This window comes from Microtus pennsylvanicus, chromosome 14, assembly GCF_037038515.1.
Source record: "Microtus pennsylvanicus isolate mMicPen1 chromosome 14, mMicPen1.hap1, whole genome shotgun sequence".
NCBI lineage: Eukaryota > Metazoa > Chordata > Mammalia > Rodentia > Cricetidae > Microtus > Microtus pennsylvanicus.
In genome coordinates this window covers 44448943-44737300 of record NC_134592.1, presented here as the reverse complement: position 1 = coordinate 44737300, position 288358 = coordinate 44448943, and the positions used below count along the sequence as shown (strand labels likewise).

General features: G+C 45.0%; 4 protein-coding genes across 20 annotated transcripts; 2 read left to right on the top strand and 2 right to left on the bottom strand.

Annotated features, from left to right (window-relative positions):
• The first annotated feature begins 13100 nt into the window (after positions 1 to 13100).
• Positions 13101 to 38875, top strand: Abhd12b (abhydrolase domain containing 12B). Its single transcript, XM_075947750.1, has 13 exons — positions 13101 to 13226; positions 18223 to 18350; positions 19464 to 19563; positions 22899 to 23018; positions 26439 to 26469; positions 30385 to 30430; positions 30535 to 30664; positions 31628 to 31665; positions 32441 to 32520; positions 36089 to 36171; positions 37857 to 37935; positions 38456 to 38574; positions 38686 to 38875. The coding sequence occupies exons 1-13, from the start codon at positions 13132 to 13134 to the stop codon at positions 38711 to 38713; spliced, it is 1077 nt and encodes a 358-aa protein (XP_075803865.1). The 5' UTR covers positions 13101 to 13131; the 3' UTR covers positions 38714 to 38875.
• A 489-nt stretch (positions 38876 to 39364) lies between these two features.
• On the bottom strand, positions 39365 to 74234 carry Pygl (glycogen phosphorylase L). Its single transcript, XM_075947749.1, has 20 exons — positions 73832 to 74234; positions 69123 to 69224; positions 66957 to 67035; positions 64071 to 64174; positions 57936 to 58067; positions 54523 to 54634; positions 53710 to 53792; positions 50168 to 50311; positions 49662 to 49754; positions 48077 to 48223; positions 47604 to 47767; positions 47047 to 47161; positions 46261 to 46362; positions 46002 to 46149; positions 45750 to 45808; positions 45504 to 45645; positions 44135 to 44342; positions 43110 to 43244; positions 42658 to 42724; positions 39365 to 39705 (listed from the first exon to the last, which is right to left on the bottom strand). Exons 1-20 carry the CDS (start codon positions 74072 to 74074, stop codon positions 39538 to 39540), a joined length of 2547 nt encoding a protein of 848 aa, XP_075803864.1. The 5' UTR covers positions 74075 to 74234; the 3' UTR covers positions 39365 to 39537.
• Positions 74235 to 92179: 17945 nt separating this feature from the next.
• On the bottom strand, positions 92180 to 200501 carry Trim9 (tripartite motif containing 9). 16 transcript variants are annotated; one of them, XM_075948254.1, is made up of 14 exons: positions 199483 to 200501; positions 144241 to 144336; positions 142152 to 142274; positions 130712 to 130822; positions 129837 to 129990; positions 120712 to 120869; positions 115638 to 115776; positions 114802 to 114834; positions 102664 to 102852; positions 100093 to 100134; positions 99652 to 99675; positions 98606 to 98909; positions 95985 to 96147; positions 92180 to 94104 (listed from the first exon to the last, which is right to left on the bottom strand). In XM_075948254.1, the coding sequence occupies exons 1-14, from the start codon at positions 200302 to 200304 to the stop codon at positions 94042 to 94044; spliced, it is 2421 nt and encodes an 806-aa protein (XP_075804369.1). In that variant the 5' UTR covers positions 200305 to 200501; the 3' UTR covers positions 92180 to 94041. The 16 variants fall into 16 exon arrangements, with proteins under 16 accessions (XP_075804369.1, XP_075804357.1, XP_075804354.1 ...); XM_075948242.1 differs by having other exon boundaries at positions 98660 to 98909; positions 199483 to 200460; XM_075948239.1 differs by having other exon boundaries at positions 114802 to 114831; positions 199483 to 200460.
• Positions 200502 to 274721: 74220 nt separating this feature from the next.
• On the top strand, positions 274722 to 284942 carry Tmx1 (thioredoxin related transmembrane protein 1). Of its 2 annotated transcripts, none has more exons than XM_075947398.1 (8): positions 274722 to 275003; positions 277634 to 277749; positions 278244 to 278289; positions 279785 to 279913; positions 281305 to 281350; positions 281435 to 281536; positions 281646 to 281712; positions 282881 to 284942. In XM_075947398.1, the coding sequence occupies exons 1-8, from the start codon at positions 274852 to 274854 to the stop codon at positions 283060 to 283062; spliced, it is 840 nt and encodes a 279-aa protein (XP_075803513.1). In that variant the 5' UTR covers positions 274722 to 274851; the 3' UTR covers positions 283063 to 284942. The 2 variants fall into 2 exon arrangements, with proteins under 2 accessions (XP_075803513.1, XP_075803514.1); XM_075947399.1 differs by having other exon boundaries at positions 274781 to 275003; positions 281646 to 281812; positions 281871 to 284942.
• The last annotated feature ends 3416 nt before the right edge of the window (positions 284943 to 288358 follow it).

The window sequence follows — 288358 nt, the reverse complement described above, 5'->3', positions numbered from 1 at the left end:
ACTGCATTCCGGGGCTCCATGGAGAGTGGTCTTCCCAACATCCCTCCAGGGTGTCGATTTTCAGGAGGACCAGCCCTTACAGCGGCTCTGTCTTCCATCTGTCTTCTCCACTCATGCCTGCTCACTTGAGGGCTTAGAGGGTTGGCAGTGGGCCCATCTTGTTCTTCAGAAGTTGGGGTGAGGAGAGCGGGGAGCGCAGTTTTCAGACCGACAGGAATGAAAAGGATCCTTATAGAAAGAAGCTGCCCATGCTTCTCTCCTCCCAATCGAAGGAGACCCTCTTCTCTACCCTTCTGCGCGGGCTCTCATCCTAGGTTCTCCACAAAGGCAGTGCGCAGTCGCGGGGCTGGACCATCCTCCCTCTGTCCGGAACTTCAACTTGGACTGGATAGGAGGAAGTTTGCCAGCTTCAAAGTAATCAATTTTTGTAACAGATTGGCAAAGAAGGATGTCCATAAAGACCAAAAAAAAAAGGGGGGGGGGTGAACAGAAAATAGACCACTACCGGAGAGCAGAGAACATATGTTCGGAGAGCCCATTCTTCTAGTAACCGATTTTAGACGAGTAAGAAACATACAAATGATTTTTAACCGAGCCAGCCTGTGATATTTCCTTTTAGGTTCAAATTTTCGGGTTGGAAGATGTTACTATTGTTTTCCTTCCTCACTGGCTCACTTCTGTCCCCTGGTGTTATATATAAGAATTACAACAGAGTGTCGGTTTTACGCTTGGAAAAAAAAAGGCAGCTGTGATTGAGCATCCCTTGGGTATATATCCCAAAGTGGTATTACTGGGTCTTGAGGAAGGTTGTTTCCTAATTTTCTGAGAAATCTCCATAGTGATATCCAAAGAAGCTGAACCAGTTTGCATTCCCACCAGCAATGCAGGAGTGTTCCCTTTACCCCACAACCTCTCCAGCATAAGTTGTCATCAGTGTTTTAATCTTGGCTATTCATACAGGTGTACGATGGAATCTCAGAGTTGTTTTGATTTGTATTTCTCTGATGGCTAAGGATGTTGGACATTTCCTTAAGTGTCTTTCAGCCATTTTAGATTTCTCTGTTGAGAGTTCTCTATTTAGGTCTGTACTCCATTTTTAAAAAATTGGATTATTTGTTCTTTTGATGACCAATTTCTTGAGTTCTTTGTCTATTTTGGAGATCAGACCTCTGTCTGATGTGGGGTTGGTGAAGATCTTTTCCCATTCTGTAGGCTGCCATTTTGTCTTGTTGACTGTGTCCTTTGCTTTACAGAAGCGTCTCAGTTTCAGGAGGTCCAATTTATTAATTGTTTCTCTCAGTGTCTATGTTACTGGGGTTCTATTTAGGAAGTGGTCTCCTGTGCCAATGCCTTCAAGTGTACTTTCCACTTTCTCTTCTGTGAGGTTCAGTGTGTTTGGCTTTATGTTGAGGTCTTTGATTCATTTGGACTTGAGTTTTGTGCATGGTGATGGATATGGATCTATTTTCATTCTTCTACATGTTGATATCCAGTTATGACAGCACCATTTGTTAAATAGGTTTTTTTTTTGCTTTTTTGTCAAAAATCAGATGTTCGTAGGTGTGTGGATTAATATCTGGGTCTTCTATTCAGTTCCATTGGTCCTCCTGTCTGTTTTTATGCCAATACCAGGCTGTTTTCAGTACTGTAGCTCTGTAGTAGAGTTTGAAGTCAGGGATTATGTTTCCTCCAGAACTATGTTCATAGCAGCATTGTTTGTCATAGCCAGAACCTGGAAACAACCTAAATATTACTCCATCAAAAAATGGTTAAGGAAAATGTGGTACATTTACACAATGGAGTACTACACAGCAGAAAAAGAATAATGACATTTTGATATTTGCAGGCAAATGAATGGATCTAGAAAACATCATATTGAGTGAGGTAACCCAGACCCAGAAAAACAATTCTCACATGTACTCACTCATACGTGGCTTTTAGACATAAAGCAAAGAAAACCAGCCTACAATTCACAATCCCAGAGAACCTAGACAACAATGAAGACCCTTAGAGATACTTACATAGATATAATCTACATGGGAAGTAGAAAAGGACAAGATCTCTTGAGTAAATTGGGATCATGGGGACTATAGGAGAGGGTTGAAGGGGAGGGGAGAGACAGGGAGAGGAGTAGAGAAAAATGTAGAGCTCAATAAAATCAATTAAAAAAGAAATAAAATGCAAAAAATGCAGCTAGCTCCTGGAACAACAGAGGGGATAGAAATAAAGTGAAGTTGTAGCTAGTAAGTAGGAGTTGTGTGCTCCAGATGAATTTTGAACATCTTTCATTTCAGACAGCCTCATTGTATTGTTCCCTCCCAACTCACGTACCTTTCTCGAAGGAATACATTTAATCCCTATAGGGGATGGGCTATGATTACATAGCTATGTCAGTTCTACTAATGATAGTTTTTCTGAGAAGCTACAGTGTAGTAAGGGGGCCATTTGTTGGTTCCCAGCTGCTTAGCCCCAAAATAATCACACAGAAAGTATATTATTTAAATCATGCTTGGCCCATTAACTCTAGCTTCTTATTTGCTAACTCTTACATCTTAATTTAATCCATCTCTGTTAATCTGTGCATCACCACGAGGTTGTGGCCTACCAGCAAAGTTTCAGCATGTCTGTCTCCAGTGGCAGCTCCACGACTTCTCTTTGACTCAGCCTTTTTTTTTCTCCCAGCATTCAGTTTAGTTCTCTTCGCCTAGCTAAGTTCTGCCTTGCTATAAGCAATTTCTTTGTTCATTAGTGGTAATCACAGCACACAGAGGGAAATCCCACACCACCACAGGGCAGACAAATGATGCACATGCAATGCCACCATCCTATAAAAACCATGTAGTGAGGATGATTGAGCTCTGCACAGTTTGCAATATAAGATAATATCTGAGACATAGATTTAAAAAAAAATCTATTAGGACCTGAAGAGATGACTCAGAAGTTAAGAACATCTTCGGCTCTTAACTGAAGTTAAGTTCCCAGCCCCCATAAACCGCCTCTAACTTTAGTTCTAGAAGATCTGGTGCCCTCTTCTGGCCTCTGCAGGCATATCAAACCCACACATATGCACATAAATAAAAACAGATCTTAAAGTTCCATCACCTGGGCATGATGACACATGCCTTTCTTTAATCCCAGCACTCAGGAGGTGGAGAAGGTGGACCTGAGTGAGTTTGAGGATAATCTGGTTTATACAGTGAGTTTGAGAGCAGCCAAGGATGCATGGTGAGATTGTCTCAAAAAAAAAAAATTCTACCAAAGCACAACTTCTTTGTGCTAGCTAGGAGTTAGGAGACTCTCAAGTTTCTACTAAGACCAATTCTTCTGGTTTATTGTGCATCCCTGCTGTTTAGATGCATTGTTTCTTGTTTCATAGAAACTGAGGTTTCATAAAACGTTCTGCTGTCCTAAACGGAACCAGGAAGGTGCCTTCTGACCTGAAGGCAGCAGAAGTCTCCTGTATGAAGGAAAGAGCAGTCTATTCCCAGTGTCCCTCCCTAAGCCCTCCCACATTGCCGTGGCATTTCCCACAGTCGTTGTCACAACCTGACGGCTCCTCTGAGTATTCCTGACACTCATGGTCAGCCCACAGGTAGCTCTAGGGTGGAAACTCAGCTCTTTCCTCCAACAGATTCTGCTCGAAGGGTGCGATGGGCTCTGGTGAACTAGATAAAGGCCAGTGTTGGCTCCCCAGAATGTGAGGTAGAGACTATGGACCACACTGAGGTCCAACTCAAGATTCATGGGCTATTTAAACCCCAGAGACCAAATCCTCTTCCTTTTATGGGCAGTGATATTCCAGGTTTTGCAGCCCCGAGATAAAGGCATTCCACAAAGGGCAGATGCTGCCCTTGAGTGTCCTCCAGAGGAGGAGAGTGGGGTGACTATCTGGCTGGATGTCAGCGCTGATGAAAATGTCTTGCATTTACCCATAGTCACACTGTTCTGACCTCATGGCTGTCAGCCGCAGCTCTGGGTGTCCTCGTGGAGTTTCCCACTGGTGGTGCCACAGAGGACAATTCCACCGTTTAGTCCTCCAGGGTTTGCAATCACGGCTGCTAAGCAGAGCAACCTGGCAGGAAGTGTTTATGTAATCTGCCCAGACGGTCCATTTCTCTGTGTGCTCTGAGTTGAAGCAGGCAAGTCCTGCTATGAGCTCCTGCTAACCTCGCCTGTACCTCTATCTTTGCCAGTGGCCTCTTTGCTGGGTACAGCCATCTCACTACCCCCTCAGCAGCACCACGCTGCTTACACTGCTCCATGAGTCTGTAGAGGAATGGGGGTGGGTCGGAGTTCCGAGGGGGACTTTGGAGCCCACAGGATAGAGAGTTTACCTACTTAGAAGGTTGACTCCATTCAAAGTTGGGGACAAGTTCTAGTAAAAGAAAACAAATGCTGTCATAAGATGGGTTAGTTTGGAGTAAGCTTGGCTATAGGCAAGAAGAAGAGGAGGAGGAAGAAAAGGCAGCAGAAGAATAACTGTGGACCACGCCTGAGGTTGACTTTAGGCTTTCACGTGAACATACACACAACACATGTATGTATCTTTCTTACCCCTCATGCAAACATGAACATCCATTCCCCCCCCCCCCCAACACACTAGCCAAAGGACTAGCAAAGCTTGCTTCCTCCGTCACCTCACAGGGGGATTCAGCACTCACCCACGGACTAAGGAGCTGATGCTTGCTTAGTAGTTTTAAGTCCTGGGACCCAGTCTTGGCGAGCATCTACTCCCCTTTGACACTTAGCAGGCAGGAGAGTACACACACTCCTCCCAGGCCCTCTTCCACATTCTTTTGTCTCTCCTACCGGAAGGGGGTGGGGGATCTGCTAGATATCAATGTTTAATTCCTTTTGTTGATTGGTGAACCAGAAGAGGCAACTGCCAGAACTCTTGTCCATTTTTGTATTCGTATTTATTAGCAATTTAATCTTCCAGGTTAATCTGTAAGCCACAATGCTACTGATTGTCATTTACGTGAAGGCATATCTGCCTAGGAGCCGGAGACAGATGGCATCAAACCCAGCCATTAATAAATAATATCAATACTATGCGTTGTAGGCTGGAAAAAAAAAACCCTTAACTTCAGAGAAGAGCTTTCATATCTGTGATCTCACTTCATACGACATATTATTATTATTTTACAGCTCCTCTCTAGGGGCAGGTTGTTCCAAGCAAGCCCTGCCAGTGCCAGGGAAGATAAGGAACACAGCCTCAGGCTGACTGACATCACAGTCCAGGTAGTCCATGGGGATGGGGTGGGGATATGTCTCCCGAGCTTGCTTCCTGTTCCTTTAAAAACCAAAGGCAAAGATGAGAAACTGCACTAATTTCCAGCTGGGCCCGAGCTCACACACTCTAGCTATGCCTGGATGGGGGAGGGAGGGGAGGGCAGGTGGGGGAGGCTGGGCACAAGGGTGCAGCTACTTTCCTTGATAATCTAAAGAAAGGGAATAGATTTATTTACCAAAATGCTGGGTAGCCAGAAGGTTCCTGGTTGGAAACTGTGTTTTGGGTCAGAGTGACCCATTCTGCTCACCTTCTCTACAGCCTGTATTTTTGTCTTCTCCATGAATTTATGTGTGTGGTTTCATTTTTCAGGAATGCTTTTTTATTTTTATTTTCCCAGACTCGTATCTAATTCTTTACCTTTTCAGCTAAATTACTTCTAGGGTAATAACCCTAAGGCTGGCTTATGTCAACTCTGGACTTATTAGGTATTTTTTTAAAAAAAAATCAAAGCAAAATAAAACAAACCCTAACAAAACCTAGAACAAACAAAATGAGGTAGGAGTCAAGGGGAAAAAATCCTCCTCTGTGGGTGACTTCTGACTTCCGTGTGCACCACCTTTCCCCAGAGCATCTCTTATCTGGACATCTGTGTATGCAGATGGGATGTGGATAGACAGGGAGCTGTAAGGGCTTCTACCCGATTACTCACGAAACAGGATCAAGGCGTGCCGATCTCACACGTGAGAAACCACTGGACTCTGCTCTTCTCCAGAGCAAATAGAGGAAGCAATGTCAAGCTTGCATCCACCACCTGGTCCTCCCACCTTCCCATCGCAGCCCCGCCCAGTGCCCGTGATGCAGGTTGCTTTCCTGCCAGGTTCTACAGGCCTCCAGTGATGAGCCCTGCCTTGCCTGCTGTGATGGGTGGATCAGTAGAGCCCGTGCTGTGTCTTGTGTGCAGTGGACCGAGGGAAGGCAGGCTTTCTTCCATCGTTTGGTCTTGCTTGGCTCTCAGTTCCCTTTATGTGAAACCGGAGTAAATTAAATGCTCGCTTATGTATCTCTCCCAGCTTTAGCCTTCTATGGGATTCTTTGGAAAGGCATTTTAAATTATCTTCCATCTCTGAGGCTGTTCCTAAGCAACAGAGTGGTACCTCCCTTTAATCCTTTCCTGACCTCTTCTTATTGAGCCTGTGGGAATGTGTATTATCTGTTACATTTATTTATGACTTGGTGGTGACTGCTGGGCTGTTGTTCAGCTTTTTATATGTGTTAGTCCTCTGCATAAAATTAGAGTTCCTAAAACCACGTACTATATATAGAATGTGCTAAAAAAGAAAACCTGTCAAATAAATATCACATAAGGACATAATCCTATCCTGTCTAGAAGGGATGCTAGACTAAGGGCGACAGAAGACTAGAGATGAACACTCTTTCTTGGAGTCTTTGAAATGAATGAAGCTGTTCTTTGAGATAAGCGACAAGATCTTACAAGAGGATCAGGTTTGGAGAGATGTGGGTAGCAACACGCCTCTCTCTACAGTTCCCTCTGGGTGATTATTGAAGAGCACTGGCCACGGAAGGAGTGTGAGACATGAGATACTGGCCAAAGTAGAACATTTTATTGTGCTTAAGTCTATAGCTTCCCAAATGATTGAAGATAGCTTTTGAAATCCCTGTATAAACAATGAGACGAGAAGCTGAACTGGGAAGGCAGAGTGGAAAACAATTAGCTTGGGAGGGGCTGGGGATGGGATATTGAACCCAGGACTCCCCAGTTGTACCACACCACTGGCTCCAGGATAATTAACATAAAGAGTAGCTGGAGGACCCCAAACAAGGAAACCAGAGAGAGGCGGGGTTGGGGGTGGGGTGGGGTATAGCTTGTTATATCTATAGACAGCACCCTGTCATTTCTCACCATGGAATAACAAGTGTTGTTTATAATAATAACTGGTGTGGGGGGCACATAATGGAATGGGAATAGCTCCCTGGAAGGAAAAATGCATTTGAGCACTTACAGTTTCGGCTCAAAGGGGTCCATGACCTGCTGACTTCTCAAAGAAACCGGTCTCTAGCTCACAGGAAGCCCATATGAGTTCTGAGCACGAAGAACATAAGACTGGCCCAACTATCACCCTTGAACTTATAAGGCACGTCGTCTTCAGTGCATGCAAAAATGATATAAAACTTTGTCACAAAAAACTAAATGTTGGGCTGAAGAGATGGTTCAGTGATTAAGAGCACAGGCTGCTCTTTCTGAGGACCTGGGTTCAACTCCCAGCACCCACATGGAAGCTCACAACTTTCTATAACTCCAGTTCCAGGGGATCCAACACCTTCACACCACTGCACATAAAATAAAATTAAGTATATTAAAAAACAAACAAACAAACAAATGTGGACGGAGTTTTCCGTCCCAGTGGCTGCTTCCAAATTGCCACATTGAGGCTTATATTACTTACAAATGCTTTGTTGATAGCTCAGGCTTGTTACTAGCTAACTCTTACATTTAAATAAACCCATTTCTATTAATTAATGTATTGCCATGTGGCTCGTGGCTTTACCTGTCCTCTAGAATGTCTTGTTTCCTGGGAGGCTGGCTAGTATTTCTCCGACTCCACCTTCCTTCTTCCCATCATTCTTAGTTTGGCTTTCCTGTCTAACTTCCTTCCCAGCTACTGGCCTGTCAGCTTTTTCTTAACCAATGGAAGTAATTCATATTCTCTGTGTCTAGAAGGATTGTTCCACAGCAAACAAATAAAAAAGAGTTAAATGTCGTGAGTTCCTTCACGTGCTCCCTATCTCCCACGACTAGCCTTAAACATCTGCTTAATATTTCACCAGCATCAAATGATAAATTGTTCTGTGTGTGGGAAGCTCAGAGAGGGTGAAAAGGAGAGCGAGATACAATGCGAGAGAGCCATTGCCTCGGTGCTGTGCTAGTGGGATTATACACCGGTGAGGTCACCTTGATGAACAGGCTGCGATTCCTAAAACTTAAATACAGGTTTACCCACATGTATTCATGACCATCTCGTTGCTGAGGCCTCCTGACCTGACAAACAACCTCAGGCTGGAAGGATTCAGTTTGTCTCACAGTTTTGAGGCTACAGTCCCCCGTGGCTGGGGAGTGAGAGAAGTTCTATGGCAGCCAAGTGGGAGGCGGACATTCACACTGCAGCTGCAGTCAGGAAGCAGAGAGCTGTGTGCTAGTGTTCTTCTGTCTGCTTTCGCCTTTTGTTTGGCATGAAACGTGGCTCCCATGTTTAGGGTGGATCCTCCATCCTCTGAAAATGCCTTCAGAGAAATGCCCTGAGGGGTATTTTTCAGTGATCCCAAACCCTGTCATGTTGACAGGTATTTTAACCCCTAGGTTGTGGACTCTCTCCTTAGTCTCAAAAGGAATAAAAATATATGAGTCTGTAAAACCATGCACCTAAATGAGCATAGCCGCCGTATTTAGACTAACCAAAATATGGAATCCGCTCAGATTTCTGCCAACTGAAGCACTGATAGCACAATGTGGTGTAGCCATACAGTGGGACATTATTGAGTCATGAAAAGAACAAAGTGTAAATATATAAATATATAATAAATTTATATATATATATATAAAGTATAAATAAAGTATAAACACAATAAAGTTGGCATTCTTAACAAGGATGACCCATGTCCCCGTGTCTGTGTGTGTGTGTGTTTTTAAATTTCTGGCCTGGTTCCCAGCTCGCATACCATCCCGTAGTGCAGGCGCTACATAAGAGAAAACCAACAATTGTCGTTTGCTGGCTCTGCAGCTATAAAAGCTTCCTCACCAGAACTCACCTCCACAGCTGGCGGGCAGCCAGCAGCCAGTAGCATCTTCCATTCCCTTTGCCCAATGTAATTTTAGGTGGCAGAATTATCTGACTCCAGCTGAGATTTTCTTTCCTGAGGGGACATCTTGGTCCCTCCTGTACCGGCACCAGCCACTTTGTCTTAGCATCCACGTGACATGTCACAGGACTTGCTCATGTGTGTCGTTTATGTGTGCTTGCTAATGGCATTAAAAGTCAGCTTGGGGCTAGGTGCAGCTCCATGGTAGAGTGCTTACCTAGCTGCAGCAGGAGTCTGGGGCAATCCCCAGCCCAGCACAAGGTAGGGCTCGGGTTTCTTGTGTAATTTGTATGCAGCCAAATGCATTCTTGTTGGGTGTTCAGGTCTGGGAGCATTTAGTAGGGCGGCCACCATCTCTCTTTCCACTTTCTTCCTCTACCCCTTCTCCCCACCCCAGACCTCTTAGTCTCCAATATAATCTCTGATGTAGAGCACATTTTGATTCATCTTCTATATTATTATGACTCCCTCTGAGATAGGTCTCCCTACCAGTGGATTCTGCTTCCTATTCCTTCAGTACCCAGTGTGGTGTTTGAAACCTACAAGTAAATGAATGTATTAATTTTTAAAAATTATGCCATATCAGATTGGAGAGCCTGCTCTCTCACATCTTCTAAAATGTGTCATTTGAAAAGGGGGTGGACACGGCGGGGCGTGCCTGTCATTTCAGTACTTAAAAATAGAGGCGGCAGGAGGATCAGGAGTTCAAGACTAGATGGAAAAAAGGAAACAAAGTGTGTGTGTGTGTCTGTGTGTATGTGTGTGTCTGTGTGTATGTGTGTGTCTGTCTAGGGTAGAGAATTCTTCTCCTAGAGCATTGATCTAAGAATCTTACCAAGAAAAGAATACCCTAATTTCCAGTTATAGAAACTTGGCTGGTCATTTCAAACATTTCCCCAGAAGTTGGGCTTGGTCTTGCTCAACTAAAGGCAGGCCCCTGTCCTCTCAACCTGGAAATAAAATCTGGGGTCCTTCAAGGCTAACTGATTGTTGTGGAATATTTGTGCCCTCTGTGAAGATGTATGGCTGTGGTTTGTATTAAAAGGCAAGGCCAATAGCTAATGAGGATAGCATAGGCCTGTAGACTTTCTTTTGGGCCCCCAGACAGCTCACAAGTCATGACAGAGACTTATTATTAGTTATGAATGCTCAGCCTTACCTTTTGCTTATTTCTTGCTAATTCTTACAACGTAACCTGTTTCTCCCCATCTACCTTTTGCCTCGGGACTTTTTTACCTTTCTCTCATTTTGTATATCTTAATTTCTTACTTCTTCCCTGTCTGGCTGCCTGGCTTCTGGCCCCGGGGCATCTTCCTTTCTTCTCCCTTCTCTCGTTCTCTTTTCCTACTTATTCAATCTGTCAGCCAGTCCTGCCTAACCCTCTCCTCCTTAACAATTTGCTATTCAGCTTTTTATTAGACCAATCAGGTGCCTTAGGCAGGCAAGGTGAAACAGCAGCACATCTTTACATAGCACAGACAAATGGAACACACCTTTACACAGTTAAAGTACTATATTCTGCAACATGAACAAATGTAACACATCTTCGCCTAGTTAAGGTAATATTCCACAACACAGGCAGGACTTCTGGGAAAAGTGAGAACTCTGGGAGGAAGAAAGGCAGAGTTAGTTACCAGTGAGATGCAGGTTGGGAGAGGGAAGCAGGGCCAGGCAGTATGGGGATGGTGTATCAAGCCACATGCTAGAACATAGATTTAAAAAAAATATGGGTTAATTTAAGTTATAAGAATTAGGAACAAGCCTAAGCTATAGGCAGACCTAGCATAATTAATAAGTCTCCGCGTCATTATTTGAGAACTTGCAGTCCTGACAAAAAGTCCGACTACAACCGGCCTCAGCTCCCTCCTCCGCTGGCTCTCTCTGGAGTCCCCAGTGCCACAGAGCATGACCCACAGGCTCACCCTGAGATGCCTTGAACAAGTTCTTGGAAATTCCGACCATCTTCACGGCCAGCTCCTGAGGTGGGATTCCCAAGGAGCTTTCTCATCAACAGGTGTGACTCCGTGGAGCCTCGCCTGCAGCAGCCTCACCTCTCAGGCATCTCAGCCCACTAGCAAGACAGCTGCAGACCGGCTGACAGGGACTCAGCTGGCAGGGACTCAGCTGGCAGGGACTCAGCCTGGCCTGAGTCCTCTTGTATCTTGATGTGAATCAGAAGGTGGACACCCTGCAGCTGGCCCTGGTGGGACAGGCCTGCAGTCTAAGTAAGTCCTCTAGAGGCTGAGGCAGAGACATCACAAGCCGAAGTTCTGGAAGAGTGAATTTGAGGCCCACCTGAGTCGTTTATCGACGTTTATCTCAGGACCACAGCTATGGCCCCGTGTGAGAAAACCTGCATGGTGCAAGCCCAATGTTGCCTCCCAAACGGGCGTTGTAAGAGTAATTAAAAGAGAAAAGGGTAGTCTGCCCTTGTCAGTTCTCTAGCATGGTTTAGTCCTCAAGAGCCACCCCCTTCTAGACAGTTGTCTTTTCTTCCAGAGGGATCCATTTTCCCCAAGCGGAAGAGTTCCTGCATGCTCTCTGGGGTTTCGTAGTCAAAGACCACAGAGACCCTGAAGAGACACGAGCCCACTTGAGCACGTGGCTCTGGCAGGCCTTGCCCTTCTCTGCCATTCCCTCTGCCTTGCTAAAAACCATTAGGTTACATTCCTAAAGCTAGCCACCAAGATCGATTCCCTTATTTGGCCACTTCTTCCTGCTGAGGTTGACTACCAAGGTCCAGGTATCAAAGTATGGAAGTCCAGCAATCAAAAGGCCCCTTTGGTTTACCTAAAGAACATGGCCAATTAAAATTAAACACCTCATTGTAACACAGGGTTTCCCATTTTGCCTTTATAAACGCCATTTGTTCATGTCCCATATCTGTCCCCTCTATCCAGAGGCGGTCAGTCCTTGCTCCTCTCTGGGACAAACACCCCTGCCTGTTTACCCCTGGTTTCCTTCCCCTTCTCCTTGTCCTCTCTTTCCTGTCTTTGTCTCTTATTCTCTGCTGTTTGTCCCTCTGTGAGAATCTTTGCGAGAACTTGGTCTTGGGGTCCTGAGCCAATATGGATCCTTCCAGAACCCATACCACAGAAAGGTCACATGTGACTTCTGAGTTGCTGCACCTTGCTCACACTGCATCTTTTCCTTCCTCACCCCTACTCTCTGGCCCTGTGGCTTTTGGGGAGCAGCTCTGGCTAGCCTGTGGCTTCCGCTCTTAAAGAAAAACTACCGAATGTAACCTGCCCTAGATGCCAGCCACCTAGTGGCTGCTCCTTGGCCCAAGAATGGATTCGGCTAAATACTGATAAGTAAAGAAAACACCAAAAAAGGTTTTCATTTTGGATACATGGAGTGATTGTGTAGGTCAATGTAGCTCAAAAATCCCCTGGACAGATGAACCTTTAAAACACTGTATGATTTGTGTATGGGTGTTTTGCCTGCCCGTGGGTCTGCCTGAACACCACTTTTATGCCCGGCGCCCACAGAGGCTGTGAGATCCTCTGAACTGAGTTATAGGCCGTTGGGAGTTCAAGGCTGTGCTGCTGTCTGGAAAAGCAACCAGTGCTCTTACCCACCAAACCGTCTCTCCAGCCTCTCAGCTTAACCAAAGGGACCAAAGGGATTTTTGTGATGTAATGACAGGTAGCTCTTAGAAAGCCATGCCTAGCACGAAAAAGACGAAGCTTTTTCTTTATTCAGTGGGCCCAGCAGGGGCAAGCACCTACTAGAACTCCTAGGGATACATAATAAAACCAATGGAAAGTAAACAGAAAACAAATTAGTTATGCAGCTATGTGTTATATGTTTTTGTTTTCATTCTTCTTCACGTGTGTGCTTGAATATGAGATCAGCCGGAGAGGAAGCCCCAGCCCCTGAGATGAGTGTGACCTCTGGCAGGTGGCCAAGCTTCCTTCTGGGCGGTAGAAGAGGCGGGAACCAGCGCAGCAGGGGAGGAGAGGGCGAATGAGGGCCACGGCGACCTGTGGCAGCTCCCTCAGAGGTGGCAGTGCCTGGAGATGGATTCTAGGGACTGTGAAGCAGCCTCGGAGCCCGGGCCCCCGGCCTGTGCCTGCGTGGCCTCCTGGTGGGATATGGTCGTGAGGAACCTGAGGTGAGTGTGTTTGGTCCCTCAGTCACCTCCATAGTCCCGCTGTGCCAGGCAAGGGTAAGGCAGTTGCTGCGTTGGTCCATCATTCTCTGCTGTCTAAAGAGCTCTGAATTTTAGGGCTGGAGTTTGGAGCGGGGTGAGGGTGGGGGGCTGAGGATGCTGGGAGCGGGACAGGGACAGGGACAGTGATTTCCTGGCTTCTACATCCTCGCTTACTCCGCAGTTCTGGGAGATAGCTTTCTTCCAGTCTTCAAATCCTACCCAGGCCAGCGAGGCAGGCAGGTTTAACTTTTTAGAAATGTATAAGGGTTTTGGAAACGAGACTCCAAAAAAGCTGAGTTTTCTTACCTGCTCAATTTACAACTCTACCGGATGGATTTAAATATTACTAATAATAGAGACAGCCACAGCCTACAATGTGCTGTAATATGGGGTGGACTCTTTTAAGGTCAAGGGTCTGTGTAGGTGGAGAAAGATCAGGTAATGATAAATACCTGGTTCCTCGGGTGCGAGTTCCCGGGAGTGATGAAATCACCCTGTCTCCAGTCGGAGTTCAGACTGGCTGAACTTCTGGGTGCACTGCAATCACTTTGTCTGCGATTACCTGTGTAAACCCTTAACAACCTTAGTGTCTGAAAAAGTCTGTTTATCATGGTGTTTGGTTTGTTTGCTTTTAAACATTCTGGCTCCCATGAGTCTGGACAATCTTCTCCATCACTTGTTAGATCTGTACCACATTGCTAATCTTGTTTGCATGGGAGCCTAGTGCTGGGTTTGAGACAGTGGCCCCAGGAGGTGTGTGTATCTCTTTTGTTTTGTTGAGGGGGGGGGGGAGGTATTGTTAGTTTTGTTACATTTCTTCTTCGGTTTTTGTTTTGTTTTGTTTTGTTTTTTAGTTTTTTGAGACAGGGTTTCTCTGTGTAGCCCTAGATGCCTTGCTCTGTAGACCAGGCTGGCCTCGAACTCACAGAGATCTGCCTAAGTCTACTTCCCAAGTGCTGGGATTGAAGGCGTGAGGCACCACTGCCAGACCCTACATTTCTTCTTTCTGTTCCATTTTAGCTTGTGCTGGTTATAAACTACTCTAGGATCACAGACAGGCACAGGAGACCTCACTTGGGAGTGCCTTAGGCACGATGACCAACAGGGATCGTTTGCTCTTGTGTCATTGTGATAAAACATTGTGACCAAAAGCAACCTGGGGAGGCAAAGGCTTATTTTTGTCTTGGGCTTATACTCCATCATGAAGAGAAGTTAGAGCAGGAACTCAAGGCGGGAACCTGGAGGCAGGAAGTGAAACAGAGGCCACAGTGGAACACTACTTACTGCCTTGTTCATCCTGCTTTTTTTTTTTTTTTTTGGAGACAGGGTTTCTCTGTAGCTTTGGAGCCTGTCCTGGAACTAGCTCTTGTAGACCAGGCTGGTCTCGAACTCACAGAGATCCACCCGCCTCTGCCTCCCGAGTGCTGGGATTAAAGGCGTGTGCCACCCCTGCCCCAATAGTTCATCCTACTTTTTAATATCACCCAGAGCCACAGGCACAAGGATGGCATGCTCCCAGTGGTCTGGACCTTGCCACATCAATCGTTAACCAAGAAAATGTCCCACATCCTTGTTTACAGGCAAGCTAATGGAGGTGCTTTAACTTAGACTCCTCTTTCTAGATAACTCTAGTGTCAAGTTGACAAAAATCTGATCCAGACCCGTTCCCTGCTAGTGTGTTTATTTTAAAAGTTCATCAGATACAGTAACTATTTAAAGTGGATGGGACCATGAGAATAGATCTTCACTTGCAAGTAGTACAAGATAGGAAAATGGAAACTATTCTCAGGACAGGAGCCAGGAGGAAGAAGCCTAAAGGCTGTTTTCCTCTTTGACCACTGCCCTAAGTCATCACCTTTCTGTTCTAGATGGTTCACAGAGGGCTCCTAGGAGGGGCTTGAAGATCTTACTAAATCTTCCCTCATTACTGGTCACCTCATGTCTCACGTGCTAGCAGACTAGGACTTGTACCCACGGGAGTAAATGAAACAGGCAAAATTCCTGGACTTGCCGAGCTCCTAGCGACTCATTTTTCAATTGCAGTTAAAAACATAAAGGATGAAGCCCTCATGTACCCATGCCTCCCCTCATGTCCCCACTGCCCCCCTCATGTCTCCACTGTCAATCTTCACCGTGTGGACCAGCAGATACGGAGTGGACTTGGACCTGTGGTAGACAGAGAGGGATGCCGAAGAAGCTGCGTTATGCTATGTATGCTATGTTTGTATGTTATGCAAATCCTCAGGACCTGGCACATAGGGAAGCATCAGAAAGCAACCGAGGGTCAGTTTGAGGCTCTGCTCATGAGTGAGAAGGACAGAAAGAAAAATCCACAGAGGGAAGGGCCGGGTAGAGAGGCTCTGTCACCACAAAACACGTGCAAAGAGAGTAAGATGGAATCCGGTCAGGAGGGCGTAGCCTGAGATGCCTTGATGAGCACAGGTTGACTGTGTCAGTCGGCAATGGAATGGAGGTACAGCAATCTGGCTGAATGTTGTCTGATCTGGGCACCCCGAAGCTGGCTTATGGACACCTCTGGGCAGGAAGGACTCGCTCTACGTAAGCTCTGAGTCCTGCAGGTTTTCACCAGGAACCCTCCTGGCATGGTCCTTGGGTCCCTAGGAGGCACCCTGTGGTTGCAGCTGCCTCTGATCAAGAGGCGGTGAAAGAACACCCCAGTTCCCAGGTGGCCGTTTGATGTAGCCAGCCTGTAGCCAGGACTGGCCAGGAACTGCCTCCCCTGCTCAAATCAGGTCTGTTAGCCGCTGGTGACTTTTGATCCTCCGCTGATCTAGGGCAAGCCAAATTGACAGCCCCCTCATTAAAAGAAACGCCTTTGCATTATTGATGCCGGGGGATCAGGTCATTCTCTTCTCTCCCTGCAATGGCTCTCACGGAAGTGCCTGGAGCTATTTGAGAAAAAGGTCCCATATAAATTATTCCTTTAAAAAATAGAAAGAAACACATTTCTTTTCAATGCTTCGGCTCCCCAAGCAGACAGACCTTCAAAAGGTAACTTAGCAGGAGACTACCCTGCCTACCTTCAAAAGATGACTTGTGGGGAGCCTGGAAGGCAAGGGGTGTGTGGGTTGGAGAAGGGTGTTCAGGAATGCAGAGACAGATAGCAGGAGGGCACACTGGAAGGAAGCCTACCCTCACAGACTCCTGCTCTGTCTGCCCAGCTGCCTTGATCTGTGGCTCAAAGCAGAATCTCCAGGTTGTGACTTTCATCTCTAAAACCAGAACAAGGCCCTGCCCTTCCTGCAGCCTCCGTGGTGGCTGCTCTAGAGTGTTATGAAACAGTCCTATCCGTGTCCTTCTTGCTGGTTCTGTGGGCGGGCAGTCGCCCATGTGTGATATATTTGCAGAGCTGTCCGTGACTTGGAGGCCTGCATAGTTTTTCTGCTGCTGGCAGATCTGTCCCAAATCCGTGATCCATCATTTCTCTTCAAGCCTCTTCTGGGTACAGATAGACACTTTGGTGTTTACGTCATCAACACTTGAAGGATAACTGCTCCTGTCAATACAGGGACAGAAAGGGGGACAGAAATAAGGAGGAAGGGGCTCTGAGACAGGGTGAGGGGGCAGAGCGGGAAAGGGAGCACGAAATACCATTCCCCAGGAGCAGAGTTTTGGTGGAGGTTAGCACTGATCCTGGGGTTCTCTTTGTGGGGTCCTCTTTGTCTGCATGGGGAGCATGTAGAACTCAGCATGTCTGTAACAGCTTATTAGAGATTATGGCAAATTTCTGGGATCAGGCAGACTCGGTTCATTCATTGGAAGGAGCCTTGACTTTAGACACTCCTCGTCTGCAAAGCAAGGTGACGGCAGTTACTACCTGATTCCCTCTGGTCTAGCAGACGAGGTCAAAGTGGCCTTCTAAGGACGTCACATTGAACAATCAGTGGTAACCATAGTTACCATAGGGAAAAGGATTTGCACAATGGATGGTGGGGATGTAAGTAGGAAGCAGGAGATGTCGGCTCAGCTCTCAAAAGCAGGACACGATTTTGAACTTCATGAAAAATGTGACTCAAGACAGGTGGCCTTCGTGGGCATCGTCGTTGGGCTGTCATGGCACTTAGCTTCAGGGCTGTGTGTTGAAGAGCACAGTAAAAGAAAGACGTAAGGGCCCAAGGGCCACTCGTGGTGCACATGACACACGAACAAAACAAACAGACACATAAAATAATAATAAATGCCAAAAAGAATACAAACACAAAAGAAGGAAGATGCGTGTGATCCAACGTCACCCTGCCCTAGCTTCAGCCCTGTTGGAGTGCCTTGGTGTCCTTTTCTGTCCCTGGTACTCACAGGTCCTTCTCCTCTCAAAGTGGGGTCTTCTCTACTTTGCTTTCGGAGATGCAGCCAGAAGAGCGTGGTTCTAGCGGCTGCTCACTCAGAGCTAGCGGGGCTCTGAGCAGGGCCACGACTAAGCTGCCTACAGCTGTTAATGCTCCACTTTGGGGTGCTGTCCAGGCTTCCTATGGGCTGCTCACCCAGAAGTGTGGTCCTAGGCTGCCCTCCTGCTCCAGCCACGCTCGGCTTCTGCAGGGACTGGCAGGGGCTCTGATGGCCTTCCTTACCTGGCTGCCCAACAACGCCCCTTTACATAGTTACAAGCAGCTGCATGAAGGATTTTGTTGATATGCCAGGATTAGACGCTGGAATTTGGTTTGAAGCTTTTTTTTAATATTTATTTTTATTTTATGTGCATTAATGTTTTGCTTGCACGTTTGTATGTATGTCTGGGTGAGGGTATCAAATCCTGGAGATTACAGACAGTTGTTAGCTGTTTGGGGGTGCTGGAAATTGAACCTGGGTCCTCTGAAAGAGCAGCCAATGCTCTTAACTGCTGAGCCATCTCTCCAGCCCCTGGATTTGAATCTTAAAAGGAAAACAAATCAAGACAAAGCTGGGGCTGATCTTGAAAACTTTATCCCTCCATATTTTGCAGACTTTTCCCACGCGCCTGCTCAGCACTCGTGAGACAAATAGCTGCTGGGTACCGAAGTTTCAGGAGCAAATCTTTCAAGGAACGTTTTTTTCCTCCTCTCATGAACATGTTGATTTATTTCAATTTTTGTAAGTATGCTCTGCCCATGAAAATTCCTAAATAAATTTTCCCAAATGAAGAACTCACTGCTCTAAAAATCATGACACGAGAAAAAATCACTTGCTACAAAATCCTGACTAGACTCACGTGGTTGGAAACCTATTATATTGATGGTTAGCACAAATTCAGCCATTCTGCTAGTAAGATGTGTGTATGTTCATAGGTCTTTGTATATGTCTGTGTGTATGTTTGCGTGTGTGTCTCTGTGTATGCATGTGTGTGCCTGAATGTTTGTATGTGTATGTATGTGTATATACACATATGCGTGTATGAGTGTGTGTATATGTATATGTGTATATGAGAGTATGTGTGTATGCATGTCTGTATATGCATGTGAGCATTTGTACATGTGTCTGTGTGTTTGTGTGCATATGTGTGTATATGTCTCTGTATGTTTGTGTGTATGGGTTCATGTGTGTCTGAATGTATGTGCATGTGTGTACGTGCACATATGAGTGTATAAATGTGTATATATGTATGTACATGCACATATGTCGTGTGTCTGTGTGTGTGTATGTGAGCATTTGTGTGTGTGTGTGTGTTGACATTGGGTGCTCCCAGATCAGTAGCTTACCCCGGGAATCCCCTGCTTTTCCTCCCTGTTTGCTGAGATTTCAGGCAGGCTGCCATGTCTGCCTAGCTTTTGTGGCAAGCAAACATGTTATCTATTGACCCATCACTTCGGCCTTCTAATCCTTCTTCTTATTTGAGCAATTATAGAAGAGGAGAGAGAGAGAGAGAGAGAGAGAGAGAGAGAGAGAGAGAGAGAGAGAGAGAGAGAGAGAGAGATTGACCCCCCACTGAAGCCCTCGCTCTGTGTCTTTCACTGTGTTGTGGTCAGTACTAGCGATATTTTGCCTTACAGCTGAAGATAATGGTATTCCTTGTGAGTTTATTTTTGCCTGATTCTACTTACCTTTTTAGAGAAATGTTTTTTCTGCTTTTAGCTCCAGAAAGGGTGAGGATCCTGCTTAGCCCGCAGCTTAGAACTGATTAGCTTACAGAAACAAAGCTTCTTTGAAAACTGACGGTCAGACATGAAGCCATATGCTGAGGATTGGTCTATGATTTCTGCTTTGCAGATAAAACCCCCCTTGTGGATTTAAAGAGACCTGAGTCAAAGATTGCTCACACAGTGAACTTCTACCTCAGGCCTGAGCCTGGGGTGCTGCTCGGCGTCTGGTGAGTGAGCTGACTGACGCCTTCCTAACTCTGGTTCTTGTGCGTGTATGGCCGGTAAATGTGTCATCCTGTGAGCCGTCTGAGATGTCCCCGATCTTATCACCTGCAGCAACTGTGGAAAGAAGAGACGAGAGGGAGGGAGATGAGACAGACAGAGAGATAGCGACACAGACACACGTGGGGGGGGGGGGGAGACACGCTGGGAGAGTGTAGAGGAAGCAGGGCTCTGCTGCCCCTGTGCCGGACCTGGCAGGCTGTGGAATCTTCTAGAAGCATTCCGCACACCTTTCCTTTTATTGTGACAACCCCCCTGCTCCATTTTACTTACAGAATGTTTGTTTCAGAGTCTGAAGTCAGTCCCACCCACTTCTGCCTTACTCTACTTACCTTGCCAGCATCCCTCTGCTGCAGACACACTCGCTCCCCGACAAAAGTCACAACCAGGACTCGCTCTGCTCTCTCTTTTTGCCCAACTCTCCATGCCCCACCCCACCCTCGCTCATATTTGGGTCTCACTTTGGTCACGTTCAGGAACCCTTCCTTTCCCCCATTCTTCATCTTCCTCTTTAGGGAAATGCGCTTCTGGCTGTCTGTGTTCCATACCTAGGGCAGCTCTTTCCAGTGTCATCGAGTAACACGATTCCTTACTCACTTTTGCTTCCTAATAAGACAACAGCTCCCAGGGTGGACAGCCTCTGCTGGTGGGTTCATCCATAGACTAGCTCTAGCACACAGAAAAAAATTCAATCAAGGTTAAAGGAGGTCCTGTTATTTCTGTTGTGCTAATCTTGGGAATCTTCTCTTTGAGTCTACTGCTTGCTCTTGGCTGCCATCACCAATGCTCTGTGAGTCTTAAGTTCCAACAGGAGGATGTTCTAGAATGGTGCCTATAAATTTCTCCTTATCCTCAAGGACAGTCTAGCTAATAGTTTGATTGACCACATGGGCCTGGTGAGGCAGCTATGTTCATGAGCAGCTTACACGAAAGAACGGCACCAGTGTTTCCGGAGACCCTACGGAGGACAGGCTTCTGTTCCTTGGTGATTGACAGGACTGAAAATTCACCGCCTCCTGGCCAGTTCTGCATGTCCCTGTGAGATGGTACAAGGCAGCTTTTCAGGGTTCTCTTGTTAGCCGAACAAGATAGAAGATCTTGAAGATGGGTGTTTATGGTCTCCAGGCCACCTGGTTTCATAGTTAGGCTGCATGACTCCCCTTGAGTAGTGAGAAGAAACCTGCGTGTATAATCTAGGAAGGCTGCAGAGGTGTGTTACAGGCTTACCTTAAAAGCACCTGCCTTGGGCTGGCGAGATGGCTCAGTGGTTAAGAGCATTGCCTGCTCTTCCAAAGGTCCTGGGTTCAATTCCCAGCAACCACATGGTGGCTCACAGCCATCTGTAATGAGATCCGGTGCCCTCTTCTGGCCTGCAGGCTTAATAAATAAATAAATATTTAAAAAAAAAAAAAAAAAAAAAAAAAAAAGCACCTGCCTTGTGCTCTGAAGTAACCATCACTTAATGGTAGGTAGAGTGCTGTCCCAGTTTGCTTTCTGTTGTGGTAAACACCATGACCCAAATCAACTTACTGGGGAAAGGGTTTATGTCCTCTTACAAGGTACAGTTCATGATTGAGGGGTGAGGGAAGGAACCCTAGGTAGGAACCTGGAGGTGGGAATTGAAGCAGAAGCCATGGAAGATGGCTGCTTACTGACTTGCTCCTGGACTTACATTAAGCCAACTTCTTCCCTCCCTCCCTTCTTTTCTTCCTTCCTTCTCTCATACATTACACCCCAACTGCAGTTTCCCTTTCTCCACTCTTCCAAGCACCTGACCCCTCACCTGGGTCCACTGTTTGCCTTCAGAAAGAGAGCAGGTCTTCCAGGGACATCAACTGAACACAGCATGACCAGTTACAACTAGACACAGCCCTAATATCAAGGCTGAATGAGGCAACCTAGTAGGAGGACAAGGGCGCCAAGAGCTGGCAAGAGTCAGAGACACCCCCTCCCACTGCTGGGAGTCCCACAAGAACACCAAGCTAAACAATCATAACATATATGCCTAGCTCAGATCCATACACGGTCTGTGATTGCTGCTTCTGTCTTTGTGAGCCCCTGTGAGCCCTGCTTATACACAGTTGACTGTGTAGGCCATGTTATCACGGTGTCCTTGACCCCTCTTGCTCCTATAAATCCCCTCCCCTGGGTCACCTAGTATTTGACTGTGGGTCTCTGCATTTGTTCCCATCAGTTCCCAGATGGTGCCCCAATTTTAGTAATCATTTCATTGAATTTATTTTCCCCAGTCGTGTTCTATCCTGGGTCTTTGGGCTGTTCAGCCTCTGGTTCTTGGCCATCCAGGCAGTGTCTGGTGTTGGTTCCCTCTCATGGTGTGAGCCTCAGGTTGGACCAGTCACTGGTTGGCCACTCCCACAAGTTCTGTGCCACCATTACCCCAGCATGTCTTGCAGGCAGGACAGATTGTAGGTCAAAGGTTTTGTTGTCGAGTTTGTGTCCCAGTCCCAGTGCCAGAAGCAGAAGCCTTTCCTGGTTATAGAAGGTGACCAGTTGAGGTTCCGTGTCCCCCTTACTATGAGTCCTCGCCAAGGTCACTCATACATCATAGATTGCAGGGCATTTCCACTGTACTAGATTTCCACATCATTAGCCATCTTTCTTATTGGGGCCTTCCCTCATGAACTCGCAATTAAGGAAACACCCCACAGACACGCCCACTGGCCAATCATGGAAGCTATTCCTTAGCTGAGGTTCACTCTTCCTAGGTGTGTCAAGTTAACAACCAAGATTAGCCATCACCTCACCCACATGATGTTGCTGAACATCTTTAATTGTTATTTTAAAGTCCCCACATGTTCATATGCTGAAATCTGAGCATCCAAACTTAAGCAGCTGTTGAAATGTATAAGTGTCTTAATGATACATTGGTTACTGAGAGAGAAAAGAATAAAAGTTTAAGTTCAAATTCTAGGTAAATGTCAATTATCTTTTACTTGTTTCAACTTGTTTTTATTTTGTTGTTATTTCATAGCTTGCACCTAAGAACTGCAATCCTGAAAACTTCTTACTAGAAACAAAGATTGCAGGAATTAAAGCAGTAACCAGTGGCACGCCCTGCGTGGGGCAGAGCCATAGCAATAACAATTTTCTCAGACATTTTGTGCTCTTGGATTTTATTATTAGCTTATGCATGTGTTACTCAGTTTTTAAAAACTGTTGTTTGGAGATAGAAGTTGATATATAATCTCTGGCGTAAGGGCCTGGAAAGGAAGTGAGTTTCTGCCTTTGCAGTTTTGTAAAACCTCTGCTTGCTCTTCAGGCACACGGTCCCCAGCTGCCGGGGAGCAGAGGCCAAGGGCAAGTGTCGCTGCTGGTACGAAGCGGCCCTTCATGATGGGAACCCGATTATCGTTTATCTTCATGGCAGTGCACAACACAGGTCAGCACCTCTGCTTGGAGCAGCTATCTGTCTATGTCTGTCTATCTATCTATCTATCTATCTATCTATCTATCTATCTATCTATCTATCATCTATCTATCTATCTATCTATCTATCTGTCATCTATCTATCTATCTATCTATCATCTATCTATCTATCTATCTATCTATCTATCATCTAACTATCTATCTATGTATCTGTTATCTATGTATCTGTCATCTGTCTATCATCTATCTATCTATCTATCTATCTATCTATCTATCTATCTATCTATCATCTATCTATCATCTATCTATCTATCTATCTATCTATCATCTATCTATCTATCTATCTATCTATCTATCTATCTATCTATCATCTATCTATCTGTCATCTATCTATCTATCTATCTATCTATCTATCTATCTATCTATCATCTAACTATCTATCTATGTATCTGTTATCTATGTATCTGTCATCTGTCTATCATCTATCTATCTATCTACCTTCATCATCATTATTATCTATCTACCAATAATCTATCTATATCTTTCTGTATGTATATCTATCTGTCTGTCTGCCTGTCTGTCCGTCTATCCATCTATCTTTGAGCATGGGAGACTGAAGACAGTTTTCAAGCATAGACATGCCTTCACTTATTTCTATTCCTTCTCTTAAATTTGAAGGTGTTCTGGCAATGTCTACATGTAGAGTGATGTGGGTCTGTTTTCAAAAGGGAGGGAATGAAAATTCTTCCAAAATGTCCATATTGACTTCAATGAAGCCACTCGTTCTTTACTTCTCAAGATTATCCAAGATGACAGATTGAATCCAAATAGAATCAGCTGTTTTTAAACCAAGAAAGGACTAGAGCTAGCAGCCTGGAGGAAGGGGGTCGATGTGTGTGTCCGACAGGAAGAGCTGACCATAGAAGACAGAACCACAGCCTTGCACAAAGGCCACTGGGAATATCTGCCCAGCCGCTCTCCCCTCGGTCTCAGACTGGTTGCTTCAAATCCTAGGAGCTAGGAATAATTGTTTCCAAAGGGCTTCATGCAATCCTCTTCATTTGGCATGTAAAATTTCCCCCTGCATTTCTTTGAATATGTGCATAGCTTTCTATGAGACACGTATTCCCATTGTAACACTTGCTAGTTCCAAATGGCCTCCAAAATACACCATGGATTGACAAACCCGTGGACGACTGGAAAAGGTTTAGGCATGCATTAGGGGGCAAACAAAGAGCAATTTCCACATTGGTGGTCTCTTCCAGAAAATGATAGAGGGGGGTCCTTTATTTAGCATTAATTCCCTTTATGTGAAGTCTGATGTCTGAGAGAAGTCGCCTGGAACTCTGACCACAGAAACTGGGGACTCTGACAGACTCCACTCTGACATATTCATGCCTCAGCCCAGTCTCTGTGGTCCCTGTCTGGCCTTGCCACAAAGCTGGCCTCCCAGAAGCCTGTTGTCCTTTGATGTGTGCTGTCAAAGCCTTCCCTGGCCCACATGATTATCAGCTAGGGACTGCAGGACTGCTGGGGGGGAGGGGACAGAGGATGGGGAGAGGGAGAACGGGGTGGGGGGGTGGAGGACGGGGAAGGGGGGTTGCAGGGGACGGGACAGTGTATTGCAAACCTACCTTCTCCTTCATGTCTGGTGGGGGATGGGGAGCAGGACACACACACTTCAAACAAGTGACAGTCTCAGGAACCTGCCCGCTGGCTAGCTCGCCTGTGTCTCTTTGTCATTTTCTGTCAGTTGATGGCTTTCTAAATTCTTGCCTGCTCTTAGGAGCTTTCTTGCTCTGTCCGTTTTTGAGTTGCATTCCCTAAGACTTTATTTTTTGTTGTAGGGAGGTGTGGCGGGCCATTTCCCGCTGCCCGGCTAGTTTAGCCCCCCTGAAATAACCACACAGAAATTGTATTAATTAAATCACTGCCTGGCCATTAGCTCTAGCCTATTATTGGCTAACTCTCTCATTTTTTTTTTAAACTCTCACATCCTGATTCAAGTAAGTTTCACTGAACAACAGAGTGGCGGCCCAACGTGGTCTACTCCACGTAAAACCTAAGAGGGCTTAAAAAAACCTGAAAAGTAGGTCTTGTTGAACATTGTTCTGATTTATGAAGTTGGACAGTATTATAGGAGGTTTATTTAAAGGCTCAGTACACCATACTGCCATGTCTGTGACTGGGTGTGAACCTGGAATTGTCCTCAGTTGACCCAGATCCGTGGGCCACGCCCTCCTCAGCCTCTACCCTGCAGTCTCAGCTCACAGTCAGCAGTACTGAGCCCACAGTACTCAGTACTGAGCCCACAGTACTCAGTACTGAGCCCCATTCCTCAAACAGGAAGCCACAGGAGATCTTGTCAGTGCAACCAGAATTATTTGTAGTTCAGGTTCCAGAGCTATGGGGACTTAGAACTTTTGGGCCCATCCCCAAAGTCATATTTAAAATTTGAAGTGTGAGCCTACTTTTGTTTCTAGGAAATGGGTTTATAGCCTTAACTTCCATTGCTCGTTAACACTGAACAACTTTGACTCTAAGGCTAATGTTTTTTGAGGGATTTTTTTGCCTTTTGACTAATTTTTTGCTTTCTTTTGTTGATGTGAGTGTGGATGCTGTCATTTTGGGGGTGTTCTGTATTTGTGAAGGCAAATCTTTCTCCTTCATTTCTTCTTGAGCTTTGTGGAAAAGTTAGTGGGGTTCAGACATCTTGTAATTGAGCTCAGGAGACCCAATCTCCCTTCGCCCCCCAATTCTGAAGCCAACTCTTTAGGACCTTTCCTTCAGCTGACAGAGAATGCCTGGAGGTGAGCCCTGCTGCCCAGAAGTGGGTTATCAGTACGTCACCCAGCGTTTGTGCTGGGTCCTGGAGAGCCCAGTGCAGCCAAGGAAGGTAGGGGTGGGGGCAGGGGCTTTTGATCATCGGTCCTGATACAGGCAAGCTGGCCTAGCCACTAAGAAATATCTCTTTGCTGGGTGGTTGTGGCATTTGCCTTTGATCCTAGCACTCCGGAGGCAGAGGCAGGCAGATCTCTGAGTTCAAGGCTAGCATAGTCTACAGAGTGAGTTTCAGGACAGCCAGGGCTATACAGAGAAACCCTGTCTCGGAAAAACCGAGAGAGAGAGAGAGAGAGAGAGAGAGAGAGAGAGAGAGAGAGAGAGAGAGAGAGAGAGAGAGAGCAGTGTTAGATAGACCAGGCAAGGTGATACACACCTTTAATTCCAGGACTTGGGAGGCTGAGGCAGACAGATCTCTGTGAGCTTGAGACCAACCAGGGCTCCACAGTGAAACCCTGCCTCAAACAACAATAACAACAGAATAGGAGGGAAATTGTGCGTAGGATGAGATAACGCCTGAGATGATTTGTATTGAACTTGTCACGGTCGTTCCTAATTCTTGTGCTTTCTCCCCTCTGCATCTCCTCCACAGGGCAGCTCCTCACAGGATTAAGCTAGCAAAGGTATGTCTGAGCGGCCACGGAGCACCAGCGCTCTAAGACCCTTTCAGTTCTGTCAGGGTTGCAGTCTGGAGTTCTCCTGGAGGGTCTCAGTGTGATGGTCTCCTGAGAGATCCGTCCCCTCATGAATGGACCTTGGCGGGGATGGGAGTATGTGTGTGTATAGACATGGGAATAACATCGAGTGTGTGTGCGTGTGTGTGTGTGTGTGTGTGTGTGTGTGTGTAAACACATGGGGACACCTCTGAATGTGTGTATGGGTATGTAAACATGGGACTAACACTGAGAGTGTATGTGTGTGTGTAAACATGGGAATAACACAGACAGTGTGTGTGTATGTGTAAACACATGGGGACACTTCTGAATGTGTGTATGTGCATGTGTGTAAACATGGGAATAACACTGGGAGTGTGTGTGTGTGTAAACATGGGAACACCGAGCGTGTGTATATGCGTGTATGTAATCGTGGGACTAACCCTGGGAGAGTGTGTGTATAAATACATGAGAATAACTCTGTGTGTGTGTGAAAAAAATGGGAACAACTCTGGAAGTGTGTGTGTCGGGGTATCACTCTGGGCCCCAAAACCTTTCATGATTTTGATCTTATTTCTACAAATTTCTTCACCTGTCTGGACAGGTGATATCCTTAAAACAAAAGATCTTCATTATTAAATTATTCCTTCCCATCATTTCTCCCCCTCCTCCTTGTTCTTCCTCTCCCTTAATCCTGTTACATTTGTGCTCATTCCCCGCTGGCCTTTCTCTCTCTTTCATACAAAACCTTTGACACTATGGTTGTACCTATATATAAATTGATGTTGCACATTTTCACACTCTTATAAACATTTTCATTTTCTTGTTTTTCTTTATCTTTTTGGAGACAGGGCCTCACTATATAACCCTGGCTGGCCTGAAATTTTCAATATAGACCAGGCTGGCATTGGACAGAACTCTGCTTACCTCTCTTTGCCTCCCAGATGCTGGGATTAGACATGCGCCACACACTCGGCTCTAGTTTTCATGTTTTTACATAGGGGTCACAATTACCAGTTTACTGCCTTTTCCCAGTTTATTCCTAAGTAGCTGCTAACAAGCCCACTGATGTTATAAAGTTTCACCCCCCGCCCCTTGAATTTACTTAAATAGTACAGCAGCAGAGAACTTCAGGGAGCGATTTTGTTTTCTGTGGCTTGTTTATTTTCCTAGGAGTAAATATTGGGGTGTAAGATGTGTTACTGCCATCCTTACTCAGTGTGGGGTGCTACAGACCACTCACACATATTCCTACTCCACTCCCTGGTGCCCACTTGCTGGGTGTTCATTAATTTTTTTGGAGGTAACATAGCCTGCCCCAAACTAAAAGTTCCAGTTCGTTTCTTACTTGTAGTTCAATCTGAATGTTGAAGATCCCCGATGAGGTTTAGCCACACACATCTGTCACAGTAGCCACAGTTACAGATGCAGACGTCCAGGCCACACACATCTGTCACAGTAGCCACAGTTACAGATGCAGACATCCAGGCCACACACATCTGTCACAGTAGCCACAGTTACAGATGCAGACGTCCAGGCCACACACATCTGTCACAGTAGCCACAGTTACAGATGCAGACGTCCAGGCCACACACATCTGTCACAGTAGCCACAGTTACAGATGCAGACGTCCAGGCCACACACATCTGTCACAGTAGCCACAGTTACAGATGCAGACGTCCAGGCCACACACATCTGTCACAGTAGCCACAGTATACAGATGCAGACGTCCAGGCCACACACATCTGTCACAGTAGCCACAGTTACAGATGCAGACGTCCAGGCCACACACATCTGTCACAGTAGCCACAGTTACAGATGCAGACGTCCAGGCCACACACATCTGTCACAGTAGCCACAGTTACAGATGCAGACGTCCAGGCCACACACATCTGTCACAGTAGCCACAGTTACAGATGCAGACGTCCAGGCCACACACATCTGTCACAGTAGCCACAGTTACAGATGCAGACATCCAGGCCACACACATCTGTCACAGTAGCCACAGTTACAGATGCAGACGTCCAGGCCACACACATCTGTCACAGTAGCCACAGTTACAGATGCAGACGTCCAGGCCACACACATCTGTCACAGTAGCCACAGTATACAGGTACAGACAGGTCCAGGCAGGCTTGCGCTGGAATCTTGACTCCGTCCATAAGTAGCTGGAAGACTTACATAATTAGAGACCATGATTCTTTAGTTTCTTTATCTACAAAATACATCTTTAAGAGTTTCTCTTCTTTGTCTATCGTATTTCAGTTTGTTTAAAATTAAATTTTCCGAAAAACCAAAAAAAAAGAATAAAATTAAATTTTCATATTCTTTTTTTTTTTGCCTACTTGGGGTTGGGCAATGATTTCATACAGTTAAGGGGTGATCTTTTTATTTTTTAGTTGAAAATATAGCTTTTATTTGACCATATTCAAGGTAAACACCTCCCCATTATGAGAATGCCTCTCCCCACAACTCTATAGTATTTTATACTCAGATAAAATTCGTTCATTCTTTCAGAGTGTGTGTGTGGTCTCAGGGATCAAGCCCAGGGCCTTGAGCATGCAAGGTGTGAATTCGACCTTGGAGCCACACCTCTAGCTCTAGAGAATGCTTAACTGAGACTGTGATGTGGAAACAGGCACTTTGGTACACTCTCCCTGCAATCCTCCAGCAACCCTGAAGAATATTTTCATATTTGAATGTTTAACAAGCACGCTAAGGTTTGATGGAGGAAGGTCATTGGTAATAAACAAACTGCCTTGGCCCATTTTGATAGGCCATCCCTTAAGTGGGTGGAGTAGGCAGAACAGAATGCTGGGAGGAAGAGGAAGTGAGCTCAGAGGCCATGCTCCCCTCTCCAGGGCAGACGCCATGAAGCAAGCTGCCAGGTCAGACATGCGGAATCTTTCCCGTTAAGACTGATGCTACACAGATTATCAGAGATGGGTTGATCAGGATATGAGAATTAGCCTGTAAGGGCTAGAGTTAATGGGCCAGGCAGTGTTTAAAAGAATACAGTTCCTGTGTAATTATTTTGGGTATAAAGCCAGCCGTGCGGGCGGCTGGGCGCCAGGAACATAGCCCGCAGCTCCAATTACAACAAAGGTTGTATATCTGCTCGTGGCAGAGCCAGGGTGTGAGCCCCGCTGCTTTCCGTTTTCCCCATAGGCTCTGATGTTATTAGTTTTTACTCTTTACTCTTTTGGGGGCCCACCACCCAGCTCCCAAATAAATTGCATAGAGTCTTATTGTTTCTTATGATGCCCAGTCTTAGCTTGGCTTGTTTCTAGCCAGTTTTTCTTAAATTCTTCCATCAACCTTTTGCTCCTGGGCTTTTACCTTTCTATTTCTGTATATCTTAATTTCCTACTCTGTGACTGCTGTGTTGTTGGGTGGCTGGCCCTTTGATTCCTCCTCTCCTCCTCCTCCCTTCTTTCTCTCTTTTCTCTATTCTCTCTGCTTGTCGGCCCCACAATTTTTCTTTCTCCTGCCTTGTTATTGGCCACTGAGCTCTCTGCTAGACCATCAGGTGTTTTAGGCAGGCAAAGTAGCACAGCTTCACAGAGTGAAACCAATGCAACATAAAAGAATGCAACACATCTTTGCATCTTTGCACAAATATCCCACAGCATAAAAGAATGTAACACATCGTCAAATAAGGTTCCACAACATTCTCACCTTTGGATTTAGAAAATACAGAATCTTTGTGATTCTGGGACTCAAACCAAGCACCTTGAACACACTATGCAGGTGCCTTACCAGTGAGTGGCATCCCAGCCCTTCAGAATCCCATTATAATGTAGGGACATAGATGTACTGTGAAGGAGATTGTTCTGTTGGGGCCGTCTAACTGCTTGAGATGATAACAGCCCCTTTGGCATGCAGGTGCTGAGTGACGGAGGCTTTCATGTCTTGTCTGTGGACTACAGAGGTATGTGTTGAGAACAGTGTGCAAAGATGTGACAGGGACAGAAGGATTTGGTGACTCCTCGGTTCGGAGGGCGTGATGCTGTGTTCGCCTCTTCTCGCTGCCAGGCTTCGGGGATTCTACGGGGACACCCACTGAGGAGGGGCTAACCACAGACGCCATTTGTGTCTACGAATGGGCCAAGGCGAGAAGTGGTAGGACCCCTGTGTGCCTGTGGGGCCACTCTCTGGGTACAGGGTAAGTGGGAGCCCAAGCGTTGTCCTCTGGTGGGTCCTTGTGTCTTCAAAGGCACAGCAAACAGGGAAGGGAAGCCGAACTGGAATACCTCGGTTCCGTAGTCTCTCTCCCTCCAGAAATGCTAAGAGAGCTTCCCTGACAAGCTGCCTGCTTTCAAGGCATGGCAAGTCCCTTAAACTCCTTAGATAATCAAGAAGCCAACAGCTATTCTGGAATAATCCATGGCAGCATTAAAAAGAAAGACCCTTAAATCAGGATCTATGACACCCTTTGAAATTCTGTGCAAAATTATGTGTCGGTCTGGATTTTCGAGGCCGAGAGCCCAGAGCTTTTCATCAATTGCTGGTTCTGGGTTGTTGAGGCTGCAGTGTCCACTGGACGGCCGTGTTTCCCACACACACTGCCCATGTCCACTGGACGGCCGTGTTTCACACGCACACTGCCTGTGTCTAGTGGGCTGCCGTGTTTCACGCGCACGCTGTCCATGTCCACTCGACTGCCGTGTTTCACACGCACACTGCCTGTGTCTAGTGGACGGCCGTGTTTCACACGCACACTGCCTGTGTCTAGTGGGCTGCTGTGTTTCACACGCACACTGCCTGTGTCGAGTGGGCTGCCGTGTTTCACGCGCACACTGCCTGTGTCTAGTGGGCTGCCGTGTTTCACGCGCACACTGCCTGTGTCTAGTGGGCTGCCGTGTTTCACGCGCACACTGCCTGTGTCGAGTGGGCTGCCGTGTTTCACGCGCACACTGCCTGTGTCTAGTGGGCTGCCGTGTTTCACGCGCACACTGCCTGTGTCTAGTGGGCTGCCGTGTTTCACGCGCACACTGCCTGTGTCTAGTGGGCTGCCGTGTTTCACGCACAAACTGTCCGTGTCCACTGAACGGCCGTGTTTCACACGCATGCTGCCGTTGTCCACTCGACTGCCTTGTTTCTCATGCACACCGTTACTATTTTACAGAGTTGCAACAAATGCGGCCAGAGCATTAGAGGCGAAAGGTAATGTAAAATTCTTAAATGGCAGATTTTGGGCTTGAGGTAGAAAAATATAAAGTCAGGAGGTTCTGTGAAATTTGTGTACATACTGACCACAGACCCGAAGAGTCCCCTAATTTTGAAGGATTTTTTTAGCAGTGTAACTGCTGCTTTCCTGGGCTGTGAAATGAAGAATAAACACTAAGAAAAAAGTTACAATTACTTGACTGGGCACGGCAGCACACACACCCATAATCCCAATGCTCAGGGGCTTGAGGCAGGAAGACTCTGAGCTTGAAGGGAGCAGGTCTCAGTCTCAAAGAGTCCTCCTCCATATATTATGTTATTTTAATCATAGATATAAAAATAATATACTCTGAGGATAACAATAGCCACACTGCCCTCTGCAGCCTGTTTTCCATAATATTCGTATTAGTGTTGTTTAAGAGACCTGAGTGTGGTGTGTAGCAGATTTTGAGAATGTAGCTTACTTGCTTTCTAACTGATTTTATGAATTTAGGCTCTCTTTAAATAGATATGAGTAAAGTACGCATGTTTGCATGTACATACTCACTCGTGAACATGCGCACATGCACACACACACATTCTCAATCCCTACCCCAAGACTGTCCCCCAGCTGTGGTGTGGGCTTCAAGAGCTAGCATATGAAAAAACTTCACAAATGGTTTGAATGTAGGCAGTTTATGTCTAGGGCCCCGAGGACCCCTTAGGGAACGTGGTATCTTGGTGGGTGAAGAGGAGAGCTAGGCATTTGTCTTCACTTGTTTTCATTTTCTAGGGTGCCCAGTTGATGCCATCGTCCTAGAAGCTCCGTTTACCAACATGTGGGTGGCGAGTATCAACTACCCTCTGCTGAAGGTGAGTCTCCTGCTCCTCTTACCCCGTGCCAATGCGTAGGCTGTTCCCATACCCAGGTGTTTATAAATGTGGCTCGTTGTTTAAAGGAGTTTTGTATGTTCAGAGTTGTTCTAGTCTTGGTCCATTTACTACTGAAGGCACAAGGGCTCCTTCTCACAGAGGAGCAGTTAAATAAAAGATTCCTCCCCCCAAATTAACTATATATATATATAATTATATATATATAAAATTATTTTAGTGCATGCATTACTGAAGTTAGCATACATTAAAACTGATTAGAAATAGATTGCTTTTAAATTGAAAATAAAATTTTATACATTGATTTCAGCTCTATGAATACCAACCGTATCTCTTACATTATTTTATCATAAGGAAGTAACTAGAGAAAATACTTTTTACAGAGTACACCAGATATGGACAGTCTTCTCAAGAGAGTAAAGCATAAAGATGAGTTTTAAAAATCTGTTGTTCTGCCGGGCGGTGGTGGCGCACGCCTTTAATCCCAGCACTTGGAAGGCAGAGGCTGGCGGATCTCTGTGAGTTTGAGGCCAGCCTGGTCTAGAAGAGCTAGTTCCAGGGCAGGAACTAAAAGCTATGGAGAAACCCTGTCTCAAAAATACAAAAAAAAAAAAAAATCTGTCGTTCTGCTGTGAACCTTATCCTAGCATTATTATGATTTATTATCTTTTATGAGCTAGGGTTCATTTTATAGCTCAGGCTGTACTTGAACTCACACTAAGTAGCACAGGCTAGCTAGCTTTCGACCAATGACAGTCCTCTTGTCTCAAGCTTCCAGATTTCTGGAATTACTTCATGACACTGGTAATCACATCTGACCCAATATCCTAATTTTTTTTTTTTTTTGAGACAGGGTTTCTCTGTAGCTTTTTGAAGCATGTTCTGGAACTAGTTCTTTTAGACTAGGCTGGCCTCGAACTCACAGAGATCCACTGAGTGCTGGGATTAAAGGCGTGTGCCACTACCTCCCTGCCCAATACCCTAATTTCACATGCTTTTCCGGTCCTAATTTTCAATTGTTTATGGTCTCGTGCCCATGATGAAGGTTAGCAAATGAGGGACTAACAGGGGAGTTTGAGGAAAGGAAAAGGTTTCAGAGGAGATACAGGCACAAATGTTAAATTATTTGACACTCTAAGGCATCATAGGGACATTTTAATCTGTTTATTTCTGAAATGTTTTGTACCATAAGCCATCACAGAATTTCCTGAAGTTTGCTCCAGTGTTTTCAGGGCAGCCACATCTCTGTATTTCTTTGTAATGATGCTACCTATGATGTGTCTCTAGGAGTGTGCTTTTGTTTGAGCTCCTTTATATATAAACTTAATTTCATAGGTTACATCCTACTTCCTTTTCTCCCCTAACAACATACTTATGAGATTTTATTCTGGTCATTTCCATTGCTATATGGTATTCAGTTATAATGCGCAAACTGCTATTTATAGGTCCATCATGTTACCTATAGGCATTTACCCGCGTATCTCCCCCAACTGTGTAAGCATCATGAGTGTATCACAGGTTAGTCCTTGTGTTGGTCTAACACTCTAGTTTTGATTTGCATTTCTCTGCTGAGTAATGAGATTCGGCATTGGTACATGTTCACTGGCCGTCTGGATATACCATCTCTTATGAACTTCTTCATGTCTTCCTTCCATTTTTGAATTGAGCTTTATCTTACTTGTGGAAGCTCTTCATAGCTGCTAGCATGAGTCGTTAGGAAATTGTATTGCAGGTAGATTACAGTATTTTGCTGGGCATTTTTTTTTCTCCCATGAAGAAATCTTCCTAAACTTAATGTGGAACAATTCACCAATGTGTTTTGAAGTAAATGCTTTTGTGTTTTGTAGAAGAAAATTCTGCTTGCCCAAGTTTATGCAGACATTTTCCTATGCCCTTTTCTAGAAATCACTTAAGGTACACCCGGGGATATCTGCATAAAAAGAGCCATTCCACCTTCAGGAAAGATTTATTACATCTATTATACACCAGGTAGTCATCTAGATTTTGAGGGTAACAGCAGGAAAGAGAAATGTCTGTGCATCCCACCCTCACCAATGTAGAACTTATATCCTTGCAGGAGAAGCAGAAAACCAGTCCCAATAAGAGAATTCTGACTAGGGGTGACTTGGGGTGATGCTGTGTCGTAGGGAATGGTGAAGGCAAGACTTTGTAGCTGGCGACGAAAAACCTCTATAGAAAGTGTCCTGAAAACATACATACAAGTAACATTACACAGACTGAAAGATTATATTTAGGAATATATATATAATTTATATATTTAGCATTATATACACATATATACATATATGTATGTAATACATACATATATACATGTGTACGTACATACATATGGTACATGCATGAAATAACAAATAGTTAAAAAAAAGAGGCCATGACTTTGAAGGAGGGGTGGGTTTATAGCAAGATTTGGAGGGAAGAAAGGGAAAGGAGACATTTAAATAAGCTATAATCTCAAAAAATGTGAAAGGAAAGAGTCACCTTAGCTCAGATCCATTGAGACAAAAATCTAGAAGTCTGTGGCTGAGAGAAAAGCAAAAGGAAGGATGTTCTGATGGAGTTTATAATATTCTAGCAGCAGAAGGCAGCCAAGTCAGACTTAGGGGTTTAGCGACAATCGGTTAGGATCAGAGGCCGCTACCGGACTCTACAGGGCCTCGAAGGCCAAGGTGGCATGCCCTTTGGCTTAATCCTAGCATCCGTGGAGGGTCTGATTTACAGGGGGTGGGGTGGAAGTGGAGCTGAACAGGCGCAGGAAGGTGGGAGGAGGGTGCTGTGTCTGTGCAGGACTTTTTGTCCTCTGCTCCACGTTTTCAGTTAGAACATTCTAGCTAGGGCTTATGAGCCAGTTATGTGATGACATGATCACAGTATTGATAGGCAGACTCAGCTCCTACTCTGCTTACCACAGATTGCGTGTGCAGAATGCCAGTTGGCGTATTTGGGGTCCTGTGGCCACTGTCAAAATCTGAAATGTTTTTCTAAAGCATCACAGTAACAAATCACTTTCACCATTTAGAGTGTTCGAATCCTCTCAAACCAATTACCTGCATATCAAACACCCTCACCAGAACTGGTCTAACCTGAATGCCGCTTCCTAAACAAACTAGTTAGTTAAGTCTGCTTGCGTTAGAAGCACATTTTAGATTTTGCATATTACCGCTATTTTGTGAGCAGAGGAATAAGAGCTTGACTGTCACGTGTATTTGAAACAAAGTAATATAGGAGGAAATTACGACCAAATATTAACAGTGATTATCTTTGATGACTGACATATGGCTTGTTTCTCTGCTCATTTCCGCTTCCCCCCTCCAAATTCTTCCATTCCAGGAAACACTTTTGAAGATCCAAACTAGCTTTTTAAAGTTTAGTGTGGCCAAAGAGTGGCTACTCTGTTACTCTTTAGGGCTCAGAATGAGAGGATGTAACAAGTTGTGTGCCTGCTTGAGAAAGTTGTTCCCAGACCTTGCAACCATCCTAGACAGCTGTCGGACAAGCTTTAACGCCTTTGGTTCTTCTTTTTTAAAAATAGATTTGCCAGAAGCTACCGAGATGTTTAAGCACTCTTATGGATGCCTTTAAAGAGGACAAGATCGTCTTCCCTAACGATGAAAAGTAAGCCAACTAAGATACTTGCTCTCACTCGAGTAACCACCATGGCGGACTAGATGAGAACTCAGGTGTTGGCTTTTCTTCTCTCTGGATTTTATGCCAGTTCTAGGACGTGGGTGCTAGATCTGGAGCAGGGTTGCTACACATTTTAGGGTCTGCTGTTCACCCCTGTCCGTGTCAATGCTTTCTCCAGTCCAGTATTTTCTCTGACATCGTAAAGATGTATCTTTATGAGCCCTGTGAACGGCTGCTAGGGCCAAGCCTATCAGTCTATGGTGGGGGGGGGGGTGTCCCTGGCTGCATAAGGAGTCCCTGACTCTATGGGGTATGTCTGACTATAAGGGAGTCTCTGACTGTATGGGTGATCCCTGAGTGCATGGGACGGGGGAACATCCCTGACGGTATGAGGGATTCCTGAGTATATGGGGGAATCCCTGACTATATGGGGGAATCCCTAACTGTATGGGGAAATCCTGGCTGCATAAGGAGTCCCTGACTCTATGGGGTATGTCTGACTATAAGGGAGTCTCTGACTGTATGGGTGATTCCTGAGTGCATGGGGGGGGGCATCCCTGACTGTATGAGGGATTCCTGAGTGTATGGGGGAATCCCTGACTATATGGGGGAATCCCTAACTGTATGGGAAAATCCTGGCTGTATAGGGGGTCCCTGACTATATGGGGGACCCCCGGCTGTATAGGGAGTCTCTGACTGCATGGGGGATCCCCAACTTCACGGGGGTCCCTGACTGCTAGCTCTTATTCCCCATGTATCCCAAACCTAGGTAAAACCAGCCAGTAGACCCAGCAATAGATATCATGATTAGAAATAATTTAAGAATGCTTCCAAATAGGCAGCTGTTAGTACACCCTTGTTCCTATTTCGGCACACGAGGAAAGCTAGCATTCTGAGCAGTAACCTCTAGTGATACATTTGGACAGATACAGAAGCATCTTGAGCAAGCCCCGAGAGGGGAAGTCTTTCTGCACGCCTGAGACATTTGTATTGCCACACTGGGCGGCCCAGGTGGTAAGGGACCAACATCCACACCCTACTTTTACGGGGAGGAATAATTAATTGATACAAGAAGGTCCCAGGTTCTGTGGCAGATTTTGTTATTTTTGAGTTATCTTGTTTTGTAGACTTTAAAAAAAATTGATTTCAGTCTTATGTGTGGGTACTTTGTGCACCATGCATGTACAACACCCAAGGAGGCCAGAAGAGGACGCCAGGCCCCCTGGGACTGGAGTTACAGTTGTGAGCTGTTACAGGCGTCAGCTGGAAGAAGCCAGTGCTCTTATCCACGGGGCTACCTCCCTGTCTTGTAGACTTTTAATTAAAATACTCCAGGCACTACACAATGAAGTATAATAAAGAAAAAGATAAGGTCTACTAATGCCATGCAAATCCATTATTTCAATGTGTATTTTCTTCTGTATTATTAAAGTCCACATAGAAGTGAATTAATTATTAATTCAGTTCAATAGTGTGAACAAATCAAACAGAGGGAAACATGGCTGGGGATAAAGCAGTTACCAGGTGAAGTTCTGCACACACAATGCTGTGACTCGTTGGAAGGAAGATTTTATTTCTTGTGCTTTGGGCGAACGTCACACATGACTAACATGGTAACTTAAAGGCTCGGGTTGAATGCTTAAACTGGGTGCTCTTCTCCCATCTGCTCCCAGTGTGAAGTTCCTGTCCTCCCCGCTTCTCATCTTGCATGGAGAAGACGACAGGACAGTGCCTCTGGAGTACGGAAAGCAGGTAACGCGAGAGTTCCGCCAGTTCTCCATCTGGCTGGCCTTCGATCAGAGGTTCAAGGTCTCTGACATTATAGGGGATGCTCTGCACTCCCAGAGTCCTGCTCCCCGATCTATAGTGTCAGTGCCCTTGGCTGCTTAGTCTGGAGGAGTTCTGGGGTAGGGGTAGACTTCTGTGGCTGAGTGGGACACTGTGTTACCTCTAACAAACTGTGCTGGAGTGGGACCTTTGGGCCTTTGCAGTAAGGTGTGAGAGGAAGAATGGGCTCATCAGTATTTTCTCTTAGTCATGGGCATTCTGGTGCTCAGTTATAGAAACAGTCAGTGGAGGACCTCGGGGGGCCCCTAGGGTCTGACTTGATGAGAGACTCCCCAAGTTCCTTTCCCTTTTGGGAAGTCAGACTTGGAGATTTGTGGCTGGGTCTCACTGCCTTTGACTAGACCTGTGTCTGGGTATCACCGCCTTTGACTAGATGGGCGGCTGGGTATCACCACCTTTGACTCCGTCCTTGCTTCTCTCTCAGCTCTATGAAATTGCACACAGTGCCTACAGGAACAAAGAGAGGGTCAAAATGGTGGTCTTCCCTCCAGGCTTCCATCACAACCTTCTTTGTAAGAGCCCCTTGCTACTGAGAAGTGTGAGGTGAGAGCCACTCTTGCTAACTGTGATTTAATTAGCTGTGCCGCAATGACAGCTGGGCAGGGCTGAGTTATTCATTCCAAATGTGAGCTGACCTAAGCCCTCTTTCTGCAGAGACTTCCTGAGCCAGCAGTGGGCATGAGGGCCTAGAAGAGCGGGAATCTCCAGAGAAGCTGTGGTACAAACGTCACCTGAGCTGTGGTTTCTTTATGCAAAACTGCTCTGGGCTACTGGGATGAGCTGAAGTCCTTGGTGCTTCCACAGGACACCTGCCGTTTAAATAAAGAAAGCTGCATGGAATGTTCTTTAGTTCGTGCATCGTCGTCTGACTTTAGAATCAGCCAAATCCTCAACGTGGAGAATCAGAATTTAATACGCTCTGATCTCATCTATAAATGTCTACTTTGGGGAATCTATGTATGTCATGGATCAGCTATAAATGTCCACAATGGGGATATCTGTGAGTAAGGTCACTGCTAATATGAATGTATGAATGGTAGTACCTGCAGAGATGGGACGAGAAGGGACTATTTAGGAACCAGAAGGTGTTTCTTACCAGACACTGAACCCGTGAGCCTCTTGATCTTGGCCTTTGCTCATCTTCAGAACTGTGAGCCTAACTTTAGGATGTTTGTTAGTTATCTAGATTAGCGCCTTCTGTTACGACAGCTGGAAGGGACCCAGACAGCATCCTGGAGCTTGAACTCCGATGGTACTGAAACTATTTTACCATGGTTTCTTTAGATGGCAGTACACATTTCCGAGCTGTTTCCCAGCAATCCTAGCAGGCTGCTGATTGACAACTAGAAGTCGACATTTTATTGTTCAGCTCCAATATGGCCATACATTTCCTTTCCCACTGCTAGAGGCACTTAATTAATTAATAACAAAACAGAATCAACGAAGCTATAAAAACATTCAAGTTCAAGAAGAAGTTACTCCTTTCCGAGAGGTATTCTACTACCACTACTCCCCATTGATGCCCCTGCTAGACTCGTTGGAGAGGGAAATCTTCAGATCCGAAGGCTCCATGTTCCAGATGTCCTTGGCGTATTCCTTAATGGTCCGGTCGCTGGAGAACTTCCCTGAGGCAGCTATGTTTTTGAGCACCATTGTGTTCCAGGCTTTCTGATTCTGTGAATAACATAAGCACATATAGTCCAGGATCTGTGTGCCTGGCACACTTTGGCAAACATCAGGCCAAACACACTTCACAGAGGAACACACAGGAACCAACTAGAATGACTTGTAACTGCATTTGTTCTGCTGACAGCTGGCTAGAGCAGACTATGCTTTCTTCATGTCAGAGTGTATGTCCCTTAGGGATAAAAAAGTGTTTTTCATTTTAAGGGAAACCATGGGCATGGCATGGTGGTGGATGCTTGTAATCCCAGCCCTTAAGAGGCTCAGGCAAGAAAATCTCAAGCTCAAACCTAGCCTGGGCTGCATAGAGAGAGACTCCATCTCTCAAGAGAGAGTGAGGGAGAGAGGAAGAGAGGGCGAGAAAGCAAGTGAGAGAGAGCAACAGTATGGATGAGAGAGAGAGAGAGAGAGAGAGAGAGAGAGAGAGAGGAGAGGGGTAGGGAGGGGGAAGGGAAAAGGGCACAGAAAGGGGAGAGGGACAGGAATAATGGACAGAGATGAGGGAGGAGGGAGAAGGAGGGAGGGAGAGAGAGGGAGAGAGGAAGAGAGAGGGAGAGAGAGAGAATGAAAATCTATGGATAGGAATTCTCTAGTTTGTAATCCTCTAGGGTTCCAGTGTTTTAGCCTGTAAGACATATTTTCCATGCGCTATTATAAATGGAAAAACCTAGGAGGAGAGCTGGCTTGCTGGTTAAGAGCACAGCACCTGTTACTCCTTTAGAGGACCTGAGTTCAGTTCCCAGCACCCCTGTTGAGTAACTGCCTGTAACTCCAGCTCTGAGGGATCCAATTATCCCTCCTGGCCTCTATGGGCACCTGCACACACTTGGCATCCGCTTACATAGACACACATAAATAAAATAAAACTAATCTTAAAAAATAAACATAATAACTTCTCTTCCACCTAAAGGGGGGGAGAAGGGACTAATGTCACTATCTATGAGAGGACATTCAAAGAGGTTTAACCTAAGACTCAAGCAGTTTGAAAACCAGTGAACATTAGCTTGGCTTGCTCATTTAGCTTCCCTTGTTCTTTTGAAAGGCCTATGTCCCATTAGGTTGGTTCTAAATCCCCACAACTCCACTGGGGCTCAAAACAGGGTGAACTAAGGTTTTATTCTCAATCAAAAATATTTCAAAATTTTACTTTTTTTGGTAAAAGCATATAAAATATATTTAACTTATTTTTTAAAGATCTCTGTGAGTTTATTGGAAGTTATTCAAATTAAAAAAAATAAAAAAATTAAACTATCATCAGACGCTAAGCTATGCCAAAACGAAGCAAATGAAGCCAAAATGACAGTTCACTCAGGCGTAGAGACTTCTACACAAAACTAAAAACAAGTAGGGAGGTGGTGGCTCACACCTTTACTCTAAGCACCTGAGAGGCAGAGGCAGGCGGATCGCTGTGAGTTCAAAGCCAGCCTGTTCTACAGAGTGAGTTCCAGGAGAGCCAGCACCATGCAAAGGGACTTTGTCTCGAAAAACCAAAATACAAAAATAAGAACAACCACTGAAATGGATAGCCGTGCGGGTCACGTTTTACTAACGCTCAGCAACTCAGTTACCATCAAGAGCGGAGAGCTGCAATCTGCACTAGCGATCAGGCAGGAATGAGCCAAATGTGGCGCTCCCAGTGGACAGTCTCTGGATCTGGGCTTAACTCTAACAGAAGACCCTCTGTGTGTAACCATCCTTGACCCCAGCCCTCGTCCTCGCTCATGATTTCCTTCCCTCTTCCGACTGACTTCTGTTTCTCCAGGCAGCTCTTCTCTTTCCCGAATTCCTGGAGCTGCATGGGCTTTTCCCCCTCCATGTTCAGGAAGTGGTCAGTGAGTTACTTTGCGCCAGCACGGCTGCACTGTTCACAGCCACTGACTTGAACTTGGGTCTATGCTCTATTAGGAGATTCATCCGATTCAACCTAAAGGATGAGGGCTGGCTGCAAGGCAGCATAGGCTTTCCGCAGTCTCATCCTACAACCCCAGAGGGCTGTCTAGGGTGACTGTATGTGCTACTTGGCCTATCACCTGCCCTGAGAAAGGATGGGAAAGGATGTTCGTGAAGCCCGCCTGAAACCTCAGCTCAGAGACTGCTCCTCAGGTACCCTTCCGTGCTCTTTCAAGACATGCCTGGAGGGTTATTTGACTGCATACCTGCACGTGGAAGCTTATTCAGGGCTCTAGGTTCTGTTTATAATCACCTAGAACCCTCTCTTCTTTCTGTACTTCACATTCTAGCAATCTGGCCCTAGACAAGACTGGTCTGGGAGTCTTTATTTTTCAGTTTTCAGAGAATACCGGGTCTGTTCTTATCCAACTAAACTGTGGCTTGGTCTTGTAATAATCTTGACAAGTGTTTCAAATACAAATGCCATATTCTATCCATTGCTGTGGCCGAAGGGTGAGTTGTCACCTGTATTTTGAACCAGCAGCCTTGGTGACTGTGATGTATAGTTCTGGTTAAGAAACCTGGGGTCATAGGCTGCTTGAGGGAAGAGGGGCCAAGCTTGGCCAGGAGAGGTCCCTCACACCTCTGAGGCCTGTATCCTGAGCTTCTGGGACAGGCCTGCAACATGGTAGGTGCTCAATGAATACAAATCCCTGGTGATTTTCTTTTTAAAGTAGAGTAATGAAAAACTAGAGCTGTTATCAAAGTCTCAAATTCCGACATCTGGAATAGCCCTCCCAGTGCATCTTGCAAGCTGGAAAAAGTACAGATTTTGACCTCGACATCTGCAGAGTCCTCTCACCTACGCGATCTCTTTTCTCTTGGTACTGTGGGAAAAAGCTGTCAGAATCAGAGCCCTCTGTGTGCTAGGCAGGTGCTCCACTGAGCTTCCCTAGCTTTGACTGGTCAGTGGGGCTCAAACTCAGTTGAGTTCAAAAAAAGGAATCAATTAATGAACCGCAGCAACCCATTTAAAACCCACCACATACTCACCATATACAGCTGGCTGACTTTTTCTTGACACTTGACATAGGCTTCGTAGTCCGCAAAGACTTTAAATCTGGGTTTGTTTTTTGTATGCGTGAGGTTGGAAGAAAAACAGAATAAATTCATGAACAGAGAGTCCACTTTAAACCCTTACTGGCTGACTGTTCAAGCATGCCTATCTCACCAACAAGAATAGTCACCGTTTCGTAGTTCCCCTATGTAAAAATGTCATCATGTGTATGTGTGTGAGAGCTGAATGTATCAGTGGAAAGAGAAAAAGAAATAAGGTTTGAGTTTTCTTCTCAACACTTAACTATTTGTGGCGGATGCCCCGCCCCCAAGCTTATGGTAGCTAATCGGATCACAGGTCTGTGCTAAATTCTGCGCGTGGATTGTTGCTACTTTGAGAAGTTTTTGTCCCCTTTTCATGCATCAAGTCGGACCATGTAGGAACCCACCTGTCATGATAGAACAGCATGTTGACGATGTCTTTGAAGAGCTCAGGCTGAGCGGGAGAGAAGAAGCCATTGTCAATTTGGTCAATGGCCAGCTTCAGTTCCGGAAGGGCCTCATAATATTCTTTGGCCTTATACCTGTAGCAATGGGTGGGAGGATGAGGAAAGAAGAGGGTGTATCAGTGCGTGTGATGAGCGGCAAACCAAATGCCTCATTCGCTGTCAGATACACAGAAACATTTACACACACGGCTGTAGATTTCAACACGGGTATAATACTAGGTCCTAATTTATCCCCTCCCAACTGGTTTGTCCCTTATAATCAAAAGCATTAAGAACAGGAGCTAATGGAAATCCTAGTCTAATCTGATAGAATAAAGTTTATTGTAAGTAGACCATGGCTCTAAATAGCATGGTGTGAGTGGAACTAGTTGCTTTCTTTGGACCTGTAAACCTGTTGGATTCATAAAACTTGATGCTACCGAGGGAGACTTACTTCTAAGGGTCAGAAGGTACATTTACCATCCTCTGAATTTCCTGGAGCTCCTTTGGGTTCTTGCTTGAACTCGGGTTAATAGGCCCAACTACATATTAAGTGAGAACAAGCACTCTGAGGCATATCTCTCTCTACGCTCTGCCATGTTTTGGTCCATCATCAAGAGACCTTAAAGGAGCACCAGGTACCGATTTAACTTATTGACAAAAACGCTCAAGTAAATAGGCTTCCTCTTTTGATGAAAGTAAAAAAAATCAGAGACAGGAAGCTGGGAGGCTGACTGAACCACTGTGGCTGGTAACCATGGCAGCTTGCTTGTCGCATCTGTCCTCAGCATCCTTGAGTTACACTGGCTGGGTAACTAAGACTAGCTGTGGCAAGGAGGGCCTGCCTCCTCATGGGAGATGTACTGTCTCTACATCTCATGAGATCAGGCCTTAGTGGGATGCCTACATGAACGAGCAGAAAGCCCTTGGGGATAATATCCCTTCCTGGGGGTGCCCTCCTCAACAAAGGGGAGCGGTTCTCTCACCCTTTCTTGTCCAAAGCGGCCACATCATCTACCCTCATGCCAAAGATGAACAGGTTCTCCTCCCCGGCTTCCTCTGCCATCTCCACGTTGGCGCCGTCCATAGTCCCGATGGTCAGGGCTCCGTTGAGCATGAACTTCATGTTGCCCGTCCCGGAGGCTTCGGTTCCTGCAGTGGAAATCTGCTCCGACAGATCTGTGGCTGGAATGACTGTAAGTAGGCCAGGTCAATATGGTGATTCTGCATATGAACATCCTGGTACCCCGTCGGCAGTATAGAAGGATAGAGCTCACTTTCTCCTTGACCCAGGCAGCTACTGTGCCCTTATGTACCTGTGTGCTTACCACTCTCTCTTGGTCTACAAACTTTAGTGTCTACAGGCTCTGAGCTAAAAGCTGGACATTATCTTTCTCCCTTTACATCTCTCCATTTTTATTTCTTCTGCTTTATACAACATACTGCAACCTCTATTTCTTGGCCCATACAATTTCAAGATCTTTCCTTAACTCTTCTTTTTGCAAGGGACTGAATTGTTCCACATCTTCCCTTGTTACTTCCACCGACACTGCAGTGGAGGTGTTTTGTGCCTGGGACTAGACATTCAAGCTCTTTCCCCTTCAGCCTTATGTGCACCCAAATCAGATCCGCCTGAACCTCCAAGCCCCTTCATCACAGCGGTCAAGCCCGAGGCTGCCTTATTTGAGAGTTTATTTGTGGATTAGATTTGTACTCATTTGTATTTTCAGGAGCCTGGCTCCTTTCTCTTTCTGCAGAGGCATTTAAAGCAGTGACCCCACGGGCCACCCAAAATACCACAAAGAGAAAGTTGACTTTTACTTTTCTCAATCTGGGAAGTAGGTGAACACGCAGTTGGCATTGGCTAGTGGGTGGTTTCTCGGCTGGTGATGAATCGTGAATAAAGAAAGGTCCCAGTGGTAAAGAAAGGGGCACTGGCTTCCTGCCTGCTGGTCCCTGTGTGGGAACTCTGTGCTTGACTCTGCAGCGCACATCTAAGCCTTGTGCTTCGGCAGTGTCATGTCCGTCCTCATTTGCCGTCACAGGAACAAATGACAGCCCTTCCTGCCATGCAGTGATGAGAATCATCTGAGAGCCGGGGAGCTGCTGCTCTCTTGCAAAACCTGGGCTGGCAGCTGAAGACCTTTCTTCCCCTTGGCAGAGGACCACGGCCAAGTTTCAGCATCCCCACCATGACAGGCACTTGCAAACGTCACTGTGTGACAGCAACCTCACGGGTCATTCCGGTCACCTTAGAATGTTGCTAGCTTCCTGGAGTCAGCTGCCCCATCTCTAGCCTGAGCAAGCCCAGATTTTGTCCCTCGCCTCCTCCATGCTTGGCAAGGAAGACGTTACCTTTCTCGGCAAGAGATACTCTGTAATTCTCCAAGAAGATGACTTTCAACTTGCTGCCGACCACAGGGTCATTGTTCACCACTTCTGCCACTGAGGTGATCAGCTTTATGATCATTTTGGCCATGTGATATCCTGGGGCAGCCTTGGGGAAGAATAGCAGTGTGTGGAGACACGGTCTGATCAATGAAGAAAGCAAGCAGCGAGAGACTCGAGCCCTTAGGCCCCGCTGAAATTCAGCCAACTTACTTTGCCACCGATTATGACTGTCCTTGGCACAAATACCTTCTTAGGGTCTTTCTTGATGCCTTCAAATGATGGAGATATTTACGGATGAATGGTGTCCGCTGTGCAGGCACAGGGACCCACCTCAAAACTGCTGCTTCCACCCCCGAGGGGGATTATGGGGGACAGAGAGGGGGTCAGGGGGGTCTCCAGGGAAGCTCACGATTGTACATGGTGATCATGTGCAGGACGGGGGGGGTCTCCAGGGAAACTCACGATTGTACATGGTGATCACGTGCAGACAGTTGAGGAGCTGCCGCTTGTACTCGTGGATCCGTTTCACATGGACGTCAAACATGGAGGATGGGTTGATCTTCACCTTGTACTCGTTTTCCAGGAACTGGGAGAACTTCATCTTATTCTCCTGTGGAGAGTGGACAGGCCAGAGCTCTCTCAGACAGAAACCGTGGCTGTCTGCTGGAGCCCACACCCTCAGCTCCGAGGTGAGGGCAGAGATCCTGGCAGGCGGTCTCACCTGCTTCACTTTGGCTATCTCCCGGAGGAACATGTCGTCACTCACGAAGCTGTGCAGCTTCCTTAGCTGGCTCAGGTCTTTCACGTAGTCCTCTCCAATTTTCTATCAATTTAAAGGAAAAGGCGATACAGATACTATCTTAATGTGAGATGGTAATCACGCCCACCACAGCGGTTTTTGCCAGTGTAGGTAAGTGGCTCTCATGCCAGCGGTCCACACGATGGCTTGTTTCCCTCACAAAAGAAGGGAGACCGTCTATGTGGGGAGAACTTTAAATATAAGAACTTCACATACAAAGATGATCAAGAGCCCAGGTTCTGTTACGTTTCTGACCTTGGTTATCCCTGTCCCATCTGTGAGTTACGTAGACACTGTTGGTCATCATATCTATGCAATCTGTGCAGCCCTTGTTCAAATTAGAAGAATTTCAAGATGGGGGCTGAAGGGATGACTCAGTGGTAAAGAGCAGTCCCTACTGCTCTTGCAAGGGACCTGAGTTTGGTTGCTAGCATCCATATGGAGGAGGGACTCACAATGGGCTGTAATGTCAGCTTTAGGAGACATGACACCCTATTCTGGCCTGCAAGGGCACCTGCATCATGGGTGTATACTCTTCACATAAACAGAACCAAAAGTAAAATCAAATGAATGAAAAGATGGTCCTGCACAAAAGCATGAGCCACGTATTCAGAAGCCAGTCCCGCACAGGTAGGATGGGTGACATCCCTGTGCCCTTACTTGCCGACCCCACCTCCACCAGCCTCCCCCTCAGCCGCCTCCTTTTACCTCTGCAATCAGGTCAGCCAGCCCTGGGTTGCAGAGTAACAGCCAGCGCCTCGGGGTGATCCCGTTGGTCTTATTCTGGAACTTGTCTGGTTCTAGCTCACTGAAGTCCTTGAATCTGCAGATGGAAGAGACAAACTGCTGGCTTGGGCTGAAAAGGGCAGCAGAATCCGCTGGCTGGGTAGAGTTCAGAGGTGCGCTCACGAAGCCAAGGGGAGGGGAGGGGAGGACTTGGCAGCAGCTACGGCTGTCATTTTAAACATTTGAAATAGAAGAGATTCATTTGCAATTCAAATCAATTGCCCCAAATCTAGCCACCTCCATCTGACTTCCTGGCTGACAGATAGACCAAGTTTTTCAGCAGAATAGTTCACGGTTGCTCTTACTTCTAGAATTAGGGTGGTACAGAGAAAGTATTTTTGTCTTTCTTTTTAAGGAAACAACTCTCTATCTACAAGACAATACTTGAAAACATTTCCCAGGCCCCTTCTCATCTGGAAGCTCCATTGCATCCATGGATCTGGGTTAGACCTGCAGCTCCAGGATGGTCCGTCACTCACACTTGGGTCTTGACGATGTCTGAGTGGATCTTTGCGACGCCGTTCACTGCATGGCAGCCCACGATGCAGAGATGGGCCATGTTGATCCTTTTGCCCCCTTCCTCTTCGATTAGAGACATCCTCCGCATGCGGTCGATGTCTTTAGGAAACAAGGCCACAATTCTCTAGCCAAAGAAAGACACAGAGCTTGCTGGCCACTTGGGTTTTAAAGTGGTCCAGCCTCTCACGCCCCCAAGCAAAATCTCTGCCAGAGGGAGAAGAGACAGAGAGCAGAGCTGGTGTCTGTGGAGATGCCAGCCCTCTATTTTACACCTGCAGACGCACGGTTTAACAGAGCCCCACTCAGACTCGAGGGCTTCCATCAATGACTGAAGGCACCAAGTCCGCGTTTAGGAAAGGAGATCTTTGTGGTGACCCCGGACACGTTACAGCCGTGTTCTCCTGAGAGGTAAGCGTCTCTTGAAACAACTTACATCTAAATGCTTCTGATTGATCTCATAAATGATCTGCAGGTGTCGAGGCAGCAGCTTCTCCACCAGTTCCACCGGCCAGCGCTCCAGAGCCTCCGGGAGCACTGTGTGGTTGGTATAGGCGAAGGTTTTCTTGGTGATCTCCCAGGCCTGCAGGAGGAGAGGGTTGGTTCCTGTGCCTTCAGTGCCCACTCCCACAGCAAGTCTCAGTGCCCACCGTGTGCCACAGGTGCTTCTGTGCACAGTCAGGAACACTCGATTCCACAGAGACCTCAAATGGTCCAGGTAGCAGAATTATATTTTATTTTTTTCAGGGAAAGAAAAAGCTTTTTATAAGACTATAAGAAGAAGAAATTAGCATTCTGATCAACTCTCTCCATGATCACTACATGGCTTTTATTTATTAAATATTAAATAGTCAAAGTTGGGGATTAAAACTTTAAGTAAACACACAGCAGGTTTAAAGTTTTGCATTTTAAAAGTATATTAAAAATGTTCCCAAGCTGGGGACGTGGCTCAGTTATTAACATGCTGGCTACTCAAGCATGAGAACCCGAGTTTGAACCCCAGCAATCACAGGAAACAACAAAAGCACGGGAAGGCAGAGACAGGAGGATCCTGGGCTCACTGAACAACCTCCTAGTCTATTTGATGAGTCTCTGCCTAAGGTGAGACTTTGTCTCAAAAAACAAGGTGAACGATGCTGTAGACGATTATTTTAAAATATGTTACATTTGTTTACACTGTGGAACATTTGTTTAACAATGTAAAGATGTGCTGCTTTTGTTTATGCTGCATGTGTTTAACTCTGTGAAGCTGAAGATTCTTCCTGTCTAAAACACCTGATGGTCTAGTAAAGAGCTGAACAGTCAATAATGAGGCAGGAGAGGATAAATAGAAGGAAAAACCTGGAAAAGGGGAGAGCGAGAAAGATCACGAAGCGAAAAAAGGGGCCACCAACCCAGCCACACAGCCAACCATGGAGAAAAAAGCAAAGAAAGGTATACAGAAACAGAGAAAGGTAAAAGCCGAGAGGCAAAAGGGAGTCGGAACAATTTAAGTTAGAAAAGCTGGCTAGAAACAAGCCAAGCTAAGGTCTGGCATTTATAAGAAAGAATATGCCTCCATGAGTGATTTATTTAGGAGCTGGGTGGCGGGACTCCCAAAAGAGCTAAGAGTGAAAAGAGCAAAGAGCACAAAACAGCACCCAAGCTGTCCCTTAGCCTCTACAGGCAATCACGCGCACCCCACCCCATACACATACAAATGCTGACTCCCAACGCTGTAAGGGGCTCTTTTAATTAGCTGTCTTCACTGTCGTCTAGAAACAAAATATGTTCAACACAACATAATCCGTAATGCAGCTACTGGCCTGCCTCCTGCCTCCTGCTTTGCTGTTAGCTGGTTAGTTTGTAGTTTTATTCCCTGTGGAACTCTGAGGAGGAGACACGCTGGTAAGGGGCAAACCATGCCCTTCAACTGTGGGACTCCAGCAACAGAGCTTACTTTGAACAGAAGAAACAAAGGAGCTTTTCAGGTGCCCCTCAACCCATACATTCTGAAAGGTTTAAGGATAAAGATGCCAGACCTTGGACCAGGGCAGTTTTTCAATATCCACAAAAATTCTCATCAGCTCAGGGATGGCGAGCGCAGGGTGTGTGTCGTTCAGCTGGATGGCTACCTGAGTAGAGACAAGACATCAGTATGAAGGTGAAAAATGGCCCAGGGTCTGGCTTCCTGTCCTCATCAACATCTGGAGGCAGTGCTAAGGGTCCCGACCCTTTTGGGGGGTCACATATCAGCTATCCTGCATACCAGATATTTACATTAAATTCATAATAGTGGCAAGATGACAGTTATGGAGTAGCACCAAAATAATATTAAGGGTGGGGGTCACCACAACATGAGGAACTGTATTAAAGGGGCGCAGGAAAGTTGAGAACTACCGACTGACTGAACAAAACTCCCGCTTCCTGGGAAACATCTGAATGAAATATGGACTCTGCCTGCCCAACTTTCTGACCACTGGGAGAGGGTAACTGATGGAAGTCCTCCGTGGAGGGCCTCGCCTGTGGCCATGGTCTGATCAGTCACCTGATCTGGGAAGGCGTCGAACACGGTTCCCACACCATCCTTGGAGCCAAACTTGGAGGCCTTGAAACGTCGGATGACATCCTGCAGGGTCGCAGCTACCACAAAGTACTCCTGCTTCAGCCTCAGCTCCTTTCCTTCAAAAAACTTCAAGGCAGGGAAACCGAGTCAGAGTGGGTCGCAGTGGAGCCGTGACCAAATGTGACCAGTCTCCACTGCCTAGGGGACATTAAGGCACCGAGAGGAGCCAGGGCGAATGAAGAAATATTCACCTTCACGTCCCTGAAAACAGTTCAAATGACAGCAAGGTGTTCAGATAGAAGATAAAGAGGTTGGGGAGACAACAGGAACGTTTTGTTGCTGTTGTTAAATAAACTTGATATAGTTTTCTTTAAGAGTCTTTTTTGTTTGTTTGTTTTTAATTTGATGCCTGTCCCCAGGAGGTCTAGAAGAATGTATACTACAAGAAACAGTGAACCAACCCAGAACTGAAAGATAATAACCTAGAAACAATGATCTTCGTGGGAGGCCCTCTAAAAGATGGGGAGTGACAGGAACTGACATTTGGCAGACAGCAAATAGAGAGCCCAGCGAGGACTATGGGAGAATTGGGGGCGGGGGGTACGACACATGTCTGTGATGGGGGAGTGGATGTGAGAATACGAGGCTTATGCTTGTCTTCAGTAGTGTGTGTGTGTGTGGGGGGTCAAACAAACACTCGTGGGCATGGACAAATCATAAAGTAGTAATAACTTCATGGTAATGGATGACCGTCTGCCTTTCCAAACATGTCTTTCCAAACATTTATGTTTGATAAATATAGAAGAAATTGCATTTAGTCAGTAAACTTGTCTGGGATAATAGTAACAATGAGATTTTCTAGATGGTACTTAGATTTTTTTAAAAATTTCTTTGTTTTATATGATTTAATTTTTTTTCTAATGGTACAATTTACAATGAAGGAATTACTGTAAAAATAATTAAAAAACACTCTGCCTACTTATGATAAAATCAAGCATCTATTAATCTAGAGAACTGTTCAAGTCCTAACAATGAAACTATTAATTAAACATAATCTCTGTCTTTAGTCGTGGGGAGATGGAAGTGAGAACAATTTCTTTAAAAATTTTAATGTGCCCTATTTTGGAAATCTGAATAGTCTAGTAATTCTTGATTTGAGCCCTAAAGATGAGTCAGGATTTGTGAGATAAACACAGAGTAGTTCTCGGAGGTGCTCGATGGGGATCATGGTAGTCAGTTCAGTGCCCCAGGAGCCTCGCTGCTGGGCAAGGTCCCGGGAGATGAGTCAGAGCACCGTGACTTATTTGGGAGGATGTCAGGCATCCTCAGACCCTGTGTGTGATCAGGAGCCTCTCATGGCCTAAGCAGGGCACACAGCTCACTAGGGGCAGCGTGAGAAAAGCAGCAAGATTCTTGGAAGAAAGGCAGAAGTCTGGACATGGACTATGGTCCTATTTAGGAAGAAAAATGAATTTGTTCTTTATAACCATAGCACAAAAAATGATGTTTTGAACCCACTCTGAAAAAACAAAGCAATACCAAGAGAGTATCCTGAGGGCGACTTTAACCCAAAAGTCCTTTTTTTCTTTTCTTTCTTTTTTTTTTTTTTTAAATCTCAACCTAACTTAACACACCATGCTGATTACTATAGATGAGCATTTCCAGGTCACGTCAGGTTTGGTTCTCACAGAAGGTAGCCCCTCCAGTTACAGAGCGCTGCAGGCCTGGGGTTGGCTGGCAGAGACTGCAGACTTGGGAAATTCTTATTCCGCCCATCAAAGGCAACAATGTTTTGCATTCGGGCTTAGTGACTTTTCTGAAGTGTCTTTTTCCCAAAGGGAAAGACATGTCATTAGGTTCCTGAAAATGTCACAGCAAATCCACGTACTCCCTCCATCCCTCTCAGAGTCCATGGTTCATCACCAAGTCAACATCCAGCCTAAACTGCATCCTGGTCCCCAGAGTCCCTGGTCTCTACCACCGCTGGGAAACAGAGTACTAATCTGGTTGCATCTGAAATTACTTTCAGGAAGAATCATTACATCTACAAGACATGATTTTAACCATAAAGAAGTTGGAGTTACAGATAAATAAATCAACCAGAAATCTGCGGTGGTCACTGCAGATCCAGTTCCATACACCAAACACACGCTAAAGTGTTACGCTGGTCACACTGGTACACGTCTGTAATCCCAGTCCCAACAGGCAAAGGGCAAAGGCCAGAGGACCCTAGAGAGTTCAAGCCTAGACTAGTTTACTTAGAGAGCTCCAGGCCATCCAAGGCAAGATAAGAGATCCCGTAACACACACACACACACACACACACACACACACACACACACACACACACTGGCCCTGGGGAGAAGACGCAATGGGTAAATCACTTGAGAGAATCTGAGGACCTGAGTGTTTGTAAAACTGGGGGTGGGGAGGGAGTGGTCTGTAGTCCCACTGGCTTTATAGGTAGATGGAGAATTCCCCAGAAGCTCAAGGGATAGCCAGGTATACAGAGCAGTGGACAACAACAAAAGAAGGGGAAAAGCCCATCTCAAAAAAGAAGGCAAAAAAGCCGGGGCGGTGGTGGCTCACGCCTTTAATCCCAGCACTAGGGAGGCATAGGCAGGCGGATCTCTGTGAGTTCGAGACCAGCCTGGTCTACAAGAGCTAGTTCCAGGACAGGCTCCAAAGCCATAGGGAAACCCTGTCTTGAAAAACCAAAAAAAAAAAAAAAAAAAAAAAAAAAAGGCAAGACTAACATCCAAGGTTATTCTCTGGCCTCCACATATATGTCATACTTCATACATGCTTTGAGAGACAGATCCAGCCTTTAGAATAGCATTAGGATAACCTGATATAAGAAAAGCTTAAGGATCCAAGCTAGTGACAGAAAAGGTAGGCATTGTCACCATGACCTCCCTGATCCTGGGGACAGAAATCCAGGAAGAGCCAGGTGAGTGTGGGAGGAGCCCAGGAAGGGAGCATCCCCAATTCTAACTGCCATCGAAGCCTCCATCTGGAAACAAAACCAGGCTTTCTTAGCATTTCACTCATCTTTTATATCCAGGTTCTGTTTTGAAATGGGGCTGGAGAGATGGCTCAGTGGTTAAGAGCATTGCCTGCTCTTCCAAAGGTCCTGAGCTCAATTCCCAGCAACCACATGGTGGCTTGAGGAAGAGACCTGGTCAGTCATCTTCATCAACTTAGACTATGAAACCCAATATGGACAAGGTCAACAGAATCACCATATATGGGCTGCCCATGCATGCTTCAGCATTGCCAGGGCATACATTTTAATTCATTTTTTTTTCTGTTTTGAAATACATCTAGGGACCTTCTCAGTTGATGGAGCCACTAATCAAAGCAAAGCACCAAGTTTCATCTTGGAAATGGCACAACTTTGTCCTCCTTACTTGATTGGAAGGGGAAAGTGACAGAAGGGATGGAGCTTATTCTGCACACGGTTTCACAGGTTACTAGACAGGCTCTGGGAAGCGACCTGTATAAGCTGGCCCTGTGTCACTCACATTGTCATTGGGGTAGAGCACTCTGGAGATATTCTCAGCCAGGTTCCGGTCCAGTACAGCCTGAATGTAGTCTCCAACATTAACTGAAAGAAATGAAGAAAAGCCACCAATAGACAAAGCAGCCACTGTTGGAGCAAGTATCTTGATCTCATCTCATGTGCAGCCATGGACAATTCCTAAGATTGTCCTAAAATCTAAAAGGGTTTCAATAAACCCCAACAGTGGCCTTCCTAGAAGAATTCAAGGCCAGACTGTGAAGTTTAGCTTTAAAAAATTGCTTCCTGGGGGCTGGAGAGATGGCTCAGTGGTTAAGAGCATTGCCTGCTCTTCCAAAGGTCCTGAGTTCAATTCCCGGCAACCACATGGTGGCTCACAACCATCTGTAATGAGGTCTGGTGCCCTCTTCTGGCCTGCAGACATACACACAGACAGAATATTGTATGCATAATAAATAAATAAATAAATAAATAAATAAATATTTTTAAAAAATTGCTTCCTATATTTGCAGCAAAAAATACCAGTTTAGCCAGGCATGGTGGTGCATGCCTTTAATCCCAGCACTCGGGAAGCAGAGACAGGTGGATCTCTGTGTGTTCAAGCCCAGCCTGGTCTACAGAGCAAGTTCCGACCAGCCAAGGCTACCTTGGTCACACCTTGTCTCCAAAAACAAATAAATAAACAAATAAGTGAAAAAATGATAAAAAGCTTTCTCGGTCACTGAAGATCAAAGATCAGGAACTCAAGGCTTTTTTCTCAACTTCAGACATCAATACGCAGTATACACAAAGAAAGCAGAGACCCGGCCGTACGTACAGTCTTGGAGGTTGAAGTCATTTGGCGCTCGAGCTGACCAGAGGCGCATGGTGTTCACAGTGTTGTTCATGTACCCGGGTACGGGGGTGTCATAGGGCAGAGCCAGGACCACCTGCAGGATTAAACATCAAGGTGGGGTGATGGAAGCTGAGCAGTGTCTGCGGGCTGCAGTGGAACCCTATTCCTGACTGGTCACATACCCACATGGTGTAAGTCAGACTCGAGAAGTGTGTCTCTGGACTATACACAGTGTAAGTCAGACCCGAGAAGTGTGTCTCTGGACTAAAGAGAGCTGGAGTCACGAGGCTGCTGACCCTTCGTAGAATTTCTATGCTCAATTCCTACGTGCTCCTTGCCCTGAAGGAGGAGCACTGTGTTCTGGGGAAATCTTTCTGCACACCGTGAAGAGGAGACTTTGACAAGGCACTTTCTGATTCGTTTAATAAAGAGATGAATGACCAATAGCTAGGCAGGAAGAGCTTAGGTAGGACTTCTGGGAGAAAAGAGGAACTCAAGGAGACGTCTCTAGGCCCGTGAGAGCCACCAGTGAGACGTGGAGGGAGGTTGGACATACTAAACAAAAGAGGGATAAAAGTCACAGGGCAGAACACAGATTAACAGAAACAGGTTAAGTTTTATGAACTAGTTGGGAACAAGCCTAAGCTAAAGGCCAAGCTCTCACAATTTCATAAAGTCTCTGTGTCATTATTTGGGAGTTGGTGGTCCTGATGAGAAAGTACTGCCACGGCACTGGAACGAACCGCCGTGGTTTTAGTGGTAGAAAAGGATTTAGGATAATTAACCGTGGTGTATAAGCAAATGCACGCACACGAGCGTGACCTACCGAAGGGCAGCAGCGGTCAGGGCAGGCTCTGGGTAGGTCACTCAATGATCTGATGTCGAACACGCTAAAATCCAACAGAACGGGAAAGCAATGGAGCTACCCCACACGAGGCATTTAAAATGTCGTGCTAGCCAGATTTTCTGATGTTGTGAAAAGCTGTTTCAGTGACTTCTGTCATGATCTGCTGAGTCAGGTGATAATTAGCCGAACTGGGTTCAAGACGCCAGCTTTGGAAACTCTAGCCCCATCTTTGTGACAGCTATTCAGACAGATGGACGGGGAAGGGAACTGTTTCAGAGGACATTTAAAATTCGTATGAAAAATGACCTGTTTATTAATAACACGTCTCATCAGAGCCAAAGTTCAAGGAGGGAGATTGGCAGGATGATTGCATAAAAGGATATGATTCATCATTTGGTCCAGCCCATTCACTGGGACCTTGATGGAATAAATCACCCTTACTTGAAGATCTTTCACGAAGAAGTAAAGGTCACCAATCAGGAGGTGTCATTTGTAGGCTGGAAACGACTCTGGGTTTAAACAGGAATTGCCCTCTGCTCCTCCCAGCGTTACAGAGGCAGGCTAAGGATCATCCAGCTTGGATCTCCTTTCAGGGGCTTCAGAGCTACGTCCCCTCATAGCTCACCCCAAGGCTGTGTGTCACTTCTGGGATGGGCCAACATGTCTGGAGACTACAGAGTTTCCCACAGGTACGTTGACCACTGGCTCAGAGGAGCGCTGAGGCTGACACTCTCCTGCAAACCCTTCCTTTGTCCTTCACACGTGGCGCCCCGTACCATGAAGAGCCCCCACTTTTTCCTGCTGCTCCCCCTCCTCATCTTTCCTCGTTTGGCTCCCACAAATCACCAGCACAGCTAATTCTCTCTGGTATCCGCTTCCCCCGTGGGCCTGAGTTACACAACAGCGAGCAAACAGCTCCGCTTGTTGGAAGCCATTCCCTGCATGCTCAGAGCGTGTCTGGCCTCATGCGCTCTGACCTCACCAGTCACAAATGTGGGGCTGATCCAGGCGATGACTCTCTCACCCATAGCGTCCTGCAGGGCTTCAGCCAACTCTGTGTATCATCTCTGGCCCACCCTCTTGCTTCTCTAGACATAGACACAAGTACCTTGTGATTGAATGTCTGGATTCGCCATGACACTATCCAAAGGTGCTTTGTGGAAACAAACCTGCCCAGCCGCAGGCCCTCCAGCACAAACAGAACGCTTCTGGGATTGATTGCATAAGCTGCAGAATTTTGGATAGATCGGAAGCTAATGAAGTTGCAGGCACCAAACTCTATGCCACACTAGTTTAATACAAACAAGTGTGCCGTTCCTTAGAGTGGATTTCCTGGTCTGTTTATAGTTCACACGGCAGCATTTGTGACCAAGTGCAGCTTAGACTGTGGCCAGACATGGAAAACAAAATAAAGCAGGACCTTACCTTTAAGTCTAAGTACTGGTCTATACCCTACATCATTTCACTGGTTTGGTCCTCACCTGTCACTTGGTGTGCCAAATACATTCACATTCAGATGGAAACATTTTAAGTCTTTATTTTTCTGGACTTTGAATATCTCTCTAGGGATTAGTAAAATAAACCAGTAGTTTAAGAAAGAAATCAGCCATAAGTCAGGCATGCTGAAACATGCTAAGACATCTGACATAGAAGGGCATTATTTAGTTGGTTCTGAAGAATGACCAAGATAAGTGCCTTGAAACCACTTTTATTCAGCAAATATATCAAGAGAAGCTGTGCTGATTGGACAAGGCAGCCCCATAGGGAGTAAGGTCATTTACCAGAAAATATGACAGAGAATCACAGATGCCAAAGAACTAGCTATAATCTGGGCCATACGCACATTGGATGGTGGGACACAGACTCATTCCAGAGGAAGTGCCCTTGAAGAAACAGCAGTAGCACTTTTTCAGAAGTGATCACGGATCACAGATCCAGCACTGTACACAGGTTGTGCTGTGGGCTGAGGCCGTGAACATCTTTGAGGACTACCGTACTAAAATGTACAGTGATGGGCTGAGCAAAAGCTTTGAAACTGACTTTACTTTGGTATCAACAATGTTTATAAAACCAAAGAACTAAACATCCAGGGAGCTATAACCTAGGTACTACCAAGTTGATTAATATCTAATCAAGCTGATTGCAAAATGGCACTGTCAATCAGTTAACCTTGGGCAAGGCACTTCCCTCTTGTCCTCAGGGCCCTTATCTCCCACAGGTACGGCAGCACAAAGAGGACATGCATGTTTATTTACACAACTTCACTCCGCTATTTGATACACAAGACGCCACTCTCTTTCTTTTTTTGTGGGGGCAGTGGTGGAAACAGGGTTTCTCAACATAGCCCTGGCTACTGTGGAACTCTGCGTAGTTCAGGCTGGCCTCAAACTCACAGAGATCCACCTGCCTTTGCCTCCCGAGTGCTAGGATTAAAGGCGTGCGCCACTGTGTCTGATCGAAACTTCATTCTTGATACGGTGTAGCGCTACACCCTGCTCAGTGCAATGTCCCCTGTGCTGTCATGTTTGTCACGAGAACACCGGATTACCTGGGTGTCCACCCACTTGGTCCCAGTCTGGGTGTGCTCTACTCTTCCGTAGAAATGCACGGGCAGCATGAATTCGGGGCGCGCCTTCTCCCAAGGGTTCCCGTGTCGGAGCCAGTCATCTGCCTCTTCTATCTAGAAAGGAGACAAGGTCCCAGCCCATCAGTTATAGTACAACACACGATATCTTTGACAGCAGCTCAAGAGTGCCGCTTTGGGGAGGAAATCCTATGGGTCTTCCTACCTCATTTCACCTTTGCTCCTGTCTCACATCCTAAGACAATGACAGCGCTCTCCAACAATGGCGTGTTTTGTGCGTACTATTGTATTTAATTCTCACAGCAACGCTAAGATTTCCATCTTTTCAGAGATGAGGAAATACGACAGTTCAAGACCACATAGAAGGAAGATGATAGCGCCTGACAGACTTGTTTTGTGATTCAGAGCCCATGACTCACATCTGGGGATGTCCTCTAGAAAGGCTAACGGTTGAGTTTCTGGACCACATGGTCCAACGTGAAGCTTTCAGTCAAGATTCTGGTGCCTGGAATGAACGGAATGAGCTAGGAAATGCTCCTAGAGACCACTCTCTTACTAGAGCTCATTTCATTACAGGCAGAGAGAATTTCATGGTCTTTGCTGCTCACCTTAATCCTTATGGAACTTTGACTTGGTAACAAACTATGCATTATGACTTGAAGGTGCCCTATACTAAAAAGTAAGGAATTAATTTTGACAATTTCAACTTCCACAGTACTTATGTTACTCTATAACAAACTGTTCCAAAAAAAAAAAATGAAAACCAGATTTCCTATTTAGGGCGTTCAGGACACCAAACTAATTTTGGTTTGTGTAGCAATCAAGAAGAGTAAAGCAATAACACAGCTGTACCGAGGGGTGTAGTTTAATTAATTAAGTAAGTAAGTAAGTGCACTTAATAAACTATGCATTTGTGGAGTTTTTCAGCTGATAAGAAGCTTGCAGGTAAAGTGCTTGCTGGGCAAGTTTGAGAGCCTTGGTTTGGATCCCTAGCACCCACTTAAAAGACAGACACGTGGGGTGGGGTGAGCACCTGTAACCCTAGCACTGAGGGGAGGGTATGAAGACAATGCATTCAGGATGGGCTATTTAGCCAAACTAGCCAAAGCACTGAGCTCCAGGTTCACGGAGACCCTATTTCAAAAAATAAGGTCAGACTGGTCGGTGGTGGCACATGCCTTTAATCCCAGTACTTGGGACTCTGTGAGTTCAAAGCCAGCCTGGTCTACAGAGTAAATTCCAGGATAGCAAGAACTACATAGAAAGCCTGTCTCGAAAAACAAAAACAAGCAAACGAAACAACAAAAAAACTAAGGTCGAGAGGGATGCAGGAAGACACATCAACCTCTGGCCTCCACATGCATAGATATAGACACAGCATAAATAAATAGGCAGATGGGTGGGTAGATGGAGAGCTTGGTCAGCGTGAACGGGGTGTTCCCCTTTCTGCACTGGTCTGTTGTTGAACACCACAGAAGGGACGGACGGCAAGAGGAAGATGCGGCAACGAGGACTTTTCTATAGGAAGTCATGAGCTTGGGAGAGCGGAAGCCACGTTTCTGCTGAGAAAAGTGTCCCCATCATAGGCTCGTTTGTCCTCGAGGAGCAGAAATGTCCAGGGCACAGGATGACGCCTCATACCCATTCCTTCCCCACTCTCATTCTGCGCGGCCTTTGCGCTTGTGAGTAGTCAGCTGACCACTCACGTGTTGGCTTCATCTGCCCCGCCCCAAAATGGCTGTTTTTGCTTCCCGTGGCTAACAGTTTTTGTAAGGAACCATGTTTGTTTGCTGATTTCAGTCCGAGTCCCTTGCTGAATCAGAAAGGAATCAGTGAACAGCACTTTCAGCTTTCTCAGGATGGTTCCTAAGGTGGGCTGAAAGGTAGGGATTTCCAGTCACAGGCTCATCACCGCAGACGGAGGAGGAGCCACAGGTGCTATGTGTGGAAAGGGCAAAACTCGTCTTGACTTCCATTTCTTTCTGCGAATTAGATTCTCCTGTAGCCGCAGGGATCTCTGGGAGCACTAATCACTGAGATATATGAACGTGCGGAGTGGGTGGGAGATGAGCTTTGTTTGATCCTTACATTCGAGTAGGTTTGAGGACCGTACCAGGGGCTCCGGCAGGAGGCTGGGGGTGCTGATTCACGGCGACTGTGGCTCCTGAGAGTGGAACTAGCTGGCTTCGAGCCTGGGCATCTCTCCCTGGAGGGATGACCCAGCGGAGTCAAGTGGAGCCAGCCGCGAAGCAGAGGTCAGCTCTGGCACCGTACTGGCGAGAGGGTTTCAAGAAACACTTTCTGCCTCAAATGTGGGGCACAGAGGATGAACTCGTGAACAAATGCCAAGAGAGTCTTTGCTTATTGAGAACACACATAACTGAAAGACATTTCTGGGGAGCCCCGGTAATTCAGTAAGAATGACTAGAGGCTCGCATGGCAGCAAAAACCAGGAGACTGGCTATCAAGGCTCGGCACAGGTTCTAAGTGGAGACTAAGTCAGTCCTTCCTGCGAGCACCTTTGCCGTCAGCTGTCCTTCTAGGAGACGCTGTTTAATGGTATTCTCCTCTTCCTCCCGACAGCCAAGTGCCTTCATGAGGGACTATCATGATCAGGTTCCAGGGTTTCCGTGAGAATTTGTGGCAAGTTCAGAATTTTAACCACATAATTACTTTCCTCAGTTCAGTCAACACATTTTTCTGCAAATGTTCTTTGAACAGACCCAAAAGTTAAAAGTCGATCAGTCTTTAAAAATGTTCCCAGCTGGCGACCTCTCATCAGTATCGGCTGTATCTGCTGTAGGGGGAGGGGAGCTGGGGTGCAGGGGAGCAGGGAGCAGGATAGCAGGGAGCAGGGTGCAGGAACAAGACCATAGCATAATCTGAAGGACTGCAGACTTCCTGGCATTTTCTTTTTACGGAAATGGTTTTGTTTTATGAGGTGACATATTTTACATTTGCCCTTTACAAGCCCATCTTGAGAAATAACGTAGCGGGAGAGTAGAACTATATGCCCTCTGATTCCGCTTGTAAGACACAATTAAAGTAGCGATGATGTCTGATGGGGTTAACTTTGGAATTAGCAGAAGCTATTGGTCTCTTTTTCTCTCCCTCCCTCTTTTACTCCCCTCTCTATCTCTGCTCCCCGACCCTCCCTCTCTAGACAGGGTCTCAGGTAGTGAAGGCTAGCCTTTTAACTTGGTAAGTAGTGGAGGATGATCTTGGGTCCTCTGGCTTCCACCTCCCTAGTATTGGTATTATAAGTGGGCACTGACACATCCAGTTTACTCGGTGCTGGAGGCAGCAGTGTGTATGTGTGTGTGTGTCAAACCCAGGGCTCCACGTATATAGGTGAACTCTCTACCACTGACACTATATCTATAGCCCCAGACTCTCTTCTTATAATTTAGAATGCTATAAACATATATCTCCTTGGTCTATAGGATTAAGAATGAAATTGAAGGGGGAAATGCATTTGAGGAATTTCAGATTTGTTTTCTGAGTTTCTTTAGAATCTTTCATACAAAAGTAGTTTAAAAACTAAGAAATGGCTGGGTGGTGGTGGCACACGCCTTTAATCCCAGCACTTGGGGGTGCAGAGGCCTGTAGATCTCTAAGTCTGAGGCCATCCTGGTCTACAGAGTGAGTTTCAGGCCAGCCAAGGCTACACAGAGAAACCCTGTCTCGAAAAACCAAAACCAAACCAACCCAAAGCAAAACAAAAACCTAAGAAAGGAAAGTCTTCAATGGTCTGGACCACAATGAGAACCACACAGTCTACTTCCCAGGCAGAGCATGGATGCGGGAGTCATCTGGTGAGGTGGTGTGGAAATGCTGGCCACATGGATAAATCCCTGCTAAGCTCAGCGTGCAGCGAAGACTCTAGCTACTGGGAAAAGAAATGCACGCTTTCATTTCTACAGCATTTTATATTTATAAAGCACACATTTCCTATGGTATATGAGACACATGGAAGATCAAATGGAGGATAACAAACACTCCCTGAAATCCTGTGTTCCAAAGACAATTCATGTTGAAGCTTTGGTTTATGTTCTTTCCTTTTTTTTTTTTTTAAAAAAAGACTTATTTATTCATTAAATTTTTGTTTCTGTGTGATTCATGAGTGTCACGGGAGCCTGTGGAGCCCAGGAGAAGAAGTGAGATCAGAACTGAAGTTACAGGCGCCTAACGAATGGAACCTGGCTCCTCTACAAGATCATTAAGTGCGTTAATCTTAGCCATTGAGCCACGTCTGCTGCTCCTGATGTATTTTCCTTCCTAAAACATTTCCTCTCCTGGACAGTTGTCGTCAGTCCGGTCGTACAATTCTAGATCCCTTTTCTCCCCAAACAACATAAATGACCTTCCGCTTTAATAAAAGCACTCAAGCATGCGGTAGCCATGGTTACATTAACGTTTTCTCACAGAGCTCCACACTTGGTGGAGTTACTCTCCTCCCAAGAGCCCGTTTGTGTGCCCACTCTGCAGGTTCTCAAAGGAACTCTGGGAAGTCGGCATCTCCACCGTGAAGATAAAAAGACTGAGGCTAGCACAGGGGCAACACAATCTTCAGGGAGATCTATGAGGAGTGAAATTAGATCTCAGTTAGGAATCATTGAGTCCTGGTTCATGGTGCCTCGCAGTTTTTATTTACTTAGTGCTTTTTTTTATTTACTTAGCAATACCCAACACTTGTCCTTAGCAAAATTTGACATTTTGCTTATAGCTTAACATCTTCCAACTCGGTTCCCAGAAGTGTCCTTCAGAAACTTTGTTTTCCACTTAACATTCACACCAAATCTTTTATAGTTCCTTCCTTCCTTGGTGGCTAGGAACTGGGGAAGGAGAAAGCGGATCTCGGGCCCCCAACCTGACTTACCCTCCCTAAGTCAGCTTCATTTCCTTACACAGCCCCGCCAAACCCCTGCTCTAGGCTGTTGGATCTCCACGTGAAGCTGACGGAGTTCAACTTTTTGGAAATGCAGTTTATATATTTTCATCAATGGCATGTATGTAAAACACAGAGAGGGAGAGGGTGCAGTCTACACTTAAGATCAGGGGAAACTCCACAGTGGCCTTGACTGAAGACTCAAAAAGCTACCAGAGATGAAAGAAACCAATAGCTGAGATCTACAAAGGTATAACTACAGTTGTCTGGACGGGTTTGTCCACGTTCATGTAGAACAGAGTATTAAATATGTGTCAAGTTCTTTAGCAGTCAACAGATTATCTAGTATTATTGCATAAAAAGAGAGTATGCTTGTGTGATCTTATACAGCCATGCCCAGGAGGGCAAGACCCTTGTGTACACAAGAACACTGACTGTGGACCCAGATAGCTGCAGACATGACCCCTGCTGACCAGCAGTATGAGCTGGGGAAACCCTATTTTGCTGCAGTCTGGCAATGCGCTTCCTCCCGGGGAGGCCTGCTGACGAGATCACAGCTCTAGCCCACAAGTCTTCCTCTGTGTTTGTGTAATGATGGAGTCACTCCAACTCAGTGAGTATTCACTGTAGGCAGAGTCCCATAGGTAATGTGTTGAAGATTACATTTTTCTTTTTTAAAGATTTATTTATTTATTTACTATTTAACGTGCACTGGTGTTTTGCCTGTATATACTTTATGCGAGTGTGTCGGGTCCCCTGGAACTGGAGGTTACACATGATTGTGAGCTGTAGTGTGGATGCTGGGAATTGAACCCAGGTCCTCTGGAAGAGTAGCTAGTGTTCTTAACCACTGAGCCATCTCTCCAGCCCTGAAGTTATTAACTATCACACAAGAGACACATAACTCCTATTGCTCTTGTTTTCTAGACTGCAAGTTGAGAGCTACAGAGGTTAGGAAACAGGCCATGAACCAGCTAGTGACAGCCAGGCTCTGTGCCAGGTGTCACGGACCTGGAGGCCAATGATACCCATGGGCTCTCAGCTCATGTGACTTATACAGAATGGGGAGCAGACAGCGTCCACTGCCATCAGCCGGATACCAGAGAAATCAGTCGGGTGCTGTGGGAAAGGTGCGCTGCACACTCGCCAGAACACAAAGAAAGAGCCCCTGAAAGCCCAGGGGACAGCACAGCAAGAGACAGTCTGCATACCTGCCATCCATCCCGGATCTTCTGGTTGAAGATGCCGTATTCATAGCGGATGCCATACCCATAGGCTGCGAGTCCCAGCGTTGCCATGGAGTCCAGGAAACAGGCTGAATTTGACCACATGGACAAAAATAATCAGGAGGCTTAGCATCAATGCCAACCTTTCTTTTAAAAACAACAGTCTTCTATCAGGAGACATTTGCATTTGAGCACAGGGATCACTGCACGAAACTTACTGGGTTTCTAAATAACCTTTTCTAATTACAGAGTTAATACCATGAAGTTCGAAAATATAAAAATGTCTGAAGACATCCTTCCTTACCATCTTTAAAAGCCACTGTGCACATACGAGCATTGTTTGAGAACAAATACGGAGGCCACCTACAGTGGGTAGGTAGACTGTTGACACCTGCAGCTGCTCTTCAAAAGGAAGTTGTCTCTGTGGCTGCCTGCAGAACTGTATCCCCAAGACACAGAAACTTATGTGAGACCTGTTCTGTCATAGCACCCAACTCACTGATGGAATTCCATTGCTCTTGGGACACTCGTGACTGTAGGCACCAGGAAGTGGATTATATAAACCAGGAAGTGGATCCCACTTCGCTGATCTAAGCCTTTTAATCATTTGTAGTAATTCTGTTTCCATCATCGGTGACAGCCAGTAGCCTTGTCAGCAAGGGCATCCAATCCACCAGAGTATCAGGAATTCTGCTGAGGGAAGGGGGCTTCAGTGCAAGATTTCCCTTGCTGTTTTTGTCATTTGCATTGTGAGGGGAGGGGCCAGAAAGAGCAGGGGAGAACTATAGAGTCCCAGAGTATTGGTATAATAGAGCTCGGACTTAATCAGCCCTAACATCTGGGGCTCTTGTCCTGTGATCTCCATGCCATTGCTGATGTAATGATTTTCTTATTAGATTTTCTGTTACCTAATGACAGAGCATCTGAACTACAAGAGCCCATTGGTAGTAGGAAGAGAAGGATCTACCTAGTGCCTGGACACAAAGGGTTACATTAATCTGACTGTCCCTCTTGGGAATTTGGGCTGCCAGGAATGCGGAAACCTACAGCAGGAATTCAATTTGAGTTGTCACTCAAACTGTAAGGGTCTGTATTGGGTTCCTAGCCTACCTCTAAGACAGCCATGGACACAAAGTGCTAAGCCTAGAGTCAGCCTAACGTGACCAGTCCCTGCTTTGTCTGACCTGTGGCTGTCCTGGCATTCCCTAGGTCCTGACGAGTTCGTTCTTAGAGCCTGAGCAGGTGGGGTTCCGACTTTCACAGTCAGAAAAGAGACTAAGGCATCTGAGATGACTCTGTCTCACTTGTTGCTCTATTCTGCCCAAACAGCGGAGGAGCAAGGCCATTAATGGCAAGTCCAGAGCAGAGTGAACGGTGCCAGCCAACGTCGAAGAGCTTGTGTTTCACGTAAAAGCAAAGCAGACCAATTCCTATTCTCAGATAGGCTTTCCATTAGGGCTGCCACCCTCCCTACGGCCCAGGCAAGCCTGGGAAATCCTCAGATGAGTGACTTCAGGATGAGGGCAAGTAGCCTACCTGAAGCACTTTTCTATATTTTACCACTAGTGGCCACACTAAAAGCACATTGCCAGCAACACTGAAAGGTCTCGATAAAATGAAACAGATGCAAACGACTTTCTAGTAACACGAGAGAAGACGCAAAAGTAACAGACTTTAAAGGAATGTGATAGCATCTCCTATGATTGCCTCCTTTAAGCCCAGGCTCCTCTCTGGACGTCAGCAGGCACATTTAACATTTAAGATAAACTTAGTATTTGAATTCAAACTATCCCATGTCTCTCTATATACATAACTCGAAAAAGGTGTAATCTTTTAAGAATATAGATGGCACCACTCTGCACGGGTTTTAATGGAACTTGCTTTGAACATGGTGATGGTCATTCATACAGGCAAGTTCATCAACTAGGCAAGTGTGTCTGTATGGGTGGGCAACTTTTAATGGTGCTTTAGAAACAATACTGTAACAAAGCTTTCCTGTTGGTTCACTGTCTAGCCCACATGTTGCATTTGGTGTTTGCTTTGGAGAAACTCTCCAGAGGCGGGGAAATGCTTGGTTACAGAATGTGAAGTCTAATATGAGGTCAATCAGGATCTAGAATAGCTCAAGAGACAAATCTCTGGGTAAGCCTGTGTGGGATTCCGTGAATTAACTGAGGTGGGAAGACCCACTCCTAACATGGCAGCAGCAAGAGGGTCACCATTCCATGGTCTGGGGCCCTGGACTGTAGAAACAGGAGAAAGCTGTCTGAACACGAACATTTAATCCCCTCTGCTTCCTGATGCAGATGCCTTTGACACCTGATACCGTGACTTCCCCACTGTTCCTTGGAACTCTGAGCAAAACTCAACCCTCCCTTCCTTAAACTGCTGCATATTTTGTCGCAATGAGCTGAACTAGTGTTAGAAAAGCCCTTCCTCAAGTACAGCAAAGAACTTTGTATGCATAGGAAAGGCGGTATATTAACGACATCACTGCCTGCCAGCCAATCGGAACAGCAAACTGCAGAGTGCAAGGTAAGTCTTAGAATTTAAGGGAACTGACCAGCCGTGTGAACAAACAGCAGTGAAGTAAACAAGCAACTTTGGAAACCCTTGAGTGAACAGGAAGGATCTGGTTAGCTCTGGGGTTTAAGCAATGCCTGAACAGGCTTTAAGCAACACTTTTTTTTTCCACGTTCGCTTCTCTCTGGCGTTGATCAGCCCACAGGGGAAATTCAAGAACAAATCTACAGAGGGGCCATGCTGTCTCCTTCTTCTAAGGAGCCAGTTGGCTCTTCCAAACATGGTTGTGTACGGTGCCCGAGAAGGACGGGTCGCCCAGACGGTACAGCCCATTCCTGCTGTGCTTACCGGCAAGCCTCCCCAGACCACCATTGCCGAGCCCAGCATCTTCTTCAATTTCTTCTAACTCCTCCATGTCCAATCCAAGCTGAGGAGAAAGGAGAACAATATCGGACACAGATACACATGCAGGCCATCCCAGGGACAACAACCACTTCCAAAAGCACTGGCCAGACATCGGAGTGATCTGTGTGCTTGATCTGGCTACGCTTTGTTTGAGGCATGTGTACTGTATATTAACTGCAGAAGCTGGCAACTGCTGGTGCCAGGGGTTCAAGATGGACGGCCAGGCATGGAGAAGCATCATCCTAGATCTCCTCTGTGGACCACGCCACTTCCTTAATATTGGCCCTTAGATAGAGACTGTTAAATCTCCCTTGTAAAATGTGGAAGATGAAGGTACCTACTTAATTTAGGGTTGTGAGCCAATGATATCGTATAAACAAAACAACAGCATTAGTCTTGGGTAGATGTATCATATGTTATTACTATTGTAATATGTATCATATGCTATTATTACTTTAAAAATATGAGGGTCAGTGGGGACAGTCACCTGTCTCCACTTGGGGACAGTTGCTAGCTTCCTTCTCCAAAGTGCTGGGATCACAGTCCTGAAGCCACTAGCACTGGGTCCCACCAGGGTCCTGCAGCAGACTCTACGCTGCAGATTACTTATTTTATGAGGAAACTGATGTTGTCATAAACCCAGTGGCCTGCTTCCTGTGGACTAGATGATAATCTTGCCCGACCTCACTGAAGGCTAATCTACTGTGAAACAGCTGCGACCTTATCTGAAGGTCACATACCCCACCTCAAATTAGACAGTTTAAAAAAAAACCCGCCCCTTCTCCCCTTCCTCTCCTCCTGTGCTCGTGTAGGACAGAGGGCAACCTGTGAGTCAGTGCTATTCTTCCGCCGTGTGGATCTCAGGGTTTGAACTCAGGTCACAGGGCTTGGATGCATGCGCCTTTATCTTGGATAGTTTTTCGTGGGAAATTAATTTCAATATTGAAAACACATGCACAAGAAGGAAGTGCCTAAAGTGATGCCCACATTTTCTCTGAGCCACTTCTCAGGACCCCCACCCTTCTACCCCGTTACTTCCTTATGTAAGGGTTGATCTTAGATCTCGCAGGAACTCAAACATGGCTCTGCACCATTTCACCGGGAAGGGGCTTTTGAATTTGCTCCCTGGTGACCAGGGATTCCCCGGTCCTTATGCAGCCCATGCTCCGTGCTAACCAGCTCTCATGATCTTGAAAAGTTACAAAGTGGAAAACCAAGAAGCTCCGAGCCTTGACCACACAGATGCAGGTCATGCATACAGGCTACTCCAAGGAAGGTATGCAATTGTTTTTCTAGTATGAGGGGAAGAAAGGGAAGTGGTGGAGAGCTGCGGTGGCTCTTTGGCAGGAAGTACTCTACCTAACCAACTCAAAGGACGCTAGCCCAGAGCAATAAGTAGCAGGCCACACTAAGCGCCATCCCAGCCCTGGGGAAAGGAGCATTCTGACCCAAGTGTCATTTGTAAATACATGCTTCTCCGTCCAGACTCACCAGAAAGGTGAAGAACTTCTTGTTTTTGGAGGACGGACACCTGGAGGAAGGGCTGGAATGTGTCCTTATAAACAGACCAGCAAGATAGGACTCCTTAAGAGGAAGCGTGTTTTCTGTCTCATTAGGCCAGAGAAAAACAACGTTACTTTCTTGTCTGATATATGGATAACCATCCAACTTGGATCATTTCTTAAAAGGCAGACTGTGTCCTGATCTATATCAGGCTTGCAATTCTCACAATGAAGACTTTTACAAGTTTCATTTTAAAAATGTGGTTTGTTTCAGAAAAACTATCCAAGACTTTGATTGCAAAACAAAATCCTCACGCCTGATAACCCATTCTCTAATTTCCTTTTCCCTCCATCCTGTAGACCAGGCTGGCCTTAAACTCAGAGATCCACCTGCTCCTGCCTTGCCAGTGCTGGGTTTAAAGGTGTGCGCCACCACACCCAGGCCTCAGTTCTCCAGCTTGTGTTTATTTCTCATTGTTTGTAAAAAAAAAAAAAAACAAACCTAAGAAGCAACTTGTCATGCAAATGTGCATGTGGTGTGTGTGTGTTGAAGTGAACTTGAAACGTGGAGAAAGAAGACACGAGAACATGAGGGTGGATGGCATACCTGGTAAATGGCCTCGTCACAGGCATTTTGTAAGCCAAGGTTGATCATGGTGTTCTGTAATGCTCGGCCCATGTAAAACTCCAGAGAGAGGTAATAAACCCTCTGAAACAAAGAGAGGAAGGGCTGTCACTCTTCTGTGGGATCAACCATGTTTGTCAATACACATGAAGATGCAGATCCATGTAGGGCCACCAAGAGAAAGCCGTCAGGTCTCGGCTGCTTTAACTCGCGCTCAAGTGAGGCTCCTGCAGTCACCTGACAGGATGCCTGACAGTGCCTGCCACTCCCGACATGAGGAAACCATGCTATACCCGATTTTTTGGCAAAGTAGCTTGGTAGCCAACTAACAGGATTCAATGTTTTTGTTTTGTTTTTCCTTGCTCATGGCCTTCGTGAATAAAACACTTATAGACAAACAATTTGGACTGTCTGCCTTCATCACCTTTCACTTCAAGAGTCGGGTCGGTTGCTTCTGCCCCTGTGATCTAAGAAACATACAGACTAGCTCCCACACAGGCTGGCGCTCGACAACATTCCTCTTTCACTGACGACTCACCATTGGCATGAAGAATCCCCCAGGAAGACTCCCCCCCCAATAAAAACCCAGGAAGACTCCCCCCAAGACCCCCCCAGGAAGTCTACACAGCAGTTCTTCTGGCAAGAGGACCCAAGGCTTAGAAGCGTTTGTTCTCAATGAGACCATAAATTTCCCTATGGACTTAGAAACTATTTGCCTTTGGCCTGGGAAAAGCCAGGTAAATATGAGCTGAGTCAAGTGAGAGGCACAAAGTTCAGACTGGCCTGCTTCAAATGTAGCAGGGTTTGCTGATGTAAAGGAGTGGACGTTGGAGCGGCTACAGCCCCCCTTTCAGGACACTTTGCCCTCTGTATCGGTTACCCTGCTCCCCAAAGGGCACAGAACAAAGCAGTGAGAGCCTGTTCAAGTCACTTCAAATTTCAGGTGCTCTCCATTTCCACAGGATAGGAAGAACCAAAAATAAAAGTATTTGGGCAACCCAACAAATCAATGATGATGATGATGAGGAGGATACGATAATAATAAAAGCTGATGGTGATAGAGCTCACGTAAGAAATCACTATTACGTCAACCCAGAAATTTCACTCGTTCTTACTTTCATTTTATGAAACAATTGAGTTCCGAAACTTCACAAACACAGGCAACGCTGTGCCCTGCCTGGACATCTAATACTGCTGTCCAGAGCACAGCATTTGTGTCCAGCTTCTCTGAACATTTACAGGTAATTTCTTCTGGGTCCTTGTCAGCCTATCAGATGGATGCCTATGCATGTTAATGAAAGGCATCTTTCTGGGGACACACTTAGGCCCCAAAGGTTCAGAGTACTACTCCTACCCCAGGTTGGGGGTTCTATTCGTGAGGCCACGAGGGACAGCAGATCAAGCCACAGATACCATTAGCTCAGCTCTTTCCAGCCTTCATATGTGTATTTTCATTCCCTCTCTGTTAGAATGAAGCCTGTTTACCTGTTCTAGGATCTATGCAAATGTCATTTGTAATACATCTATACCACTGTCTTGCAACTGTGAAGTCACAAGCCTGAAATTATTGCATTTCTGCTAAGTTTCTTGACCTTCCTTTTAAGGCTAAAGCAGCACTGACTTAAGATCCATTAGCATGAAAACATCTTCAGGGGTTTAAGATAGCTCTGGTTCTTTTAGACAGGTTTGCTCAAAGTATCTTTATAGAGGACAGACTTTTTAAGGACAGTAACTATAGGCGAGATCCTATTTTTATTTTGGCTTTTTGTTTGTTTGTTTGTTCATTTTGATAGACTTTACTGTGTAACAACCCTCGCTGTCCTGGTACTTACCCTAGATCAGGCTGGCCTCGAACTCACAGAGATCTGCCTGCCTCTGCTTCCCGGGTGCTGGGATTAAATTCATGTGCCACCACTGCCAGGCTAGATTTCCTATTTTTCTAATGAGTGGTATGTTTTGAGGTAAAATATACTTTATATTTGAGAATATGTAACACCTTGAGAAACAGACCTATGCTCGCACAATGTCCCATGGACATGTATTACACATTCCTAATGTTAAACTATTTGAATATCTTCATTTACCTTGTAAATTTCATGCACAGACCACTCCTAATATTGTATCTACATTATATAAAACCAGTTACAAAGGGTTTGAAAAGATAGAATAAAGATAATATAATAGTATCAATGCATTAAAAAATAGTTTTGAAGTTGTTCCCAGCAGAAACCGGAGGACCTGGGTGTTTCTGTCAGGGCACCCTGTCAGGGGTTTGAAACATGGGATCGCAAGTCTGAGACGCGCAGGAGCGGTACCCAGAGACCCGTGCTGGGAGGGCACTTCACGTGGAGGGTGAGCAGAGCGCCCAAGGCGGAGATGGTGAAATGGCAGAGCAGCGGAGGAAGATGGGCAGAGGGTAATGTCAGCTAAGACGGGAGGGCAAGTTCACCTGTGAAGATGGCAGTGACGCCCTTCAGGACTACGTCAGGGCTGATGTGCTCGCTGCTTTGGGAAGCTCAACTGGACCCAGTCTACACTGAATGGGGGTTGCACATGCTGTGTCTTTGGGAGCTGACAGATAAAATAGAGGTGTAACTGAAGTTGCCTAAAACAGCCTGAAACACTGAAGCACGCAGGACTGTAAAGCCATGGAATTTACATAAGCTACCCAGAGGCAGTTTCCTGACCAATTGGTGTACCGGCTAGCAGGGGTCAGCCTCCTGTCGCTAGCTATACTGTTCCTGGGAAGGAAGGTTCCGATGAGAAGCCACAACTGACCCGTAGGGCCTCTCAGCGAGGCCGAAAGTCAGACTGGAAGACAGTGGCAAGTTTGGAGGGTTCCTGCAGACTTTTGAAAGGGGAATATAAAAGAAAGTCAATGTTTTCCGTTGGAGTGACTGTCATGATGGTGACCAAGGTCACTAAATTAAAAAAAAGAGGGCAGGTCAGGGCTGGAGGTCAGGGCTGCGAGGAACGTGACCGTGATGGAGTTTCTGTGTGCTGAAGTTTGAGGGACCGGAAGAGGCTTTGGTTGCTTAAAGCTTTGGCATTTATACAGGGGCTGGGGCTGGAGAACTGGGCTTGGCGATTTGTGGGCACTCCTGGGAGTGAGGCTGGGGAGGAAACATGGGCACATCTCCTGGTCTTACCCAGGTACTCTGTAAGGACTGGAGACATCCTGCTTCCACAGAGACCATCATGGAGGAATCTGAATTTTTAAGACTTTCCTTAAGACTTTCCAAGCTCCCCCCGCCCTCCTGCCCCAGACAGGGTTTCTCTGTAGCTTTGGAGCCTGTCCTGGAACTCAATCTTGTAGACCAGGCTCTTCTAAGAAGTTACACAACATGTTCATTGCTGCCCTGCAGTGTAAGCCTGTCCTGCTTGCTCTGAGCTTGTATAGTAAAGAAGAGTCAGGGGAGAAACTAGCTGGAGAACCAGGAAGATTAGCACTGGAGGACAAAGGACAAAACTCTTCGTGTTAGGATGCTAAATGCTACAGTGTGTGTGTGTGTGTGTGTGTGTGTGTGTCTGTGTATTTCTGAAATCTGGCTCCAACCCAGACAAATTCTGTACTAGTCCTAAAAATTTTTGATGCAAGATAAAATATGTTGCACCAATAAAGAGATACAGTAGATGAATGTAGGCTCCAAGTGTTTTCTACACGTTTAGATTTCGAAGGACACACATTCGCTGCTGTTCTGTCTGGAAGGCAGGCTCCTGGGGGGGGGGTATCTTTACATCTCTGTGAAAGCATCTTTACACCCGCCGGGAGTTTATTCCTCAGCTTTAGAAATCCCTATAGTTCTCAGGCGCAAACAGTAGAGATAACTTTTCTCGGTGTTTTTATATTTTTTAAAACGCCTAGTAAGTGTATATATAGGCATTTCCCCTTGCCTCCAGAATCTGCTTTCATCGTTTTCAACATCACCCCACAGTCGGCTTTTCCACTTTCCTCTCTCAAAACATCCTCTGTCCTCATAAGGCTGCTGCCTCTCACTCCCTCTCCCTACCCGGTCCTCCCTAACCTTCAGTACCTGTTTTGTTCTCTACCTAGATGGTCACGATGGGATGGTGCTGCTCCCTCTACAAGTCCACCACCCCCAGAGATTCTGCACTCTGTCCCTTGGCAGAAAGGGGAGCGAAAAGGCGGCGCCCCCCATGTCTGGGACAGGTCTCTGGGAGGGAGGAGAGTGTGTTCACGGGGATGTACGCAGGTGAGTCTCAGGCTTGGCCTGACCCATCCTGCAGGAATCAGAAAGTTCAGGAACTGCAGCTTCCGTTCGCAGTGGACCGGGACTTCCCCCTTCTCTCGGCTGCACAGTTAGGGTGGGCAGCCCTGAGGCCTGGGCGGGGTCACTAGCAGAAGAGCTCCACACTTCCCTAAACATTAAGCTCGGTGCTTCCAAGCACCCCTCCCGCGGCCGCCCCGGACTGTCAGGGGCCTGAAACCGTGACTTGCAATACCATAAAGGAGGCTCCGGGTCCCCCTTAGTTAAGTGCTGAGTAGGCACTCCATAAAGTTTGCTAAGTTCACGGGCAAGGGAGGCCTGTGCTCTTGCCACCAGGGGGTCTCCGGATCGCGCAACACAGTAGAACGGGTGTCACAGAGCTGCGGGGGAGGTGAGATCTAGGCCCCGCTGTCGGGACGAGGACAGGGTGTGGAGGGAGGGCAAACGCCCTCCACCGGGTACCTTGGGACACTTGTCGTAGTAGTACTGCTGTGTGCGGATCCAGCGCCCCACCAGGTGGTCGCGCACCGTGTGCGCCAGAGCGAAGAAGTAGTCGCGGGGGGTGGCCACATTGCGGTCCTTGACCAGCGTAAAGTGTAGGTGCCGGTTGAAGCCCTTCTTCAGCTCCGCCACGTTCTCCACGCCCACGATGCCACGGATGCTGATCTGCCGTCGTTTCTCCTGGTCGGTTAGGGGCTTCGCCATGGTTGCTGGTGGAGGGACAACAGAGCAGGCGGGGCGCGGGGCTGCAGACTGGCCCGGTCCGGTCTCCAGAGAAGGTTTTGAGGTTCTGGGGAGTTGTGATCCACCCCTCGGCGCGGCACCGCCCCTCGCCCAGCTCCCGCCCACCCGCGGCGTCCGGAGCACACACAATCCCCGGGGGAGGGGGCGGCAAGGGAGCCCCCAGGGCGGCGCCGCGGCTGTGGGCACCGCCTCCCGGCCTCTCCCAGAACCTCTCGGTCACGTAGCGCGCGGAGTCTCCGACCTGTGTGCCGGCGGGGTAGGAGGCCTCGTCCGGACCGTTCACCCAGGTTGCCATTTCTCAGCTGGAGAAGGCGCCACTGTAGCTTCCTGGGGCGACACTACTGTAGGGTCAGGGTGATTTAACCAAGGTTGCTCAGCCTGGTTTACCAGCCCTTGGAATCGCCCCATCCTGGATCTTTAGGGAGCCTCGGTTGTTTTTATTTATTTTCTGAGGGCGCAGGACTGGGGTTTCTTAAGTCTAGACCCAGGCTGGGGCCAGCCAGCAGCGCTTAAAAGTCAAGGGGTCGGAGTCTGTTGAGTAGAAGCTTCAGGCTCAGTTGGGGACAAGACTTCGACTTGAGACCCCTTGTTAACAGTGTGTTTAAACCAAGCGAGACACAGGGGTAAGAGGAGGGAGTGTGTGTGTGTGTAGAAGAGGTTACTCATGGAGTCAGTTGCTTTATATATAGTATACAAACAAGCTTCAGCTGGTGGTGGCAGTGTGTGTTTCAGACTTTGGAAAGGTAAATGTGGCATTTTAAGATCCTTTTCAAAATGTATGCATTGTATTGTGCACACGCATGAATGTCCTCGTATGTGCGCACAGGTGTGTAGAGGTCGGAACTGCTTACAGAGATTGATTCTCTCCTTCAAGGTACATGCGGTCATGCGGGTAAATTGGGATTGATCACATGTGGGTCAGCCTCTACCTGCTGAGCCGTCTACAGGGTCCATGTCAGAGGTCTGTCTTCCTCTCCTCTCCTCTCCTCTCCTCTCCTCTCCTCTCCTCTCCTCTCCTCTCCTCTCCTCTCCTCTCCTTTCTTCCCTTGCTCCTTTCCTTCTTCCTTTCTCTTTCTCCCTTCCTTCTTTCTCTGTTCCCCCTTCTCTTCCTCCCTCCCTCTTTTCTCTCTCATTCTCTTCCTTCCTTCCTTCTTTTTAAATCAAAGCTAATTATTTTGAGTAGATACGCAGGCGAGGAGTTACTTGATTCAGGCCGAATCAGCCCTTACTCTAAAAATGAAAGTTCTACTCTTGCGGGTCTGGCTTTGTTTTCAGATCCTCATTCTCCAGCTCCCAGGGCTTTGGCTCTGGCCTTTGGGAAGGATGCAGACGGAAGTGGCTTTATGTGAAGACTTTGAGGAAAGCACAGCCATGAGAGATGGGGAGAGGGTTGGATTTGGGTGAGGCCACAGATAGCCGGAGCTAAGAGTAAGTGGGGAGCTGGGTCAGAATGTGCTGCTGAATTAAAATTAAGAGCCCCATGGTGATGTTTGAGGGACTCCTGAATGAGAAGGTTCTTTGGCAGATTGCAAAACCTCACAGTTTTTTAAAAGTAAGGTTGACGTCTTTGAATGCCATGGTAACGAATCTTCATTGTGAACTTGGCGACATTTGGAACACCTGAATACCCAGGCACACCTCTGGGTAGGTGGTGGTGTTTTCAGAGCTGGAAGGGGGACCTGCTTTAAATGTGGCTGGCATCAGCCCATGGGGAAAGGCCCCGGGATGACAAAACAGGACAAAGGAGAGAGTGACAGAGCACCAGTGCCCACCTTTCTCTGCTTCCTGACTGTGGGTGTCATGTGGCCACCCCGTCCTGCGGCCAGCACCACGATTGCCCTGCTGTGGTGGACTATGTCTAAACTCTTCACACGTTGGAAGATTCCAAATCAGAGGCAACGTTCTAGTTTTGCTTGGGATGTCTTTGTGCAGCGATGGCCTATCTCCCTGAGACTACCCAAGAGGACAGGGTTGGCATAGGGAGCAAGGATAACCTGGCTATACTGTTTTCTTGATTTGGTATCTGGTCAGTGAGCCCACCCCCATCCTTCCCCACCCCCAATGGACATCTCTTCTACATGGGAAAAATTAGACCTCATAATGTTCCAGCTATGGAGTGTGAGAGGGACCGTGCCACCAACCATGTAAAAGCGGATATGTATGCCTGAGCTGTGGAGATAACTTGGGGGGGGGGGTGCTGCCATGCAAACGTGAGATCTGAGAGGGAGCCCCACTTCACAGAAAAGCTGGACGGTGTGGAGTGAGTCTATAATCCCGATGAGGCAGAGACAGACGATCTCCGGTACACTTGATGCTTCTCGGCTACTGACCTATCTTAAAACAAACAAATAAACATCATTATCAACTACAAAAAACGTGGTCAATACCTGAGGAACAGCACTCAACTTCTGACCTATGCATACACGTGTGCACACACACATGTCAAAGAGGACATGATCACAGCCAATGACACCAAGTACACTGCAGATGTGACATTACATGACAGCCACCCTCTAACTGCTCCTTTAGACTTTCCCAGATGTCTGTGGCACTGGTTCATCTATTTTTATTGGAAAACAGGGTTGGACCCTCATCCTCTTTAGGTTGAACACTAAACTAGCAATTAGAACTAGTACTTTCCATTTGGGAAAATGATGATTTCCCAGCTAATATTCTGTTACAAATTTTGTTTTCTATATTTTTGTTAAGTAAAATTTGCATCCAGCAAAACCATCTAGGTTGGTATGTGAGAAAAAGAAAAGAGAAAGTGTGATACCGGCACATGATGTGTAAGAACCAAGGTGGGCTCCAGTCCCCTCCCAAACCTACCATCTAGTCCTTGTGTCCTAGGCTAGGAACCCAAGACTGTGAGCCTTAGCTTACTGGACCAAGAAGATGATTCTTTTTAAAGAACTCACTTTTAGACCTTCCCCCGGGCAGAAACTATGGCTTCCTAAAAAGGCAGCTGCTTTAAATTGCCCATAAGCTCAGCCCCAACAAAGATCTGTATTGCGCCCGCTTCCTCGCTGCTTCTCCCACTGCCATAATGAAAAGGCTCTGTGAACGGCTGAACTGCCTGTCCAGACCTCAAAGGACAAGCTGCCCACTGTCAGAAGAGAACCATGGGAACCTGTGTTGGCTCAGGAGGTCTACAGTGATGCAGACTCTGGGGACAGGATTAGACCTGCAAGGCTCTTCACAGGGCAGAAGCCTGAGGGAGAGCGAGTCAGAGGGAACCAGGCTGTTGAAGTGAGTGTGATCAGAACCACGTGTGATCCAATGAAGGAGAAAGGGAGGGAACGGGTTGTAGGTTTGTCCCAGATCCCCCAAGGCCACTGGACAGTTCCTGGGCTTGTCAACTGTCAGAGGAGTTTTTGGAATGTGCTCAGTCATTGGTGTGGACCGCGGGGAGCCCCGCCTCTGTGCAAACACAGAGGGCAAGGCCTTCAAGGCGGGGGTGGTTCTACCCACTGTTAGCAGGTCACTAGGAGGCTTGTCTCAGAAAGACAGAAGATAAATAAAAATAACTTGATCTCTACCATGGCTTAAAACAGGGTTATATATTGTATTCAGAACTGCCAAAACCACAACCAAAAATTTTACAAGGACTCCGAGAAGACCCTGTTTCTGACTCTCTTAGATGATGTCTTTTACTGCAGCTTATGCTGGCTGGAAACTCAGGGAGACCCCCTGCCTCAGCCTGTTTTGGGGTGACAGGCCTGAGCTGCCACATCCAGCCCTTCTGGCTCGGTTTCCACTGTCCCTTTCTTCTGCTCCTTCCAGCAGTGCAGGAGGGCAGTTTCTACCTTTCTACCCACTTTAGAAACGAGGGTACTGAGGCTTAGGTGTTCAGGTATACTCAAGATCACTTCATAAATTCACTGCAGGGATTTTACATCCCTGAGCGTAGATTCTAACCTGAAGCACCTTTGGGATAGTAAGAAACCAGAGTTCTGTCTGCACCTCAGCTAACCTGTGTCCTCTGTTCCCCTGGGCTGCTCTGTGCTCTTGATTGGCCTTTTGACCTGCTTTGAATCCATCCAGAAGCCCAGGGAAGTGGCCCAAAGTGGCCCCGCATGCAGGTCACATGGCCAGTAGAGAAGGACAATGTCTTGTCAGAGCTGCGCTTTGCTAAGTGAGCAGAAGTTAGAACATTGTTAATCCATGAGCAGAAGTTAGAACATTGTTAATCCATGTATCTAATACATGACTCTGACAGCCGAAGCTCCTACTCAGACCCTGCTGTCTTAAACATTTAGAATGACAACTGAGAGCCTCGGTGTTTTTTAAACTACAGAAGACCTTGCGGGCATACAGGTGGCTGCCTGAATCACCTTCTCTTAATTGGCCGTAGCTGTTAAACTCGAGTGCATCTGCTTGTCTTGGAGCAAACCCACTTCCTGGCACTTCCATTTCCTGTCATGTTTGATTAGCTTGCTAGTACAGTAGCCGGGCTTGTTGGGCGTGGCTCAGTGGAAGTTCCCAAAAAGCTGGAGAGATATAAACCTGTCCCTCAAATCATGGGTGGTTTTTAACATGTCAGTACAAAATCGGGTGAGCTCAGAGAATCAGGGTTCCAATGTCCAATGATGCAAAATCAGGAAATGCTCTGACTTTCTCGTTCCTCAGGACAACTTAGTTTGGAAAAGAGAAGAGTGGCCAAGTGCCAGGAAATGCTAAAGCATTACTGAGGTGCAAACTTGCCCTTTGGAATCTGAAATAGTGTTCATTTTCTCCCAATAGTTTGCTTTTTCCGCTTCCCTTGAGGCGCTATGCTGGTAGGGTGGGGGCTTAGAGGGGATGGGAGGGGCGTGTTTACTGTCTGTGAGAAGGCTTGAGTGGCCCAGGTTGGAGATGCTAGCTAATCCCTGTGGCCAAGCGTGGGGTGAGATGACCTGAGCTGTGGAGAGAGGAGCTGGGTCCCTGTTTTGGAGTGAAGAGCCTGGAGCCAGCTTAATGCAGAATCACCAGGTGGTTGGGGCATGTCGGAAACTCTGGGGACTAAACATGGTATCCTGGGAAGAGCTAGAGCGGGTGATAGAACCCCAGGCAGGAAGTGGTTTCTTAGAGAGCTTCGGGAGTCTGACCTTAGATGTGTTTACAAGGATCACTTCTCTGGTCCCTGAGAAGGTACCGGGGCAGTCATCTGCTGAAAATTACTTCAGTGGGTCTCCACAGGGAGAGGTACAAGGCTCGAGGCTTCCCAGTCACTCCCAGCCTTCAGTACTTACTTGGCTCTAGGGAACATTGCTGAAGGGTCTGCATTTGAGTGGACTGATTATGATTTTCCCTATTGGAGGGCACGCGCACGCACACACACACCTCATGGCTTATCATACACAGATGAATTACAGGCTTGGTTTGGCTTTATGAACTGCTTACGTATAAATGCAACAAGATTTGGGCTTCAGAAAAACAAAACAAACACACAAAATGACCCCGCCCAAAAATACTTAATCGTGTAAGGGGCGGGGGTAAATGGGAAGATTGATTTTGGAAAACTTTACCAAGAGACATGACCAAATCCTGGCTAGGGAAGGGGGTGGAAAATGTGGCAAGCACAGGGTTTCCACAGGCCCCTGTGATGCAACACGGTCAAGGGCTGACCTTCCTGTTCCGTTGTCTCGGGACCTTTGGGAAAGCAAAGTGCCCCTGGAAACCACATCTTGACTGGATGTTTGCTCTCGATTGATTGAGCACAGGAGACTCTCGGGGCTGAGGACGTAGCTCAGTGGCAGAGCACGTGCCTGGCGTGTGCAGATCTCCCCCAGCACCCAAGGTAACAAATAAAACAACAGCAATTAAAACAAGAGGCAGAGAGACTCCTGTCTGACCCAGTGCAGGAACTTGCTCCATGGAGGAAGCAAGTCTAAAGACTTAAAAACTTCAGATTCATAAATGCCAAAATATTTTAATCCCTCTGATTTTCTTTAAAGCCTTAACAGTAAAATGCTTAGCTATGGAAGGGTAATCTTTCTTAGCTTAGAAGCTACCAAAAAAAAAAAAAAATCCGAACAGGAAATAGCTCCCTCTGGATATTTTTGAGGATCTAAGAATCTGAAGGTTCGTTCCCTGTACAAACCCAGGACTTCTGTGCCTTGTCTTATCTTAGGTGGATTATAGTTCTGGTACTTCCAGATCTTCCTTATACGTCAGTGTCATGCATATACTAATGAAGACCATGCTCACTTTACAGTCTGATCTGGATAGGACTCCCCTGAGGTCATCTCCCATCCCGGATGAAAGAAGATCGGAAAGTATTGGTCATATCGACAAAGCAGTCATTGAATGAGCAAGCATTCACTGTCTGTGAGGTTCTGTGCTCACTGCTAAGCAACGGAAAAGGTCAGGTCCAGATCTCTATCAGGAGATTTAAAACTGTCTGAAGCTCCACATTCCCAAACAAATAGAAGCTAGGCCACCAGAAAATGCTGATGTAAACAAACAAACGAACAGACGAAAACAGTGAGTAGACCAGCTCTGAAGTCTGGTCCCAGGAAGGAAAGAGTATCTGGATCTGCTTAGAAGGGAAATGATAACACGTCTTTTATTTCCTCCTTCTTGAATGATACTCAGCATATTTCCAGCTTAAGATAAAATCATGAGGCTGCCCTCAATTCTGAATTTTCACCAGGTATTGTTTTGGGTGTGTGTCTGAGAGAGAGTTGCAGAGCGGCCTGAGACCAGCAGGTGGAGGACTTTGTCCTTTGAACACACCACAAGCAGGCTGGGCTTCAGCAGGATGTGGCTGTAATTTTAATCACAGCTTGCTTTCTTTGTTCTGGATATTCACGCCCCAAAAGACCCAGAGAAAATGACCCATAGCCAGAAAAGGAGAAAACAAACCTACATTATTTTTATCACTCTATCCAGAGCATAAAGTAGATAGTTACTCTCTTTCAAAATCTTAGATACAAATATATAGAAATCCAACGAAACAATTTCTTCTAATGCAGAGCACCGGAGGCAAATGAAATAAATAAATAAAATAGGAATCCAGTTTTGTTGTGTTCGATTTAGGAAGTGCTCGCGATTGCTGTCTTGGACCTCCCAGTCATCCATTTTGGCTGACAGGACTAGCTTAAAGGAGCAAAGGGGGTTTCTGCTAGCTTCTAGCACAGGTGTCTAGCCTATAGGGATGTATCTGGGAACTGGCCAGACGGGCCAGAGTGACGTCAGTGTGAACAGGGGAGTGGAATCCTGAGAACTCACCCCGAGGGCAGGAGTCTAATGATTAGCCCGCCTGGGAAGAGGTTTTAGTTGTCAGGGGACCCCTAATTCTGATTTTGGCGCTGTCTTGATTCTGTTCCCTGGCTCCACTGCCAAGAAGCCAGTGTGCCTCAGACCTGTGGTTGGAAGCCAGCAAACACCGAGAGACCTTTCCCACGGGGTTTTATAACAAATACTCGGATCCCACGAGCGTTGTTTTACCCTCTGTTGCGGGAACAGGGGAGTGGACCTCTTATACCACCTTCCGCACAGCTTAGAGAAGAGTCCCCGCATACTGGGTGCCAGGGTCTGGGCGTCGCAGCAGAGTGGGAGCTTATGGGGACACCTTCTGGAGACTCCTGGAAATGCAGGATATTGTACGCCAAGGTGGGAAGTTTGTCAGAAGTAGGAGCAAGAATTGGTAACATTTGTGCTGGATTGAATGGGGTGTCTTCAGCTTTACATTCATGGAGACTTAGTATGTAATAATAATGTGCCACACGTGTTAAATATCACATATGCTGACACTGCAGTTTTTGGTGTTTGGTTTAATTGATGGGCTGAAATAAGTGATATTTCCCTTGAAGTATAATAGTCTGAAAACCCTCTTTTGGGAGGTAATTCATATCAGCAAAGCACTTCTCAGACAGATGCAAAATCTTAAGTTTGTGTCACAGTATTTATAGGTGAATAACCCGCTAACTCCCAATTATTGTCCCCTTCTGGTCACAGTCTCTTTCACAAACAAATGCTACCCTGATCTGTGCTGCAAATGATTTTTTTCAGAAACGGGGTCTTCTACTCCAGGCTGGCCTCCAATTCCTGGCAATCACACTGCTTCTGCCTCTGAGCACCAGGATTGCAGGCGCAAGCCACCAAGCCAAGGATAAATGATTTTTTTTATGTCTTTTTATTTTCGTATAAATGGAATCCCATAGCATGTCTCTGTTCATCTGACTTAATTTATTCAGTATTATGTGTTTTCCTGTCAAATTTAAGTGCTTTCATTTTATCGTGTAGTCTTCCAGTACATAAATGTGGTACAGTGTTACCATCTGTTTTAGTGAGGGTTTCTATTGCTGTGAAGAGACGCCATGACCACGGCAATTTTTATAATGGAAAACATTTAATGGGCTGGTTTACAGTTCAGAGGTTTAGGCCATCATCGTCATGGTGGCCTACAGGCAGACATGGTGCTGGAGGAATAGCTGAGAGTTCTACATCTGGATCCACAGGCAGCAAAAATTGAACTGTGTGCCATTGGGCCCAGCTTGAGCTTCTGAGACCTCAGAGCCCACCCACTAGTGACACACTTCCTCCAACAACAAGGCCACACCTCCTAATAGCACCACTCCCTGTGAGCCTATGGGAGCCATTTTTAGTCAAACCACCACACTATTGTTAGATATCTGAATTGTGTGATGGTTAGTAAAAACCATAGTTAGTTAGTTAATAGTTAGTGAGTGAGTTCTAATCATTGGCTTGATACAAAGAGGCAGGCTTCTGGGCACACCTGTGAGAGGTTGTCTAGGGCAGTGGTTCTCAACCTCTGGGTTACAGTCCCCTTGTGTTGTAATAATGGGCGGCAGGGCTGCGTCCCCGCACCCAGCCGCCTGCACAGCTAGCTTTACCCGAAATAATTACACGGAGACTGTGTTCTTTTAAACACCGCTTGGCCCATTATATCTAGCCTTTTCTCGGCTAACTCTCGCACCTGGACTAGCCCATTTCTTATAATCTGTGTAGCCCACGAGCTGGCTTACCAGGAATGATCTTAACCTGCATCTGCCTGGAGTGGGAGAATCATGGCTACTCTCTGACTCAGCTTCTTTCTCCCAGCCTTCTGTTCTGTTTTCTCCACCCACCTAAGGGTGGGCCTATCAAATGGGCCTAGCAGTTTCTTTATTGCTTAACCAATGAAATCAACAGAGTGATATATGACACTCCCACATCACCCTTGGGGTCACATATCAGATGTCCTGCATATCAGATATTTGCATCACAATTCCTAACAGCAGCAAAATTACAGTGATGAAGGAGCCATGAGATAATTTTATGGTTGGGGGTCACCACAGAATGAGGAACATTAAGAAGGAGGATAACCACTGGTCTGGATTAAGGTTAGCTCTGTAAGAGCTTGTCTTGACCAAGTTAACTGATGGGGGAAGACCCATCTTTGTTGCGGGCAGGACCTTTCCCTGAAGAGGGGACCTGGGCTGGATATAATGGAGAGGGCTGGCTGAGCATTAGCAGGTACTAAAGCAACTGGCCTGGCCGAAATGAAGTTGTCCTAGAGGGACATGGTTTCTCAATAAGAGATCCCACCCCCAACCCCTGCCCAAAGAAATGGGAATTTCCTCCAGGAATCTCATGCTGGGAGACGGAAAAGGCAGCAGCCAGGCAAGGAGCTTGTTTCCCAGAGCAAGGTTGTACCTTGTCCCATGACCTGAGACAGGAATGCAGACAGTGATGGGTCAGTGGTGGGTGGGCCCACGCTTTGACTGCGACGGCTTGGATGAGCATATCCTTGGCTCTCCGCTTACACTTTGGTCTCATTTCCAGACCCCGACACTGGGCTTGAGGGGTTCAGTGGATCTCTTTGCTCCTCTTCCCAGGGTGGTCATGTTGGATGAATCTCCTTTATTCGGCTTTCCACTTTTTATTGGGCCCTTTTAATTGTCTTATTGAGGTTCGGTGGCCAGATGTGAGTTGTAGCACAGGTTCTGACCCCTCCCAAAATCTGATAACATTAATTCATTGCTTTCTTCTCTTGACTGCGGATGTCATGTGACCATTTATCTCAAGCTCCTACGGCTGTGATTTCCCTACCTTGGACTGTAACCTGGGACTGAGAGCGAAAATAAACCATTGCCCCTTAAATTGCCATTTATCAGCAGAAAGAAACTGAGACAAGTTACATTTGCAGTGGGTTGTTAGCAACGTGGCCAGAAGTGCGTAGGTTCATGGTTTTTTTTATTGCACACATGCATTTATTTCTTTTGGGACTGTAGTAGCTAGATCTGATTTATTTTAATGAAATTTCTTTCTTTTACTTTTTAAATCTCTTGTGTGGGAAAATACAGTGTGGTCTTATAATCTGGGTGTGGTTTGAATGTGTTCCTCAGAGGCTCATGTGCTGGGAAGCTTGGTCCTCAGCGTGGTGGTGTCTTTAAGAGGTAGGGGCCAATGGGTGGCGGCTAGGTTCTTAGGGATACAGCCCTCGGGAAGGATCAGGTCTCTCGGGGTCCAGGTTACTTCCTGGAAGGATGAGCTCTTGTATAAGAAGGCAAGCCTGGTCTCTGAACCCCTCTTGCTTCCTTTCTTGACACATGACCACCTTCTTTCTGCACGAGCCCTTACTATGACATGAGACAGCCAAGGCACCTTTCACAGGGGCAGAACACACGGGGCTGCCTGATTGGGGGCAATAAAGCCTCCTAACCTGAGCAAATTAACTTTTAAAAATTTATAAGTATGCCGTCTTGGGCATTTTGTGAGAACACCAGAAACTCACTAAGACGTTTTGATTCAGATATGCAGTCTTTTGAAGGGGAGGAATTCAATAATGAAAAGAGGAAAGGGAGCTTGACAAGGAACTAGGAAGAAAGAGTGGGTGTTATTTAGGATAGCTGCATAATAACAATTTCTGTATTTACCATTATTGAATCCTCATCAGTCATCCTAAGTTATTCTAAGTGATAACAATTTAAATGCCTAGCTGCATGTTTAAATTAAAGAAGAAAATTGGTAGGTTGTTTCGAGATCTTTTCCAGTATATGACTGCTTACTTGTTTTGGGCGTAGGCTCTGTGTCCTGTCTATTTTATGTCACATCATGATGGAGTGTGCGTGTGTGTGCACGCGCGCATGCTGATCTTTCCTGCATGTGTCTTCCTGTATTGCTCTCTAACGTGTGTTTTGAGACGGAGCCTCTCACTGAACTTGCCTGTCTCTGGCTCCCATCCCCGCTCCTGGGGTTACGGGTGCACGGCACACACGTCGCTTTTTCTGTGGTGGTGGACATCCAGACTCATCTCTTCACACTTACACAACAAACACTTTATCCCCATGCTTTCTTCCCAGCTTTGTAAGTAGTGTTAGGAGGTGAATTTCAGGCACTAGGTACCAGTACAGATAGCACACAGAAGGGACAGACTGATAGAATGGTACTTGGAAGCTTTGCTATTTTTGTAAATGCACAGCTGGTAACAGCTGCCTCCAGGTGCGCGTCGCTCGCTCAGTCCTCACCTGGGGGCCTTTTAGCAGTTTGTGCTACTAAGACCAATCAAGGAACATGCAGAACCACAGAGCCTCAGACCACACTGCATCTCAGAACCATTAAATTGGTGGTGTGGAAAGTGTGTGTGTGTCTCTCTCTCTCTGTGTATATGTATGTGTGTGTTCATGTGAATTCAGTTGTTCCTGCGTGTGTGAGAGAATGACCTTGGGCATTGTTCTTCAGGACCCTTCTTTTTTGAGACAGGGTGTGTGGTTGACTTGGAGCTTGCTGAATAGGCTGGACCACCTGTGCAGTGAACCCCAGGGACCGTCCTATCTCTCTAGCCCCAGTTTTAGGATGGCGAGTGCAGTGCCTGGCTTTTTTTTTTTTTTAAATACATGTGTTCTGGGGCTTGAACTCGCATTCTCTTGCTTGCGTAGCACACTCCCCTTTCCAAGTGAGCACTCCCCAGCCCGGCTCTAATCTCACAGTGATTTCAGGGGACAGCAGAGGCTGAGAACCAGGGTTTTTGTTTTTCCTTTTTTTGGGGGGGGGGTGTTGATTATGTAGCCCAGTTGGCCTTGCATTTATGAATTCTCTGCCTCAGTCTTTCAAGTACTGGGATTATGGCCATGGGCCACACAGTCCAGTTAATAAAATGTGTCTTTATTGGAAAGATGCTAAATACAAAAAAAATTGAAAAAGCAGGTGTCCTTTGCATCTGGGAAATAATGAAGTACGGTGTCTGGAGGAAGTTTCAGATCATAGCAGATGTGACACCAGGGTAGACAAGCTTTGTGGCAGAACCAGGATTCCTCAGGTTGCTAGTTTATGGTATCTTTGAAGGGAGTTTTTTTTTCCTTGTAATAGGCCCAATGATGATTAGGTTTCCTGTTGGTACTGTTGGAGACTTGGATGAATGAAGCCTTATGCCTGAGACTTCTAGAAGCTCAGGGGAAACCAATAAAAGAGAGCTGTGCGGAAGGCATTTGGATTTGTCGCCAGCTGTGCCACAGTCTCCTGTATCTGCGGCTGCTTCCCTGGGACCCCTGGTTTGACATCTTGATGCCTCCAGGGCAGATCCTCAGGGCTTCATCTGATTCACTGGGAGTCCATCCTCCAAACACACCGAGTCAGTGCTCTGAACATCAGGGGAAGTGTCCTCTGAGCTGAAATGATGAACAGTGAGCCTACCAGAAGCACATGTGTCTAAGGGGAAAACTGCACTGCCTTGTTCTCTGTTAGCCTGTTTAAGGTTTCTCTGTGTAACCATAGCCATCCTGGAACCAGCTCTGTAGACCAGGCTGACTTCACCCCGAGAGATTCACCCGCCTCGTCTCCTGAGTGCCTGGGTTAGGAGCGTGTGCCGCCACTACACAGCTGCATTTTCATTCTTGGTCTGAGTTGAAATCTCAATGTAGAATTTGACCACAGCATGGAGTTGGGCTCTCCCTCAGACGGGCTGATTGAGTTTAGATGATGGTGTTTTCACATCTTTCTGCTATGCCTAGGTTAAACCTGCATATACTGAAAAACCCATCACATCTGCCAAATGCTAATGCTGAAGCCAACCTCTTGAGAAGTCATAATTAACCTTTACCTACCCCTCCTCCTCAACCCAGAAGGCTGGAGTCTTCCTTCACATCAACAGCTGTGCTGCTCAGAGACATCAAGGACAATGTGTTGAGAGCCCTGTACCACAGTGGAGAGGATCTAGGACAATGTGCTGAGAGCCTGTGGGAAGCCGCATCACAGTGAGGACCATCCAGGACATCTAGGACAATGTGCTGAGAGCCCTGTACCACAGTGGAGAGGATCTAGGACAATGTGCTGAGAGCCTGTGGGAAGCCGCATCACAGTGAGGACCATCCAGGACATCTAGGACAATGTGCTGAGAGCCTGTGGGAAGTCACATCACAGTGAGGACCATCCAGGACATCTAGGACAATGTGCTGAGAGCCCTGTACCACAGTGAGGACCATCCAGGACCATCTAGGACATCTAGGACAATGTGCTGAGAGCCCTCACCACAGTGGGGACGGGTCATCCTTGGCTGCTGCTGAGCCACTGGTTGCAAACTCATTAGCTACTCAGCTCAAAGCGCAGTCTATAAAGAGCATGCACTGCAGCTCATAGCAAACACCGCATCGCTGGCATAACAAAACAGTGAAATCAGTGAATCTGTGGGTAATTAAAGAATTAAGGGAGACAGAAGACTATGATTTAAGAGCAGGAATATCAAAAGAGGGTTTAACATGTAAATCAGAGAAAAACTGGAGAGAACGTTTAGAAAATCAAGACATCCACTGAATGACATGTTTAACAGAAGCTTAAGCCTCCTTGAGAAGGATCATGTAAATATTCAGATTCGCTTCATCTTTGTTAGTTTTCTTTTCTTCCTTCCTTCCTTCTTCCTTTCCTTTTCTTTTTCCTTTCTTTTTTTTTGAGACAGGGTCTTTCTATGTTGTCCTGCCTGTCCTGGAACTCGTTCTGTAGACCAGGCTGGCCTTGAACTCACAGAGATCCACCTGCTTCTGCCTCCCAAGTGCTGGGACTAAAGGTATGCACCACCACCACTGACTGACTAAAGTTTTCAATAGTTTGCATTTGACATATTAATATCTTGAATGTTCTATGGTGGAGAATATGGTTTTGCTTTTTTTGTTTTTGTTTTGTTTTGTTTTTCGAGACAGGGTTTCTCTGTAGCTTTGGTGCCTGTTCTGGAACTAGCTCTTGTACACCAGGCTGATCTCAAACTCACAGAGATCCGCCTGCCTCTGCCTCCTGAGTGCTGGGATTAAAGGTGTGCACCACCACTGCAAGCTATGGTTTTGCTTTCTAATTAACCAAGCTCTAAAATTTTTAAAAGTTATTTGTTTACTTATTCAGAGAGTATGCACAAATGAGTGGGCACACCATGGCATCAGTATTGATGTCAAAGAAGAGTTTGTGGGAGGTGGCTCTCTCCCTCCACTGTGTGATTCCCAGGGAGCAAATTCAGGACATCAGACTTGGTGGCAAGACCCTTACCTGCTGAGCCATCTCCTGCATCCTAGTTGACAATTTCTGAATAATATTTTTCACCATTTTTAAATAATCTTTGCCATCTCCTTTGTAGTTCCCTGTTCAATATATATGAAAATTTCAATTAATTTTTTAAGTTATGCTGTAGCTGTTTGGGGAATTATTATACTCTTCTGATCACTTTTGTAAAAACTTCACTGGGTACATATTTTGTCAGAACACGGTGGTAAAAGTCATCACAGACCCTCAGTTGAGGTCTTGCTAATCGTTAGGAGCTTTGAAGCATTTCTTACAAGATGTCAGCGAACATCTATTCATCCCATATAAGGTGTGAGAGGAACAATTCCAACCAAGTCCAGCCTAGTGATGCAGTGAGTTCGTTGGGGTTGTTTATAGGATCATGGATGATTCAAAGGCAGCCACATCACTGAAAAGCCAAAAACGAGTCCTGACTCAGGAAAACTGCATCCCAGGGGCTCCAGGCAGACTTCAGAGTTGCGAGAAGCCCGGCCAGTGAGAGTCGTGACTCCCCAGCAACCGCTGACTGCCTGTAAGGTCATGTATAATCTCAGATCAGCTTCGCCATTCTTGGTTTAGCCATTCTTAGACTTGCAAGTTTTTGTTTACTCGAGTCTCATGAACTCCCCCCTCCTCTGGGAGTAGTTTTCAGTTCGCTACAGAGTAGCCTGGCACTCTTGAAAGTGTTGTAGATATTATCGTTTGACGAAACCCTCAGAACAACTGTGTGATCACCTCTACTTTAGGGAGTGGACATTATGGATGAGTGTCATCACTTGTCTGGGTACACACAGCCCACATGGAATGAACCAGAACCCAGGCATTCATCTCCAGCTACTGCCAGTGGACTTCCCTGCTCTTGAGTTGTCTGAGGATGCAGAGAGTAGAGGTTACTCAAGAATTCATTTTTATGTTTGGCAGGTCTTTCATCTTACCACTCAAAGCATTTTCTTATGCTTCTCCTCCCTGTGTACCCCATTTGCTGTGAAGACACATCATCCCCTGGTGTGGGAGGCCCTTCTGTATATGTGTTGCTTTTATTGGTTAATGAATAAAGAAACTGTTTTGGCCTGTGATAGGGCAGGATAGAGCTAGGCGGGGAAAACTAAACTGAATGCTGGGAGAAAGAAGGCAGAGTCAGGGAGAAGCCATGTAGCCCCACCAGAGACAGGTGCCAGATGGAACTTTACCTGGTAAGCCACAGCCACGTGGCAATACACAGATGGATAGAAATGGGTTAATTTAAGATATAAGAGTAAGCCAGAGGGCTGGAGAGATGGCTCAGAGGTTAAGAGCATTGCCTGCTCTTCCAAAAGTCCTGAGTTCAATTCCCAGCAACCACATAGTGGTTCACAACCATCTGTAATGAGGTCTGGTGCCCTCTCCTGGTCTGCAGGCATACACACAGACGGAATATTGTATACATAATAAATAAATAAATAAATATTTTTTTTTTAAAAAAAAGAGTAAGCCAGAAATACACTTAAGCTATTGGCCAAACAGTATTGCAAAGAATATAGTTTCTGTGTGATTATTTCGTGGTTTAGGCAGCCAGGAGGGAACAAGTGGTCTCTGTCTACCAGCCCCCTGTTATTCTCAGCTTTGTCATCTGTGGATTTAGTCACTCATGACCAACCACAGTCTGACAATATCAAATAGAAGCTTCCGAAAGAAACAGTTTTTCCGTTTAAGACTGTCTGGCCTGGGCATGGTGTGCATGCCTGTAAACCCAACACTCTAGAAGCAGAGGCAGGAGGATCTTTGCAAGTTTGAGGTCAGCCTGGTCTACAAAGTGAGTTTCAGGCCAGCCAGGGCAATATGGTGAAACTATCTTAAAAGCCAAAGAGAATGAATAGCATGCTAAAATCATGGGCCATCCTGATCCAACCTCCCCACAACCCATTCCTTTGTTCATGATAGCTCATGCGGTATTTTAGCTGCTCCATTTGTCCATCAGCCACCTAGCAGCTGCTGTAGATTGGTAGGCCCACTGTCTCAATGTATGGCAGTCCTTCTGTTCAAGTAGCCTTGATTTTCGTTCATGTTGGCAGGGTGGAGAGGTCACAAATTAAAAGGTCTGGACTGTTGCTTGGTTGGGTGATCCAACTGTTCATTCATACCCAGCACCCCAAATTCTAAGTTTGTCCCCCAAAGCTGGTTCTTCAGAGAAATGAAAGATCTAGGTAGTCTCAGTTAAGGATGCTACTTGCAAGGTCTGTGACTGTCTAAGTCCCAGGCTTGGTAGAAGTAGCTGCAATGTGTACAGTTGTCTCTTTTATGTCCATAAAGATTGGAAGGTGGTGGGACCCACCCAAGAACTTACTTGTTTAATTACTATGGTCCCCTTTATCCTAACCAGAGATCTGGATCCAATAGCAACCCCTCTCTAGATCTGCGAGTAGAGTACAGGGTGAAGGAGAGATGCGTGCATTAGAGGCGGAAGAAAGACACCGTTTCCAGAAAATAGGGTGATTGCTGGCAACTCATTATCATTCCTGTGAGAAAGCGTCGGGAAGAGAAAGTCCATTAACCTTAGCACCAGAGAAGAATAAAGAGCAGCTAACGGTTTCATTAGACAGCGAGGAGAGGAAAACTTGGCAGGGAAGGAGGGGGCAAATAAAAGAAGCAGAAAAACGTGCCCCACTAGGGGGCAAGGAAAAAACCAGATAGAAACCAGCCAGACAGAGGGCAGCAGATGCTGGCAGTCTGCCTCTTGCTACTCTGTGAAACTGACTTTTATAGAATCTCTCTCTCTCTCTCTCTCTCTCTCTCTCTGTGGGTGTGTGCACGCCCTCGTGCATGTGCATGTGTACACACCTCTGTGGAGACCAGAGAACACCTTCAGGAATCATTTCTCAGGTGCCATCTACCGTATATTTTATGTATGTATGCATGTATGTATGTGTGTGTATGTATGTGTGTGTATGTATGTGTGTATATGTATGTATGTATACATTTGAGATTTTTTTATTGTCTTAGAACTTGCAAAGCATGCTAAACTGGATGGCCAGCAAGTCCCAGGGGACCTCCTGTCTCCACCCCCTCCCCCTCCCTGACCCCGTGCAGGGTTTACAGAGGAGCAACTATGTTTGGCTGTTTTACTTGGCTTCTGGAGACTGCGGTCCAGCAAGCGCTTTACTGACTGAAAAATCACTACAGTCTCAACTTTCCTTTTAATAAGAAACAAGTTGGTTCACTGAAAAGCGCTAATAAAAATAAAAGGTGATTGGTAGTGTTGTGATTACATGAAAACAATTGTGTTATTTAGCTATTTTAAAGGTACAGGAGCCAGGGATGCTCGCTGATATTCTGCAGCACCGTTTGTGGCCATTTGAGAAGCAGCTTATTAGAGTAAAATCTCAGTGTGTGGAGGCACACGCTAAAGTGTTCCAAATGTACACACTTCATATCAAGATAAGCTTAGGGGATGTGCAAAGTCCAGAGGCACAGCCATGTTCTCATAAACATATATGGAGAACATTCTTTCAAGATCTCTGGGGACTTTCTGGTCACACTTTACTAGAGGAATACTACCCGGATAAAGGCGAAGTGTGCCCCCAAATATGTACAAACTTAGAAAGAACTTTTCCGGAGACATTTTCCTCTCATAAAAACCCTTTATTGGCATACCAGGAATGACAATTTTTTTTTTCTTTTTCTAGCACAGTAGCTGTGTGCATCTATAGTTGTAGTTAGTGTAAACTATTTGTTACAAGTCACTAGAACTCTAACCAGCGGGGCAGATTTAATAAAGAGAGTAACTAGCGGCCCAGCCATCGAGTCTCACGGGAGCAGAAATCAAAGACCAAGCAGTGTTGTCCTGCAACCATGTTCTGGAGCCACGAGAACCCAAGACAGACACAGACAGGATAGCACCCATTCAATAAATTAGGTTCTAACTAGAAAAACATCATAACGACAGATGACTTGGGACAAGCACAGAGTAGAGGATGAGCTATTTACAGAGATTGCTTTTTGTCGAAGCAACGCCAGCTCTCCCATCCCACCTCTGTTGAACGACCCTTGTTCGAGTCGATTTCGTGGCTCAGTGGAAAGTATTTAGCCAACTCATCGGAAGTTTGCTTTCAGGCCCTACGCTCTCTAAAACGTCACGCCCAAAGAAAGCTTCTGAAGGGTACGTGTTAGGAGCAGGAAGCATGGATATTCAGTCAATCCCAGGGATGACATCCATGCTCATGCTTTCCCAAACCCACTTCGAGCTTCCGTGGATGTCAGGCTGTGACAGCAGTGGGTGTGGATTCTCGTTTGTAACAGGCACAGAGAGTAGACATGGAGTGTGTTTGTCCTGAGAATGTAAATGTTGTGGCCTGCAACGTAGGAGCCCCAGTACAGTGACTGGGTCCTGTGCCCTCTGGTCATTTTGTTTTTAGCATTCTTTTTTTTTAAGGCTTATTATGACTGTAGCATAATGAGTAACAATGCTGACATCATTTCTGCCAAAGAAGGGCTGTGATGCGTGGCAGCAAGGACCATAATTCAGATAGCGCGGTGGGAAAAGCACTGGTGTGACGGCCGGAGTGCGTGGGTTCAGCATCAATCTAAGGGTTTGTCCACGACACCTTTTTTGATTCTTGACTTTTGTACTTAGAACAACTTGAAGTTATTTGCTTTGTTCTCCTTCCAGAGTATACATTCCAGGAAGATAGTCTTGGTCACCTTTTCCCTGGTCCCTCCCCAGTGTCTAGAATACAGAATTCTAGAGTCTGGAACAGTACCGGGTCCATAGTATTCTTAATTAAAAACTTGTATTAACTAAACGAATCAAATTGAGTCCCCGGGCCTGCCCAGTGTCTGGAGCACCTCTGATTGTCCTCACCCTGCTGTGACCTTGTCTCACTGATACATTTGTGCTTCAGGGTGTGGTTACGACTTGTGGGTACCAGGTGCACTCTGCCCACCTCCCGAGAAATAGCCTTGAAGAGCTGACGTTGCTTGACAAGAAATAGGGTGAGAACATTCTAGGAGTCAAATGGCAAACTCTGAATTCGACTTCTTTCCTACCTGCTCTCCTATAACATCTTTGTGTGAAGCAAAGCTTAAGGAAAAGGTTTCTAGGAAGATTTTCTCTTGGCAGGGCCAGTTAGGTAGGTAAGTCAGCAAAACATGATCAGAAAAGAAACAAAACAAACTCGATCTGCATGTAAAAGCAAACAAACAAAAACAAACCCTAAATGAAAGAAAAGCAACAAGTGAAAGTGGAAACGAAGGGAACAGTGGGCTGCCGAGGTCCTCTGTGGGTTAGAACGGCTGGATGAGGAAAGGAGCTCAGGTGAGTGATGCAGAGAGGCTCATGGGAAAGGGGCGGGGCTGTAGGGGCGAAGATGGTAGAGGACCGGCTGTTCTCCTCCGTCTCTGTCTTCTGCCAACTCTGCATCTGCCGAGGCCGGTGGCTCCATGCTGTCCCTCTCAGGGACAGCTAGTGCCCCCACAGCACACCCTTAGGCTATGGAAGCTCTGCTGGAGTAGAAGTCGGGGACCGGAAGCCCAGTGTGGAGCGTGACCTGAGGAACGAGACTGTAAGCTATGCAGGATGTGTGCTTACAATCGTCCAGTCACAGCGCAGTTTGTGTGCCCTCCATTCGGTAAGGGCCCATTCACGTCTTTGAACTTCTATCCTAGAAGACGCTATAGGGACTTCTAGCAGGATTCTAGCTGCAGTAAGAGCCTGGCCACCATGGTGGGTTTCCAAACCCAGGAGACACAATTCCCACCTCTTTTAAAGTATTCTGGGGGACTGCATTTTCTTTTGGCTGAAGGTAAGGCCCTCATTTGCAGGCAGGGACACCTTCTACACACAGTGACTACTGCCCAAGTCTATGGACAAAGATCGTATTAGCTTGTTGGTGAGTTCCCGGTGTGGACAAGCCTTTCTTTCTGGGATTGAACGAAGGACTTTAGTAGGAAGAAACACGGGCACTTATGTTGCTGCACCAACTTCTAGTCAACCTCCAACTATGGTGAATAGCTATGGGGAAAGACTGGAAGCATTTCCTAAACATGGCCCCTTCCCTCTTCTTGCCCATACCATCCCTGCCAAGAGTCTGTCTAAAGACTCGAGAACATCCTTGAAGGCCCGATGCGTGGCTAGTATGATAGTCTTTGGAAGGGACATGGCTGAAAAGGTGGACAGCTTCGAGTGAGGTTTTCCTTAGATTCACTTCTACGGCAGTTTAAGCTTTCTGTCTTCTGATGTGCAGGCTGGCTCTGAAGAGTTTAACTCCAGCCCCCCAGACAGTCCCACCTACTTGCAGGGAGCCGAAGGCAGGTGTTGCTGGGTTGTAAGTGGTTTTACTGCACGAGCTCACAGACAGCAATTCATTTAAAAGAGCTTCAAGGCTGCGGCCGTAGGTGGGGCATGAATCCTCTGCAGGGATTCGATGTGATTTCCAAGTCCTATTTTAAGGCTGGTGAGGTTTATGTCGGGTAACGAGAGGACCAACTCCCAACTCGGGGGGGGGGGGGCTGGGAAGTCCTGGATTCTAGCAGTGATGGGGCACCACCTGCACCCCTTGCAAGCTCCGAAACACCCCCTTCACTACCCCCTGCCCCAGTCCACCAGCCTCTTTGCCTTTCTCCGCCCATCCAGAGCCCCTCGTGCTTTAGAAACTTCTAAGTTTGGGTTATGCCTTCTGTTTGGAAAACTCCACCTTTCTCCTTCAGGATTCGGATCAACAGTGACTGCAATAAGGCCAGCCCACTGGCCACCATGGTTAGGGCTGTGACTGCTTAGCACATCCTCAGTGCTGCTGATCCCCTTCCCTGACACTGACCCTCTGATGTATCTTATAAATAACCCCATTGTGGATATCGCTTAACGTCTGTAACTGGAATATAAGCTTAGGGAGGGGGAAGCTTTGTATCTGTTTCTTTTTTTTTTCTTTCCCACTGTTGGATATCTAGTATTTACAGCAGAGCCTGGCTTGTTAAAGGGACCCTGTAGATATCTGCTAAGGAAAGAAGCGAGAAGAATCTGCTGTTTGGTATCTACAGGAAACTGCAAGTAACTAACTCCTAGGCAACCCGTGCTTCCCAGTCAATAGCACAAGGCAGAGCGAATGAGAGCGAAGCTGCTCCCACTCTCTGATAAGGGCCTAAGGTTTGCTTTTCTTGGGCATCCCTGGTGCTCGCTAGGAACCATCTCAATGGCTTCCCTGCCAGTCTGTCCAAGTCACTCAATTCTATTTAGAGATGAAACCAGAGCAAAGCATGGATAGACAGGATAGAGACGGCTTGTGATTCCTATGGGTGGTTAGCCGGACCATGGCAAGGATGCGGGGAAGGGCTGCTGGTGCATCTTGGGGCTGTGGGAACTTTACTGCCCCCAGTAGACTTTGAAGCAGCCTGAGCAAGCTGCCTTTAGTCCCAGGGCCCTGTTGCTCACCTGCACATTCCTGTTCAGGCTGACAGCAGGAAAGAACAGGCCCTCCACGTTCTCAAAGGCGATGGGACCTTGCTGCTCATTGTTGATGAAAAATGTTAACGTCTTTCTGTTTAAGTCGAGGAGGACCCCGATGGTGGCGCCTTTTGTGATCCCCCCTTCGGTTCTGTGGGAAAAGGGGGGGGAAATGGAGTCTTATCAGCTTGTTGCCATTCTTAAGTCTCCCCGTTTTGGTTTGCGGAACCCCTCTTTAGTTTTGCTTTTGATATTTGATACCGGAGATTGACCCTAGGGCCTCATGGACGGCAGGCAAGTGCTCTGCCACTGGTTTTATCCCCAGCTCTCTTTTTAATTTTTTAATTAATTTTTAATTGAGACAGGGTCTTATCAAATTCTCCAGGCTGGCCTTGAACTTCCACCCACAGCCCAGGCAAGCCTTAAACTTGGAATCGTTCTGCTACAACTTTCCAAGTAGAAGGAACTATAGACCTGTCCCATCAGGCCTAGCCAAAGCAGAATTTTGAAACCTGTTTAAGTTTTTACCCCCAGCTCGGCTTTTTTTTGCACATATTTTTGCTCTAAGAAACCCTTTTCACATAAAACTTTAAAGCCTCAGATACACTGTATACTATTTATATTTATATGTAGTCATGCTTTACATATGAAAATATGATTTAGATTTCTTTGCTCCCCCAAATTCCCAATTCCCTGTGGAGACAGCCACTCTTCATGACAACCCCTTGTTTACTGTGCCTTGCTGAGCGTGAACCGGTACACATGGAATGTCTACCACTGAGCTATAGCAGAAGAAAACTGAAAACAGAAGCCCGGACCAAAGGAGCCTTTCATACAGCACATCAGCTGTATGGCACACTGTATAAATGGTGTGAATTTAGCAGCATTTAATACAGAATGACATAATCCGAAAGCCAAAACAAAGGATCACTTATTTAGGTGGAGCCCGGAACATGTGCGTGAGCTACTGGACTCAGGTAGACACACTCTGGAAAGATGCTAATCTTTCGGCATGTGGAATTAGAAAGAAGGCATTAGCGTGTCTCTGTAGACATGACAGCATTGAAGGAGATGCTTCCCCGAGACACAGTTATACTACAGGGAACGCAGTGATTTCCAGAAACCCGAGTACCAGCGTACAAAGATCTGTGTCTTCTGCTGCCACTGATGAGTTCATAGGACATTTAGATAGGAACTGCCACACCTCTCTTCCCCCCTGAGTTTAAGACCTTGCAAAACTGAACTTCATCTCAGCAGAGCACAGAAATGTATCAGCATCACTTTTCTCTGGCATGCAGAAGACAGACTGGACACCGTCACTCACAGACAGGCTTACAGACTCCATCTCTGCCAGTGACAGATTCGCCAGCGACAGCACAAGGGACATGCAGCTTGCATGCAAGCAGAGGTGTTCAGCTTCTGGAATGTGCTTTTCTGCAGTGTGTCATGGCGCTGTTCTTATGTTCACTCCAAAATCAAGGGGCTAAACCCAAGTGCTTGGGTGATGGTGTCGGAAATCTAGTGACAGAGCCCCTCCTGAATGTCAATCACTGAAGATAGCTGCTGTCTATGTCCTGTTGGATTTGATAGCAAGATATACATGCTTTGTGTGCTCACTTCAAGGGATAACCAGTAAGACATACATGAATAGAGCTGGACAGAGTGTGGCCAGGGGCCAGGAGGCTCTGGGAGCTTCCTGGCTATTGAAGGGTCAGTGGTGAGCTACAAGAGGAGCTGAAATAGCAAAGTCATTATTCTGCCCCTGCTGGGCCCTTTCTCCCTTTGATCTCACTGAACACAGGGGATAGCTTTTTCAGAGATGCCGAAGAGAATGTATCCTGGGGGGATGTTTGAGAATAAGACAGACCAGTGTCCATGAAGAGACACCTTTGACCCAGAAGGTAGGAGAAAAATATGTTTGAAGAAAACAGAAATAGATGGAAAAGGAAATTATTAAATATAGACAGTTGGAACTGTCTGTATTTTGGTGATAGAGGACATTTCTTCAGGAGATACTATATCCTCTTTCTTCAGCAAACCTGATGCTGTAATACACACAGTAAAAGTAAGTTCAAGTTTAAAGCTATCCACACGGGTATCCCTAATGCCAAGCTTAGTTAATGGCTTTTATTCTGAGAAGCAGTACTGGTGATAATGACAATAAGAACAAAGGCTTCCATTTCCAGGTACTTCCCATGTGGGGCATTAGAACATATCTCATCTCAAGTGGTCTTCAGATCACTCCTGCGTGGAAACACATTCTTATACGAATTTGGAGCATTGACAAACTGAGATTCAGAAAGAATTAAGTACCTTGGCCCTTTAAAACACTTGTCTGGTAAAGATCTAAGTCTGGGTTTTCTTTTGTAGTCCTGGGTGGAATTTGACAATGAGGGGCCAAGGAGAAGGCACACGGCTCTACCTCTCTGTGATGTAGAAACCAGTTGAGTGGACCATCCTAGAGATTTCCTAGCACGGGAGCTCCTGTGCTGTGGATGAAGACCATCTGCCCTGCTTCCTAGTGCTATCTGTGTAGGGTGTTGAACTAGGGATCTCCCTCCTGTCCCCAAGCCACCATGAAGAAGGCTTGGCGTGGGGCTGCAGGGTACCTGTTGGTGTGCGAGTTGTTGTGCATGAACCAGCTCCGGTTATTGTCCACATACATTGCCCACGCTTTGTCGTCCTTCCCCAACATCACATCCTTCATGACGTCGATGCGAGCCACGCCAAACGCTGGATCGGGGTGGTTGTCATAGCGATCTATGGTTAGCTCCCAGTAGTGGACGCCCTTGGAGAAGCCCGTCTTCCCCAACACCACCCGGTCGTCGTAGCTACTGCACGTCACCGTCAGGTTGTCATTGGAGAAGATGATGTCTGAGTGTGCCGAGCCCGGGTCAAAAGCAAACCAAGCCACTGAGGACAGAAGGGAGGCGAGTTATTGCGATGGCTTCACGTATCGCAGCACGCATCCGGACAGCGTGGCACATAGTGTCACATTTTCATGCTGCCAGGCAGAAGGGAGGTTTCTGGGGCCTGAGTCACCGTAAGTGAACAGATAGATGGGGCAGATGGAGGACACAGGGCCGAGTCAGCAGGGTTACCTGGCTTAGACTGCACTCCCAGCCAGTTGATCCGGGAGTGAAGTAGCATCGAGCCCCTTCACCTGGCGACTGGTGGACCAGTGCACCAGAGACATAGAGGGTATAGGGGTGTGTTAGGATGCCTGTGTAGCCCTGAGGCAGGGAGGCTAGATCTATAACCCTGGATGGAGGAGGGATAGAACACACTGAGTGAAATCAGGAAATACGCTTGGGTAGAAGTGTGGGAAAGCTCCTGCAGCCCTCGTACCTGCTCACCCAAGTCGTGAAGCTGCAAAGCAACAGAAACTAATTGTCATGTGGCTTGGTTGCAGGAGAGACTGCTTCCTTTATAACTTATAGATAAGTTATAAATAAGTGTTACTCCTAAAACTGGCATCTAATAGACATTGCAGAAGCAGTTTGGACGTTAGGCGCAGAAAGGGTGAAGTGTTTATATACACAGCTGCGCCCAGTTTCTATCTATCCCGAGAAGTCAGAGGCTGAGGTGCTGAGCCTGCAGCCCCTCGCATGCACTTGGCCTCTGCTATGTGTAAGAGAATAATGTTAGTCCATACCTGCGAGCAGCTTTTTAATGTCAACTGTGGTCATTCCAATGAAAGGCATGGGGGAGAGAAACAGGAAGCAAAATTGACATTGACAAGAAAACACGTTTCTTTTGATAGACTAATACCAACAAGGGTATTATTGGTATTACCACTGAGAACATTACACACACAACAGCCGGCCGACTCGTGCCACGGCTGACATTCAGTGCTCAGAAAGACTGGTTTGCAATTGATGTAGAAGAAAGTGGGGGGAGGGGGATTAAGGTATAATGTTAAGAAAAAAAGAAGAAGACAGGCATTTTCTAAGAAATTGAGAAACTGTTATAATGGAGTTAGAATGACATTTGGAAAATTTTATTGACATGACAAAGCCACCACCATTTCTTTTGCAAAGGAATTGAGCGTAGCAGTCACACAGGCGAAAGTAACAATTACAGTGGGTATACTTGCCTAATTGAGAGTAAGATGCAGACTGTGTCTCAAAATTGCATCCTATAAAAAGATACTACACATCAAGGCTGTGAAGGGACAACCAGGTTCATAAAAGCCATTTTGCATTCACTTAGAAAGCACAACAGAGTATGGTCCCCAGAGGCCTGATTCATTAAAAAAAGACAGAAAATAAAAAACCAAAGCCCTTTTAGTGTTCCTTTTCTTTGCTTGGTATATATTGCTTTTGTGCTCTCTCCAAACGAAAAGTTCATCTTTTTACATCTTGGCAAAATCTTTGTCCAACTGGCTTCAAATGCTACAGCTTAAATGTTCATTGTCTTTCTGGTTCAATTTTATACACTAACATTTGCAAGCTGAGGAGCTCAACTGTCTTAAAGATGAGAAAAAGTTGCTCAATAGAAGTGGAAAAGAAATCACCCAGTAGTGATAACTCTGCTCTGGGGCAATAGTCTACTGATTTCTGATTTCCTACTGGCTTATGGCAGGAAGCCTTTGTTTGCTGTGATGAGGGCAGGGCAAGCATTCCACGTGTAAAGAAGTGTGGAATCTACATGTCTGCTATGAATGCCTCGTAATCAACAATCACACGAATCGACTGCGCTGACAACAGAGATTACTTTCCTTCTTAGTTCACTTTGCTACAGCAGCTCTTCTCACCGGAGGGAGGGGAGGAACGCTGATGTGGGGTGGGACGTGGGCTCGGAGCTATATAGGAATCACTGTGGGACTTCTGCTCTCATCTTCCCTAATGTCTGGTTTCTCTTTTTTTTTTAATTTTTTTTTTTTAGTTCCCTTCTGATGAGAACCCGTGTGAAGGAGGAGGACAGTGACTTGGACTGAAAGTGTCCACAGGTGTGTGACCTACAATTTCCAGTGATGTTGAGCCCTGGCCTAAGAAATGGGAATCTTTGGAGGAAAGAATCATGCAAACTTTTGCAATTTATATTGTCCTAATAAGCTAATTTCTAAAACAATTGGAAGATAAGGTGCTGACTTAAAAGAATTTTACAAGAATTAGTTCCTATAAAAGAGCTCCGGGTAGCAATTTAGACGTTATAACCTTCTCTTGCTCAGCTTACTTTATTCTGGGATACAGTCATCATCTTCCGGCTCAGGTAGTCTTTTTATGTTTAACTTTTTTTGCCAGCTGCCTTTTCAATTAATTCCTTATTGTGAATTGGAACACAGAAAGTATGGGCTATAAAGAATTTCAAAACCACATTTCATATCCAGGTTTGGAAGTAAATTTGTGGAATCTGAATAGGGCTTTCAAAATTTTTAAATGAATCGTGCCTTGTGGGGTGTTTTTTTAAAAAACAAATATTCTTAACTCTTTTTCTACCAATTTAAAGACAACATCATCCATTTACGATTCAATGATACAACCAGAACAAGGCTATTAAATCCACCTGCCAAGTACCCCGACCCCACATTTCATTTCATTTTATTCTTGAGACAATGTACATTACAAAGACTGTAACAGTGTTTTGGTACATTAGAGACAAGCAGAGGGCTCCATAACAAAAGCATGTGGGAAAAGCCAGTAGTGCACAGAAACACAAGAAACGGAAAAACACAAGAAAAATGTCACTGTTCAAGGGAGCTCTAAGTCCCTGCATCCTTTTTGCACCGTCATGCTGTGGCCTTCTTCATTCCAGGATGTGGGATGAGCCAAAGGGATAACATAAAACCCCAAAGAAACCCCGGGACGTGAGATGTGTATCATGTATCGTGATTACAATATAGCCCCGAAGAGATCAGCTAGCTCTGCCTTTTAGGAATTTGATTCTGCTTGCTAGACAAGAGCTCACTGCAAAATAACCCGAATCTAGCTTCGCTGGACCCAACCATAGCTCTGCTGCATTTTGGCTGTGAGTAACTTCCTGAGGCCGCTTATTTTGATTTATAGGATCTCTGGCCTTTGGCATCATGGGGAAGGGTTTCTAATTCGGCCAACAGTGACATGCTGTGGCCTACAGTCACAAAGGCTTTAATTTCCTGCTCTCTGCTTCCCCTGCTTTGTAGGATGTATTCTGCTATCGGCATGGTTTTTTTTTTTGTTTTTGTTTTTTGTTTTGTTTTGCTTTTCGTTTTATTTTTGTCAGTAAAGATCTCTTGAGTCTATGTTTAATCAGACCACTCCAGGCTGGATGCACCGATCCAGTCTCCCAGACACAGCTGGTTTCCTGGATCCAGAAGGTTGCAAACCTCCACACTACTGCCATGGCCTCTACTCAGCCAGTGCCTATGCCGTGCTATGGCGTTGCATGTGATGAAGACCAAGTTTTCCATGGTGGTACCCGCTGATGCAAAAAGAACAACTTGGTGCATCCCGTTCCTATGCCATCACGCATGGACCACAGCTCTGGGGTGGGTCGTTCCACCATACAAACAAGAATGCCAGAAAGCTCCCTCAGCCACACTGAAGCCACAGACACAGACACAAGTCACCACCCCACCCCCTACCACCACTACCACCACGCACACAGATGGCAAGAACGACACACGTTTTTCAGAGATGCCTCCAAGACACAGAGATGAAGGGAAAGACCCAACAGCTCAGCTCACCGGGTGCATTGAGAGACTGCAAGGAAGAGTGCAAACTCAGCTGATGGGGTGAGGATCGGAAATCAAAGTAGGATCTCCCGGGGAAGCTGGGTTGCAGATTAAGGGTGGAGGAGAAGGGACTCATTCTACGGAGCGGCAATCTTTCCGAAGGCACTGGAAAAGGGAGGGTCTGTTCTTCTGAATCTGTGTCTAAATGTAAGATCAATGCAAACCAGAGATCAGATATCTGCTGGCCGCCCGGGCCAGGTTCCCAAAGCCTGTCTAAGCCAGTGGTCACACAAACATTCATCAGTCCGGCAGGAGCCATCCACAGGTATTAGCAAACCTGTGTGTCCGAGACTGGGAATTCTCCGTGGGTCGGGAACCCAGACCAGACAACCACTCCAGCACCACCGACAACCATTTTAAGTTCTCTGACTTTTAGCAATAGAAAAACATGTTACATGAGAAACATTGAGACTTTCAGGAACATTTTATACATTGACGAGGAATCCACACACTCCCCCTTTTTTTTTCTTCAACTACTCCTCAAGTTACTGTGCTTTTAACAATGGTTTCTCCAAAAGCTTCTATTTAGGACATGATAACTTTTAGAAACCGTGGAACATTTTTCCTTTACTAACGCATTCCCTCAATTTCTAGAGATAGTTTTAATCTTAGAACATTCAAGACATGATCTTTGAGTGGAGGAAGAAATACAGGCCCGACAACTGAGGGATGAGACCCTCCTTGTTTCTGAATTAGTCTCACGTTCTATGGACACCACTTAACTCGTCCCAGTTCTCTAATAGCAGAGTGGACAGGGTGGGGGGAGGGCACAGGTGGGAGGTGTCTGCGGCTGCTCACAAAGGCCTGGTGTGACAGCCACTATGGGATTAAAGGGAGGTCTCGGTCATGGCCTCGAGTCCTGGTAAGCTCAGTTCAATGGTGAAGATTCAGGAAGTAGAGATGGTGTGTCAGGCTCAGACCCTCAAGGAAACACTTTCTCATTGAAAAGGGAATTTTGTTTTGGTGACCAGTGGGTGTTACTTGGACTTGTCTTGTTAGTGGTTTGTCTTTGTACACAGCTGTTTCTGATCAAAATACCACAGTGTAGGTTCAAGCAACAGTGTGTGCTCGAGTGTGTGTGTGTGTGTGTGTGTGTGTGTGTGTGTGTGTGTGTGTGTAGAACATAATCCTGTCTGGAGACCTCATAAGAGGAGCGACCACAGGTTTTAACACTGCAAAGCAGCAGCCTCGTTTTCATTTCCAATCTCGCAATATTAATGTTAGCTTTTCAGACTTTGGTCTTATCCCTGAGGTGAGATTTAATTTTTTTTCTATAAATCAAATATCAGAGAAAAGGATAGGGGCCTAAAGCTTTATATCCCCAAGAATAATAAGAGTGAAGTTTCTACTTAAACTTCATATAGTTGGGGTGACTCGGGATGTCTGATCATTTCTTTGTACAGATATAATAAATTAAAAAGAAATTATTGTTCTTCCCATTTATTTATTTATTTATTTATTTGTGTGTGTGTGTGCGCACGCGTGCACACACGCACGCGTGCAGAGGTCAGGGGACAACCTGCAGGAGCTGGTTGTCTACTTCTGTCCTGCGGGTTCCAGGGCCTGAATTGTCAGAGTTGGTGGCAGGTGACCAGATCTGCTGCGCTGTCTCACAGCCCTCCCCCGGCTCACGTTATTTATGTTACAATCAACTTAAAGGGAAACTAACTTCTTAGTTTCCTGAAAAGATCTGGAATGTGACCACCCAGAGCTGCCAGCAGACACAGGCTCTTCTTAGCTGGAGAAGACATCTGCCACTGTGTTTGTGTCAGTGAACTTTTCATTCACAAGAGTTTGCTTGAAAATGTGTGACAATCGATCCATTATACTGCAGACACTGTTTGCTTTCAAAATTAAGGTAAAATGATATTTGGAGCATATTGGATCTCCAAGCAGTGATCTGAACACCCATGGAGAGACATGAACTCTACCCATAATTTGGGGATCAGATTCAAGCCCATCACGAGGAACACTCACCCTTATTATTCTGTGTGCCAAGAACTTTGAGGTGGGGGTGCTCAGTGCAGTCATGGCTTCTCCTGATAATGGCAGGAGACAGTTTTTTCCCTATTCTTTTATGTTGTTTGATTGATTGCCTATCAATAAGCCACATTTTCCTCAACTCATCTTACTCTCAAGCTTGTCCTCCACCCAGGCAGAGAGGTTCAATAACCATCCATTCTTTGTTTTTCCTTTGAGATCTTTCATAACCAAACAGGCGGGATCATCTCCCATTTTTCTAAGCAAAATGAAACAAAACAAACCACACAAAATCAAACCATCTTGCTAGGAGAACTTTCCAAACAAATTAGAGGAAAGAAAAAAGATCATTTCCACCCAATTCCAGTCAGACTAATGGGCGAGCCTCCCTCCGTGCCTCTCCCATGGGCCCATGGTGTGATTGGTCAGTTGTCTACAGGCAGTTAGGCAACTTAGAAAGATCTGAGGAGGAACCGCCAAGCTCCCCATGAAGTCCCCTGAGGGATGGATCTCCAGTCAGCACCATGTGTTTGGAGTTACTGATTTTATGGCTTGGATATGCTCATTTCAGGGTTCCACTCGCCAGATACTCTCTAGGGCCAAATAGGACAGATCACTAATCAATCCTGCAAGCATCTGATGCCAATCATTAATCTGTTTCTGAGCTAAGTAGACATTGATAACCATGTTTTAGCACACAGATCTTCTTTCTGGTCATGCTCCTCTAGACAAGTTCAAAGGGGTCAAACGGCAAGATTGCAAACAGTATTACCCCTTCCTCAGTTAGCCAAAGCATGTTTAACTCACACTGAACTTAAATAGATACAACCACCCCAGTGTGGATTCTGTGTTATACTGTGGGGTACAGGAAGAAAGTGAATCCTACTTCCTCGCCTTCTCATGCAAACACAACTATCGATCTCAACAGCCTTCAGAGAAGGTTCCTTGGCTGGTAACATTCCCAGTTTTGTTTTCCAGGAACACAGGCTGGGACACTAGTACTTGTGATCACAATCACTGTCCTTGTCTGACAAGCACTAGAGAAAGATGAAGGGTGTCTTAGGACAGTGCTACTACCTCATCGTGTGGAGCACATCTCTAGCCCTGCCTGGTTGAGCTTTGAGAGCTGCTCCGTAGGAAAGACCAGCAGAAAAGTGTCTGTCCATGGCTGAGGGTGGAGCCTGCACTCACACAGTGTGTGTGTGTGTGTGTGTGTGTGTGTGTAAGCTGTGTGTACACGTGTGTTTATGTACGCACAAGAGCAAAGGTTAGAGGACAGCTGTAGATGCCATCCCTCGGTCACCAACCATCTTGTACTTTGGGACAAGGTCTCTCATTGGCTTGGAGTCTGCCCGTTAGGTTGCTTTGGTCAGCCAGCAAGCCTCAGTTATCCTGTCTGTCTTTCTCTCTCTCCAGTGCTGGACTAACAAGCGCTTTACTGACTGAGCCATCTCCCCAACCTCACTCATATGGGTAACTCCAGGACGAGAACTGTGTTCAGAAGCAGACATGTTCGTTCTTGCAACTCTATCAAGGACTGGTGATTCCCTCTTCTTCCCTAGGGCTCGTTCCCTTCCCACTGGATCCTGGAGTGGAGACCCTGCTGATAGCAGAGGGCTCTGCTTAAATGGGACAATCGAGATCTACCCAAACAAAGACTCAGTGGGGGACCATATATGTTCTTTACTGACTTTCAGGATCAAGAAGAAAACATCTGTGTGGTGTATGCTGTTTGTAACGGGTTTCTTTTATTTGTTCGACACGTACTGAATAACTAGCATGGGCTAGATGAGGTGTTAGCATTTAGTAGTTGAAAAGCAAGAAGCTGGCAGGAGAACTGACTATAAGAAAATTAACAAAAGAAAATGTGCCAATTATCTTTGATAAGTTTCCTACTTCTGGGGGTGGCAATTTTTATTCTAATATGAACAGAGTACTAAAGAGTTCTAAATATTTGAAAACTTAAAACATCATTAGAAGATGTAGAATAATTTTTATGTGTAAATTATTCCATTTTTAAAAATGTGCATGTGTGTATGCTGCATGTGAAAATGTCCACATAGGCCAGGAGAGGACATTGGAGCTCATGAAGACAGAGTTACAGGGCTGTGAGCAACCTAAAATGGGTTCTCAGACTGAACTGGGACCCTCTGCAAGGGCAGTAAGCGCTTTTAAGCACCTGGGGGGGGGGCTATCGCTCCCATCTGATAAATAACAATTTTTTTTTTGATTTTTCGAGACAGGGTTTCTCCATAGCTTTTGGTTCCTGTCCTGGAACTAGCTCTTGTAGACCAGGCTGGCCTAGAACTCACAGAGATCCGCCTGCCTCTGCCTCCCGAGTGCTGGGATTAAAGGCGTGCGCCACCACCGCCCGGCTAAATAACAATCTTTAATATGCTATTTGGGGGACTCAAAGGGAAAGAGCAAAGCAACTGAAGTTTCCTATGCAGCATCCCCTAATCCAGCTTCCCCCGCGTCCTGGTGGAAGCCCTGGGTGTCTTCCTTTCTGGCAGGCACAGCTTTGAAACTGAGCATTGGGCCACAGCCTCATATGGTTCAGAGCACAGCAAACCAGAGACGCCACTGGGAGCCACACAGACCGCAGGAAAGATGAGTTCCACTGCCGTGTACACAGGCTGCGAAATAACCTGCTCTTGTCGGGAGGACAAGGGACAAGGGACAAGTGAATGAGAAAGCAGACTGTTTTTTCAAATGATCAAACAAGCAGCCGAAGTCACAACTGTGTCCAGCGGGGGTGTAATTTATAACAAAAGGTGGCATCTTCAGCGTTCCTAAGAGTGGCAGTAATTGCTGCTGAGTGCTGAGAAACAAATCTGCTTTGAAAACCTCCTTTTAAAAGAGTGAACCAGCTCTTGGCACTCCAAGGATGCTGCATATTTCCTTGTCTAATCCTCCACTCTAATTCAGAACACCATGGAATTATTTATGAGCAACATCTCTCCTCAGGAGGCCGAGAAGCCTCACACTCTAATTAGATGCACGCTTGCGTTTCCGAAGAGCGCATTCTCTACCTCCACAGAGGGGGTGGAAGATCCAATTCAGTCTTATGAAAACTCTTAGGAAATTTCTTGGGATGTTACATGTTGTCAAAATGAAAAGGACAAAATAATTCTCTCTTCTGGGCTCTGGAATTTATCATTATCTTTCTCTCTTTCTCCATGGTAAAATTTACCCCAAATTAGTCAAGTACAATTTACCTACCTTGAAGACTTTTGTTCTGAGAATGAATGTTCTAATTAAGTTAGTTTTTGGAGAAGCCCAGATGTTTTGAGCCAGGCAAAACAAAGCAGAGGCTTGGGGGAAAACATATTCAGGGTACATGTGTTTTTTCATATAGAATAATTTCTCAAATATTTAATTTAGTGCTGAATATTCAATATTATAGACATAACTTTTAGACCCACCAAGACCTTGGAGGAGGCAGTGATACCTGGCATCTGACCTACATTCAGAATATAGTAACAATATACAGCATTCAATGTATAGTAACAGAATGCAGTATTCAATGTAGAGTAACAGTGCTTGATTGACAGCCACACTGAAGAGCGGGAACAGGGGAGCACTAACTGCAGGAATTCAGGGTTCTGTGGTTTCACGTATGAGAGAAATGAAGCCTCCAAAGGGCTGAGGAACACATCCTCAACTGTGGTGGGGTTGGAGGTAGACTGGCAAGATCAGTTCCTGGTGATAAAATTGGAGAGTGAAAAAGCTTTTTTTTTTTTTTTAATGTCGTAGAAATATACAAAAAGGCAAAGTGTATGCCGAGGACCACAGAGTGTCTTCTGATGGCATAAGAGGCCACTTAGGATTGATGGGATGACTTCGTACCATCTACAAACCTTGTACTGCATTAAGGAGAAATCTCTAATTCTCTAAATAGGGTCGCTCACGAGCCCCTGGGAGGTGACTGTGGGGCTCCTTTGACGGTCACTGTTTTCCTGAAGGGTTCTCTTCCTCACGAGGTTATAGCTTCTATGGGAAGGGGGAATCTCAGCACTCTACAGTTTAAAATGAAATGCTTAGGCTGGCCTCGGATTATCAATTATATCTACAAAGGGATTCAGGGCACGTATATCTGAGACCATTTGATGTTGATGGTGTCGGGTGGGGACAGGTTCTGCCTATACTGCTCAATATTTCAGGGTGGTTTCCTTTGATGTGTGGGAGAGAGGCCGTTACCATGGAAAGGACAGTGTGAGGCTGAACTTCTGATCAGGTGGATGCTGGGGTGAGGGCCACTGTGGATATTCCGCCAAGGATTAACTTTCTTTTCTTCAGTGCCCAGGGCCCAACAGTTGGTGGATGGAGTATACAGCCTTATATAAAACATGCTCTTTCATATCCTTTATTTCCTTTTCTCTACTTCCCTAGCTGAGATCTACAGGGGGTGGAGGTGGGCGGGGGAAGGCTAGAAAGCTTCTATTAATCAATAGTTCTGTGCTGGTTTCCGTCTAAGTTGGCTTCGAGCCCCAGGCCTCATCTCTAGTAGCTTTTGAGGATCTCATAGATCTCTGACATTCTTTCTCCTTGCCAATCACTGACCATCACCTCCTGCCTGGAGTATCCATGGTAACACTTGTGGGAAAGGGACTCTTTAGGCTAATTGCCTGAGGTGGAACGGGAGGATGTTCAGAGACACCTGTATGCTGGCCTTAGACAGGTTGAAATGAAGCCCCTTCTATATCTTCTTAAAGCCAAGAGGCTATGTTCTTTCTTACACAAAAGCGTCCCGTGACTCTGGGAATATCACTGTCCTATTTCTGGCTAGAGGAACAGACAAGGCAACTCAACAAGCAACTTCACTTTGGGAGGGTATGCTTACACGCCTGGCAGACTCAGGGTAGCTTTTGTTCTCTTTCCGGAGGTAAAAGCAAGGGACAGGTTTCCAACATCAGCCAGAGTGTGCCGCACCAGCTGTCTGAAAGAACTGGGTCTGAGGTGTTAGTTACTTCACACCTCAGGAGTTTAATTTCCCAGTGCGGGGTGGGGTACCAGTTTCCTTGTATGGTGCAGTAGATGGATTAACGGCCCATCCAAAAACGCCCACACTGGGATCCCCAGAAACCTCCGCTGGGTCACCTTTCAGAGGGAAAGGGACTTTGCAGCTGCCCGTTAAGGTTTTTAAGAGACTGGAAACTATCTTGGGCTGCCCACGTGGGACCACAGGAACCACAAGGGACCTTACATAAGGAACGCAGAGTCAGAAGGAGTCTGGAAGATGCTATGCTGCCAGGTCTTAAGATGGAAGAAAGAGCCATGAGCCAGGAAAGGCAGGTGGCTACTAGAAGCTGGAAATGACAAGGAAACAGATGTTTTCTAGAATGTCCTCAAAGAACCCGGTCCTGCTGACATCTCACCCATCTCAAGAAGACTAAGGGACACGTGTGTGCTGTTTTACACCATTGGTTTTGTGGCAACTTATTGCAACAATAGAAGTCTAATACATTAAGTGCATGCGTACTGTTGCCTCAGGAGAACAGGGTCAATATGAGACAATTGTGAGGGGTAGTGTAGTGTAGGATATAGTCTGTTTAACTGCCTTGGGGTGAGTGATTCTTTTTCAATGTATGACTTTATAGTGAAAAATAGAACAAACAGATGTGTGTGTACATGTATGAACATGTATGTGGAGGGCAGAGGTGGACATGTCATTTGTATTTTTAGACAGAATCTTGCAATGAGCCTGGATCTGGTTAACTGGTTTAGATCAGCTGGCCAGCGAGCTTGAGGGATCCTCATCTCTCAGGCTCTCAGGCATATGGCACCGGGCCCTGCTCTTCTGTGTGTTCTGAGAACCTGAATCTGGGTCTTCAGGTTTGTGCAACATGTTCACCAGCTAAGTCGCCTCCCAGCCCCACGATGAATAGTTTAATATGATTTTTCTGTTATATTTCACTCTCCCTCAAATATTTTCCGACTTTCATTTCACGGCCATCCTTCCTGGACCTTTTTGTTGGACAATGAGGGGAGTTCTTGGCAGCCTGGCACAAAATAAGTTTTAACTAAGGTGGTGGTTCTTGGCTCATTTGTTTGTGTTTACTTTGTGATGTGGCTACAAAGCCTGAAATATGCTTGACATGCCCTGGGGGCTCTGGAGGGCATGCCGACTTTTAAACGCTTTATATGGAAACCTTTCCAAAATGTACTACTTACGTTTAAATTTTTACAGAAGGCTCTCGGGATCTGGTGTCAGGGGGGGTATTCTTTTTATCTCTTCTCATTATTTTCCTGCTTGCTCAATGCCCTCAACTTCTCTAACAATTCCCCATGTCTTTTTCATATACATATATGTATGTATATATATATATATATTATATGTGTGTATCTGTATACATCTATCTATCTATCTATCTATCTATCTATCTATCTATCTATCTATCTATCTATCTATCTATCTATCTATCTATCTAGGATTTCATGAAGCACAGGCTCACTTAACTCACTCTGTGGCCAAGGAAGATCCTTACCTCTTGACTCTCCCACCTTTCCCTCCCATGTGTTGGGATTACAGGTCTGTGCCGCCACATCTGACTCCCAGCCTTCACTTTAATGTGCTGTTGGGGTCTTAGCAATGAGTCAATGAATTCGCGACTCCCAGGTGCAAACTGGGCACCTAGAAATCAATGAGTCTGGACTTATGTCCTTCCCCCGCTGCTAGCCAGAGGCCATTCTTCTTACTTCGTGGTCAGTCCAAGATGACATTCTAGATTGCAGGGCAGATAGTTTAAGAGGTGTGGCACCACATGCTGCTATCTGAGCAAGCTCCCAGGGAGTGTTTAAAACAGCAGAGAGGCCCCAGATTCCTAGGAGCGGGCTGGACTTCGTGCCATCTCTGGGAACAAGGGGCCAAGCTGGTTTCCTGGGGTAACTGAGACACTCTGCTAGTTAGAGCTTTGGAGCGATCAGATTTCCTGTTGGTGTCAGTTCAGGTAGACTTGGGAAGTTTTTGCCTCATATATCACAGTTCTAAAAATCTGCTTGGATTTCTCTCCCTCTACATCTTTTCTGGGAAGTCCCCCCCCCCTTTAGAGCTCACTACCCACCCCCAATGTGTTATAACTTATTTCACATGGTTATTAGTATGAACCAATCACGATAGTAATCTATGAACAAATAAGGTCAAATTCTTTTAGAAACATTTTTATTTTTAGAAGCGACTATCTGTTATTTTAAACCTCAAGGTAGTAGAATCAAGGTGGCACACTACTCTGGAATGATCGACAGGCTCCTGGTATACAATCTATCTGGAAGTAATTTGGAAACGCAGGCCAAGGACCTTAAAAATACCCAGAAGTAGTTCTACACCCAAGAACCTGCCCAGATGAACCTCTACAGAGACCGGAGTTAGAGAGACTGGAATAAAGAGCCGGTTCTGTAGAGGTCTCAATCCTATACTTTCTTCTTAAGAGGCAAGTGAGGGGCAGCTCCTACTCCCCCAGAAGACTGCCAGACGTGAGCATTAAAGAGCTCCAGGTCTTGAGATGCTCAGCAGAGCTGAGCCCCAGGAAATGTTTCTTTCCAGGTCGCCCCCAGCCTCAGGAATGTTACCTGTGCCCCACTCCAGATTATGGCAAACAAACAGAAGGCACTATTGGTGCAGGTAGGCAGAGGGTAATTATGGGAAAACAAACGGAAGTTCCTCACCAGCTCTCGGCCCTGCCTGATTGTTTTTGGTGGGGGCGAAGTCTGTCACGCAGAAAAAGCCTCAGAACAGTGCATGAAGAAGGCCTTGGTTCACAATGGTTTCTACACTGTTTTACAGATGACCTTAAAGGCAGGGTATGGTCAGGATAGCCATTCAATGAGTTAATTAAACTAAATACAACCACGTTTATGGGCCTTACTTTAAAATCTCATTAAAATTCTTCAAAATTTTTAGCTTGCTTATTTTATTTATTTATTTGTCCATTACTTGCATGTGGCGTGAGGGAGGCACTGGCATGCCTGTGTGGACAGAGGACAGCTCTCCTGGGTTGGCTCTCCCCTTCTACATAGGAGTCCTGAGGATTGAACTCAGTACTAGGGCTAGCTGGCTGGAGGGCAGGTGCCCTTCCCTGCTGAGTCACTCTGTCAGCCCCATTTCATTAAGATTAGCAGTTGCTAACATTTACATTCTGTCCTAAGCCAGGTTAATTTGGTTTCGATTGGGACTGGCCTCATTCGTGTGTCAGTCCTGGATCCATTCCCAGAGACCTGCTTTCAGAAACCTGACCTAGCTTGAACTCAGGTGACACTGCTTTGTCCACTAGGTTCAATTATAGTGTGTAGTTTTCGGATCAATTTTCTTAAGTATCGTCGTCTTTCTTCCCTTTGTGGATATGTGTATGTTTCTTTAAGATCCATCCCCTCACTAGCCTGGAAGCCCCACCCAGCAAAGGAACAGGGCCTCCTCCACTGTTTCTACCCACTGTGTAGTACCATGGGCGCTTATCAGACACTCTGATAGACAGACAGACAGAAACATTTGACTTTGAGGGGGGAAATGATCAGGATTCACAACAAAGCACACATCTGATTCCCCTGTGCAAGGTCATCTCTAGGCCGCCGAAGGTTTTGTGACCGAGTATTAGTGACAGATGACTTAAACCACATAATACATATGTGTCATTAACTTGGACTTGCTGTCACATATGAAATCCACCCTTCTTAGATACAGACCTTGGCTCTGAAGTTTGGGAAGAAGCTGCTTCTTGCTAAGAAGGATGTAAAAAACTCTATCACAGCCAAAAGCCTGAACAAATCACCACCACCCCCCCATCCCAAACCAGCAAAATAAACAACAACACGATAAAGTATAACTGCAACAGATTCTCAAATATCTAGGATGGCGTTTGCTCCCTGCCTTTTAGACAACCAAAATGGATGTAGTAAGGTGGGCTTTCTCTATTGTAATGGTTTGGTTGAGTCTCCTTTGAGAACGACAATTCGCTACATTTCCCCTAAATTCCTAAGTCTTGTGTCACTACTTAGAGGAGGGAGAACAAACAGAACAAACCCGAGGATGGAGAAAGTATTGTGTGCGAACTTTATTTCATCATGAGCGAGTCCCTTCCGGGCAGGAACAGAGACCGGGGAAATCTACATGGTGGTCGGGTTGGCTCATTACCACATACATACCTTATATTTGCACATAATATATATAAAAGTCATGGAGGAATGGATTTCTACAACACAGTTTCTTTGTCTGTAGAGAACGTGTTCCGTTAGTTTCACTTAGAAAATGACCCCCAAGTCTGTGACTGTGGTACCGGGGGTCGCAGGTCCACATCCTGTAACTAATAATAGACACCAGGATCTCATGAACATTGCAAGGGACTAAGAAATGACACCTTCCTGCAGGATGAAAGGACAGACAGAAGTACTCAGGGGGCTGTGTTAGTAACTGGTTTGAGCATAGTAATGTGAGTTCTATAACCTAGTGCTAAGGAAAACAATTTTCATATAGTTCCGTTGACAGATAGTAGAACACGGCCAGTTTCTCCCTGCTCTGCATCCATGAACACCCCCATATCATCACGCCACCTTCAGGGCCCTGGGGAAACGTGGCCAGCACCATCAAGGCCTTCTGCATTGCTTCTAGAAAGAACTCTTGGAGGCCCTTAGCATTTAGCGTGGTATTTTGGGGAAAGAGGCAACGGCTCTTAAGGTGGTCGGTCATCCCAGGAGGAAGTTGCTAAAATGTTAAGTCTGGGCAGAGAGCTAGATGTGGTGTCACTGCCATCTCTGTGGGTACGGGCTGTGTGAGTATTTGGTCCTTTACAGAGCCTCTTTGTTGAATAGCTTCACCCAGCCCTTCCCCTCCTCCCCAAAGCATTGCTTTCACAGCGCTGGGGATTTCACCCTTGCTGTGGGATTCAGAGTTGTGCTTGTTTTGAACCATGTGGACCGTTTTAGGGATGACTGACACATGGCGAGGCGTGTGGAAGGTAGGAGAAACCAGCACAGTATTTTTAGCTAACGAAGTCAACATCTTGAACAAAGTCAACATCAGAGATTAGTTGCGGAGAATGCCTAGGGGGTAGGAGGTAACTTCCACGATTAAAACAACACCCCAAAGTCTCAAAATGCTTTGGCACCAGCCAGACATACCCTTCATAGGTTTAGTCTCATGAGCTCCCGCTGCTTGTAAAAATACAAAAAAACAAAAACAACCATTAAAGCCTCAGAGGTTACACCAGGCCATCAAATGCAAGCCTCTTCTGGACAGACTGTCTCTGATGACCAGAATATCTAAAGTACAGACAAGAATCAAATGTCCTCTAGAGAAACAATGTCGTACAGTGACCCCGGGCAGCCTAACCATCCCTAGAGGGAAGGGCAATGACCCACATGACGAGGTAAAGCAGAGTTGCCGGTCTCTTCCTGTTTGGTGCCCACAGGAAATCTCAGTCCTGGTGCCGATGGCCTGGGCTTTGGGTAGGAAAGGAAGTAGTCCTGGCTGGTTAAGCCGGAAGTGCTCAACAGGCTCTAGCACCCATACCCACCGCCAAGATGTTCCGATCCTACGGATCTAAAGTTGGAAAGGATCTACATCCCAGCCCTGTCAGGAGCAAGCAAGAGCTACAAAGACATGGAGAATCATCTGGGCAAAAGTGGCCACTGAGGTGGCCTGCTCTAGAGCTTAAGTGTCTCCATCTTAGACACCAGGGCACATTCAGGCTTTCACGTTCTGCTTCTTCCACTGTAGCTTAGAGCATTAGCAAAGGAAGCCATGGGAACTGCTGATGTGGGGTCTCTGGTTTGCTCACATCCACATCTCATGGGCCTTCTAAAGGCGGGAGAGGGACAGCGGCTCTGGGGCCGGAGACAGTGCAAGTCATGGAAAAACTTGAGGGCTGTGGCTCTGATGGGGTTACCTCCAGGCTGCCAGCCACGTTAGACGCCACGTAGTTCCCGCTCTGAGGGATACTGCTGAAGGGCCTTACCCTCAGACGTCTGGAGGACCAGTGTCTTGCTGTAGGGGCTGACTCCTGTTTTGTTGAAGGCCTTGACGCGAGCATTGTATGTGCTGTTGAAGTGAAGGCCGTCCACGGTGCACATGGTTTCTTTTCCAACATACACTTCCTGTCAACAGAAAAGGGGACCCCACTGAATGTGAACCCCAAGAGGGATGGATTCTGCTCAGTGGTCAGGAGCACAACTTCAGTATCTGCCCAATCCAGACTTGAATTCTATAAGCTATTGAGCTGTTCAATTTATTGCTTACGGCCTCACTTACCTAATCTGTAAAATGGGGACATTGATACCTTCTTTTCAAGATGGGTGTGAGAGCAATCTAACTTTAGATATGTAGTGGGCTCAGTTGCCTAATAGTGATCCACAGCTAGTATTTTAAAAACTGTAATTGGGAATCTGGCTAAGATTATGCTTATGCTTGGTGTTTCTAAAGAATGTCACCTTTATTCATCAGTATGGTTTGTGAAAAGCGTTTTTTCAAAACATGAAAACGTGAGGGTAGTCTGTAGGCTGTGTTCCTAACTTCAGGAGCTATTACAGGGATTATACTTAAAGCCATTGGAATGGAGTTTTTCACTACAGTATGGAGGGAAGGGGCGGTGTGGAGTGGGGGGGGATGACATTTCAAAGGCTTAAAATAAAGCCTAGCATAATGCGTTTTCAGCATAGGTTAGGCATTGGCTTCCCTCCTCAGCTATACACTTTGCAAAGTTCGGCTGACATCATGGTGAGAACAATTTACATTCAAGGCACAAGTTAAAGTAGCAGCCCCCTGCTCCAGGTCTTGGAGAACTCAGAGAGAGGGCAGGGAGTGCTCAGAGAGGGATGGGGAGTGAGTGCTCAGAGAGGGAAGGGGAGGGAGTGCTCAGAGAGGGATGGGGAGTGCTCAGAGAGGGATGGGGAGTGAGTGCTCAGAGAGACGGGGAGGGAGTGCTCAGAGAGGGATGAGGAGTGCTCAGAGAGGGATGGGGAGTGCTCAGAGAGGGAAGGGGAGGGAGTGCTCAGAGAGGGAAGGGGAGGGAGTGCTCAGAGAGGGAAGGGGAGTGAGTGCTCAGAGAGGGATGGGGAGTGAGTGCTCAGAGAGGGAAGGGGAGTGAGTGCTCAGAGAGGGAAGGGGAGTGCTCAGAGAGGGATGGGGAGTGCTCAGAGAGGGAAGGGGAGTGAGTGCTCAGAGAGGGAAGGGGAGGGAGTGCTCAGAGAGGGATGGGGAGTGCTCAGAGAGGGAAGGGGAGTGAGTGCTCAGAGAGGGATGGGGAGTGCTCAGAGAGGGAAGGGGAGTGAGTGCTCAGAGAGGGAAGGGGAGGGAGTGCTCAGAGAGGGAAGGGGAGGGAGTGCTCAGAGAGGGATGGGGAGTGCTCAGAGAGGGAAGGGGAGTGCTCAGAGAGGGATGGGGAGTGAGTGCTCAGAGAGGGAAGGGGAGTGAGTGCTCAGAGAGGGAAGGGGAGTGAGTGCTCAGAGAGGTATGGGGAGTGAGTGCTCAGAGAGGGAAGGGGAGTGAGTGCTCAGAGAGGGAAGGGGAGTGAGTGCTCAGAGAGGGATGGGGAGTGAGTGCTCAGAGAGGGAAGGGGAGTGAGTGCTCAGAGAGGGAAGGGGAGTGAGTGCTCAGAGAGGGAACGGGAGTGAGTGCTCAGAGAGGGATGAGGAGTGAGTGCTCAGAGAGGGAATGGGAGTGAGTGCTCAGAGAGGGATGAGGAGTGAGTGCTCAGAGAGGGAAGGGGAGTGAGTGCTCAGAGAGGGAAGGGGAGTGAGTGCTCAGAGAGGGAAGGGGAGTGAGTGCTCAGAGAGGGATGGGGAGTGAGTGCTCAGAGAGAGGGCAGGGAGTGCTCAGAGAGGGATGGGGAGTGAGTGTTCAGAGAGGGAAGGAGAGTGAGTGCTCAGAGAGGGATGGGGAGTGCTCAGAGAGGGAAGGGGAGGGAGTGCTCAGAGAGGGAAGGGGAGTGCTCAGAGAGGACGGGGAGGGAGTGCTCAGAGAGGGAAAGGGAGTGCTCAGAGAGGGACGGGGAGTGAGTGCTCAGAGAGGGAAGGGGAGTGAGTGCTCAGAGAGGGATGGGGAGTGAGTGCTCAGAGAGGGACGGGGAGTGAGTGCTCAGAGAGGGATGAGGAGTGAGTGCTCAGAGAGGGATGGGGAGTGAGTGCTCAGAGAGGGAAGGGGAGTGCTCAGAGAGGGATGGGGAATGAGTGCTCAGAGGGGCGGGGAGTGCTCAGCACACATGCATGCAAGGTAGCGAGAGGAACATGAGACCTTGGGATGGCAGTAGCCTTCAATGATTTTAGATATGATGCTGTTTCCATGCCTGTCAACACAAATGTAAATAAAGGCTTCCCTACCAAAGGAGAGAACTTGAGGAGAATTGTAGAAGACTGGAGTGGAGTAGGTAGAAGGCAAGCTGCGTGTGTGTGTGTGTGTGTGTGTGTGTGTGTGTGTGTGTGTGTGTGTGATGGCTATTTTGGTTGTTGGCTTCACTCCATCTGAAATAAACTAAAACCCCCAAATGACTGGGCACACCTGTGAGGGATTTTTTCTTAATTAAATCATTTAAGTGGGAAGACCCATCTCTAATCTGGGCCACACTTGCTGGCAGCCTACATAGAAGTGGAAGAAGAAAGCCTTTCTCTTTGCCTGCTTGCTTTCGCCCTCACTAGCAAGTCCATTCCACCGCGGGCATCAGAGCCTACTTCTTCAGGAAGACAAGCTGAGATATCCAGCCTCGTGCACTGAACAACTACTAGATTCTTGGACTGTCCGTTCACAGTCAGCCATTGTCGGATTAACTGTACACAGCCTGTAAGTCATTCTAATAAATCTCCTCTATGTAGTAAAAGTAGCCTGGGAGTCCAGGTCTTCAGGGCTTCCTTCTGGGTTGAGGAAGAGGTCCACTGTGAAGTGAAACTGAGTTTGAAGGTTGTCTATCTGAGAAATGGGGAATGAACTCACGCACATGCTGTTCTAGCCATACTATTTATTCTGTTAGTGTCGAGTCTACCTCTACGGCTTCTAGTTCTCCTTTGTTTCAATTCTCTGCTCTAATTCTTTCTAGCTCTGATTCTTTCTTACTTCTTGGTTCATCTAGCTTAAATATATTTTTTTCAAGAGGCTTGAAGCAAAGAGAAAAAAAAGTTATAAGAGTTACATCTCATTGATCGTAGCACACTCCTTGGTAAGAAGCCGAGTGCTATTTACCATGGTAATTCAAAGTTTCAAGGTTCCAGGTGTAAGACTGTGACCAGAGGCCACAGTGCCTGATGAGACAAGCTGCAGAGAGATCTGTGCAGAGAGACAGGTCTTCTCAGCCAGGCTTGGCAAGCAAAGAACTGGCCTGACCTTTTAGGTTGCTTTGTGTTAATAACCTTGGTTAGACATCTGCAACTATGATCTTGTGCATATCTGTAAAGTTTTTAACTAATGATCCATTTAGAGAAACATTCAGCCTACTTTGAACTTTCTCTGAGGTTAAAATGAGCTAATTGTGTGTAGTTTGAGTGAAAGGCACAAAGCAGGCTTTTAAGTGTCTTACAGTCCTTGTAGGACAATAGGTCTAGTTATGAAGCATATCCTAGTATATATTCTATACATCAAAATTATACAGCTTAATGAGAAATTATCTTCCTGACCACCCACAAATATATGTGCTCATAAGATTAAGTGAGATGCAATCATGGAATTATACATACACATCGTATGAGATTACACACTGCAGTGTAGGTATTGGGGAGACACCACAGCTGCGTTAGCACATGTAAAATTACTGACAGGAGCATCAGTTTCCTGAGTCAGTGGTCCCACAGGCCTTGCCTGGATGGGATTCTCCTCCATCAGAGAATCATTCCTCTGGTGGGTTGACATCTGAACACTAGTTGTCACCTGCTGTGTACTTCCATGGCCCTCGATACTATATGTGTATATATATATATATATATATATGTATATATATATATATATATATAACCATTCTATAAGTTCTGTCCTCTAAAGAACTCTGACTAACGCAGTGTGTTTGAGACAGAAGTAGGCACACATAGATAGGCACACCACTAGAGATCATCAATCTATGGGCACCACGGTCATGTTTTGCCAAAAGGCAGCTGTCTCATATCCAGAGGGAATCATGAACTTCCCAGAGTGGTTAGCACCCCTTTGCCTTGTGGACAAAATAATTTTGGGGCACCAGTTTCTGCCTCATGAAAGACTCAGGGGGAAAAAAAAGAACTTGAGAAAGATTTACCAGCTAAACTTTCACAGAAGGAGGCTGTAATAGAAGAGCCTGCCAAATAAGAAAAGTGTTGGTACAATATATTAGAATCTGTCATAGCAGAAACAGAGCTTAGGCAATGGTTCATGGTGTCGTTAGCAATAAGTCATGATGGTGATAGTAATAGCCAGTGTTGCAGACTCACCATGGATGCGGCAGCACACTGATCTTACACAGACCATCTGATGGACTCTGAGCATCAACGCACCCTAAGTATGCTGTGGAGATTTGCAAGAAAATGGCCCCCAAAGGGAGCAACACTATTAGGAGGTGTGGCTTTGTTGGAGAAAGTGTGTTCCTGTCAGGGTGGGCTTTGAGGTTCCTATGCTCAAGTTATGCCCAGTGGCACAGCTGCTTCTGCTGCCTGCTGACCAAGATGTGAAACTCTCCGTTCCTTCTCCAGCACATGCCTGCATGCACATGGCTGTGAAGATAATGGACCAAACCTCTGAAACTGTAAGCCACCTCCAATGAAATGTTTCCTCTCTAAGAATTGCTGTGGTCTCTTTTGCAATAGAAACCCTAAGTAAGACACATGTCATTGTCTTTGGCCCCTCAGGGGGCAGATGCAGACCCGAAGGCTCAGAGACACAAGAAATTCTGTCACACAGCTAAACTGTCTTTTTGAAGGTCAGGTTGATTTGACAAAGCCATCCATCTTTGATAATACATTACAAGAAACCCCTTCAGGGGTGGTCCACTCTCAGGAGAGATGGGAAGACCATGCCCTGATGGCACCATAGTCTTCTGAGGGAGTCCCTGGCATTGCTTTATAAGTAAATTGTCTGCTTACCCGGAATTGACCACCACTGCCGTCATCCAGCTCCAGAATGTACCCTTCGGCGGCCACAGTGGACAGCGGGGGCTGTTTCCAGGACAGTGTAGCACTATTGTTGTGGGTGCAACACTCCTCCAGCTGTAGGATGGGGGTTGCTGGGACTGGAGAGGAAGCTAAAGAGAAATTAGTGCAGCTCTAGCTTCTGTTGAGTTACAACTGTTTTATTAGCTCGCAATGAGATGCCTCCCATTGGCAAGGAAGATGTCTGGAAACATACACGCCCCCTGTCTGTCCATCCATCCATCCATCCATCCATCCATCCATCCATCCATCCATCCATCTATCCATCTATCCATTCATCCATCTATCCATCCATCCATCCATCCATCCATCCATCCATCCATCCACTCACCCAGCCACTCACTAATGGTCTTCCAGATCTTTTCCCATAAAAAATAACAGCTGTGTATTTTTGAAACTTGGTACTAAGGGATACAAGTGTCACTTGATTTGAAACTTGTGAAGAACCTGACCTCATATTTTCATGGCAGCTGTCACTTGGGACAGTGAGAGGTCAAGTACCCTGCTTTTCGGGTATAGAACAAGTTGGCTGGGAGCCCAGGTGCTCAGGAGCAGATCTCAGTGTGACAGGGACTCTGGATGTTTCCAAGTCTTATGAGAACCAACTGAGTTAACAACCCTCTATAATTTAGACTGATTCTTTTATATTATTTAAAACCATTAAGTAGCTGAATCTTCAGACACATGCTAGTTGACAATCCCAGTTCCTAATATAGGAACTCAATATATGTAGCTGAAGGCAATGTTTTCAAAAATATTTTTTAAAATTAAGTATTTATTTTATTTACATGTATGAGTGTTTTGCCTGCATGTATGCATGTACACCCCTTGCATGTCTGGTGCCCATGGAGCTCAGAAGGAGGTGTCAAATACCATGGAAGTAGTGCTACAGACAGCTGTGAGGCCCTGAATTGGTTCTGGGAACTGAACTCAAGTCTTCTGCAAGAGCTTCTAATCACTGAGCCATTTTTCCATTCCCTTAGCAACATTTTTTAAAAAATTAGCCCCAGAACATTTCTCCTGGCTTTATACTTTAAAAACAGGAGAAAACAGGTTGGAAATTATGTTCAGGGGCATTTAAATGAACAAATATCAATTATGGAATGCCTGGTGTGCTGCACCACCATTGGGCATGGTGGGTTATGCACTGAGTTAAATGTTTCTGTCAGTCATTCCAACTAGGACAATGATGATTTAACAGCAGTTCAGGAAGCAGGGTCTATGGTGGGTGACCTAGGAGACAAAAGCAGCTACAACACACATGATGTGAAGGACAAGGCTTTCTTTTTCTTTCTTTCTTTTTTTTTTGGACAAGATTTTCAATGAAACTAGATCTGAGCTGCTAAATCAGGGAGTAGTTAATTGGAGGAGACCATTTTAGGATGGGAAGTCTCAAATTTCAATGGCTTATAGAACAGAAGCTTCCAAAAGACCTGGGGCTTTTGCAGCCATAGGGGGCCCAGAGCCTCTAAATTTGGGGGAAAGGAGAGAAAGTCATTGCCTAGTTTAACAGCAAAGTACAGGACTAGATGAGAAAAGGAGACAGAAGACATAACTCCCAAAGGCTGTAGTGAGCACCCACACAGGAACAGGCATCACTTGGTGTTGCTGCTGGGGGGCCGGTTTGAAGTCTATTAGTGTGTGAAGGTTTTGTTATTAAAAATATGTTTTCTCATCATTATTGAGTGAGGTAACCCAGACTTAAAAAGACAATTATCACATGTACTCACTCATAAATGGCTTTTAGGCACAAAGCAAAGAAAACCAGCTTACCATTCGCAACCCTAGACAACAATAAGGACCCTAAGAGAGACATACATAGATCTAATATACATGGGAAGTAGAAAAAGACACGATCTCCTGAGTAAATTGGGAACATGGGGACCATGGGAGAGGGCTGAAGGGGAGGGGAAAGGAAGGGAGGGGAGCAGAGAAAAATGTATGGTTCAATAAAATCAATAAAAAATAAAAAATATGTTTTCCTTATAAAAGGAATACATATTTTATATTTATGTTGGAATTTAGCCAAACTGTTGTTCAGAGAGCTTCTGGAGACATGGATATATTTCTCTGGAAAGTTTATTCTGTTAGGTCTGTCATAAATCCATTCCTTGGACTGTCTGTCTCATTAGCTGCTTATCAATCTTTCATTTTCCTCCCTTTATGCTGCAGGCAAGTGTACATTTCTTACACTTCTTCAATTACAGAATCAATTAATAAGTTAATAAAATGATTTCAACCTAAATCATACAAATGCCTGCCATGTCTGAGCAGAAACAAGAATCTCCGTTAGACAAAGGCATCATTAAGTGATTAATTGAAATACACAATGCCGGATATAATTAAAATACTGGAACTTTATTTTGAGTGCCCAGTAGGAAGACTGTGAAAGAAAAGATAGAAATAAAGCTGTCACTAGGTTCAGATCTCAATATTGTCTCGGATTTAAATGGCAGGGAACTGAGCTAAGCATGCAGAGGCAGAGCAGTACACAGGGACACCAGCATAGCTACACTGGAATCTGTTGTATGTCTGATTCTGGTTCCCCGCGTGCTAAGAACTTTTGTTTTTCATTTTTATCTATTCTGTATTTACCCCCAAAATGATGTATATAAAAAGCAAGCATGTCAAAGTTATAGCCACATTAGCTAAGATTCAGGGTTGACATTTATAAAAATAGATTTTTATGGTAGGTGTTATGTCACCTTATTTCATTTTATTAGGTATGAAATAAATGCATGGTCTACAAGAAATGCAAAGTATTTTCAATCATTCTGTATTTTATGGATTAGCCATATAGCACAAAAGCAGCTTCAGGGCTGAGGTCTAAGAATGCTTCACTTTACTGTGTGTGGGGCTTCCCTAGCTGTTTTGGTCTTTGTTTCTTGTGTTCATTCTGGGACATTTTTGGCTTTCCCTTTGCAATTGGTCTCTCTTGGTCTGATCATGATTGTAGCATTTGATATTCTCTTGACTATAAGCACACACTACAGACTCCAAGTTCTCTTGGATACAACGTGCTTGGGGCTCTGTTCTAGAACAGTTCCTTCTGCAACTGTTTTCAGATCTCATCATTTGAAGGCAGCTCGCTCCTTATGTAAGTTCTCCCTCTTCTTCTTCAGGTCATGAGCACTAACAAGCCTCCCGAATTCCTTTGTGAAACCAGCAGCAACGTGATGAGGACAAGGGAGAAAGGAAGCCAACTTCCCACTCCCACCGGGACCACAAACCCTAAATAACATTTTACGAATACTTGGCTGGTAGAGGCTTCCCTGCATCCATCTATGGGATTTTCCACAGCCACCCTCTTCTTATATCTGTTTCCTAGACAAAGAAACTGAAACCCGGAGGCTTCACAGCTACCAAATGATGAGATTGGGACCTGAAGTCTAGCAGGCTGGCTCTGAGGTGTGGGCGTGGCATGTCATCAGCGGCTCCTGCAGCTGGGTCATGGGAATTCTGTACTAGAGCAAAGTCTCCACGTCTCATTCCAGTTGTTTCTGTTTCCTATACCAGGGGTGGCAAAGGCCCCTAAGCATTACTGCTGTCATTGTTGAAGTCGCTCCCATTCAGAGCTACAGTGGTCAGCAAATGAAAGGAGAGGTAGAAAGGAAAGGAACGGAGCATGGCTGCTCCCAGGTTTCATCACCAAATGAATGGAAAAAACAAATAAAAAGAAAAAGGAGCGTCAGGGCTCCTAGGTATGGAGGAGGAGGTTTGTAGTAGACATGTGAGATACGGGAGAGCACAGCTAGAGACAGGGACATCTGGGAGGGTTCAGAGTGGACATGACCCTGAGCCATGTGAGGGGAAGGGGGAGGGAAAAGGAGGGGGTCAAACAGGCATAGCAGCCAGGAGGTCCAAAGGTACTAAGAGGGTAGTAACCAACATGACTGGATTATATAGGGAAGAGCCTCTGGGGGAAGCCCTGGGCTGGAGAAGTCTAGGGTAAGGGGTGGGGTACGCCAGCCAGGAGGGCTCTATAACAGGTAAGGGACTGAGGGATACAGGGAGAACCTGGCAGCCAGAGTCCACTTTGATATGTTAAATAGGCAACTCAGCTATCTATTTCTGGTCTGGAACCAGGAATGCCGTGGCACAGCATGGCCTTCTCTGTTGGCCACTGGTTCTCCTCTATGGGGACTGAACAATATGAGTGACATTTAAGTTTAGCACTTCTCAACCTGTGGTTCGTAACCCCCTCGGGGTCGCATATCAGATATCTTACATATCAAATATTTACATTACAGTTCATAACAGTAGAAAAATTGCAGTTATGAAGTAGCAACAAAATAATTTCACGGCTGGGGTCACCATGGCATGGAGAATTGTATGAAAGGGTTGCAATGTGAGGAAGGTTGAGAACCACTGCTTTAGGTTAAATGCAGGGCATTTCTAGAAAGTTATGGCTGGTCCACGAGGGAGGATGAACCACACGTGTTCTGAGGACATTCATTTCAGTCCCCAAACCTCTGCATGTGAACAGATTGCCTGTGCACATGTGCCTGCTAACCCATCTCTGCCAGCCCTCTCCCTGCGACACAAAGGGGCGTCTGTTCAGATCACTCTGTCCTTGACTATGACCTTGGAACATAACAAGAGCTATTGCATTCAAGGGGAGTTAATGAAGATTAATTTGTCCTCATGGGAGGAGAGGCACTTAAAGAAATTAACAACCATTTGGTCTTATGTGCTAAAAGGCTGGTAAGAGCTTTAGGCCACAGCTTTGTCCTGGTATGGATTTAACATGCAGACGATCCATTTTAGCGACACGCCTTAAATGTCTTCTGTGCTCACATGATTTTAGGGTAATGTTCTTCAGGAAAAGTGCACGTCTGAAAGCTGTTCTTACCCATACAGCAGAACCTTGGAAGACTACAAAAGGACTCTGAGAATTCCATTCCCATGACCCAGGAGAGAGTGGACAATACCAACTGAGAACTTGGAAAAATAGTCACAAAACGATCTCTCATAAAAGCAGGAGACAAAACTTGGCGTGTCATTTTTATACAATTGAAGACAAGGCGCTCAAACATCACTCCCAATGGTTTGGAGAGAAGGTGAAGTGATCTTCTAATCAAGGGACACCTAGAAGCACACCAGAACAATTCAGGCAGCTGCACAACAGAAGCCCAGTGCTCTCTAGAGGGACTTCACCTGCTCGGGGCGGCAGTGAGCCCAGTAGATGAATTCTTGCTAAGCAGCAGCTGCCTGGGTATAAACCTGTGGGTACTCACAGAAGACCCGTCTCCGTCCACAGCAAACAAAATGAACATCTCGGACAAGATTTCAAAACCAGGAAGATTCGAATTCCTTTTTGTCAAGAAGCAAGCGGATATTTTCTGCATAAAAGTGCCAGAAGCTTAAAGGCGTACTTTAAGTTACTTAAAAATATTTTGAGTTTCTACTATGCCCATGTAACATTGTTAAAAATATGTATCTCATGATAGGGTTATTTCATAATGGTCAGATTATGTTAATTTTATTCCAAACACTATTTAATTTGCATCTTTTGTACTTGGACTTAAGTTTTGGGGGAATATTTTTCCTGACAAATTGTCACAAGGGCCGTTCGTTAGGTGGCCTAAGAATTCCAGTAGAAAATGAACGAGCTAACAGTACACTATGAGCAACTGTCCCTGTGCTAACAAACATCCCAGGGGTGGGGGCGGGGTGGGTTCAACTACAGCCAATCAACTGAGCCTGCATCACAACCTTGGCCTTTTCTTTGCGTCACAATTATCTGACAGGCAAAAATTATTCCGATGGAACAGGACCGGGCTCTCACTGAATTGGTTAAACTTAATGAGCACAAAGCAAGACACATAAATTAACAAGGCAGAGAGGAAATAATCAAAAACGAGTTAAATTAAGGTGAGGTGTTAAACAGAAATTTTGCTGTCGCACCGAATGGTCTTGTCTCATAATGTCATAAGGAATTGTTCTGGATGCCGGGCATGTCAGGTCAGTGGCTGCACGTAGGGATGGTCTACATTTTAGCTCTTAGTGTGGTTGGCATTCTCTGCTGCCTGTGCACAGACTGAACAGTAAAATACAGCTTTCTCCACTTTCAACTCTGTGTGAACTGCTAAGTGAAAATGGGACTCTTCTTGGAAATGTGGTCCCCGATGCCCAGCACACAGATCTCAGCTCTCGTACCTGCCCAGGAGCAGCTCACTGAACAGGCAGGTTCATCCTGCCACCTGGCCTGGGCACCATAGCAGGCAGATGGGTGGACCAGACACAAAGAGCAGCGAGTGTGGGGGCAGACTGCCCTGCCACTGACCAAAACATTCAAAAGGCTTCTTCTACCTTTGAACTTCCCCTTCCTCCTGCTCTAGTACCAAGGTGAACTGGGTTGGTACATTTTCCCCCTCTTTGCTCTGCCTTTTTATGTTATATCTCCTCCTTTATGTTACATGAGACATAACTTTTATTTTGTTGAAATAATTGGGGATAGCCAGAGTCTGGCTGGGGGCAATTAACCTGAGGTTCTATATTCTGCAAGAGATGGTTTACTGACTTTGCCATGTAGGTTTCAGAGAAGATTTTAAACAGCGGTAAAAGATTGTTGTAATTCACACACACACACACACACACACACACACACACACACACGACTAAATGTATGAAAGGAAATGAGATATTTCTCCCAAGAAGCTACTCTGGGATACACTAGTTTTGTAGAATAGATTGGGAAGGATACTAGTGTGTAATGAAGCTACTTCCTGTCAGGAAGGGGTGAACCCTAGCCCCATCACTTTCTGTAACATAGGTTTCCTGTGCCCCCAATTTCTTCAGCTGACCTCTATGACTGCGAGAATAAATGGAAATGAAGAAAATCAGCTTCACTTGGGATAATGTCTGGTTTGGTCAACATCCTGTAAATGTCCTCATTTTTTATTACATGAGGCATTTTAACTTACAATCTACACAGCAGTTTAAAAGTTGGTTAAGGTGTCATCTCAAATGTGTGCTTATCAGTAAAAAAAAAATGAGGAAGCTGAGAAACCAAGAGCAAAGAGTCATGAAAAGGAGATGCGCCAAACACACAGATGAATTCACCCACATGACGGAAGCACTAACAGTACTAAAACTATAAGCTCTCTGGTTATAGAAGTCTGTTTGATAAGCAGAGAAGCAGGTAGAATTTGCCCCTACCATACATAATTTGCAAAGTATTTACTTTTAAGATTCATTTATTACATGTATGCTTAAATTAAGAGGTAAAGGATGTAAATCAATTTCTTTAGCCAGGAAAAGCTTTTACTTGTATTTATTTATGTGTATGTGTGTGGGTTCGTGCATGAGAAGGCAGTGCCCAAGGAGACCAGGAGATGTTAGTTCCTCTGGAGCTGGAGTTCCAGGTGGCTTTGTCACCTGCCTGCTGTGGGTCCTGGGAACCAAACTCTGGCCCTCTGCAAGAGCAGCAAGCATTCTTAATTGCCAAGTCTCCTCTGCAGCCCTGACAAGCATTGTCTTCATTTTTGAATCGTTTGAAAGGTTTGTATCTGCTTGGTTTGATACAGTGTCTCACGATGTGATACTTGTTGACCTGGAATGTGCTGTGCTGACCTGGCTAACCTGGAACTCACAGGCCTCTGCTCCCCGGATGCTGGGAGTAGGCCAGTGCCACCATGCATGGCCCAATTTCTTCCGTTTTCACAAAAGGTCAGAAAGTGTTAAAAGTGGCAGAGTTGGAGGAGAGAGCAGTAGCTGTCACGGGTTTGAGTGAGGATGGGGGCGGGTTGGTGTGTGATGGAGGGTTGCCTTGCTGCTTAGTTCTGGAGAACTAAGTTCACTCTGGTCTGAAATCATAATCCTCCTGCCTCTGCCTCCTCATTGTTGGGGTCAGAGACCTCCACCTTTTCACTTGGCTTTGGAATAGTTTGTTATCTCGATTGTGGTGGTGGGTGTATGACTCTACGTATGTCAAAAACACGAAGTTAAAAAAGTCAGAAATAGTCTTCAGGTGGGTTAGTGAACTGCCATAAAAATACCACTGCATAGCTGGCTTGTATGTTTTTTTTTAAGATTCACTTATTTATTATGAATATGGTGTTCTGCCTGCATGTATGTCTGCACACCAGAAGAGGGCGCCACATCTCATTATAGATGGCTGTGAGCCACCATGTAGTTGCTGGAACTAACCCCCAAGCCATCTTTCCAGCCCCCCTGACTTGTGTTTTTAATCATAAGTACTTATACTTCCTTTTGGTGCCCAACTTAAAAAAAAATCTTCAACCAGACCTCGCCACGTGCTTTAGTTCTATAATCTAATTGTAAGTTTGTCTCACTGTCGTTTCTCTCCCAGCCTCCAGCCGTCCTCTCCAGCTCTCACTCATTTGCTCTCTCCCTCCCCCAGAGAGGACGCTTTCATTTCAACGCCAGGTCTCCGTGGCATTCGGCACTATGCAGGCGTCACTGTGGGGAGGTCTTAGCTGTGACAGTGACCTCCCTCCTGACTGTCTCTGTGTCGTCAGTGGCTCTGCTGCTGACACGTGAATTCTCCAGGGTTGAGTATATCTGAGTTTATCAGACTTGCTCAGCTCACACAGCTAAAATGGAGGTGTTTTCATTCCCCTGCATAGGTGAGAGTCGCTCTAGATTTTAAAAAAGATTTTATTCAAGTGTATGTGTGCCGTGTGTGTGTGCCAGGGCCCTCAGACGCCAGAGTGGGTACAGGTAAGCTACCTGGAGTGGGTGCTGGGGACTGAACATGGATCCTCTGCAAGAGCAGACCATGCTCCTTTTCTTTTCTTTCTCTTCTTCATCCTCCTTCCTTTCTTCCTCTTTTAATTTTCTTTTTTTATTCTAATTTTGTCTTATCCAGAGCTCAGTAGTAGACCAGGCTGGCCTTGAACTCACAGACTGCCTGTTTCCACCTACTGAGTGCTGGGATTATAGGAGCACACCACCACGCCCAACAGCAAGTGCTTCTGAGCCCCTTTCTCCAGGCCCATCTGGACACTATAACCTTCATCACAGGGTTACCCACCACGCTTCAAGCAGCAGCATCTGCTCAGGACAGCGCCGACTCTGGGGACATGAGAACTCACCTTTCACTTGCACAAAGTCCAGCTGGTGAATGGATTGCAGCAGAGGGCTGTTGTCCAGGCTCAAGTCAAAGTCCGTGGTCATCCTGGGGGTGAGCGTGCCTTTCCCCCACTGGTCCTCAGTCAAGTGGACTCGCCTGATGAGGGCGTCTGAAATCTAATTGCATCAAAGACCACAGCGTAAGAAACACAGCGTTACATTCAAACCCCAAGGCTGCTCCTGGACTCTAAGCATTGCCACCGAACAGCAAGGACTTCAAGCTTCCTCCCATCTCAGGTGCTCGGTGAGAATGTCTGTGTCCTGACTAGGGTCGCCCACAGTTTCTGAAGCAAATCTGGACATTTTTTGTTGAGTTGGAAGGAGGTCACTGTAAATAATTAAGACCTTCATCGATGAGAAGATACGCCTAGAATACACACATGCATTTATTACTGAGCTTGCAAATGTGGACAGCGCTGAAGAAAATGATACACTGGAAATCAGTTTGTTTTATAGGATCAAAGGCTCCATCCACCCTTCCATACAAAGGTGTGGGCAGCCAGACAAGACTCGGGAATGAGGTATGCAAGCCAGGGGCCACTACACATCCTCGTCCAGCCTAAGTACCAAAACATAAGTAAATCCTAGCTTACACTATAGCACTTCATAATTGGAAGAAACAACAGAGTTAAGCACAGAAACTAAAGCACACACCAGCCCATGCACTTGTAGCATAGGGTGCCAGAGACTTCCAGGAAGTCAGCGTTCTCCAACAGGCTCTCCTACACTTAACTGAGTATACAGGGAGGTTCTGCTATTGAGGGACACTGAAGCCAGGCTGCGGGACTGCTTGTCCTCCACGCATCTGAACCAGGAGGAAGACCTAGTAAACACTGACCTGCAGAAAGCCGCTGGGATCATTCTCCTTAATCACCTCCAAGCAGTACTCCATGAGGCCCGTGGTCTGGCGCAGCTTCACCGTGCAGTGCGAGATCTGGTCCCGAACCACCTGAGGTTGGTGAGGAAACAGAGAGGTAGGTGCAAAATGGCGGAGGGTAGCAGGGAGGCACCCTGGGACTTCGGGACTTAGGACAACTCCCTTAAAGCAGAATCCAAGAGCATCCTGGAAGTGGATCTAAATGGATGACAATTCTTTGTGTCGCTCCTCATGGACAATGGCTCCGGAGGATAGCTGGGTAAGGTTTTTATAGAAACAGCAAACAACAGGACCCTTCAGGAAAGACGATGGAAGGCAGAATACTGACGATGAACCCTGATGACTCTGCTGCATTAAGTCTTGCACAGGGCCCGCAGACATTCTTCTCTGTGGAAGTTGACCCTCCCGTGAGCTTTGCTTTGGGTGAAGGCATGAGCTGTCTGCAAGACAGCGATGGCTTCCCCCTGGGCAGCTGCATGGCTACTGGCTGTGCCCTCCCTCTTCCCTGGTCTGCTAACTCTTCTATGGGGTTTCAACACCTGAACCCCAAGGGCATTCATCAGAGCCTTTTCTAGAGTGGGTGAAAGAGCTGCAGACGGCAGAGGTGGAGCCTGGACAGCATCGAGGTGATGGCAACAAGTGAGTTAGAGAAAAAACACACACGCAGGTAAGAGTCCAGGTGTCATTTGGAGAGCACCTTTTAGGTCGGCCCTGATGGCTGCTGCCCTGTGAGTCTGCTTCAGCCTGCGTGGACTTTTCTCCTGCGTGCATGCTGCCTTCAGGGTGTTCTTTACCCAGACACAAGGCATGAGGCTTCTCCTGTTAGAGGTGTTTCCCTTTGTGACCTTTTCACAGTGACCTGAATCCTGAGAGGCATTTGGAAATAAAAGCTCAGATTTCCCACGAACCTCAGACATTTGCTTCTTTGATGTTTAGACAACTTTGCCAAAGCCCCAAAATTTCAGTATTTTGAATTTCCTGTATAATATGGAAAATGTTAATAGTTATAAGTCTTTTCCTTTCTTCTTTTCATTGTTGGTTACCAGCCCACTTTTCACTGAGGATTATTACGCCTATTTCCCAAGAGTCGGGAAAAAGATGAAAACCATCTCAGTAACTGATGTAGAAACCTAATATTTGATATTAGATTGATATTTCCTTTTAGCTTTTCTCTGAACCAGACTTATTTAGAGTTGCGATCTCAGCATTTGACATTGTGTCTCCCCCCCCCCCACCCCCAACACACACACTCAATACAACATCACAGGAACTGTCCATGTTGTTTCCACCAGTAAATGCTATTGGATGTGTAAATAGCTCAGTTAGTGGCGAATAGCAGTTATTCCTATTCCTGTCACAGGGCACTTAATGTCGTCATATTGTTCTATCAGCCCGCTTGCTCACTCCTGGCTTTCGTTTTTGGATTTTGATGGTTTTGAAGCATGCATGTACTGAAATAAGGACACCAGCCAATGCTCTACAATTCTCTGTCTGCTTTCAGACTTCCCTTCTTGGGGAGGTTGATTTGGGGCTCGTGGCTGTCTGAGGGTGGGGCTCTTTGCCCACTCCCGAGAAGCCCATTGTTCCGCAAAAGAGCTGGTGATTCTCCAGGCCTGCAGAACAGGGATGGGCTCCTCAGCTGCCTCTCCCTAGGACTGATTGGGCTCATCTTGTGACATTTTCATCAGCCATCCCACCAATCAGAACAGTAATGAAAATCACTGCCCCAAATGAAGCCACAGTGTTCTCAGGACAGCGTTTCTTGGGTGTACTGTTACTGACTCCTCGTTTCTGAGCTGAGATAGTCTACCTTATGGAGATCAGCCAAATGATTAGATCTTTTAAGAGAAATAGTCACATTGTAAGATCTAAAAATCTTCTTAAATTTTTATTAAAATTTTGGCACGTATGTGCATACATTCATGTGTGCACCTGTGCATATGGAGGCCACGGGCTGATGTCAGATGTCTTCCGTGACTACCCTCTACCTTATACATTGAGGCAGGATCTCTCAGAGATCACCAACTCAGATAGTCTAGCTAGCTTGCTCTAGGGAATCCCACTATCTGCCTCCCAAGTTGCTACCGTTAGAAGCCAACCACACACCCAGCCAGCAATTTTGTGGGTGTTAGGACCTGAACTCCGGTCTTCACACCTGCACAGCGAAGTACTTTACCCAGTAAGCCATTCCCTCAGCCCCAGTGACGAGTGTTGATTTCCTCGCTGGCCAAGTCTTTCCTGGGATCTTTTACTTATTAGCTTTCTGGCCAGGCTTTTCTTGCCTACTTTTTACTGTTCTGTATTTTGTTCTGGTGGTTTTGTTGAAGTTGGTTCCTAGGAAGCAAGGCTAGTCTTTTCTTCTTCTTCTTCTTTGAGTTACACATTTTTGGACTTCGGTGCCGGTGCCCCAGAGAAGCATTTGGCACTGTGTTTTGCGCTGGCAGGAGCCAAGTCCCTTTGGGTAATGTGCTAGTCACAGGAGTGACACAAAAGGTCCTGGGTGAACGTCCCCCCCCCACACCCTGTTTTCATCTCCACTGGACCCTAACCCAGTTCCCACGGGACGGTGGATTGGTCTGGAGTCCATGATTCCAGGGAACGCTTTGAGAATTTGTCAGAAGGGTGGTGGTCTCTGTAGGATAAAGGATACCTATTGATCATCTGGACAGTTTTATTTGGATAAGTGGCAAAAGTAATGAGGGTTATGCCTTGGGTCAGGACATGACACCAGCCTCTGTTTGGAAAAGGGCCTGTTGCTTCCAGAGCCACTCAGGAGAGTGTATATACACACAGGTGGAAACTCTTCTGAAAGCGCTCCAACCCTATTAACGATAGGCCAACTGCTTCCTTCCTCCAGCCCATGTGGCATAGCCCACAGCGAGGTTTGGTGTTATTGAAAGGACTTCACTCTTTTACCAACTTTGAACAAGATTAAGTCCCCACTCCTGACTTCCATTACCTCTCCATTTTCCATGTGTCTTTAATTTTTTTCTCTTTATTCTTCCAAATAACTTTAAGTCACACTCCCCTCGTGGAGGCCTAAGGCACATAAACTTTCTAGATTCAAACCTGCAGGATTTGCTCGCCATTGCTTTCTGTGCTTGATGGGGAAGTTTCTGTGTGCACCCAGCAACTGATGACGCTCTGAACGGCCTCCCTGGGAGTTACAGGTGATGAGCTCCGGTTTCATTTCTTTGATTACACAGAGAATTCTTCTTCCCCCCACTCCAGGAGAATAACATGTACTATTTTATTCTTTAAAGAATAATGCATTCTCCAAACCCTGGAGAAACCTAAATAAGGATGTAGTCTGTATACCATCTTTCTCCCAGAGTTCCAGGCAAATGTTTTCTTCCTATCGCCAATCTCACACTCTGTAGGAAAGTTTGAATTTACCTGACAGCGGTTTTTACAAAGACAAGTCTGTAGCTCTGAGTTTTTATTTAAGAGAAGAATCATTTAGTTCTATTAAGCAAGTAAAACACTCACCCGTTTTAAGGGGAGCATGGGATTTTAACAGCAGAGCTGCGAGTTTTTTATTCTAAAGTGTGAATGCCACCAGCGTTCTTATGGATAAACACTGAGTGGAATCTGCGCAACTTGGTGTTGGTGCATAGAAGACTGTATCCTAGCCCAGAGAGGTTAATGGAGGAAGAAGCCCAAGCCCTGGGAAGAGAAGAATCTGATGGCATTATGTCCATGCAGGAGAACACATACCATGGGTGGTAGCTGCATCAGACAGCTACAACATGGAGCTTTGGTGCAGAGCTGCAGAGAGTGAGTCTCTCATCTCCATGGAGAGAGCCAGGAGCCTTCTAGAGGAAGGAAGCTCACTCCTATCTGGGCAAAGGGCAACAAAGGCAACCCGAGATTGCCCTTCACTGGCATTTGCCAGAGTGGGCTAGGATATTAAAAAATGTGTTCCATGTTTGTGGAGGGGTCCTGGCTGTGTAGGCATCCTCATGATTCTGTGGGGACCCTGGGGATTCTATCTACATAGACCTTTTCAGCATTATTCATCTATGGTGGGAAGCAGAGGACCAACGAACCTGCCCAGTGACACTCTGGAAGGAATTCTGCACTAGCAGCGGGTTGACATCAGTGACACTTGTGATCGCATTATTAGCGTTGACCCCTCTCGACTTGGACATGTCAAGCCTTTGAATTGTTCCAGGTGCTTCGTTTTTACACAGACCTCATCCTGGCATCCGGCCCAATTCCCTGCATTCCCTTTATTGCATGGCCACACTGGGCTGGTGCTTGGCTGAGAAGCATCGCCTCGCCTTGCTGGCCGTGCCTGTACCTAATTACTTAAGCTCTTCCTTGTGAGTGTGATTGGATTTCTCTCCTTTCTCCCATTCCTTAACCAAAGCATCCTCTGCCTGCTGGGAAACAATGGGCAGACAGCCTGATTTAGCAGTTTTATAAGACAACAGCACACGTGGTGGAGGCTTTCCTGCATAGGGGCGTGGTCACATAATAAATCCTTTTTAAAAAAATAATGGGAACAAACAAATACCATGATGGAAATACTGGAATTTCTCCAGAAGGAAGCATGCTACATATAACCATGGTGGACATATGGAGGCCCTTCAGGAATACTGAGTTCTATAACCCAATAAGTTTTCTCTTTACAGCCTTGCTGTGTAGTGCTCTGGTGTGTCAGGTTCACCAACTACACAAGCATGTTAAAGATTAGATTTCCCCCACCCAATAATTGTGAACAACCATGTTGATTTCTTCCAAGGGATCTTACTGTTGGGAGGTAACAAGAAGATACATATCAGCATGTACTATTGAACTTGGATGGTTCTAAAATGCCAGAGGGAGAGTGAGAACATATTTAAGTTGCTTTTAAAATGAATTCAAGTTTTGAAAGTGTCTTAGTAAAATCAACTCCCAGGTAGTACTTTCAACTTCTCCAAAAAAGGAAAAATATTCATTTTGTAAAATAAAAATTCTAGAGCTCATTAATGGCGTATTTTAATGTTGTCATAGATTCCCTTTGAGGGTGTCAGGAACAGTGGGGACAGTTTGGGAGCCTTACTGAGAAGGGCAGGACCTAGGAAGGATGGCAACTTAGCATCTGGCTTCCTCTGATGGTCATGAAGACATTGCCCAACTAATTCCCCACATGAACTAGAAATATTTCTTGGAGTTCACAAATAGTTATCTCTAATGTTTCTCTGCATGTGCTTCAATTGACCACTTCCTGAAAACAGATAAAAAGCTCCTTACACTTTTCCAAACCACAGGATGGCGCTAACTTCAGTTCACATTTCAAACTACAAGATGGCGCTAACTTCAGTTCACATTTCAAACCACAGGATGGCGCTAACTTCAGTTCACATTTCAAACCACAGGATGGCGCTAACTTCAGTTCACATTTCAAACCACAGGATGGCGCTAACTTCAGTTCACATTTCAAACCACAGGATGGCGCTAACTTCAGTTCACATTTCAAACCACAGGATGGCGCTAACTTCAGTTCACATTTCAAACCACAGGATGGCGCTAACTTCAGTTCACATTTCAAACTACAAGATGGCGCTAACTTCAGTTCACATTTCAAACCACAGGATGGCGCTAACTTCAGTTCACATTTCAAACCACAGGATGGCGCTAACTTCAGTTCACATTTCAAACCACAGGATGGCGCTAACTTCAGTTCACATTTCAAACCACAGGATGGCGCTAACTTCAGATCACATTTCAAACCACAGGATGGCGCTAACTTCAGTTCACATTTCAAACCACAGGATGGCGCTAACTTCAGTTCACATTTCAAACCACAGGATGGCGCTAACTTCAGTTCACATTTCAAATGGGCCCCAAGTATGGCTGCACCTGCCCATCTCTCACCCAAGCCTTTCTGCTTTTCGATTTTCATAAAACATTTAAAATAGCTCAGTGAAATTGGTAAAATATCTCATAGAATGATCAGTTATGACCATGGGCACTAAAAAAAAAAAATCCCATGTGTTCAAAGAGAATAACAGTGGTGGTTAATTTTGTCTGTGAACAGTGTGTACGTAAAATAGTTCTTAGGAGCACTTCTTCAGTATGATGAATGAGATCATAATTCCATTTATTCTTTCAGTGTAACAGAGGCACAAGCTTAAACTTCGGCACTGAGCTAAATCCTTTCCAGTGCTCCATACTGAAAACACAGCCTTAAGCGCTTCAGGGTCTCATATCGAGTACTTACGGAGTACTCAGAATTCTCTTATTGAGTACTGTAATACATGATGTACCATAGCCCATGAGGGGGGGGACAGTACACTTTCTAGCTGTACTCCAGCTCACGCACAGAGAAAAGAAACCGAGCCACACAATACCCCAAAGTTAGGGACACGGTGACAAGTGTGACTTCTCACCCAATCTGGTCCATAACAACAGAATGTAGGCTTTTCCCCACCCAACTCCACCTTGTCTCACTAGAACCCTTTCATCTCTCAGAGAAGGGCATGACCAGTGCTAAGACCCGGAAATACACACTGGCTTCCCAGCATCCTAGGCCTTTTGAATTGCACACGCGCTCACACACACACACAGAGTGCACACATGCACGCTTGCATTCATGCACTCACACACACGTGCACGCATGTGCACACACACAAGAACAGCCCTTGGATACGGATGAACATGAGATTACTGCCACACAAACAACAAAGAAGGAAGTGCTGTGCTCGGTGAGGTTGTCCTTAAATGGCCAGTCTTTCCTCACGAGTCTCAGCATCGACAAAAACAACGAGAAAGGGAACAGGCAAGGACAAAAGAAGAGCTGTGGAGGCTGGTGTCAGTAGCTATGGCAGCAGTGGCACTGGTGGCTGTCTTTAGAAGTGGCAACAGATACAATTGGCTGAAAATGACAGAGATGAATCGTAGAGACAGCAGACAGAACAGCTTTGCCGCCGAGGGCAACAATCGGCCACCTGTCCCTTTTCATCATCCTCCAAAGTCTGAGCAGGGTGAAATGAGGGCATCGGTGTCCTCTGCCCAGTAGCCCCGTGGCATCTGTGTGGCCTGCAGCACAGCCCTCCTTGACAAGTGCTGTCATGGGGAAGATGAGGACAGCAGGCAGCAGGAGGGCATGGAGGCCCCCGGGTGTGGTAGACACCATTCCTGGGCATCTACGCAACCTAAGCATCAACTCGATGCACAGGCCATGAGTGATAGTCTCATCCCATCCTGCAGAGACGTCACCAGGTAAGGCGCATGGGGGCCTGCGATGTCCTCTGCTATTTGCCCACGTGACGTGGATCAATGACACTGTCCCAATCCTTGACTCCCTGTTCCGTAGAGGTTGCTGGCCTCTGTTCCTCCCACACAGCATGGCTATTGTCACCTCTGCAGTGACTACACAGTATCACACACCACTCACTGTGCTTGCTGCTGTGGTGCCAGAGTTTGCAATGTCTGATAAAAAGAGACTCCATTGAGGAAAAGTTGAACTTTTACAGCGAGGTACTGAACCACTGGCCCTGGTTCTCAGCAGGGCATCTCAGCTGTCCAGCCCATACTCCAAAGGCAGCCACGCCTTTGGTCTACTCATCTCTATGTGGGTTGGATGGCATTTTGAAGCAAGGTCTAGAGATGCAGGCTGTGGGCACAGCTATTGTAACAGGAAGGCCACTTGTTTGTCCCGGCTGCCCAGAACCGAAATAATCACATAGAAACTGTATTAATTAAATCACTGCTTGGCCCATTAGCTCTAGCTTCTTATTGGCTAATTTTTACATCTTAATTTAACCCATTTCTATTAATCTGCACATCATCACGAGGTCATGGCTTACCAACTAAAGTTTCAGCATGTCTGACTCTGGCGGCTCCATGGTGTCTCGCTCTCTGACTCCGTCCTTCTTCCTCCCAGCATTCAGTTCTGTCTTCCCTGCCTACCTAAGCTCTGCCCTATCAACAGGCCAAGGCAGTTCCTTTATTAACCAATGAAAGCAACACATAGACAGAAGGACCTCCTACACCAAGCTATTCTACAAGCTGAGGCAGAAGGGTCACAGGTTCAAAGCCTGCTTATGCTAGAGTGTGTTCAAAGACAGCCCAGGCAATTTAACAAGACTGTATCTCAAAATTTTAAAAGGAGGGAGTGTGGGCAGTGTAGATCAGTGGTAGAGTGCTTGCTTAGTGTACGAGGGCTTAAATTCAGTCCTTAATAAGACACACACACACACAAACACACACACACACACACACACACACACACACACACAAAATCCCCCAAAATGCACAGGATATTCTGAGGATTGCTATAAAAGTAGATTTCTGCATTCTATAGGAAGGCTACGGCAACAGTAATTTAGTGATATCAGAGCGGGAATGGCAACAGAAATTCTCCATCAGTCTCGAGGACTGGCAAGATCACCATCATCTTTCCCTGGCGACTTTCCTCCTACAGGCAGGCATGCAGTGGAGCAGGCAGCTAGGATGCCAGCTCTCCCACAAGGTGCTCTGTGACTGTTAGTGTTGTCAGTGGCCTTGTCCTTACAGTGTCTATGGTACTGACCAGTTCTTTCCCAGAAGCCTGCTGTTCTGTTGACGGAAGTTTCTTTCCTACTCAGTCCCACAGCCATTCAGAACCAAATAAACACACAGAGGCTTACATTGATTATAAACTGCTTGGCTTATTGTTCAGGCTTATTACTAACTATCTCTTACAACTTAAATTAACCCATAATTCTTATCTATGTTTAGCCGTGTGGCTTGGTACTCAGGAAGGCATTCTCATCTTGCTTCCTCTGCATCTGGATGATGATTGCGTCTCTGCCTTTCCCTCTTTTCAGAATTCTCCTAGTCTGGTCACTCCACCTATACTTCCTGCCTGGCTACTGGTCAATCAGCATTTTATTAAACTAATACGAGTGACAAATCTTTACAGTATACAAGAGCATTCTCCCACAGCACTGTTTACTTCCATGATTAACGCTCACTGCATCCATAAGGTCAAGGCTCAAATCTTTACAGTATACAAGAGCATTCTCCCACAGCACTGTTTACTTCCATGATTAACGCTCACTGCATCCATAAGGTCAAGGCTCATCCTGAGTCACTGCTGTGTCCCTCCCTCCTGTGTACTCCTGTTCAGCAATCTTACCCTCACAGATACACATTAGCTACTGACTGGCTGAGGAGAAATGCCTGGTCACTGGATGGAACGTCTACCAGGAGCAGTGGGGAGCGTTTGTTCAGATTCTGGGCTCTGTGGTTCCTTGGCTTCTTGGGGCCAGTTCTTAATTCATGTTGTTATCATTCCTTCCTTTCTAGAGTATGAATAGCCATGATAGTGACCTCATAGAGCTGCTGTGGAAATTACCGAGGTGATCCCTATCATATAGCTTCTATACTGTCACTATAAAGAATGCTTTTCCAGACTTTCATTATCGCTAGGCTCAAAGGCAGGGTCTGCTCACCAAGGATGCTCATCTATGCTGCTGTGGGGGTAGTTGCAGAATCATATTCCACAGCAGGCTGAGATTTTTTACTTCATATAAAAGTGATTCTTTAAAAAAAAACATTCAGATCTAACCTGATTCTGAGAGAAATGTTTATCAAGTCAAGCCGTTTTCCAACTGTTAGGTGAGCCTGTGAGACAGATGCTCACACAATGACACTTGCAGAACAGTTGGGAGAAAGCACAGCGTGTCTATGACTCCCTCAGGTTCTTCTCACATTGAAGGAGTTGGTACACATGCTGCCATGAGTCACAGCTCAGTGTCCCTTTAAGGAATTCACAGGCTAATAACTAGACACCGGAAGAGTAGACGATGCTCAGCACACAGGCATTGACCTGGAGAGGGGCATGCAGGAGGTTTTCCATCATCCAGGACTCGGTAGACTGCCATGCACAGGCCACAGAAGGTGCACCCCAGGGCAAACCAAGCCTTGTTCCCTTCAGTGTCTGTTTGAAGGTTTTCTCTGGCATCCCTTAGGAGTTTGAGCCCATCCTGAGATGAACATGGGGGAGGCTTCTCACTTGACTGACCATCAGGGGTGTGTATGGCTACTCTCAAATGAGCATCGAGATTGCCAGACTTGGTTTGCTACCCAAACCCACAGGCTCCTTAACACCAGCACCCTGGGGGCTCCTCCCATTCCTCATCCCAAACCTGGGTTTTATATGCTGATTTCAAGACCTGCAACTCTCTTTACCTAGGAATCTGGATCCTTGATTACACGGTGATGTTGCTACCTGCAAAAGTATGGCATCGGCAAGCACAAACTGGAGGTCAGGGGCTCATGATCCCTTCCTGTTTGGATGGACCTTGGCACAGCACAGCCTGCTGCTTGCCCCAGGATTCTCCAGTGTCCCCTGAGTGACAAGCCAAGTCAGAAGGCAAGAGAGAAAGGTTCTCATTCCCACCACACTGCTGCTGACTTTAGTTAGGGAAGAAGCATCCAGGGGTCTCTGAATGCACTTTAAGGAGTTGCAGATGGCAAGAGGGGGAGGGGGCCTTGGAGAAGCAGGCTACTGTTGGGGGTCTTGACACTGTGTTCATCGCTTCTTCACTGCTGAAACTTCCGTGGCTCACTTTCTGGAATCTGATTTTACAAATGCAATTTCTCTTGTTCTTAAAGGTCTGGTTAGGTAACTGACCTACTGGGTGATACTTGTCATTGGGCCATTGACTCGCCACTAGGTCCTCTAAAGTGGTCCATGTTTCTCCTGACACCAATCCTAACAGATAGCCTTGATTGGAGCCTGTTTCTTTTACTTTAACCTCAGGCTGTGTCACTGGACACCCTTCCCCTCATCACCAGGCCTGAGGTGTGTTGGCCATGTGCGTGGTCCTCACTGACTGCTCAACACTAGACTTCCTTCTGCTCCCTCTCCCCATCTTGTTACCAATGGATGACAGGCAGGTTTTCACAGGTCTCTAAGATCAGAACCGCCAATGGGACCCCAGGCTCACAAGGCACTGATTTTACTATGCAGTGACCAAAGTCTATACTGAAAAGTTTTTAAACAAACTTTATTTTATAAATTATACATATTCTGTTTACCTACTCAAGAACACATTTTTGCCTATCTAAGCTTTCAATCCTGTTCCTAGGATTCACCATCCCCTCCTCTGCCTTCAGAAGAACTAGTCTATGGTATATTTTCCTTGGATGCCCTGCTTAGCATTCTCCCCTCCTAGGAAAGTAGAATGAATTCAGAGATTTTTTATTTATCTTGTTATTTCCATGCCCAGAGAAGTTCCTGGCCCAGAGAAGTAACCCATTGAATTTTAGTTAAGAAACAGGAAGAATGAACGGATACCCAAGGGACATGCCTGCTCCTGTCTGGCCAGACCACACAGGTGAGGCATGGCATCCTCCTGTGCCCGCCCACCCTTGCCCTGGGAGGTTGGACTGTTGCTTCCCGTTGCCCCAAGGTGCCACTCACCTTCAGCTTGTGCTCATGCTCCTTGTTGACCCGGGCCAACAGCTGAGCCTTCCTTCGGTTTAGGGCATCAATGAGAGCATCGCACTGGGCCACCAGGCAGGCCTCAAACTCCACACTGTTTTCCTGAACAAGAAAGCACCATTCTCAAGCACATGTATGGGGAGCTTGGGTAGTCATAGAAACCAGAGCATCCCAGTCCTTCCCCCTGAAGAGATGGGAAGGAACTCTGTCCATAGAGCACACTGAGTATTTCCAAAGTACTGGTAAACTCTTCTGTAGTGTGAGCATTTTGCTTTAAGTTTGCGTGGAAAGGGGTAGGTATTTATTACTTTCATTCTTAGAAGGAGAAATCATCTCTCCAGCTTGAATTACAGTAAGTACAGGAAAGCATTGGCTGAAGGGTGGTGCACAAGACCTTTGACAGGTGCATGTGCTCGGCTCTGCAGGCTGAAAAGTGGTTTCTCAGAGGAAGAGGGTAGAATCAGGGCAGGAGAGAAAGGGTTTCTACATCTCACAGAAGAAAGAAGGGGGGATGACAAAGGTCCCCCACATTAAACAGTGATCCAGTGTTGTCATCAACGGCAGCATAAGGTATAATGACAACGGGCAAAAGCAGTTGTCCCCGCATGAAGAAAAACAACAGCGGAGAACAAGTCATATTGGTAACAGCATTTTCTTGTTCCAGACTCAGACAGACGGGACACAGTAGCTTGCTGAGGACAGGGAACTACATAGAAAATGAAGGAAGTGTGGGCCCATGGTATTCAAGTTGAAGCTGGCTATAACTTTTTCCCCCCTTTACTTTAACCATGTAGTTCTTTCATTAGCAATTTTGAATTACGGGCATATATTAAAGGCCTCAGATATTTAATTCAGCAACTTTCTTCAAAGACGGTCTTTGTCTGAGGCCGCATTAGAAGGAGCAGCAGTTCCTATGGACACTGTTTCGGCTCTTCTCGCAATGGTCTTTGAATTCTTAGAGAAAGTCCTTGAAGACTCACTTAAGGACTTGCTGTGCCCTGTGTAGAGTGACGGTGGGGGTGGGGTGGGAGGGAGCCTTCCCTTGAAGACTGCTGTTTTCTTACGGAAAGAACACTCTGCTCCGACAGAAAGGCAAGGCGGGGGCAAGCCTGGGGCTGCACCATTTGTGCCAGCGACGGCAAAGAAAGGGCTGATTGATAAACACTGCCGCTTTGGAAAACAGAAGGAAGTGTACAAAACTGCTAGGGAACCAACAGTTTTAACACTGGCACTCATACAAAAAAAAAAAAAAGGTGGCGAAACCAGTGTGCGGTGCTTTGAGAGCTGGCTTACATTAAGAATCCATTTCTGCTCGGACACAGGTTAAAGAGTCGCTCAGTAGCCAATTTATTGGAGGGCAGAATAAAGGTTATTTCCAGGAGGCAAACCTCAAAACATGTAAGAATGGTAAACAGTGCAGAAGGTCATTGTTTTGGCATCTCATATGTTCTATGGTTTCTCCCTTTCGGCTCTAGCGAAAAACGTATGCATTCTCAAGTGCTGGCTGCCTGCTGGTGAGCACATCCTGATAAGGCAATCTGAACCTGTAGTCGCCAGGGGACTAAGGCTAGAAAATGTCCAAGTGTCTGAAATGAAAGAAACATTAAGATGGAACAGGGAGAAAGGAAAGAAGAGAGAGGGAGAAGGAAGGAAGAGAGAAGGAAGAAGATGAGAACCGACTAGTTAATGCTAAGTAAAACGGGCCCTGGGCACCTATAGGATTTTAGGAACTCGGGAATAATGGGGTTCGTAAAGAAATAGGCCGCTGTCTACACGCAATATGGTAGCGGACTGAAGGCATCAGAGTGGAAGGCAGGAAATGCCTGGGACAGACAATCCTGGCTTGTGGACAAAAGAGCTGCTGCCTCAAGAAGGCGCACATGTGGGTGGCCTCTCTCTGTGTCTGCCTGTGTGGAGGAGACAAGGCAGAAAGAAAAGAGAGATTTCCGTGGAACACATCAAGTCAGAGGGTCTCAACCCGCTTTGGTTCTTGTCAGCCCGCGTTGCACCTCCTCCCCTCCGCCGCACCCCCAGACCCCACTCCACCCCTGTACCCCCCCCTCGGTACCTGGATCTGTTGCACCATGGTGCGGAGTTGCACCAGGAACTCCTTGGCTTCTTTGGCCCTGTCTGACAATCCGTTCAGCGCCTGGGAGAGCTGGCTCTGTGGAGAGAAGGAAGGAAGGCCTGAGATGCCGTCACACAGGGCCACATGGAGTTACCATGGGGCCCCAAACCCAGGAGCCCTTGAGCCTGACCTGAGTCCTCTTGTTTGGGCCTTTGAGGTAACGTGGATGGGTGGGTTCCGGTACCCAGGCAGGCAGCCCTTTCCTGGGCTCCTGAGCACGTTATTCTCTGAAGCAGCACATGTTTCTGGCCACAGAAGTCAAAGGCCTCGCTCGTTGACACCCACCTCGCGCCCTCGTATCGTTAGTTAATTAATCTTTTATATCATTTGTGAGGGATTAAAAAAACAAACAAACGAGCCAGTCAATTGAGCTGATTCCTTCTGACGATACTTAGCCTAAAGGTTCATTGGTCTGGGGTGGGGGACGGGGGTCAGAAATAATGAAGATGATCAAGTGAGGGATGAAGAAGGAAGGATTGAGCGCTGGTATGACGCCCTGGGGTTGCAAAACCGCTAACGACGAATGTAAAGACCAGAAGAGAATTCCACCCCATCAAGTCCTTCTCCTTCTCCCAGGTGCACGGACTCTAGGTTCCCAGTCCCCAACGGCATCCTGACCAAGGTCAAAGCCTACTCTCTTCCTAACCTCCCACTCTGCCAAACCTCCTGCAGTTCTGCAGGGGCAAAATTGAGTCCAGGCAAGCACAGTTTTCTAGTCTTGGTGACTGCTGAGGTGGCTACTGCCCAAACTGCTCATCAGTGGGACCTAGGTGAGGTTCTACCAGCGAAGGAAATGTCTAAGAAAGCTGATGCGGGACCAGTGTGGCCTGGGTAATTTCCCCTCTTTGGTTTCTGCCTTTGAAGCAGATCAGTATCTTCTAGAGAGGAGGTCACTACAGTCAGGATGGAGGGGAAAGGACACCAGGCTCAGAGTCAGTCTTCCTGATGGGAAGAACGAACTGCTACGTAAGCCCTCTGCTAGGTTTTCCATCCCTTGAAGCCCTTAGCAATATATGGGATACAAGATTCCTTGTCCTAGCAGACTGAGCAAACCCACTGTTCCTCAGGCAATGGCAGACCTTTCTCATTGCTCCTCTTTCCTGTGCTTTCTTGAGAGTCCAAAATCTATTCATCTCTTCAACCAGCACAATACCTTTCTTATCCTTTCAATCAAAAGGCAAAAACCTCAAAATTGTCCCCGTCCTGTGATTTTTTTCTCTTATATTTGTCTTAATAAATATGCAGGGGGCACTGCATTCCTTTTTAAAATATGCAGGCCAAATGCCGGGTGGGAACAGCATAGGGGGTGGAAAGAAAGAGAGCAGAATTTGAGGGGTTAAACTCTGGCCCTGCTCTTTACTATGTGACCCTGAGAAAGTTACCTGTGTTTGAATTCCGCCAACAGGAAAAACAAGCATTGGAATAATATTTTGTCATTGGGCTCTGAACGAATGCAGGGCAGTGCGTAAGGGAGCTAGCCCATCTCGTCCATGTTGCCAACTACCGACTGTTTACGCATTTATACATCGTTTGGCCTCTTGCATAAAATGAGAATTTTACTTACTCTTGGATAGTGTGGACATTGCATGAGATACTGTATTCGAAGGCCAGGGCCCTTTAATTTGGTGTTTCCTTAATAAATGTTGGATGGTTTTAACTCAGGCTTGCTTTCTTCATTTCTAGGCACCTAAACACCCAATGATGAGGGATTTAATGGGTGGATTCCGCAATAATATCTGCTGGAAAACATTTCTGTTAACTTGTAGTTTGCTGTGTATTTCAACGCCAGAAACGACCGAGAGAAGGTACATAGTGACCCTATGTTGCAAAAGGACCATCTCTTTATTACTGTGTCTTAGTGATGTCATCACTTGGGGGGTAAATTTTATCCTTAAGAACTGTTTTCAGGGGCTAGACAGATGGCCCAACCATTAAAGACAAGGCTCACAAACAAAAATGTAAGAACTGTTTCCAGGATCTCAGGAAATGAAAGGAGAAAGGGCTCTCACTGGAGACCACAGCAGTAAAATGAGAGCCTGTTCTAAAGGGGGAGTCCAGTTTTCACAGTTATCCTTACAACTCGTGCTTCCTCATTTTCCCCAAATGAATGAAAGTCTACTGCGAAACAAAGATTTCCCTCTCTGTAGTAAACATTCTTAGAGATTTGGGAGCAGGAGTCAAATTCACCTGGCTACACGCACATGAAACCAACTGATTTCTCACATTCCACCCTCAAAATTCATCATGTCTGTGTAATGTATGCTTAGAAAAAGCTTTGGTGAATTCTGGCAACAACTCTGTGGGCAAAGGTCCTTGCTGCCCAAGCACACACTCAACACCTACAGAAAAAGTCAGAATCAGTGGCACGTGCCTGTAATCCCAGTACAAGGAGCCAGAGATAAGTGGATTCCTGGGGCTTGCTGGCCAGCTAGCCTCACTTAACTGATGAGCTCTAGGTTCAGTAAGAGACTGGGAAGCGATTGAGGAAGTCAGTCAGCACAAGTGTCTGGCCTCTGTATGCTTTTATATGTGCATACCCACCTGCACAAGTGCACCCACACAGCACACACATGCACAAAATACCCCTCCACACACACACACACACACACACACACACAAATTTTTAAAATGTTATTTAGTCGTAGACAAAGCGTTCTGTCTTCATTCAGGATTTTATACATCAGAGCAAGGAGTGGAAAAATCAATTCTCCTCCAGACTCAGCCTCTTTGTGTCTGTGTTGGAGGCTGGTGCCCGCCAACTGGCTGACAATTGTTTGGTATTTGATAAACAGCTATTTTATAGGATAGAGACCTATAAGCCTTTCCCCTAAGCTTTGTCCACTTGCTGAATTCGGCCTCAGACAGAGAAAACCGCCAGGTAGCTATTTATCAGCAGCAAGTGCCGTATTATAAGGATTTATATTTGTTGCTTTTGTAGGATAACCTCCTGAGCACGTTTATAAGCCACATCTGATTAAACATTATTACTTATTGATCTGGTTTGCTTAAAACATTTGAATTCAAGCCTCTGCTGGCAGAGGTGTTCTGTATTCAGGACCACAGAGCAGGGTTGGGAATTTTCTGCTTGTGCACTGGGGGTGCAAATCCACGGTTTGCATTCTCCTCTGGGCATCCTTGGAGGGAGAAAGGTACAGTTTCTAAGGGCTGTTTATGATGTCTAAGTCGAGGTGCTTCTGTTTCCTGGATATTTGTTTTCTAATTCGAGACAGTTTCTGAAAGAGGAGGGGAGTGTTACAAAGAGGCAACTACAGGCATCTGATGGATTTCTTGGCTCAGGGCATGCTTGGAATAAACAAGCTCTCCCTAGAAGGAGACACATTGTTTGAGTCTGAAGTAGAGAAAAAGAGCCCTTCCTCCTCCTTCCTTCGTTGCTTGCCTATATGGGATGTTCGTGTGTGAGTGTTTAATGTGTGCATAAGTGTGATAGCCCTTCAGAGAGGTTGGGAGGCTCCAGGCTTTGGGTGAAGCTGCTGTCATGGAGGTCATGGGGCTGGGACACAAAGCCAACAAATCTTACCATGTTTATTGTGAATCTGATTCTGAGCTGTGTGCACATCCAGGGAGGACTTTTAATCTGACACAGTCATATACAAACTTCTCCCATTGTCTTAGCTACTTTTCTCCTGTGATTAAAAGACAAACAAAGAAACAAAAACCCCTAACACAAGTGACCTCTTAAAGGAGAAACGGTTTATTTTGGCTCTCAGTTTGAAGGTACAGTCCATCGTGGTGGGGCGGTCAAGGTGGCAAGAGTTTAAAGCAGCTGGTCACACTGCATCCAAAATAAGGACGTAGAGGGCAATAACTACCTCTACTCGGCTAGCTTTCTCTTTAAATTAATGCATATATACACATATATTTATTTATAGTTGTCAGTGCATTCAAGTGTGTGTGTGTGTGTGTGCATGTACATTTGCACATATAGGCATGTGTGCCACAGTGGTACATATGGAGGTGACAGGGCAATTTTGTGGAGTCTTTTCTCACTTTCCTTCTTTCTGTGGGCTCTGGGGCTTGAACTCGGGTTGCCAGGCTTGCAAAGTGAGCAGCTCTGCCACTAAGCCTTCTTTTCCACCCATGTTCTCCTTTTTATACAGTCTAGGACCAAACCCAGGGACACTGTGCAGGCCACTCTTAGGTTGGTTCTTCTCACTATGATTAACCTGATTAAGATTAAGATTCCTCTAGGGTAGTCCTGAGGCTGGTCTACTAGGTAATTGCAGATTCTGTCCAGTTCACAAACAACACTGAATCATACCCATCTTCATTGCAAAGATTTTTTTATTGCCCCAGCTCTGCTAAGACTCTCTGGAACCCCTTTTCCATTAGGCCTTAGCCTTGGTCTGGAGGACTTGGACTAAAAGAGTTGCATCATATCCCGATGATGATGAACCCCTCCCTCCACTTAAAGTACTTGCTCGAGGAAACCCAAGGTCACAGAAAAGTTTATTGTTATCCAACACCTGAACATAGAGCCCTGTCCCCCAGTTTTTGTGGCAGGAGAGGGGCTGACTTTCATAAGAGTTAGTAAGCAAACTTAGATGGGTTTCATGTAGACGAAGTGTCTCCTAACCCCATTTTACAGGTTTTTGCTTCCTTGATTATATTAATCTCCTGCTCACCCCTCTCCATCCCCACAGTCTCCCCTAATCACCATCCTGCAATCACCCTGGTACAAAGGGAAGTTGGGTTTTATTCTTGCTAGGTTGTTTTCTCTGTTGCAAAGGCAGATTGCCTACTGAGATTCTATCGCATCTTATCTAGCTTCTGGCTTTGTTTATTGGTGGCAGTTGCTAACCCTGGCTGTGACTCAGGAAGATCCTGCATCCTTGGGTGTTGAGCTTCCCTTCTGAAAAAAAATATGAGAGACCCCTACAAAGGGAAACTAGTTTCCCAAGCCCTCACATTTCTCATACATTACAAAAGCTCACCATGTTTAATCTGACTCTGACTTGTGTATGGCGTAGATAGAGGGAAGGCTTTCAACCTGGTATACGCTGAGACAGAATCTCCTATCTTTATCACCCAGTCTGCGCACATAAACACACAGCAATAGCTAGTGAACGCATAATCCTACTTTCTTCCCTTTCTATCACAATTCAAATCTGTGCCAACTTTTACTCATTTTTAAACCATAAAAATATATCAGAAAGTTATTATTCTATCGGATAGCAGCAACCGAATCAGATAGATAGGGCACCAGAGACCATCATAACACCAGAGTTAAAAAGACAGACTTTAAAGTCAGATGGACCAGAGTTTGAACACTAGCCTTTTGCTAGTTGTGTGATCATGGGTACATTTCTAACAGTAGCAGACACTGAGATGCTCTATGCATCCTCGGAGCTGCTGGAAGAGGGAACTGGGATTGGTATGTAAAATAAAAAAGAGGTTGTTTAACTTAAAAAAAAAAAAGAAAAGAAAAGAAAATGGAATCTCAGTTCTCAAATTTACACATAGATATTGCCAGTGTGATATTTAATATTTAGTTGGGGCAAGAAACACACTTCGCTCCAGGCTTCCTTAATGAGATTTTCCTGGCTAAGGGGAAAATTCTCATCCACAGTATTTGCAGAGCATTTGGAAGAAGTCCTGGCATTCAGAGAACTGCCTAAGCACTTGTTAAACAAGCTCTTTCCTCCACTGCCACTGCTGCTGAGAGGGCTTTGTGGCCCAGAAGGTCGGAGCCCTGCCTTGGAAGAGGCAGTGACTGTTGGAGAGGAACTGATGTCAAGGCCTACTTGTTTCAGTAGGTCGTATTCTAAGTCTCTGGTCCACAGAATCCCGTCTTGTTGTGGATGGACTCATGCTTGTGAACACTTCCAGTAGACAGTCAATGGACACCTAAGAAAACGTTCTCCTCTTACAGACGAACATACACAGGATAAAAACACATGACACATGCTTCGGAAACGTCATTGAACTGAGTAGTTGGGTTATTTGGGTAACTTAGGTTTTCCGGTTTGATCTCTGAATTTTAATAGATATCCACAAAACCCTCAAGTCACTAATAATGAGCCAATGAAAGACCCCTCCATTTCTTCAGACCAACTTGACACGACCCAGACTTGCCTGAGGGACTCTCGGTTAGGGAATTGCTCGGATCAGACTGGCCTGTGGTCATGCCTGTGCAGTACTGTCTTGATTCAGGGTTGCTGAGGAGAGCTCAGCACACTACGGATGGTAACATCCCAGTGCAGTGGGCCTGGCTTAATGAGAGGCTGGTTGATTGTGAGCCTGAGAGCAAGGCAGCAAGCAACATTCCTCCTTGGTTTCTGCTTCAGGACATTGTGCTTGGACTTCCCTCAGTGACGGATTGTGACGTGGAAGTAGAAGCCAAATAAACCATTTCCTCCGCAAGTTGGTTCTGGTCAGTACGGCATCACAAAAGCAGAGAGCAAACAAGGACCGAGCCGTCCATGTGGAGAACATGGCTGCCCTCCATGCAGGCATTGCCAGCTCTTGGGCTCTTTTATTGGGGGTAGGCAAAGAATTAGGGCACTGGGGAAAGAGGCAGGTTCTCAAAGAGATACCCAAAGCTTCCAAATGCTCAGGTTTCGTCAGTCCTCAAACTGCTTGTCACTGCTGAGTTAAAAAAGAAGCAGAAGAGAAGGTGGGGGCCCTTGACTAGCCACAGAGCCAAAGGGTCCACTGATGATGGTAAACACAGTATTACTTTCCTGGTTCAAGGCTAACCAAGATAAAAGTAAACCCAGCTAGCACTCTCCTGTCTCGAGAGCTCATCCTGAAGTCGAGGCCATCCTGCGACTGACAGAAAAGTCAAAACCAAAAGAAATGGAATGTGATTAATTGTGTTTCCTTCCTGGTTGGCCCATCATCCTGGGTAGGCTCGGTTGTCATAGCTACACCAGTAAAAATCTCCAAAAAAGTGGACAGATGGAAGCACCAGGCCCCTTACTCTCTCCTGACGTGGCCACCTTGGCCCTACAAGTTCACCCTTCTAGCTCTGTCCTATTTAAAGCTCCCGTCTTTCCCTCTGGTTTCTATTTTTTGGGACTGTGTTCTGAGAGAGGCATCCTACCCTTAGATAACCTCACTGAGAACCAAGGGGATGCTCCAATTTCTGGGTTGCACTTCCCCACACCAAGCTGGCTTTTCTCTGCAATGGAAACCCAGAAATGTTCAAAACCTTGTTACTAGGCAGTGCTCTGTCTGCCAGGCTGAGTCTCTCCCACAAACAAGTCATTTTACAAATCCCTTTTTGGAAAAGTGGCTGTGATCCTTAATCTTGACTGTCACCTTGATGGGATTTCAGATCACTGTGAATACAAATCTCTGGGTATGACTTTGAGAGATTATTCAGCTTAAATTAGCTTAGGAAGGTTATACTAAATATGGGCGGTCCCATGATAGACTGAGCTCCATGGTTGAATATAAGTGGGGGCCAGCACTCATCTTTATCTGCTTCCTGTCTGCAGACACAATGTGCCCACCCACCTCCTGCTCCTGCCTGCATGTGTTTCCTGCCATCTGGACTGGATCCCCTGGATCTGCAAGTCACACAGACCCTCCCTTCCTTCAGTGGTGTTTATCCCACCAAAGAGAAACATAAGCAAGGCAGAGGCAGTTCTTCAGGGCAGCAGGAGAGTCCAGACCCCAGAGTGAGGAGCTCCGTAACTTACCATCTCTGCCCACATCTTCACCAACCCTGAAGAGTCCTCTACTTTTCAGAGTGGTACAAACACGATAAAGCCTGTGACATGCATGGGTCCCTTCTGGCCAAGTCACACCGCCACTAGGGTAAGGAGAGCGTGTGGGTACATGTGGTTCATTCCTTTCTTTGACTGTGAGTTTGGGACATTTGTTCCTTTCCTATCAATGACAGAATCCACAGACATCCCAAATAATCTCCATATTACATTTATAAAGCTCCAATACGAAGAAAGCCCATTGTCCTTAACTCAATATTCCCTGTTACCACCGTTTCACAGGCAAATTAAAATACAACCTTTTTGTTGTTGTTGTTCTTGTTTTTTGAGACAGGATTTCTCTGCCTAAGAGCCCTGGCTGTCCTGGAATTCCCTCCGTAGACCAGGCTGGCCTTGAACGCCTCCGCCCCCCCAAGTGCTGGGATTAAAAGCATGCAGTCAGGAGCCATTTCCCCCCAAAATTGGCAGAGCCTATCCCACACCCAATTATCTGTTAATAGAGGGCTATCTGTTAGCGGAACCCGCCCCACACTCCAATTATCCAGAGAACTAGGAGTGTCAACTTGCGACTTCCTGACCGAGGAATCGTGACCTGACCGATCGTAACCTCCTGGCCAAGGACCTCGTGACCGGTTGGAACAGCCACTGCAAGATTCCTTCCTGCCCATGCCCCTGGCCCCCAAATTCCTCATCCTATATAAGCTGTAACCATGACTCTAATAAATGGAGGCTTTGACAAGAACCCTGCTTGGCCTTCTTCCTGTCTCCCGCCCATGTCTTTCAGATAGCGCCTCTCCGGGACCCTGGAATAACTGACCAGCCAGGAGGGTTACAACCCCTAGACTAACTAACCTGCCGAGGCCGTTTACAATGCATCACCACTGCCCAGCTAAAACACAGTCTTATTCTAATGGCTGATAAACTTTGGGGTATCTTAGATTGTGTCTGCCTCACCAGGACTGATAGCTTTGCTTGGATCCAGTATTTACAGGCTGATTCCCACCTACAACAACACTAAGAGGGGTCATCAGTATTACCCAGGAAAACGGATTTAACTGAGCCTGACTTTTTTTCACCCTTTCTGCTCAATATCTCTATCAACCTCTTTCCATGCAGCTCCATCCTGGTGAAACAGGAATGGTTTCCATGGCAACAGTTTTCTCCCAGGGAGGTAGGCGCTAAGGTTTGACTCCCACAGAAATGCATCTTGCCATGGGATCTGATTGATCTCGTAAGCAACTAAATAACTGCGTGATGATTTCCAAAGAAGAGCCTGGGACAGGGTGCACAAGCTGGGGCAGGCAGTGCGAGGTGATGGCTGGACCTCTTGCTATCATCACACAGGGAAAGAAGCCCAGTGTGCAGCAGTTCCGGAGCCTCCCTCCCGGGACCCGGATTACTATCTGGGGCTCTCCAGCATGGAGACCGAGACAGAGAGAAGGGGCTTGATCTAATAACACGCCACCCACCACCTGCCTTTCCTCATATTTCTTGAAAAGATGAGCTCTTCTGAAGGCAAACAGGAGGCAGGAATTTCTAATTATCTGCTGCTCCGTTAAGGTTATGAGTTACTATGGTGCATTCACCTCCATTTCCCTATCTTAGCGACCCCTGTTACTTTACAATGTCACTTTAAAATGATAACAAATCATCTCAAATGTATTAATTACATTAAAAATCTAAAAATGATTATAAGTGTTATGAAAAGCTCTCGCTCTAGTGTGCTAGAATTCACCAGCTGGATTCCCTGAGAGCGCTGAGCCCAGGGGTTTCTTCTGAAAGGTGGCCTTCCCCGCTGACCCAGCCCGCACAGACTGGAGAAGGAATCACGCACAGCCTCAGGTCCTGAGACTGCTTCTCGCACCTCTGTGGATGGCAGAGAGAGGCCGCATCAGCCCCAGCATGACGGCACACATGCTAAGAGCACCGCTTCGAAGACACGGTGTGCAGGTCCCTCAGCACCTATACTGTGCCTACTCAGGAGAAGAAAATGGCTGCCACGAGCCGTAAGTTCTGGCCTCTCCACCGGCATCTTGCCCTTGTCCCTCAGCTCATCCCTTGAGGCCATCCCTAGTCCTCTGTCAGAAACCCATTATCCTTTTACGGAAATTGGTTCACATGAAATTTTTATCAAAGCCAATGGTTTCTCTTTTAAATCTTTCATTTCTGATTGTCCAACGAGACTCTGCAGTTCAAAGAACTCTTGATAATACTGACAGGGTGGGAACAATGCTTGTGAGGAAAGGAGGCCTTAAAGTTGCTCTATCGTCACTGTTGGATAAAAAGAAAACCTGATGTGGTTTTGTAGGATGAATTTTTTTTTTCCTCCTCTGGGCTTCTTCCTCTTTGAAATATTCCTCAGAGGCCATTGACAACCTGGTTCTACCAGCAATGGTGGCCGACCTGAAGTCCCCACGCCATGACCCTTCCCAGAATGCTGAACATGACCTGCTTTGTTGTAGATCTGCTGCTGGCTACTTCTACTTCAGACCTGGTCCCTGTTTTCTGCATGAGCCCTGGATGTAGGGCTGGCCTTCTTATCAGCTGCTTTTAACCTTGACTTCTCTCTGATCCGTGTGTGTGTGTGTGTGTGTGTGTGTGTGTGTGTGTGTGTGTGTGTGTGTGGTGATGCATCTCCCCCCAGCCCCACCCCCACCAAATCACCATCACAGGCATAAATTATTAAGGGTACAGGTGTACATCATTCAATGATAGAACACTTGCCTAGCATATGTTTAATCTCTCACACTGAAAAGCTAAACACAGCACAGTATCCAAGCTGGTAGTTAACACCGCTCATGATACCATGCTTAAATGCGGCCCTGAAATGCATATATTTCATCTGCGTATATAGCATCCTCCTTCCTCTGAATGCTTTCACTGGAGTACATCATGTTTGCTTGTTTCTCCTTTCTGTTTTTGACAAGTGTCTTCTTGATTGCTGTGGTTGTGGGAATAGGAAATGTCCCCCATGTCTCTGGCATCTGAATCTTAGGCCCTGGTTGATGGGAAGGTTGTGGAACCCTCAGAAGGCAGAGTCTTGTAAGAGGAAGTAGGTTACTGGGGCCAGCCTTGAAGTTTTAGTCTGGTCCCACTTCCTGTTCACTCTCTGCTTCCTGACTGCAGATGCGCTGTCACCAGCTGCTTCCTGTTCCTGTTGCTGTGTCTTCCCTGACATGATGACGTGAGCTCCTCGTTGTAAGCCAGAACGAACTCCTCCTCCTTTAAACTGCTTCTCTTTGCGGTGTCTGGTCACAGCAAAAGAACCGTAACTAGCACAGTTGTCTTCCATTTAGAACAATCTCCTCTGCCCACTTCCAGCTGTGTATTTAGCGTAAACTCCGGTTAACTAGCGGCCAGTTGATTGGAGTTAAGTGTGAAGAAGCAAAGGGGAAGGGGAGGAAGAAGTAAGTAGATAAAAAGTATTATTTTGAGTCAAGAAAGCCCAAAGGAGAAAGACAGGGCTGCAGGAACAATAGAGAGGAGAGGGTGGGAGAAGTGGGGAAAGAATCAGGCTTGGAATCCAGAGGTAGCACTGTGGTGGTAGTGACCCCAAAAGATCAGTTATCAGGCCTGGCGTGTTTGCAGCCCAGAACGCTGGGGAATGTTAATGTTAATGCAAAACAAACAAACAAACAAAACCCCACAGGTTTCATCTTATGGGAACAAGAGATAGTTTGTTCAGGAGCCATTTTGTGCTTATGGCTCAGGAACACGGGTGTAGGTTACCCCAAATTCCATGTTACATGGAGGTAGTTTCATAGTTTTGCAGAACAATAAGAGTCATTGGTAAGTATATCAGAGAGGCCATTGCAGCAAGATGGGGAAGCTCTTCTATAGGCCTAAGATGCTTGCTGTCTGCTGGCAACTTTAGCTTCGGGGTTGGTGGAAGCCAGTGGGTCTAAGTTGATTCCAGAAGGTTTTCTATATATTAGTGACAGGATTAGTTCTGACACAGAGGTGGGCAAGCAATGGCTGTCGGGAGTAGGCTGAAAGTAAGCCCAGGATGAGGTAGATTTGGGGCCTGTAACCCTTTCCACAGCATCACAGTCAGCACCTACCCTGGGGACAGCAGGACCACATGTAGGGACACTGGCATTAGAGAGACTGTAAACAGTTCCTCTCAAGATGGCCTAAAGTAAACCCTCCTAAGCTCATCAACCTCCACCCCCTCTCTCTCCCTCCATCCTTCCAGCCTTCTTTTTATCCTATCTTTTGGTGGTTTCAATTCTTTGGTTGAACCCTACCCAACACAGAGAATAGGATGGTGAGGAATGATCCAGTAGATGGTACCACACCCAGGAGGATGTAGGTAGCACAAATAGACATGAGGGGTTATTATTTAAAAAGATAGAAGAAGACATGGTGTCGAGGAAGGTAGAATGGTGGGGTGGATCTGGAAGGAGTAGGGGGAAGGCTAATATACATTCACTATGATCAAAATACATTGCATGGAATTCTCAAGGAATTAATAACAACGCAATGTGCTTTCTAAAGGGGTGTAAAAACCATCTAATTCTAGAATAGGCAAATTAGGTCTCCTTTGATGACAAAGAACATCGTGTATATAAATAATCAAAACCCCAAACTCACTGAGATGTCACTTCACCCCCCACTAGGATGAACACAGTAAAGGAGGCAGATGGGAACAAGGGTTGGTGAAATGATGAAATTAGAATGTTTGAGCCTTGCTGGTGAGTGTGCATAATGGTGCAGCTGCTACAGACGGTGGAGGGGTGGTCACTCAGGGAGATGGAGTCACACAATGACTTAGCAATCTATTCCTAGGTTTGCCCAAGATAGCTGAAAACACATATCCACACAAAAGTGTTCATACTGGCTAAGCTGTGGAGACAGGCCAAAAATGCCCACCAAGTGACAAATGGATCCAGAGAAAGGAACACACTACAGTTGAGAGAAAAGAGGCAGGTGGGTCCCATCTACGTGACTAAGTGGATGGGCCTTCAAAGCCTGATGACCGGAAGAAGCTGCAGAAGGCCACATGTCCCATGGTTCTAAGCAAATCAAACGTCCAGGATGAAAAAGTAAATGAGTTGTCAGAGGCAGGGGTGGGTGCAAAGTAGAGAGTGATTGCTGATGTACACTAGGTTTCTTGCCAGGGAGACTGAGAAGGTCCTCGTTTAGATGGCTGTGATGTCTGTCCAACGCAGTGACTATTCTAAACCCTACTAAACGGGTGACCTTTTTTGGTAGATGAATTGTATCTCCATAAAGCTATGTAAAAAAAATATAATGTGTCCCTGGTAAATCTACCAGGCTGAGACACAGAAAAACTAAATGAGATTGGGCATGTGGGAGGTTACACTTTCTATATGAGCTAGTGAAATCACGAAGCCTTGAAGTCATTGCTGCAAATAGAATTCTGCTCACTTAGAATGAAAACTGCAGTTGCTGGAAACCGTTGTGAGTTCACATTGAAATAAACACCACCAAACCAACTATTATGTGGCTGTACGAAGGTGCGAATGAACCTAGCACAATGTCCTTGTGGAAGAAAGAAGGCAAATGTAGCTAGATGTGTGCTTATTTAAATAAATGTCCTTACTTAAAATGGCAAAGTGTGTGTATTGTGTGTTCATCTTGTATTGTGCTGTTCGTATGTGGTGCATGCACATTAGTATGTGGATGCATGTGCTGGGCATAGGTTGTGTTGTCTGAGTTTTATGTGTGCTTGTGTGCTGTGTATGCGTGTTGTGCTATTCATGTGTGGTGCATGCATATTAGTATGTGGACGCATGTGCTCGGTATGTGTTGTGTGTGTGAGTTCTATGTGTGTTTGTGTGCTGTGTGTGTGTTGTAAGTGTGTGGTGCATGCTTGCTAGTATGTGGATACACGTACTGATGATTATGTGTGAGCAGGCCAGAGGAGGACACGAGGTACCTTCCTCTGTTCTCCACCTTATTGCCTCGAGACAGGGTGTCTTACTGAACTAGATGCTCACTGGGCCAGGTTAGTTAGTCAGCAACCTCCAGGGATCTGTCTGTCCTTTATGCTGGGGTTACAGGCACACACCACTATGCCTGACTTTTAATATGGTGCCAGCAATTTGAACTCGGGTCTTCACGCGTGCACAGGAAGCACTCTTACCTACTGAGCCAAAGGTAAGTGTCAGAACAGCTAAGCACAGCTTTGGGAAGGGATTTTAGGAATGGAAGCATTTAGTGGCTGCCAGGGGTAGGGGTACCGTGTTAGTGAGCTAGAGAAAGGGGCAACAGAAAGCATACTTGTCATGTGGGACTATTTATTATCTTGATTGCAGTGATTACACAAACTTATAGGGGTGATAAAAATTATATCCAACAACATACACAGAGAAGGAGACAAGTAAAACTGGGAAGCTAAATACAATCAGTAGAACTTACCAGTGTCTATATTTAGCAGCACTGGGAGACTTTGCTATTGTTTAGCAAAATGTTACCAGTGGGAGAAACTAAGAAGTCCACCAAGGGCTTTCGTGTCCGACTTCTAACAACTGCATATGGGTTGAAAATGAATATAAGCTCAATTTAAAGAGAGAGGGCTGGCAAGATTGCTCAGTGGGTAAAGGTTCTGAATGATCTGAGTTTGATTGCCAGGACCCACAGAGTGGTAAGAGAATCAAATCCTGCAAATTGTCTCCTGATCAAAGTAGGCCTTCTGTGGCACACGGGCCCCACTTCCAAGCACATGTGTATGCACACACACGCACACGCGAGAGCGCGCACACACACAATAAATAAATAAATAAGGTGTAATAAATAGTTGAGAGAACCAAGAAGATTGTTTAGTCTGTAAAATGATTGCCTGACAGACATGAGGGTCTGAGTTAGGTTCCCAGTACCTGGGATGGCCTGCACTTAGTCACAACACCAGAGAGGCAGAGCCCTGCAGATCCCTGGGCTGGGCGGACCAGCTTGCCTGGCCTTATAGATGAGTTTCAGGTGAGTGAGAGATGCGCCCTCTCTCTCTTTATCTCAGATAAAATAAAATACATAAATAAAATAAAATAATGGAATGATACCCACTCTGCATCTGCACGCACATACCATGTACGTATGACAAAGAGAGGTGGGGAGGAGGAGGGGGAGAGAGGAGGGAGAGAGAGAGAAAGAGAGAGCAGCTTCAAAAGCTAAAAGCCTAAAACAAAGTCTCAGTCTTCTGTTTTGCAATAGAACCTTTCAGCTTTTTACCCTCATAGAAGACCTGGGAGGCTGTCAATAATAATTACTTTTAGGGTCAAGGAAGATACATGTAGGCATAGCCTGACTGGAGTTGGAGCCCACAGCATTGAGTCCTAGAGATGAGTCAGCTCAACACACATGTGGTGTTTGCAATGGCACTTGAATACATGCTAAGCACCCAGTACAGTGTTGGGTGTGAAAACGGTAATCCTATAATAGGATAAACATATGAAAAGAAAGATCGCCCAAAACGCTTTCTATGGATGCTCTGTGTTGACTGATGTTTCTGTCCCACCAGTCCCACAGAAATATACCAGAGGTCTACATTATTGTAGGCTTATTATTAACTCTTTCCTACATCTTATATTAGCCCATTATTCTTGTCTGTGTTAGACATGTGGCTTGCTACCTTTTTCGGCAAGGCAGTCACATCTTGCTTGCTCTGTGTCTGGGTGACAACTGTGGACTGACTCTTTGTCTTCCCAGAATTCTCCTGTTCTCATTGCCCTGCCTATACTTCCTGTGACTACTGACCAATCAGCATTTTATTAAAATACAATTGACAGGGTACAGACCATTGTCCCACAGTATTTTCGAGTCACCACCCCACCAAGGGCCCCACGAAAAGCTACCCAACTGCCTCTGCTCCCATGTTCATGACACACCCAAAACTGGCAAGCTTGAGAGGTCTGGCCTGGAAGGCCGAAGAGAAACAGCATGGGGTGTGACTTAAGGCCTCACTAGGAAATGCATTCGCATAGCCATCTGTATCTGGTAAGAAAAATACCACGAGAAAGGTACCAGACACTAGGGGATCATTTTATATTTTTATATTTGTTTGGCGAGGAAAAAAAATCAAATAAAATTTCAATTAGGAGGTATATGATTTTAGTATAATTTTCTATACCATTTCACAATAAAAGGATAATTTATTTTGAATATATTTATGTGTGTATGTATATATATGTATGTACACACACACAAACACACATATATTGAGAGTTCCTGGGAAGTAGTTGTGTTGACAAAGGCCGGCGGATTAAAACTCCAATGATTGTGGACAACTTGGAATGAATGTAGTTAGGTCTGGGGCCTAACTACAATTTTTCCTGGGCTACCTTTATCTCCACTAAAGAGCCTTTTATTGCATACCTCTGAGTCCAGCCTAACATCCTGAAAAAAGATAAAATCTGTTGGAATGTCTTAACATAGAAAGCCCTAGCCTCCTCCAGTCAGAGGGTGACGGGGCCTATTTACCTGTCTGTAACCTGCCTCTTTAATGTTTCCATCAAAGTCTTTTTAAACTGCCTTGGTTGTGCTGTTCTGGTTCTAACACCACAAAATCTCCATGAAACAACCTCCACTTTCCACACGAGAATTTAGGGTCACCTAAGTCTTTGTTCCTGGGCCGTGGCCACTTTATATGTGGCTCCAGAATAAACTACTTCTTAGTCCCTTTGAGGTAAGAGTGGTGTTTTTGCATTAGATTTCTTCCAGTTGAAAAATCTACTTTGCATACCTTCTATCTGTATGTTATCCTCGCCCACCCAGAAACCACAGGTGTTATTTTTCTCTCTGATTGACATCTTGCTCCAAAATGTCATTTCCTAAATTTTACTCACCCTTGTTAAAGCTAAGACACTGAAAATACAGCTGAATCAAATTACACTTGCCAACCATTTTACAGCAAGGGGCTTTGGGGTTAGATGATAGATTGTCTAGCAGCTTAGGAGGAAATCCTGGTGATGTGGGATTCCCCTCTGTATGCTGTGGTTATCATTAATGAATAAAGAAACTGCTTTGGACCTATAGCAGGGCAGAACTTAACTAGGTGGAGAAAACTAAACTGAATGCTGGGACAAAGAGTGTGGAGTCAAGGAGAAGCCATGGAGCCTCTGCTGGAGACAGGCGTGCTGAAATTTTGCTGGTAGGCCATGACCTTGGGGTGATGCACAGATTAATGGCGATGGATTAAATTAAGATGTAAGAGTTAGCAAATAAGAAACTAGAACTAATGGGCCAAGCAGTGATTTAAATAATATAGTTTCTTTGTGATTATTTCAGGAGTCTGGGAGGCCATAAAATGAACAAGCAGCCTCCTGACAACACCCTTGCATCTTTGAACACTATCTGCTTTTTGAATATTACATGCTCATGAGGTTCAGGCCATGCTGAGAGCAAAGGGCAGTCCTGAGGATTCTCCTCACAGGTCTGGCAGACAGGAGCATAGTCACTCTGACAGTCTAGGAAGGGAGCCATGGATCTTTCCCCAGTGCAGTATCAGGATGCTGAAGGAGAGGTTTTCATACTTTCTTCCTGAAGGGGTGCTGTTAGGAAAACTCTTATGTATCCATCTGTCTGCCTGTCTGTTCACTTATCAAATCCTTTATGGAGTACAGACTCAGTGAAAGACATTGGTTCATTACTGCAGAGCCCAACACAACCCAGGCTGTGGTCCTGAGAAGCCAGAATTCCAGAGGAGAGGCAGGCAGGCAAACAAACACAGAAGAGTGTTACGGGGTGCGTGTTAATGTAAGCCTCAGAGACGGAGAGTCATGCCCCGTGTGGGCAGAAGATGCTGTGGGGACAGCACATGGAAGCAGAAGGCTCTAGACTGGGAATAGGGTTTCAGAGAGGCCCCAGACAGAGCTGACACTCGAGAAGGAAACTCAGCAGGAACAGGCAGGAGGGTAAGCAGCCTAGCCAGGCAGGGGCTGTGGGCAAGGCCACAGGGAGAGATGGTGCAGGGATGTCTGGGTGCTTTCGTTCTTTGCATCATTATCATCTCTAGCTTGTTAGGTTTCTCAGCTAGCAACCGCACACACTGTTCTGTGTGTCTATTGCACTCGCTCAGGGATGGTCTGGAATAATGTCCTCTTAGCACAGGTCACCTGTGGCCAGGGCTCCTTGAGGCAAGTCTTACAGTCAATTCTGATATCTATTTACCCTGAATGTTGAGTCCTTTGTTGATTGTTACCACGTTAGCACACCACTGTTTCAGAAAGCCTTGAGGATTTTTCAGTTTGGTCTGAGTGATTGAGGAATTTGAAAGCAAATAACGGTTGGACCTAGAACCTATAAACTAATACTCACCACATAGCATCACACCATTTCCAAGAATACAGCTTGCATAAACGCCATGATAGACTTTTCATATTCATTTATCCAGATCGAGAAGGTCACATCAGGGCTTACAGTGACTTGGAGCAGAATGAGGGTTTCTTAGTCATGGGTACCTGCCTAAGTGCAGTCCTGCCTCCCCAGTCCCCCCACGTGTTTATCCCAGTGCTGCTAAGATGCTTGGAGCAACTTGGAAACACCCTTAGAAAGATCAATCCCCATTGCTTGTTCATTTATTAAAACCAAGCATGTGAGCATGTTAATATACTATTAACACAGACATTTCAATTATTATTTATAATAAAAAAGAGAGTCTGGCTGGAAGAGACTATGGATGAAAAGTCTCCATCAGGAGACTGATAAGATCTGAGTTGACAGACCACAGGAAACCTGCCCAATGGAAGACTGTGTCTTCTAATGTTCACACCCGTGTATTAACCCTTTTCTTCCAATAATGCGACCAATAGAACATCAGGGGGGTCTGTGCTCCCACTCCTTGAATCTGAATCTGTTCCACACAAGAGATGTGACAGAAATGACCCTACGTGTCTTCTAAACTTGGTTACAAATCCTCTCTCTCTCTCTCTCTCTCTCTCTCTCTCTCTCTCTCTCCCTCCCTCCCTTCTCCCTTCTCCTTTCCTCTTCTCTTTCTCCTCCATCCACCCCACCCCTCTCTGCCTTCTCTCCCTTTCTTTCATCGCCATCTGTTTTTCTTTTCTTCTTTTTTTTTTTCCCAACGGATGCTCTCACTGTGACTTGAGCTGGATCACACCAACCTGCCAGCCACATGAGTGCTGAGCCCTTTGGGAATGGCTTCTCCAACCTCCTCCTGCTCTCAGCTGACTGTAATTCAGGCTATCTAGTACCTGACTGCAAGCTCACGGTGGGGCCTCAAGCAGAATCAGGTCCCCCACTCCCAGCACAGTACCCTGAGAAAGGATGTTTGACTTTGGTCTCTGTCTATGACCACTAGACTGAGCAAGGCTTTTGCTGGTCACAGGGAGGAGCTTGACTTTAACTGTTGAATGTGAGGAAAAGTCACTGTGGAGTTTTGCTGACATAAAATTATTATCCCACCCAGATAACTACAGAAAACCCCGTCTCTAAAATGTTTATTTACCATCTCTCTCTCTCCGTGTCTCTTTGCTTTTCCTTCATCCTCGCTCTCTTGTCTTCATCTCCTTTGCACTCTCTTTCCCCTTCTTTCTCGCTGCCATTCTTAGCCCTCTTTTCCTTGGTCTGCCTTTGGCAGGGTTATGAGAACAGGAGAAATAAACTGGCCAGATAAAAGGGTAAAGGCCCCCAAAGCAGTTCTGCCTCTTGTGGTTGGCTGGAAACTGGAAATGACTTCGATCCTGTCAGGAATTATGTCCCAGATGGAGACCAGAACTGGGAGAAATGTTTAGGGTCAATTAGTGTATGGGTTGGGCTCTTGCTATCTTTCTTGTCTTTTTCCTTAGCAAACTAACGAGCATCTGAGAGAGTGTTAGAAAGTCCAGTCCAGACAGAAGGGTGGAGAAGCTGGATGAGCCTTATGGGTGGGACAGCTGAAGCCACCTTACCTCCAGCATGCTGCAGCCCAGTAAAGACCTTCATTGCAGCTCTTTCTTGGGAGTGGCTTCTGTCACACCGGAACTCATGATTTTGTTCTCGTAACTTTCTTCCTATAATGAAACTCCTTTCTAAAAACCAGCCTTCCTCTTCATAAAATTCATTCCTCACATTTTCATGATGAAAGGACTTAAGATCCACTGTCTGGGGTGGCTTTGGCATCCGTGGATTGCTGGAACCCTAACTCATCCCGTGATGCTCACCTAGGACAAACAAGCCTCTACTGTATTTAGGAGCCCTGGTTGTTCCCCTCTGATATCAAAGGACCTGTGGTGCTCTTAGCTAAAACTATGGCAGTAGAGACAAACTATGCAGAGGAGTTTGGGTTGGGTGGGGTAGGAGCAGGCAGCTTTGCCTGGAATGCCTCCACTGCACACTGAAGGTGGAGGAATTTTTACACAGAGCTCTCTCTAGAAGACATGCATTTATATAACTCACCAGCGCGGGTGTAATTAGCCGAGGAACATAATACAAATAGCTCAATTTTCCTAAACCGCCATTGTTAATGAGCTATAAATATGGGCTCTCTAAAGAAAAAGATGGCATAGGCAAGCCATCTGCATTTAAGGCCTTCGGTATAATAGTTGCAATGATCCAGCTACTGAGTTCCACTAAAACTCCTATCTGGTTTGGTGTCAAATTAATTCTCTCAACATGTATTTTTCCAAAATCACCAGTATGGTTTAAAAGAGAGAAATATGTTTGCTTGTAAACAGGGCAGAGCAAACTAACGGACTCCTTAACCAGTAGTAGAAACTCCTGACAGGGGCAGGATCCAACTTCTGTGCTTACAGCTAGCAACTAACTTTTGGAGCTAATAACATGTGTTCAAAACCTTTTTTATGCCTTTCGAGTGCCTGATAGAATTTCTCTTCTCCTGGGAATTAAATCTGATGATCAATAGCTCCAGCTCTTAGAGTTATTTCTGGTTACTGTTGCTATGAGCAACATAAGTTTATCTTTAATCCCTATGATTAAACTTTGAAAAGGAAGGAGGAGATGATTGCTATGGTCTGAAACTGTACGTCTGTCCAGCCTATCAACACATCAGCAATTAGTTCTTGATTTCAAAGTAAGAACTTGGATTTGACACAGAGGCCACCCAGACCCAGAGAGTCCATTTTAGGGGCCGCCACGATGCACCCAGACTCCATCACCTCAGCATGTCTCTATCCAGCCCTATTTTTATTCCACATGTGGACAAACTTAGCTAGGAATCACTGAGAGTCGAGAGCTGGGGGTCATCAGTCATATGATTTCATCCGTATGATCTCACAGCTGGTAGTCATGGAGTGAATTGCCATTTTGATGTGGGATATCCTGTATATGTGTTGCTTTTATGGGTTGATGAATTAAACTGTTTCGGCCGATGGCTTAGCAGAGTAAAATCAAGTGGAAAATCAGACCAGAGATATATTGAGAGAGTAGGCAGAGTCAAGCAGGCGCCAACCAGTTGCTGAGGAAACAAGACATATAGAAAATGAGGTAATGCCACGACCATGTGGCAATACATAGACTAATAGAAATGGTTAATTTAAGATGTAAGGGCTAGCCAGAAATATGCCTGAACCATCGGCCAAAAGTGTTGTATTTAATACAGTTTTGTGTGATTATTTGGGTCTGGGTGGCCAGGAAACAAAAGCAAAGTCTCTGTCTACAAATCCACAATCCATAAAGAAGTAGCCAATGAAGATCACAAAGAATGTTGACAGATGATTTGCAGAGAGCATTTGAAAAAACTGTTTATGTGTATATGCATGTCTCTGTATATATATGTAGTATGTATGTATGCATGCTTGTGTGTGTATGCCATGTGTGTGCAGGAACCCACAGAGCCAGAAAGGAGTGTTGGATCCCCTGTAACTGGAGTTACAGGTGGCTGTGACGTGGGTGCTGTGAACTTAACTCAGGTCCTCTGGAAGAGCATCAAGTGCTTCCCACTGAGCAATCCCTGCAGCCCCAACATTTTATTTATATTTGTGAGATGTTTCATTAGTAACAACAGAGTGAGCTTCATTTTTGGCTTTTCTAGTACCTACCAGAGCCTCAAGAGTCCTGACAAACTAGTGTTTCAAACACTCATTCGCTCCCCAGGTCCTAAAGGAGGTGCCTGGTCTCTTCCTGGCTCTTCATCATTTCATGACTTCATGCTAGGGAGATGTTGAGAATGCGCCATAAGGTCATCCGCCATTTGCATCAATGTCATGTCCAAGTTAAGTGATAGAATCTTATGGACCAATCCTCACACATGTTCCACTGTTAAATGCAACACCATTCTATGACGTACGGATGTTTCCTTTAGAGTCTTCTGGCGATCTGGTCTCTGAAGGTCCGGGAAGCACTGAACAGTGCACACTGACCATTGGGATGCTGCCATTCAAATGCAGAAAAGTTCACTAACACTGCCTAAGAATCTCTTAAATATGCAAGTTCAATGGAAGATTGATCACATCAGGTGTTCTTACAGATGAGAAATTATCATCAAAAGGGAAAGCTTGGCTAAGATTCAAAAAAGGGAGATAACTCAGTCCAGAGCTTGTGCAAGGATAGGGCCCCAAGTTTGATTCCCTAGCACTCAGCTCTGGAGAAGTGATCCCTTGGACTCTGCATGGCATGTAAAAACAAAAACAAGCCACCTCCTAAACATGCACACCAAAAGAAAAAAAACAGCTAAAAGAAATATAACAAGCCAGAGTAGGTTTACAAGGGGCCTAATGCCATAAAAGTCTTTTATAATGTACATTATCAATTTAATCAGCTACCATCTCTAAAGAAGACTGAGCGGCCATCCGAGATTTTAAAATGGTTGCTTTAAAATTTAGTAAGTGAAGTCCAGAAACTAATCACAGAATTAACTAATCCTTCTGTGGAAATAATTTTGACACTTTAAGAGCATGATTTATGATTTAAAGAAGAGAATGGATTAGTCCTCTGTGTACTCATTTGACTTAGTACTTTGAAGTTAATATCTCAGTGAATGTAAGAGCCCTGGGTTGAGAGATTCGGCCTTGACTTTCTGTTCCAATAAGAGCATTGCCGATAAACTACAATATAGCATCTCAACACATTGATTTTAAAGCATACATTTTTAAAGATATATTATTTTTCATTATGCATATGTGTGTTTTGGTTACACACTTGTGTGAGGGTCCTTTGGAGTTCAGCAAAGAATATCACATCTGGAGTTGGAGATACGGGCAGTTGTGATGTAGCTGATGTGGATGCTGGGACCCTAACTCTGGTCCATGCTAGAGCAGTACCTATTGTTAACCACCAAGCCATCTCTCCAGCCCCTGTCAAACACATCTTGAACCCGTGATATTATACAATAGGGGAAAATGTGCAGTTGGTAGAATAATGGTGCCCCAAACATGTCTGGATCCTCATCCCGGAGGCTGTGAATGTGTTGGGTTATAAGGCAAAAGGGAATTGAAGTTGCAGGTGAGATTAGGTTTCCTAATAAGCAATCAGGGAGTCCGCACCAGGGATTTCAATCACAGTGTTCAAAGCGCCCTGAGAGAAGATGAGCGAGGCTAGAGGGTCATGAGGAGCATGGCTTGAGACACGCTCTGGTCTCAAGACTGGGAAGGGCACCCCCTCCCAATAATAGACAAGCAATAGGAGCGGCTGCTAGGAGCTGGGTGGGGGAGAAAGTAGGCTGTGTCCTAGGTCTCCAGGAAGGAAGGCAAGCCTGCCGAGCTGCGTGTTAACCTTCTGCCCTACAGGATGGTGAGAGAGAATAAATCCGTGTTTGTTCCAGCCACCCTTTATGAGAGACATGGAAACCAAGATAAGGTGAACCCTAAAATGCATGAATACAAGGCCCACAGATTGGAAGCTACAGTATTTATACTTCATTTGATGGTTACATTCATGAGCTTTACTCAATTATATATTATAAATTAAACATTTGCTCAGCAAATGCTTTAGACAACCACGAAAAGCTTCCTAATGCCCTCTGTAGGGGACATTACAGACATTACGGCCTCTGATAAGGTCTATAACCCGGATGAGCATGCCCTGACACTAACCTATGGCCCGACAGTCCATTCACATCTCTGGTGTTTAATTCACTTTATTACAGGTATGGAAGAGCAGCCTTTACAAGAGAGCGCAGCTATGCCTGTGGATTAATCACTTTTGATCCAGATACATTTTTTTAAAAAAGCATCTGCTTCTCTAGGTAGATCAGAAATTAATTTGTAATTAGGGAATGAAAATATTGATATTTATTTGCTTTCCAAATTAGAAAAAAAATTAATCAAATTCCTGTTAAATTAGCCTTGGGTCCCAGTACATTAAACATTAATTCTATTCGAATATGCCATTCTCAAAGACATGAAATCCAATGCTGAGTGCCTGAAAACAGGACAGACTAAGGGAACTCATTGTGAAATAATCCCTCCTGGGAGACACGTTATGCCGGATCCTACTTCTGATGATCTCACGGGTAAAACCTGATATTCAGCAGAGGAGGCCAGCATTTCCTAGCAGTTTGGAAATGTCATTTCACACGTGCAGAGCGAGTTGTCCATCACAGGATTCCGACTCGGAAATGAAGCCACTGACCCAGGCACTTGGCTTGCATCCACAGCTAGGTAGATGAAATGAGGAAACCAGTCTTCGCTCTTCTCCGCCTATTCCTGCTTCCCAGTTCAGAGTCCCACTGCCTTAACTGCATCTGGCTAGCAATCTTGATTTTCCATCAGCTTCCTGCCTCCTTTCGTTTCTTTGTGCCTTTAGTGGCTACTGTTTTGTCCAGCTTCATATAGAGCCTTCTCCTATTTCTTCAAATGAAAAGCATTTTTTTAATGTTTTAGAATGAGGAAGCAGATATTTGTTAAGCAAAATCAAGATCTGAGGCCGTGTCTTACGTGTCTTAAACCTGTTAAGATTCTTCCTGCCTTGATCTAGCTTCTGTCATCAAATGAAAGAGCAGATAAACGAGCCCTTCTCTCGTGCAGCAACGAAGCTACTCTGGGGCCTTCTTCTGTGGAGCAGACATCACTAAAGCTCTTTGGGCAGCCAGCAGAGGACCTGAGTGTTAGCCACGTGACCACTGATGCTGTACGCAAGCCTCCTGCCAGTTCTTACTTGCATCAACACGAGATTTGATATAGACACTTAGGGTGTGTCTCTATTACACTAATTCAAAATGACAGCCAAGCCCTGATGTGGAACGCTGCCCCTGCTTTCCCTGGGAAACAACCGGCTCAAGTGGCTGACAGCCAGTCAGTTGTTCTGCTGATGCTGCTGCTCACATCAGTATTATGGGCGCTGCGCTTTTTCTTTACAAACAATGCAGAGAAATTCAAGGCGTTCCCTGAATTGTTCATATCACTCCCTATGGAAGAAGGGATTTGTTTCCTAGCGTCACCATTATTGGTATCATTGGGATTTGGATTTCCTACGTTTCGTAGCAATATTCTACTCACTAGAAAGAACACGCTAATCTTAAAATAATGATCTGTCATATTTGAAATTTTTCCTAAATTTAAAAACTGGATTGCCAACTACTAACGTATGACCCGCTCAAGCTATGAGAGGCAGAGGGAGACACAGCACTGTGTGTGGAAACGCCTCAAGGCATGAAAAGCCCGTCTACTTCCCCCGTTTTTATTGCAAAATTTTAAAAAAATGGCCTTTTAATCTGAATTTATTTACATTTCTCCTGGTAATGTAGACTGTTGACTGAAACTACAGCCACACTTGTAAAATCCATATGCTTTAAACATTTTGACAAGAAACCATATGTCTAAAAGGCTAGAGCTGAAGTGAAAGATACCTCCAGAGCCAAGAGGACACACACAGTTACCCATGAAGATGAACTAAAGATAGTTTACTCAAAGAGAAACCTCTGGGCCCCGAGTGAAAGCCAATTTTACAACATAGATTTACCTTAAATTTCAACAACCAAGATTAATTAGCCTTTAAACCCACAACTAACTAGGAAGAGAGCTTCTCAAAATAGATTACAGCAAGAAGTGACACCTAGTAAGTTATCAGTAAAGAAGCTGGAAGAAAAAGGAGTGGAGAATTGAGAAAAGTGGCCAGGGAATCTGGGAGTCCGGGCTCGTCCATGCCAGCCCCCACCATCCCGTCTGGAACTCGGGGCCAATGCCCACACACAGCCCAAACACTGGCACTTCTATTTCGTGCCCTTGAACTAGGTTCCAGGTGCTTTAACGTCACCCCCACATGGGGAAAAGGTTATTCCATCTGACCGGCAGTGCTTCTGCTTGAAGAAACCGAAAAAAAATCATGTCTATAAGGGATCTTTCTACCCAGAATGAAGATTGCTCTTCTTAGCCTGCCTTCAGCTGGGTGTGTCAGCTGGGTGGGTCGGACTAACTTCCGACCAATGTAGTTAGAGACAAGAGTGGCACATGCCACCAGTGGAACCTACCCTCTTCCCCTTCGCCCAATGTGGAGGTAAGGGGCAGATCTCAGCGGGAACCATCCTGGACCCTGGCAGGTGACAGATACAGACCAAAGATGCTAAACCCCAAAGATGGCTTTAACAGGACATTCAGCTGACTGTTGAAGGAAAGCTTTTTCAGTTTAGACACTTAGGGTGTGTCTCTATCACACTAATTCAAAATGACAAATGTCTCAAAGATCATGGAAGGTACTTATTAGGCGATGTTTGAAGAATATGAAAAATGTTTCTGGTCTTAAGTTTAGTGAGTCTTGGTCTTAGCTCTCCATTGTAAAGGGAAAATGTTCATGTGCTGTCTAGCCTGGGTTGGTAAAGGAAGTGGGCTAGGCCCACTGCCAGCCCAGGTATCAGCACAGCCCCCACACCCCACCCCTCCCTGCACCCAGCTCCCACCCTTGCTCCAGTGTCCTGGGAAATCAGCTCTTCCTGCTGGGAGGGAAGGAACAGAGTACAGAATCAGAGCACAGGAAAAGGAAAGATTTTTCATCTCTCCTAAACACGACTTCTGCAACTTGCCCTCACGTTACTATGGTTACCACATGACTTCTGAATTAGTTTCTACAGAAACAGCAATTGTGGGAGCCGATAAGCCTCAAATTTGCCCAGGTGCCTTCATTAATAATAAGAAATGCTGGCCGTCTATTAAAAATACACCCACTCAAGGGAGGTTTTTCTTTCCACATTATTTTTTCCTATGTGTTCATGAACATTCAAATTGGGGGCAAGGAACCGGGAGTGCAGTGGAGAACGGCTAGACCCTTGCCCACTCCTCTCCTGAGGATGTCTAACCCTCAGGGAACCTTCTTCAGGCTCCAGGGTTGGGGTGTGACTCCGAGGTAGCACACTTGCCTAGCTTCTATCGGGCCCCAGGTTCCACCCCCAGCAAAGCAAAACAAATAACTAAATAACAATAAACAACAACAAAAAAAACAATAACAAGAAGAAGAGAGTTCCAAATAATGCATTATAAAGAAATTGCAGAGTAAATTCTGTATAAGAAGTGTATCCTATTTTTAAGGCTTTTGGGGGGTCTTTTCTTCACAGATGGACCATGTCGGCATTAGAATGTGCTTCCCAGCTCTGTCTCCCTCCCCGACTCAGATTGCACTTGCCGTCTAGAATAATGTTGGAAAGATACAATTCCCACCGTATTACTTACCTGCTGAGATTCTATTATTATTTTTTATTTGTTCAGTTCTTTCCACCATAGCGTAGTCTTCAAAGTCGTATGTCAGCTCATCTTCTCGTTGTCATTCTTAGGGCAGTGTCCTAGCAAGTCTCTGCATGTACTATACTAAAGAACCAGCCTGCCTCCATCTTGGACTGGAAAGCCATCTTCTAGTAAAGACAACCTGGGTTCATTCCTGTTTATGATGAAACCTCTGTTTTGGGGGGGGGGATTGGGCTATGCCCCACCTGTAACCTTAACTACAAATGGTTCTGTGCTGCCTGTTCCAGGAATGGCGATCATGTCTTTGTTCTAAAAAGTTGTTTGTAACCAACTTACTACACTACCTTTGTTTCAAAAGGTTGCAGGGCCATCTATGACTACCTCGCTATGACTGCCTGTTGTCATGACAACCGTTATTGTTTCAGGTGGCCGTCAGGACTCACTTGCTGTGCTTATGTTCTGCTCCTGTAACCCCGCCTATTTTGCCTGCAAATCCCCCATCTGGAAACCCCCTACCCTGAGCTACAGAAGCCTTGTCTTCCTCACATCCAATGCTGACCCCTCAAACTCCGACTTAGGGAAGGCAGCCCGTGTAGATGGATAAAAAAGCTTGCTTTAATTAATTTGGTCAGGATGATTTGGTTCTGTGGTCTTTCTCCTCCCGTCTTTGGGATTAACAACACCATCCTCGTTTGTACAGAGCCAGGCAGTGTGTGAGTTGCTTCACATGCCTTGTAACATGTATTGTACTGTAAGCTCACCCCTTCCACTGCTGAGTAGCATGCCATTACACGGCTGTTCCACATTGATTTTGTGTGTGTGTGTGTGTGTGGTCTTTCTCTTTTATTAGATAAGACTTTTGACCTTGAACTTTCATAATCCTTCTTCGTCCAGAGGGCTGGAATTACAGGTGCACACCATGCTTGGCTTCTGCCACTCTCTTTACCCAAGCTCCCCACAGACACTTGGGTTTCTCTGGTGCTAGACCCTCCTGTTAATACAGCTGTGAATGCTCTTGCAGGTCTCTTATGGATACATATTTTCATCTTCCTTGAGTAAATTCCTAACTGTGGTTTTATTGATTTGTTATGTAAGGATTTAACAGTTTTCCAAGACTCATTTCATTCTCTAAAAATGGTAGCGGCTTCCTTGTTCCACGTTCTTTCTATTATTCATACTTCCTTGGTGACATTCCTGCATATTTTTATAAAGCATCTGTTTGTGTCAGCTTTAAAAAACAGATTGTTGTTTATTAGAGGAATATATATATATATATATATATATATATATATATATATATATACTCATACACACACTTGTATGACCTCTTGATATATGTCATATTTTTCTTAGTTATATCTTTATACCTTCTTATTTATAGAAGAATTGGAATTTTGATAATGTATATATTCTTTTTTGTATATATTCTTTTTTAGAATTAACAGTTCCTGTGTCCTTTCTATAATATTTTTGCTCATCCCAAATTGCAGAGATATTCTGTATTTTTCTTTAGACCCGTGGTGGTTCTATAGACATTTTTGATGCTTTGATCTAATTAAAATTAATGCATGTGTATATTAATAGAGCAACTGGCATCCCTGTTCTATCTGGTTATTTTAACCTCATTTATCTTATTTGGGGTTCTGTTCCTCTTTTTGGATCTGATGGTTAAAGTAATTTCCTAATTTTGGAAAAACTCATAGTTACCAGTTTTTAAAGTATTTCTTCATTGTCCCCCCCTTCTACCATTTTGGCATCTAACACTATTTTGCGATGCTCAATATGTGATATAAAATATGTGTGATGAAATATTGATGACACTACATATATATTCTATATAGTAGGCTACACACAAAACACTACCCTCCTTTTATTCTGTGTCTTTGCTCCTTTTTCTTTTTGGTTCCCCGGCTGGTGATTCCTTCTCCTTGGTCACTGCCTTTCTCTTCCATACCTCATCTGTTACAAAGCCCAGCAAGCTGGTCATGCCTTATGACGTCATGCCTCTAACCTCCCCTCAAACCTTTAGCTCGTCCCTGAACTGTGAATGCAAAGAGAGGTTTCAAGGATCCCAGAAGAAAGTAACAAGCTATGAGTATAAAACATGCCCAGTGTAATAATATATTAATTCTTTCTGTATTTCCTCTCTGATGAAATTCTGCACCTGTTTGTGCATGCTAACTAACTTCCCTACTGAACTTGTTACCATGTGCAGTTTTGTATCTGATCCCTATCTGATAACATCAACATCAGGACCACCTTTGGGCCTACGCTGACTTCTTCCCGTCTTTACCAGGGATTCTTCAAACTTCTCCTAGTTACAGGCTGAATGTCAAGCCCTACATTGTAAAGAACAACAAACATGCCCATTGGAAAGCTAGTTTCATGTGAATAACACCTGCCTGGATTTCAATCACAAACCCTACGCAAAGCACATATTTAAAAATCTATTTGAAGCTTCTGGAGGGCAACTGAAACAAGATGGGAAGAAAGTACATTTTTCCAGGCTGTTTTCTTCTAAGGTGATGTCAGCTAGAACAACAGGTCTCATGGCCGATGCTGTGGGAAGACAGGGTTCATGCCTACCCAAATGTGGGTAAGGCATACCATGAAGAAGAGTGCCACAGAGAGGGGAATCCCTCAAATATGCATTTGACCTCCATCCAAATCTTGGGGTAACCCTGGAACTGTGGGTACAGGAGGGAGTCTGAGGGGTCTGGAAGAAAGCAACAGTGGCAACGGTGAAGCGATCAAGCAGAGAGATCTACATCTGCCCCCTGAGAGGATGGAGTTTTGATAATCACCTTGGGACGTTCGGAACACTAAGACTCAGAGCAGGCCAAAGGGATGGCCTGGCCATCTACGTGGGTAATAGGAACAATCAGACTTCCCACGAAACAGATGCGGGAGTTATTAATGAATCATCCACAAGGTTCAGTAAATAATAAAACATTATTGAAACATGTATGGAAACAGAAAATGAGAGCCACTGTTGAGAAGAAGAAAGGATGAAAAGAGGTAATAAAAAGCGGCTCCTCCCCAGGCCCAGTGGCGCACACTTTTATCCCAGCACTTAGAGACAAGGCAGGCAGATCCCTGAGTTTGGAGCCAGGATGGTCTACAGAGCAAGTTCTAGAACAGCCAGGGCTACACGGAGAAACCATGTCTCAAACCCGTAAACAAACAAACAAAAGTGGCTCTGGGATGGCTCAGGTGCTGGAATTAACAAAGTTTCCAAACAGCTATAATAACTATGTCCAAAGAGCGATCACGAATGAACACACAGGGAATTTCAAAGAAGAAACTGGAGCTATAAAATACATAGTTTAAAAACCATATGGGAATACTAAAACAGTAGAGCAGGTCTGTAGTAAATATCAGCTTACTGGGCTTAATGGCATAGAGCATAGAGCGGGCAGATCGGGCGTCTGAAAGAGGTCAAGAGCAACACAGGCTGAATGAAAAAGGGCGTGAAAGTGAACAGGGTCATCGGCTGCACTGCATCAAGAAGGGAATGACGTCATTTCCAGGGAAGGAGACAGAACCAGCGGTCACCGTGTTAGGCAGAATTAGCCAAACCCAGGAAGACAAATATCCTGTGCTTTTTTTATGCATTGAACACGTGTGTGTGTGTGTGTGCGTGTGTGTGTGTGATGAAAGATGTACAGAGATAGAGACTGAACAGTGGGAAGAAGAAAAAGACAAATACGTTTTCTCCCACTTGCAGAATCTAGACTTATCTATGTAGTATCTATGCACATGTGTGTATATACATGATATATGTATATACATGATATATAGGCACAGGGCAGACTCCTAAACTCAAAGAGAAACAGAAAATGATGACATTTTCCAGAAAAGACACATTGCATGAGGGGGAGTGACAAGCGGCAGCTGACGTCCCATCAGGAACAGGAACAATGGACTGGAACTAAACCTCCAAACACTAAAGAGAAAAAATTCCAAATTGTTATGTGCAAGAAAAAATAAACTTTCAAAAATAAGGATAAAATATATTTTGAAATTTTATATTTATTTTAGTGCATGTGTGAGTGTGTGTCTGTGTGTGTGTGTGTGTGTTCATGTCACAGCACCTGTGAGGAGGTCAGAGAACACTGCTCAGGAGCCGGTCTTCTCTTGTCCCCTCAAGGGATCTGGGGGTTGAACTTAGGTTGCCAGGCCTGAATGCTGAGCCATCTCTGGCCCAAATAAAGACATTTTTAAATAAACAGGAGCTAAAAGAATTTGTCTCCAGTAGACCTGCATTGCAGAAAATGTAAGATTTTTTAAGGGTGCAGAGGAATGATAGATGATTGCAATTTTAATCTGCTGGAAGGAATTAAGTACTAAAATTGGCATAAATATTCATAGATAGCAAAAAACTACATATTTCCCCCTAATTTATTTAAAAGGTATGTGATTGCTAAAGGCAAAAATTGAAGCCTGTACCTTGAGGTTTACGACATACGCATGTATAATGCACATAAGAGCCACGGTAATAAGCGAATAGTGGGAGAAGCCATCTGAACTGTTGCAAGGCCCTGATGCTTTATTGTAGGTGGCTCTAAGCCACTGGGTCAGTTAGCAACTACAGCAGTCCCTGGTCCATGACTCCACACTGACCTGTCTGCTGTTAACAGTATACAACCCCTGAGGAAGCCACTAAAAATAAGCTAAGACATTTAGACACAGTAGACAATTATCAGAACTCTCACAATTATTTCTAATTTCTAATACTCACTTAAATATAACAAACCTGAGGACCAGCAAGGTTAAGAAACGTATAAAAATTCTAACTACATTTTGCTATCTCACAGCTACTACTTTAGCTAGAGTTTGTTTGGCCACGTGAGAGGTCAGGAAGATTTTCTTTTTTTAAAGGAGGCATGGAGACACTAGTCCATGACACAGAACTTTTTATCCAGCACACCTGATTCTCCAGGGCACGAGAGCTCTATCCATCCCACTGTCTCTTCTGACAACTAGAAGGGGTCCTCAGGAAAGAGTCCTGTTAAATGGAGCATCCGTAAACGTTTCCAAGTGAGGGTTGCAGCGAATGAGATCTGAGTGGCTTCAACGCTGGCACTGTAGAACACCAGCTTGGCAGTGACGATTTGATAAGAGCACAGAACTGGGTACAGAAGGCAGACGGTGGGTGCTGAGGGAGGAGACCTACCACAGCACAGGAGAGGACACAGGCAAGTGCCGAAGAGAGACTTGACCAAGGAACTAGAAACAGGCCAGTAATGAACACAACGGGGTGTGGCTGAAGTCCGCACTGCCCTCAGGTAGAGTTCTCTACCTTTGATTTGCCTAGAAAGTTGTTGATCTCACCATAGAACCAGTTAGAGATTCAGAGATTGCAACCAAGCGTTTAAATATGGGTCCTTAAAGAGCAAGGCACCCACACAATACACAGGAACAATTAACCTTTTAATGGATAGGTGAAGACTTTTATTAGCATATATTAATTATAAATAATGAGTTTCATTATGACATTTTCATACATGTATACAATGTATTTATCTTCCATTAACCTCGTTGTCTCTCTCCTACTCCCACGGATCCCTATTTTCTGCCCAACCCGTCCTCCTCCCACTTAAATATCTTTATTTGTATTTTCTGGTGACTCAATGGGTTTCATTAGGGTTGCTTACCGGAGCGTGGGTGAGAGGCTATTTGCAGCAGCCCAGGCTGTACCACCGCAGCAAAGGTTTCTCCCTCCCCCAACAACCGTGAGCAGCTGATAAAGGCCCCAGGGCAGGGCGGGGTCTCCTGAGCCACTCTCAATTCTGCACAGGGATGGTGATAGTTTTGTTCCTGTTGGTTTTTAAAGAACTGCGGATAGTTTTTGTTTGTCCCCCCCCCCCCCGCCAGGTAAAAGAAAGGGAAAACCAGACTCCTGCTTGAACATTTCCCCAAATTCATATTCATAAAAAGTCAGAAATATAAATATTGGAGTTAAATGTATTGCTTTTTCCTTAAAAATTAACTACTTCTGACTTAAGAAAGACTTGTTCCGGTGAAAACATTTGCTCTTAAGAACACTTCTCCCTGGGTTGTTTTCTGGTATGTCTAGGGGAGCCACAGTGTGTAAAGACCGGATAGTGCACGCCACGGGAGGGGCCCTACAGGGATGGTACTCTCTCTCTGGCTCACAAGACCAGCGGGCAAGGAAAACTTCAACATGGCTGGGAATTCAACTTTGTTTTGTTCTGGTTTCTAAAGTATTTATGGATTTTAAAAAGCAACTCAAGAGGCAAGTAAGAACAAGCAGACTGTCCAACAGAGTCAACTGATAGCAGACCGAGAGAGACGACTCAAAGGAGCAGAGGATATATGGAAAGCCGTAACACCATGGGCCACTGCAGCATCCTGACAGTGCCACGCAGCCACCAAGAAAGTTAACACGATAGACAAATAACAGCAAGTGTTGGCAAGGGCGAGGGCTCTGGCAGGACATACCACCGGCTAGAACAGCATTCTGCACGACAGTGCTCTGCTGATCACGTGGGTGTCCCGTTGACAAACAATCCGTCTCCTTGAGATGCGCCCAGCAGAAAGCCTTACCTCGGAGCACAAAGGACAAGTGCTATAGTGCTCCCAACTATGCAGCTCATAACAGCCACCTGAAACCTGTCCAGAAGCCAAGCCCCGTGACCACGGATGAGCTGGAGAATGTCAATATAACGGAATACTATGCAGCGGTGAGACGGAAAGATCGGCCTAAAACTATGTGCAACAGTTTGAACGAGCCTGGCAAATGTAGAACTGAGCAAAGGAAGCCATTGGTGACTAGGTGCTGTGTAGTGACATTGAAAGATGTGAGGGGCTGTGAATGAAAACCCCTGAAAGGACTCTGCATCTGCAGAGACACAGAGACGAGTGGCTGATTAGAACTTCAGTGCTGTGGAGAGGTGGGAACGTTGCAGGTCCAGTTTCGCTTGGGCTAAATTCCAAACAGCTATTCCTCACCCACCCGACCCGACCTCCCCCATGTCAGAACTACTTACATATTGTGACAATAGATTTACAATCTATTAACTTAGCAGACAACTAGCTTCTACCAATCCAAAAGTTAAGAATGCCCCAGACAGCATCTTAAGCCTACGGCAAAGCTTCCCCCATCTCGCGGTAACTGCCTCTCTCGTGAACCCACCACGGATTCATCTCGCGGTAACTGCCTCTCTCGTGGACCCACCGATGGATTTAAACTTGCCCTGATTTATGATGTTCTTTGCTCTGTAAAGCTATAGAAACTTTGTGGAACAACTTCCACACTGGAACACAGAACGTGCGGCAACCTAAATCCATGTTCCCGGGCCATGGTCCCCGAAAATGGATCCAGAATAAACCATCTCCTGTTCCCTTTTAGGATGAGAGCTATGGTGTCTGCACCAACAAGAACGGGCAAAAGTGTTGGGCTATTAGAAGTGGAAGTGCATGCTGCCTTTGGCAGGCGTGGTGGTGGGGTGTGGGGTGGGGTGGGGAGCTGCTGACTGGAGGGAGCTTGAGGAGGCTGGCCTCAGCTGATTTGTTTTTTCCATTCAGCACTGATTACACAGGTGTAATGGGCCGGCTCTAGCGGCCTGAGCGCTGCAAACTCGGCTCTGGAAGGCCTGCCCGTCCCCCATTCCCTTTACCTTGCTAAACTGTTAGGTTACATTCCTAAAGCTTGCCACCAAGATTTGTTCCCTTATTTGGCCACTTCCTCTTCCTGCAGCTGACTGCCAAGGCCGGCTATCAAAGTACTGAAGTCCAGTAATCAAAGGCCTCCTTTGGCTTACATCATTACAAGCCCAATTAAAACAAACCAACTCATCCTAACATGGGGGTGGGGTTGAGGAGTATACCTTTTTCCTTTATAAACTGCCACTTTCCTATGGGCTATGTGTTTCCTCTCTATCCAGAGGCAGGTCTTTGTCCGGTTGGGGCAAATAAATCTCCTTAGTGTTGAGAACTGGGTCCTCGGTGTGTCCTTTGCCTATTCTGGTCCTTTCCTTCCTCATACTATACATTCACACATTCGTGATTTCTGCTCTGTCACTTTTTTTTTCTTTGCAGCTGCAGTCTTAAATAATTTTAGAAATCATTTTAGAAAACTTGCAATCTTGCATTTCCTTCTGTCTGATGTAAGCTAAAAACTCACAAGCCATGCTGGAGTTGGCTTATCTCAGTCCTTCTCAACTCCAGAGATCTCAGGCAGGTAGGTGGTCTGAGGTCAGCCAAGGCACATGCCGGGAACCAAGGTGTTTTGGCTCTGAATATCACCCACAGGCAAGGACTAGGCCTGTGAACACAGAGACAGAAGATAGCCAAACATTTGACCTCCACAATGGATATAACTTTACTCCCGTTTGAAGTTTAGCACTAAACTGTGGTTCTTCCCCTGAGGTAGAGAACTCCAGGCCACACCCCAGCTCAGTCCTGACAGTCCCTGCTCTGAGAAGGAAGACACATTTTTACCCATTTTGCTTCCACTCTCGATTTCTCAGTCCAATAGTACTTCTTATTTTAGAGAGCAAAAACAGCTTTTCAATTCCCTCCTGCCTTTCCTGAGCACCCCTCTTTCCTTGTGAGGAATGACAAAGGGTATGGCCTACAGAACAGGGCTATAGGATCCTTACTGATGAGCCTGTGGGCTGTAGCTCTGCGGGGAATGGGAGTGAGTTCAAAGCCAGTCAGCATGCGGCCTCCTCCCTCCACTGGGCAGCCTTTCTGCCCCCTCTCTTCCCTTCCCTCTAACAAGGATCCAGCAGGACAATAAAGCCCTAGGGAGACTTCCAAGGCCCAGGTAAGAAAGGGGGGGAAGAAGCTGCCCCACCTCACCTGCCATCCTTTGATCCCCCAGAGCCGAAGCCCCCCCTCCCCCATGTTGAGAAACTTGAAACACTGGAGATGTGAAGCATCTTCAAAAAGACATCACAGCCAGCAGCCGGCAGCTTAACCTGAGAGACTCCGAGAAACATCAGTACACCTGGATGCTAATGACTCTCGCCCTGACTGAGACCTCCTTCTCCCCATTTGCTCTTTCTTCCTGGGGGGAAATTTTTATAAATCTTGCTAATTTGTTGGTGCCGTGGGCTCAAGGTAATGCATTTACATATGTGTTCATATATGAAGGCACACGGCAAACATGTCTTCACACTGAAGTGTCACTCATGAGTTTAAAACCTACTCCAGTTTCCACAAACGGTTAGGGAACCCAGCCTCACTCAGGATTGCTTTCCAGAAGCACCTTGCTTACATGTGCCTAACTTCTTCCCCCCATTTCTGCTGGGCTTCCTGAAGTCATGGGAGGAAATTTTAGCAAACCCATTGGCATGTGTGAGTCAAAGATCTTGAACAGAATTGAGGAAAGAAGGGGGAAAAAGTGTCTGGCTGAGTTGTCTGAACTCTCCAAGATTCTGGAACTAGCTGGTTAGTCTGATCTACCTGGATTTTTCCTTGTTACTGGCCAGCTTCTGAGTAATGCATCTACCTGCATTTGGTATAGAATATACCAACTACAAAATCTATCTTGGGCTCTTTTGCCAAGTGAAAGCTCAAAAGATATTCTAACAAGTTGTTATTAAATAGCCTTTACTTGGTCGGCAGGGACTTGAGACATTTCTGTTGTCTGTTGCTACAGTCAGGATACAGTCAGGATACAGTCAGGATACAGTCAGGATACAGGAATACCAGTGCCCCCGCAGAAGCAGCTGAACAGCTTTTGAATAACAAGGGCTGTTATTTATGGAGAACACACTAATGTCTAGGACTTCTCAGTGACAAGCTCTAGGGGGTGCAGCGTCATTGTTGCCTGGTCTCCAAGCAAGGAACTCACCCGAGGTGTAGAGCAATTCAATCTCTTACCAAAGGCAGGCAAGTAAATAAAGACAGTGAGGTTTTCTGGCTCCAAGGCCCAGGTTCCTCCTCTTAATTCACTGGCCTCCTCTCTTCAAAAGAGTGGTGGCTCTCAAAGTCACGGGTGACTTTTTGTCTCCTGGATCCTTCCTTTTCTGTTTCTTCACCTTGTGTGTGCTCTGTGAAAGAGGCCCTGGCTGCTTGAATTTCCCTCATTCCCAGAGGAGGAGCTCAGATGCTCAGGAAACCAGTGTGAACAGTGTAGCCCTTCTCTCCTGGCTTTTATAGACACAGTGTAGCTATGTGGCAGTGAAAACTTGTGTTTACTTCTACCATTCCCACATTAGTTACGATCACATCACAGTGGCCGCCATCTAATGAGAACATCATAGGGAGGGCTGTTTTATTTTAGCTCACAGCTCCAGAGTTCAGTCCCCAGTAACCTGGTCTCACGCACTTGGGCGGAATACATGGCATTGGCAATATGGTGGAGGAGACTGTTAGTCCCATGGTGGGCTGGAAGCAGAGAACAAGGAAGGGACTGGGAGCTAGCTATAACTTTCAAAGGCATGTCCCTGCAATCTGCTTCCTGAAGACCCCACCTCCTGAAGTTTCTATGACACCAAAATAGCGTCACCTGCTGGTAACCTAAGCTTTAACACATCAGCCTATCAGCCTATGGAAGACAATAAACATTCAAATCATTATTCCATTCTTAGTCATGGCAATCCTTGCAGGTGGGATCTGATACAATTTTCATTTCAGAGATGAGAAACGCAAAGAAACCCAAGTTCAGCCACCATATATTCTTCACCCTCCATAGTGCTTCCCGGATTGCATTAGACCCAGTCAGCAAAGCCGGCCTTCTTATTCCGTTAGCTGTCTGATATACTTGTGGCCTCCGTGTGGTTTTATTATACAACCTTCTTCATGGAGCTCTAGTCCTTTGCTTCTAACTCTGACTTACACACTTGCCTAAAAAGACTTAACCCGAGATTAATTTTTGCATCTGCCATGTCCATTCTCTTCCCTGTTTCTCATATTTTCTTGCATGTTAACCTGAATCCCTGAAGGATATCTCACACTCTCCTTACTATGTACTGTGTAAATATGCTGGCTGTGATTGGTACTAAGTAAGAAACTGATGTCTACGATGCTCTATAACTTTAGGTGAGGCACCTGTGACCTGTCAAACTAGAGCACGGGCCCTCATCAGCCTCCGCCCCAACACACATGAAGCCCTCCTAAGCCAATTCTAGTGAGTTGTCCTGTCAACTCTTAGGGAAGTCTGCAGCGAGATAAACACCAAATGAGATCACGTCCAATGACAAAGTTCACTCACAAAACCCTGTTTCTGATCCCAGTCTCAGTATTAAAAGAGCCAGTTGTCAGAGGCACCTGGGCTTGAAACAGCCATACCCCATCATCTATGCAAGCGTTCTCTATAAGGAGACAAACGGAGTATGTCTGGGCATATATAAAAGGGCTTGATTGTGTGATCAACAAGACATCTCCCTCACTGCACGAACTTCTCAGCAGCTGATCCACCTGGGGGGGGGGCAATACCTGCCAAATAGTCTTTTCTCCTGCACCTGAACTTGAATTAACAAGAACTTCGCTTAGCCTGCAAGAGCCTCAGTAGTTACAATATGGATGGGCTCTGAATAGGAGCCATCTAAATTCCTTATATACCTGGGAGGGAACGAAAGAGCAGTGGGCTGCAAAGGAATGCAGGGAATAGAGCGCCCCACTGACCAATGTGATTTGAGCTCTGAAGAAAATCGTGAGCTATAAGCTAACACTAAAGGAAACTGGGTTCAAATCCAATGTCTGTAGATTTTATGTCAATCTTTTCAGGTATGCTAGTCCAATAATTTCTTCAAAGAAAGCCTCTGGTGTTCACATTCACAATAACCAAGGTATGGAAACCAGCTAAGTGTCCATTAGTGGATGAATAGACAAGGAAAAAGTGATGTAATCAGAAAGTCAAGTATATAAAACATAGAGGTTATAAGGTAAGGGGAGTTAGGACATGTAGGTCAAATGATAAAATACAGTAGATGGACGGAATAATTGAGTCTCGGGATCAGGTCTACGGCATGAGAACCACAGCAAAGAAACTGTGTTCTAGGTCCTTTGATTAAAGGAGAATTTGCTGTTCTTGTTGCAAAAGGTAGCAACTTTTTTCTGAGATGACAGTACATCAACCTGATCCACTTCACTGAGCTACCATAGGTGTCTCAGAACATTACGTTGTGAGCCTTAAACACACAAGGTAAGGTCTATCTGAAAAGCAGAATGAAATTTCCAATGACTATTTTACGATAGAAGCTTTAGTACTTGCTGAGTTTTATAAAACTTAATAACTAACAATCCCAAGCTATGATTAAATGAAGCTGAGGTTGGTGGTGCATGCCTACAATACAAGCATATTTGAGGCTGGGGCAAGAGGATTATGTGCGTTTGAGGTCAGCCTGGACTATAGAGAGAGATCATGGCTCAAAATAAAGAGACTTTTATAAATAAATTGATAACTTTGTTGTAATAAAATGTATTATTTAATGGAATGAAATTATAATTGGATTCTGGACACACTCAGGAAAGAATAATTAATTGGCCAGTCTTTGTCAGCCTTCAATTTAGATAATAATGTTCTAGTGGCTAATTCAATCATCTCCCATTTGCAGATGAAATTTATAAATTATTTTTTTATGTCCAGTGCTCAGTGCATACAGGTTCTACTCGGTGTCTGTTCTAAAAAGGATCTCGTGGTGATGTCTGTACTCTCAGCTACGCAGGAGGCTGAGGCAGGAAGAATGGAGTTAGTGGACAGTAGGAGCGACTTAGCCAGGCTCTGTCTCCAAATAAAAGAAAAAAGCTCGGTGGTTAGATTGCTTGCTTACAACTCAGGAGCTCCTGGGTTTAATCCCTAGGACCACCACCACCATCAATAGAAACTATCATATTTCTTATCAGTAGTGGCTACACGCCAATAGGTTCTGTGTTGCATTTGATTAAATCACTTATGACACCATTGAAACTCAGATGAGTGTGAGCACATTTTAAATGACCCTGGTGTGTATGCTGTAATCTTATTTTATCATTACATGTTGTTGGCCAAGTCCATTACAATGATATATTGTTGGGATCAGTGCCAGCCCTAAGGCACACACAAGGTATGATTTGGGGAGCTGCCATCACTTGAACCTTCAGTGGGAACGAAGCCAGGGCTGAGAAAGCCAGTGGCTAGGGCAGGGCAGAGGAGATACAAGCCACATGGGGCAGCTAGCGAGACTCCCCAGAAGCTCCTGGGTAAAGGATCAGAAGCTGGCTGAGCCTACTGGACACCCTCCAATGAGAGCAAGCCTCTGAGAGGACTAAGCAGTTAGGCTGGGGCTTGGGGTACAGCTCAGAAGCACAGCGCTTGCCTAGCATGCAGCAGCTCTGCTTTAGTCCCAGCACTGGGAAACAACAGCCGCAGAGAACATGAAGGGAGGTGCCTGCAGACAGGCTGTCAGAAACCAGGGGGCTCACAGAGGCCCACAGGGGAGTGCGGAGGGATGGTGGTCGCAGGCTGATCCTTTCACCAAGGTTCTAACTTACTGAAAGTTGTGTGTTTATAGATATAGAGGACATTGTGATGAAGAAGAGACACCAATTTAATAGCACAAACAATCCCCCCTTAAAGAACAACAATGACAAAACAAAATTAATAAACTTTAGTGGTTATAGACATAGACTATAGAAAACCAACACTCAAAAAGACAAAAAAAAACAACAAAACAAAACATAAAACAAATTGTGGGTATCTGGGATCATGGAAGAGTCTTCCAAAAGGAAAAATCCTATTTTAGTTGAGCTTCATTGAATAAACAGGTGCGCACACACACATGCACCCACACACTCGGGATAAGGAGGAAGGCCATCATGCTCAGGGAAGCGTCATCTGCTGTGCTGAGATGTTCCCACACTTTGTAATTGGCAGAGCCTGCTGGACAGAGATCACCCTAGCTCTACCTTGGAACCAGCCCTTTAAGGTTGAAAAAGTAGAAAAAGAAGGGGACAAAAGCAAGAGCATCTGAAAGGGTTTCCAACGACATCTCTAGTCATTGGGGAAATGCAAATCAGAACCACAAAGAGACACCACTTCATACCCTCTAGGATGTCTGTAATCAAAGTCCGACAATAACACGCGTTGTCAAGGATGGAGAAAATGGAATGGCATACACTGCTCATGGGAAAGCAAGAAGGTACGGTGTCTTGGAAAACAAGTTGGCAGTCTCCGAGTGTCAAACATCAAACTCCAAAGCTCACCTGGACTTGCCCCATCAACACATGCTCTTCTATCATTTAGGATATTAGAGGCATGATGAGCTAGGATTCAAGGACAAGACCCAAATATGCCTGTTCTACCACACTCAAGATAATTGAGAACACATCCACACAAAAGCCTGGGCATAGAGATGTAAGCAGCATTACGTATAATCTCTGCGATGTGGGAGCAAACGTACTCACCACGTGTGCATACAAAAGCAAGCATGATATATCTAACACTGTAAATTAGTGACCCATTGCAAGACAGGACAAAGCACCGATGTGTGCTGCAGAGGAGGAGCCTTGAAACCACGGTGAGTGGGAGAATCCGGACACAAAAGGGAGTACATCCTATGACTACATTTGCCAAATTCACAGAAACAGGACATGCTCTAGAAGTTTCCAGGTGCTGGGCTCCGAGAGGAGTGCTGAGGCTAGAAATGGGGATGGGAATCCTTTCTGGGTGATGAAGATGTGGGATCCCACCGTGGCACTGGCTGCACATCTTTGTGAATGGATAGACTGAAAGGTACGGAATTAAACTGTAGAAGAGCTATGACGAGCTGCTTATATAGAGAGGACCTGCTGTCTCCATAGGAGAGTTAGCATCCTTACAGGGCTGAGGATGGGCGTGAATAGAGCAGAGCTGGAGGCCTGCGCATCACTGGCCATTGCTGTAGTGAATGCACAGAGCCAGCAGTCTGACGCGGTCACCTGTTAGCTCTGACTTTGGGCTTCTCGGCTCCTTGGACTCATTTGCGCATTTGGGATGAGGGTGGCAATGGTATCTGCCTCATTATGTGGAGAGAAGTCCACCCGTGACTTTGGGGAATGGCCTTGTTCCAGCACCTAGAGCACCGTGTGCTTATGCAAGCCTTGTCTGGGATTTTCTCTTAACCTCATTTCCTCATCTGATGATTCTAGAACATGATGCTTTTCTCTACCCCATGAGTCAGTGTTTAGCTTTCCAAAGCTGCTGTTCTGAAGAGTGTGCAGGTTTGAAGTGCTTAATCTGGCATCTTGAGCTTTGAAATCAATATTCTTCACTTCGATACCAACAGATCTGGGTTCTTTTTTGAAAACCTCTTGAGGGGTTACCAGGTTCTTGTACCCCCAAACTGAGGCAGCAACACACGGCATGCAGATAGTACCAAGCGAGAACTTACTAAGGATGAACACACTTTCAGGGGAGGAAGCCGACATAACAACGGCCTTCAGTGACTCAGACAGGAGTGTGGGACACAGGGGAGCTTTTATGGCACAAAGCACAACCTCAGCTGAGAATGAGCTTTGCTACACATGCCCTGTTACATGTAGGTCTACATACAACTCCATGGCTCACATGGCTCAGCCTCTGAACTCTCCACGTAGAAGTGTGCATTTTAGTATGAAAACAACCATAAGCCAGCACCCCAATTAGTTTTAGTTGGCATACAGCTGGGTGAGGATAGGGGGCCCAACCCTCCTTTTTGCCAACTTGCTCTTTTCAGATGCTAATTTTATAAGGCCCTCTGGACCTCATTCCGCCTGCCCCGTTCTCTTCTCTCAATAGGACTCTTCTGTAGACTTGCATCCTTCAGATCTTATTCAGAATAAAAAGAGGCAATCCATGGTTGCCGGTGGGAAAGAGCGGAGGAGTTCTGCTCTGGGCATGCTAAGTGTGAGGCAGCCACACCCATCCAAGTGATGGACAGCATCCAGTAGGCTGCAGATGCTAGCTAGAGTTGATGCAGATGCTGGATTAATAACGAAACATGGGCTCAACTATAAAAACTTTGGCGTCTTGATATTTTGAAAAACATTTAGATAAAAATAGTAATCCTAGTTACTGGAGGATGGCAAGCTCAAGGCCAAGCTATGCAACTTAGTGATACTCAGTCTCAAAATAAAAAAAAGAGAGAGAGAGAGAAGGAAGGAAGGAAGGAAGGAAGGAAGGAAGGAAGAAAGAAAGAAAGAAAGAAAGGCTAAAGACAGAGTTCAAGAGCAGAGTAATTGCCAAGCATGTAAGGGGCCATACCATTCCCAGAAGCAGCTTTCAAAGAGTCCATGTTCTATGCTAAGTACACATGTCACATGCAGGTGCATTTGGGCTCTACCAAGAATGGTCAAATACAGCACCCTTGAAAAGTAAACTTGTTAGAGCTAGCCTGAAAATTCCACATTCATACAAACTTCAACATTCTATTTCTCTTGCTTCTCAAAGTGGAAAATAATAAATAAATATTATATTTAGCACCACTGCATGGTTTATCTCGACCAATGGTGGACTGACTTCCATCGTGATAGAAGATGGGCAGATAGCATAGGCACCTTGTAAACATCATACTTTTCCCCCATTGATCACACGCTGAAAGCTCTTTATCATATTTCCTTGCTAAATCTTGGCTGGATGATTGATGGCCAATAAAATCAGTAAGAGCTGCTTGTTGGAAGCCCCATGGATTAATCTCTGCCATAGAAGATTTATTAGATTGGATGTAAGTCTGATTTGATATTTGACTTTATGTGATGAATGCTTTGGGGATAGCATTTCACAGGTGTGAGAGGGAGGATGGTCGAGCATAAGCAACGTGGCTTTCTTTATAGGCTCATGAGTCATGCAGTCCTGGCAATGGCGTAAATATCAGTGAGCAGCAGATGATGTGGGTGTGTAGTTCAGTCAGCTGGTGGTCATTTGCTCTGATGAGAAGAAACTACAGACCATCAAGAGAGGGCGATTACGATAAAGTACATTCTAGAGTCTCGTCAGCTTTGCGCTTGAGCTTGCTCTCTCTCTCTTTCTCTCTCTCTCATATCTATCTATCTATCTACCTATCTATCTATCTATCATCTATCTATATCTATCTATCATCTATTTATCTATCTATCAATCATCTATCTCTATATCTATACACACACACACATACACACACACATACATGTATTTGACGGTCCTGGGTCTGAAGTCACTGAGCCTGATCTAGGTTACCTGTTTTAGGTAACCACCTTCTACCAGCTGCTTTGTTCAGAGGACAGATGATATCTTAGAATAATATAGGGGCAGCTCAAAATGCTTCTCTCGGATGTTTCCTAGAGCATGGGACCCAGTGATAAGTACACATTGTCAGCTGTTCCTCAGCATACAGCTTCAAGCAAAGTAAGGACAAAGAAGAGGAACAAATATTTCAATAAAGCCAGACTGCGGCCATCAGGGTAGAAAGTCAGCTTCCCATGAATGCATCAGCAGCAGAAGAGAATTAAACATCTACAAAGCTCACAAAAGATGGCTGAGCCCACACCAAAGAGCAACGTTCAGCAAAACTTTCCGAAGCAAAGTCCTTATAGAACAGCGTCTCCTTTGGTCAGAGCTGCTAGCGGAAACATCCCACCCTTGATTTTATGCAAGAGTCCTCATCCATTTGTGCTGCGGTACAAAACACCACAGACAGGGTAATAATGAACAGAAATGTATTTGGCTCCCTGGTTTAGGAGCTCCAGAGACTGCATCTGTTGAGGGCCATCTGCTGTACCATGACACAGCATCTCCCAAGTGAGAGAAAGTGGGAGTGGGACCAAACCCATCCTCTCATCAGGAGCCCACCTTCTCGGTAAGTAGTCCAGCCAGATGCCATCAACCCATTCCCAAAGGCACAGTTCGCTGACCTAACTACACTCTCCAGGTCCCACCTCTCCACAGCTCTGCTCTGGGGAATACACTTCTACAGGCCCCCTTCAGACCACAGCAGCAAGGCTTATGAGTCACATTTTTTTTTTTGGCAGAGTTTCAATCTGTTTCTAAACCATGTCTGTTCATGAATGGGACTACCCATGGTTCCTTCAGCTATAGGTTGCCACTTCATGTGGCACTGGATGTAGTGGTCACAGAGAAACTGGGACCAGTACAAGGCTGGGAACATAGGATGTTGCTGATGTGTGGCTTCCCAGCAGGTCGGTTTTCAATACAGACCATTTGTTCTCTATACTGCAGGAGTGGTCAAGCCAAGCAATGCCAGCAGATGCTACCTAAAACAGCTCACCCAGATTTGCGGCTCCCATATGTTAGGAATTGGAGTGTTTGTTGTGGTCCTACAAAGTTTTCTGCTCTTGTCGAAACATACTATTTTAATCGCCAAAATACAAAGACTTTGAAAATATTTCCTACTGACATTCATGAGTATGTAAGTATCAAATTAGTACACTTTCAGATTAGAGTGTTTCATGTTTAAAACTGACATTTGTGCTTCATTTGTGTTGAGCTGGGCGGTGGTGGCACACACCTTTAATCCCAGACTAGGGATGCAGAAGCAGGCAGATCTCTGAGTTCTGAGTTGGAGGTCAACCTGGTCTAAGAAGCAAGTTCCAGAAGAGTCAGGGCTGCATAGAGAAACCCTGTCTTTAAAAACAAAAAATAAAATAAAAAAATATTGAACGAATGGCTTGGAATAGGACAGAATTTCAGCTTCTGCCATTCTTTTGCTTACTTATGTGTTTTCAACACTGACAATTATTAAAATATTGATCAACTCTGAAAGATACTGAAGACAATTTGCAAACTCTCAGTCAAGATTTAATTTCTTATGCAAAAAAACAGCAACCCATCTCACAAATGTGCTTTTGTCCCCCAATAAATAGTATAACTATATGTATACCAAAGGATTATTCTATAATAGCTCTCTTTATAGTTTGTTATCTGCAGGCACTTATGTGACACATGTTAAGTACCTGTGTATCAAGGATGTGTAAAATTCTCCTGGGCGAAAGGAGATCCCAGGAAAGAATGTTTAAGAAGCTCCATTCAGTTCCACAGGCAAAAGTGCAAGAAGAAATTGACAGTAAACACAGACCAGATTCCCGAGTATGGTTTTAAACATCTATTTGTGATTTCAAAAATACAGCCAAAAAAATTTTTTTTCGAGACAGGGTTTCTTTGTGGCTTTGGAGCCTGTCCTGGAATTAGCTTTTGTAGACCAGGCTGGCCTCGAACTCACAGAGAGCCAAAAACTATTTTAGATACAGAAACAAAGTACTCATGTGTCCCCATTTGTTTAAAAAGCTCTTTATTCTTTTATGCTATCTTCATGTTTTAAGCTGTGTTGTTTTGTTAAGAGGACTGTGGCTGAGCTGGCAGGTCCTTGTCTGTCACCTAGCTCTGGCAGGAAGGCAGGCTGGACCTCAGGACTTAATTTTGTCTGTTTTTCACCTCAGATAATCTTGTTTATGGGATGCTCAACAAATGTGTCTCCTTCCCCCTTGCTGTGAATTTCCTCTTGTAATGGATTTTGTCGCAAGGAAACTTAGGAGGAAAACAACTTTTAATTTCTCAGCAATTTCTGCAGATGAGAAACAAAGGACCTCGGCTACTCATTAAGAACCTGGGATTTATAAGACACAGCACTGTGCCTTACCAGTCACGCAGTCCCTGCTTATCAGAAAGTATGACGCAGTCAATGCGTGGACTCTGGAATCAGTCTAGGTTCAAATTCTGGCTCTGCCACTTACAAGTTGGTGTGATTTTATGACATTCCTGTATTCCTTTCCATAGGAAGATAAGCAGATTTTTAAAAAATAAAAATAAAAAAAAAACTTGCTACAAATGACTTCTAGTGGTGTCTTGCATACAGTCAGTACTCAGAGCATTTTAACAGAAAGCATTCAAGATGTTTAAAATTTGATAATCCCTGACATGCTAATTTATAAACATAAAATACTGAGATTTTGCTGGTAGTAATTAATCTTCCTTTCACTGATTCTTCCCTTCATTAAGCAGATCTTTATCTAACATCCACTAAGTATAAGATGTGAGTGAGACAAAGTTAAATCAGAATATGTGTGTGTGTGTGTGTGTGTGTGTGTGTGTGTATGGCATAGGGTTATTGGGTTACAGTGCAAAACACCCAAGTAAGCAGTTATTGATGGAGGATGTTCATTTTTAGAACACAGAGCAGGGGACGCTGAGGAATAGGGTGAACTGAAGACAGGGATGGGGAGATGCTTGGGATCAGACCAGAAAAGTTAAGGACACTGACATGACTCGGTTTGTTTCAAACCCTCAGGAGGGAAAGACCTGATGTAAAGGAGTCGCTGAAGTCAGGCGCTTTTGGGAGTCGGGTAGATCCATAATGCTGATGTTTGTTATGTATTCCAGACCGGAAACACAGAGGGGTTGCCCTTTTCAGCTTAGCATTAATCGGGTCAAAATGAAGACAATTCGCGGCCTATTGTTTCCTTTGTTTGTTTGTTTTTAAAGTTCTGCAGTTTAAGGCCTTGTGTACTTACAGAGACTGAAATTCCAGGTTACCCTTGCGGGGACAGGGGACGCATTGGAGAAGCTGGTGAGAAGGTGGACTGGGGTAAGGCTGTGGAGCCTGAGCACTAACTAGGAAGGCTTGGTTGGGGGACATCAAAGTCTGGTCTAAGAAGTGGGCGAAAGGTAAGCCCAGTGGGTGGGAAGATAGCTCGGAGATCAGAGGTCAGATGGGGCGGGAGGAGCGAAAGGCTAAGCAGCTGGGACAGGACTGTGACTAGTCCCAGGCCGACACACTGCACTTTCATCCAGAAGAGTGATAGATGGCAAACCCAGAACCAAACGAAAAGACCGTGCTCACGTCCCTGATGCGGCTGCAGGAGAAAGGAAGACAAGATGGCCGCCAGCAACTAGCATTGACTTGAGCAACTGGGATAGATCCTTGCTGGAAGACACCGCCCCAACCCCGCACTGATCAGGAGTGGTGGGCTTTGGGATGAATTAGGCAAGCCTGACCAGCCTCTGATTATCTTGATAAACTGCTTGTTACCATTTCATTGTAACTCTAAATTTAAGAACTGACCTCAATGTCTATATGAAAATATTAATGAAGCTGCCCCTCAGAAATGCTGTTCACATAGCTCTTATAAACTGTTGTACTAGAATGGCATAGGAACCCTAGGCTTTTAACTTTTAAAAATATTTTGTGTTTATTTTGAATTGTTTGTGCATGCATGCTTCTGTTTATGTACATACAGAGAGCCTTGGAAGCCAGAAGAGGGCATCGGGACCCCTAGAGCAGTGGTTCTCACCCTTCCTAATACAGTTCCTCGTGTTGTGGTGACCCACAACCATAAAATTATTTTGTTGCTATTTTGTAACTGTAATTTCGCTACTGTTATGTATTGTAATGTAAATATCTGATATGTGACCCCTGTGGTTGCGAATCATTGCCCTAGAACCAGGCAGTTATGAGTTACTGGGTTGGGTGCTAGAAATTGAACTCAAGCTTGGGTTCTCTGGAAGAGCAGTATGTGCCCTCTTAACCACGGAGTTATCTCTTATTTATTTATTTAGGCAGGGTTTCTCTGTATAGCTCTGACTGTCCTGGAACTCAGTCTGTAGACCAGGCTGGCCTTAGACTCACAGAGAACTGCCTAACTCTGTCTCCTGCATGCTGGAATTAAAGGCATGAGCCACCACCGCCCACCTGCCCTTTCACTTTTTAATACTGCCTTTTTAATCAAAAGCATATTCAGAACAATCTACTTTTACCTAATATAGTTTAGTGAGAAACTCAGTTAAACTTGCCCTTGGCAATTTGTGTACAGAGCCTAAAAGTAGTCAAGGAAGGTCAGCTATTTCATACAGTGCATCAGACTTCTGATGCCTAAAATCATTGTAAAGAATCATAGTATTTACAATGGTAAAGAAGACAATATGCACCTAGATCCTTATATATAAACATTACAAAATTAGGTAGTTCTTTCCTCCAACTTGTAGCATTTAAAGAGTAATAAATTTAACTTAACATTTACTTAAGAATTAACATAAGAGTTAGGGAGGGGCTCACTAGGGACGTTCTTCCTCAGGTTGGGGTTTGGATATTCTATTCTGCATAGACAGAAAAAAAAATCAATTACAATTACCCCTAACGAAGTTTTTGACGAATCATTGACATGACAATGTTTCCCAAACATTCGAGCCACTCAAAAATACTTCCAAAGTTGAATAAGCTTGAAAAATGTTGGTTTGCAACACGTAGCTAGTTTGCTATTAACACACAGACTTCCTCTCCTCTTTGGGGGATGGAGACAAGACTCTCAGTAGGTGTCCCAAGCTGTGTGCAGTGATGAACTTTGCATACATAATGTGTTTTTATACACATGCAATCTATGGTAAGATTTAGCTTGTAAATTAGATGGAGATGAATAGCAATCATAAAAGATAATAGTTATAACTATATGATGAAATGTATGTGTGTGGGGTCTCTCTCTCTCTCAAAATATACTGTTTTTATGATACTTTTGATGATGCATAATATACCTACCTGATGAGATGAACTGAGGTGGATGGTGTAGGCACTGTGACATAATGTGTGGAGACAACATAAGGGCTGCTTAAACTCAAACATTGCCATCCTACAGCAGTGCATCAGATAATGGACCAAGCTACCAACTGAGGCTCTGCAGTGGATACTCTGGAGAAAGGAGTGAACCACATCCTGAGTGGACAGACCAGAATGGGACAAGAGTTCATCATGCCACCCAGAATGGCAAGCGATTTGAGACTTAGACATTGTTACCTTTAAGAGTTTTCATGTAATACTTTTGAACTCTGGTTGACTCTGATAACCAAAACCACAGGAGGTGACACTGTGGACAGAGGATGACCACCATATGGCATTATGATGATATGACACCATACAATGGGAACTGTCAGAAGTACGTTTAGAATGGAGAGTTCCAAACTTATTTAACTATGGAAAATTACTGCAAACATAGCTTAAGAACTTCTGGCCTCGAGTATAGATCAGCAGGGCTGGGGAGACAACTCAAGAGTTAAGAGCGTTTGGTGCTCTTGCAGAGATCCATTCCCAGCAGCCACATTTGGTGGCTCATGACTACCTATAACATCAGTGCCAGGAGATCCAGCACCCTCTTCTGGCCTCCATGGGGCATTTGCATGCATGTATGCATACACACGCATGCATTCATACACACAAATCAAATAATAACATCATGGATTCTGGATTTTTATACATAACCAGAGGTTTCTTGCCTTTGAAAACAAACAAAATTTACAACTGGCAGAATTTGTTTAGTGATCCAATATGTGTAGGAGATGGCCCTGTAAAAACGTGCATCAGGGAATACACTGGGTATTTAGAGCTTTTTTAAATAAAGCTTCCTTTGGACTTCTTTGCAAACAACTTCACAATAAAACCAGCCAAAGAAGCCAGTCAATAGAAGGACCAGATAGATTGCATGGCATCTTTGCTTCACTGAACCAACACTGCCTCTGTGTTTGGATCTAAAGCATCAGAATGCGGTCTTGTAAGTATGATGTTTCAGAGACAATATCTGGAATGAAAAACAATTAGAATGCTCAATGAAGATGGCCAAGTGTGTTTTAAACCATGTATTTTTGTAACTCAATTGAGAGTGGCAGGGAAAACATCATGAACTAGCTAAAGAGAACAAAGGGACCTGGACATTGGGATGAATGAGAAATCAAAAGCTCACTGAGGTTAGCACCGCTTTGTTTGGTCCAAGCTGACCGACATAGTGAACTCTGGCATGTCATTTTGTTACACTTCCCACGAAATCTTCCGACATCATCTAAGCTGTTCCTTTACAGCTATCAGTCTCTGATAAAGTTTATTTTAAAATAATATTATTTACAACTATTGTGCTATTTCACTTTTTTTTCCACATAAAAAGGTTCTTCTCCTACCCTGGATGCCAAGGTTACAGGTTGAGCGCCTCTAATTTGTAAATCTAAAAGCTGAAAATGCCTCCAAACACAAACTTGTGTTTAGCTTGTGCAAAGTCCTGCCTAACCTCAGGTGAGCTTCCATCACCGACTGGTACTTAAAAAAAAATCTGGCCGGGCGGTGGTGGCGCACGCCTTTAATCCCAGCACTCGGGAGGCAGAGGCAGGCAGATCTCTGTGAGTTCGAGACCAGCCTGGTCTACAAGAGCTAGTTCCAGGACAGGCTCCAAAACCACAGAGAAACCCTGTCTCGAAAAAACCAAAAAAAAAAAAATCTGTATAAGATGACCCCCAAGCTCTTTAAATAAAATATATATGAAATAACTTATGGATTTAAATTTGGATCCCATCCTAAGATATCTTACTATGCACATGTAAATACTCCGAGTATTTCAGAGGAAGGCTATTCCAAGCCCACACAGTGTCGTGCACACCGCAGGGTCCTTCAGCTTATGCAGGTGGGAAATGCACATTAATTTTCCTGCTGACCATGTAATTTGTGTCTGGACATTAGTTCTGGTTATCAAACAACAGATGATGGGGGACTACCTCTTACTTTATGCAAACAGACATTAATCACTTGTAAACATTTTATACTATTTTTTTTTCAAATACTTTTGAGAACACCATTGAAGTTCTTTGCATCCTTGTGGGTGGCAGGGAGAGGCATGAGGCTTGTGTCGTCTTGAGAGTAAGTAGCCCTGCCAGTTTTGGAGCCTCCTGTCCTCTGGCTACTTCACTGTGGCTCAATTTATTCTTAAAATTTTCTGAACTTTATTGAGCAAAACTTACAAATAAATAAAAGCACAACAAACACACATACACACCCCTTTGGAAAAAATCAGACGTGATAGTGTACACCTTTCATGCCAGTGCCTGGGAGGAAGAGGCAGGAGGATCTCTGTGAGTTTGAGGCCAGCCTGGCTTACAAAGTGAGTTCCAGGACTGGTAGAACTACAGTGAAATCCTGTCTCTAAATAAATAAATAATAAAAATACAACACACCAAATTAACCCTCAAAAAGAGCCCCCAAAGTCTTCCTTACAGTTCCAATGGACACTGGAGCAGAAGCCGTGACACTCCACATTAAGCTTTGGACTGCAGTTTTGAATATATCATGCACACTTATCTACCTACCACCAAAGCCAAAAGGACTCGCGACACAATTAGAATGAGGAAAACTGAACGCAGGCAAAGGATCAGAGGTGCAAAGTCATCTTTGGCTACATGGCAAGTTAGAGGGCAGCCTGGGCTACATAGGACTCTATCTCAAAACCCCAAACGTTAATTAATTTAAAAGTAATTTTAAGGACGCTTTGAGACAAGATCAGGATGTACATGTGTAGGGTAAAAAGGAAAAGAAAATCTTTGCTTGGCAGCACACACATGGGAGAAAGCTTGTGAAACTGATCCGTGATTCACAGAATCAAGAGTTTGAGACTCCTCTTGGGAACTGCTGAAAATTACAAAGCAAGTATAACCGTAGTTTTTCCAAACATCCTCGCACCTCTTCTGTGTTGCAAGTTCTTCTGTCAGCCTGGCTTGAATAAAGAAATAGAGCAAGTGCTGATATCAGATATTTGGCTTGGACTATTATTTCTTTCTTCATGGATTTTGGCGGTCATGAATATCTAAAAAATTCATTTGGTAAAATGACAATGAATTTTAGCCAGCTGTTAAAACTACTTGAAAACTATTTGCTCTTGAGTGTATAAGCTGATGACTTGTGCCTAAGAGATATTTATTTATGGGCTTTTCTTCATCAGTAGAAATGGTTACTATCATAGAATATGAATGGAAACATTCGTAACTGAATGCCCAACTCTGGGAGTAGGAGGTTTAGTCTTTTGCTCTCCTGTGTTTTGAAGGTCATAGCAATTCTGGTCCAGGAGAATTTAAGGAGATAGTAAATGAAGAAGTAAATATTATCTTGTTAAAGAAAAACAAAGTTAAGGAATAATAATTAGTGTTCTTCTATCAGATGACAACTGAATATTAAAATCTACCATTCTTCTGCTCAACTTTTCCAGGCCTTTTGCTTGCCTGGCTATTGACTGGACAAAATGATGCTGATTCATTATTCTGGAAAAATTGCACTAAAAATCAGACAGTATGTGGTCTTCCAAACATTTTCTTATATTTCTCATGGTTTTTTTTTGTAATTTTCTTTTAAGCAGATAAAAAAATTTCAGCCATAGTGTCTACTCACAATTTCCATTAATGAACAGACTTGCCATTTCAGCTGTACATGGGGCTTGGCATGGATCTGAAGGTTCCTTTTGGTCTTCATGGATAGAGCGTGTGCTTTTCCTCATGGACAGCTAAGGCTGTGTGACATATAGCACTAAGCTCTTTGCCCAGCCAGGGTGGTTAATTTCTTGGATACTTTGTGGAAAAATTTGGCTACAGGTCAACTATGTCCAGACTACAGTTATGAGTTTGAGTACAGAATTGATACATGAAGGAAAAAATGTCTGAGAACTATAGTTTTTTTAAACTTTCAAAATTGAATGTCATTTTTAAAAAGAATAACTGGAGAGCTCGGCATGGTGGCACATGCCATAAATCCCTTGTCACTTGGGAGGCCGAGACAGGGAAAGAATTGAGAAATGACTGCTGAAAATGGTGGCATTTGTCTGTTTATTACAATCATTATTGCTGTTCTGATCTTAACTGCAGAGTAGGCACCTCCCAGAGTGAGTTTTCCAGTCCCCACAGAACGCTGGGAAACTAGGGGGACCCAGCTGAGGGCTGCAAGGCTGTCTTCACGGCCTTGTCCTTGGGCAGGCAACCCTGAGGTGTAAAGACAATTTCTCCTGACAATGCTAGGCATCTGTCGCGTTCCTCCAACTAAGTGGAAGACTTGAAAAGGAAAGCTGACTTACAGCACATCTCCGCGAGTGGTCTCCTTCCTGCTAAGCAGCGTGGGCACGATATTATAAAGAACTCTTTCCTCACAAGCTTATCTTCCGGCTTTGTGTGCGTTGGGGGAGGGGCAATCGATAAACACAAACCCAGCATAATTAATCCATGTGGCATGTTATCATGCCGGAGGGTGATAAGTACTACTGAGAAAAATAATACAGAAGCAGAGAGTGAGGAGTCAAGGAGTGGAAGAGGCCAAGAGGAAGATGTTAAGAGGAAGATGTCAGGAGGATTTTGCTAGAATGTTCTAAGGATGGTCTGAGAACCACAGGAAGTCATGGGAGTAGGGGAGTCACATGACAACATGTTAAAAGCATTCTCTTTCAGTAGCCCTGGGAGAGGCTCCATCAAAGGGGGCCTGAAAGATAACTCTGCTAACAGGTGTCTCAAAGTTTGCACAAGCAGCTACTGAAAGGAGAAAGATTTGAACCCCGGTGGAATGAGGGTTTGGGGAAAAAGATGGGTTAGGACGCGACCGCTAAAAATACTCTGGTCCTTCTGCTCCAGCCTTAGGTCCCCCTCCCCCGAGAGTAAGGGCCCGGACAGACTGTTTGCTTTGGGACCGCAGGACCTCTCCACCTGCTACAGTTGTAGGCACCGGGACCTGCTTCCCTCCCAAGAGGAGCCTCACGTCCAGCTCAGAGCCTACTCATCAGTATTCCGCCCGCGGAGTCTCTCCCCGCCTCCTCCGTGCATCCGGCTTCTGCCTTCCTCCCTGAGACATTCCCCTGAGGTCCCAGCAATCCCATCGCCCCGCCTGCCTCTTGTCCCGGGTCCTCAATCCACCCTGCACTGGCTCTCGCCCAGAGGCCTTTGCCACCCGCGCGCTTCTGCCAAGCCACGTAGGCTTTGCCCTAAGGTGGTGGCGGCCATAGTCTGCAGACTGAAGAGGGGGTGCCTTGCGCCCAGCTCACAGGCACAGTGCCTGGGGTGGGAAACCCACGCTAAGACATCCCTGCAACAGCTCCCTGGAGACATTCAACTTCCGTGCATCACATTAAATGTCCCCCGAGCCTCCTGCAATGCACCAGATCGCAAGGCAGACTCCAAAGGCACCTGCACTGCGCCCCCACTGGGATGCGCTGTGACCCAAAGAGGGACCGAGTACTGCAAACCTGGAGAACCCAGGGCGCGGGAATTCATGGGTGGGATGCATAGGACTCACCTTGTGCAATTTCCACATGGCCCCCAAAGCCTTGACTTCGTGGCTGGAGTGTTTGCCCTCCTCCAGGCACTGGTAGCACACGGGCATCTTGCACTGCACGCAGTACATGCTGTGATTCTCCAGCTCATGGTCTGTGCAGGTGGAGACCTTGCGCGGGCTCAGGCGCCGGCTTACCCGGCCTTGGGCTGGGGGCACCAAACGGTGTTTGGCTAGGGGCCCCCGCGGTGGGTGGCAGCGCAGGCGGCAAGGGTCGCAGTAGAAGACATCGCACTGTTCGCACATGACCGTGGCTTCCTTGGGCGCCTTCTCACAGAGCTGGCACTTGAGGGCCGCGGCTTTGCTCTGTTGGTAGCGGTCAATGACCCCTTCCAGGACACGGTTCTTGGGGAAGCCACGGAGTCCCCGGTCATCCAAGATGAGGCTGCGGTGGCACTGGGGACAGGTGATGCAGGAGTTGCGGGGCACAGGGGCCAAAGCCGGTGACAGGTGGGTGGGCGGTGGCGGCATAGCAGGGGGAAAAACGCGGACGCCGTTGGGTGACTTCTGGCACGGGGTAGTGGGGGCGCTGGCGAAACCTCCGTAGGAGCCATAGCCGCTGTCCGCCTCGCTGTACAGGCTCATCTTGTCCAGGTCCAGATAGTCATAGTCGGAGACCCCAGAGCCCGAGGCCCGACGGCTCTGAGGGGATTCGGACTCCGGGGTCTGCACCAGGATATTGCGGGCGCACGCCTGACATAAATTGTGAGAGCAAGGCAGGATGATGGGCTCCCGATAGAAGGAGCCGCACACAGGGCATTTTAACTCTTCTTCCATCTCTTCCATGGGGACCTGGCTGGAAGCGAGGCAGCAGCGGCTGCAGCAGAAGGGGCCTGACCGGGCGAAGCGGCCGATGGGCCTACGGTGTCCAGCACCTTGGCCAGCGGCGGCGGTGGTGGCGCTTTCCCGCGTCGCCTCGGCGCCGACTCCCCGCGACGCGCTCGCTCTGCGAGCCGCTGAGCCTCCGCGCTGCGCGCCAGCCCGGGCCCGCCCCCTCCGCGGCTAGCCCCGCCCTGCCAGGGAGCCGAGGCTCAGCGGAGGGCGCCCGTGAGAGCGCCGTTCTCATTGGCCTCCCGCCCTGTCTGTCTCCTATCCACTGCAGGCCACAGGGGGCTCAGTGGAGTCTGAGCTGGAGCCCCGGCTTCGCCTGCTGGCTGCTGTGGGATCTCGGGAGGGGGTTGGCGAGCGAGCCGAGAGGGAGGAGTGGGGCTGGGTGATTCATTCCTCGCCCCGTTTCCTTCCGAGCTCGGGTGCCGTCACCCCGGAGCAGGGGGCGTGAGAACCCCTCCCGGTCGCGAGTGGGTTGCTGCTGCCTGTCGCCTGCGCTTGGCGCTTGTTGCCTTCCAGCTCTGGTCTGTGCGCCCACCCACCCTCCGCTAGTGCAGCGCACCGCGGAGGATGCTCCTTCTCCTTCCGCTGCTGGCAGCGAGCAGGCACCTCCCCCGGGCCTTCCTGGAGGCATTTGGGCTTTTCTCCAGCTTCCAGAAGCAGCTGGAGCGCCCTCATCCATGGAGTTTGGGGGAGCTGGTTGTGTGCCATGGCTACAGTACCCCCTCCATGACCATCCCCCGTAGCTCTTTTCCCCTCTCCGAGGCTAAGACTCAGCATTCCTCCGAAGCTGTGACACCATCGCTGCATGCTTTAAATACGAAGAGAGGCCCCTTCGTCTTGGAGTAAAGATCCCTCGGTTCCTCTCACCCTCCCAGCTTCCCAAAACTCATCCTTCAACATCTGGCTGGGTTTTGCAAGGGGTCCCAGGAATGATAGTTGTGTTGAGGGAGGGATGGTTTGTGTATTTCTGAGAGTCTATCATTTGGTAACTAGCTAGCTGTGTGAACGAATCACTGTGAGACTGCAGATTCCCAGTGTTTGATTCCAAACAACATCCAATGTCACATGCCCTGAGCATCTACCATAAATTCCAGAAAGGGGGGTGGTGCCTTTTTTCCGATTCTGTGCGGTGATGAGGGATTTAGTGATAGCCCTTCTATACTGGCAGGTTTCTCCTTCCCCAAAACCTTGCTGGACATAATGGGTCCTGCCCTTTGCCTTCATAACTCTTTATGTGACAATGATAGAATCTTTTAATCAAGATATCAACCTGTTAATCAATGGTAGAATCTTAAAATCGAGTGACATTCTAAGGAAGTAATTTATCAACATAGTTGATTTTCTGAGTGATTCATGAAGCAAATGACAATTTTTTTTCAAGTTCCCTGCGATCTTCCAAATTTTCAACTTCCAGAAGATAGGTTGATTATTCATAACTACATTTATAACTGGAAAGCTCTTCTGCCTAGGAAAAAGAATTAACTTCTATAATCTCGCCTTTGGAGTAATAGTACAAATAAACAGGATTATCTTGCAAATGTATTTTTAATACCATGACAACAGTAGTTGATCCTTGGTTGTGTGGGAGGAAAATTCACATTGTTTTTTAAAACTCGTTAGTTGCAAATCCTATGGGGTTGATTTCTAACCCAGATTTTAATTAGTTAAGACCAGAGCTGCTGAAGGTAGATACAGTCTGCTTATAGGCACAGAATTTCTTCAGGTGTCATTGGGGTAGTATCTCCATTTTACAGGACACATATACTCTTTTAGTCCAAAGATACTTTGCTCAGATCAAGCAGTTAGCTCCTAAGAAACTGGTAGAAAGGAACATCCATGCCCTTGGAAGCAGCAGTCCTTTCATGGATTTTGCATTCCCCTGCACAAGTCACAGAAGCAAGGAGCTGTTATTGTTCTTGAGCCTCGGCTTCGCTCATCAAGGTATACCGTGTGTGGGGTGTCATGAGCAGCATGCAGGTTGTTCTTGGTTCACAGGAAGGGTGGTCTGAGGGAATGTCTGATGGTATGACCCAGTGTCCAGTACAAAGAGCCTCAGTACGATGCAGTTTTATAGCACAGCCAATGCATAGTTGATCTATTAGGAAATACCTTGAGATGAATTAGCTGTTAGGTCTGCTTGGTCAGGAACTCATCAGTCATTCCCAGAATAACTGTCTTTTGTTGAGAAGTCCCCTCTCCCAGGCATCATGACTAGATTCAATCCCTATAATAAGACCACCTAGGCACAACTATCCCATCTTCAGACTGGTGAACTGAAGCTAAGAAAACATGCTAGAGTAACCTTTCAAGACCTATTGCTGATGAGGCTGCGGTTTGAAGCCAAGAGCAGGAAAGGTTGTGGTTCCTTTTGTCCATTCACCAAAGAAATACTGAGTTGTATTCTGCCAGGTTCTGTGTGGAAAATCCAACAACAACAACAACCTGAATTGGTCATTGTTAAAACGTTTGCTATCCTGGTTGCCTTCTCTGTGCGTTTACCATTTCTCTTGAATTCGTTTCTCTATTTTTATGGGCCTTGGAAGACGCTCCCTCATGCTGTCCTATTGGACCACAATGTACTTTAAAGCCCACCCCGCCCCCCAGTTATCTTTAAAAGGAATTTAAAAAATCTGAATGCAATTGATGACATTGTGGAAATGGCAGTCAACCAGGAGAGTAATTTTCTGTTCCAGCTGGTGGTCCAGCCAGCCCTGGGGTGTGGGGCTGCCGGTCCTGTAGTTTCATCCCTCCTGGGGTAGTGACTCCAGATGTTCTCACTGTGTAAAGTGCCGGATGTGGTCCCTTCAGCGATGAGCTGCACACATCACAAGTGCACTGGCAGCTTTTCCACTTTCTAAGAAAGGATGAATGTTTTCTAGGGAAAAGCAGAATTGCTCTTGTATTTTTGTTTAACTACAATGCTTGATGAGTAATTCCGTGTTCTTGAGTCTAAAGAGTGAGCCCAAGGAAGAAAGGATTTTCTGATATCTCTCCACATTCTCCTTTAGAGCTATTTCTCTCGAGATGAACGAGTGTGGGAGTATCAATGTGAGAAGCTGGTCATGGCTTTGATTCTTAAGATTTGCACACGCAAAAGCGTTTAGTACTCACTGAGTACTACGAGTGTTTGCTGAGTGTGGTTTCAAATGCTGGCATTATGCTTCTTTTTCCAAAGGAAATTTATTCCTGTGGTGTAATTCATCCCGTTAATATTGAATTTTGTGCTAATAATGTTTTGGACCACCCTCAAAGAGCTTCCATGTTTACTTGTGGTTGGTCTTGTTTTTGTATTTTTAATACCATGGTAAGTGGAGCAGATTAAGAGTCCCCATCATTTGATATAGTGAAAGACGACCTCATGCAAAGTTTGTGACATTTCTATGGTAAATAATATTTTACTAATGCTTTGTGAAGAGAGGACTAAAGAATCTGAGCAAATAGAGCCTTCCTGAATTAAATCAGCAAATACAACACGTAACAGGAATCCTAGGATGGGGGGGTGGTGGTGATGATAGAGGGAAAAACACCATTGAAAATTATTCCCCTGATCCACAGAAAGACCTGAGATTACAGACAGAATGAATTTTGGACTTACACATGACAAGACCCAACCATATATACATCAAATCTGAAGGAAAAAATAAAAGAGAGAACATGTTAAAAATTCCTTAAACAAAAAATCTAATTAATAATAAAGCAAAAAGAGTGGGACTGAAGCCAACTGTGATGGGCTTGAGTCTGACTGAGTGCAAAGCCCAAAGCAAGCTTGATCAAAGAGCGGAGAAGAGCATCACCCGGGCAGGTGAGGAGAGTGTGGGGGTCCTTTCCAAGACAACAACTCACAGAAAGGAAGTGTGGGGATTGTATTTGGGGAAATACATATTCATGTGGGCAAGCACTTCAGGAGCAGGCCCATTCCTGGGCATGCTCAGTAAAAGTTGTACATTCCTGAATGTGCTCAGTTTAAGGACAAGAATGATGAGGAACACAGTTGCTTAGCTTAAGATCATGAAGCACATGTTAAAAAGTTTATGTTATGTTTTAAAAAGTTGGACATACAGGAAACCTTTTTAGCATACTCAGCTTGCACCATGAAGATGCTGAATGCTTCCTGACATCCTTCCAGAGGTTGGTTTGTTTTAAGATTTCTCTCTCTCTCTCTCTCTCTCTCTCTCTCTCTCTCTCTCTCTCTCTCATAGGGAGGTGTTGGATCCCTTGAAACTGAAGTTACATGAGTTTGTGAGCTGCCTGATGGGGAGGTTTGGGATCTAAACTCTTTCTCTAATGCAAAAGTAACTGTTCTTGCCTGCTGAGCCCTCGCTCCAGCTACCAAATTTTTAACTGAATGGCTAGTTCCCTCATAAAAATTCCTGCCTCACTTAGCAGCTAACAACATTGGCACTGGACTTTTTTTTAATATACCCTTAAATGCAAAAAGAATGTGAAGTTAATCACACAGTCTCCCCTTTAATGTGCTGTACCAGGACAATGCAAACGAGGTAACTTACAATAAAGAGAAATTAACTGGCTCGCAGGTGTGAAACTGAAAGGCTGCTTATCATAGCATTTGGTGTGAGCCTTCTTGCTGCGCATCCCATGAAGGAAGGGAAAAAAGAGGGCAAGAGGGAGGCAAGACAGGCCTGACTAGGTTCATACATTTAATATGGAATCAAATTCTTCCATATTAATCTCCCCACAGAAGTGTATCCATGACTCCTCACCTCCTAAGGGTCCCAGCTCCCAGTATCTCTAGATAGCAGATCATACAAAGTAATAATTGTCAGCAATTGGGTAAAAGGAATTGCAAGACTAATTACTGAAAGCAGGAAGGCTGGAGTAAACCTGTTTCCGGCCAGGCTTCCTGTGAGAGGATAACTCATAGAATTTGGACGTAAATGTACTGGGTAGTTCTGTGTCAACCTGACACAAGCTAAAGTCACCTGAGAAGAGGGAACCTCAGCTAAGAAAATGCCTCCATAAGATCAGGTTGTAGGGAAGGCTGTAGGGCATTTTTTGTGATTGGTGATTGATGGAGGGACCAATCATTGTGGGTGGTGTCATCCCTAGGCTGATGGTCCTGTGTTCTATAACATGCCATGGGGAGCAAGCCAGCAAGCAGCACCCTCTGTTGCCTCTGCGTCAGCTCCTGCCTCCAGGTTCCTGCCCTGTTGGAGTTCCTGTCCTGACATCCTTCAGCAATGAACAGTGGCATGGAAGTGTAAGCCAAATAAATGCTTTCCTCCCCCACTTGCTTTTTGGTCATGGTGTTTCATCACAGCAATAGAAACCCTAACAAGGACAGAAGAGAAATCCAAACCAAGCCCAGCTGTCAACATGAGTCCAAAAGATAGAGAATAGATTTGGAGAAGGACAATAACGCTAGAGTTTGCAGAGAAGAAAGGAGAGAACTGAGAGAGAGTTTCTGCATGAAGGATGCCTATGGAAGGTGTCCCTGCTATATGGATAGAAGGACCTTGAGGTAAAAAAGAGCCATCATTGGAATTGCATTATAGACAATTCCCAGAGGAACAAAGGACCAGGAATTATTCATACTCCCTATAGTCAGAATAAAAAATCTATATATTTTGCCGGGCGGTGGTGACGCACGCCTTTAATCCCAGCACTCGGGAGGCAGAGGCAGGCGGATCTCTGTGAGTTCGAGGCCAGCCTGGTCTACAAGAGCTAGTTCCAGGACAAGAACCAAAAGCTATGGAGAAACCCTGTCTCGAAAAATCCAAAAAAAAAACCACACACACACACACACACACACACACACACACACACACACACACATATATATATATACATGAATGATCAGCAATAGTATTTAAAAGTAACATTTATAGTGGCATCAAAAAAGATGAAATTGAATTAATGCAATGTGTCCAAGATCTGTATGCTAAAAACTGTGGCATAGTTCAGAGAAAAAACTAAGATGGCCTTAATAAGTAGAGAAATATATAATGTTTATAGCTTGGCCAACCCAATATGGATGAGATAACAAGTAACCCAAATTAATCAATGGTGCCAATGCAATTGTGGTCAATACCCCATAAGTTTTTACTTTAGGGGGAAACTGACAAGCATTCAAATATTTAAGATGCAAAAAGGCTAAAGAAGTTTGAAAAGATTATACTTAAAAGATGTATGCTACCTGGTTAAGCCCCATTATAAAGCTACACTGATTAAGGCAGTGTATTGTGTTAGTCACTTAAGGATACACAGAGGAACACAAAACAATAGAATTCGCACATCCATGGTCACTTGGCTCTAAGTAAGGTTATGGAAATATCGAAGTCAACAATGCATCAAATCTTCAGTTCACCGATTTCACTATAGGAATCTATGTTGTGGGGCACATCAACAAGCCGGCCATGGTCATACACACCTGTAATCCAGAACATGGGAGACTGAGGCAGCAAAAATTACGAATTTAAGACACGCTCAATGCATGCAGAGAGACCCTATCCCAAAGACCAAAGTGAAAAGAAAACAAACAAGAACATCAAAAGGTAAGTGTATGCCTGTAGAAAGACTTCGTATTATCACCAACCCAATTAATAAATAATAAAAATAAATATGCACTGAACATATCCTCAGATAAATTCAATTGCATGCTTAACACAGAACATAGTGAAGCCAGTTAAAAGAATGCATTTGTGTTAGGCAGGAGGTTAGCTCTGAGAGGGATTAACCTCAAAGATAGGATGTAAAGAACCAGTAGGCAAGTTCTAAGTCCTGAGATATGGCATAAAAATAGTGGTGATGGTTAACTGGTGGTCAAGATGCTGGTTGGTGTAGCCCTTTGGATGGACCAGATCAGAACCTGTGGTGGTTTGAATAAAAATGGCCCCCATAAACTCATAGGAAGTGGCTCTATTAGGAGATGTGGTCCTGTTGGAACAGTTGTGGCCTTGTTGAATAAAGTATGCTACTTGGGGTAGACTTTGAGGTTTCAGATGCTCAAGCCAGGCCCAGAGTCACTTTTTCTCTCTTCCTGCTGCCTGTTGATACAGAAGTAGAATTCTAGGTTCCTCTCCAGCACCATGTCTGCCTGTGTGCTGCCATGCTTCCCACCATGATGATAATGAACTAAAATTCTGAACCAGTAAGCCAACACCAATTCCTTTATAAGAGTTGCTGTGGTCATGGTGTCTCTTCACAGTAATAGACACCCTAAGACGGGATCCCAAAATAGCATACAGAGAACAATAGATTGTAGTCCACCCCCCCCCATCTGGATTAGCTCAAATGAGCTTTAGGACTTTCTTCACATGGGAACCATGCTCAGAGTGCAATGATCCTTCAACTTTAGGGGTACTTAAACCCCAATATATATTCACATATCTTATATCTCTGCTTATAACAGACTGAATTAGGGTAAAATGGGCTCCAAGAAAAGCATAGGACATTTTGGAAGTGCTTGCCCAGGGAGGGGCACCAGGGGAAGAGACGGTAGGTCCTACCTCTATAAAAGATGAGTCACTGATGCTCAGCTGTGACCTGTTCTTTTCCTAAAGAGGATAATCTTGTTCCTTGCTTGCTCTACCTAAACATTTGACTGTTGGATCTATTTCCCATCTGAATTCTTCTCTTTTAGGAGTGTGAGAACCGAGAACGCTGCTGGCCTGGAGACCAGTGGAAAACAAAGGCCTTATCCACATCTGACTTAGGGGAATGCCCACCAAACATTGTTGACTGAGACACGTAGTTTGCGTTGAATTGTGTTGCTGAAACAAAAATACCTGAGAACAACTTACAGGGAAGAATTCTTTATTTCCCTCACAGTTTCAGGGGTGTCAGTTCATCATGGGGGAAAACAGCACTTAGAGAAGCAAAAAGAGACAGAAAGGGAGGAGGGACGAGATAGCTTTTAGGTCTCAAACCCCTGACAAATGGCTGAGGTGTCCGTTAACATTTCAAAGTGGAAGCTGTCTTCAGGGTTCTCTCCCGTCCCTCCGTTTCTGCTCATCACAGGACCTTCCTGGTTGGCATACCTCCTCCTACCCCGGACTCTCCAGCCCAGGTATTATGTTGGGCTTCCCTACCCCAGCTCCTCTGACTTCTGTATAACTCAGCTGTTTAGTCTGTGCCAGTGTCTTGTCCAGTCTCTTGGCCCAGGCCACCCCTCTTGGTCATTGCTCCTCTTCTCTCCCGCCTCTCCTCATTGACTCAGCTCAGTCTGGTCATATCCACCACACACTCTCCCAGATAGCTCTGTTTCTGACTATGCTCTCCTTCCTATCTACAATAAACTTTCTCCTCTGCTATACCCAGGAGCAGTCATGTCCTTCCCTTTTTCATTTCCGTTTTTCATTCAATACCCTCGATGACCCACCAGTGACTTATTTCCTCCAGGTAGGTCCCACTTCTGAAGTGTCCACAACTGTACAAAATAGCACTAACAATGGGTTCCCCAGTTTTAATAAAAACAAAACAAAAACATGAGTTTGATATTTCATATTCAAACCATAATGGAAATATACAGACGATACCAAAGGATTTTGGTAGGCTTGACAATGTCCCGTTTTAGAATATCCATATGTGCATATATCTCTTTATGGTTATGCAACCCTGTAGGAGCTTATTAAAACATTCACACCAAGTTGTAAACCATGATTACCTCAAGATCCCAGCTGGAGCTGGAGGAGAGGGTGGAAACCATTCAAACACCCTTTTCTGCTTGTCTAGAAATTAATTACCCCAAGATAACCAGACAAACGAGGTGTGTATGTTCCTGTAACATCACACAGCTTAGCAGGGCTCATACAGTAGGAAATGGCCAGGATAAAGCTAGGAGTGTGGATCTTGAAAGAGCCAGGTAGCCACACTGCTCCTTATGGCTTGCAGTTCCAGCCTCTGTTAGGCGTGACATTAATTTGGTTTTGCTATTCCATGCTTATGAGCCTCTTGATATTCCTACAGTTAACTCTTTCGATTAGCTTAAATTTGCCTCTCTTCTTTGTAATCAAAAGTCCAAAATAAAGTTAGTTAGTCAGACATGTTTTATCTGTTTATGTCTTTACATCTCCATTGAGGTAGATGCTGTAGATACCCTGCCCAGTTTTTCTTAGCATGTACTTTTTCATAAAGACTATCACAAATTTCTGTGATCCTTTGAGAATGTTTTCTAGCCCAGAGAAGCAGACTCAGTCCATATACCAGGCAAGCTGAGGCTTCAGGGAGTGAATGCCCTTAGAAACAGCACGTGGGGCTGAGGAGAGAGCTCTGTTGACAGCATGCTTGCCCTGTGAGGGTGGGGCATGAGTTTGGGTCCCCAGGATTGCCATAAAAGACAAGCTCATTGGTGTGTGTCTATAGATACAAGGGAAGGCAGAAACAGGCAGCCTTGCTCAACCCTGTGATCTTCATGCTCAGTGAGAGACCCTGCCTCGAAAATTAAGGTGGAGAGTGTCCAAGGAAGACATCACAAGCATGCACCCACACATATGTATACCCATAAATGCATACATATACTACACACAGACAGACAGACAGACAGACAGACAGACACACACACACACAAGAATAGCCCAAATAAGGTTGCTAATTTGGTGAGAGTATTCTGAATGGTGTCCCCAAGCTTGGCAGTGAACGACCTCAAGCTACCCAGAGTGGTTTGATAGTTCATCCTTCATACCTCTAAACTTTTCATACTTCATTTACTTAATGGTGCTCTTTTAGAGTAGCCCTGAATAAAAATCCTTGCATTTAAATTTGTTTCTCAGGCCATGCTTCTTGTAAAAACCTAATCAAGATAACCATTGAGAGAGTGGGGAGGGAGCAGGTGCGTGTTGAAAAGGGAATTTTGAGTCATCTGAGGATGTGGAGCAAAAGGAAGTCTCATTTATTGCTGATGGGAATGCAAAAAAAGACCAACATTTTGCAAAATTTAGCAGTTTTCTACAAAGTAAGACAAAGTTTTACTACATAATCCAGCAATTCTGACTCTTGGGGTTTACTCAAATGCCCACGCAAACTGCATACAGACAGTTTCCGTCCCATTGGGCTGCTGTAATAAAAGCCCATGAGCTGAGCAGCCTAGAAGCACCAGAAACTTATTTCACACAGCTATAGAAGCATGGAAGTCCAGGTAAGGGGTTAGTGCTTTGCTTTTTGTACCATAAATGTCAGCTAGCAGTGTTCAGTGCTAAAAGGGTCAAATAGACCCTTGGGTGTCTCCTATGAGGTTGCAGGGCCCATTCATGAGGGCAGAGCCTCTCAAGGTCTCCCATTCCTAAAACTGTAACTGTGGGGTTTGGGGCGTCAGCGAATGAAGCTTGTAGGACACAAATGTTGAACCACTGGGCATTTACAGATCCTTTATTTAAAATTTCCAACCTGCATACCCTCCAATAAGTAAGAGGACAGCCATTCTATGATACACTCAGAAGAAGATAGTGCTTGTTGATACAAAGATGCGAACCATCAAGCCCCAAGAGGGGCCTTAAGTGCATGCTGCTAACAGAAAGTAGCCAAGCTAGAAGACTTTATAACTACCAGATCACAGCTATATACTATTTTTGGTCATAAATCTTCTGTGGGGAAATAATGCATTGTTCACAACAGAGGCTTTTCTGTCAGACGAAGCATTCTTAGTCCTTCCCTTTATAAGTTGCATGATCCCCTTAAGACTCAGTTTGCCCCTCTATAAGCTGAAGCTATGTGTGTAAGTTATGGTTGGGATCTGAAATGTCATCAAAAGCTCATGTGTTCATCTTTGGGCCCCAGTGCGACCATGCTCAGAGGTGACTGGATCATGAAGGCTCTTAACCTCATCTAAGAAGGGTTAATCCACCAACAGACTAAGGGCGGAATGGACCATGGAGAGGTGATGGGAATGTAAGAGGTGGGGCCTCGTTGAAGGTCAATGGAGTTGTGCTCTGAATATGGCTTATCCCCAGCCTTTCTCCCTCCTCCACCTTCTTCCTTCCTTTCCTTTCTTCCTCTTCTGCTTCTTGTCTGCCCTGAGATAAGCTGTATTTCTCTACTCCATTCCCCCTGCCTTGACGATCAGTCCAGAAACTATGGAGTCAGTGGGCTGAAGCACCCGAAGCTAATGAGCCTTTTCTCTTTGAAGTTGATTTTTCTTAGGAACTTGTCAAAGCAATGTAAAATTAACCAGCATGATAATTTGGTTTCTGGTTCTTAGACTCGTTAGGAAAGGGGGTATGGGTGCCAGTAATAGTAGGGGTTCTCCAGAGGAAAAGAACCAATAGGATGTATACGCAGACACAGACGTACAGACACACACAGACACATTTTAAAATTTAATTCTAAAAACGAATTCCGATTATATTAAAAGAGAAAAGGTTGCCTTACACCTAGAAGCTGACCATCCAGTAGTTGCTCAATCCTGAGGTTGGGTGCTTCAGCAGTTCAGTCTGGTGCTGAAGACCTGGAAGGTTCCCAGAGACCCATTGGTCCTCAGTCAAGGATGGGAGTCTAGAAATGCTGCTTCAGATATTATTAAAGGAGTCAGCGGCAGCAACAGCGGGGTGAAGACCCAGTGTGCCAAAGACAAACAGTCTTCCCTTTGCTGCACTTTAAAACAAAAATATGGGCTCTTGCCAGGAGGTACCACCTGCACTTGGAGAGTGTCTTCCCACATCAGTTAAGGCCATCAGGACAATTCTGCAGGTGACATTCCCTATTCAGGTAACTCTAATTTGTGGCAAGTGGGCATTAAAACATACCAGCACAGTGTATAAAATTTAGTCTGGCTTCAGTCGAAACAAAAGACAAAACTAGTTTTGTCAATATTGCCAAGATGCTGAAGATGGACTTGGGGTGTCTTAGTTAGGGTTTCAATTGCTGTGAAGAGATGCCATGACCACGGCAACTCTTATCAAGGAAAACATTTAGTTGGGACCGGCTTACAGTTCATAGGTTCAGTCCATCGTCATGGCAAGCCCACAGACAGACATGGTGCTGGAGAGGTAGCTGAGAGTTCTACATCTGGATCAATAGACAGCAGGAAAAGACTACCACACTGGACCTGGTTTGAGCATCCGAAACCTCAAACCCACCCCAAGGCACACATTTCCTCCAACAAGGCCAAATCTAGTCCAACAAGTTCACTCTTCCTAATAGTGCCACTCCCTATGGATGTAAGGGGCCACTTTCATTCAGTCTACCATAGGGGGCGCCACGGGACCTCTTTGTTTTTCCCTCTTTTCAATGTGGCCCTATACTTTCTCCACTTTTCACTATTACTTGTCTGTTTAATTGGCCTACTAAGGGGAAATAGCTGAGCCAAGGTTCTCAGGTCTGCTGGGCTCAGGCTTCGACCCTGACAATCCCTGTACCAGTGAGGGGCCCATGGCTAGGACGGGGGGATGCTGAGACAGTTTCTTGAACTCCAGAGTTTTCACCAGTCTCTCACTTTAGGACATATTTTGGGGAGGAGGAGGATCTGCCTGGGGGTTTGGGGGGAGAACGTGTTTCAAGTTATTCTTCCCCTGCCTGCTGAGACCGAGGGGAGACGTGGGGATGGACTTGGTCCTGAAAGCAGCCCACACCTGCACCTGCAATAAATGTTGGGTCAGAGACACTTATTAAGTGACATTTAAACAGGATAAATAGAGCAAATGCTCATTCGGGCAAGGAGAATTGGCAAGACAAGGCTGTTGTAATACTAGATACTTTATTCTGTTCTTTGTTATACAATTTATCCTACTTGTCACGCAGAAAATGTCTGCTTCCGTCTTAACACCGAATGTCAGGTGAGATGACATATGAAGTTTGATCATTAAAGCAGAGAAGGAACATATTCTCATATGGTACCTCATTTTCACTAATGCTTTGTTTATAGAGATCACATGTGGCTCTCATAGTCCTGCTGAGTAAGCAATTTTAGGGAAATGGAGGCTCCTAGATGTGATACAAAGGGACACTAGACTTAGCTCATTCATGGGGGCAATCAAATCAGTTTTTCAAGGCAATATTTTGTTATCCCATGTTTTAGAAGTATTTTTCTTTTATGCAACGTTTCCTCCATTTCATCAAGATTTATGGGGTGGATAAATAGTAAACAGATATGCCACATTTTATGAGATGCTCACTACCTATTGTCCCACATTTTCTGGTGTCATTAGCTGACATTTTGTGACCATGTCTTTCCTTAGATGCTTGGATAGTTCTAATTTACTTCTGGGTTTTGGGTCTTGCTTGGCTTCTTTGATTTTGCTGACTTAATTTTACTTCTGATGAAAGTCTGAAAGAGCTTACTTGTGTTTCTTTCCCCAAATCCATTCTTTATATCTCTGTGAGATTCCTACCATCACATTTTAAATTGCCTATTTAATTATTTTGCATTTTACATACTCAGTTACACAATCCAATTAAATTACCTGCTGCTTTCTTTACTGACTGTGAGATACTCAAGGAAGACACTTTTGCCTTTAAGATTAACACCTGATTTGTTAAGCTAAAACAGAAGGTGAGCATAGTCAGAGGTTAAGACCATGCATTCCAGAAAAGGAATCTAGAACCCCACCATGGTCAGAGGATAAGACCATGAACTCCAAAAGAGGAATCTAGAACACTGCCATGGTCAGAGAATAAAACCATGAACTCCAAGAGAAGATTCTAGAACACTGTCATTGTCAGAGGTTAAGATCATGCACTCTAGAAGAGGAATCTGGAACACCGCCTTGGTCGGAGGAACAGCACACATGAGCGAAAGGACAAAGACTCTAAAAAGCTGTTACAAGAAAATATGGTTAGTGGAATGGTGAGCAGAGACAGTTGAGGTTCAAGGTTATTTGTAGCAAAGGGGAACCAGACCCTCCATGCTCCCACCTCCATTGCTATTAAAAGATTATTGGAAGTGGGAATTCTCTTCCCTTCCCCAGAAACTGATAAGAAAACACTCATCCCCTACAAGAGTGAGTTCACATAGTTCATGCTTTTGCTCTGGCCTGGACACTTGAGAGAGTTCATGGCCCCCTCCCTGGAGTCTGAAATACTCAGGTTTGTTGTTGTTGTTGTTGTTTGCTTGTTTTGGTTAAGTATTGCAATAAATGATGCTTTTCAAAGATAGCAAAGTCTAGGAATACACTTAGTCTAAACTTTCTTTTATTATAGCAAACCCATCACCCTTACTAAACAGAGCAAGACCTGTCTCACTTGGAAGTATGTCTATTCTAGAAGAAGTTCTCTAGGGAGTTTTCCAACAAACAATGCATGGGCATTTGCTTAATCAGGCAATTTTTACCAACAAAAGGGGTCTTTTTTAAATTGATGTTATCACTGCTAGAAAAAAAGTGTTATTTCCTTCTAAGATTAAGTGACGCTTCCCAATCATCTCCATTACCCCACTCAAACACCACCACTCCCTACCTAAGCACCTCCATTCCCCCACTCAGGCACCCCTATTCTCCATCATCAGCTGCAGGGAATGACGAGATCCCCATCTCTCGTCACCCGTGGTTCTCCAGTGACTAGTGTCTGATGGTGGTTCTCCTCAGTCACAGCGTGGCAGCTCCCTAATCTCGGGGTCTGCAAATGTGTGTTGTCCACCTGGTGCTTCTGAGGAGCACTGCATTGCGTTTGCTGCTTTCCGTTACATTTTAGCTTCTGGTTTATTCCTTCACTATCCTTAGGGAAACTTGTGGTTAGGCTAGTCGTAACTGTAGCCTCTGGAATGTTTGTGCATGATATCCGTATACAGATAGCTTATGAGAACACACAATTTTATCATGCCCTACAAAAGAAAACACAAGTCACAGAATCTATCGCACCCTGTGGTGTTCATTCAAATTCCTCCACAAACCTAGAAAACAATTGAGAAATCACATCAAGTCTTGGCTTCTTGGTTAGTCTGGAACCCGTGGGATTGTGGGAAAGGTTCTGGGGGCAAAAGGATTTGCTGTACAAGCATGAGGACCTAAGCTCGAGTTGCTGTCACCCCCTTTAACACCAGGCGTGGCCACAAGCCAGTAAGCTCAGGGCTCTGTGGGTTGGAGACAGGAAGATGGGTGAAGTTTACTGGCTTTGAGCCTGCCTCCTAATTCAGTGAGAGACCATCTCTAGGCAACAGTGCCAGAGCAGGATACCCGCCATCCTTTGTAGCTGTGTGTTTGTTTGTTTTCTACTGTTCCACTCTTTGGGTGCCTGTAACCTAGCTTCCAAATAAGTACATAGAGATTTATTATCACAAATGCCCGGCCTTAGCTTGGCTGTTTCTAACCAGCTTTTCTTAAATTATTCTGTCTACTTTTTACCTCTTGGCTTTTATCTTTCTCTATTCTATATACCTTTCTTTACGTCTTACTCTGTGGCTTGCTGTGTAGGTGGGTAGCTGGCCCCTGATGTCCTCCTTTCCTTTTCCTTTTCCCATTCCCCTCCTCTCTTTTTCTCCTCCTATTTATTCTCTCTGTCTGGAAGCCCTGCCTATCCCTCTCCTGTCTAGCTATTGGCCATTCAGCTCTTTATTAAACCAACCAGGTATTTTAGTCAGGCAAAGTCACACAGCTTCACAGAGTTAAACAAATGCAACATAAAAGAATGCAATAATTCTTTGCATCATTAGACAAATATTCCACAGTATAAACAAACGTAACGCATCTTAAACTAATATTCTACAACAATCCTCCTCTGGTTTCTACACACAAGTTCATGGATGTACACACCCATTAAAAACATAAGTTCCTATAAAGCACACACATTCAACACAATATCACAAATTTGAAAAACAAACATTTTAAAACTAAGTAATAATAATAAAATTTAACTCACAACAGTCATTAAACATAAATGCCTATGCATTATATATTGCATTACATATAAAAAGAAACATTTGGCCTCCTGCGCATTTCCCTCCTCGTATGAATTCATTTTTCTTCCAAGTAATTTCTTGATGGTGAGCCTGAGGGAGAAAGTTAGAGGCTTTGCTTCCTTCAGAGATGGAAGTGAGGAGGGTGCCCTGCAGGTTCCAGGAGATCAGCATCTCCTTATTTGCTTTCTGCGACATGGCCAAACTTCTGAAAGTAAAGAAATACAGATGTCATCCCTCCCCACTGCAGTATTTCATCCTTTCTGGGTTCTTTTTCCAATTCTGTTCTGTGCCGTTGCTCTATGACTAAGAGGTTCCTCTGCTCTTAGACCCAACCCCCTTGACGAATCTCATGGCCAATTCTAAAAGAAAACAACATCAACAAAGCAGCAACCTGCTAGATTGACATTTAAAGATAACTTATTGAAGATCTGGGCCTCTTTGGTAGAGAGAGGCTTCTAGACATTGTTAGATGGTCTGTGTAGTACTTAGTGAGAAGTCACAGAGAGCAGGTCAACCATAGTGATGACTTTTCCCGGTAATATCCAGTCCTCATCGGAACTACTTCCTTCAAATGGGTATATCAGGAAGGCAGCGCATGTACTCCCCTGGGAGTCAAAGCCCCTGCGGGAGGTAGGAGAGTCCCTTCACCCTCATTCACCAAGGGTCCGAATCCATACTTCTTCCTCTTCTTGCGCTATTATTTGCCCATGGATGCACACTGCTGAACTTGCCATGTGTTCAGAGGAAAAATGAATTCCCAATTTACCTTTGGACACCAAGCTTGATGTTAATAATCCGGCCTGGCAGTTTGTTAAAAGCTTTCTGAGGCAGGCAGGGCTAATGGGTTTCTGTTTGCATGCCAACTCCCACTGATTGACTGGTCATGAATGTCTAGGCAAGGGCAGTCTCGACAAATTCGTGAGAGTTTCTTCTTTTTCTTAAAAGAGGAATGCCCTAATCAATTAATGAGGTCTACCCCAGCAAAGAACTAGTTGATCACATATAAATTATGTGTTATCAGCAATAAACATTGGGCTAAAATTTGTTACAGCTTCACATTGTACTAGACTAAGACTACTGCATGTATTGTTTCTATTTACCCACACGACTCCTCAGGAGAGGTGCTCTATAACCCCACTGTAGGGAGAAAGGCGTTTGGTAATAGTGGGCTCTCATGAGAGTCAGAGCAGGGGTTTGAACCCTGGCTGTCTTGAACACTGATATTTTGGAACAACCACGGACTGTGTGTATTAGTGTCTGAGCTCCTGCAGGCCAGGCTGTGGTATTCGAGTCTCTATGGGTTGCACGGCACTCCCCAAGACCTGAGTGCCCCCACATAGACTCCCTGGCTTGGGGATTGGCTCATCTCCCCATGGGTGGTAAAGGACAGCAACTTCTGTCCTGGAATCTTCCTGATACTGAGGTAAGTCACATGGGTCATAATGTTTTAAGTGGAAAATGTACATGTCGTGATTACTATAAATAGAATAGCCACAGATAAGAACCTGAGCCAGGTTTACTCCTGAGACAGAACCATGGAGTTGGTGTCCCTTATGCCTTCTCTATAAGAAAGCAGTATGGGCCCAGCCGTGGTGGCACACACCTTTAAGCCCAGTACTCAGGAGGCAGAGGCAGGCAGATCTCTGTGAGTTCAAAGCCAGCCTGGTCCACAGAGTGAGTTCCAGGATGTTCAGGACTTCACAGAGAAACCCTGTCTTGGAAAAACCAAAGCCAACCAAACAAACAAACAAACAAAAAAAGTCAGTATAAGGCACTGACAATATATTTGAAAGTTGTCACAATCTATGGAAGATAAATTTGTAAGCAGAGAAATAATTGTTTCTTCTTTGAAAGCTGAAGGGTTCAGGTTAGGGCATAACAGAAGTAGCAAATCTAAAAATTCTAAAAAAGCAGTTCAGGAAAAATAGACTAGCAAGCCTGATTGTGCCTTGGGAGAACACTTGACAGTTTTCTTGTTTATCCACACACTTTTCTTTTGAGACCATTACTGCGCATAAGCACAGTACTTGGGAATACGTTTGCACCGACGGAATGCAGCCCTAGTTAGAGGAAAGTGGCAGAACAAGATGGAGTCTTGGCATCTCCTGTCATTCATATACAAGGCTCCGCCCACCTTGGACTGAGGACTTTGGTGTCTCCGGGTAGGTAGCTACAAACGTGACTCAGACAGGGCAAACTATTCACCTGCCCCAGCTGGTTCCTTCACTTGTAAAATGGAGATAAGATAGCGACTCCCTCCAGGGCTGGGGTAGAGGAAAAAATGTAGCACTGGCAACCGAGCTCAGCGATGTGAGCTCCCCAGGAAGGGTGGAAAATGGGGGTGGGGAGTGGGGTGAGTGTGTTCAGCGGGGTGCGCTCAGTTTGAAAGGCAGCAGTTGTCACTTATCCCGATGGAACAAATGCCATCAGGAACCGAATCCGGGCGTCCTGCTGATTCTCCACGCGGCCCAGTAGGGGGTAGCATGGCGGCTACGTTTGCAAGCCCACCTCCACCGCCTCGCTTCCACCTGTCGAAATTGCAGGGGCTGCTTAGCACCACGTGGGAATCTGACTTGCAATAAAATCATCAATAAATACATCTGTCCATGCATGCAGGTGGCGGAACACGCTCGGGAATATGGGTAGAGGGTATGAACTCCGACAGCTTGTCCTGTCACCAGGCATGATGTCTGACTGAGCACCGTTGTCACCGCAGAGATGGCTGTTATCTGCCAAGCTTAGCTGTTTCCTCTCAACCGGGAGCTAGAAGGCTCAACAGATGAAAGCTTCCTTGGGCCCCAGATAGAAGGGAAAAGCCACTGACCTTGACTTTGTAAAGTACTTTTCATGTGTTTTTGCCTCGTGGTCCTAAGGGTTTTTCTGCTGCCCTTCATCACGTCATCTCCCTTCCTCCCCCATGACATCCCTGGCTATGGAATGATGACAATGAGCAGGTCCACTTTGCCGCTTGGTAAACAATTACTGAATTAATTCACTGCTCTCTAGATGAGCCTGCTTAATGACAGCCAGATGCCTATAGGCTGCTTCCTCTGCATGAGGACAGGGCTGGCATTCCAGTCTCTGATCACAGCAATCTGAATTGTTGTAAGAGGGATAGTGTGCTAATTGTATTTATTGCCTACATCTGGGGCAACTAAAGAGTGTCAGATGGAAGTTATAATGTAATCACAGGGAATAACCCTCACTCCAGAAATTAAGTCAGATGAATCTTGGTGGATATGAATGCTATTCAAGTGAGTTTTGTTGAGATTTGAGCCGGGCACTGCAGCATAAATCTGAAATCCTAGTACTCGGGAAACTGAGACAAGAGTTCACAGCCAGTCTGTGCTGTATAGACTCTGTCAAAAGCTTCACTCAAAAGGAGGAGGAGAAAGAAGGAGAAGAGGAGGAGGAGGAAGAAAATGATGGATAAATCACTGACTTTGTAGTCAGACCCGTGTACGACCATTCTGATTCTTATGTGGCTTTGGGTGAAACCTTTCATCGTTTTAATTTCCTCAACCAGAGACCCAGGGTATCAATGGCCCCTGACTTGCAGAGTGAGCATGGGAACAGCAGAGGCTTTCTCATGTAACACACGTAGCTCATAGTCAAGTGAGTTTGGTTTTCTTGTCTTTGCACCACCTCTTCAGCAGATATGGAAAGGGTTATCTCAGCAAATTAAAGAATCACAGCATGAGTTTAATTTTATTAAAAAGAAATAGTAGTGTCTTGCCATGTCATGCCCAGACTTGTAGAGAAGGGGGGGGGGGGAGACAGAGAGAGAGAGTCCACTGAATCAATAGTAGCAATTTTTAACAATGGAACACTGCCATTGAATAGTGTTATCTTTGGCTGCCCTTGCCACTCTTTTAATTTAACTTTTTTTAAACCAATAAGACAGATACTGTTTATTTATATTTACACATCAAATTAAATTTTGAATGAATGTTTGATACTGCAGGAGAAAGAGCACCTTCAACTGTTGGTTTTTTTCCCCAGAATTTGTTGCTACTTTGGTTCCACATTTGTCCTTGCTGAGGAGGCAATTGCACAGAAATGCGGAGCATAAAAAGGGCAGGGGTAGACTTAGGACTACTTTAGAAATTGCTGGAAATTCTGTTCCATCATTGATTCCTTTTTTAAAATTTATTTATTCTTTGGGTCTTTCACATCATGCCCCCCAATCCCACTTATCTCCCACACCACCCCAAAATAAAGTTTAAGAGAAGAGGTGGGAGGAGAAAAAAGGGAGAAAAACTTGTCGTGAAAGCTGCAATGTGTCACGGTGAGTTCACATAGTAAAACCCTTTATCCATACTTTTTTTTTTTTAACATGCAGGTTTTTATGGACAAGAATCATTGGTCTGGTTCAAGGGCCCTGGTCTCTGCTGCACCATCTACACTGGGCCCTCACGGAAGCCTTCCTGGACATTCCATTGCTGCTTTGTGTTGTGGGAATTCTACAGCCCTGGGTCCATAGGACCCCACCCCCATCACACACACACACACACACACAAACACACACACACACACACACACACACACACACACACACACACACACACACACACACCTATACTTCAGCAGATTACAGACAGATGGGATGGATGTTGGAATGGGCCAACACACGACCCTGCTTCTGGGCTTGGGTAGTTGCAGGGTTGGTCAGCCCACCAGTTCTCCCGTCTCCCGTCTTCACCACCAGGGTGCGCTCTCCTACATTGCCTTGACTAGTTCACCTCTTGCGTCAATGAGCAAGATGCGGGGGCGGGGGAAGGGGGGTGTTCAGGGTTGGTTCTCCCACACCTATACCTTCAGGGCCATCTCTACTGTATTGCCCAGGTGAGGGATAGAGCCAGCCACTCTCTGAGTGATGATCATTGCCCAAAAAATGAGTTTGAGCAAAATGAGCAGTAGCGTCAGTTTCTTAGAGGAAGGGTACGAGCGTACTTTCGGGAAGTATACAGCCTTTGAGACTAGTCAATGACGGTCGGAGACAGGGCTGCACTTGGAGATAGTATCTTAGCTTTTTCTGCTCTGGAGCTTTCTACTTTCCAGCTGATGGTCCTCAGTCCTCGACTATTTTAGGAAATAAATGGTACAAATGATGGCCTACTTTTCTGGTGTATTAACAAGTGTCCTCCGGAGGCCATTCATTAGTGTCCTAAGATCAGAAAAAAATTACTTGGGTGGTGACCTTTTCCAGAGACTGGCTTTAGAAGAAGCAGTCTTGTAAACAGCACTCTTGAAGTTGTTTAATTGCATGCAAAGGTATACTTGATGGTGGCAATTCATTATCAAACTGTAGGACTGATGTTCATTCTCTAGAATGATCTGGTTAGCACTTCTTGGCCATGCCTGCCATGGCAATTTTAGAGTTAGGATATGGAGAATTATTAAGTTCCATCCACTAGGTAAGAGTGATTTTTCCTTCTGTTTTTAACCACAGGGCTGGATGGTTCTCACAAAGGGAGATGAGTTGAATGACTAATGGTACATTTTGTTTTGCATTACCATAAAAGGAGAGAAACTGCCTGGAGAGCTTGTTTACAAAGGGATTTTTGAAAAGGCTTTCCATCTTCCTGAGAACAAGGGCAGGGTACCTGACGCACAAATGAAGGTCCCAATCCATCTTCTCTCTCTTTTTTTTTGAAAAATTGAAGACTATTTAAAAAAAAATACTAGGAAAAGACAGTTTGTAGAAAAAGCATAGGGTAGAAAGAGAGGTTGATTAATTTAAGTGCTGAGGATTTAACAGTCTTCCTTTTCAGTATGGAGTTTCCATAGGATTTTTGAACGTAAAGGTGAGGACAATGATTAACGTAATTTGTAATTCATGCTTTACAATATTGTAAAAATGCCTGAAGGGCTCTTTTCAAGATAAAATGAGGCATATTCCTAGTCATCTACATTTGAAAAGCTTCTGATAAAAAAAAATGTTTACCCTGGGTAGTTCATAATGGGCACACTTCTTTTTCCTGTATTTGAAGCCAGTTCTGTGGCAACTGAGATCATGATCAAACTGGAATAGGAGGGGGAAATAATAAACGACCCAGAATTAATGACTTTAGGAAATCTTTTCAATATTTTTTAAATCATTCATAGTTACTATCCTCTTGATTATCACACTGTTGAAAATATTGAAAATAATGTAGCCTGACACCAGAACCATCCTGTTCCAACACTGTTTGTAAAGTATTCGTCTCCAGAAATACGTGATACTTGAGCCTTTTATATTTCAATAAGATATAAATGTGTGCGTGTGTGAGCACACTTATGAGAGCAGACAGGCAGGCAGGCAAACAGACACCCTTAGGTGCTGATAAGTTAAATTAGTAAACTAGAGCTGACCATGAACTTCCCGATTAAACATGGTTCTCAGCAGAGGACAGCATTGAATCTGTGGACTCAGCAAAGGAGCTAACCCCTCCCAGTGTGAGTTCCCATCCTCCAGCCCTTGAGAATCTGAATAAAATAAAGGGTAGAAGGAGAAGAATTTGCCTTTCCCCTTTCATTACTGAGCTGACCCTGTCCCCACATCCTCCAAAAACAGTGTTTAATCTGGGAAGTTCATGGCCAGCTCAGGTTGCCGTAGAATGAACAATCCCAGAACTGGAGATGCGCCTCAGTTGGTAGAGTGCTTGTCCCGTGTGTACAAGGCCCCGAGTTCCATCCCAGCACTGCAGAGACCAGAGGGAGTGGTGGCACAGGACCACAATCCCAGCTCTGGAGAGAAAGAAGCAGTAGGATCAGAAGTTCAAGGTCATCCTTAACTGCGTAGAAAGTTTAAGGTCAGCTTGGGACACCTGAGAGAAGAAATAAGAGGGAGGGAGGGAGGGAGGGAGGGAGGGAGGGAGGGAGGGAGGGGGAGGGAGGGAAAGGAGGGGAGGGAAGGATATAAGGAGGGAGGGAGGGGAGGGAGGGATGGAAGAAGGGAGGAAAGGAAGGAAGAAAAGAGGAAGGGAAGGAAGAGGAAGGGAAGGAGGAAGGGAGAGCGGAGAAGAGAGGGAGGGAGGGAAATATGTTTTGTTGCTATTTCTGGACCATATGTATATTTAAGGCTCATCTCCTGCATCATTGGTATAATAGTTCTTAGTATTTCTAAGTAATCCCATTATTACAGTGAATCAATTTAGCTCTTAGATCAACCACTCTGCAGTTAGGAAAGGGTATCAGTCCCCACAGGGTCAGACATTTTTGCCAGTGACTAAACACATCGCAGTGTCTGCTGTGTCATCTCCTTCCAAACAAGCGGAAAGGGCTGAGCCTCCCCTCTTGCGGAATCCCCTGACGACCTGGGTCAGAGACCTCATCTGACCGGCATCTCAGAATGTCAGCAGGTAATCTGAATGTAAGCTGACAGAGGGAGCGGGGAAACAGAATGAACCGTCTTCCCTCAGCATGTGTTAAACACAGACAGCATATGGTCGTGTTATAAACTCTTGAGACAGATCTGCCCTGGAAGCTTTACATAGTCCTGCCGCTGCCATGGCAACTGCCCGCGCTCCAGGTTCTGCCTGGGCCCTTCCTCCAGCCCTTGGCCACTGAGCTGTGACTGCTGTGTCCTCTGGGAGGACCCGACCTACAGACTGAAGGGCACTTTGGCAATGTAAGAGAGATGCTATTCCTTTTCGCTTCTCTTCATAAGGTTGCTGTTTCCAGTGAGGCGCGCCTGCTGCGTGCGTGCGTGGGTGCAGCTCAGTGGCTCCGGGGTAGGGGTCCTCCCTAGGGAGAGGTACAGATGTAAACTGGAGGCATAGGGGGCCTGCTCCCCTTCCAGTTCTACAGCAGAAAAGTCATTAACAAATGCGTGTGGTGGAGGGGAGTGGTCGCAAAGCTCTGAATGGTGGGAAGTTGCTTCCTGCTCCAGCATGATGTAGCAGTCAGGTTTGGAGCACACACTGCATGACAAGACTTAGGGTCGAAGCTGTAGCCAACGTTAAGAGATCTCTCACAAAAATTTAAATAATGCTGCTTTCAATCATACCCACGTGATGTTTATATCAGTGGACTGAAGATAAGCTAAGAAAGCAAAGTCTTTGGGGCTTTATTTTAATTCAGCACATTTTCAGCTCATCAAGATGTGTGATTCTGATAAATTTGGGCACTGGAGTTTGCTAACTTTTTTATACAAAGAAGTAATTTTGTGAGAAACATGTCTACATCTTATATTTAAGGTGACCCCCTTTATACTGTAGTAATTTGGGTAACCAAAACTCATAGATGTCACATACTGGACTGGACTAAAAGATGGCCTGATCTTCATGCAGGAAGAAATATTTTCTGCATAAAGATTTGAGAATTTGTAGTTCATGATATTTACTATTAGGCTGTATTTCACATGTTTGCATTGTTTATCACAGTGTATTAATGGATAGCCGTAACTCCCTATGAGCCAGGCTGGGCCAGCATTGCCTCAGGTACTTTGTCCAAGGCTAGAAATGAGGAGGGAAAGCCTTTATGCTTTCCTTGCCGGAAGCATTAGGGTAGAACAATAATTCCCTTGCCTTAAACAGATGAAAGGCATAGGACAAGAGAGGCTGGGAGGATAAAATCACACACAGGTATTTTTAAATGTCCATTACGTTTCAGCACACTGGAGACTGGAAGGTAGGGCTCTCGACTTCTTGACGTTAGGCACGCTGCTTCTGCTGCCCACTGTGGAAGCGGATTTATATGAGTGAACGCCTCCCCGCTCACGTCTCCTTCTGCTTCTGTTGGCTTCTCACTGTGCTGCAGATCTGCTTGCGTTCTCTCCGAGGCATTTGCCTCAGAAGCCACAGCACCAGTGAGTTCTTTGATCATAGGTGGGGGGGTCTGCAGCCTAGGACAGATATCCTGACCTTAGAGAAACACTTGGTGCGTACCTGAGACACCTAGCGTCCAACCCAGAGCTCACTTAATCTGCTACTCAATGGATTGACCTCTGCAATGGGACCTAACCGCCCATCAAAGCAGTTGTCATTGTCTACATCAGTTTCTCAGACCTCCGAAGACTTCAGGCTTCGCTTCCTCTGTCAATCAAGTCGCTCCTCTGTTGCTGCTCCTGTCCACTGGGTCCTTATTCTAGACTTTTTGTTATAATAGCATATTTAACTAGAATAGGTCTGTTTGGAAACTGAAGTTCGTTTTCACACTTTACTTAAAACATTCATTTACACAAGAAAGATATGTATAGATGCCTATGCAGCAGGAAGAACGCTTGCTATTTTGAGATGTGACAGGAAAATTATGGGGTTCAGGGAAGAGAGAAGGGAGAGACGTCTCTTTAGAGCGAGGGGAGAAAAAGAAGTCAGGCATATTCAAGATGGCTGGTGACATCAGAGAGAGTGACGTCTGAGATGCAAATATGCATCTTATATGATTCAAAAAAAATCAAAAATTGAAATCTTCCTCCTACCATTTTTCTGATTCAGCCAGACTGCCTCCCCAGCTTTCTCTGACCTACTAATTGAGAAAGCTTTCCGAGTTTCGGTGTTTTTCTGGACAGGCACAGAGGTTATCAATCAATCAGTTTCTTTGTTCACTTAATCGATTGCCAATCATATTAGGTACAAAATAGACAAAGAGTTTTGTCCCACAGAAGGTTATATTTCAGCCAGAAAAGGCAGAAAGATAATTTACCCCGACACAATAAAATTGAAAACAGAGTTTGATATCAGGTTATTTGAGGTAGAGAAGAGGAAAACAGAGAACCCTGGGAGAATCAGAACGGCAGGTCAGGTCTGTGCAATAACCTGAGTCAGGGTAGCAACCACAGGGAAAACATCAACTCCACTCACTCTGAGGAAGATGGTTTTTACCTGGGTCTACTACCTGGCAGTGGCATATTAAGTTACCTGGGAGATCCAGCACACCTACAAGGTGGCTACAAGACACTGTCCACTGGCTGTCCTCAGGAAGACAGGCCCATTAACTTGGCTGTATCTCACCAACACCTGTAAGGAACTTCAATGCTTCGCGACACTGGTATATACCACTGTCCTCAAGCAGGAGCTGATGACAGTGGCTGAAGCTTCTCTGTTCCAAGAGGACATCTCTATTCCTTTGCTTTTGGAATCAGTGGAGGATGGTGCTAAGCACACAGACTCATGATCTTTAAAGTAGCTCTATATTGCTGTGGGATAGGCAGTTTCATTGTCTTGATGGAGTAAAATTTATTAAGGCTATAGACAAAAATTTTGGACCCAGGTTATAGAGCCTAGCCAAGTCACACAGACCTTAAATGCTGATTGGAAGCCTGGGGTTCTGAAGTGGGTGGGGCTCACTGCAGTCCTTGCCTCTCGAAGCAGAGTTCGTGTTTAAAAGTATCTGCTGTCTCTGTCTTGGTTTTTAAAGATGTGAGGATTTCAAGAGGGGACATTGAGAAGCATGATTTGGAGTAAGAGATTTGTCAGAATTATTAATAGTACAGAAAGACAATATGGTGGGGTCCTGAGGAGCGGTCAGGATCATGAAGCAGAATGTGGGCCCTTTTCTACAGGTCTCAGAGGAAGTGTGTTGCATGAGGTCACTTGTTTGTTCCCAGCTGCCCGGCCCCAAAATAACCACACAGAAACTGTATTAATTAAATCACTGCTTGGCCCATTAGCTCTAGCTTCTTATTGGCTAACTCTTACATCTTAATTTAACCCATTTCTATTAATCTGTGCATTGCCACATGTCTACGGCTTACCAGCAAGGTTCCGGCATGACTGTTCCTGGCGGCTACTGGCGTCTCACTGACTCTGCCTTCTTTCTCCCAGCATTCAGCATAGTTTTTCCCACCTAGTTCTACTCTACCCTATCAACAGGCCAATGCAGTTTCTTTATTAGTCAATGGTATTCACAGCATGCAGAGGGGACTCCCACATCAAAAGTGGGCAGTTGATGGTCCATAGTACTACTTGTCCTTAGGTGATCACTCATTCCCAGGTGGTCAGAGAAGGGAAGAGGACTTGCATTCTTGGAAAATAATCTTGTTGGCGTGTGGATTAGAAGATGTGGGGGGACTGGGGAGAGAAAGCACCTTCAGTTAAGGGGTTCCTATTATACCAGTAGCCCTCTGATGTCTAGGAACCCAGTAGAGTAGAGCAGCAAACTTATTGGAAAAAGTGAGAATAGCTAACATCTGCCATTCTCCTGGAATCCAAATGCCTTGGAAATCTGTAAGCAAGACAGATTCCTGTGAATTCTGTCTCTTTCTCTCTCTTTCTCTCCCCCCCCCACTCTGTGTGTGTGTGTGTGTGTGTGTGCATGTGTGTATGTGTAGCAGAAAGCATTCCAGATTCAACTCTGAGGGTTGAGATAGTGAGATGGAGCATGCCCTGTATAGCATCTGGCTGATACCCAACATTATTTTCCTGGAATCTGGGTACTTGGGGAGGGTCACAGAGTCATGCCATGGAAGTCTTTGGGTAGCAGGCTTGTCATTTACTTTATAGCAGTTGTGAAAAAGAGGCTGGTATAGGTAGAAATGTGCAGAGGTCAGAGGTCAACTTTCGGGAGTTGGTTTTGTCCTTCTATTATGATGTGGGTCTTGGAGATTGAAATCAGATCATCAGGCTTGGTAACAAGAATCTTCCCCAATGAGTAATCTCACTGGACCTCTGCAACAGAGTAGCACTGTGGTGGTTTGAATGAGAATGGCCCCATAGGCCCATACATTTGAATACTGGGCTCCTAGTTGGTGGAACCCTTTGGGAAGGATTAGGAGGCAGGAAGTGTGTCACTGAGGGGCACCTTTGAGATTTCAAAAGACTCATGCCATTCCTAGTGTGCTCTTTCTGCCTCCCACATGTCTTTCAAGGTGTGAACTGTTGGCAGCTGTTTCTGCTGCCATGGACTCTAACCCTCTGAAACCATAAGCTCAATAAACACTTTCTTTTATAAATTTTACTTCCTTGGTGTTTTGTCACAGCAATAAAAAAAAGTCACCAATATACTCACTAAAGGCAGAAAATAAGTTACTTTTTTTTGGAGTAAAACCTTTCATATGCAAATACCATTGTGTCCAGCTACAGTAGCTGAGCTGGATTGCTGATCTAAAAACAAAGCATTGTATTTATTCCTTCAAAAACATGGTGTTTTCTGCTTTTCTTTTTGACTCCTGGAAGGTAAAACATAAGTAAATATAAAGTTTGTAACCTCCAAGGAATTGCCCCAGACACTGTTTTGGGCTCACAGACGGAATGCACTGCCTGCATTTGAGTGATTGAATTGTCCCTGTGCAGGGTAGTCCAATTCACAGAAACTAGAAGTGTGAGGGGTCGCTCGGGCAGGAGCTTTCCTTCTGCGACTGATTTGTTAATCAAGTATGAGCATGTTCTCCAAACAGTCTTAAGAGACGATTTTCTCAGCATGTCCCAAGGCCACCACTCACTTTAGGATGCTTCCACCAGGTGTGAGGCTGACAGAGTAACAGTAAAAAGGCAGTAGATAGAAAGTGAATCTCTGGCATCTTGTCAGGCTGCTTAGCTGTTTGGAAATGGTAGCTAGAAACATTCCTTAAGGAGCTGTCAGTTTTTAGCTTAAATTTTATAGCAACATCCATTTATCCTCCAAAGATACATTTTTACATGAGGAAAACACACTACAAGTCTAAATCTCTGTAGCATTTTTCTGAAAACTTCCGTGAGCTGTCAGATGGCCCCACCTCAGAGTACAGGAAGCAGAGCAGCTGAGAAATAACTGGTCTGTGTTATTGTCTTCAGCAACACCAACAACTGCTTCTGAGTTTGGAAGCATCTGATTGTGCTAGAAAGATACAAAGCAGCGCCTGTGTACAAAGAGTCCAAGACATGACATGTCTTCCGCTTGTCCACAGCGCGGACAGTATCTGGACACCTGCTCAAGTGGGTCCTTTATAATGATTTTGTGAATGAGTGAGTGAGCCGATGAATTAATGAAACGCTGTGTTCATGGATGCACTGGGGAAGAGATGGGAAGAGCCTGTCCATTTCAGACATGTTCTGTGAGTCAGAACATCACTCGTGCCTCCGAGAATCTTCCAGAGTTCATCTTCCCCAAGTTATTTTCTGCATGAATCACTTTGAAGTTCTCCCAGACACAGTGGGACTCCGGAGGGCCCGCAATGGAAGCCCTCCACGATGTGTGAACGTGTGGGAAGTGTTTTTGAGATTCTCTTTCCCAATCATCTTGCCTTTTGGCAGATGACACAATTAAGGTGCAATATGTAGGTGGACATTTTCTACATTATGAAATAAAAGAGGCTAGTGGGTGAGTGCAGAGGCAATGGCATTAACAGAGCACAGAGAAGACAATTCCAGAGTTAGAAAAGGCAAAAAGCCTTCACAGAATAGAAAAGCCAGAGAATGCAGCACTAATGAAATAAAGCAATTGAAAACATACACCCAGCACTTCAGGAAGAGATGACTACAAAGGCAAAGATAATTTTTTTTATAACTGAAGCTTTCATTTTTTTGTGTCCCTTCTAATTTAATCTCCCAACACCACACACACATACACACATGCACACACACACACACACACACTCATGTGCACACATACACCCTATCTACATACAAAAGTGTAATGCTGAAGGCAAATATGATTTATAAAACATAAGGAGGTGGGTGAGATGGTTTAGTGGGTAAAGGAAGCTATTGCCAGGCCTGACAACTGAGTTGATCCCTAGGACACACACAGTAGGAGAGAAGTGACTACTGCAAACTGTCCTCTGATCTCCAGTAGTGTGCCATAGCATAAACGCACACACACACACACACACACACACACACACACACACACACACACACTTCCACAAATTACCAGCTCACCAAGTACCTTCTTAATATAAAGTATAATTGTAAAAATCCTATTTATGAAGGATACCTCACAGTGACACTTAGTAGTTCACCTGAAGTAACTTGGCCACAGTGAACTTAGTCATGAGGCCGGGGTCTTTAGCCTTGAATGCTGACACTTGGTTTTGCTGACACAAGAGCAGTGATCCATCTCCAAGGGCCAATTTACTGACTGAGGGGTCCAATCACCTTCCAAACTCTCACTGTGTCACACGTAAGACTTCCCCAAGGACAGGAGTCCTCCTACCAAGACCAGGCCAACATCTCTACAAAAGAACATCAAGAGAAGGAAGTCGAGTCAGAACCAGAAGGCTGTAGGAGCAAGGACCAAGGATGCAGGAAGCAAGAGCAACTGATGCGCAGAAGGTTTTCAATGTAGATGCTTCGGAACCCTAATCAAGAAAGAGAATGGTGGCCTGGGGAGATGCCCCAGACGGTCAAGTGTGTATCTCGCAAGCATAGGGACCTGAATTTGATTTCCAGAATCCTCACTAAGAAAAGCTAGATGTGGTAGTGGGTGCTTCTAATCCATGACGGGGAAAGTGGAGACATAGGCATCTCTGGGGCTTGCTGTTTAGCCAGCCTAGCCTACTTGGTAAGCTCCAGGCCATGACAGATCCTGTCTCTAAAACAAAACAACAACAACAACAACAAAAACCAAAAACAAAAAAGATGATGACAGACATCAGGGGAACAACACCCAAGGTGTCTTCTGTCCACATGCATACATGTTCATGCACACACACACACACACACACACACACACACACAGGAAGGAAGGAAAGAAGAGAGGAAGCGGGGAAAGAATTCTGCAGGAAATAGCGCACAATTCTATTCAATGATTTGCCACAGGAGAATTTAGACATTTTCAAGAAAAATGAAAGTTATTTTTCAAGGTAAAGATAATTGTTATGCAACATATTTTCACTTCAAATGTATTTCTAGTTAACTTGATTATTTGAGAACAAAACAAAACTACAGAAGCCAGACAAACCCACCTATGGGCACGGTTAGGGTCCTCACTGTAGTTCGTGAACTGTATCCTGAGTTCCGCATTTGATGGCTCTGGATCATAGCAGAGGTGGCCTTTGTCACAAGACTTGCTTTATTCAACTCAGAGCCTCGAGTTAAGCCAGCTCTGATGGCTAAGATTGTTTATCAACTTGACAGGCTCTGGACTCACTCAAGGATCAAGCCTCTAGACACGTCAGTGAGGTATTCTCTTGATTAGGTGGAGACCGATGTGGGCAGCAACATTCCACGGGCTGGGACCCTGGATATGTGTCACAGCTGTGTGTTTTACAGATTTTCACACACACCCCACGCATTACCCAGAGTGCCTTGGGAAGAACACGTTCTTCGGGCATCGGAATTCCTTTCCAGCCTGGCCTTGTTGACCTGACACTTAGACCTCCTCTCCTGAGATCTGCATTCTCAACGCTGGGATCATTGGCTATAGGACACAACCCTTCATTTCTCTACCTTTCAGGAAGATGGATTCCCACAGTGACTTGGTGAACTCATGGCAGGCACTGCTTTATAAAATATTAAGCCATATTTTCAAAACCATATTTAAAATTACAAAATAAAGGAGGTTCCCCCCCAACCCAATGGAAAAGCTCTCTTCCAAAATGGCCCGTTAAGAACAGACCCCATCCCACAAGTCATCCACGCGGTCCTTACCCTACAGTAGGGAAAAGAGAGAGGAAGGTCTGAGAACTGCTTAGGCCATACTGACTGCAGAAGCACTGGGATGCTTTCTGTCCTTCCACAGCTGGCTCACGGGAGTGTTATTTTGAAAAGTGGCAGGGTGGTAGTAGAAACATTTTTCTTTTCCACTTGACACCCCAGAAGGCACACAGTGCCGATGCCAGCCGGAAATGGAAGCAGTGAGGCCTTAAAATCAAAACACATCACCATGTCTGACTTTGGGTGTCCACGAGACTGAGCAGTCGTTGGTAAGTGTGGGGGGCACTGCAGAGACAGGCTATGGGCGTGGATTGCACATGCAGAATGTCAGTTTCTGTCCTACAAGGTGAGAGAAACTTGCCCTGCACATTCATAGTGCCCTGCAAGGGGATGACAGAATGTGTTCTGTTTATTCCTGTCTGATCCAGAAGAAATGTGGGATAACTGGCACTCATGGACATTTTTGACAAATGTCACCTGCCCTGAATGGTCTGCTCTGTTAATTGTCTTTCTTTCAACAGTTCATTGAAGGGAGGGGTTGCCTGACAATTCACAAGTAAGACTGAGGGGAACGCATCTTTCTCTTGCCGTGAACTTCTCATCCAAATCATATAGGTAAAAGACACTTTTTGTTTGTTTTGTTTTTCAAGACATGGTTTCTCTGTGTAGCCTTAGCTGTCCTGGAACTCACTCTGTAGACAAGGCTGGCCCAGGCTGGCCTTGAACTCACAGAGATCCACTGTCCGACGATAAAAGACACTTTCGCCTTGTGGGAAATTTCAAGTTTCCACTGAGGAAGAGGGAATAGTAGGAGGAACGGTCGTGATCCCTGTCAGCATACACAAGCTTATTTGAGCTTGTACCTCATTCTTCTAGCCAGTGCATAAAATGTTAAATAATATACAGTAATTTTTAAATACAAAAGATCGAGGCCTGTGGGTAAAAGCCTTTACTTTGCAAGCCTGACAAACTGAATTTAGTCCCCAGATTAATCCACGGTGGAAAGAGAGAACCATGCATTCCTGAGAGGGAGGAGGTTGGAGATGAAGACCAGAGAAGCCCTAGAATTCCCTAAACAGAGCCTAGTCGTTGATTCCAGTGGAAACCTGGAAGGATAGAGAATAGATAAAGATGCAGACAATAAGGACTGCCCTTACAAGGCTTTGGGTGGGAATAAGGTCTATACCAGGATTTGGGCAAGAAGCCATTCCTATTGTGTCCAGAGAAAGTATCTTACTGTGTTTTGCCTTTGTCCTGAAAAGATGAACGAGGTTGAACTCTAAAGTAATGGACTAATTTATTTGCCAGAGGAAATTTCAAGACAGCGTATTCAGGATGTGACATTGTTGTTGTGTGTTGCTTTTAGCCAGCTTTACAGTGAGGTGGAGAAAAAGTAGAGCAGAAAGATGCAAAAAAGAATCTGTAATTTGGTGATGGGAAGATAGATGGCTCATGCGGTAAAGCCTTTGCCTCACAAACATGAGGACCACACTCCACGTAAGAAATGTCAGGCATAGTGGTACACACTTGCAATCCCTGTAGGGGTGAGATGGGAAGAGGAGAATGGATGAGTTGCACTTGGCAAAGTTCCAGGCCAACAAGAAGGAATATGAAGGAGGAAGGCACCAGAGGACCGGCACCTAAAGTTATCTTCTGACCTCTACACATACATGTACATGTCTGAGAACTCATCTACACACAAATGTGCAAATCCTTTCTCCGTGTCTCACATGGAGAAAAACATGAATATATTTAAAGTTATAGACAAAACAAATGCTGCGGGCAAAGAGGTGGCAGTTGCCAAACAGATTAGCACCGCTGAAGGGAAGCTGAAAACTTCATCAGGACAATAAGAAAGGTGCCTGAGGGTTACAATCCTTCCCATCAAAGGGCTCGGGGTGTACAAATACATTCAAAAGACTTTAGTTTTCAATCTAAGAGTGGCTGGAAACCCAGAGCAGCCCCAGGGGTCGCCTGCTCAGAAAATGACTGCCTAGGGAAATGTTCTGCCAAGTTCAGTCATCTAGGTACTCGGGCTCCTGAAGCTCCGGTCAAGAAGAACAGCTAAATCTCAAGCTGCAGCAGAATTTAACCTTGTCTGCACGTTGCTGATTTTGCAGACTCCCAGAATGCAAGAGTTATTGGACTATGGGCCATGTAGTGAAGTTTCCGGGTGGGGATACAGGGTGGAGCAAAGTCAGACTCCTTGCATGGAGCTGTAAGGTGAAGTCTAGGTTGCAATGGTGACCCCAGTGTGTTGCATGTGCTCAGAGTATGGGATGTCTGCTGGGGAAAGCATCTGACACTTGAGTGGAGTCAGCCTAAGAGAAATCCCTGTATCCTGCCCAAGTCTGACGAAGCTCAAATAATGACACTGTGTGCCCCAAAATGCAGGCCAAGGGGCTAGAAGGTTTAAGGTTTACCCTGTGGGCTTCTCTGATCTTTCTGTGCTATCTTGCCATCTCCTGTGAAATGGCAGTGTTTATTAAAGACAATCATATACTGGAAATATGTGACATTCTTTTTGGTGTTACCGGGTTACAGGTAAGAATTTGCCTTGAGTCTCAGAACAGACTTTGAACCTGGGACTTCTGAAGAGTGTTGGGACTGCTAAGACCCTGAGAACTCTGTGGGACTGAAAGTTTTACATTTTTCCATGGCCATGAGCCTATGATTGGGAACAGAACATAGTGGTGGTTTGAATGTGAACTATGCCCTACAGCTTCAGATGGACAAGCACTTGGTCTTCAGATGGTGTTGTTTAAGGAGGGTGTGTGTCCTTTGGGATGTGGGCCCTGGTTGGCAGAAATGTCTTAGAGGCAGGACTCTGATTCTAGTCTTAATTTCCTGTGACCTGTTGTGGTAGTTTGAATGTAATTGCCCCCCCATAAGCTCGTGGGGAGTGGCACTATTAGGAGGAGTGGCCTTGTTGGAGGAAGTGTGTCACTGTGGAGGCAGACTTTGAGGTCTCATATACCCAAGCCATGCCCAGTGTCTCATTTCTCTTCCTGTTGCTTGTGGATCAAAAACATAGAATCCTCAGCTCCTTCTCCAGCACCATGTCTGCCTGCATGCCGCCATGTTCCTCCATGATGATAATGAACCAAACCTCTGAAACTGTAAGCCACCCCAATTAAATGTTTCCCTTTGTGAAAGTTGCTGTGGTCATGGTGACTCTTCACAGCAATAGAAACCCTCACTAAGACACCCATCCACCATAATATGGAGTCCACATCGTATGTTTCCCCTGCTACACGACCACTTGGCCATGCCTTCCTCTCTCATTGCCTACTGAAACAGCTAAAATAAAATTCTCCTCTTTTAGGTTGCTTTTGTTGCAGCAATGAGAAAAGTAGCCAATACTCTGGGTAATTGATAGTTGAGAACAGAAATGGATTCCATGGTTCTGGAAACTGGGAAGTACAAGATCCAAGCAACAGCCTTGACATGTCAGCACCAGGCTTACCCAATCTGTTCGTATAGTAGAACAAAAAAGGCACTCATTCCAACCTACCCTTTCTGTGGTTTCTACAGTCCCCCAATCCATTTATTTGGATGGAGCCCCATCAATCACCTTGCAGAGAACCCACCAGCCAACACCAATATCTTGTTGGTTAGGTTTCGGCATGAATTTTGATGGCAATAACACATTCAATCCATAGCCAGGACATTCAACTGTCATGTTTATTTTGTTATCATGTTCAGCAATTGTCTAGCGGCAGCCGTGGGAATTAGGCTCCAAGCACTGTACACCTGGCCATGCTTTCCAGGGGCAGCTACCAAACCAATGACACTTATCCCACTGTGATAACCGCGTGACAAATGCTCAGCGTCACTACAGCCACAAGATGCTCATTACAAGACACAGGACAAATGGATAGCGCCCTAAGTCTTTGAAACACAGGCTCGGTGGCTCTGATATTTTCTTAAGGTCTGTGACTATAAGCAGTACCTAGAGGCAGTGACTTAAAGGGTCATAGAGTGAAGTGCATTTGAATTTGGGGACTGATGGTTTGCAACATTGTTGACTCCCAACACAGCCACAGAAATAGTGTTCATGTGTAACTTCTCTAGATGAATTTTGGTGGTGAACAGGCCACCGTCTGTTCTGACCTACTTTGGTCTTGTCTTTGCCACTCTTTACTTCAGGTAAATACAATGAAAACAATGATGTGCATACCCATTAGAACATGTATTTCTACGGAAGCCCTGGCTCAACACACACTATAATTACTGCAAAGGCAAAATATAAATTGCACACAATGAACCATTTCAGCAGGTCAGCTAAAGCAATCAAGAAAACCAGATGTTTACAGCTTTACATCCCAAATCACCTAATGATTGACTTTCTTTAGATGCAATTAACTATAAGACGAACCGCTGTGCTAACCAAGCCCAGCATGTCCAAATGGCTCGGAAGGTGACGACGGCACACTAGAGCTAATCCTAATGTGCGATGTCCATCTCCCCTCAATTATTTTACACTTGAAAACAAAACATGATTGAGTTGTAAAAAGAACCACGAGGAAGCTTGAAACTATTTTGCAAGTGTGCTGACTTCTAAAATTACCTTGCTACACATGAGAGGTGACTTGTCTTTGGAGTCTTGTCCTTGGGATCTGTATCGGCAGGGTGCATCTGAGTTCCTATAACCCACAGACCCTGCATGGAACTTCTCAGAGTGTGAGCTCAAGGGCTACCTCTAGATTGGACTTGCTTTACTCTAGAAAGACAAGGGGAACACGTCCATTTCAGTCTGCAACACAGGCTCCAGCGTGGCTCCTGGACCCGGCAGCATCCACACGTATTCTTCAGGACCAGAGCCTGACATGGTGTGGAAAGGGCCAGGAGTGTGTTCTGATGATCAGTCCAGATGAGATGATTCCGTGTCTGCCAGGAAAAAGTCAGGCTAACACCATCCCCGTGGTATATTCTGTGATATATTAGCAAGTGTGATCTGTTAGAGGGATTCCCTGTTTGAGTGAGCTGGGTGGAAAAAGAGAATGGAGCATGCCTCTCTAGAGGTCATTTCTCCTGGCCGTCAGCATAAACAGGTTCCTGCCTAATGCATCCCATGCCCTCTCTCTGCTCTCAATCTTCCAGGTGAAGAAAACCCTTGAAGCCCCTTCTTCAAGTCCAAAATCAATCTTTCTTAATTCTATCTGCGGTGTTTTGCATGGAAATGGCCCCCACAGGCTCACAGAGAGTGACACTACTTGTAAGTATTAGGATGTGTGGCCTTGTTGGAGTAGATGTGGAGGAAGTGTGTTGCTGAATGGGCTTTGAGGTTTCAAATGCTCAAGCCAGGTCCAGTGGTTCTCTTCCTGTTTCCTGCAGATCCAGATGTAGAACTCTCTTCTACCTCTCCAGCACCATGTCTGCCTGCACACCACCATGCTTCCTGCTATGGTGATAATGGACTAGACCTCTGAACTGTAAGCCAGCCCTAATTGGATGTTTTCCTTTATAAGAGATGCTGAGGTCACGGCATCTCTTCACAGAATAGAAACCCTAACTAAGACTCTATGGATGTACAACTGATGAGGGAAAGAAGTGTTGGTTTGATGCCTCCTCCCCTCTACCACAAGTCAGTTGCAGGAAGCCATTTTCCTTTTTTATTTTCATTCTATCTATATATGAGTTTTTTGCCTGCGTGTGCATCACTTGTGTGCACTACCCGCAGAAGCCAGAGAAAGAAACTGGAGTTACAGACTATTATGACTGCCATGGGGATGCTGGGAATCAAACCAGGGTCCTCTGGAAGAACAGCCATTGCTCTTGACCACTGAGCCATCTTTCTGTAGCTGTAATTAACAGACAACATGTTAACCAAAGCCCAAATCACTCTAAAATAACTACACTTTTGGAACACACTCAAGTTTATAATTTATAGATGCACATAGACACACATATGTGTGTATGTATTTCATAGATATGTATAAAAGACACAGACCTGCTCAACTCCCGCCATTAAACTGAACGCAAGCATCTTCTGCAAGCATCTGTATTTATATTCTTCCCACGGTTCAGAGGATGCCCAAGTCAATGTAGCGCAGTTTCCATTATAGCACACAGAAGTTGGTCACAGAACCCCGGGTGGCAGGTTTTCTGTTCTGGTCACATAAAGTTCACATTCTATTTGCAACAGCAGAGAGAATCTGCAGCAACTTGGATCAGCTGGTTGGTCCCCTGCAAAGGGGCTACTGGTTAAGACCTTACCAGTCATGAAAAAGAAAATAAATGTCAATGTTCTACAATTTAAGATTCTCAGTTGGTTCAATGTCATGCCCAAAAGCAGGAGGGCAAGCATGCGGGAGAGGGGATTATTTCTCTACTGAATGACACTCTCTTTACCCTTGGTCTTTGTTTGTACCCAGATGTAGTCCACACAGTGAACTACAGCCTCTAACTGTCATGAAGGCCTCGCAAACCTAGACCCCAGTGGAGGCTTGACGACAGTGTGGATGAGATCAAGTCTGGAGAGTAACTCAAGCATGACTTCAGACTTTAAAGCTTTTACAGAAACTCAGCAAATCATACCAAGCAGCGTGGGTCCAGTTATAATGGGAATGTTTCACTTCGGAAGGAGGGACATTCATTTAAGAGCTGTTGGCATGGCAAACAATAGATGACATCCTTCTAGATCCTATGATATATTTATGTCATGGTAACCTTCACTCTAACTCCTTGGACTCAGATTCATGCATTGTTTAAAAAAACTTTTTAAAATGCATCAATTCAGGGCACTGCAGACAACAAAAATAGATTGTTTTTGATGGCAAGCCAAGTAATTTTGGCTTTTCCCCCGTAGCATTTGTAAACAAACTGTCAGACACCCATACATGCAAATGGGAAATTGTTCGTAGAGCCAGAGGATGGCTGGGCTTTTGAGAACACTTATCTCCAGGGGGGATTAATTCACTGACAGGTGCCGTCTGTGGAGGGCTGTTCTTCCCTAGTGTCATGTCACATCAGCAAACATGTCATCTCACGTCGTCCACCACCAAAACACAAAACTTGTACACAAATTGCTATAATCGAAATCTGGGTCATACAAAGCAAATATGTTAAGTTTTTCCCTTGTTCTTTAGCTTTTTTTTTCCCCATGAAGAGATATGAAGGAAGGCGTAGGCTGATTGTCCTCTGAGTTTGGAGAAAAGATACTAAAAAATGACCATTGATAAGTCATTTTTATTATATAAGAGGTATGAACCCCCCAAAATTCATTCAGGGATTGAAAACACCTGGACCTCTGGAAAATTAGAGCAGTATATGAACGTAGCAGGTATTTAACTGTGCTTATATACGCATGTTAGTTTCGTGCCACGTAACAAATACCTGAGCTAGCTTCTAAAGAGCAAAAGTTCATTGGGCTCACGGTAGTGGTTCCAGTTCGAGGTGGGAGTGAGGTAGTACATCCTGGAGGAGCAATGACAAGAGCAAACTCACCTGTGCCACGGATCTGGAAGCCAAAGGCGGCATGGGTCCCATGATCCTTTTCAGAGCTATGTTCCCATGGAAGTCGGGACATTCCAGAAGGTCCTGCCTCTTCAAAGTTTCACATTTTCCAAACAGTGCTGTTCTGGGGCTCAAACCTCCAGCAAACTGACATTGTGGCTAATTGTTAAAATGCATTGAAACAGAGCACTTACCTCAAACATAGCAATATATTGGCAGTTTTATTTTGGTTGCATAAGGAGTTAAGAGCTGCCAACGAATCCTTATATCATATCAGAAAGTCAAATTTTCAGTTGTAGCAAAGGCTGACAGAACAATGAGGACTACTGAGAACTCAAGAACAATGGCAATGGGTTTTTGATCCTACTGCACATACTGGCTTTGGGGGAGCCTAGGCAGTTTGGATGCTCACCTTAATAGACCTGGATGAAGGTGGGTGGTCCTTGGACTTCCCACAGGGCAGGGAACCCTGATTGCTCTTCGAGCTGATGAGGGAGAGGAACTTGATCGGGGGAGGGGGAGGGAAATGGGAGGCGATGGCGGGGAGGAGGCAGAAATCTTTAATAAATAAATAAAAAATAAATAAAGGCTGACAGAATGTTCCCAAATATCTATCCTTCCTATTTCATACTCACAGAATTTGTAGCCATTAAATTATGGCTTAAAATTTGTCTACATAGTCCAGCCTCTCTTCTGAGCCGTTGTTAACTTTGACTTACTTCCAGGAGGCATATAGAAATGATGTCTGTCAGACTGTCTACCTGCGGGGAAGGGTATTCTCTTCTCCCCACTCCTTTCCACTGACTGAACCATCAATGTGAGGGCGGTGCCCAGACCAGCACCCTAAGGGAGGGTCTTGCGTCCTGAGACAATGGTGTTGTCATGCGACCCTGTGAAAAGGAATCTCTGCTGTAGGGAGAAAGAGAAAATGACCCTGGTTCATCTGCTGACAGCCAAAAAAAAAGGGGGGGAGGAACACAGCATATAGAAAATATGAAAAACAAATGAATTAAAGTCAAGAATATAACTAAAAATAGGTGCTTAAAATAAAAGTGAGTGGGTTAAATTTCCCCACTAAATATGCTAACAGTTCTCAGGTAAGACACTGAGTCAGACCCTGTTGCTAACAATGAGCTGTTAGGAAATCTGGGGCATTAAGATTTAAAAAAAAAATAGAGAGAGAACTTCAGAGGAGCAACAACAGGATTTGGTGCGGGTAGAGTTTTCCCAGAAAATGAAGAACTATACTTTCAAGAAACTCTGAGTGCAAAATTCCAGGCGTTGGTAAATTGACTAAGAACATGAATAATCCTTCAAACTAAAAGCAAGACAGAGAAAACTGAATTCACTCCCTGAATGAACCAAAGGACTCTTAATTCTCAGATAAGGGCAGCTAATGAGAGAAAGACATGACAATAGTCAGGTCTGTCAAAGAACACAGGTCAAGTTCAGCCCATCGAGGTCAACTGTAGGGAAATCATACAATTAGTGTTCAGTGTTGACCTCACCATTCTTGTCCATTTGACAAAACCTATATAACTACATAATAACGGGGCGTCTTGTCTGTGGGAACATACAGACAACAGACCTGTTTATAGCAATGCTGAAGGGGAAACACTACTCTTTTGGGGTTATCCAGGGACAGAAAATTGCGGAGTCCCCCAGCTTTGAGATGTCCCTAAGCTGCTTCTTTTGGGCCATCTCAAAGAAGCCTGGCGCTAGGGTCACTCACTCTGGTCTTAGCCTTCTTTAAGGATACTTTGCTGAGCTTCATTGGATTGTTAGGGACTCTATGAGGACCTGTGCCCCAGGGTCAGCCATTCTGCCGGAGAAAACTACATAGATCCCCTGGGTTGTCTGCAGAGAGAAGTAAGAGACCACTGCCAGAAGCTGCCACACTGGCGTGGACTGGGGATGAAGGTCGGAGCCAGAGCGGCATCTCCCTTCTCATGGTCCCTTGGAATCAAGGATCTTCCTTTCACTTCCAAAATCATGACAGGTAACGGGCTAGGTCAGAGCCGTGTGAAGTTTGCTGGGATCTTACAGATATCAGTCTTTCCACCCCTTCCTTCAGTACTGATGTCCTCAGTGTTGCCTCCTTGGTGTATTGGTAAGGATTCCAAAGTGAGTCATCTGTGTCCTCTGTCTGAGATGATCCACTGGAGAGAAAAAAAACAAGGATAGATTAGACTTTCTCTTCCCATTGTGCTTCCTTCTGTATGATAAAGAATCTGTGGATAATGGTCTGCTAACCAATGGTCATCAGAAATAGCTCACCATCCATCCACTGCTTACATTCCAGTGGCCTCGTGGGCCATGGATCTCTCTTTGTACTCCAGTGGCCTCATGAAACATGGATCTCTCTTTATACTCCAGTGGCCTCATGGGACATGGATCTCTCTTTATACTCCAGTGGCCTCATGGGACATGGATCTATGCTTACACTCCAGTGGCCTTAGTGAGACAAGGATTTAGCTCTGCTGCTACCAGCTAAATCAATTTTGCTTTCATCTTACTATCACTAAAATTTAGAGGTTACATGAAAATTTAGTTCAAGTTAAAAAGTCCAAGTCCATGTTTTTTAAGATCAACACTTAGTTTGTGAAATAAAAATAAAATAAAAATAAAAAATAAAAATAAAAAGTGCTAACATTTTCTGGTACCCAACACAGACTAGAGATTCCACCAATGAAAAACTGTCATAGTAAATAGCATGGCAGACACTGGAGTTCATTTTCAGATGATTTAAGGCATTGGTTTGTAGACTATTAATTGTGGGCTTCCAGAAAGCTATGTAAGCATATGAACTATATAATCATGCAGTGGGTTATAATAACTTTCTCTGACTGACTTTGGGAAATCTGTAGTTCAGTTACTAGTTAAGATTAGCAATGATGCCCCTTAGGTCTGGGGACATTTACTCTTGTTTCTCTGTATAGACATTCTTTCAGAAGAGATATTTAAAAAATATCAGTCGTGCCGTATTTTCTTCAAAGCAGGTGTTACACACAGAAAAGACGCCAAGATGTTGCCCCTTCCAAAGCGGATGTGCACCTGTTCCAAATCATGAATAAGCAAATGACCTGACCCTGATCAGTAATTTTCATAGCGATCCCAGACATAATATGGTCTGGGGGGACGCTCGGGAGATGATTGTCTTTGGGTGTCCCCCGAGTCACACCTTCAGGAAGGCGTTTCCACTGGCCTGTGGCCCAGGAAAGTACAGCTTGTGTTGACCCTTCCGAGGGAGGCTTTGCTGAAGGTTGTCCCGGGGAACTAGGACAGCTGGTTCGAGAGCGCTAGCCAAGAACACTCGAGAATTATGTCAGACTCATCTACTCCAGCCTGGAAGGTCACACGGGAAGACCCTGGGAGGAGAAGGGGTGGAGAGGAGTTTATCAACAAACTGTGATATAAATATTCAAACTAGTTTTCATTGGTCTAAATCCTATTTTTGCATCTGAGATGATGCCTTGTGGGAAAAAAAAATCAAGGCAACTAGGGCATGCCTGGGCACACCTGGGATTTTATAATAGTTCTGGTTCTAAGTAAACGTTCTATTTCTTCTGTTCACCCATGCCCCCCCAACCTAATTCCTATCTAGTTCTCTCTTAGAAGAAAACCTTTTCAAAGCTGCCATCACTGCGAATGAAACTCCTTTACGTGATGTAAATGGCCTCTTTTAGAGTTTAAATTCTGCACAGCTGGACAAGCAGGGTGGGGGGGGGCGATACAGGTTGCCACAGAAACTGCTGTTGGTGCTGGGGTTCTTTATGCTTTGCTCCTAAAAATAAGACGTGAAATGTACTGAGGGTGTGATTAGCACAGCACAGAAGGGAACTTCTAAAAGGAGAGCCAAGCCTCCCGCCCCCACAGGAACGGGGGTGTTCTGCATAGCTGGCGGACAGGACATGAATCCCGGAGCAGATGCTCACCATGGTCCCTCCCTCTAAAGGTGCAGGGAAAGACGAATGGGAAAAGGGCTTTTGAAGAAGAAAACATTCTTCAGCCCAGCATGATCCATATAAATCTCAAGGTTGGGGCGTCCTGAAATTACCCGGGAAGTAGACAGTGAAGGCTCTAACCGACACAATGAAGACAGATTCAATAAGAACACAGGTTATTGGAGTCCAGAGGACAGTGCAGGATGCTGTCACACATCACCTTTCCCAGATGATCCCTGGTCCGTTTGGACACGCTCCGTGACCTTCACTTCCAGACACAGCTAGAATTCTCTCTTCCAGTGTTGCTGAAATCTGTCTCTTGGAGACTTCCACCTGTTCTCCTGTTTATCCTCTGGATCAACTAAGAAAAGTCAATTGTCACATCATTATTCTACTCAATATAGCTCTTCACTTAATGCCAACATAGAGCAATTAGTCCAGGTTGTTACCCATAGTTCAAAGACCTTACCAAGTTGACAAGCCAGCCTCATAATTCTTCAATGAAAAATGAAATATCATTTAAACCTTATCAACCTTGTAGGTACAAGATGTCTTGGTGGGTAAAGGTGGTTGCCACCAGCCCAAAGACATGAATTTAATCCCCGAGACTCATATAATGGAAAAATAGTTGACACTGAAAGTTATTCTCTGACTTTCTCATGCTCAGTGTAGACTGTGTGTATGTGCATGCATGAACACACATCTTCACATGCATACACATGAATAAATAAATGCAATGACCTTATCAATCTCATGATCACATATAGAAAACTCATGTGTGTTTTCCAAGCAGAGCCATGTCTGATTCAACATCTCCTATGTAACATGAACTTTTGCCTGGGGTAAGTGCCTCTATCACCCCCATTTCTCTCATAGGAAATCTAGTTCTGTCTGAAAGCCAGTATCCCCATGAGTGTGACCACCACGTAGGGCAGCATGGATGTAGACTTCAGAGTCAGAAGGGCTGAGCTGGAATGGCACCTCCTCCTCTTGAGAAATCTGTGGTCTTTGATAAGTTATGTAACTGCTTTGAACTTTAGGTTCCTCACCTTAAAAACTGAGATAATAAAAATGTCATGAGTAATTAGAAGTAAAGAAAATTATATGTGGGAAATGTCAAATGTATACCACTGGGTGCTCAACGAACCCAAGTTCCTTCTTCCCTTCCTTTGCAGCCCTAGAGGTCTCCACGACTGTTGCATAGCTGTCAGTCAACACCTTAGATGTGGATCACAATCACACCTAGAAAAGCCAACTGAACAAGTATGAAGGATCAATCAAAGAAGCTGAGTAGAGGGAACTTATATGTGTTGCTAATATGAAAGAATCTACCTTCCTTGTGGAAGTTATAGAAAAATCTCACTGGTCACTAAAGTAGAATCAAAATGAGTGTGTGCATATCATGAAGAAAAAAGACCGAGACGGACTTCATGATAATCTAAACTTCTCTGCTCTGATCGCCACTTTCTATGGCTTTGCCTTTCCATCTTCCTCATCCTTCGAGTACTCTTTATCCTCACAGCGGTCAGCCAGTCCCTGGGCTCAAAACTCCCTGTTCTTTTGTGCTCCTTTTCTTTCCACCCACCTGGACTCCATGGACAGCTTTATCAGGGAGACCTGGATTCCTTGGCTCACAGACCTCCATAGGCTCCAGCACTGGACAGCCCTAGGTATCACCTAGTTCCTGCTCCTCTGATGGTGAATACGGCAACCTAGGACAGAAGACACCCGAGTTCCAAGTGAATCTAACACATTTCAGTTGTCCAAGATGATAAGATTGGTTGGTTCATTATTTTTATGTAGGTATAGGACTTGCATAAAATAATACATATCAAATCCAAAGAGATACTGTTTGAAGTTCATGTGCTGTTCCATAGCCAAAATTGTTGAGTAAGAAGGCATCCTGGTGATATAAGATACAGACATTGACTGGGCCTGGTTATCTAAGCCAATACACTGTGTTCCTCCAGAAACTGAGCCGGGAGGATCACATATTCAACATCAGCAAAGGCTATAATGTTCAAAGCCACCAGTGTGGGCAACTATCATAAAAATACAGCCTGAAAATAAGATTAAGCCCCACTTAAAGTGTTCAACTGCTTTTCTAAACCAAGATCCAGAAGTCTACATTCCTCCAAACAAAAGGATGGTCAGGCCTATTACAACAATGACCCAGTCACTGGTACCAACTTCTGCCTTAGTTAGGATTTTATTGTTGCAAAGAGACATCATGACCACAGTAACTCTTACAAAGGAAAACACTTAATTGGCGCTGGCTTACAGTTTCAGAGGGTTACTTCATTATGGTGGCATGCAGGCAGACATGGTGCTGGAGAAGAAGCTAAACATTCTATATCTTTGATCTACAAGCAACAGGAAGAGAACTGAGATGCTGGGCATGGCTTGAGCATATGAGACCTCAAAGCCTGCCTTCACAGTAATACACTTTCTCCAACAAGGCCATACCTACTCCAACAAAGCAACACCTCCTAATAGTGTCATTCCCCTTGAGCAAAGCATTCAAACACACGAGTTTTACAGGAATGGCCCCAATAGAGTCTTTGCTCCCTTGAAACAACATAAGTCAGATTTCCATTATCTGCATCTCTTTCGGCATTCCCATCTTACAAGCTCCCACAGTAGTCCATTAAGCTCTGAGCATTCAATGGCTTTTCCAGCTCAGAATTCCAGAGTTCTTATATATCCTCCACCAAACAACACGTCTAGGTCTGTCACAGCAACAATCCACAAACCTGGTTACCAATTTTTGTCTTAGTCTGCTGTTTATTGCTGTGATGTAACACTGGCCAAAAGCAACTTAGGAGAAAGGAGTTTTTTTTTTTAACTTACATATTTTAGGCAACAGTCCATTGCGATAAGTCAAGCAAGGAACTCAAGGCTGGAACAAGGAGGCAGGAGCTGAAGCAGAGACCATAGAGGGATGCTGTTTATTGACTTGCTCCCCTTGGCTTCCACATTTTGCTTTCTTATACATCCCGTGACCACCTTCCCAGGTGTGGTGTCGCTCATAGTAACAAGACAAGGTTTCTCTGTAGCTTTGGTGCCTATCTTGGAACTAGCTCTTGTAGACCAGGCTGGCCTCGAACTCACAGAGATCTGCCTGCCTCTGCCTCCCCAGTGCTGGGATTAAAGGCGTGCACCACCACTGCCTGGCTGGGCCTTCTTTTTTTGGGGGGGGGGCCTTCTTATAGTAATCATTAATCAAGAAAATGCCCTACAGACTTGCTTCCAGGCAATCTGGACAGAGACATTTACTCAATTGGTGTTCCTTGTTCCAGGTAACTCTAGGCTGTAAATTTGCACACACACACACACACACACACACACACACACACACACACACACACAACTCACCTCCAACCAGGACATTCTCTTACTATTAACTCAAGAGTCAGTCTCCTCACAGCCTTGCATATAAATATGTGTGTTTGATTGCAAGTGGATAAATCACTCTAGCTAAGTCAAGCAGAAAATCGTGTGTCCAATGACAGCAGTAGCACAAGAATCTTCAGAAAAACTAAAGAATCTGCTCTGAATTTGAGACAGCCCCAGGCAATATGCAAATCCTTTTCCTGGTTGACCTTTGAGGAACCAACAGAAGCCAACAGATGAGTCACGCTGTGGCTGCCCCAGAAAAGCCTCTCAAATGACTTGGCTCTGCAGTCACTTTTCCCAGAATGAATCTGCCAGGCGCCAGCTTAGGTGGGTCACCAGCTTTGATAGGAGGGATTGCACCAGTGTATCTAGTTGGGGCAGTCACTGCCACTTGCTGGTGTTGGTTGCACACGCAATGGGAAGGAGTACCTGAATTCTCTAGTGGGGAGGCCAGGACTCAAAGGCTGAAGAACATATTTGCCCAGGAAGTGTTCCGTGGGTAAGGCATTAGCATGTACTAACTATCCAGGTTGGGACCAGTGTTTTCCTTCCAACACACCCAAGCTCCTTTGTTCACGTCTAAGGTGTGGAACACTGGAAATATTGAGATAATTTTCTTACAACAGTTGAAGAATACAAATTAAAGACGTAAGAAACTCGGAGAACTTCCTAGTTCTAGAGCAGATTTTAGGCAGTGATTTAACAGGACGGAGGCAAAGGCAATGTGGTCGGTTTCAGCCACACCATCTCTTAAGTGACATTTGGTCTCTAGCTTCTCTCTCGCCTCAGTCTTTTTCTTTCCAAAGCAGCATTATATTTCTTGTTTTTCCCTAAGCATCCCTTGATAGATATTTACTAATAGTAAAATTTCATTCTTCTTGCAAAGTTATATATTTTTTCTAACTCACAAATGCATCTAAAAGAATAATTGGAAGTAAAAAAAAACCCCAGGATATTGTACATATGGTTTTATATATGCATACATCTTTGAGAAGAGAAATAGTGGTTATTATAAAGCACAATAGAATATTATCAAATTATAATGAAAAGAGATTAATTAATAAAATTCATTTGAATACTCTACATCGGTTATGGACATCATGAACTTCTAGATGTTCGGCTAGTTTGGATTTCCCAGAATCAGACCAGAATGTACCTGGAGTCTTTAAGAGGTGGAAGAAGCCCTGATAAGAGAATCAAGAATGAAGACAACAAAAACGTGCAGGCGGCAAAGGGTGTGGAATCTGGAGCTTATCCATGCAAGGACCTTGGGGAGCCACTTAGGGCCCCTGAGGAGGGAGGAAATGCTGTGGGCTTCTCCTAGGGAGTGTTCATTTCCAGGTGGCAGACCACAGAGTAGGATGGACCTGTTACTAGAGGTATTATGCCCGGGTCCTGACAGCCCTAACAAGCCACGGTGGGCAGGCGGCACCAGGGCCCTCTCCTTTGTCAATGAGGTACATTTCTAGTAGGCAACAAATAGATGGGTCCTGTGTAGTAAGCTGTGGAGCCAGCTTACTACTCTGTTCCTTTTTATTGGAGAATTAAGACCATTGGCTTTCAAACGTATCATTGAAAGGTGTGTATTAATTGAAAGAAACTGAGGACATGATCACCCCCAGGTCTGGTTGAGAAAACTTTTATTGTAGACACGAGGGAGAAAGCAGACAGAGGCATCTGCAAGAGTCCAGACTGAACATGGCCAGCAGATTGAACTGGGCCATAGGAGGAAAGGGAGGGGCAAGAGGAGAAGAAGAAAAGAGACAGGGGCAGCTTTTTATATGAAAGAGAAGCTGGGGGAGGGAAAGCAAAGCTAGAGAGGTTTAGGGTGGGGGTAGAGTGAGAAGAGCAGAGAGGAGTGATGGAGGGGTTACTTTCATTGGTTAATTAATAAAGAAACTGCTTGGCCTTTGATAGGCCAGCCCTTAGGTGGATGGAGTAGACAGAACAGAATTCTGGGAGAAAGAAAGCCGAGTCAGGCAGTCGCCATGATTCTCCCACCCGACACAGATGCAGGTTAAGATCTTTCCTGGTAAGCCACACCTCGTGGTGCTACACCCATTATTAGAAATGGGTTAAAGCAAGATGTAAGAATTAGCCAATAAGAGGCTGGAACTAATGGGCCAGGCAGTGTTTAAAAGAATACAGTTTGTGTGTAATTATTTCGGGTAAAGCTAGCCGGGTGGTGGGAAGTGGCCCGCCGTTCCTCACAACAGAGGAGTCACAGGTGGAGTGAACCTGGTGGCCAGGGTGCTCCTTGTATGCTGATAGGCACCACGGTTAGCCATTTGTTCTGAGTTTCTTTGGGACCTGACATTAATTCCTGTCATTTCGTTGATTTGTCATGTTTGGTACATTCATAGTATTTACTTGTTTATCAGCTATTCTAGTGCAGCTTACTCTTTCTGGAGACTTTGTGGATGTGTTTATCTTTCTTTGTAGTCTGTAAAATTCCTTCAAGTATCTTCTACCCTGCTGTCTTAGTAGATATTAATTCTCGTTGTTTCTGTTTGTCAGGGAAAGATTTCCCTTCTTCTTCAATCATGAAGGATAGTTTCCTGGATATAGTAATCAGAGCTGACACATGCAATCTTTCAGAGCTTGGAATACTTGCTCTTATGCTCCCCCTTGGTTTTTAGCCTTTGTGCATAAGTCTGTTGCTTTCTGATCTGGCTGCCTTTGTATGACTTAGTTCTTCTGTGTTGAAACTTCCAATATTCTTTGTTACATGTTCTTGGTAGTTTATAATATGATGTGGGGAGATTATTTTCTTGTCCTGTCTGTTTGGCATTCCAAATGTTTTCTGCATCTAGATGACAATCTATCACCCTAGATTAAAATTAGTTCCTGCTATGATTTTATTTAACATATTTCATCTTTAGTTTGTACTTTTCCTTCTATATCCATGATTCATAAACTTGATATTTTAATGGCATCCCTAAGAACTCCTGTTTTGCTCATAAGTATTATCTTTCTTTAAAAGATTTTATTATTATTAATTATGTATATGTGACTGAGTAGGTGTCTTAGTTAGGGTTTCTATTGCTGTGAAAAGGCACCATGACCACTGCAACTCTCATAAACGAAAACATTTCATTGGAATTGTTAACATTCAGGCATCTGTATAGGCTTGCCCTTGGGGTCCTGACAGGATACATCTGCCTGCATGCTATTATATTTCCTGCCATGACAATAATGGACTAAACCTCTGAAACTGTAAGCCACCCCAGTGAAATGTTTTCTTTTGTAAGAGTTGCTGTGGTCATGGTGTCTCTTCCCAGCAATAGAAACCCTAACTAAGACACTAAGGTTTTTATTTCTGAATGTCAATTTAACTTCTTTCAACATTTCTTCTTATTGAAGTCCTCTTCCATATCCTATATTGATTTTTTTCTTATTTCACTTAGTTATTTGTGTTGTCTTTGAACTATTTAACTTTATTTCTGTTCTCTTTGGTTTTGCTAAACATTCTTGTAATCATTTTATTAGATTCTTTTTTTGTGGGTGACAGGGTTTCTCTGTGTTGCCCAGGCTGTCCTCAAACTCAGAGATTCACCTGCCTCTGCCTCTGGAGTGCTGGGATTAAAGGTGTTTGCTACATCACCTGACTCAATTCTTTATCTGGGAATTGATCTAACTTATTTTTATTGAAATCCATTACTAAGGAACTTGCTGTTTTGTGAGAAGTCATGTTGCCTTGAGTTTTCATGTTTCTGCACTGGGATTTGCACATCTGGTCTTAGGCTGTGAGCTGTGTTTTCTGATCACCTGTATTCTTTCAGTAGGAGTATTTACAATGTTCTAGTCTGACTATGTTGTATTTAAGGCTGAGGTGTTGTTCCTCTCCACTGGACTGGCATGGAACATGTGTGCATGGTCCTCACACAGTGCCTAGCACCACTCCAAGAGTAGAATACTAAGTGCAGAAGCAATCAAAACTGATGTCTAGACCTGCTATAGAATGATCACCCATTCGGTTCTAAGAAATGACACTGTGTTTTGTATATGATGTTAGTTATTATGGGTAAAAATGGAAGGAAAATAAGTGCGTAAGCCTAGTGATTAATATTATACTGACAAGTAAGAAATAGAAGAAAGTTAATAGGAAGGGGAACTATGAAGAAGAAGGGAAGAGCTGATGCTGTTCTAGTTAAAGGCAAAACGCAAAAAGAAAGGGATAAAGAAATACAATCATGTGACATAAAACCCTGAAATGGGGAGGCTGTGACAAAGGGATTCCCAACCCTAAGCCAATCTGTGCCCATAGGAAGAGTCCATATCAAAACAAAATACAACGCAAGAAGATAAAGTGGCCTGCAGAGTTATTTTTAGATATTGAGTAGTCAATGTCTTGATGTGGTCACTTGCCCTAGCACTGGGGCAAACTGTCTCTACGAAGTCACTTGCCTGGGTAAAGCCACAGCATGTGTCTATGCTGTCACTTGATCTTGTCTCTCCCCCACCTTCTTTTCCCTTCTCTAACCGTTCTGACTAGTGCCCTCTGATGACAGCTAACCCTTCGTGGTATTGTGCTTCTTGCATGGATCATTCTGTAGCCAGAGGGTGTGGCTCATGGTCTTGTAATCAGGTCTTTCTGTCTCTAGGTGCTGGAAAGGACAGACCACAGGTTTTCTGCTGGTCACTAACACTGGAGAAAAAAGAAATCCCTGTCACCAAGAGACCACGCTTTCATCCTCCCCCTAATTATTTCTGTCAGAAATTCCTTCCACTGTGGTCTCAGTCTAACTATCGCTGCCCTGGACGACACGTGAGAATCCCTTCTACCAGTTTCTGCACATGATCACCCATATTTCACTAATTTATTCCTGGCTTGTTTCCAGTCACCTGTATTCTGCACTGAGAATGAATTCAATGTAAACACGGGTCCTGAGGAATTTGAAATCCTAAAGCAGTTTGACATTTCCTTTTCAAAAATATCACCAGTCATTCTCTGGGTAGTAATTTATCTCTGTAAACTTAATTTTCTCTATGTTAAAATACAGAGCAGATAGAATATTTATCTCATAAAGGATCTTAAGCCTGCAACTTCAACAACTTCTTCCAAAGATATTACAGGGCATACTTACCAATCCCTGTCTTAGTTGTTGGCCTGTGCCAGCCAACAAGGTCTGCCTTGTTGGGTCAAAGGTTATGCCAAAGACCTGCATGGGATAACCAGGGAACTCCACGCTTTTTGAGTTCAAAAGAAGAAGAACAACAACAACAAAAACAAACACTTATCATCTTTATTATTAAAGGAAGAATGTAGTAATATGAGCAGCGGGGCTGCATCCCTGGCACCCGGCCGCCCACATGGCTAGCATCCCACCACCCAGCTAGCTTTATCCAAAATAATTACATGGAAACTGTATTCTTTTAAACACTGCCTGGCCCATTAGTTCCAGCCTCTTATTGGCTAGCTCTTACATACTGATCTAACCCATTTCTAATAATCTGTGTAACACCACAAGGTGGCTTACCAGGAAAGATCTTAACCTGCGTCTGTCTGGAGTGGGAGAATCATGGTGACTGCCTGACTCGGCTTTCTTTCTCCCAGCATTCTGTTCTGTTTACTCCACTCACCTAAGGGTTGGCCTATCAAATGGGCCTAGGCAGTTTCTTTAATAATTAACCAACGAAAGCAACAGATTAGAAAGTAGAAAAACATGAGGTGTCCTTAACAGCTTAAATAAATACAGGTACAGTGAGTGAAGACAGCTGATGTTGTGTCTTGTCGTCTTTGGTTATGTGAAAAGAACCAAGAATATTCCTCTCAGGACTTTGCCTTCCCCACAGAGATAATGCAGACATGCTGGAGTTTTCCCTTCATGCCCTTGCTTTCAAATATATTTGCTTATCATGGTTTATGCATTCTTCCTGGAAGGCTACCTTGTAACATCCTGTACTCTGCCCCATCTGTAGTTCACAGGAAGCTCACAGCTTCCTTCCCAGGCTCCCGCAGTTGCTTTTTCAATGCTGCCATGATAAGACCCCATGATCAGGACAACCAATAGAAGAAAGTATATAATTTGGGAACATAAAGTTTCAGAAAGTGAGCCCATGGCCATCACGGTGGGGAGCATGGCAACAGGCAGGCATGGTGTTGGATGTAAGCTGAGAACTTTTGGCTTCATCTACAAGCAGGAGGCAGAGAGGGAATGGCTGGGCTTTTAAAACTCCAAAGCCCACAATGCCACACCTCTGAATGCTTCCAATACAGTTCCAGTAACTGAACAGACCAAGCACTCAAACATGTGCCTAGGAGGGCCCTTCTCATTCAAACCACCACAGTTCCCTTTACTTCATTATCCATTCATTCTTTTTAAACACTTAAGTGTATTTTAGGAAATAATCTTTTGGCAAATGAATGCACTAGATGAATACAGAATAAACCTGAATAAACTTAAGCCTGAGGAATACAAGATATTCTTGCCTATGTGAACAAAAAGTTATTATTTTTCCCAACTGAATCCATTATATTTGGAAAATGCACTGAAAGATGACTTGTTCCAGAAGTTCAGCCGGAATTAGACATGCAGGTTCATCAGCCTCCCAAGGTTTTACGTTCAGAATACTTCTGTGAACATGGGTATTTTGTATCAGCAATTTGAAAAGAGAGATAGGGACAGGGAAATATCTCAGTAATTGCTACACCAGTGTGAGGATGTGTGTTTGATCCCTGGTACCCGCAGAACTTCCAACACTCACCTAAACAAGCTGTAATCCCTGGATTGGGGAGGTGGAAAGAGGAGGATCCCTAGACTGTTCCCTACAAGTTCAGCCACTCTCAGAAAGTACAGTGGAGAGTGGAAGACAGCCAGTGCCAACCTCTTCCCTCCACACACGTGCATTCCCACATGAGCTCGTGTCCATGCCTTACAAAGCTTTTCTGAGCTAGCCACAAAGCTCTAGAGGGTTGAACTCAGAGCTTCCTCCCCTCACGGTAAATGTGAGTTTTAGCATGGAGCATCCACATCCCTTACAGGAAACATTTAGGTCCAGCAGTCATCAGCTGCTGCCTGTCATTAAATTGTAGTTATGCGCAAAAAAAAAAGGAGACCATCGTATTTTTAATAACTATCTCCTAAATAAAAGCCACCACACAGCCTGTTCTAGGACTTTATGAAATTCTTTGTGTGTCTAGCTGGAATCAGTTGTGTAATCTTTTAACCCCCACCCCCCACCACAAGCCGTTTGGCCCAAGCTTTTCTAAAGAACTCCAGAAAACATCACTGCTATTTGGTAGTTTGCTGATTGGCTTGAAACAAGCTGGATTTTTTTCTTACCCATCCATATTTCACAGGAGAACAAGCAAGACTTATTAACAGAAGCTAGGCAGGACCTTTCAGGGGAAACAAAGGCCCCAGAGGGGTGGATGTCAAGGGAGTTTGGTTTCATAAGAAGCCCTTGAATTCCCCTGGCTTCCTACCCATAATCTGATACTGTCCCATAGCACGGAATTTCTGACTATTTTTCCCCATGTATTATTTCCAGAAAGAACATTGGCTATAATAGTAAGTAACCCACAGTGTGAGAAGAAAGAATAAATGTTAAAAAAAAAAATGGCCAGTGGGTAAATGTGGAGTTTCCTGACTTGCATATTAATTATGCCAGGTGAGATGCAGAGTGGGCGGGCTTAACAAGCCTTTAATATCTGAATCTCCAGTGACATGTACTCACAGCCCCTCTGAACACATGCAACATATGAATTACTTTCATTACATGGAATTTTAAGAAAAAAACAGTTTCTAAGTGCGCAGTATAATTTATTGAACATAAGACAGAAGGACCCATATTGTCCATTAAGGAAGTAGAGCCCTTAATACAGGGCTCTAATTTAGTGGCATTTACCGGTAATATAAAATAGCTCATAATTTCCCCTCCTAAAGACGTTGACTCCTGATGCATGCCAATCTTGCTGGTAATTTTCATTGATTAGTAATTCTTTTTCAGATGCTACAAATAAAGTTTATGTGGGACTCTCTATTTCCAGAAAAAAAATACAGGTACAAAATTAGTGTAGTAAAAATGTTGATTATTTTATCTTCAGGGGAGCATAACTCATAGGCGACCTTGAAATTCTGAAGACTATCCAACTCAGAAACGTGAAATCTTGTTTAATCTTTGTTTTTGAAAGTTCAGTCTTGGAGTTGAGAGCAGATTTCTCCCTGCACATTTGGCTATAAAACATTTATGCAAATATATTAATGAGTAATTTTCATACCTATACTTCCTTGACTAATTATTATTTGCCACACTATTATTTTGTAATACTTATGAACACAGAATAAATTATTATTATTTTCACCACATTTACATAAAGTAGTAACCTCTGTGCTAGGAGATATCAAAGAATCTCCACAATAAAGAGTATGAGCATATTATATATTTATTTGTATATAGATATATCTCACTTCTTTATGGAAATCCGAGAAAGAAGGAAATAGCAGTGAAAAATTGAATGCAATCTATATACATTCTCTTCTTGTTTAAGAAAAATTAATGATCTAACCAATCTACACATTTATCACATTTGAAGCTTTATATTCTATAATGAAGAAATACTTTTTTTTTGGCTTAAGTCTCTTTGCATAGAGGATGTATTTTTTAATTCAGAAATTCCTGGCTCTGAAGTGTGGTGAGCATATTGGTAGTGATGTGGAAGTTAGCTGGATGTGTTCTTGGGTTTTACTAGTACTTGAGCTTGGCAGTTCTCTCTTGTAAAAATGATGAAAATATGATCTCTCTAAGATATGGTGAAAACGATGGGCATCTCTTCGTATTGTGAGTACCTCCCAGCATCTAGCATCCACAACCAAGTCTTGGGAGGCCACCACAGGGTGCAGAAGACACGCCAGAAAAAGGTGAAGACGAGGGACTCTAGTGAAGAACAAGCCGGTTCCAATCCCTCACCAGCACTGACTCTTTCTAGTCTCCAGGGCTTCTTAAGGCGCTTACCGAATCCTGCACGGTGGCCACACCGGCTAGCGGTGGCAGGAAAGCAGCCATGGCAAGAGAAGATGGAGGAAGGGGAAGTACGGAAGCGCTGCATGTAGCATGAGTTCTAATTGGTCCTAGTAATAAAAACCTGGAGTCAGATATTGGGGTAAAGGCTGAGAGATCAGAGAGACCATCGAGCAAAACCCCACAGCCGCCTTAGCTTCTCAACTTCCCAGCGGAAAAGAGATCGAGTTCCTGTCTCCTCCCGCCTTATCACTTCCTCTCTTGGATCCTGGCCACGTCACTTCCCGTCTGACTGTACAAACCTCCAGACCTCTAAGGTTAGCTCATGGCTAGCTCCGCCCCCTGATCTTCAGCTGTGCTTGATTTGTACAAACAGTTCGCCACCACAGTTGCCTCTCGGTCACAACCAGTGATTGTGCCACAGCGTGGAAGGAGGGCTTGTTATACATAAGAAAAACTTAAAATCTCAAACACGTTCCTGCTCTCACACCCACTGCTCACAGCTTAATATTTTCCTTGACACCAAATTTGTGGCCTTTTCCCCACACTGAGCGAGTCTTGCACAGACACCAAACGGGCACCCTATACTTGATTCTAACACTGTCTACCTGGAGTTAAAGTCAAATTCCTGCAGCTTGAGGCCTCAGCTATTAGGAGACTGCCTCCAACTTCAGAAGCCAATTTTGTCTGGGTCTTCCAAATTTCGGACCAACCAGTTCTAGGCAGGGGCTCCCAAGAGGCCCCCTTTCAGTTCAGTTAATTCGCTAGGATGGCTGGGAGAATTCATGAAAACATTGACTTAACTTTGTGGTTTGTAACTATCGAGGCTATCGATGAACTGTTAGATGGAAGAGATTTATACTTCAAGGTGTGAGGGCAGAGGCATAGGATAAAACATTCTACTCAGCCCCACAACCTGGAAATGCCCCAGTCCCTGTAGCTCCAGGATTTTGTGGTAGCTCCATCATACAGGCATGGCCAATTACTAACTCTGTCTCAAATCTATCTCTTCTCAACAACATGAATGTGGAAGCCAAAGTCGTAGGCTTTCAATCCTGGTTTGGTCTTTCTAAGATCCAGTTCCCATCCGGAACCCATTCAGATACTTCATTAGGGCAAGGAGGCCCCTATCACCCAGGAAATTCTATAGAGTTAGAAGTTCTGGTTTAGGAAACAGGGACTAGACGAAACATTACACCAAAGTATGTGTCCAGCACTCCTGCCACTCGAATGTTATAAACCCTTTAGGAGTTCTGTGCCACGAAAGGGAACACAATATGATTCTTATCTCCCAGCCACAGTTGTGATGGGCTCCGCATTTCCTAGTTAAGTATCTGATGTGACTCTCAATTACAGATATTTCTTGCATTGCATCAGAGGTTTCTCACAGCAGGTGAAACCTCCCGGACTTCAGACCAGCGTTCCTAAACTAATTAAAATTGTCATAACCTTGGAAGTACCTGCATTTTTCTAAACCTGAAGTTGTTACATGGACAGAGATGTGTGTTCGGTGGGTTATTTTCTCTGAGCTTTGAAATGGTTTTTTGTGTGCATTAAATACACAGAAGCCTGAAACTGCTCCAATGTCAGGTCACGGACAACCACAATTTATCTTCTTTGGAAGAACACAAGGAGTATGACTTGGTTATGGTTATTTCACTACGAAGGACCTGAGATGAATTCTGATCTGAAGTATCTCATCTGTGTGTCTCTGCTTCTGTTTCAATTTATATGGCTCCAGAACTTGCTTCCTGAATTTTAATAATCACTGTTTACAGCTGTTCCATTGATTCCCTCTCATTTATTTCCCAGAAGTCAGGTTTTCTTTAAAAGTGCCCCATAAATCATACAGCCAGCCTCCTATGTGGGCAGGATGTGTTCTTTACTAAAGATGAATGTGATGGTACAGTTTGTTCTCAATACAAATGGCGTAAAATTGGCTGTGAGCCAGTGCTCAGATTTCTATTTTTGTACCTCTCCCTGCTTTTGTATAAGACAGCTCCTTAGAACCCAACTCAGATTTCTGCTCCCCTTTGTAAGCTGCATACAACATCTTAAACTTATATTTTGCTTTTAGAAATCTTTTTTGTCCACCTAATTATAATAATCCCTGTCTCCATTGGAACCAGGTTCTCTGTAGAGTCATGTCATGGAACTGACGAATTCTCAGAACGTTCTTACACCGCTCGTGGATGACAGCAATCGTACTACCCCGCTCATGCTGTAGGAGAAGGCCTCAGTAGGAACTGAGCTGCTGGGAGACTGTTCCATTTTATGAAGAGAATCAGGGGAGTTGGGTTTTAGTACTAATATCCGCATGTAGACTTCATGTATGTGGGGCTCCTCCCAGTTCAAGACCAAGAACTCTTCTCTTTCCCTCTCCCCCTTGACACAAAAGTGGGCTCTTCCCGTGGAAGCTGGAACTATCTCTTCCTGTGTTTTTCTCTTTTGTCTCTTCTCCCTCTCTCGCAGCTGTTGTTTGAATGGCTGCACCGATTATAGATTGAGGCTCACACTGACCTGTTGGAGTCCATGAGACATTTGAATCTATTTTTAAAACATTCCTCCCAACTTCCCAGAATCCTGGAGACCTGGTTCCACTCTGCCTTCTTTATGAGCAGAAGCACAGCCTGGACTATAGTTTGAGCTTCTAGACCAAACTCACAAGCTAACACTAGGTCGCTAGTGACACTTCTGCTCTTGAAGAATATGACTCCATCACTGTGATCCTTCCGTACAGTCACACACCACATGGCCAGCGACAGACCGCATACACAACAGTCGCCCCGTAAGATTGTAATGGAGTTGTCTGTTTCACTCTAACACCTTATTCCTTGACTTGTGTTTGTTTGTAAACAAATCTACTGTCTGCCATATAGAAACACAGCACAGATTCTTGAGTGCAACATATAATACATGAAACTACACTTTTGACATTATTTTAGAGTGTAGTACTACTTCTTAAAGAAACAGATAACTGAGCCGGGCGGTGTTGGCACACGCCTTTAGTCCCATCACTCACAGACAGGCAGATCTCTGTGAGTTCAAGGCCAGCCTGGTCTACAAAGCAAGTAAGAAAGAGGTAACTAAAACAGTGTGCCGCCACGTTACACAGGCAGCAGCTGTGCAAGTCCTGCACCTGCCTTGTCTCTGGATTGCATCAGGAGGCCATGATGAGTTATGATAAATGCATGCAGTGGTAAAGTTGCCCCCGATGTACCCCCATCTTCAGATGACTCATGCCTGTAGCTCCTGCAGAAGCAGGAAGGGCTTGAAAAGAAGACAGAAAGCCGTTCTCTATTTATGACTTCCTTCATGGGAAAGAGATTTTTTAATTTCACTGAAGTTACAAGAGTTGTCAGTTTGTTCTGGATCCAGTTGCTCCTGCCGCTCAGTTGATATTCTCCAACATATTTCCTCTGTCTAAATAGTGTGTTTCCTTTGGAAATGAAAATTATAATACATTTATAACATTTTTCTGTAGTCAACTGCTTCCTCGGCTTCTGTCGGCTGCACTTCATGGTGGAGAGTCGGGACAGTAATTGATTGTCTGAATGACGTAAGAGCAATAAGCAGATAACACATAAAATACTCTGTACTGTAGATAATGGCCACAAACAGCCCCACGCTTATGCCCCTCAAAAACATGAACAAGAACTAAGAGACAGAAGCCCCATCCAAAGGAAGTCAAAACAAAGTAAGGCACTACAGTCATACGCTCCATTCATGAAACCAAATCCCGAATTCTGGAAACACTACAAAGTTCTGCTTTAAGGATGGAAGAATCTTTTACTAGAGCGTCATCACTCTAAGAGAGGTGCTATTGGGTAGAACATCAGTTGGCTGTATAGAAATGTTCATTTTTATAGAGGAAGAGTTTTACATTTTACAAGATTAATGTCATTAGAATTTTGTAGTATAATAGAGGGACAAGGTTCCCAGCTAGACTCGGGAGTGCCAAATGGAAAATCACAAGCTTTCTCATAGGGCCACAAAAAACACAGCAAATAATTTATGGGCTTCTTCTCCTCATTTCCGCTCTACGCCGTGCCAGACATGGTGACCTACAACCGTGGTGTTAATATATTTCATGTAACGTATTAATCAGGGACACCCCGATGTGTCAGGCAGCCAACTGTGACCAGCAGGTGGCTGTGACCTAGCAGATGGCCCACCATTCAAGCACATGGCAGCACCTGCTCTTGAGTGGCACTCCCTAATGCAGGCCCTTTCCCTAAATTCAAAAACGTTTTCAACAATTGTGTAAGTCACTCTGTTGTACTTTATTGCACAATAGAGGGGAACTTATATCTCGGTCTCTATTGGGAGTTGGAGAGGCAGAGACAAAAAGGAGCACTTTTGAGCCTACAGTAGTCAATAAGTAAAAATGAAACGAATACATGGACGGAGAGAAAGGGACAAAGAGATTTGTGTAGCCTGTGAGCACAAATCCAGCCCCCCCGCCCCCCCCCCCCCCCGCACAGTTGGCCTCTGCTCGCTGAACCATCTGTGCTGCAACTGGGCACCACTAGAGGCTGTGGTGGACAATTAAATTAGCCCCACAGATGGTCGCTCCTGAGCCAGATGCTGAACTATCTTCCCAGATGATGTGTTAGTGATGATCTATAACCTACTGGGCATCTTAAGATAAAAAATGTCTGAAGAGACTTAGGCACCAGGTCATTAAAAGGATCTTTCCCTCTTGAACTTTTATTTCTTCCATTCTGATTATTTGAAGGTACAAGTTTGAATGTTTAGATAAATTATTCCCAGTGGCATAAATGGAAGAACTGGGTACAGATCTCTGAACTATTTTTATCGTAAAACACCTTAGGAAGATTGATGGGGAACAAGGCAAAAAACAAAACAAAACAAAAAACCCTTGAACTCTGCAGTTTAAGAGTGATAAATGTCTGAGGGGCTGGAGAGATGGCTCAGAGGTTAAGAGCATTGCCTGCCCTTCCAAAGGTCCTGAGTTCATTTCCCAGCAACCACATGGTGGCTCACAACCATGGGGTCTGGCGCCCTCTTCTGGCCTGCAGACATACACACAGTCAGAACATTGTACACATAATAAATAAATATTTTTAAAAAGAGTGATAAGTGTCTGCCACAAGTATGTAGTTGAACTGCATCAATTCAGAATTTCTATATACTCAACAGCAACACAAAATGCAGGTGCCCTTGTTGGTTTGAATTAGGACACGATGCTAATCTACAATCTAAAACAGAATACATCCAAGGTTAGTTGCCTTAAAAAACCAAACCTCAAAGTCGTTCATTAAGCAGAGAGTTGAATGAGGTCACGGGACAGAAGGAGTTCTAGGAAACCAAAGCAGGTCGCTAGGTTGACTCTTGACAGCAAAGGCAGCTGAACGGCAAGTCAGTGGGACCGAAGCTCTTAATGACGGAAGCATCAGCGGAGGATGAGGGTAAAGGGGAAGAATTTTGGGTGGGGGTGAAGGAAGGCCTTAATGAGGCCTTCGTGTGTGTCCTTCTCCACCCAAGAGCTATTTGGGGTAATTTTATCTAATATATAGTCTAGAACATTTTCTCAGTCTTTCGGTGAATCCTTGGAACGGTTCGGGCAGCAAGGCTGGGAAGCAGTAGTTCCTAACTACAAGGTGGACTATCTAGAATCAAATGGGCAAGGAGAGGGCCAAAGTGAAGAATCTGACCTGCCCTTGGCTGGATGCGGAAAGCAGGGATCGTTTGAAGGGTAATGTGTGGCATTCGTGTTGATATGTGCTGGGGATCCAGTGCTGAGTCGAGACAGGTCTTCCTTCTGTGGCTTCTTCTTACCAAGCCAGTAGCGGTTAGCAGGAAAGAAAGAATAGATTTGGGCATTTGCCGTATTTCCCCATACTCATGCTCCCATGTTTAAGAGTGAGAAAGCAAGGAAAGGAGGAACAGATACGGAGCTGAAGAAGAGAGAAGAGAATACAGATTTTAAAAGCGATGAAATCGGAGTTGCAGTTAAGAGCTGCAGTTGAGAACTCGCTCAGCTCTGCAGAGGACCCAGCAGGTATGGTTCGCAGTAGCTCCTGAACGCCAGTTCCAGGGAATCTGATGCCCTCTTCTGGATGCCACAGGCACTGCATGCATGTGGAGGCAAAATACTCGTACACATAAAATAAAAATAAGCTAAATAAATAAATCAGAAATAATCGTTAATATCGTTTGAGAATTAAAATTGACAATTTTATCTTGTTTTATCAGGCAATCATACTTGTTTGATAATATACACACACTAAACATGTTTATATAATAAATATCCATTGTATTTTATATATTTTTTCTTTTTTTAGCGATTTATTTTTATTTTGTGTGCATTGGTGTTTTGCTTGTATATATGTCTATATGAGGGTGCCAGATCCCCTGGAACTGGAGTTACAGACAATTATGAGCTGCCGTGTGGGTAATGGGAGTTGAAACCCAGGTCCTCTGGAAGAGCAGCCAGTGTTCTTAACCACTGAGCCATCTCTCCAGCCCCTGTGTATTATAAACTTATATAGCAAACACATTGTATTAAATATATTAGTAAAATTAAATATATTTAAAATATTTTAAGTATGGTAAATCTTAAAAATGCAATGGGCAGTAGTTTACTGGTTAAATTTTAACAACAGCTTTGAAAAAGTCTGAATTGCAGCGTTCACTGATGTCTTCTGGCCCCCAACCTGAGATGCCACTGAACATGGCAGCGCTGAGAGCTTCACAGTCAGTATCTCAGCATCACGTGTTATTAGTCCATATGGACACGGAAGACGTAGCCAACCTCGAAAACATAGATATTGGCAAAATAGTCAAATATTTTTGAAGTGATGAGCTTTGAGCATTTATTTTAGACTCTACATAATTTGCTTACTAAATTACTGATTTCTAATAAGAGTGATGGTTAACAATGACCTGGAAATCCTAAAATTTCAGCGAGAGCTTTTATAAATATAATAGATTAAGTCCTAGCAATACCTACATAATAAGGGCTATTATTATCTACGTTTTACATGAAGAGAAAACTAAATAATGGAGTTCAGGAAATTGCATGAGATTCTGTAATTTGTGTGTGGCCGAGCTAGGATAACAACTCAGGCTCTAGACTTTAGACTCTAAAGCTTTTCTGCTCGGTTGATGGAAACATAAACTTCAAACAGTCCCAGTGGCCCCAGTTTATCTCTGTTTGCAGTGTAGTTACTGATGTGGCTGGAACTGTTTTCATAGACCCCTCAAGTTAAAGGCCTACGTGAGGAAGGAGTGGCTGCTTCTATAGCCTGTGTGAGTGGGAGCTGGTTAGGGGGAGAGCCCCAGAATGAAGGGGACACTGCTTCCGTCGTGTGTCCAGGCGGAGGCTGCATGCTGATCAACCTAGGTGTGCAGAATCTTGTGGAATGCACTTGGGAGAGAATAGCAACGTGAATCCGTCTCATTCTTAGAGTTTGCATGCGACATCATTCCTGGTTAAGACAGATGGACTGGTGGGCACATAACAGTCGCTGGGATAAATCCATATGTTTGTCAGTGCAAAAGAGTCCTCTGAGTGAGTGAAAACTCTAAATTAAAAAGACAATATTTGGGGAAGAAATATTTTCATTTGACCAGAATCTTTGACAAGAGCTATCTAAATACTGCTGGTCATAGCCATTAATAACGACACACAGGTAAAGGGTAGGCTTTCTGTCATGATTTTCAGTGATCTCGTTTTATGCATATATCTTGAAATAATTATCTCAAAACTCAGAATAAAATAAATGCATGCTACAAAAGTAGATTGCCTAGAACATATACATTAGCTTTATTATGTATGATATTCCATTATAGTTGTATGTTTTAAGAACCCAACAGAGAAAATAAATTTAATCACTGGATTGCTTCCTTTTTTATTGAAAATAGTTTTTTTTCTCGCATAATACATCATGATTAGTTTCTCCTCCCTCTACTCCCAGTTCTTCCCCACCTCCTCTCCTGTCCGGATCCACCCCCTTTCTGTCTCTCATTAGAAAACAAACAGGTTTCTAAGGGAATATAATATAACCTAAAATATAATATGATTTTTTTAAAAAACCTAACACACTGGAATAGGACAAAGCAAACAGAAGGAAAAGAGCCCAAGAAAAAGAGACTCAGTCATTCACATCCTCAGAAATCCCATAAAAACACTAAACTGGAAGCCACAATAGACACACAAAGGACCTGTGGAGTAAATATAGAAAAGAAAAATAATAAAATAAAAATTAAAAAACAAGATAAAAATTAAAATAATAACCAAACAAACAAAAGCCCCAACATAATATCTAGGAACCTCCAGGGATGTCTTCGAGTTTGTTTTTGTTGGCATTTACTGCTGGGCATGCAGCCTACCCTGAAGAGTGATTTGTTTCCCCAGGGAGACTCCCTGTTGGAGACTTCTTCTGAGCTGGGGATGGGGCCTGTGTTCATGTCTCCTTTCAGCTCTCGGACCCCATTTATATTATTTTTTGTTGTTGTGGCATTTTGTGGTAAGTTGATGAGTAACTCAAGACTGGTAAATTAATATTTCAATGTTTTAATTTTATATTTATAACCTATGAGCTTTGACTGCATATTTAAAAGGTCAAGCAAGTACAAAAAATCCATACTCATTTTGACCAAAAATGTAGGATTATTTCAAAATCTATTATAGTGAAAAGCTATATAAAAACATTAGTTGCTTGGAAGCCAATTTATTTGGGTTATTAATTTAAAGAGTTGATGCCTGTGCAGGCTAATTTTTATGTCAATTTGTCCCAGGTTGATATAATTGTGCATACATATACATACATATAAACATATACACTTATATGTATGTAACAATAATCAAAGAAAAAGAGGCTATCAACTTGAAAGGGGGAGAATGGAAGGAGTTAAGGTATGGGAGGAAGAAAAGGGATACATTTCTATTTCAATTAAAAATGCTTTTTTAGTTATGAATATACATATTCATACATACTGAAGTTGCTAAAGTCTACAGTAAGAACGGGTATTCTGGTGAAATTGTGAAGAAGAAAAAACAATGCTAGTTTTGCTGTCACACCTCCAGCTGTAAGAACTGTGGATAAGAGCTGGAGAGATGGCTCAACAGTTAAGAACACTGACTGCTCTTCCAAAGGTCCTGAGTTCAATTCCCAGCAACCACATGGTGACTCACAACCATCTATAATGAGATCTGGCGCCCTCTTCTGGCCTGCGGGCATGCATGCAGGCAGAACACTGTAAACATAATAAATCTTAAAAGAAGAACTGTGGCTATGGTGTGGAATGAGTGCTCAGGGAAACGGAGAGTGGATTAAATGTGTGTATGTGACTATAGGAAACACAGCATGTGAAGGACTTTGTATTCCCTGTGGTTTCAGTGTACTGGGATTCTTGAAATGGATCTGCTGTGTATGTGAGGAAAATTAAACATAAACACTCTAAAAGTTCAAAGTGTAGGGGTGGGGTGGGGCAGGGCTATGGATTGAAAGCCCTCCGGTCTCAGGATCAAAGTCACTTCTGTATAAAAAAGACTTACTGTGAGAAACTTCTTTTGTAGGATGGCTACCATGGGCACGGCAAAGGCTACCACATGCTCAAAGTTTTCCCTTTCTTTTTCTCCTGACCATGGGCTAAAATATCACTTCCTGGCCTTCCTTGCACATTGGAATGGAAGCCAATGCATTGAGGGCAGAACCACAGCTGCCCGATTCCAGGCTTATCATGCAAGCATGCCACGTGATCCACCGTATCTTTTATAGCCCTCGGATGCGGAGGATGCAGCAGAGGAGCCAGGTTCTAGCAGATGGTGGAGCCCTAGATGGGAGAAGCGTCTCCCTGCATGACGACCCTGAAGGCTGAGTCCAAGCCAGAACCCCCTTTGCAGACTGCAAGACAACAGATATAAACGGTTCGGCTAAGCTGCCAGCACTCTGAGGTCCGGGTTTCACAGCAGCTAGCCCTACTTGTCTGAATAATGGGGAAGAGGATACACTATCTGGGAAAAACAGAAGTGAAAACAAGCCAAGTATGTCAGCACCCTCCTTTAATCCCAGCACTCGAGAGGCAGAGGCAGGTGGATCTCTGTGAGTTCGAGACCAGCCTGGTCTACAGAGTGAGTTCCAGGACAGCCACGGCTACTTAGAGAGAAACACTGTCTCAACAACAACACAACATACACACACACACACAGAGCACACACACACACACACACACACCCTCTTCTTTATGCCTTTGGCAACACTGCCCCTTTTTCACTAAAATGAAACGACTATCTCTGATAGAGAGATGATGGTTCTTGATGCTTATTAGGGAACTGAAGCACAGCTATTTTTAACAGAAAAGAGGAAGGGGGCATTGGAGAGATACAGAAAATGAGAAAAGTCCTGACAGATACACACATTTTTTTGTCAAAGGAAAAGAGAGAGAAAACAAAAGAATAAGTAAACATAGGAACGAAGTAAAACATCTAGTTAACAGGAGGACCAGTTCTGAGAGACTGCCCCTAAGTCACGTGGTCCTATAAAATTCTGCATGAATTAAAACCGATAACATGTATGGATGAAACCCTTACCTTGCACGCTAACTTTAAGCATTAATTAGATAATACTATGTAAAACCAGATAAACACACACATAAAAGAAAATGTCCACTGGGTACTGGTGGCGCACACCTTTAATCCCAGCACTCGGGAAGCAGAGGCAGGCGGATCTCTGTGAGTTCGAGGCCAACTTGGTCTACAGAATGAGTTCCAGGACAGGATCTAAAACTACAGAAAAACCCTGTCTTGAAAGACAAAACAAAATAATGAATTAAACTCATTGGTTTTGGAGTGACATTAAAAATATGATATTATATCAGAAGCCAATATATGCCTAAACTAAAGCTACGATGAATTGAGTCTCCTCCAAAATAAAATACCACCCCCCCCCCACTTCTGAACCTATCGAGATGCTTCAGAGTCCAGAAGATCATGCCCTCTTCAAGGCTCAGCCTCCTCTTATGGATAAACGGAGAGAGTCTTATCTAGCTGCTGGGAGGAGTAACAGCCCACGGTGTCACCCCTCTTATTCTGGGCCTGAATCTCTGTGGCCTGGCTGCCATTATCCATGTCATTACTGCAATACAGACAGTAGGCTATTTGCTCCTAGTAGGATCGTTACGGAAACGACAGATACATCTATGACATTTGTAATGTGATTTTTACTAAAGTTCTTTAAAACCCTTTCCTTCTGAAACCCTTAAAACTGTAACAAGAGGGGCTGGAGAGATGGCTCAGAGGTTAAGAGCATTGCCTGCTCTTCCAAAGGTCCTGAGTTCAATTCCCAGCAACCACATGGTGGCTCACAACCATCTGTAATGGGGTCTGGTGCCCTCTTCTGGCCTTCGAGCATACACACTTTGGTCAAAATATTCTGTCTAGAATATTGTATACATAATAAATAAATAAATATTAAAAAAAACTGTAACAAGAGGGGCATCCTCTGCCCCCTGGTGGCGCCACATGGTCAATCAAGAAGAAGAAACAAACAATGACATTAAAGTTACTTTAAACAAAAGAACTATACTGTATATTTTTGGAAAGAAATGATACAGTCAAGACAAAAATTCCTTAATTTTAAATACTGAACCACTGTTACGGTCTTTCTTCCTGGTGTCGTGATCCCGTTGCATTTGTATGTTGAAATGCTGCCACCATCTGGTGAGGAATCTGTGTAGCTTTTAGGCCGCAGCTGAAGTCCTTGGCTTCTTCATGGTGGTAGTGAGATAGCAACATACAATTATATTCTCTAAGCTTTAAAACTACAAATAGAAAAGATACTGAATTTAAAAAAAAATGTGGAGTGCCCAAGAGCCTCTGTTTATCTCTTAACCTTGGGCAGGGGTGGGGAAGCCCATGTTTATTTTATTCATCTTTAAACTGAATATGTATTCATATAAGAATGACGGCGCTTGGCCGATTAAAAGAAGCAAGAACAGTGTTTAGAGAGAGAAGGTCCTGCATGTATTAGGATTCTCCAGAACCCGCATATGTGTGCCTGGCAATGATGGTGGTGGTGTTGAGAGAGGAGATAGGGGAGGGAGGGAAGGAAGGAGGAAGGGAAAGAGGAGCAGACAGAGACAGAGAGACTGAGATTTGCTGTAGAGAACTGCCCGACAACCCTGGAGCCTGGCATGTCCCAGGAAGGCGAAAGGACGGTCGGCAAACTCAGGGGAGTGGAGACTTTAGCTTAGCTTCATCCTCCAGCCCCAGACCATGCAGAGGTCTGACTATAAGACCAGCTGCAGCAGGGGCAGACTCTTGGAGAGCTGCTCCTGAGGCGAGGTCGTGAGAGGCCCTCTTACAAACGGTTTTAAATTTACTTTTTGTGTAGGGGTTTATGTCTCTCTCTCTGAAAACATGTGTGTGCAGTACCTGCAGTGGCCAGAAGAGGGCATCAAACCCCACAGAACTAGAGTAATAGGTGCTTGTGAGCACTGGGAATTGAGGCCAGGTCCTCGGAAAGAGTAGCCAGTGCTCTCAACTGCTGAACCATCTCTCACACGATAATTTTGTAAAACAATTGCCCCTGACACCCTTGAATCCAAAGAATATGCAGATTGGAAATATTAAAACCCAAAGTGTGATGACTTCCTTACTTCCCTTGGGCAACTGGACAATTTCTAGAATTACTGAATTTTATAAACATAACCATCTGTAAATGGAACACGAGTTTGCACACACGAAGTTTATTCTTCACCAACATAGTATGTAGGTATAATTCAGTGCTGTTTCTTATCTAACCACCCATACTCAAGGGCAGGGCATGCGCCCCAGAGCCAGGAGGACCCACACAGCCACTCCTGTGCTGCTCTAATTCAAACATTTGCTGCTGTCGTCTTAGCCTTGCATCTCTTCGATCGTCTTCTCTCTCCTGGGCCATCTGCCTAGCAAGGGCTGCTACCTGTGTCTGCACCTCACATGCCTCGGACTGAGAATTTAAACTCGGTGTCTATAGCCCTGGCTTTCCTCGTGTCTACTGGACAATGACAGTAACATAGCGAACTAATCTTGAGCTACAAACCCCCTGCAACTTGCCCTAAGTACTGCAGCGATTAGTGAGAAAACAAAGAAGGACAAATCCTTATTTACTAACTGTAGTTTAGAGATTCCCATGGAAAGATCTCTGAAACTTCAGGTTTTTCTCTGGGAAAACCACTATGATTTAAATATTTTATGCAGGAGTGGGAACACTGTAAAATATTTAACAAGCTTTTTACAAGTTAAATGTGAAAGCCAATTTTATAAATTTAGGATGACCCTGCCTTGTGCCTTCCCACATCTCTGTCAGGGAGGAGAAAATGCAATTAATCTTCTGGGCCTTGGCTTAAGGAACCGTGAGACTGCACCCTGTCGAGATGACATATGGCCAGTGTTTCTCCAGCTGAGCTCTGCTTCTGTTCCAGAAGTCCCCCTGTGGTGTGGGAGGCCCTTCTGTCTATGTGTTGCTTTTATTGGTTAATGAATAAAGAAACTGTGTTGGCCTATAGCAAGCAGAACTTAGCTCGGCAGAGTGAACTAAAAGGAATGCTGGGAGAAAGAAGGCGGAGTCGCAGAGATGTCATGTAACTGCTGCCAGGAACAGACATGCCAGAACCTTAGTGGTAAGCCACAGCCATGTGGCAATACACAGATTAATAAAAGTGGGTTAAATTAAGGTGTAAGAGGTAGCCAATAGGAGGTTAGAGCTAATAGGCCAAGCAGTGTTTCAAATAATATAATTTCTGTGTGGTTATTTCAGGGCTGAGCAACCAGGAACAAACAAACGGCTTCCTACAACACCCCTGTGCCACTAAGTAGATGATGAGAAATAACTTCCCTTAAAAATTATACGTAGATGCAAAACCCTTTCCCCTTTGACTATAAGGAAGAAGGTCAGTTCCTTCTTCTAATTAACCGAAACTATGAGCACAACCAAAAAAAAAAAAGGTCATTTCATATACACGATGGGGAAAGGCTTCCTTATGAGAAAAAACCTTGGAGTTAGGTTCCAGAGTGCGTGGGCGGAGTTCTGACTCTGAAAACACGCTGTTATACAAGTATACTAAGTATCCCAGACATGTTCTGACTCTGAAAGTACGCTGTTATACAAGTATACTAAGTATCTCAGACATGTTCCGACTCTGAAAGTACGCTGTTATACAAGTATACTAAGTATCTCAGACATGTTCCGACTCTGAAAGTAGGCTGTTATACAAGTATACTAAGTATCCCAGACATGTTCTGACTCTGAAAGTACGCTGTTATACAAGTATACTAAGTATACTTGAGGACATGTATGCATGCTCCTCAGGCTGCCTGTCCTGTCGGCTCCCTTCAGAGCTGGAAGTTCAGCCGGCCCTCTGCATCCGCGGGTTCCACATCTGTCCATTAAAACCACTGATCTGTCCCAGCAAGGCCTGGGAGGATGTGCTGACCAAGTATGAGGACCCAAGTTCAGATCCCTAGCAACCATCTAAGCGTTGGATTGAGTGCATGCTCCTGTAAGCCTTCAACCCATGAGGCACAGATGGGAGCCTAGGAGACATCTACAGGCCCTCTATTCTGGCTGAGCCAGTGGACCCCAGTTTCTGTGAGAGACCCTGACTCAAAAGTAAAAGAGGTGCAGAGACCGAGGAAGACACCCGACTTGGACCTTTGACCTCCACACATACACCTGTGCACATGCACAACTGTGCACACAGGTGCACACACACAAACATGTACACATACTGTACACAGATATTTAAAGAAAAAACATCGATACTGGACAGGAAAGGGTTTTCACTATTCTTTACACAAAACAGTGCATCAGCTACTTATATACTCTTAGGTGGTACCACATACTGTAATTTGAATATCGGAGAGGATGGACTCACAGCACATACACAGAAAACACCATGCCAGGATAAGAGCACTTGCTGTTCTTGCAAAGGGCTAGGCTTACAACTTCCACTCCAGGGAGTCCAGCACCCTCTGCTGGCCTCTATAAGCATCCATGTGCACACACATATATATCTAATAATAATAATAATAATAAACCTTAAAAAAGATATGTGAACCTTATATTGAGAATAATAAGCAGCATGTTACTCATCCACTATATAGTTTAATTTTGTAATAAAATGCTCCATCTTGTGTTCCAGGAAGACTAGTTTGGTTTTAGATAGGAAAATAAATTTGGTAGCTGAAGGCACAGGGTGGGGCCCTGTTTGAGCATGAAGGAACTGGGGCCAACTAAAGCTTCCCATGTTAAAAGACTGTGGTTCTACAGAACAGTGCAGAGGCTCTGCAGCCCACTCCTCAGCAAAGCAAGAGTAACTGGCTGGTCGCATCAGACTCTGAGCACACCCTTACCGAGTCCCAACGCTGGCCAAGTGCCCTCTGAGCAACACACAGTTTTCTCCCAGTCCTGAAGGCTGGAAGTCTGAAATCTAGTTAGCGTTGCTATTGCTATGATGAAACATCATGAGCAAAGCAACTTGAGGAAGAAAGGGCTTATTTGACTTACATGTTCACATCCTTTTCATCACTGAAAGACGTGAGAACGGGAACTCAGACAGGGCAGGAAGCTGAAGACTCGAGCTGATGCAGAGGCCATGGCTCGAGCTGATGCAGAGGCCATGGAGGGGTGGTGCTTGCTGGTTTGCTCCCCATGGCTTGCTCAGCCTACTTTCTTATAGAACCCAGGATCACCAGTCCAGGGTGCCCCCCCACACACTCATAATGAGTGGGTCCCCCCGTCAATCACTAATGAAAAACATTCAACGTAGCTTGCTGGGAGTCTGATCGTAGGGAGGCATTTCTCACTTGGGGCTCCCTCCTCCCTGACAACTCTGGAAGACTAGTCAGCATAGTCGTTCTTTTCTTTCCCCTTTGAGAAATCTCCAAACTTGATTTTCACAATGTCTGTATTAATTTGGACCATCACCGACATGAATGAGGGGGTTCTGCCCTCTCCGCATCCTCTCCAACATTTGCCAACAGATTTATCAGTGGTAACCATTCTGATTGGGGTGAGTTGATATCTCAAAGTTGTTTTAATTTTGCATTTCCCTGATGACTAGATATATTGAACACTTTTAATCATGGCTACTGGCAATTTGTGCTTCTTTTCTGAAAAGTGTCTATTCAATTCACTTGCTTATTTCTTAACCTGCAGTTTCATTTCCTTGGTGTTTAGTTTCTGCACCCCTTTGTAAATTGTGAACATCAGCTCCTGTCTGGAGTAGTTGGTAAAGCTGTTCTCCCACGCTGTAGGCTGTCCATGTACCCTCTGATTGGGTTTGCTCTCCCATGCTGTGGGCTGTCTGTGTGCCCTCTGATGGGGTCTGCTCTCCCAGGCTGTGGGCTGTCCGTGTGCCCTCTGATGGGGTCTGCTCTCCCAGGCTGTGGGCTGTCTGTGTGCCCTCTGATGGTATCCTCTGCTGAACAGAACCTTTCTATGTCCATGTCATCCCATCTGAGGATACTTGGGGTTGGTTCTTGTGCTGTTAATCCTCTATTGAAAAGGTTCTATTTACCCCCAGTAGCTTGACCGGCATCCTCTGTGTTTTCTTCTAGAAGCTGCAGTTTCCAGTTTTAAATTAAGGTATTTAATCCATTTTTAAATTTTGTATGAGATTATAAATATGAATCTAATTTCATTAAAAGTAGATATCCAATTTTGCCAGCACCAGTTGTTGAATAGGCTATCTTTTTTCCAACGTGTGTTTTTTTACTCCTTGTCAAAACTTAAGTGTTAAGTATTTTATTTCTGGGTCCTCTGTTCTATCCCATTGTTCTGTCTATTTTTATGCCAGTACCAGACATCTTCTTCATTGAGGCTCCCTCCTTGTGTCAAGTTGACATAACTATCCAGCACACCTTTTTCAGTAACTTCCGGCCTCCCGATGACCTCATTTTAACTGCCGCTTTCAAGACCCTTCTTCAAATGCGCTCTCATTCTGAGTTACTGGGTGTCAGGACTTCAGTATGTGGATTCCTAGGGGCATAGGTCATCCTGTAACGTGCTGAAAACTATACAACTAAAAACTCGCTCCAAGTGTCTGGAAATTGCAGACAGTAAATGATGCTCCCCGACCCCTCTGAGAATATCTACTAAAATTCTGCGAGAGGACCGCGACTCTCTGGCACCTGAACCATCTCATACTGGTATTTATGTCACCACTCTCTCACCCCAGCTCATTCTGGTGAACATTCTACCGTAGAGGGCGTCACCAAGAACACAGGTCTCTATCACCTCTCCACTGCGGGCCAGTCAGAGAGCGCATGCGCATATCCATCCAGTCAGGCCATGAAAGCCGCTGGCCTCTTAATCTCTTCCAACTCTGGGTTGCAAGGACTAAATCTGTGGCACCCAGGACACCACATGTACAGAGAAAGCTCTGGGGGGGGGGCGGACAGAGAATACTGGTGGCGTCAATCACTTCAGCCATTTTGCTCACGCGATAGAGGCTACGCTCCAATAGAATTAGTCTAGACTTAACTAAGACTAGATCCTACGAGGTGCCTAGAATAATGGCTGAGACTGCCTGGACAGAGGAGAGCAAGTCCTCAAAAGATGGAGAGCTCTGAGAGCTCCCCAAAGAGATGGATTTTATTAAACAGAGTATAGGGGGGAAGTTCAAAGCTAAAGTTACACTAAAAAAAAATCCTTAATGAAGAGCAAAACGCAGAAGCATAAGCCTCTTAGTTCACCAGAGAGAATTAAGAAAGGAGACAACAATGAACCAGCCTGGGGTTAAAATAAATCTCAACCGTTGACCTCAAAAATCTATCAGCCAAAATTTATCAGATTGTGGAACAATGTATGCCAAGAATTAAAACAAAACAAAAGCAAACAGTAATCAGCCAGCGCTTCATGCTGCCCATAACAAGTGGGGTGGACTTTGGGGAAGAGTGACAGCCAGCAAACCCTGCCCACTATCACCCAGGTGACCTGCACGCATGTCCCAGTCTGAGAAAGACTTCACTAGAATTGCCTTGCCAGCTCACTAAACAAACAACAACAGAAGATGGAGGGCTACAAGGGGAATCGATATCCAGAGTTACAGTTCCTAAAATCCTCGTTTCCATTAAGAAATTCTGAGTTTTGCAAAGACAGGACAATTGAACCCACACACAAGGAAGGCAAAGAGCAGGCAACAGACACTACCTAAGAGAAGGCCAGAATCTAAAAGAGCCTTCCATTACAAACATGAGGGGAAATGCAGGAAATTCTGCTTAAAGAGTTAAAATAAATTCATCACAAAAGACAACGTAACGCATAATTCAAGTGAGAGAAACGATTCCATCTGGAAAGCTGCCAAGACAGAAAGTAAATGAGGTTTGCCTGGGGTCAGGGTGAGAAGCTAGTGGATGGGCAGGAAAGGCTGGTTATGGATGTGGGGTTTCTTGTTAGTGATGACGGTGCTCTAAATGTACCTGTGGTGACGGCTGTGCATCTGTGAATCTACTCAGAACTATTGCATCATGGATCTTAAGTGAGAATGGTACGATGTGTGAATTATTAATTATACTACTTAAAAAATGAGTACTATGGACTCCAGGAAAAAGACAATGGTCTGTATCGATACCCTAACAATAGAAGGAAGAGATGGATTCCGGACCAATCCAACAGGTGGTTGCTAAGTTAGTTAGCAGGGGTAATTTGATTTGATTATCTCAAATTGAATAGCATTTCCTTGAGAGCTTTTATGGCAAGCAGCGGCACATTACGATCATAAAGAGATCCTTGCCCTACACTTAATTAGATGTACGTAAGAAAACGACAAAACACGTCCTCAGAGGAACAAACCTAACCTGAGAAGGATGGTCCAGTCACATCACCACAGTGAAGCTGTCTTGCTTAAACTATTGCCATGACAGAGCGGTGAGTAGCTGCTGCCTAAACCACCTATTGCCCTCCACGCCAGGAAACCTGGAACTGCTGCAGCCATCTTGGCTTCTTCCGCGAACACCTACTTTTCTTCTAAAGAGCCACCCCCGCACCACCCCGAAACCGGTTAGTACATGGCGTAGTGAGCCACCAGGATATTGAAGGAGCGGTGCGAGTTACATTCATTCCAACTTAGGGATATATGTATTGAAAGGGCAAATTCGAGAGAAAACTGTCATGGTGACCCTCCTAGCCAGCTGTGGGCACAACGTGGCCATTCTTCCCCAGAAGGCCATCCTGATCCCTCCGCTCGCCCCGTCTTGCGCTTTCCCGAGGACCACAAGCCGCAGTCACCGCTTTAGTCCTGCGCACCGGGAGAGACTCACGTCCCTCCCTTCCCTCCACCTCCCGCCGAGACCAGGGCCCGAGCATGCGCCCTGTACTGCTGGGAGGGCCGGCGCGCCTTGCAGGTTCCCTGTGCGCAGGAGCGGAGCGGCCGCCAGAGCGGAAGTGGAGCTGCAGTGGGGAGGAGGAGCGGGCGCGCGCGCGCGCGGAGGCTGGTGCGAGCGGCTGACATGGCGCAGTTGGGGCGTCTCCTGGTTCCCCTGGCAGCCCTGGTCCTGTTGCTCTGGACCGTCCCTTGGGCTCAGGGGCGGCGGAGCAACGTGCGCATCCTCACCGATGAGAACTGGACCTCGTTGCTGGAAGGGGAGTGGATGATAGAATTGTAAGTGCGAGGCGGTTGTCTGTCTGCTGGTGCCCGCGGCCGCCCCCTCCCTCGAGCTGCACACCTGACGGGCAGGTCTCGGGGTCCCAGCCTTTGCCACCCCCAGATCCAGGCTCGTTTCCTACCCGGGAATAGTAGTCATCTGTCAAAGCGCGCACCTGAGCTTCGTCGTTGCTAGGCACTTGTGGTGCGATTAAAGGATTACGTTCCACATCGAACTCTGCAGAACAACCTTAGCGGGTTTGAGGGTGGGAGTGGGTCGGGCGGAGGTCTTGACTAGCTCGATAGACTATTTTAGTGATCGCGTATAGACGTCTAGACTTTAAATCTCCAAATTTTACAGAAGATGATAGTGAACAAAATCTCGCTTTTGCGCTGTCATTAGGAAAGTGTTGCGTTTATCCACTTGTAATGTTTGAATTTGGGGCTTTTTAATTTTTTATTTTGTGCGGGTTTTTTTTTTCTGTAAATGCCGAATAAATCTTTATTTCCTTTTTTCTCTCCTTGCCTGCATTCGTTCCGTTTTGATCTGAGTTTCATTTTTCTTTGGGCGTGCGCTTTTGCAATTTAGAGAATGGCTTGAATTGTGGCATGTAGGCCTTTATAAAGTGGTATTGCGTATGCTTTGGTGTGATTATTAGTGGGCCCTTTAGGAACGCCAGTTCATCATCACTGGAACAAAATCACGTGTCTTACGTGATGATTCCATTTCGGTAATGTCTATTTTGTTGCTGTGGGATATAAACTGCCTTGGCCTTTGTTTTAGATAATAAATTGATGGTATGGCTAATTAATAAATGGCATGGTTGATACTGGTAAAAGCACCACTATTGAATAGTAACTGTTTCCTGGGCACTACTCAGGACCTTTACATACTTTTTTGTAAATTAATCTACATATTCCTTAGAGCATTCCCCCCACGCCCCCTTACAGAAAAACAGATTGCTCTGTTCAGAGGTTGCTAGCGTGGCATTGTTGGGCCTCGAGTAAATATGCAGGCACTGTTATTAGCAACCCTTTAGCAAGATTCTGATGTATTCCTATATTATGGTTATATTTAGGGTTGCTCGTTAAGGAAAAGGGGTTTAAAAAGAAAGGAAGGAAGGGAAAGAAGGAAGGAAGGAAAAGGTGGAGTGGATTTCCTCAGCTCACTAACACCTGAGTCATAGAACAAGAGGCCATGTCTGGAACATTTCTGTGGAGGGTAAGATAGGGAGAACGTTCAGTGGACTGACAGGGAGAGGAACTATATCCAATGGTGATTGAGTCATTGTCATGAATGGCTTAGATTGTGCCTGGAAGCTGTTTTAGTGTTTGTTAGTTAAAGCTATAGTTATGAACTTATATGTAAAATATAAACTCAGATATTACAAAAAGGTACTTTTACATTTTTTTGTCACACTGTAAATAGAATATCCAGAAAAGGTATAAAGGGGAGCAAAACTAGCAAAATATTGGATATGAGATAAAACATCGATCTGAAATTACAATATCTAGTGCTTCCCTTTCTCCTTGGCTAAAATTGGGGGATTTAAAGAAGCTCTTTAAAAGCATAAAGAAACAACACACTTTAAGAGGAAGGATCCAGGTAATGGTGGAGTTCTTTTCTCCCTGGTGAGCTTTATTATAGAGATGCCTTCGTTGTCCTGTTAGAGTCTGGCTTTTGTACGTAACACTGTGTGTCAGGCTTCGTATGCCTGTCTTAGAAGCTTGATTTTCCTAAAACAGTTGGTGAAACTGCAGGCGTGTTTTCCTGGGTGTGGGCTTCCTTCTTCCTGGGTCTGGAAGCTGAAGCAAATTACTATATGCAATGAAGTGGAGAATAAAATTCTGAGGAGAAACTTGGGCCTGGAATGACCATGTGTTTCAGAACCATGCTAGAAGGCCAGTGCCTTGGCCGGGGGGGTTGTAAGCTCAGGGTCTTTGACTCAGACAGACATGTTTCTGGCCAGTAGAGTTTTGTCTGCCCTGCATGTTTGTGTGAGGGTTAGGTTTGGAGTAATATTTTTGCATAGGAACTCAGGTCTCCTTCTTAGTTTGTTAGGAAATAACCTGCCTTCCCGGGGCAATCCCTGGGTAATCTTCACAGTCAATGGTGTACCAGGCCACAGCTCGCACAACCCAGGCACTTGCTGTTTTTCCAGTACCTTGCTCCTTGACACTGCTTGTAAATTTAGTGAACTTAGTGACCTTAGGGGGAAAAAGCCTTGAACTTTCTGGTTGCCACATTTAAAAAAAAAGCTCAAAGAGTTTTGAAAGCTGCTTGGCGTGTTGGACAGCTCTTGTGTATTTCAGAGTTTATTCTCGGGCTTACTTTTCTTGTGAATGTGTTAGTTCATCAGCTCAGCACTTGGTGACGGCCCACACTGTCGGGCATACTCTTCATCAGTGTAAAATTACCCAGTTTGTTTCCTTGTTTAACGCAGTAGCCCCTGTTGGGGCTGAACTCCACAGTCCTCCTGCCTCAGCTTCCCGAGTTGGGATTACAGGTATGAGCCGCCCACGTGGATCATTTTCTGTGTTATAAGTATAAACCTATGTGCTATAAGTACAAACAGTCTTCAGAAATTTTTCTTGGCAGCTAGGTCTTTAAAGTCCTTACCGTTTGCGTCTTTAACCATATCTTACAGTTACGCGCCTTGGTGCCCTGCCTGTCAGAATCTTCAGCCAGAATGGGAAAGTTTTGCTGAATGGGGAGAAGATCTTGAGGTTAAAATTGCAAAAGTGGATGTCACAGAGCAAACAGGTACCATAACTCTGACTTGCTGTGTTTCTTTGCTAATGCTGTTGATGGTGTCAACATATGGTTAATAATACATGTCGGCTGCTGTTACTATTGCCTGTCAGAGTACTCACGATGTGATAGCGTTCCCATTCTTAGCAACAGTAAAGCTACCTTTGTTCTTGAGTGACAGATGCATTTTGGTTTGAGACCTTAAGATGGTCTTTCCTTGGCTTGTCACAGCTAGTCAGTCACATTGGGTTATAAGTAATCCTCAGGTAAACTTAACTATTCACAGATAACCAGCATTCAGGCTTCACAAACCTTTTAGTTGACTTATATACATTGATGCGTCCTTAAAATTGCTTTAACAACTATTTCATATTTTCACTGTCGATTACGAGGCTCACCTTTAGGTGTTTTCTTGTTCTTTTTAGCATTTAAATAATTTAGAAACAACTCTTAAGTAAACAACTGCCCCTCACAAAGCTCTGTTGTGTGCTTTTTGTCATTTGTAGGACTGAGTGGACGCTTTATCATAACTGCTCTCCCTTCTATTTATCAGTAAGTATTTGAAGGCTCTCAGTTATGGAGAGGAATACACATCACTAGAAAAGTAGGCCCCTGACTTGGATTATGTTTGAAGACCTGAGGTAATCTCATTATATTCAGCAAGGACTTCAGAGAGCTCGATTTGGTTTTAATGGTACCCTAAGTCTTATAGGTAGACAGTAAATAACTATACATAAAACACTCCCTGTACTCAGAGATTTGTGACTGCTTTAGAAAGTGACATTCTCATGAAATGGTGTGTCCTCTTCAGTAGTCAGTAACTATGAGCCCAGAGTTGTAATGAGTCCTGTAGGAAGTCTGTAGGCAAGTGGATAGTAGAGAGAAGCCACAGCTGGCCAGAGCAGTTCCTGGAGTTCTTGAGGATTAAATGAAAACCTGGGAGTAGAATTTTCAAGTGTGCAGGGTAAGCATTCTTTTCTGAGTAATCTCAAACAGGGAAAGTAGGCGTGGTCGTGCAAGTTAGAATGAACAAGTTTTGGCTCCGCTACTCTGACTTTTTCCCAAACTAACCTGGCGGAGACATTTGCTACTCTGTTTACTTGACCTCCACTTAAGTAGCTGTTGGCTAAATACCAGGAAATACTTTTTTTTCCCTATTTAAAGTTATAGTAACAAAAGTAACAAACTAGGCCCCAGGCGGTGGTGGCGCATGCCTTTAATCCCAGCACTCCCGAGGCAGAGGCAGGCGGATCTCTGTGAGTTCGAGGCCAGCCTGGTCTACAAGAGCTAGTTCCAGGACATGCTCCAAAAGCTACAGAGAAACCCTGTCTCAAAAAACAAAAACAACAACAGAAACAAACAAACAAACAAACAAAAAAAGTAACAACCTCTCCCCCCATCTTTATTTAAAAGTTAAGCAAAACCCTTTTCCCTACTTTGTATAAAATCAACGAGATTGGCAAACTCTTAGCCATATTAACTAAATGATAGATAAAAGTTCTAAATTAATAAAGTTAGAGACGAATAGTCTCTACCATGTAAGGTGGGACACTATTGACTGAAGATCTGAGAGCTGAGAGAGTTCACGTGGTGCACATGCTAGATGGTGAGGGTGTGAGGGTGGGTGGAGGGGAGAGTGCAGACTTGACCCGTCACAGCTGCCGGCCAGAGGCCTACTAGAGTGCTGAGATGATAAAGTTAGGACTCAGAGACCTAAAGGAATACCTCGGAATTGTAACACTTGATATTGTAGATCAAACACTGTTCTAGTAACTCCCTATAATAATCCCTTTAACACGTGTATTACATACACGGCTCAAAGGGGATTTTCTACTTGCAGTGTTTCATGATTTTATTATTTGAAAGAATAATAGCTTACAACTCATTTTTTTTTCTATGTTTGTGGCTATGATGCCATCAGTGGTAATAGCATGTTTTGGTGTTCTGCTGGAGTTTTTGAAGGTGAAGTTTAAATAACCTCAGAATAAAGAAATGGGGAAACACAGTTGTTTCTTGCTGCCAGTTAATATTTAGTTCTGGTCTTTAGTTGTAAAGATGGTGAGTTCAGGCGCTATCTGGGCCCAAGGACTAAGAAGGACTTCATAAACTTCATAAGTGACAAGGAATGGAAGAACGTTGAGCCTGTTTCATCATGGTTTGGCCCAAGTTCTGTTCTGTAAGTATGAGGACTTTCTTTCTTTAGAACTAATCGCTCATAATTGTATTTTATGAGAGTAAAGCATGCATGCTGTTTCTTGAGTTTTTATGGTTTATTCAGATAGATGTTTCCTGTGACCCTGAAAGCAGGAACTTTATTCTTGTGAGCTTGGATTAGGCATGTTGTAAGATCACACTTTTCAGAGAATTTTAGCTTTGATTTGGCTGTATCTATCATTGAGAACCCGATCCTTTAGGGACTGAATGGCACAAGGGTAAGACTATTCCTTGATCGTAATTTAAATGGAAATGAGAGCGGTCAGTCATGTGCTTCCATTGCTGATGTGAGGGACTGGGTGGCTATCCTGATAGCGTGTATGAACAGTGTGTCTAATCAGTGAATAATGGTGTGAGCTTATACATCGCTAGAATTAGGTCCATTCGCAGAGCAGTTAGGATTGAGGATGACAAGCATGTTTCCTGCCACCCTGGGGAGACTTGGCAGCGTGGGCTTCGGTGTGACTAAATTACTCCTACACTTGCCATCAGAAGATAGAGAGTTGGGATACTAGCTGTAAGAACACAATGCTGCAGTGGATTCTGGGAGTAGGGGAGAATCGGCCCTTGTGCTGTTTGGAGGTAGAGCTTCCCTTTTGTGTCTCTAACATCCTTCAGCCCTCAGCACTTGCCCACTGGGCAGCTGTGCCCAGGTTGGTTACAGAGCCTGGAGGTACTGGTGCCGATTAGTTAGTGCTTACTACAGTGAGGCTCATGTTTCAGTTCCCTTCTGTTCTTGACAAGGTCTTTCTGGATAGCCCAGGCTGGCCTCCAACTTGATTCTCTTGCCACTGCCTCCTTTCTAAACAACACAAACCACATGCCGAGAGTGCTTTTCTGTGTTGAACTTACGCAGCAGCTTGAGAATCTCGTGATCCACTCGCTACTCTCAGCAGAGGAATGTGGCTGCCTTTAGTCTCTCCTGGGTCTTCAGTACAGCAGGCTAGCCTTTTCTATCGGAACAGGGGCCGCTCCAGGTCAGCAAGGCTACTCACCTCAGCAGTTTGGCATTTGGATCAGATGGAGCTATCTTAGGCTTTTGTGTGATGAAGCCCTAGGCAGCAACAGTTGTACTTGTTGCAGGAAGCTAGTTGTAAACTCAACACTTTTTATAAAGTTTAAAACAAAACCAAAAATCCTGCTCATCCAAACCACCTGCATTTAACAAATGTGAACGTAGTTGTTTTTTATACTGTACTTGACGACTTGGTGTTCATTTCTTACACTGCTATTTATATCTGATTAATACCAGTGAGAAAGCCATGTTGGAGAAGTTGAGGGTAGGAGATACAGTGTATAGACACAGGCGAAGCTGTATGTCTTTGCTCACGTGTTCAATCCTCTGTCTTTCAGGATGACTACGATGTCAGCACTTTTTCAGCTCTCTGTATACATCAGGGTATGAATTAAGCTTTTTCTATCTTAACCATTTCTAACTCCTGTTGTAACGAGCATGGTTTTAGCTTACTTCTCTTTATTTCAGACTACCCACAGCTATTTTGTTCACGACCTTGGCATACCAGCGTGGGGCTCATACTTGGTGTTTGCTTTCGCGACTGTGCTTTCAGGACTGATGTTGGGACTTGTAAGTACTCTATTTGTAGAGTACTAAGAAAAATACTTGAAAACATGATGGTGTTGTTAATCTTAGTTGGATTGCACGTCGTACAGTTAGATTTCTGCTTATTTTGCAGTTTATGATATTTGTGGCAGATTGCTTTTGTCCCTCAAAAAGGCGCAAACCACAGCCACCCCCTACAAGTAAGTCACTGTGTGCGCGTGCGTGTGTGATACCGAGACTGCGTGTGTGCCAGGCAAGTACTGCGCTGCGCTACACCCACTACACAGCCTGAACACTCAGGTGTGTGCCAGGCAAGTACTGCGCTGCGCTACACCCACTACACAGCCTGAACACTCAGTGTTTCCCGTTCATGACCCTCGTCAGCTGTGGCTAAAGGGAAGGTGAGAGAGAGTTCATGAGAAGTGACAGCTCTGGTCTAACACTGTTATATCCAGAGCACGGTAGTGTTTCTGCGGCTTGTAGAGACCATAACCTATGTCCGGTCAGTGTATTTGAAAATTTTACTATACCCACGGATCCATAGATATATTTTAAAAAGTTAAATATTTTCCACCTTTGACATAACTCATTATGATAGTGGCCACATTTGAAGATTTTTTTGTATCTAATTAATTTTATTTCTTTTTTTTTCCCCTGGTACAAAAGTAGGAAAAGCTGATGAAGGGTTAGTTGGTGTTGATGGTGGCCTTTGCTACGAAATGAGTTTACATAATTAGAAACACTTACTGTTTCCTACTAATAACTTCCTGCCACTTATTTTTAATCTTGGATAATCTGAATTGTTCAGTTCACTTTACTTGCTGTATACTCAATTCTTCCCAGTTAGTGTAAGGTGAACATAGAAGACCATGCTCATAATCCTAGAGTTGAGGAAATTCTGGTGCAGCTCGCTTCTTGACACTTGCTCTATTTTAGATACCTAATTCTGCTCGCGATGGGCTATCTTTTATATCTACAAAGTGATGTAATGTGGAGTGGTCAGCAGTATTGAACTGGCCCATCAGATGTGACATCCAAAAGATGTCTCCAGACATTGCTATTCTTTGAGAGAACAGAATCATTTTCCTCATTGAATTAAATGAAAAATTAACATCACGTTGTCACGAGATGGTTCTGTTTAATGGAGTGTATTTTATCACAGCTTTTATATTCATTGCATTAAAAATGATTTATTAATTTTGGGTTAGTTTATGAACACATAAGTAATTAGAATTAATTTGGTAAATGAATATAATATCTGCTTTATTCTTTTTTGGGAATCTAAACATGGCTTATGAATCCTTGTATCTTGATTTTATTCTAAAGAAAATTTAGTACATTAACAAAAGCACATTTCTGATCTTTAAGAAAAACCATCACCAGAACTTTCTCAGTCTCTGAACAAAGTGGAGGAGGAACAAGAGGCTGATGCTGAAGGTGTTTTGGAAGAGGAAACAGAAAATAAAGAGGAAGCAAGCAAAGACTCTCCTCAGAGTGGCGTAAGACAGCGCTGTGTGGGCCAGTCGTTGGCCACAGATGATAAATCCTAATTTTTACAGATGTCTTAATATTATGGTTTTGACAACACTGAAGATTGCTATCATTTCTCTGTTTTAAAGTGAACTGTGACTTGCTTGTACATACAGTCTAGGTTGTCATTAGGTTGGACAGTTCATTCAGAAAATAAAGCAGTTAGGCGTAACAGTTTGAAACATGTTTTAAGAATATTATGATGTTTTAAAGTTGTTTAATTTCAGAAGATCCTGGTGCCAAGCAGTAAGATTTGTGTTTATATTTAATGATCTGTTTCGTGTGAGATTCAAAACTGCCTTTCCCAAGATTTGCATTCCTGGGTTATTTAAGAAAATCACTTTAGAGAGAAAGATTTCTCATTTCACATCATTTTTCTCAGTTTCACTGTGTGAAAAAAGGAACATATTTCCCATAACTGGGAACGTTGCCCATTGTTTCAAGATGCTGTGTACTTCATTGATAACACTGCGCTTAGGTAGAGTCCAAACCTTCCTCGTAGATTTTGGATTATACAGCTAACAGAACTACCTTACTGTGTGGCTTTCATTTCTATACATCACACTTAGGATATGCTGCTGATTTAAGAAGTTTTTATAAGTCTATGGCCTTGTGTTAATTCTTAAGGTTGATGGCCTCTTTTGGTCTGTTGTTCGCTATATTTGTCAAGGGTTATATTTTTAAGTTGGATAAAATTAGCAGTATCACTGTTGTGTTTACTGTGGGTAAACAGTACTTTCCTATTAAGTTGAAGTTTACTGAGAGAATCACCAAATTCACTTGAAAATGTACAAATTTGGCTATACATTCCAGATTTTAAATTATTTTTGTTGAGTGTGTTCTTAAAGTTTTCTTTGCTTTTCTCTTTTTAATGTGAAGGTGAAACTTTCTGGTTTATAAATTTGATGTGGAAAAGCTTTGGTATTTTATATTTTGAAAATTCAAAGCTTAATTTGATGTAAAATGAAGTCTGAATTCTACTTGAGAAACATCCATTACTATGTGTTTTTAGCATGTCTGTCTTCTACATGTCCTTGATGAATTTTATAGTCAGTATATTGCTTTGTGTTTGAAAATTGTAACATTGTTGTTTTAAAGACAAATTTTGTATTGTTCTTGTCTGCTGGTACTGTGCATCATCTCACGTGGAAATCAACAAGATGGACTACATCGATTTCATCTTACAGCAAGAGGAAGGACATTGTGGGGGGCGGTCTTGATGTCTCGAAGGGGGAAAGCAGACCACATTCTCGGAATGAGCCATCCAGCCTTTATGGAGTAGATGGTTTCTGTGGCGCTCCCTCCGCTCACGTTCTCTGTGAACTCCTTAGATTTGCCGTGTTGTGATGTGCAACAGCTTCCTTTTAGGCCTCTCCTTTATAATAGTAAATGTTCTGCTGTCAGAGTTTGATATGTAATTTGTGGTGGCTTAGAAAAACATTCTAAGCACAAAATAAATGTTTCTAAGCACTTCAATAATGTTGGAGAGAAGTATGATTTCTACTGATTTCATTAAACAGTCTCGTGTCCAGGCCGGCCAAGAATGACAGAACGGACGGCCCTCCTGCCCCTGCTGGCTGGTCGTAGGATTACAGGAGTGCACTATCTCCAGTGCTGTCCTGCAGGCTAGGCAATCCTCTACCTGCTGAGTGCACTACTCTCTAGCCCAGCAGTGATGGCTAGACTCATGTTTGAGAAGTGCTTAACCCCTTGCCACAGTGTTGCGAGTCTTGGATAGATGTGTCGCTCCACGGGAATTCAGACTCTGAATCACTTCAGGAGGATAATACTCTGAAATCAAACATTGTTTGTTTTTAGTGTTTCTGTTGTATCTTTGACATTGTCGGGGTTTTAACTAGAAAATGCTTTATTATAGAAAATTAAAAGTATCCTGAATTAAGATACTGTGTTCTCATAAGCATATTTCATGATTCTCTAAGGTCACAGTAGACATTTGAAGAATTTTAGTTTGCTATTACCACTGTACAAAACTACATGGGTGGATTTATGAATGGTTCTCCAATGGATATTGTGGTGCAGGTAATGTACTAGAGAATTCTGGCCCATTACCATCTCTACCTCTCCATCAAATGCTGTAAATTGGTCTCCTGGGACATACCATGTTCTGCCATATTCTGTCTAATGATGACTGGACAAAAAGGCACCCAGGTCTGGGTAGCAGCTGCTGCCCTTGTGCAGCACACCCGTTGGAGCTTTGCTAAGATTTTTCTCGTATCAGTTTAGTCCCTGTGACTACCATGTAACACAGGCAAGCATCTTTCAAGAGAACACCTTTGGGGAGGCAGTAGAAGTAGGTAGAATGTTCTGGTTAGTCTTGTGTAGTAATATGGGCGGCGGCGCTGCATCCCCAACACCCCAGCCGCCTGCTCGGCTAGCTTATGCCCTGAAATAACAACACACAAACTGTATTCATTTAAACACTGCTTGGCTCATTTCTACCTAGCCTCTTCTAGGCTAACTCTCGCACCTGGACTAGCCCATTTCTTATCATCTGTACAGCACCGGTCTTACCGGGAAGATTCTAGCCTATGTCCATCCTGGGTCGGAGCTTCATTGCTTGCGTCTGCCTGGGAGCTGGGAGCATGGCCTTTCTCTGAGGAGTCTGCTCCCGAGAGGAGAGCTGTTGAGTCTGAGCTCGCTTCCTCTTCCTCCCAGCGTTTTGTTCTGTCTACTCCTCCCACCTATCTTCTAACCAATGAAATGGGCCAGGGCAGTTCCTTTATTAGCCAATGACCTTCCTCCATCAGTCTTGTCCTTTTTGTCACAGAGACCTGAAACCTGAGCAACCCGCTGGGTTTTTTGTTTTGTTTTGTTTAAATCTTACTTCTCCTTAGCAGCAAATGCCTGTCTACCACCATTTGGAGCTGCAGTGGGCATGAATGGTGCTTTTGAAATCAGTTTTTCTCTTGTCAGTTTTTTTTTCTTTTTAAAATCAAGTTGTTAACTTTTGCCAGTTAAAAATGAAGTCTGGAGGATGGAGAGGTGGCTCGGTGGTTGAAAACCCTCCTGAGACCAGTTTGCTTCTCAGCACCTGCCGATGTTAGCTCCCAGCTGCCTGTAACTCCGGCTCCAGAGGATGCAGCACTACTGTTCCCCCAGGGCCAGTGTTCCTGTACACATAACGAGAAACAAAGCTTCAAAAGTCTCAAGCCTCAGACGCCATAGAGGATGCTAATGACCAGCTGGTCAGGGGGCAAAAAGCACTAAGGTCTTTTGTACCAATCTAATATTGTAGAATTTCACACCTGGGTAATGGCTACACTGGATCCTGGTAAAATGGCTTCCATTTAGTCAGCCTAGAGAGCCTGCAAATCTGATGCCTGCTGCCGAATGCCATCTTGTGTTTTTGTTTTCTGCCTTAACCAAAGTTGAGGGCATGCTGATGGTGAAGTGATTATTGACCTTGGTCCTGGCTTCCCTTATTCTCTTGCCTGTCACCCTTATTCAGCTATCTGGCGAGGAGCACCTGAGGAATTGGGGGTTGCAAGCCCGCACACTCTGTTCTACTTTACCGTGCTGGGGGCGGGGACGGGAGGGTGACGGTGACCACGGTGCCTCATCCGCGTGTCTGGTAAAGGGACTGGTTGCCACTGGGCTGCTCCGGGTGCACTAAAGTCTATTCTGCAGAAACACTTGTTTTTCCAGGTCTTTTTTTGTATGTGAGCACGTTTGTATGTGGGTGCGCGCGCATGTATGGGTGTGTATTTGATCGTGTGCTGATGATCTTGGACGTCACCATCCTAGCCCAACGGTATTCACTGTGGCAGGTTCTCAATCGAGCCCGAAGCAGTTGATAGGAATGCACTGGCGCACAGAGGATATTGGGTCTGCCTTGTAACCTCGCGAGGCTGGGATTTCAGAAGCCACTGGCCCACCCAGCCTTGCTGTGGCTTCTCCAGAGCAGACCTCCAGGTTTCATGCATGCACAGTAGTGATTTAGTGGCTGTGCTGGCTCGGTAGCCCCACAGCATAATTGTGTTCTAATAATTATTTTACTGTGTATGGGTTTTGCCTGCTGTCATGTCCTTGCACCGCATGTGCCCACAGGGGTCAGAACAGGCTGTCAGATCCCTTGGCCTGGAATTAAAGAGGTTTGTGAGCCACAATGTGGGTACTGGGATTCGAAATGCCGCCCTCTGGGAGAGGTAAGAGAAGTGTTCTTAACCACTGCCATCTCTCCAGCACCAAGGTCGCATAATTTTTAAGGTAAATTTTTTTAGTTGAATGTCCTCCTAAGTATAAATAATTGTGTCTGGCAGGTTTTGTATTTATTTGAAATTTAGCATTCCTACAATTCTGATACCATAAGAATAAAAATAACCTCGGTAGTAAAGTTGTTAATGGTGAGAATAGGCCACGTGTGTGAGGGCGCTTTCAGCATTTGGTGTCTCTCTGTTTGCGGTATCACACACAGACATACAGGCACTCAGATAAAAATACAAAGACATGTAGGCATCTAGACACACACGTCCAGTCCTTGGTTCCTGAAACCTTTGTAATTTCCTCAGGGACAGGGATTGCAGTAGCATGTTTTGGTCTTTCCCTGCCTTCTGATACAGGAACTTCTAGGCACTTTGAATCACTGGGAGTGAGTGGCGAGGGTGTGTATTGATAGGTGAAGGCTGAAACAGCCCCTGCTGGGGTGTGGGCCGATTTCTAGAGCGGCAGAGTACATGATGAGAAGCTACAAACGCCTTTACCTTTCCGTGGGGAGAGGAGCTGAAGACCGAAGTCATGTACCCTTCTGTCCAGTGAGTTAGTTAGTCCGGGATCCCTCTGTAGCAGAGCCACCGCTAACACTCTAAACAAGCCTAGGGTGGGTGAACACGTGGGGATGATGGGGTGGGATGTGGCGTACTCAGAAGGCTTCCCCTCCCACGTGCCTTATTCCATATTTCTCTTCTCTTTAACTCTTATGAGTTGGATCCTTTAGAATAAACCAGCAATAGTAAATGAACTATTTTCCCTGAGTTCTTTAAGCTTTTCTAGCAAGTATCCAAGTTGCGCAGGGCCTTTTTGGGAACTGTTTTTGTACCTGTTACAAGATTGGGAGGCCTAGACTTGGGATCGACATCCTGAAGTGGCGGGAGAAAGTCTATGGCATTAGTTTGTGGAGTGGGCACTGACTGGGTCAATAGTGTTAGAATTGAGTTAGTAGGATATCAGGTTTGGGGCCAGAGAAGAACACATGTATGGTGTAGATCTCCCTGCCCTCCATTTGGTATCGGAGGTCTGATTACAGATGATAGCATTTTCCTATTCACCCTTTACTGTGATTCTTCGGCTTGTGCTGCG

Coding starts and splice junctions, on each gene's coding strand:
- Abhd12b (XM_075947750.1), top strand. CDS start 13,132: ATGGATTCTAGGGACTGTGAAGCAGCCTCGGAGCCCGGGCCCCCGGCC. Junction 26,470..30,384: donor ACAGGATTAAGCTAGCAAAG/GTATGTCTGAGC, acceptor TTTGGCATGCAG/GTGCTGAGTGACGGAGGCTT. Junction 31,666..32,440: donor CAGAGCATTAGAGGCGAAAG/GTAATGTAAAAT, acceptor TTCATTTTCTAG/GGTGCCCAGTTGATGCCATC.
- Pygl (XM_075947749.1), bottom strand. CDS start 74,074: ATGGCGAAGCCCCTAACCGACCAGGAGAAACGACGGCAGATCAGCATC. Junction 54,635..57,935: donor CCAAGTGGGTGGACACCCAG/GTAATCCGGTGT, acceptor TTAATCCTGCAG/GTGGTCCTGGCTCTGCCCTA. Junction 53,793..54,522: donor TGACTTCAACCTCCAAGACT/GTACGTACGGCC, acceptor CATTTCTTTCAG/TTAATGTTGGAGACTACATT.
- Trim9 (XM_075948254.1), bottom strand. CDS start 200,304: ATGGAAGAGATGGAAGAAGAGTTAAAATGCCCTGTGTGCGGCTCCTTC. Junction 129,991..130,711: donor ATCCCAGCGGCTTTCTGCAG/GTCAGTGTTTAC, acceptor TGATGCAATTAG/ATTTCAGACGCCCTCATCAG. Junction 96,148..98,605: donor AACAACTCGCACACCAACAG/GTACCCTGCAGC, acceptor CTTTTCCCACAG/AACCGAAGGGGGGATCACAA.
- Tmx1 (XM_075947398.1), top strand. CDS start 274,852: ATGGCGCAGTTGGGGCGTCTCCTGGTTCCCCTGGCAGCCCTGGTCCTG. Junction 278,290..279,784: donor GCTCTCCCTTCTATTTATCA/GTAAGTATTTGA, acceptor TCTGGTCTTTAG/TTGTAAAGATGGTGAGTTCA. Junction 281,351..281,434: donor AGCTCTCTGTATACATCAGG/GTATGAATTAAG, acceptor TCTTTATTTCAG/ACTACCCACAGCTATTTTGT.